Genomic DNA, 288358 nt, shown 5'->3' with positions numbered 1-288358 from the left:
AACAGATTTATCTGGTCTATTAAATTGTGGACACAAATATGGTTGTTTTTACTAGCCACCAGGATGCTCCACCATTTAGACAGTCCATTAGGTCCTATATTATGTTCTGAGAACTTTCTCTAACGCTCTGGCCCATATTTATTAAAGTCTTTGCGCCAGTTTTCTGTCTGACTTTGCACTGAAAAGAACGTGCAAATTGCTTACAAAAGTGTTTATGAAGTGTCTGCGCCTGTTTTGTGTTTCAGCTGCACTGTGTCTGACAAGACAGCAGAAATGTGCACCTAAAGGAACATTTTAGTGCTTAGTCGGAGTTTGCGCCACATTTATTACTGACGTGTGCCACAAATCTGTCTGCGTCACAATTCTGGAGCACCAACAAAGTGCACTTCTCTGTCTGCAAGATGCAATGTGCTGTCTGCACCTTCACCCTCCATTACAAGACCAGCTCACACACAGAAGTTTCCTGCCAACAAGCACAGTGTGCAGAGTTTACCCTACAAGCTACAGATAAGATAAGGTCTGTATAGCAGGGGAGAGGGCATATAGGTGACTGTTTGTTATAGCGGAGGTGCAGCAGTGCTGACAGTGTGACATTGTGTTTTATATCCATCTCATGATCTCTGATCTGTCTCACATGTCTTTTTCTTTGTGTTAGATACTTTGTGTTAGATAATGTTTAGAAGCTAAATGAAAGTGTAAATAAACCCTATACACTGATAGTCTAACCACATTGTCAACACACAAGGATCATAATGTGTCTGCTTAGAGAGTCCCTGCCCACACTCAGGAATTTTACTTTGACCATCACCTAGTGATAGGAGCTAAAACAGAATTAAGTAAAATTGTAAAGTAAGGAGTTAAAAATCAGCTTTATTGTGTAAACATCATGAGCAAACCCCATTAATGAAGACTGTGCACCAGTTTTGATTAATCTGGCACACACTTCACACTCTCCACACTCTATAGGCAAACTTCACATGGTTGCACAAGTTTTGATACATGTGGCCATCTGTGTAGGGGTGGGGATTTATCATGCTTTGTACACCAGTTTTTTAAAGTGGGCATGGAGGGGCAGGGAGCAGGGATAGGACGCTCCAGCCTGCCAAGAGCAGATTATAGCTGAAATCTATGGCAGTCAGGACCTGGCGGATAATTAATCACAGTGCTGGATATATTATGACTAGAATAATACCCCAGCCTCAATACATTTCCCCAACCACAGTGTACACATACCCTTATCTTCAAAACTGTAAAAACAGAAATTGCATGATATTAAAAAAATGGTTTCTCAAAGCGTGTGTCTCACATTTAAATCCCTGATTGCTTTTGTCAGTGAAGAACAGAGCATCATGGGAACATGGCACTAGTAAGTAGGCTGTACTACGAACTTAGTATGTGGCTGGCACTATGAAGATTATTTTCAGACTAATAAATATGTATATACTGTATGTCACTGAGAATACTTATACAAGAACAGCAAGACTGCACGGTTATGACAATGATAATAATCTTTATATAGCACCATCATATTCTGTAGCGCTTAACATATCATTGGAGACACATACAAGTAAAATAAAACATAACAGAGCAGAAACATTCAAATGGAATAAAAGGAGTGAGGGCCCTGCTCACAAGAGCTTACAGTCTATGAGGATGAAGGGGTGACACAAGAGGTATAAGAGCTTGTATAATGGCCCAGACATTTTTTCTAAGGGAAGAAAATAAAATAATTAAATACATAAAAATGCTGCAGCGTGAACGAGCCATCAGTCACAATCTTATATAAAAGGTCCAAGGTCAATGGGACTGCAGAAAAGCCTGGAGCTTGGTATCTGGTGTTTCCTGGATAACAGGCGGGAGGAGGACACAAGATGGGTTAGAAAAGAGAGTTGACATTTCATGGAGTTAGCAATCATGATAGGCTTGCCTGATGGGTTTCAAGAGCATGTTTGAAACTTAGGAGGTTTGGTATTAATCTGATAGTCCAAGGCAGGATTGTTTTATAAGATTGCAACTAGAGAACTATGTGCTGGGATTAAAATCAAAACACTTGGCTAATAGAGTTTGGAGCATGTTACTTGGTAGCTTTTCTCTGTCATCTCATGCAATGCAATTTTTTCATATTTTTTTTTAGCAGCGCAATAATAATAATAATAAAAAAAATAATAATATTCATAAATCATAGGAACATATAAAATAAAATAAGAAATTACAGAGTAATAACCTGTTCATATGAACACTAGGAATTAGGGACCTGCTTGCATGAGCTTACAGTCTATGAGGATGAATGGGTGACGCAAGAGGTATAAAAGCTTGTATAATGGTCTAGCCATTCTTTTTAAGGGAAGAAAAATAATAAAAATAATGTAATAAATAAAAATGCTGCTTCTTGAAACAATCATCAGCCACCTTCTTATATACAGAGGCCAGAGACAATGGGGCTACAGGGAAACCTGAAGTTTGGTATTTGGTGTTTACCGGATAACAGATGGGAGAAGTGCATGGGATGGGTTAGTAAATAGAGAGAAGTTTCATGCAGTTAGGGAAGCCTGCCTTACAAAATGGATTTTAAGAGCACATTTGAAGCTGTGGAGGTTTGGTATTAGACCGATATTTCGGGGTAGGGCAATCCAGAGAATTGGTGTAACTCGGGACTGGGAGGTTTGAATTAAGGATGAGAATAATATAAGATCTCTGGCAGATTGATGTAGATTGAGGTAAATTCAAGAAGAAATGGTATTAGAATTCCCCAGTTATTTATATGTTTATGCATTTTGGCAAGAATCATTTGGCGCATTGCTCTTTTCAAATTATTTTTTAACTATATATTTTTTTTGCTGGCTAAATGCACAGTAATAGCAATATGTACACTGCAGATTTCACTATTGTATAACTTACATATATACTTGTGTATAAGCCGAGTTTGTTAGCATAAAAAATGTGCTGAAAAATCTTACCTTGGAGTCAATAAAAAAAACAAAACTTACATACCCACCCTCCAGCACCCCAATGCTCGGCGTGGCTCCTGGCAGCTCCTCTTCTATCTTCTCTATGCTGTATTAGTCGGCAGAGACGCGTCCATTGGATCTGCTGGCCGGCACACACTATGGTGTGGGGGTGTTCATGCTGATGACGTCATAGTGTGTGCCAGCTGGCAGATCATGTGGGCCCATTTCTGCAGGCTGTTACATCATAGGGAAGAAAGAAGAGAAGCCGCCAGGAGCTGTGCCGAGGATCGGGAGCCATGCCAAGCATCGGAGCACCGCAAGGTGAGTATGTAAGTTTATTATTTTTATGTGCTTGGCAAACTGCGGGCTGGCTGGTTGTATACTACTGGGGGCTGGCTGGCTATATACTACATGGGTTGACTGTATACTACTGGGGGCTGGCAGGCTGTATACTACTGGGAGTTGGCAGGCTGTATACTACTGGGGGCTGGCAGGCTGTATACTACTGGGGGCTGGCAGGCTCTATACTACTTGGGGCTGGCAGGCTGTATATTACTGGGACCTGTCATGTATACTGCTGGGGGCTGGCTGTATACTACTGGGGGCTGGCTGGTTGTACACTACATGGGGCTGGCTGGCTGTATACTAGATATGTCTGGCTGGCTATATACTACATGGGGCTGGCTGGCTATATACTGGAGGCTGTGACCAATGCATTTCCCATCCTTGGCTTATACTAGAGTTAATAGTTTTTCCCAGTTTTTGGTGGTAAAATTAGGGGTCTCTGCTTATACTCGGGTTAGCTTATACTCGAGTATATACAGTAAGTATTTTTAAAGTCAATCTGCCAGTAGTTTTTACCCTGTAAAACTAATACACTTTATAGTAGGATGCCTAATCTGTTTAAGCATTCTTCAATGTTTTTGTTATGAGAATTACCAAAGGATGGAACATTTAATTCTGTGAACAATGTTTCTGCAAGTTCCACAAGTCCCTAATGCTGACGTGCTCATTGATGCATTGATGCTACAGCCTTATCTCAGAGCAGGAGGAATGTGATGTAATGCATCTTATTGCAAGATATAGGAGCAACTTTGTTTCTAGTAGCACTTGTCAGGGGGCACTCCATGGACTAAAGCTCCCCCTCTTCGACACATTGATATTAATTCCTTCACCAAGCTTAAGACTGTGAAATTTTCTATTGCTGTCACTAATTTTGCAGAGTTAAAAATGTTGACAGATTCTTCTTGAAGGCAAGTGTCATACATAGATCAAAACAGACTTCACACAATATTTATACAAATTAAAAGTTGTTCACTCCAGCATTTTGCAGAACAAACATTCGGGGTTGCTTGAAAACTAAAACATATGTGGAGAATATTGACACCAGAAATCCCACCTATTATCCAGTTGAATCCAAGGCTGCCATTATGGATGATTTCCAAACAATTGTTGAGAAGGAGCTGAAAAATTTGCCACACCAGGGCAACCAACATGGCCTAACAGAAAGTTAATACTAGCAGCCATGGGAGGGAGATGGATGAGATGGAGGGAGATGGATGAGATGGAGGGAGATGGATGAGAGAGGGTGCTTCCTCCCTATAGTAACATGGTCCATGTTTGAGCTTTTCCAATCCTGGGTGTTAGTGCTGGTGCTGGGCAGGATCAGTATTTTTTATCTGTATTTATACCAATATACAGTGCGCCAAGATGAAGTTTGGATGGGATGATTCTATAAATCCTCCCAATATACGGTCCAATATTTTGTGTGACTGTAGGCTATGACTAAGGGTATTTTTTCACCCAAAACTCGTCAGTTTGTCTGCATGTATGTAGTCACTCTTTTGATGTAACCTAAAAAAACATTGAAGATTTTTTTAGTCCAGTGCCGGAAGCCCTTAAATTTTTCTCTTGTGTTTGTTCCATTGGTGTCTGGGCAACTTGTTCCATGGCACAGATGTGAAATGTGATCTGACCCACAGCTACAAGGATCTCCAGCTGTATTGGACTTTTTTTCAATATATTTGCTTCTAATATTTTTCTTAACTTTGTTCTGAAACTTTGTTCTCTTTGTAGTTCATTGAGTTTTGTAACAAAGTAGTGGCTATCACATCTATATCTCCCACTAGCTTAAATTCAATTTTTGAGGATCTGCCAGGCTAATCATTGTGAGTCAGATACCACTAATTGTCACCCTGATCTAGAGCAGCTGTCTAATTACAATTTTGTTTTTATTAATTACAGAGTAGAAATTCATTTGTAATTAGCTCCTACTAAATCATAGTTTAAACAGCCAAAAATTGCATTACAATCTACAGTGTAATTAAGGCACTACACTGGAGTGTTTATTTAAATGGTGTTCAGTTAGTACATATTTTTCAATCAGCTTATTAAACATGTACATGAACTGCATTGGATAATGCTACCAATATTTAGAAAAAAGAGCAATGCTGTTGTTTGATATAAAAACTCTGCTGCCTGAGAAGATCTGTAGAAAGCCTCTCCTCCTCAACTAATGATACATCATCTTATTTATTTTTAAGCATGTTTATGCCTAGTCACCCACTTTTGACACTGTAACAGGGTTAATCCAATTGCTGACAGCTCACTGTAACCCCATGGCTAAATATGATGTGAGCAAGTGACACACAGCCCAGACAGTCCCACATACTGTAGTTACTCTGCCTCTAAGCCACTGTCTTTCTGCACAGGAGGTGTCACTGAACATTGTTTTTAAGCCATGAAGTTCTGCTTTGTGTTGGTTCATTTTGCTTCTGGTGCTTCCATCTACCTTGCAGGTGATACCTCCCAGAGTTAAGAGGCTTAAAAGGGTTGTCCACTTTCAGCAAATAATTGATAAGATTGATATTGATTAGAAAAAGTTATACAATTTTCTGATATATTTTCTGTATCAATTCCTCAAGGTTTTCTAGATCTCTGCTTCCTGTCCTACTATAGAAAGCCTCTATGTTTAATTCTAGTGGATAGAAATCTGTCCATGGTCATGTGATGCACACACAGGTGAACAAGCCGCTAGTATTGCACGGCTCTAATTACTGTCCGTGATAACAGTTCATGCACCTGTGTCTGCATCACATGACAATGGTCAGATTTTTATCCACTGGAAGTAAACATAGAAGTTTTCAATAGCAGGACAGCAAGCAGAGATCTAAAAAACTGTGCGGAATTAATGCAGAAAGAAAATTGGAAAATTGCATAAAAATGCCTTACACAAACCACATCAATTATTTGTTTAAAGTGGACAACCCCCTTAACGGCTTAATTGTAGGTTCACTCATGCTCATATCTGTTAAAAAGTATGGCTTATAGATAGATTAAATTATTAATTTCACAATTGTGGTCTCTATATTTTAATACACGTGGTACAGCACATACAAAAGCCAAAGGTAAATCATAAATGATCTAAAGAACATTTTCTATTTAGCAAATAAAGTGTTAATCTGAAAATCTTCATCCATAATCTAAAAGATATTAAATTATATTGTGAAAACTATTCAAAAGAAACTATATTATACCATGTAAGAAATGATAGGGTTAGGTAGAGAAACTAACTGTATTATGCTTTATAAGACAGAGATAGCCACATTGCAGCAGAATTCAAACGTAAAGGGGTTGTCCACTTTCAGCAAATAAGCTTTCAGTCTCCCTATCACCTCCTGACCTGGAGAGGGCGCTATTCGCAATGACCAACCTGCCTATGCATCGGCAGGGGTATTGCAAAAGCTTTCTATAGAAGAACAGCGGACATCTCAAAAACAGTGAGGAATTCATCCAGAAAGTATATTGTAAAATTGTATAAATTTTCCTTACACAAACCATATCAATTATTTGCTGAAAGTGGAAAACCCCTTTAATGCTAAACTGAGTTTTTTCTTATGTGTTTTATATAATTTTTGCTACTTATTTGAAAAATGAGGTTGAGGGTACCCATTTTTGCATGAGAATATACTGTTGCTACTATTTGCTTTTGTTATATTGATTTTTCATATCCAAATGTGTACTGCAGTGGTTTGTATTACTCCGGTTGTAAAAAGTTAATAATAAGAATGGAGTGGAAAGTGGAAAGGTTGAAAGCGTAAGATGTCATGATTATAGAGAGAGTACAGTGTCCCGGCACCAAACGAACCTGCACTCCCAGTCCGGTTTCCACGGGTGTAAGTCCGTAAGCCGGTACGATAAGCCCAATAGCACGATCTATTCGGTGGTGCTCAGCTTGGAGCAAAACAGCAACTCAAATCAATAGTATAAAGAAAGCGGAGCGGCACTCACCGGTTGCGTGCAGAGATACTTTTATTGGTGGTGTGTACAGAGGCAGAACGGGGCCTGGCGACGGGCCGTTTCGCGCTGTTCTAGCGCATCATCAAGCCAAATGACGTCACCTCTATGCGCCGCGCACATTATATGCGTCCGGGCCGAGAGGTGGCGTCATGGCAACAAGAACAATACAATAAAAACGTGACAGTGCAATTAAAACACTACCTAATACATTTTAAAAACATAGGCAGGATCTGCCAAGTCAAGGAAATACTTAGAGTTTTATATCAAATGAAAAGAGTAATATCATGTTTAAACACCGGGGTAAGTAAGTAATAATGGACGGGAAATGTAAGTGCGGTCACGGGACAGCTGGCAAGGGGGATAGATGACTGTGAGGTAGACCGAGTGTAAGGGGGTAACGATTTATAGGAAGACACTCAGGTCATTCCTATCGTTCAACCCCAAAACACCGGTGGCGTCAAACTGGATTATGTATTTTGACTCCTGCATAAGCAATAGTTGACCCCTGTCGCCCCCTACTGGACTAGCCTTAACATGCTCGATCCCAGCAAACATCAACACTCCTGGGTCTCCCCCATGCTGTTGTCTCACATGTTCAATGAGTCGGGGGCACCCCTCCCCTGTGCTGATCGATTTGTAATGTTCCCTGAACCTCACATATAGTTTACGTATAGTCTTCCCAATATAAAAGAATTTACAGGGACAAAAGATGATGTAAACTACAAATGTGGATTTGCAAGAGATGAAAGTTCTTACTTTGTGTGAGACCCCACCAAGACAAATAACCTTAAGTTGACTATTGTGGTTGCAGAATCTGCAAGAACCACATCTGAAGTTCCCAATCGGGACACTCTTCTCTAGCCAAGTCTGATCATGGGAAGAAAATTGACTGTGTACAAGTGTCTTACGTATGGTAGGGCAGCGTCTGAAGGCTACAACCGGACGCTGGTGGGTAACCTCCTCGAGGTGGGGGTCCTGTTTTAGGATGCCCCAATTCTTGGTGATAGCCTGGCGTATCGCTGCTTCACATGGGCTGAATTCGAAGGAGAAGGTAAATTTTTTACCTCCATTAGCCTCACCTCCGTCTCTATAGCCCCTAACACTCCGCTTGGTCCTCTTCCTAGTGTTGTCACCTAGCAACTCTTTTTGGGACAACGTTAAAACCTTACCGTAAGCTTCAGAGACAATGGTGTTCGGGTAACCTCTGGCCACTAATATGTCCCCTAATTCTCTAGCCTGCTGATAAAATCGGTTGTCATCACTATTAATACGTCTAAGCCGTAAGAATTGTGCATAGGGTAGTCCCTTTTTTGTGTGGAATGGGTGATAGCTATTGAAATGAAGGAGAGAGTTAGTAGCTGTCTCCTTCCTGAAGGCCGAGGTGTGTAGCTCACCTTGTGTCTCAAAGACCCTGACATCTAGAAATTCGAGGGCTTTCTCACCGTACACTGCGGTGAAGTGCATATTCATCTGGTTATTGGCGTTCAGGTAATCCACGAACTCAAAGAACGCCGACCTCGTACCTTCCCAGACGATAAAAATATCGTCCACATAACGATGGAATGCCTTCACGTTTGAGGCAAAAGGATTGCCCAGAGAGTAGACCAGGCGATTCTCGACAAACGCGAGAAATAAGTTAGCAAAGGTACAGGCAACAGGAGTGCCCATCGCCGTGCCCACTCTCTGGACAAACCAATGGCCATCAAACATGAAGGCATTGTGGGATAGGACGAACTGGAGACCCTCGCAGACGAACTCCACAAATGGGGTACTTTTGTTGGCATTGGTAAGGAGGTGGTGGATACACTGAACGCCTAAGTCCTGTGGGATGCGGGTATATAAACTCTCCACATCGATAGATGCCAAGGTGTAACTATCCTTCCAAGATATATCCCTTACTACTTTAAGGAAAGAGTTGGTGTCCTTCAGATAAGATGGCATATCGCTGAGTGTGGGTCGTAGAAGCCAGTCTAGGTATTGAGACAGGGGTTCAGTAAGGGAGCCGATTCCTGCCACTATGGGGCGGCCAGGGGGATTATCCAACGACTTGTGTACCTTAGGTAGGAAATACCATACCGGGTACTTTGGGTTAGCGGGTAAAAGTTTGATGGCCGTCTGTTCAGATATGACACCTCTTTCAACGTTCTTCCTAAGGAAAGAACGTAGGAGGGTTTGATACTTCAAGGTAGGGTTGGACGCTAACGGGGTATATGTGATAGTGTCCTTCAATTGTCTATCCGCTTCCCGTTTATAATATTCCCTGGTCATAAGGACCACGTTGCCACCCTTGTCCGCTGGCTTCACCACAACATGTTTTAAAGATTGGAGCCAGCGCAAAGCTTGTTTTTCACCTGCCGATAGATTCTCGCGAGCCGTGGGATAAACAAGAGCGGTAACGTCATTTTTAACGCAGCGACAAAAAATGTCAATGGGTGAGCCAGCGGACAAGGGGGGACAAAACGTGGACTTAACTCCCTTTTTAAAGGCTTCCACCTCAACTTCCAAATCCGGACATCTGTGATCCCCTCCCTCTACAGACTCGGGGGTATCTTCAAGACTTAACAGACATTCAATGACAGGTATATCAAGATGGGAGGTGGCGTCCGAGGGAGAGGAACCCAGAGGGCCGACCATGACTGGGATCTCGCCCTCTTTGCGGCTCCTTGTAAACCCACCGGCACCTTCCCCACTCTGAAAGAATTTATGCAGATTTAGTTTGCGCATGCTCTTAAACAGATCAATTTCAAATTGAATAGGGTCAAACACATTGGTCATAGCGAAGTTAAGGCCTTTTCTCAAAAGTGACACACAATCATCTGAAAGGGTAAGGTTAGTAAGGTTAATAACATTATTGTCCTCAATGTCCTCAGTGGTGAAGGGGGAACAGGGGGGACATTGGAACCCCTTAATGCTAGGGGGGTGGTGGGAGGCGAGGTTGGACAGTTGCTCTGGATCATCCAAGAGAACTTCTGGATGGGCCAGATCAATTGTGTCAGGGTAAATAGAGTTAGTAGGTGGGCCATGGTTAGTGGGGGCATCACCTGGGAATTTTATCGCCACGACACCTGTTTTCTCTTCCGATATGGGTATCGGTTTCTCTTTCCTCCTTCTCCCCCTCCGGATGCGCCTCCTAAAGGGGCTGCAGATGGTGTCATCTCCATCTCACTCTCTCCCATCATGTTAGGGCCTGAAGTCTTGGGGTCCTGTTCCTTACTCATCTCATCGGACATACTTGAATCAGACTCAGTCGTCCAGAACTCTGAATTTTTTGTTCTTCTTCTTCTCTGGCTCTGGTTTCTTTTTCTAAGGTTTTGTCTTTTTGTAATATTCCAGTCAAAGATCATGTCTTGTTCGAAGTCAATTTTGTCTCGTACAAACTTATCTCTTTTCTTTTCCTTTATCTCCATTTGCGTCACTACTAATTTCTTCTCGAGTCTTTTAGAAAAGTTAATGAAGGCATTCTCTCCCAATCTGGTCCGGAGTTCTGTCCTTGCCTTACAAAGTTCGTTGGTTATGTTCGTGTACTCTATTTCATTTCGGCTCATGACCAGCCGCATCAAGTTCAACGAGTGCTCCAAATGTAATTCCTTCCACCTACTGATAAAGGTGGGGTCCTCAACATACTGGGCCGGGGTCTTATAAGTCCTAAGGCCCCTTGGTACCCGATTGCTCTCACTGTAGGACCTTAAGGAGTGATTCGTCCAAAAAAGTCTGACCTCCTTGTCAGCTAAGGACGTGACGCGATGTTCCAGAGCTTTTGTGCTCATCATGAGCAAGTTATCCTTGTTATTGCATTGCTTGAAAAAGGCACCCGCATCTTCTCTGCCTGTACTTAATGACACCTCTGGCGTTTCTGTACCTGCCATGTTTTCCATTACACCCGGAGTATACACTCAATCCAATCGACCGGTGTGGGTGGTACCGAATGTGCTCAGGACAACGTGTGTAAGGACAGTCCTGAAATGAATATAGAGAGAGTACAGTGTCCCGGCACCAAACGAACCTGCACTCCCAGTCCGGTTTCCACGGGTGTAAGTCCGTAAGCCGGTACGATAAGCCCAATAGCACGATCTATTCGGTGGTGCTCAGCTTGGAGCAAAACAGCAACTCAAATCAATAGTATAAAGAAAGCGGAGCGGCACTCACCGGTTGCGTGCAGAGATACTTTTATTGGTGGTGTGTACAGAGGCAGAACGGGGCCTGGCGACGGGCCGTTTCGCGCTGTTCTAGCGCATCATCAAGCCAAATGACGTCACCTCTATGCGCCGCGCACATTATATGCGTCCGGGCCGAGAGGTGGCGTCATGGCAACAAGAACAATACAATAAGACTTTTACACAGTCAATTTTCTTCCCATGATCAGACTTGGCTAGAGAAGAGTGTCCCGATTGGGAACTTCAGATGTGGTTCTTGCAGATTCTGCAACCACAATAGTCAACTTAAGGTTATTTGTCTTGGTGGGGTCTCACACAAAGTAAGAACTTTCATCTCTTGCAAATCCACATTTGTAGTTTACATCATCTTTTGTCCCTGTAAATTCTTTTATATTGGGAAGACTATACGTAAACTATATGTGAGGTTCAGGGAACATTACAAATCGATCAGCACAGGGGAGGGGTGCCCCCGACTCATTGAACATGTGAGACAACAGCATGGGGGAGACCCAGGAGTGTTGATGTTTGCTGGGATCGAGCATGTTAAGGCTAGTCCAGTAGGGGGCGACAGGGGTCAACTATTGCTTATGCAGGAGTCAAAATACATAATCCAGTTTGACGCCACCGGTGTTTTGGGGTTGAACGATAGGAATGACCTGAGTGTCTTCCTATAAATCGTTACCCCCTTACACTCGGTCTACCTCACAGTCATCTATCCCCCTTGCCAGCTGTCCCGTGACCGCACTTACATTTCCCGTCCATTATTACTTACTTACCCCGGTGTTTAAACATGATATTACTCTTTTCATTTGATATAAAACTCTAAGTATTTCCTTGACTTGGCAGATCCTGCCTATGTTTTTAAAATGTATTAGGTAGTGTTTTAATTGCACTGTCACGTTTTTATTGTATTGTTCTTGTTGCCATGACGCCACCTCTCGGCCCGGACGCATATAATGTGCGCGGCGCATAGAGGTGACGTCATTTGGCTTGATGATGCGCTAGAACAGCGCGAAACGGCCCGTCGCCAGGCCCCGTTCTGCCTCTGTACACACCACCAATAAAAGTATCTCTGCACGCAACCGGTGAGTGCCGCTCCGCTTTCTTTATACTATTGGTAAGATGTCATGATGTATGCCATTGATTTTGTTCCTGCTATTTGGGTCAAAGTCTGGTATTCTGTGAAAAGATTTCCCTAAAGTCTAAACGTAGGTGCAAGCAGATTTGTGTTGTCTACATAAGACTAGAAAATCAGCTGACTTCTGTGTGTGCCCCTGTCATGATTTGCCCATCTGTATGGCAGCCACGGGGTCTGGACTTTGACCCCAGAACCACCTGCAGAACCACAATTACAGATCCTGTCAGAGACAGATGATCAGTTGATCATTTGTTCAGCTCCCAGAGTGGGGCAGTTAAAAAATGTAAATGAAAGAGTAAAAAATTGTTACTATAAAAAAATAAAATAAAAAGTAATAAATGTCCCCTATTTGCCCCATGAATGACCAAACGCCTACATGTAAAAGAATTAAAGGGGTTATCCGGGTTTTAAAAACTAGTGAGGGCCAGGCTGGGGAGGGCTATTTAAAAATAAACATCCACTTACCTCCTCCGGCGCCGCCGATGTTCCACGCCGCGGTCCCTTCGATCCGTGCCCCTGTTTGTTTACAGGGGCACAGAAGCCGCGCACAGGGAGCTTCCGGTCCGCGATGTGGCCGGCTCCTCCCATCCGTCCCTATCTCTCAGCGCACAGAGAAGACCGGCCGCGGCGCAGGACATCGGCTGCGCCAGATGAGGTGAGTACATGTTTATTATGTTTAAATAGCCCACCCCAGCACTGCCCTCAGTAATTTTTAAAATCTGGATAACCCCTTTAATATCACCAGACCAGTAGATATAATATTTTGTTGCTTCTATAACAACCCATACAGTAAAATAAAACCAGTACAAAGAATAATTAAAAAGCTACCGGTATTCGGATTTTGTGCATCTAACCAAACAAAAAAATGCAATGAAAAATGATCAAAACTACACCACAATGATTCCAATAAAAAATACAACTCACCAGGCAACAATTAAACCCTAATACATCTTAAACCCCCCAAAAATCAAAATGTTACGCCACTTAGAAGATAGCGATTCAAAAACAAGTGAATTTTTCCCTAAATGTGTTTTTATTTAGAAAATTTTTTCAAGCATAAAAAAGCTTTATAAAGCCAGCTTTATAAAGCCAATACCAGCATTCTTGTATTGACCCATGGAACCTTAATAATATTTTATCTATGCTATATGATGTACACAAAAAATAATAAAAGTTAACCTCTTGCCGACCATGGACAAAAATACACGTCCAAGTCGGTGAGCAGTTCCCACACCTGGATGCGCGTTTTTGTCCTGCACAAAGCTGTAACCGCGACAACTGTAAACAGTGACAGTGTGTGGGAGCCCAGTTGTATGCAACAGCTGGGATCACAATGATCACAATCCCGCGACAGCAGTTGATGCGGTCAAACATGTCCACAGTCAAGGCTTCCTCACCTGCCCCCACCTCGATCACAACCCCCAGATCGCCAAGTTTGGGGGGTGCCAATAGTCTCCATGGTAGCCTCAGGCTCCAAAGTCTTCAGCTCCTGAGTGGCAGATCCTGTTTCCGACAGAATCTGTCACTGTGCAGGTCAGCCTATGCATCTGCATAGGCTAACTACTCTAATACACTGCCATACATCAGTGTTGCAGTGTATTAGTTTAAACAAGCAATCAGAAATAGAAAAGTGAAAAAAAAAATTTAAAAAGTGATCAAAATTAAATAAAAAATTATGAAAGCCCCCTAAATGCCCCATATATTATAAAACTCCCACATAATAAAAAAGTGAAAATCACAGACAATATGCACATAATGGTATTGCCATATCCATCACAAACCGTACAATCAAATAAAATCATTACTGAACCAACACGGTAAACACAGAAAAAAAAAATTATGCAAAACATGATGAAAATTAGGATCTTTAAGCAAACAAAATAAGCTTCATAAAGTGATAACAATGTCACATTTAAATCACAATGATTCCAATACAAAGTACAATTCATTCCGCATAAAATAAGCCCTAATACAACTGGATCAACAAAAATTCAAAGATGTTGAAGATGTTGATGCAAGTGATTTTTTTTCTCCAAATCCTTTTTTATTCAGCAAAATTATTCACACATAAAAAAGCTACATAATAGGATTCGCCGTAATTGTACTGACACTTAGAACAAAAATAACATGATCTCTATGCTATATGGTATATAAAACAAAAAATAAAAGTAAAAAATCAGTATCAGAATATTTTTAATAATACTACAAATGCATAGGTAATGTCTAAAGTACAGGCAAAAGTGTCATTTAGTAACTCACAAAAGACAATTCTGCTCCACCAGGTATAGAACATAACAACTTGTCCATCATCAGAGTTAAATGCCCATGCTAATACCTCACTGGCTTATAGTATAGTGTCCCTGAACTTTTTCCCATAACCAGAAACTTATTATATAAATAAGGGTTGCTAACAAAGCTTACTAAATTACTGTTGTAACAAAACCAGGCTTAATACATACCGTATATTCCGGCGTATAAGACGACCTGGTGTATAAGACGACCCCCCTACTTTCCTGTTTAAGATATAGAGTTTAAGATATATTCGCTGTATAAGACTACCCCTTTTCCAACGCATACAAAACACCGGTAAAAATTTAAAAAAAAACAGATTTGAATTTAACATGGTCCTTTTTTTAATTTAAATTCTTATGACATGCAGGTATATAGCAGGAAAACTGTCGTTCATAAACATAAGGCATACAACAACAACATTACCATTACAGCACAGCCCCCAGTAGTATACAGCACAACCCCCAGTAGTATACAGCACAGCCCCCAGTAGTATACAGCCCAGCCCAGCCCAGCATTAAAAAAAAAAAAAGAAACTGCGCTGCTCCCCCGATGTCCGCGCGGCTCGTCTTCAGTGTTCCGCGCCGTCTTCTTTCTTCTGCTGGGCGCCGCCATTGATCTTCCCCGGCAGGCGCCTAGTATGACGCGCCGCTGCTGAGAAAAACATGGCAGCGCCCAGCAGAAGAAAGAAGACGGCGCGGAAGACTGAAGACGAGCCGCGCAGACATCGGGGCCAACGGAGGGCTTATGCGCCCCGATGTCTTTTTGAGGCTGCTGGCAGCTTTTTGAGGCAGCCATCTCTGTGAAAACCGGTAAGCCTTTGCTGCACGGTGGGCGGTCGGGATTACTGGCGTATAAGACGATCCCAGAGAAGACATTTTTCTGTCTTCAAAAGTCGTCTTATACGCCGGAATATATAAGGTATATTTGAACTACACATTCCTAAAACTTTTGTGCTATATAGTATTTTCCAGGAAGAAGTCACATATGGAATCAATACTTTCTTCCCAAATAGTTATAAAGTATGCATCAATTTTAGGCATGTGTGTCCGGCTGAATGTTCTCAGTGGACTTTCCTATGCAGGGATAACCTATTTAAAAACCTCTTGAGGCCAAAATCTTCTGCATCCTCTCTGTGGATTTCAAGTTTTGTATTGCAAAGATAGGAATAGGCACTAAAAATCTGCAGCATAAATTGACGTGTAAATAACAACAGGTTAACCGCTGGCGACCTCCTGCAATTACACCCCCTGCTTCCCTGGTCTTAATATCTTGGATTCTAGTAGCCTTTATGCATTAGAATAAGACTTTCTATTCCATAGAAGGGGAGATTCTATCGAAATAAACCTGTCTACCTAAATATTCAAAAAGCTTTAAAAAGTCTGTTCTCTTTTTCTAATAGCCTATAATTTACTTCTCATAGCAAACATCTGCTGTGTTATTGTTTTCTTTTGTAATCCCTTAGAACCTATTGAAAATCTGAATGTAAGGAAAATAACTGTTTTCCTGCATATGCAATAAGCAGATAATATTTTTGCGCTTGAAAGAATAGATATATATGGAAAGCTAACACACAATTTTCATCTACTATCCAACATATTGGTATAATCACAGTAATCTAATCCTATGCTGCGTGGGTGATGCATTCTTCCTGAAGCATTTTTACACCCACATTCAAGCGAATAAAATGCAACACTTTAACAAGCAAAATGATTTGAATAGAGGGGTTAAAATATATTAAATGTATCCATTGTACTAATTCTTTTGTAAGTCGAAAACTAGCACTAGCTTTTCAATTTGTAAGCAAAGATTATCACAGTATTTAATCTAGCAAAAATGTGTCATTGATGAAAAATATCCTTTATCTATTTTTTTAACAGCTAAATTAATTACTGTATATACTCGAGTATAAGTCAACCCAAGTATAAGCCAAGAAACCCAATTTTACCACAAAATACTGTGAAAAACGTGTTGACTCAAGTATAAGCCTAGGGTGGGAAATGCAGCTGCTACTCTTTAATAAAATGTCCAGTAGTCTTCCCTCATCAAGAAAATGTCCAGTAGTCTCCCCTCATGAATTAAATGTCCTCAGTAGTCCCTCCAATTAACAAAATGTCCAGCAGAGTTCCCCAATTAATATAATGTCCAGCAGAGTGCCCCTATTATTAAATGTCCAGCAGAGTGTCCTCATTAATATAATGTCCAGGAGAGTGCCTCCATTAATAAAATGTTCAGCAGAGTGCCCCCATTAATAAAATGTCCAGCAGAGTGCCCCCATTAATATAATATCCAGAAGAGTGCCCCCATTAATATAAAGTCCAGCAGAGTGCACCCATTATTAAATGTCCAGCAGAGTGTCCTCATTAATATAATGTCCAGCAGCGTGTCCACCATTAATATAATGTCCACTAACCAAAACTGAGACAAAACATAATACATCTAGTGGTGATGTGACATTGGTGTCTATTGGTAAAGGAATGTTCACTCACCAGAAAACCAGAACATAACCAAACAGACTGAGGAAACAACTATCACCTTTTCACATAAAATACATATTCTTTATTAACATATTCTTAAAAGTTACAAAATGCAACATTAGATGACCTACCACAATGACAGCGCTCACAGAGACATCCAATACACAATAATATATAAATGGGCCACCTGAAATATGTTTGCTCAGTAAAATTGTATCATGTCAAAAATCTGATGTAAATAAAGAGCTATAGTTCACATACCAACACTAGTTTGTGTCCCCGGGCGTCTTCCCCAACACGTGTTTGCTGCTATATGTTGTGTTTACTTGTTATCTTTGACTTTTTGACCTGATACAGTTTTATTGAGCAGATATAGATCAGGTGGCCCATTAAGCTGATGACTTGTTATAATAGATGAGTTGAGCTATGTAAGTAAATTCACTAGTTTCTTGGTTTGCGTAGTGGCATCTGGCCACAAAAACTTTCTCTCAGCCATGTCCGATGTGCAGCAGTCCTTACTGTACCTTGCATCACAAGGAATGCATTGTATATTGTACCTATACAACCTCACAGACAAGGGTTCAGATGCCCAGCCCGAACACTCTAATGAAACTAAGACCTTCCTTGATTCCCTAAACCTTCCTGCCTTAACCACAGACCAACAAAACTCCCTAACCACACCTATAACAATGGATGAGGTGAAAGACATCATAACCTCCATCCCCCTAGGCAAAAGCCCCGGACCCGATGGTCTTCCCATAAGTTATTACAAAAAAATGAAAGATGTCCTCCTGCCCCAGTTGACTAAATGGTGTAACTCGCTACTAGAGGGTCAACAACTACCTACACAGGCTTTAGAAGCCATAATAACAGTTATACCCAAGCCGGGTAAAAACCCAGGGATGTGTGGTAGCTACAGGCCCATTTCGCTACTAAACGTCGACATTAAAATCTGGGCCAAAATTTTGGCAAACAGAATGAAGACATTCCTGCCAGGCCTCATACAAAGAGAACAAACTGGGTTCGTACCGGGGAGAGAAGGGAATCATAACTCGGTGAGGATACTTAACGCCATACACTTTGCGTCAGAATCAAAAATACCCATGGTCCTTCTTGGCACTGATGGCGAGAAGGCTTTTGATAGGGTAAGCTGGAACTTCATGACTGCCACTCTTCAAAAATTTGGCTTCCCACCCCCCTTTGTACAAGCGATAATGTCGCTTTACAGTACACCAAGTGCTAGAATTAGGCTCAACGGAACCCTATCAGGCAAATTTTCTATTAAAAATGGCACCCGCCAAGGATGTCCATTATCCCCAACCTTATTCATTCTAGTAATGGAGACCTTGCTACAGGCACTCAGGCAACATTCGAATATCCAGGGACTAGATATTGAGGGTACTACCCATTTAAACGCAGCATTTGCGGACGATTTATTAATGATGCTAACAAACCCACTTGTCTCCGTTAAACATGTTATCGAGGTCTTTGAGGTCTTTGGCAGGGTCTCTAACTTCAAAATAAATTACTCAAAATCAGAGGCCATGAATATTTCGGCACCTCCATCTGTAATAAAAACACTAAAGGAAACAACGCATTTCCGATGGCAAAGCGAATGGCTCACATATCTAGGTATACAGATCACAAAGTCAGGGAAAGATCTATACCAAGCCAACTACACTAGAATGATTCGTCAGATAACAACGTAACTTAAATCACTAGATATACCCTATGTTTCTTGGATGGGTCGTAAAAACTTACTAAAATCATTTATTATGCCTACTCTCCTGTATGTAATGCAGATGGTTCCCATCGAAGTACCCAACTCATTTTTTAACACACTAAAATCGTTATTTCTCAACTTTCTGTGGCGAAACAGGAAGTCACGGATCAAACATGATAGACTGATTAAAAAAAAGAGCATGGGAGGCTTTGGTTTACCCGACCCAATAGCATATTATAGAGCAATACAAATACGAAGGTGGGTCCAACTATTCAATCCGGTATACGCGACGCTAGGCACTGAACTAGAAATGGCAACCCTTAGCTATCAATCCGTAGCCAAGCTTTGGAACATTAACACCCCAGGCAGTTGCACTAACTTACTTACGAGGGGAACAATCAAAGTAATTAGATGGGCCTGTGAACACGTGGCAGCCCTCCACAGCCCCCCTACGCTTCTACCTAGTGATCTACTACCTTTATATTTAAACCCCACAGCGAACCCTACTCAAAGTCTGTGGAAACAGTTCCGTAAGACCCCGCTCCGCTCCTTGCACAAAAATGATAATCCACCCCCTTTACAAGCAAGATTGACTTCTAATACCCCACACAATTTCTTACATGAGGCAGAATTTAACAAGTATAAGAAAGAACTCCACAAGAAACATATTACTCTGAAGGACCCCACTTGGCTAGAAAAGTGGCTTTTACAATCAATCCCCAAACCTAAACTAGTATCAACCTTCTATGACATTATACTATCCAAAGACAAAGAGGTCAAGCCGGCCTACATAGGCTTGTGGGAAAAGGACTTAGGGATGTCCATAACGGACAAACAAATTAAAACTATACACAATAACTCACATGGCTTCTCAAGATGTGTTACAGGAGAACTCCTTCAAAATAATGACCAGATGGTATAATACACCAACAAAGCTAAAAGATATAGGGCTTAGACAAACAGACGTATGCTGGAGATGCAACGCTCCCAAAGCTTCTCTACTGCATATATACTGGTCCTGCCCAACACTGAAACCATATTGGAAAGCGGTAGAAGATACAGTTCGCAAAATTACAAGCACTTATATCTCCCTGTCCCCAGAATCAGTGCTGTTATGGTTACCCAATAAATCTTGGCGACCACAAAAAAATCACCTAGCAACACATCTAGTCCAGGCGGCCAAACTAATGATACCTCCCAAGTGGCTCAACCCTGAACCACCCACAACAGAAGAATGGCTCAACAGAGTAGATAGCATATATAGAATGGAAGAACTTGCCCACTGGGAAACTAGCACACACCACAAATTCTCAAAGATTTGGGAGCCGTGGTCTAAATTCCGGGACAAAGGGGATGTATGAGGCTGTCGGCAAACTTCGAGTTAGATAGCCTCTCTAACACAGAGATCACAGAAGTAGGGAAATACTAAAAGGCTACTTTTTACAACATTATGTAGGACAGATAATACTATCACCACCTTCCCCAGTTTATCTGGGTAGCTTACACCCATAACAAAAATATACACAACCAGTTGTTCGATTCATAGTTACACGAATTGAGTGATGTTAACTTGTTTGTGACTAAGTATACCCCTCAATTTTCTTTTTTTTTCCCTTTCCTATCCCACCCCTTGCCACACCCCATCCTATCCCAAATGATCCACAGACATAAGCTGAACTGTGGCGAAGATCTAAAAGAACAATAACATTCCCACCCTCCCTCCCTACCCCCCCTCCAAAACCTACCCTAAGCCCCCATGCAACGTACATTAATAAATTTGCTTATGTTTCTTCTCATTACTCTTATAGTAATTGTAAGCTATTGTAACGAAATTGTAAGTAATGATGACTTGCCATTGTACGTGAATTTTGTACCAATAAAAAATTTTTAAAATTCAAAAAAAAAAAAAAAAAGGAATGCATTGTATATTGTTCGTGCTCTTCTTATATTTCTACACTAAACACTCTATTCCCAGGTTCAAGGTAAAGATCTGTTCATGCAATTAACTTTCAATCCAATTCAATTTTCATTATGCAATGTAACATTGCCCCGAAAGAATGCCAGCAAAAATTCAAGCCTGCTACATCCATGAACAAATTCAAGTATACACCTTTAACTTTGTTAAAACTTCATCTTAAAACTTCCATCTTGGGCGCAAAAAATCTTGAAGTTCCAAAAGACAAATTGTACCAAACCAACTACCTCAAACCTACATGTCTGCCAAGCCGATGCACAAAAAACATTTCTAAAAAAAACCAAAACTAGATTCCTGCCTTACAAACCTTTCCAAAAAGCAACTAAAGTTCTGAAATAGACAACAAGCAATGGTACAACCCATGGCCCCATCACTTAGCAATGCAGGAGGCCCTTCATGATCCAAGGTGTAGGGTCCTGAAGATAGGTCTATTGCAGCAACTATTCAAAGCAGGGTATGCCAAAGTCTTTGGTTGTTTTGGTTTGGGTTTTTTTGTTGTAACGCAGGACCTGGACATATTTCCTAACAGTGAATGCGACAAATTGACACCTCTACCCACAAGCCATAGCTATTATTGAAAAAATTGATAAGCAACAGCAGCACAGTAAATTGGAAAAAACAAAGAGATAGGATGCTATCCTAAAGTCTTATCCAAAACAAGTACCAAATTTAGTCCAAAAAAGAAGGCAGCACGCCCAATAAATTGAAAAAGTGAGGAGTTTATTTCATATCATGTGCAATGTTTCAGCTTTAGTCAGCCTTTTTCAAGCACAACAACATGGTATAAAAGCCATTCTATGCCATGGCAAGTTGCTAGGGATGTCAATTTGTCGGTTTGGCTATGAAATAGCCAATACAGAAAATTGACACACCTAGCAAATAGCCATGGTAAGTTGCCAGGGGCGACAATTAGCTGTTCAGCTGCCAGTCCGTCAATATGTCCAGGTCACATACCCGAACCCTGAACCGGAACATAAATGTTGGGTCCCCTCATCTCTACTGTTGGGCTGGCAGGGAGTCAGTATTTGATAGTTTTTGTTATTACAGAACAGAATTCTAAAGCAGATCAAGTTTCTTAGTTGCAGCTCACCCCACGTTGTCCTGGAAGTCTCGGCGTCCTCGGATTCCGCACGGACCAGGTGCTTGGATAATCTCACTTGTGAAACAGGAAATGAATCAAGCGCTGGATTCATTTCCTGTTTCACAAGTGAAATTCTAAAGCAGCCCTGAAGCTTGATCAACTTCAACTATAGTCTAATGGACCCCATCTCCAGCTCCTGAATTGTAAATGTTGTTTTCCATCTCTTTTCTTCATTCTTTGCTTTTTGACTTAACCTAAAATGTCTTCACTTTGCATGTTTGGTAATTTAGATTAGTTTGACTCTTCTGCATCTGTATTGAATTTCAATTGGATTAAAATGTTAAAATCAACCAGGTGACAATCTATATTTTACATAAATTGTGCAAAACTGTAATGAATATGGAGAATACACTTGCATGTTGCATTTTACAGACTTAACAAAAATAGATGATACTTTTAAACTAAAATAGGGGATAAGATAGCTATTGCTCTAAATTATTCAGTATTAAGTGTCCCATGGTGCCATTTATAAGAGGACTACAATGACCTTTTTCTGATGGTTTCTGTTAAAAGCTGTAGCTTGGGGCAGATAAGTGCATATTTTAAGGTATCCAGACTAATTTTTATTTGTAAAAGCGAAAATATACATACATATTTTTCTTGACACTTTCTGATTAACTGTTATGCAGATTTTAAATAGAAAAAATGAAAGAGTAAATTGCTAAATCACTTTGAGGGTCTTATATCAAAGGCTTGTTAAGACACACATCAGTGTTTTTTTCCCAATTTCAAAGCCATGACAGCATCAAATGTATGAAATATGTTTCAACAATCAGTCAATTTGCTGTGATGTTAATGGCTGGCTCCAACTTAGAAAAGGTTTTGATCCATTAAACACTAAAAAGTAATTTAATACATGCTTTTAAACTGGTGTTTTATAGGTTTATTCCATAGCAGGCTGCTAAGTGCAATGTAAGACTAAATTTAGCTCTTTTCTATGACAGGATCGAAATCTCAAAATCAGAAGTTTGTCATTCAAATTAAAAAGAAAACAGCATTTCATGCTAGTTATAGTGAAATATTATTACAATTTAATTTTATAATACAATGCATACAATATATGAAAAAATATATGCATCTGCACAAATATATATATATTTGTAACAAGTTCCCTAAGTTGGGGATCTTGTTTGAGAATACCCCAATTTTTACATATAACTTGACGAATAAGATTCTCGCAGGGACTGAATTCAAATGAAAATGTAAACTTTTTCCTATTCTCCTTCTCGTCTCCTCCGTTTCTCCTTTTCTTATTCCTGGGTTGTAACAGTTCCTTCGGGACCTTTTTGAAACCCTATGATAAGCTTCCCTTAACATCTTTTCAGGGTATCCTCTGGCTAATAGCCGTTTTTCTAAATCCTCTGCCTGTCTAGCAAATTGAGTGTCATCACTATTTATTCTTCAGAGCCGTAGAAACTGGCTATAAGGTAGTCCATTTTTTGTGTGTACGGGATGAAAACTATCGAAATGAAGAAGGGAGTTGGTAGCCGTCGTGTTACGGAAGGCAGTAGTACACAACTCCCCCTCCACCTCAGTCACCCTCACATCCAAGAAGTCTAGCGTCTTGACCCCAAGCACGGCTGTAAAGCGCATACCCATCTGATTTTGTGAATTAAAATAATCGACAAATTCAAAAAATTGTTTACGGGAACCCTCCCATACAATAAAAATATCGTCCACATAACGATGAAACGCCTTCATGTTTGAGATGGGATTTCCAGAGAATAGATGTACCAATTCTCGAAACAAATGAGAAAAAGATGCCCTTGTAACAATAAACAAATTTGAAACACAAAGAGCAAAAGCACCCAACCATGCACCTGCATCATATTCCTACCCCAGGGTCACCTCTAATGGTGTAACCAGACTAGGGCGAGAGAGACTCATATGTCAGAGAGAATGAGTCTAGGATGGAATTTGGAGAACTGCAGTAAAGGGAGAGTGAAGCCATTTATTCCAAATGGAATGGAACCTCCTATCCTTCTTCCTATGAGTAAATAACCACTTATTTCAAAAATACACCTACAGGCCCCTACTTAAGAATATCTGACTTACAGACGACCCCTAGTTACAAACGGACCTCTGGAATTTGGTAATTTACTGTACTTTTGTCTCAGTCTACAATTAACAGCTATAACAGTTATAAAAGCTCTAATTAAGATGTTTTGTTCCTGGTTCTTATGACAACCCAACATTTTTAAAATCCTATAGTCATAGAGACCAAAAAAATTTTGCCTGGTGTTACAATTATATAGTATACAGTTGCGACTTACATACAAATTCAACTTAAGAACAAACCTGCAGAATCTTATATGTTACCCGGGGACTACCTGTATACATGTTTTTCATAATGTTTGACAAGAAAACAGAGTAACACAATTCCCTTTTAGTTCCATTAGGCTATTAAATTATGTATATTTTCCAAATGCCAGAATAATATGAAAGAGAAAAGATTTTTAAGTCATTTTTGCAAAGGTTTACATAAACTAAACAATTATGGACAGCCATTATGTTTCTGTCATGTCTTTAGCACTTTCTTTTAGGTTAACTGGCAACATCTGACTTGAGTAACATCATCTGAATCAACATCTCAAGACATCAGCCATAAAGTTAAAGCTTAGACAAAAAATGGGCCTTCTAAATGTGCAATGACCCAAAGCATACTGCCAAACTGGTTACAAATTGGCCTACGGTATCAGGGTAGTAGTCAGTGGACCCTCTGGACCACTGCAGGAGATGATACTAGCCGACCTGGGACTGAAGTCTAAGTTAGTCAAAGTGGGTTGGTCTTGCTGCGGCAGGATACCACCAGGTCATTCCACAGGTGCAACTAGCCCGCATTGGCAGCCAAGGTAGTGATACAGGACACAGTAGGACTTACGTCAGGAAACCGGAACAGGAACACAGGATACACTGGAGGAACACAGGTAACGCTGGGGGAACACAGGTAACGCTGGGGGAACACAGGTAGCGCTGGGGGAACACAGGTAACGCTGGGGGAACACAGGTAACGCTGGAGAAACACAGGTCACGCTGGAGAAACACAGCTCATGCTGGAGAAACACAGCTCACGCTGGAGGAACACAGGTCACGCTGGAGGAACACAGGTCATGCTGGAGGAACACATGTAACGCTGGAGGGCTTTCGCTTCACTGGGAAAGTTTGAAGATCCGGCGGGGAATGATTGGAGGCGCTGGATTAAATACAGGACCGGAAGTGGCCAGCACCAATTACCTGTGCGTTGGCCCTTTAAATCCCGAAGTCCCGCCACGCGGCCCCGCTCCCTAGGGCGCACGGCGGGACTTCAAGATTTAAAGGGCCTAGTCCGGACGGGAGCAGGAGCCAGGAGAGGTAAGTCCATGGAAGCGGGGCCGGAGCAGCGCACAGAGGCATGGGTTCATCCGTGATCCATGATATGGATCGCGGGGGTGCCTGTGACATAAGGTTAACAAAGTCATGGTTTTGGAGTGGTCATCACAAAGCCCTGATCTCAATTGGGAAATTCAACTATTGTGAGAAGCTTGTGGAATACAGTTTAAGGACAATGATGCCAAATATCAATGAAATGTTTGCAAACTATTTGCAGAAAATCTTAAAAAAAGGTTTTCTCTCTCATTATTCTAGAATTTATCAAATCTAATTTATTTTGGCAATACTAATTGAGAAAAAAACAGGAAATGTTTCTTCAGATTTCATGTCAGAAATACACGCATATGTGTCTCTTTATGTAGTGTATATAAATGTATTCATTGATCAAAATTTGATAGATTTTTTTAAGGAGTACACCATGCCACTAGAACAATGTTTTACAAAATTACCAAAGTATATCAACATAAAACCTTTACTTTGCAAAAAAGTGCTGATCATAATTAGAAAACAGCTATGACTGTAGCACAATCACCAATCAGTAGGAAATGTACAGGCCTTTGACTGAATTTAGCACATCTCGGGCCACAGGACATCAGTAGTCTCTCACACTTTTATGGTGTGATTTTGGTCCACTCTTCTTCCAGTCTCTTCTAAAGTTCTGTGACTGTTGGTTTCTTGGTCATAACTATGTCACCAACGATTTTCCATAGGCTTCCTATTTGGCTTAGATCAGAACTCTGGGCTTGTCATTTCATTGTTTCAATGTTTTCTGTTTCAAGGAACTACTTTACCCATTTTGCTTCTTCTTCCACACTTGGGGAACATTTACTAATGGAAATGCATCAGTTTTCTGTTGGACTTTGCATGTTTTTTTCAGTGCAAACTGCTTGCACATGTAATTACGTAACCATTTTGTGTTGCAGCTGCACTGTTCTTCATGTGACACAAATTTATGCACTAAAGGAGGCATTCCAGTGTTCAGTTGGACCAAGCACCAGGTTTATCATGCAAAGTCTGACAGAAATGTGTCACATGATCTATGTTAGAGGTGTGCCAAAAAAATAGTGGTACACTCTGTCGGGCAGTGCAGAGGGTGCCAGATTCATGAAGAATATTCGCCAGAAATCATGAATCTGGCGCACTCTGCACAGGCAAACTGCACATTCTTAGTAAACTGCATATTCTTAGTAAACCGCTAAATTACGGTGATACCTCATTTAAATAGTAGAGAAAATGTCATTTGTTTTTGTATCACCATCTTGTCAGAGACATAATTTGAATACTTTTTGTTGACAGAGCTGGTTTAGGGCTGATTTTTTTACATGTTGAGTTTTCCTTTTCAGTGGTATAATTTTGGCACCCATAATTTTTTAAAATCCTTTTTTGGGACATTTTTGAGAAGGGATTTTATGAAAAATGTACATTTTTGTCAGATCCAATAATGTGGATCCAATAATGTTTCTGAGTTATTGTACCAAATATGTAGGGATTTTTGAGTGATTTTGCATTTTCTATACTTTATAGAAAGTGTATAGGGAATGTTTGTGTTTTGGGGACTTTTACTTTATTTAATTCATTATTTTTATTGTTTATTTTATTGTTATGTAACACACTGAGCATGTTGCGGTCACAGGGGTTAACACCTGCCATTGGAGGTGGCTGTCGGCTGTAATAGGAGCCGGTGACAGAATATGACATAATAGTATTACACAACGCGGGAATACACCTCCGGCCATGCAGTACTACTACGTTAAATGTCGTGAAGGGGTTAAATGCGGTTTGTCAGATAATTAAAGAAAATTGCACCAGGTGCCAGATTAACACCCCTAAACTAAGCTATTTAGATAAGGAGATACACTTTCTGGATACCACCATACAGATTAAAGACAGCTGCTTAACCACAGCAATATTCCATAAACCAACAGACAGAACGGGCTACCCGAGAAATAACAGCTTCCACCCCAACTACAACAGCTAGGCCATATGCTCGTATCTGTTTAGACAAGACAGACCTAAAAAAACACCTCCTGGAGCTCAGGTCTAAATTTCTCCAGTTGGGTTACAGACAAAAAGTGACTGATAATCAAATAAGTAAAGCAGCAGCCATCAACAGAGATGATTTACTCACATATAAGGAGACCCAACAGGAGGCCAGGATACCCCTAGTCGTCACTTACAGCCCACAACTGGAGATCCTGCGTCACATTGCCAAGGAACTCCAGCCTATTCTGCATAAAGATAAAGACTAAAAGAAATATTCCCAGACACTCCTCTCCTGTCCTTCCCGCAACCACCAAACCTAAAACAACTGGTTGTCCGGAGTACCCTGAGTCCTCCATCAGAAAATGGTACCTCAGCATGCCTGCAAAGCAGATGTAAGACGTGCCAGCACATTCGAACAGGGGACCAGGTACCTAAACCTCAATCACAGCAGGTACATCATGGGAACCTTTTCCTGCAGGTCCTCTAATGTGGTCTACCTTATTATGTGTCAACAGAGTCCAACCACAGGCCTTTATGTTGGGAAAACAGGCCAGAGACTCCATCAACATATGAACTCGCACAGATCTGATATTAAAAATGAAAGGAAAGATCTCCCAGTAGCTGCACATTTCTCCAGAGAGGACCACACTATGGAAGATTTGCAGATTATTATTTTAATGGGACATTTTAAGACACAGAAGGAAAGGAAAGAATGGGAGAATAAATTAATGAGGAGATTCAACAACTTACAAAGTGGTCTTAACATTCATGACAGCTTCATGACCTCATAGCTCTGACCGGGAGGCCACAAGCAGATAAGAGCCAGGGCTCTTGTGTCTCGCCTCACAGGTTTTTAATGTTTTTATTGCCTTACTGTCAGAAATAGGATGTCCCTGTGTTTATCAAACGGTTGTTTTAGAGGTTTTTTAAAAATATCATTTGATGGTCACTGTTTAGTGTGTATAAAATGCTGTGAATTTTCTGTTTCATGCATAACATCATGTCTGACGAAGAGAGCTAGTATTCTCGAAAGCTCACCATCAAATATACTCAGTAAGCCTCAAAAAGGTATTGCCTGATTTCTTCACTCTTCTTCTGCTCTCCATGGCTAACACAGTACAAATCTACACTACTAGTAAAACCCCTAACATTAACTTTAACTTGCAGGTATCTCAAAGTGTTCTTTTACAATGATATCATTGACATTTTTATTCTGCGCTTTCGAATGTATACAATTTGCTACTGCTATTTTACTAGCATTAGTATATATTTACATACTGTATGACTACACAATGACCTTTATATTTAGGAAATTATGTGTTGCTGTTTTTCATAGATTACTCATAGACTATAGTTTATGAGGACCATTGAAAATCAGATGCCAAAATAATGCAAATCAATCGTTGTAAATGTTCTATCAATGTAAAATCAGCTTGTCCATGTGTATCCAATTTAAAAGCTTTTTTGTAAATCTCCCCTACTGTCGAATGCATAAGGTTAGGGGGGGGGGTTATCTCAAGGAAGCCTTCTTACGTTAGTTTTTTACTTTTAGATGCACATTGTTAAAAAGACATAACTTTTTGCACAACCCATACGATTGTCTTGCTTATGCCAGGTGGGGACTAGTGTATTTTTAAGGCATAAAGCAGGATTACTGGTAAGTGGTGAACTGGGTACACATGAGAAAGTCCCAAAAAATCCAATATACCATAAAAGGGCCAAAAATACAACCAAAAGAGCTGCATCCAACTAATATAAATCCCCTGTAGTGTTTAAGCATGAAAACATTTAACAACAATGATAAACTGTGTGCATGAAGGAGGCTTAACCTTACTATTTTTTTTCATGTTACTAGAGACTAATTATTTTTGATCCCTCAGCATAAACAGTCTATTCCAACACAGTGTTCTGAGAACAGCAATCCTGGGCCCATTTTCCCGGTAATTTGGCACAGTCGCACATTGTGCCTTGCCTATTTTGTAAGTGAAATATAGAAGCAAATAGCTTACATTAATTCTGTAATGATTAACTCTTCAGTCTATCAAAGGGGACAGGCACAATGCTATTTATTTAGAGTTGCAGAAAGAACATACATTTGAAGGGCATTTATTTCAAGCCCATCATCTCAAATTGTCTTGTTTACCCCCTGATTTCTGTTCAGGAGCCATTATCACAGTCAGTTGTGCACATCACTGGTGAAGGGAAAATTAATTCTGAATTACTGGCCTCGTAACTGCCTACTTCTTCACATTATCTGTCAGAGAAATAAGCAGACAAAGGCTGGCTAAGTGGATTTCTGTTAGCTGCCATTCAAAAAGAGAAGGGACAGGTGTTGAATGGGTTTCTTTAGTTAAAGTGCTTTCTGACAATATAGGCAGGAGGAGTTTAATTGCTTGCATCCACCTGTACCCTTGTCATATCTTGGTTTTATTGATTTTAATGAAAATATTAAGTGTACTTAAGGAATTGCAGCTAAGTGACATTTGATTGAACTGTGAAGGAAAATGTATAATGGAAAAAACAGGCTATTACATTTTCAGTTGATTCTAAAAGTGGTTACATCAAGAATAATATTTTATATTTCTGCATACATGCATATAAAAATAAAATTACATGATCAGTGTTAAGTGGGCATTTTTAGTTTATTTGATTTGCTTTTCACGTTTTATGAAAAAACAACTTGCAGTTTGTAACCAAGTGTTTCTGCCAGTTGCATACTTTTTCATATTCAGTTACAGATGGTTATCAATCTAAGGAAGTCTAAGCTACAGTATATTGAAATATGGTGGGATAATCCATAAACAGCCCACACAGTATAGCATGATATTTAATACTTTATTAACCCCTTAACGACCTGGCCCTTATTTGTTTTTTCATTTCCATTTTTCACTCCCCACCTTCAAAAATCTATAACTTTTTTATTTTTACACGGAAAGAGCTCTGTGATGGCTTGTTTTCTGCGGAACAAATTGCACTTCATAGTAACAGTATTTATTATTCCATGCCATGTAAGGGGAAGCGGGAAAAATATTCCAAATTCAGTGAAAATTGTGAAAAAACGCATTTGCGCGGTCTTCTTGTGAGCTTGGATTTTACAGCTTTCACTGTATTTATTCTTTGGGTCGGTGCGATCATGGGGATAACAAATTTGTCAAGGTTTTATAATGTTTTCAAACATGTACAAAAATTAAAACCTTCTGTACAAAAAATGTTGCCATCTGGCGCTAATAACTTTTTCATACTTCAGTGTATGGAGCTGTGGTGTCTTTTTTTTTGCGACTTTTGATGATGTTTTCAATGCTACCCAATTTTGGGTGCTATTTTCCATTACGGGGATACACGCAGTGAAAAACTGGACATTTTTGGACGCGGCGATACCTAATTTGCTTATGATTTTTACTGTTTATTTATATTGTTTATATATATATCAATTATAAGAAAAAGGGGGTGATTTGATTTTTTTATTATAATTTTTTAAAACTTTTTTAATTTTTATTTTTACTATTTTTCAGACCCCTTGGGGTACTTTTACCCTAGGTCGTTTGATTGATCCTATCATATACTGTCATACTACAGTATGGCAGTATATGGAGATTTTCCTCCTCATTCATTAGAATGTACAATTTGCACATTATAATGAAATGGTTAAAACGAGACAGCCTCAGGTCTTCCGAAGAACCAAGGCTGTCATGTCGACCGATCGCCGCTCCCCGATGACATCACAGGAAGCGACGATCGCCTCCATGGCGCCGCCAACTATTTGAAGCCGCCGGCAGCAATCAATGAGAAAACGCCTGTGATCGGTGCTATCAATATGCAGCAAAGACTTAGCTATTGGGGCCGCACCTGGTGAGGCCATGCAACCACACTCGGCGCGCTGTACTATTATGGTGCATGTTGGATAGGGGTTAATGAATATTTTGAAAAGGGAGTAAATCATATCCATACAATTATAGCCCGCCAGCCCCTGCCCTGCCCAGTATATAGCCCGCCGGACCCTGTAGTATATATTTCGTAACACTGTATTGCACACTTCCACCCTTCAGAGCTGCAAACAGTCAAGACCGATCCAAAAAAAGTCCAGAATTTAAACATAAAAAGTTCGTCTGACCAGAGCTCTTTATTTTCCAACTTCTTGCTCCTTTTTTCTTTTTATACTGTCTTCCACGAACTATCCCTGTAGTAAATAGCCTGCCAGCTCCCAATATATAGCCTACCAGCCCCTGCCCCCCAGTATATAGCCTGCCAGCCCCTGCAGTATATAACCAGTCCATCCCCCCATTATATAGCCAGCCAGCCCCTGCCCCGAGTATGCCAAGGCTTTAATAAAAAAAAAATGAACACTGTACTCACCTTTCTGACGCCCCCCACCCTCCCCACCATATGTCCTCTTCTTGGTTCGGATGCTCCGGTGCCTCTTCGGGTCCTTTCACTTCTCTTTTGCTACTCTTTGGCTCATTAGACCCCTCTTTGGGTCCCTGCACATGACTGGCACACATAATGACGTCAACCACTTGCCGACTTTATTGTTTGTGCGCCGTCGGCCTCGGGTGGGGACCCGAATGACCCGAAGAGGAGCCGAATGACCCAAAGAGGACCCAGAGGAAGCTAAGAGGCACATTTGAACAAAAAGAGGACTTGCGGGGGACATCAGAAAGGTGAGTAGTGTTTTTCATAGACTTAAGTATAAGTCGATTAGTTTTTTCACCACAATTTTTGTCTCGAAAATTACAGTTTATAATCAAGTATATATGGTATATAAAAATCAACCAAAATTTCCTACTAACATGAAGAACAACTTGTCATTTCAATACTGCTTATGCATGGCGGATTTAAGGTGATAATGAGCTTGATCCTATAGGGAGTTAAACCCTTAAATTTTCCATTCTGTGTAGGCTGCTACCCAGTTTCAGGGGTACTTTTAATTTTCTTTCCTTTCTCCATGGTTGCCGAGCTATCAGTCATGGGATCTGACTATTGAAATTTTCTCTAATGTCAATGAGAAGATGCTGGAGTGGCGTAGAGAGCATGTGTTATGATAATATTCTCTGATGCTGTACAATTGGCAATAGACAGTGGCATGTGTCGGGGCTAATGCTATATAACATGGTTATTGCCTCGGTGGCTACTGCTATAGAACATGCTTGTTGCTTAGGTGGCTGCTTCCATAGAACCCTAATGTATGGTCTGAATGACCAGGAAAAATTATTCTGATACAGGCTCTGGATCTGGCCCCATGTTCATCAATGAAGTAAAAACTGAACACAAACTGAACACAACCCCTTAACGACCTGGCCCTTTTTAGTTTTTTCACTTCCATTTTTCGCTCCCCACCTTCAAAAATCTATAACTTTTTTTATTTTTCCACATAAAGACCTGGCTTCTTTTTTGCGTAACAAATTGCACTTCAAAGTGACTGTATTTAATATTTCATGCCTTGTACTGGGAAGCGGGAAAAAATTCCAAATGCAGTGAAAATGTTGAAAAAACGCATTTGCGATGTTTTCTTGTGGGCTTGGATTTTACAGCTTTCACTGTGCGCCCCAAATGACATGTCTACTTTATTCTTTGGGTCAGTACGATTACAGGGATACCAAATCTGTATAGGTTTTATAATGTTTTCATACATTTACCAAAATGAAAACTACCTCTAGAAATTTTTTTTTTTTAAATCTTCTGGCGCCAATAACTTTTTTTATACTTTGGTGTACGGAGCTGTGGGTGGTGTTATTTTTTGTGACTTTTTATGGTGTTTTCATTGCTATAACTTTTAGGACTGTGAGATCTTTTGATCACTTTTTATTGATTATTTAATATTTTTCAAAATGGCAAAAAAGTGCCATTTTGGACTTTGGGCGCTATTTTCTGCTACGGGTAAAACGCAGTAAAAAACAGTTATTATATTTTGATAGATCAGGCATTTTTGGACGTGGTACTACCTAGTGTGTTTATGATTTTTACTGTTTATTTATATTTATATCAGTTCTAGAGAAAGGGGGGGGGGGGTGATTTGAATTATTAGGATTTTTTATTATAAGTTTTTTTAAAACTTTTTTTCATTTTTACTTTTACTATTTTTCAGACTCCCTAGGGTTGTCTAATCGATCCTATCATATACTGCCATACTACAGTATAGCACATTGCTGATAGCACATTGCACTGCCATACTACAGTATAGCACATTGCTAATAGCACATTGTAATGAATGAGTTAAAACGAAGTAGCCTCGGGTCTTCGGAAGAGATGGATCGCCCCCCCCAATGACATCACGGGGAGCGATGATCCGCAACAAGATGGTTGTGCCCATGCGCCGCCATCTCTTTGAAGCCTCCGGCACCATTGCAGGCGGCGATTGTCGGGAAAACACCTGCGACATACCGGCTATGGAGAGGGCTCAGCCCGGGAGCCCTCTCCATGCATCGGGACCTGGCGGGTTAGGGGTTAATAACACTGCATTTGTGTAAAAAGTGTGCATCAGTAAAAATTTAAAAATTACAACTATATTTCTTTCATAACGCTATGGATACATACTAAACGCATCTTCCAAATTACAACAATGCTCAAGCTCAGAAGTCTCCTCTACTTTTAAGTTCCAAATTAATTCAGCATATAATAATAACAATATTTCAGTCTAGAGGGGTACCTTTATACCAAAAATCAGAAATTGGAGAATAGGATGCCAGAGAATTGACAAAAGTCACTGGTGTCCTCCACTGTAGAGTGAACAGCGTCCCACATTGGCTGTGTAACACTCAGAGCAATCCCTCCGGAAACTGAGATTCACCACCCGAAGGTTCCACTCTCCTGGGTAACTTCCTCTGTAGGTCTTGCGCTCTAAGTAAAAGACAACAACACTAGTGCGCCATTGTTAATTCATAGGTAAGTATAAAACACTTTAGATTATACTCACAAACATATAGCTTACATAAAATCCTTAAAAACATATAAAACTTCTTTCAGCAGTCTGGAGACTCAACTCGAGTTTCACCAATTTCGGCTTTGTCTGTTGACCTGGAGGACACTAGTGACTTTTATGGATCCTCTTGCTTCTCTACTGGAATTTCTGGTTTTTGGCATAAAGGTATTTCTAGACTGAAATATTGTTATTATAATAAACTGAGTTCATTTGGAACTTAAAAGAAGAGGAGCTTGAGTAATGTTGTAATGTGGAAGATTGGGGCTTGTTTACTAAGGGTCCAGGGATCGCATTTCTGTCGGACTTCCCAACATTTTCGGGATTTACGCCGTTGTGACAGCTATTTAGCAGGGGATTGTCTCTCACGGGGGAAGCGATACATAAAGGATATCGGGAACACGATCTTAGTGAATAGCGGCACAGTGCATTCCAGTTGGACAATGCATTTTGAGTGAACTAAGTCGTCCGGGTAAGTAAACGTGCCGCATTGTGTTGAGTATGTATCCATAGACTTAATAAACGGGTGTTTTCTCCTTGCTCCATCAATTTTGTGATGTCTGGTGACCCATCGACTATTGTTGTATACAATTGAAGATTTTTGTTATCTGCTTCTGCATACCTAAATATTTGATTGTTTTTTTAGTGTGTATCAGTGGTATTGTGACCCAAGGCCTTTATCAAACCGCCTATATTATAATCCACAATTGAGATACAGGGGTACAGTTGTTTTATGTTTATATATTTAAATTGAATTTTGAATTGAGTTTTGTTTAATTGCAGAAAGCAATTATATCCATAGTTGTGGATCCCAAAGTGAGGCCTTTCCCTTGTTCTCCATTTTGCTGCCAGCTCACAGGCATCTGAAGAGAACATGATCCAAAAACTCATTTGGGGAAGGGGGTTTATCATGGTTTTTACTCACATATGGCCAGGAATTGTGGCTTTTTTCCCTCTCACCCCACCTCAATTCCAATCAGAGGGGAATAGATGCATAGTTTGCCTTCCACGGGCATACAGTGAGCCGGCGGATGCACCATTGGCTATAGTCCAATCCAGCTGGAATGTCTAAATTTATCAACATCCAGAGCTTGCACACAATGGGGCACATTTACTTACCCATCCCGTCGCGATCTCCGGGTGAGTCGTCCGACAAGGATTTGGAGCTGCCGCGATTCACTAAGATCATGCATCCAATTTCCAGCATGTGTCGCTTCCCCGCTGAGGTCCGCCAGAGGTCACCTTCTTCTTCCCAGTGCATGTAAGTGCATGGCTTGTGACACAATTTTAAATGTTAAATCCTGCGCGTTGTTCTAATCCGTCAGATCATCCGACGGCCATTCCCCTGTTTTGTGTTGCATGAAAGCCGGCACAGATGCGGCAAAATCCGATTGCATGTGACAAAAAGTCCTTCTAAATGCGGCGCACATTGGAAACTCTGCGGACCCTTAGTAAATGAGCCCCCATGTTCATTGAATGACAGTGATCAGGGGTAGGAAAATATACACTCACGACCACTTTATTAGGTACACCATGCTAGTAACGAGTTGGACCCCGTTTTTGCCTTGAGAACTGCCTCAATTCTTCGAGGCATATATTCAACAAGGTGCTGGAAGCATTCCTCAGAGATTTTGGTCCGTATTGACATGATGGCATCACATATTTGTCGGCTGCACATCCATGATGTGAATCTCCCGTTCCACCACATCCCAAAGATGCTCTATTGGATTGAGATCTTGTGACTGTGGAGGCCATTTGAGTACAGTGAACTCATTGTCATGTTCAAGAAACCAGTCTGAGATGATTCCAGCTTTATGACATGGCGCATTATCCTGCTGAAAGTAGCCATCAAATGTTGGGTACATTGTGGTCATAAAGGGATGGACATGGTCAGCAACAATACTCAGGTAGGCTGTGGCGTTGCAACGATGCTCAATTGGTACCAAGGGGCCCAAAGAGTGCCAAGAAAATATTCCCCACACCATGACACCACCACCACCAGCCTGAACCGTTGATACAAGGCAGGATGGATCCATGCTTTCATGTTGTTGATGCCAAATTCTGACCCTACCATCCGAATGTTGCAGCAGAAATCGAGACTCATCAGGCAACGTTTTTCCAATCTTCTACTGTCCAATTTCGATGAGCTTGTGCAAATTGTAGCCTCAGTTTCCTGTTCTTAGCTGAAAGGAGTGGCACCCGGTGTGGTCTTCTGCTGCTGTAGCCTATCTGCCTCAAAGTTCGACGTACTGTGCATTCAGAGATGCTCTTCTGCCTACCTTGGTTGTAACGGGTGGCGATTTGAGTCACTGTTGCCTTTCTATCAGCTTGAACCAGTCTGCCCATTCTCCTCTGACCTCTAGCATCAACAAGGCATTTCCGCCCACAGAACTGCCGCTCACTGGATGTTTTTTCTTTTTCGGACCATTCTCTGTAAACCCTAGAGATGGTTGTGCGTGAAAATCCAAGTAGATCAGCAGTTTCTGAAATACTCAGACCAGCCCTTCTGGCACCAACAACCATGCCACTTTCAAAGGCACTCAAATCACCTTTCTTCCCCATACTAGATGGCTACAGGACCAGATGGTATCAGTGCAAGATTAATCAAGACCTGTGGTGATCAGCTTTGTGGTATCATTGCATATTTGTTCAACATGAGCCTGGAGTTGGGAAGGGTTCCACAACTGTGGAAAACATCTTGTGTGGTACCAGTTCCAAAAACACTTCACCCATCGGACCTCAACAGCTACAGACCGGTGGCATTAACATCCCATTTGATGAAGGTCTTCGAGAGGTTGGTTCTCACACATCTCCACCCTCTAGTGAGCTCATCTATGGACGCCCTACAGTTTGCTTATCGGCCAGGCATTGGTGTAGATGATGCCATCATCCACCTTCTACACCGAACTCTTTCTCACTTGGAGAAACCTGGGAACACTGTGAGAATAATGTTCTTTGATTTCTCCAGTGCTTTCACCATACAGCCAGGGCTACTAAGGGACAAACTGGATCTGGCTGGAGTGGACCACCATCTCTCTAGTTGGAGCCTAGACTACCTCACAAACCGACCTCAATATGTGAGAGCCCAGGACTGTGTGTCGGATACTGTGATGAGTAGTACAGGTGCACCTCAGGGTACAGTTCTGGCTCCCTTCCTCTTCACATTGTACACAGCAGACTTCACGTACAATTCATGTAGCTGCTACCTCCAGAAGTTCTCTGATGACTCTGCAATAGTCGGCCTCATTACAGGTGAGAACGACAGGGAGTACAAAGAACTGATACGGAAATTTGTGGACTGGTGCCAGCGAAACCACCTTAGGATTAATGCTGGGAAGACCAAGGAGATGGTGGTGGACTTTCGTAGGCACAGTCCTTCTCAACCGGTGGTTATCCATGGGACGGACATTGAGGCAGTGAAGTCCTATAAGTACTTGGGTGTCCTCCTCAACAATAAACTGGAGTGGGCAGAGAATATAAACGCACTTCACAGGAGGGGTCAGAGCCGGCTACACCTGCTGAGGAGGCTGAGGGCATTCGGAGTGCGGGGGGCTCTTCTTAAGACCTTCTTCAACTCTGTAGTGGCACCAGCCATCTTCTTTGGCATAGTCTGTTGGGGAAGCAGCATCTCAGCTAGGGAGAGGAGCAAACTGGACAAACTGATTAGGAAAGCCAGTTCTGTCCTGGGGGGTCCTCTTGACACAGTGCAGGTGGTAGCTGAGAGGAGGACACTGTAAGTTGAAGTCTATTCTGGAGAATAGCTCCCATCCCTTGCATGAGACTGTGGTGGCATTGGGGAGCACATTCAGTGACCGACTGCTTCACCCCAAGTGTGAGAGGGAGCGTTATCGTAAGTCATTCCTCCCCTCTGCCATCAGGCTGTTCAACAAACAAGGCCCAAACAGAAGTAACCTGCGCCCCCCACCTAACCAGTCCCTGCAAGTCCCATCCACAGACCAAACATCAAACTGACGATCATTGCTTGTCTCTTTTTTGTCTTTTTATCCCCCTTTTCTTTTTGTTCATTTATCCCTAATATTGTTGTTGTCATAGTTTGTACTTCACTCTCTGTACCCTCTCTGCTGCTGTAACGCTGTGAATTTCCCCACTGTGGGACTAATAAAGGATTATCTTATCTTATACTGATGCTCGGTTTGAACTGCAGGAGATTGTCTTGACCATGTCTACATGACTAAATGCACTGAGTTGCCGCCATGTGATTGGCTGATTAGAAATTAAGTGTTAACGAGCAGTTGGACAAGTGTACCTAATAAAGTGGCCGGTGAGTGTATATCCCATAGATATAGGGCTATTTCTAAAAGTTGTCTCTCCCCATCTGCTGCTAAATACACTGTATTACAGTATATACCTACCAGATGCTTAGAGTGGTTAAATCATCTTAAATAGTGAATGTGATCAACAGCACTTCTGATTTTCTGGCAATTCCCAATTTCAATACAAAGTCACAGTGTTTTTGAATTAATGCATATGACTGTATTTTAATGCATATAAATATATGTTCAGAAAAAATAACTGTTCCATGGTGCAAGCTTAACATATTGAATTATTAAGAAGTTTAAAAGCTTTTAGTCACAATTCTGAACATGGCAGTAAATTAGATGCAGAGCTGCATTAGGAGTGTTTAGTATTTCGGTGTTAGTTTAAAAGCTGCAATTTTGAGAGTTTAGGACCAATTTATGTCCCTGGAGTTCCAGTTTTTATATCTATTGTCCATTACATGAATTACAAAGCCAGGAATAGATTCCATTTACAGTATAATGTATAAAATACAGTAAAATGCCTTAAAAAAGGACTAGTGGGAAAAACATCAAGAGTCCATTAAGTTTAAAGAGATTTTTAATATGATAAGATATTTTTATACATTAGGTAATTTTTTGGGCACTTTTACTTGATGTACAATACATTTTGGTTGAATTATCAGTATGATGCATTAGCAAACTATGATATAGCATACTAAATATTATGAGAAATTGATGGCGAAGGTAAGCGAGGGCAGATATGTTTCTCATAGTAGGAAGGCACCTGGCATTGTCAGAATTAATTTGTGTTCAGTTAGAGTTCAGGCAAGAAAGTTTTTTTGTGTTCTGTTTTGTGCAGAAAAAAGGCTGTGTTTCTTTTGGATTTTTAATAAAGCACATGCCAGTCATGTTTTTTTAAACTTTTTAAATCTGTGTGCTGTCTTGGTTGAGAAAGTTTTACTGGTCAATTAGATCCGTTCCTTATGACCTAAAATGTTGCTTTTGGTCGGTCTAGAACAGTGATGGAGAACCTTTTAGACACAGAGTGCCCAAACTACAACCAAAACCTACTTTTATGTCGCAAAGTACCAAGATGACAATTTAAGCAGTAACCTATTGAACCAACTGTATCATAAGTCTTAATCGTATTTGCGTTCTGAGGACACCAATACAATAGAAAGAAAATTTTGATTGTAGCTTCCTTCCAGGGTCCCCTTAAGAGGAAGAAATTTTGACTCATGTCTAGCAAATTTTGTTCTGGGGTAAAGGCCTGGGTGCCCACAGAAAGGGCTCTGAGTGCCACCTCTGGCACCCGTGCCATAGGTTCGCCACCACTGGTCTAGAAGATCCTAAGTATTCTGAGCAACTGGTCAACCTGATGGAAAGGTATCGTGCAACTAGTATATACTCCAAGATACAGTACACCTTAGGTACATTCCAACCCCAAGTCATCCAAGTATCTTGGAAAGACTGTTCCATTTATTAAGAGGATGGAAAATGATCTTGAAAGAGGTGGCACAGAGGTGGAAGGGTCTTGAGCTGAGGACCAGAGCCACATAAAGTGTTGGTGGTGTTGTGGACTTGGGCATATTGCTGTAAAGTGTCCCCTGACTACTGAGCCTATTAGTCGCTTGTTTGCATGGGCCGTTTGAACTGTTACTGTTGCAGATACAAAACTGCAAATGTGTCTTCAAGGTAGAAGAATGTACTATTAAACTGTTAGAATCTGGCAGTTTAGTGACTTTATTACATGCCAGCTTGGTAGACCCTGGAAAATTCAAGGGACAGTGTGTCGGGGTTCTGTGAATACATGGGGACACTAAACAATACCCCACAGTTGAAGTCACACATGAGACTCCTTGTGGAACTGTCTGTTATGAAGTGGGTGTAGTTAAAACATGAATTTACAATGTGATCCTTGGGAAAGACTTTCCATTGTTCTGGAACTTTTGGAGGAAAAAGTGCAAACTCCTCTGACCATGGTGTTAATGTTAATAATGTTGATGTTCTGTGATGAGCCATCAACATTTTGATGAAACAGCTGTGGTGCCAGTAGTACTGTTGACCATTAATAACCCTGATAATTTACCCTTAGAAGTTTTTGCATGTGAAGATGAAGAGCCAGAGCTCTTGATGTCACGTGATAACTTTGGGATGGCTCAACTGCAAGATTCCACAAAAGCCAGAGAAAATGTCAAGGTATGAAACTGAGTATCTCAATATCCAGGAACTAACAATATGTTTCATCACATGGCGTTTAATAGGGAACTGCTGTACCATGTTGATATCCTATATCGTAGCATAACTTTAGACCTATCTCATAAGCATGTGCTTGGTTAAGCATGTGCCCAGCTCGTAAGACAACTGGATTAAGAAAACAAACAGAGAACGCATATTACAGCAATTTTACTGGCCAGGAGTGTATACAGAGGTGCAGAAATACTGTCAATTGGGCCCTGAATGCCAGCGTATCACTCCTATGCCCCATCTTAGCAGTCCTTTGGTTCCGCTGCCTATTATTGAGATCCCTTATAAACAAATTGCAATGATCTTGTCGGCCCACTACAAGGGGACACCAGTAGTTCTGGATTTTGACACCTGCCATCCTGAAGCCATTCCTTTATTGAATACCACCTCCAAAACCATTTCAGAAAAATTAACATGTTCACTTGTATGAAATAATTATATAAATTATTGAAAATAAAACACCAGCATACATCTGTGTGTATTCCCCAAACTGGAGGGCTTGTTAAAACTACATTGAACGCCATGTTAAAGAGGGATGTAAGTGGAGATGGAAAAGATTGGGACTGCCTATTGCCCTATCTTATGTTTGCTATACATGAAGTTGGGTAGCAGGGTTAACAGCCAATCCTAAAAAGTGTTCCTTGGGCCAAGAAGAAGCATGCTTACTAGACTAGAAAGAGAGGTAATTAACTTCAAGTAAATAAAATTAAGACCATTCAGAGCTGGCCCTAGTCCTTTATAAAACAGATGATAGCGTTCCTAGAAATTGTCGGGTATCACTGCAGGTTTATTTCCAACTTTGCCAGTATAGCGGCAAAGTGACTAAGAAAAGCAAGTCTATTATGATATGGTAGAATCCTAAAACAGGTGTTGATGATGGCCCTGTGTAACCAGCCAGTCTTGATCTCACCTGACTTATCCTCATTCCAAGAAAAATATGAGGCCTGGACCTTGTTTAAGCATTAGGGTCTCTTTTTCTGATAAATACTGTGTAAAAAGGTAGAAATTGCCTGAGTAAAGGAAAAATATTGTCATTTTTTGGGAGGTTTAGGCTGTTGTTTTTTTTACTCAAAATATTTTCTGACATTTTTTTAATATACTTTGTAAGTTATTTTTTTGCTGTTTGTACACTAATTGTTTTTTGTCACTTTCTTTTTATTGTTTTAGAATTTTAACAAACATGTATGCATTTCCGTACTCACACAGTTATAGTTCAGTGTTACATATTGTTACATTTTTATATTGTTGTAATTAAAGTATTATGTACATATTACATTATGCATTGTATAAGTATAGGTACTATAAGTATAGGTACTAAAAAAAATTAATAAAACAAGTAGAACTAATAACAGGAACCTCTGCGTTCCTTTATGTTTTATAGTTGTAGTGATGTGAGTCTTTGCATGTAAGAATCATAATGGATGGGCTGAGAGAAATTTAATCCACTCAGTCCATTTTGTCTCAAATGTTTTCCTTGTACCTCTGTTGTTTGCTATTAAAGATTCCATCTTAAAATTCCTGCTTGTGTCATGTCATATCTTGTTAATGGTGGGTAACATGGGTGACTTCCAGTTTTTTGCAATTACATTTCTAGTTGTGTTTAGAATGTAGGAAGTAATTGTTAGATGTGGTAGAGGTATGTCTTTAAGGCCAAGGGATAATAAAGCAATACCGGGGTCTCAGGGGATGGGGTAGGGGATGATGCTTCTCAATGTGTTGAAGACTGTTTTCGTTTGTACAATAATTCTAAAGGACCAAAAAAAAACCAATGGCATCATTTAGAAGGCAGCTTATAAAGTCAAACATGGGAACCAAGGAGTTGTAAAGAAAAGTAATAGTAAAAAAAAAAAAAATCTTTGACATACACCTTATATATACACATGGAAGAGTCCTAATGAGCAATCAACTGCAAATGTTAGTGCACAATAAAATGATATACAGTACAAACCAAAGGTTTGGACACGCCTTATTCAAAGAATTTTCTGTATTTTAATGACTATAAAAATTGTAGATTCACACTGAAGGCATCACAATTATGAATTAATACATGTGTAATTATATACTTAACAGAAAAGTGTGAAAATACTGAAAATATTATATATACATTATATTGTAGGTTCTTCAAAGTAGTCACCTTTTGCCTTGATTACTGCTTTGCACACTCTTGGCAACTAAACTAAACCAATATACAGGCAGTCCCCGGGTTACATACAAGATAGGGTCTGGAGGTTTGTTCTTAAGTTGAATTTGTATGTAAGTCGAAACTGTATATTTTATAATTGAAGTTCTAGACAAACTTTTTACTTTTGTCCCAGTGACAATTGGAGTTTCAAAATGTTTGCTGTAATTGGACCAAGGATTATCAATAAAGCTTCAATACAGACAGATTATTGCAGATCATTGCAGTCTGGGACTATATTAAAGCATCCAGAGAGCTTCACCAGAGGTCACAGTGGGCAGAGGGGACCGTCTGTAACTATGGGTCGTCTGTAAGTCGGGTGTCCTTAAGTAGGGGACCGCCTGTATACGGTATATATATATATATATATATATATATATATATATATATATATATATATATTGCAACATCTCCTTTAATTTAACATGTTTTAATACAATCAGCAAAATATTAAAATAAAAATATCTTAAATATGCTTTTATTTTCATTTCTGTTTTTTCCTTGCTACTGTTAAGATTACTTTTCATACCTGCCATTTCTGTCTAACTCACTGAGTCATAGCACAAAGTGAAGTGAACACATGCAAATTGACAAAAGAAAATGTCAGAATGCTGTTTCTGGAGACTGCTTAGCATATGGATAGCACGGGCATTGTTATCTGACAAAGGCCCCTTCTCCACTGGCGTTTTTCACGCGCGAGTTCTGCGCGTGCATTTGACGCTCAGAACTCGCATTGCACTCTGTCCCATTGTATTCAATGGGTCTTTCTCCATTTGCGTGGTTTTTAACGCGCGTGCTTGCGTTCGTTTGCACGCGCGTCAAAATCGCAGCATGCTCTATTTTTGCGGGTCACGCGCGTTTTTCACGCCCCATTCAAGTCTATGGAGATGCATCAAGAACGCATTGCACTCGCAATCATCGCAAGTGCAATGCGAGTGCAATGCGTTTTAAACGTTAGGGTTGCTAGGTGACCAGAATAACATTATTTCCCCTGCTCGCGATCGAGCATTTAATTAAAAAAACACAATGAAGAACAGTGAAGAATAGAATAAAAACAGTGAACACAGTGAACACAGTGACCACAGGATCATTTAAGATAAAAACACAGTGCAGAACACAGTGCAGAATAGATTACAGATGTTCGGCACATCTGCTTACTTGTCGGGAGATACGCGCGGAACGGTGCGAACAAAATAGCATGTGAAGAACAATATATATGTGTGAAGAAGACATTGCAGATGTATTTAAACATCTGCAATTTGTTCTTCACACACATATATATTGTTCTTCACATGCTATTTTGTTCGCGCCGTTCCGCGCGTATCTCCCGACAAGTAAGCAGATGTGCCGAACATCTGTAATCTATTCTGCACTGTGTTCTGCACTGTGTTTTTATCTTAAATGATCCTGTGGTCACTGTGTTCACTGTGTACAATGTTTTTATTCTATTCTTCACTGTTCTTCACATCTGCTAAATTGTCGGGAGATAATATACGCGCGGAACAGTGAAGAATAGATCGCCGATGTTTGCAAATTATCAGAAGACATTATTTTTCAATTAAATAACACATTTTAATCCCAAACCATGGTCCCTTTGAAATATGCTCGAGTCTCCCATTGAATCGCGCGTCAAAAATGCGCCGAAAACGCAAAAAAAACGCAAATTACTCCAAGGAAAAATGCAACAAAAACGCAGCAAAAACGTCAGTTTTTCACGCATTGCACACGCACGTGAAACGCAACGCTAGTGTGCAAGAGGCCTAAAGGTGGTAGTTCGATTAAGGCAAATTCATTTGTGTACCTGCACTGTATGTGACTGCAAATTTGCATTACTAAAAGTCAACAGGTTTGAAGAAAAATTGTTAATCTATTGTGGTTTTTGAAAAAAAAGGCCAAGTACAAGAGAAAATGGAAACATACTTCTAAGTAAGTGGCTCAGCAAGGTAGCTTTATTGAGCAGGGTTATGTAGCTAATGGCTCTATGAATTACATTAGAAATTCTGATTAGTTTATGTATGCAAGACATGGAAAATATTGTGAAAAAATCCATGGTATAAAAAGTGTTTTCTTTTTTTGTGCTCCTTTACAAATCCTACCTAATGCTTCTAGAGGTACAAAATTTACTTAGTTAAGTGTATATTTATATACAGGCGGTCCCCTACTTAAGGACACCCGACTTACAGACAACCCATAGTTACAGACGGACCCCTCTGCCCACTGTGACCTCTGGTGAAGCTCTCTGGATGCTTTATTATAGTCCCAGTCTACAATAATCAGCTGTAAGGTGTCTGTAATGAAGCTTTATTGATAATCCTTGGTCCAATTACAGCCAAAAATTTTGAAACTCCAATTGTCACTGGGGCAAGAAAAAAATTTGTCTGGAACTACAATTATAAAATATACAGTTTCGACTTACATACAAATTCAACTTAAGAACAAACCTCCAGACCCTATCTTGTACGTAACCCGGGGACTTTATCATTATTATAATCTCTTTTTAACAGACGGGCAGTACATGCTGATAGGCGGAGACGGCCTAGCTGGGAAACGCCCTGCTCCTGGACACCACGGCTGATGGTAAGCCTGCGATGGGGAACGCTACAAGGGGTAGAACCCATAGCGTTGTAGCCGCCTTGTATCCGTGTGGATATTATATCCCACATCATCACATTAGGCTTCTTGAAAGTCATGCTTGATGTTAACTCCTTAATGCTCAACGCCCGATATATCCGCCAGTGAGCTATTAATGATTAATTAATTTATGAAGGATGTCTCTTCATACAAGCATGAAGCCTACTTGATAGGCGACACGCGTCGGGTCATCCTCCTCCAGACACAGGTTGGGATTGGAAACTTGTATTGCATTTAACTGTAATGTGTTCAGACTGTGCTTCATGCAATTGTTGGCGAGTATAACTCTGGCCACATAGACCTAATGGAGACCAGGTGCCTAGACTTACTTTACATAGGTATTATTTGATATAGTCATTGGCATTTTACTTTATACATCCTGCTCTGGTCTCCATATATATATAGGCATCCTGTATAACTTATACTCAATGCACATTTCTGTCACTTTATTATAACTACTTCCATATACAAGTCCCTTACCTCTGTCTGATTTTGTTCTTTATGTATATCCAACTTGGGACTTTTTAATGGTGTTTTAAAATTGTGTGTTTTTGTATATATTGCATAATAAAAACTTAATTTGTCTGACTTTGTACATATGCATCCCTCTTTTTCTTTTCGTATTTACACAAGCATGGGGTTTGTAGCAAACACCCATGGCTAACACCCGCGGTTTGTGCCAGCATCTTGATTGATCGGTTGCCAGGACAGCCTCAGGTCTTCATCAAAAGCGAGGGTGTAAGATGGGTTTTGAAAGCAAGAGAAATAATCCAGCGTGCTGCATCCAGATGATTACAAACTTCTTAGGTTTATTATGGACCCGTAGTCCGAAACAAAAAGATAAAAGGACGACCACCGTCGTAGTCACAGCACAGCAAACCAGCAAAGTTTAGAGGTAAGCCTACTCCGGCCAACGCGTTTCTAGTGTCATCCGACACTCTTAGTCTTTTTGTTTCGGACTACAGGTCCATAATAAACCTAAGAAGTTTTTAATTATCCGGATGCAGCACACTGGATTATTTCTCTTGCTTTCAAGTCTCTATTCACGCAGTGGTCCATGCAGAATCCATGTCGTGCAGCGCTGGTTGAAGTCATCGGGTGAGCCACAAAAAACTTAAAGGGGTATTCCGGGAATATGAATGTCTGACACAAAAACCCATGATGATATAACTAAATGACTACAACAATACTCAATGTCAGTAGTCACAAAACGGAGCTTAAATTGTTTGATTTTATGATTTACAAAATGTATGGCCTCTCTAAAGTAGGTGGAGTTATCACTAAGATGGCTGACACTGGAAACTACAAGTTCCATGATCCTTTAGTTCTCAGTAACTCCTCCTCCCTCTTATGCTCTGCTCCCAGTGATGATGTAACAGGTTTTCTTGCTCTGTTACCATAGTAATGATGTGTAACTGCTATCACCACAACACTGGCCATACTGGATGCACTGCAACCAACTGACTACAACCAAACTTAGTGGTGATCACATGACCTGCCCAGGCAGGTGCAGAACATGTGATGTGGACATGTGACCAGCAGCCAGTAGTATTGCAGTACATGGGAGGAATGATCAGACCCTCTAGGGTTAAAGTACCCTAGAGGGACTAGAAAAAAATGGGGAAAAAAATTTAAAAAGTTAAAAAAAAATACAAAATAATAATAAAATATTAAATATTCAAATCATATCCCTTCCCCTAGAACTTATATAAAACTAAGTAAAAATCACAATCATGCTAGATATTGCCACATCCCAAATTGCCAAATATATAAAAATATAAAAATGGTTATTGCCGGCGGTGGACATTACGGAGTGCCCAAATGTCTGAAATGCTACTTATACACCATTTTACATAACATACAAAAATTTATAAAAAGTCATGAAAAGGTTGCATAGTCCTCAAAATGGTTGCAAGAAGACTTCAGCTCCATTCGTAAAAATTGATGCCATAAACAGCTCCATATACCAAAGCATGAAAAAGTTATTAGGGTCAGAAGATGGTGAAAAAAAAATTAATTAAAACACAATCAAACCTATATAACTTTGGTATTACTGTGATCTTACCGAAACAAACAATAAAGAAGACATATTGTCAGGGTTCAGGGTCAGTTGACCCCCCTGGACCACCGCGGGAGATGGTGCTAGCCGACACCTGGGACCGGAATCTAAGTGGCACCTGCTTTTCACTAGAGCCCGCTGCAATGTGGGATGGTCTTGCTGCAGCTGGGGTCCCAACAGGTCGCTTCACAGGTGCAAATAGCCCACGGTGGCAGCCAAGGTTGCGGTACAGAATCGGAGTCCAGGCTCAACGTCAGGAACAGGTAAGGAGTCAGGGCAGGCGACATAGATGCAGAGGTCAGAGGTCAGGATCGTGGTCACAACATGAATTCCGTGAAGCAAGGGATATGAACAATGCAGGAAACACACAAGGAAGTTTTCTCCATGGCAATGAGTGCAAAGATCCGGAAGGGAATTTTGGGAACAGCTGGCCCTTGAGGAAACCTGGAGGTGCCAGCACCAATCAGTGAGACGCTGGCTATTCAAATCTTAGAGTGCCAACACGCACGCGCCCTAGGTAGCGGGGACGCACGTGGACCAGACTGGACGGGAAGCAGCGCAACGGAGAGGGGCAAGTGTGAAACAAATCAACAGTGAAAGTTGTAAAAACTGAGCCCGCAAATGAGTTTTCACTACATTTGGAATTTTTTTCCAGCTTCCCTGTACACGGCATGGAATAATAAATAATGGCAGGGAAATGGCTATGGGATAAGAAAATAATTTCCTTGTCCCATCCTGGAAAATGTTTTTTCAGATCCAATGACCAGATCCAATTATCATCAGCCCCAATGAATGACACAGTTCACTGCATGGAGAGTAGCATCTAGTTTCCAGCAAAACGCTATAATCATTAGGTGGCCAACATAGAGCCCATTTGGTTTCATATTATGAACATATGGTGCCATAATATTGCTTAATAATGCTTTTGATGAACATTTTGATTATTAAAATTAACTATTTTGATTATTTAATTAATGATTAAATCAAATTCATGTCATTATTACACAATGAATTACAGAGCTTTATTCTGTCAATTAAACACTCCAGATCTTTTACAAATCCTTCATGCGGTCATAGTCGTAGCTAGTTTCTGCCTTAAAAAACTGAAACTATACATAAATAGTGGCTTATAGTCAGTAGCTGCTTTAATTAGTCTTAAATCATGTACCACCATTTGTATACATATGCAGTAAGATATGATATAGAAATTTGACATTTGATCACTGTTCCATTTATTTAAATAAAAATCCCATTCATTATGCCATATAATGTCTCTTTAAGGCAGGATATCATCCTCCATAATTGGATTAAAATATATTAGTCATTGACCTTTCCAGGAACAAAGCTTTAGACAGACAAGATCTTGACATAGAAATTGCTAAACATTTAGTGCCCCTTTAATTATACTACATCCTGCTAATTTTTTAAATGCTTGCAGAAACATGACATGCCCTTCCAACTTCTCCTTTAACTTTCTCTCACTTTAAATGGCACCATAAGAACAAATTGCCTCATTTGTCTGTAGTCTAGATGTTCGCACTGGGAATCTTGATGTGAAAGAACTTGAAAAAGGTAGGCTGTATAAAAGTAATATTTTATAAGTGCAACATTCTTGAAAATTATATGTCATTTTAAAATTACTTGACTGCATTAAAATGTTACATTAAAAAATTACACCTGTCTAATCACTGAGTGGCACGACCTGTGTTTACACCTTTCATTGACTCTATGTATTAAGTCGAGCAAAAAGAACTTAAAAAAAGAAACATAATATTTTTAAAATGTAAAAGTTTAGCTCATATATATCATGTTTATAATAATACATAAAGAAAATATGTTCCACATTGTGGCCATGCTTACCCTTACTTTCAAGGTGGTGCTGGTGCCACTACCTCCTCCTCCACCTTGTGCTAGAATTGGGCACTCAATGTCAGATGGAAAGTACGCTAGTAGTACCTTCACAAGAGTGTACTTCTATCGCCTCATTTTTCAATCATGTTCCAGTGGTGGAATCAAGGATGTTCTGTTATTCTCATAGTGGCAATCCCAGTAATCAGCACTGGTGACTATACGGGCAACTTAACATGTAGTTGCTCTTGTGAGCGAGTCTGCCCAGAGGGAAGGATAAGCTATCATCAGTGAGAGGTGTCAGGCGTCCGGTGGACAGTGGAGTGCCTGACCACAGTTAATCCAGCAAAACCATCCTTGGAGCCATGTATAGACAAGTCTTCCTCTGCTTCCTTGTGAAGTGTTTTTTCGTGCAGGCAAAATGTAGAGATGGTAGCGCTAAGTATGATGCCATTGGTGATCATATTGGTGGTGTATTGGAAGCACTGCAACATGGAACAAATGTCCCTCTTGGAGGCCCAGTCATTGGGAAAGTGCTTTTTATACAAACTGTAACATTATTTATGGACATCTATTGATTTCTTTGCTAGTGAGGATTGGATGGGTTGTAACCAAAATATGGTGAGAATTCCATTTCGATAACACCTTTAAAATATATTTACTTTGAAAATTTGCTTCAGTGGGGACCACTGAAAAACAATACAATGACATGAGACTGGCATAACCCAGGTAGCAATAATTTTAACCCAACAAGTGCTTAAGCCTCTTTTGTCATAATCTTTGCACAACTTATTGTGAAGAGAAATTGCACATTTCTGAAATTAATTTAACAAAAATCTGCTTGGGGAAAGGACTGAAGCATGAGGTGCACAGACCAGGAGGTGGAACTCATAGGGAATAGGGGTAGGGAAGATCTTGTGCGTCACTATTATCTGGAGGAAGCATCTGTATCCACTGTTCTGAACACATCCAGCTCCGCTACATACACAGAGAGAGCTCTGTCATATGGCCTCCTCTTCTGTGAGCAGGGAGCATCAGCTCTAAACAAACTATAAACAAACTACGGACTCACAGGGTTTATCAGCACAGGTAGAGGAACCAGCTACTGCAGCAATGCGGTAATCTGAGGGGTATAGTAAAGAAACTGCTGCATATAGGTAACAAAAATAATAGTCACAGTTGTTTTACATGCCAAGAGCTATTGATTTGTGGAAAAAAAAACTTTAAAGTTATTCTTTAACTGGTGCTCGATCCAAAACTGTCCCTTTCAAATGAGTTGGTCCACTGTCCTCTATTTTTGGTGTTGTAGGCCTTTCTCAGTGTCTAGATAGGAAGCTAGGGCAGTGGTTAGATGTCCATATACTGTATGAGATCTGCTGTCATAATACTGATGCACATTAACTATTTCAGTACCAGGAAGTACTAACTCTGCATTTTGTAGCAGTGCCCAATGACAGATAAATAAACATTCACTAAGTTCTTTAAAATTAATTACTTAGGATTGAATAGATTTTTTAGGAAAACTTAAGCCAAGTTCTTGTATACATTTTTCAAGAAACTTGTGGCACCCTCATCATTAACAAACATCCCTGCTGTTAGTAAAAAAAAAAATTCTTAACCATCTTTTTATGGCGGGATACATATACATGGAATCTTTTCAATATTGTAATCAGATCATTTCTCTATTTTTCAGATCTATTTTTACTTTTACAGTAAAGTATTATTTTCTACGAGATCAAAAACCTTAAATGTACATTTACGCATGCATATATGAGTAAAGCTGGCCAGAAATAGGAGTGTAAATAGAGGATGTGGACACTGTTCAATGTCCAAGATGCCTTAGATGACGCTATATAAGGAGAATACATATTTTCATTAGTGCCCAGCAACTTTAAATTACATTGAAAATGCTAGCAAAAGTATTTTCAAAAAAAAAAAATCCTTTTAATATCAAGTCACAATGTCTGATTTTTAAATTTTTACACCTATAAGAAAAATGTTATGAATATTTTCCTACAGATTTTCTTCACTGGAGTCATATAAAGCTCCAGAAGAATATCCTATACATACATTTTGTCCCTGAATATATTTCCCTTAAATTTTTTTTTTTTAAGAATTAAATCTATTCAAATTTCACTCATATATAACATAAACATTGGTCTCCATTCTAGCCATTGTCTACAAGGCATGTCTAAAATCTTTTTTAAAAGAGCAGATTAGTATGTATCCTGAAAAGTCAATAATAGGATGTATAATACCAGCTCACTGCTCTATTTTCCCATTATGAGGCTGTCAGCAGGAATATGTTTCCTCATAGTACATGACATGTGAAAACGCCACTAACATTGTTTTTCTGAGAGAGAGGGGAGAAAAAATGAAAGACACAATTTCTTAGCTAAAATGTCACCAGTTAGATGTATAGGGCTTACTATATTTTGTTGCCCTGGTAACCAATGGTGTAAAATGACTCTTTTTCACAGCTCCATCAGAATGATTGCATCCTGTTTTTCCATCATTTTACAAGAGCCTGTTTTCATTCTCCCTTCCTGACCATATTAAGTGTAAAGAGATTGAATTACTGTGCTGTACCCTCTCCATCCGATGTGGATTTAAGAGCTGATATTGATGTTCTGAGAACTGCATGCTTCTTCAAGAAAAAAAGCTACAAATTATAATGAATTTGACTTTTATGTATCGACCGCTCGAGTAGTGAAGTAGTGTTTCTGCACCCACGGGAAAGACATGGCATGATCAGCATTTTTCACTCGAACGAATCCAATTGATAAAGCAATATACTCAGTGTCACTTTGCTTGATCTCCTAGTTTAACAATAGTCATGCTAAAAGTTGATACATTACTTCATAAATTTTCTCATAAAATTGTGCTGGCTCTAGCTTTATACATAAGCACTTTTTCAACATTTAACAGAGATGAACCAAAATTACCCCACATTTGAAATACTTTATGAAATCATAAGCATCAACGGCACTTGCCAGCAGGTCCAGTGCTAGTTTTCATATACAGGTCTTCCTCTACAAACATGAGCAGTAAGTAGATGCCCAGGTTTAAGTTTACTCATCAACACCATGCTGGATAGCATATGCAGCACTTGGCCTTGAGGCCTGACAATTCTACACCAGTCCTACCTGGTATATTGTTATACTCTACCATGCAGCAGAAACTGGCACTGCGTATAGCTAATGCAAAGGCGCAGGACCCACTCCATGGTACATCATGGACCAATCCATGGCCCTATTAATCCACTTGGCATGGAGGTGATATAAGGCGGGGGGGGGGGGATAGTTTTAATTCATGGCCATGCACCAATAGGAGCCTTCATAATTCCCATATGCCTTAATGCCACATAAAGGCAGACATTGTTGTTTTTTTAGGGTACTGTGTGTTTAACCCCTTAAAGGACTATCCCCAGAATAGCACATTTTCTAATTTACTGTTATTAACGAAAATACTGAATTTCACAGATATAAATTGATCTTTATTGTGTAAACATCACTAGGGGATTGAGATTTATGAATTTTCTTTAGTGGGAAAACCCCTTTAATGACTTGGGCCTTTTTTTTTAATTGTGTTAATATTTTCACTCCTCACCCTCAAAATTCCATAATTTATTTTAAAATTTTCCTGTGTACAGAGCAGTATGAAGGCTTGTTGTTTGCTTAGAAAATTATATTTCCTAGTGTCACTATTTAATATGCCATGCTGTGTAGTGGGAAGCGGGAAAAAAATTCCGAATGCTTTCATATTGCTAAATAAAATCTATTTCTGCCATTTTTTGAGAGCTCTGTTTTTACAGCTTTCACTGTGCTTCCCAAATAACACCTCCTTTTTATCCTTTGGGTCAGTTTCAGCACAGAGCAAGATAGTTATATAGGTTTTATTATATTATATTATATTTATAATTCCTACAATTTTGGGGACTGTAAAATCTTTTTTATTTAATCTTTTGTATGTTGCAAAATGGTGAAAAAATGGCATTTTAGACATTTGGGTGCTATTTTCTGTTTCAGTGTGAACTGCTGCCGAATATTCATTTTAATATTTTGACAGCTGTGTTGCAGTATGTATTTGTATCAATACATGGTATCATGTGTATGTATCAGTCTGTCACTGACAAATCATTACAGATCTGTCTAAATGACAGGCCCTAGAGTCTCATAGAGGCTCAAGGCTGTCAAGGCAACCAATTGTTGCCCTCCAATGAGTCACGGCAATATGCAGAAAACCCTGAGCTATATAGGGAGCTCTCAGCTGGTGAGCCCTCTCCATACTCCTGTGACTTTTACGTCACAGGTCATTAAGGGGTAAACACATAATTTTTTCTACTGTGATATTGGTTATCTGTAGAGACAGCAAATGGTTCTAGGATGCAGTAGTTAAACCCTTTAGTTTGTATAGAAACAACTTCATCATTGATGCACTGCAGTTGGCATATGCTTATTGCTAAGCAAATTATTATTGTGTTTCTCTGCAACATTAAAGTCATCAGATAGAAATGCAGTTATGTAAAGGTTTACAGTAGAGAATATACAAGCAGTATATTATCAAAGGCTCATGTAATGGTTAAAAAATTGCTAACATTGCTATTCTTGAGTCAGATACACAGGTAGTGAGCGTGACTGAGACTGGGCCAGGAGGAGATCGAGACATAAATTGTCTAAAATTTTGTTGGGAAACAAGAAAAAACTGTTTTGCTACTATGTGAGGGCACATTTTTTCATCGCATCGCATCACACTCGCAAGTGAGGAACGGGCCTAAGAATGCTAAAGTGAAAAGTGGACTTTATTTTTACACATTAGAGTCTAATTTTTGTATCATTTGATACCCTTTAGTTTGTATGTAATCATATTAGTAACAGGACGGTTACAATCTAATGACAATTTTGTCTACGTTTGTTCCACAAGCAATAACTTGATCTATTTTACAGTTAAGATTTAAGATTTATTGTGACACACAATGGTCCATCTTTTTTTTTTATGTCCAAAAATATTTATTCTTATCATACATAAAAGATAACATAAATCTGTTATTAAGGAATAATCAATATTTGTTTCATATAACATATCTCAGACAACATATTATGCAACCCCCAACTCCCCTCCCCACCTACTCCCTCGGGTCCGCTGCAGGAAAAAGACAAAGAAAAATAACCCACAAACACCTTAGGGCCATTTGGACCAAATTTTTCCCCATTTTTTCCCCGCTCCATTCTTCCTAAATAAGCTTTATTTACCCGATGCACTGAGGTCCCGAGGCGCTGGAACTCTTCCCCTGAAGGGTGGACTTCTTCTCCTGATTAGTTGGGCTCCCCCGCAGGTGAAATAGAGCCGGTCACTGCCATTCTGATGTTGGAGGGGAGCTGTTGAAGTGGGGCCACGACCGGGATTAGAACCGCAGGAAGGCTTGGAAACATCAGAGAGTATCCATGTCGCATGGGCTTATGCTTTCCTGCACGCGTACCTCTAGGAAGCATATATGCGGGAGTAGAAAAGTGACTTCGTGGACCCACTGCCTTCTGTCTGGATAGCCTTCACTATACCCAGCAGTCCCCAGCCGGGGGTGCTCAAGGTACTTTTTTGTCGCAGGGGCAGTGTCCCCAGAAAGGGCTGCTCCGTAGAGGGTTCACTTTATTAACATCTTTCATTATGAATGGCTAACCACCCCTCTGCTCTTTATCTTTAATTTGAGTTTTTGCATGATAATCCTAACCTAATAACTATACAGCAAATGCCTTGATCCGTCCATCTGTGTAATCGCATTTCCTACTCGCAAGTCTTTCTGGATTAACTGCTTGAACCTCCTGGACTAACTTCAGTTTAACAGCGCTTTCCTTTTTTGGCTGTATCAACATTAACATTATTACTACTATCGCCTTTGGGGATACTTCTCTCCTTAAGGATGGTCACATTCTAATGTTCTTGTGCATATGCTGATTATTTCATTTTTTCTTTAACTGTTTAATTATTTTGTAAACTTTTTAGTTAGTTTTACTGTACTGCACATCGGAATTGTTATTATTATGCCACCAAAAAATTTGGGCCGTAAATCCGGAGGGGGAGGGGGGTGTCCAAAGGAGGGGAAAGAACGTGGTGGTAGTAAAAATGACTCTGCTGGGAAACTGGATAAACTATGGAGTTCTCCAATTGCAAAAAGGCACCGAACTGGTAGGGTAGGGCAACCTCCCCCCACTGTTCCACCGGAGTCACAAGTAAGGCCCTCACAGGTGGGCGAGATGGAACCCCCTGAGAACTCTACCAACCCAATTTGGATAGAGATCCTGGCGACTGTCCAAAAGACGGGCGTAACAGTGGAGACTCTTCAAGACTCTTAAAGGAGAAACCAAGAGTTTAAGGAAAGAAGTGGGAGTTTTGACAAAGGCACAAACCCTTTTTAGGGACAAATTCACAGATTTGGAGGATCGGTCCAGGCGATCCAATCTCCACATTATAGGCCTCCCAGAAGAAGCAGGTTTAAAATTCTCACTGCTATAACCAGCAAGACTGAGGGTTATTTATAATGATTACACTTTTTTCTTTGATAATTCAACATATGCTTCTGATTGGTTGGAATCTAAGGGTTTCTAGTTGGTGGGAGCGGGGGAAGATAGCAACATATGTCTGACTTTGAACGATAATAATTAGAACAGGTGGGTGTGGGCGGGGAGGGGAAGTCGGGAATGTACGAGTTTAGAGGCCTATACGTTGTGATGGGTCAAGGTGGGGAGGTGGCGGGGGGGAGTGGTGGGATTCGGGGGGGGGGACTGCCGTGGGGAATGTCCCTTTTTTTTTTTTTTTTCTTTTTTTCCTTCTTCTTTTATCCTTTTGTTTATTTATAAATTATGGTCACGTAAGTTTTTTGTTGGAATGTAAGGGGCCTGAATGACCGCCGGTTATTATTCATCACAGGGTTGATATCAAAGTTCTAGCGCATAGAACAGATCAGAAGGGGAGGTATATTTTTCTGTTCTGCGTACTATGTAAGGTTCCGTGCATCATCACATTTGTATATGTTCCTCCCCCATTCTCATTTGAGGTACTGAATGCCCTAATTAACTTTGTGGTTGATAGGGAAGACAGCCCAATTATGGTTATCGGGGATTTTAACGCAGTTTGGGACTTCTCCCAGGACTGATGCAATTTGCGGGATCCAGGAGTTCAGAATAATAGGGGATCCCCCGGCCTGAGAACTTTTTGTGAGAACCTGTTTTTGAGGGATGTATGGAGGACCTGCCTTTTCCTGTTTTAGCCGCACACACTCTACGCTGTCCAGGATTGATTTGTGTTTAGCCAATGATGCTTTTTTTGGGCTTCGTTGTAAAGATGAAATATGAGACTATAGCGGTGTCTGATCATGGACCCATTTCCCTCCAGATAAGGATGGAGAGGGGCCCATATCTAGATAAAAAGAGCTTTTTTAAGCTTAACCCCCATTGTCTTTCAGTCCTGGACAATGAGGAAAAGATAACAAGACTGATTCAGGAATTCTGGGATAACAATGTGATTGGAGGGGATTTGGGGCTGGTCCGGGACGCGCTGAAGGCCTATCTTCGAGGTCTGTTTTTTTCTGAAATTGATTGGGAAAAAAAGTTCATGCAGAGGGAAATTAATTTAAAGCAAAACTTGGTAGCCATGCAAGAGGCGTGGGCTGCATCAACCACAATGGAAAATAAGGATAGATTCATAGTCGCGCAGTCTGCTTATAACTCCTATGCAGCCGAAAGGGCTCAACACAAAATCTTTTTTGCTGGACAAAAATATTATTGTGAGAGAGGGAGACCGGTTAAATTGCTTGCCAACCTTCTCAAAAAGAAAAACAGTAACAAGGGAATCCATCTGATAATAAACTCTGCAGGAGAGAAGATACAAGGAGAGGGGGCGATTTTGGAGAGCTTCCGGCTCTTCTATCAGTCACTATATAGTTCAGAATCTGATTATTCATATACTCAACTGGAGAATTATTTGGACTCCATTCCATTCCCCTGTCTGACAGTAGAGCAGAGCTCGCCTCTGAATTGCCCTATTGGGGCCAAGGAGATCATGGATGCTATTAACAACTCTCCGAGTGACTCTGCTCCGGGTTTAGAAGGTTTGCCCTTGGCTTTCTATAAAAAATACATCAAAATTCTTTCCCCTATATTGGAAACGGTGTACTTGGCAGCGCTCACTACAGGGGCTTTTTATGGATCGATGATGGAGGCTTCTATTGTTTTAATCTTAAAAAAAGATAAAAAAGAGACAGAGATGGGTTCTTACTAGCCAGGATCCTTGCACTGAGGCTCAAAAAAAGTAATTTCCTTAATTGTTCACCCTGATCAGAACGGATTCATTCCGGCTAGGGTAACAGGGTTTAACCTTCATAGGTTATTCTCTGATATGCAGCCAGGGCCGGAGCGGGACCGCTCCATCCTGTCTTTAGACGCGATCAAAGCGTTTGACAGGGCGCTTCCTATGGAAGGTTTTAGAAAAATTTGGGATTGGTAAGGAGTTTATCGATTGGATAAAAATAATGTATCATTCTCCCAGAGCACGAATGTGCATAAATGGAATATATTCTGAGCCATTTCGGCTACATAGAGGCACCAGACAGGGGTGTCCCCTTTCCCCCCTTCTATTTGCCCTCTTTGTAGAGCCTGAATGGATTAAGGGTTAGGGGTGTGAGGGGAAGGGGAAAAAATTTCGCTTTATGCCGATGACATATTGATGACAATTCAGAATATAGGTAATACCATACACGATGTTATCCAGTTGGTGAATGGGTTCGGCTTTTTTTGGTTTTGAGTATAAATTGGGAAAAGTCGATGCATCTCCCTCTGGATAGTGCTGATCAGGAGGGAGGAAATTTGGTTAAAGTCCTTAAAAGAGATGAGTCCTTTAAATATCTAGGGAATAATATCTCAGCGGACTTAGGAAATTTTGCTGAATTGAATATCACACCCCTCATAGCCAAAATCAAACATAGTATTAAGGGTTGGCTTAAAATGCCCTTCTCTAGAGCAGATAGGGTAGGGATAGTGAAAAAGGGGGATTGGGGGTCCCATACTTTTTTGGATATTTTACAGCTGCTCAGCTTGCGTTTTTGGTCACAAGGAGAGATTGCAGTGCCTTTGGGAAGTTACTGCAAATAGGTGAGGTCACCAGGGATTCTATTTTTTCTCCTTTGGAAAGTGGGAAACTCGGGCACGATAGATATAGAAGTATTCACATGGGAGTGTTGATGGATAAGAGTTGTATTGCTTATAAGAAAATTAGAGATATTCAAGGTATTTTTCGATTTTCACCAATTTGAGGGAATTATCACTTTGAGGATCTATACCAGATAGTGAATATTGGATAAAAAGGGGGGTAATTTTTTTTTTGCAGTTAATAAGTACTCATCACTCATGAGATCTCTCAGACTTTATTACTCAAATTAGAGGATCCGACACGTGTTTTTTAAGACTTTTTCTACTTCAGCATGCATATAACTCGGTAGACGATAAAAGTAGGTTTAACCTATGCACAGATGTAGGGGTAGAATTCCTAATGGGATCTTCGACAATTAATAAGGTGGTATCACTTGTATATAGATATTTGATTTATGGGTTTTCAAAAGGAGTCACTCATCTTTCTAAGAGAAAATGGCATGACCAAGTGGGGTCCTTGTCAGATGTAGATTGGGAAAAATGTTATAGGGGTATTGGGCTGTCTTCACTCTCCTGGAACCATAGAATGGTTCAATTTAATTTTGTGCACCAACTGTATTATTCCCCCTATAGTTTATTTAGGATGAAACTGAAAGATAATTCCAAGTGTTTGCGGTGTGGTCTGGAGAAAGTGGATTTTATCCATGTGTCATTTGTTTGTAATAAAGTGAATTTCTATTGGTCTAAGGTTTTTCTGTATTTGGAAGAAACATTTAAAGTAAAGATGCCTTGTTCTATTCAGGTTGCCCTACTCAGTCTTTATCAAATAAATAAAGGGGAAAGGGGAAAAAAGTTTGTGGTCAATAAGGTTCTCCTGTTAACAAGACTGGTCATTGCACGGAAGTGGGGATGCCCGACCGCCCCGGCCCCGGAAGAGTTTTTGGGAGAGGTGGAGAAATGTAAAAAGTATGAGAAATGGATGGCGGTCAGGGTAGGGTACATCGATAAATGGAAAAAGATCTGGTATACAGAGTTGGAGAATGACAGTTGAATGAAGGGGAGGAAGGGGAGAAAGGGAATGAAATATACTAAATTTGTTTGTTTTTTTTCCCCTCACGGCAGTGGTTGGGGGTGAAATGGGTTTCTTGTGTGACTTAGATAAATATTTATATAATGTTTTCTAATGTTTGGTAACCCTCTCTGTTAATGTATTAATAAAACTTTCAATTAAAAAAAACAAAAAAAAACACATCTCCACTGAGGGTGGCCAGGCCAGGTTCATCAATCTAAGAATCAGGTCTCCATGTTTGTTTTCAATTTCTTGATTCTCCATTAATCCAAAAATTGCTGTGTGAACAGACATAACTAAATTAATCTCAAGAACCCCAGAGATTACCATCACCAGGTATAGGCCGGTGAATTTCAGGGCATTCCAGCGCGCCTCCGGGGAACTTCAGCGCAGCAGCGCCACCTGGTGGACGGCGGAGGAACTACCTTAGTGAATCCCGGATGGACCCGAATCCACCGCAGAGAACGCGCCGCTGGATCGCGAACGGACCGGGTAAGTAAATCTGCCCCATAGTTTTGACCTTATACAAATCCCTGGTCAGACCACACATGGAATATTGTGTACAGTTTTGGGCACCAGTGTATAAAAAGGATATAGTAGAGCTAGAACAGGTGCAGAGGAGAGCAACAAGGATTATTAGGGGAATGGGGGGATTAGAATACACTGACAGATTACAAAATTTGGGATTATTAAGTTTAGAAAAAAGACGACTGAGGGGAGACCTCATTACAATGTACAAATACCTGAACAGACAGTACAAGGATCTCTCCAAAGATCTTTGTATACCTAGGCCTGTGACCAGGACAAGGGAGCATCCTCTACACCTGGAGGAGAGGCGATTTTACCATCAACATAGACAAAGGTTCTTTACTGTACGAGCAGTGAGACTATGGAACTCTCTGCCGCAGGAGGTTGTTATGGCGGACTCTACGTACATGTTCAAGAGAGGCCTGGATACCTCTCTGGAGAGAAAAAATATCACAGATTATGGGGATAAAACATTTATTTAATTCTTAAAGGTTGGACTGGTTTTCCAGCCTTATATACTATGATACTATGATACTGTGATCTAAAACATTACATTTCCAACATTGAGAATTTGTTTTAAGCCCCATTTTAGACAAACTTTGTAGAGTGTGGTACATTTGGTGCACAATGTTAAAGTGGATAATTCTGTGGTTACCATTCCTGTGGTGACCCTTTTTTGTGTTTCTATGAATCTTAGCCCAATTACCCTCTCCAAGTAGACCTATTAATCCTTCCTATTTATTTTTAAACTTACCCCCCTTCGAACTTGACAAACTTTCCACCAAATATATATATATATATATATATATATATATATATATATCTAAGAAACCAATTTCCTATTATTGCCTGCAGTGTTAATTAATTTTAAACAATCGTGTGATTTTATCTGAACATTTGAGTTGGTAGATCATCTTTTAAAGCGTGAGTTAATTGGAGATATCAAATCCAGTCTCTTTCTCTTAAACCGTACATCTCTTGAAATGACATAAACAACCTTATATTACCATCTTCCCATATTTGAACTACGTATCTAATCCCAAGTTTCCCCCAAAACACCTTGTCAGGTGTTTTATTGGTCTTTGTCAAACTAGGGTTAAACCAAATTTGGTTCTCCTTAATAAACCCTGTCACCCTTAAGATCTTTTTACATGCCTTCCACAATCTCATTTTTCTAGGTTATATAATTTTTTGTTTGAGTCCTGAGACAAAAATTAATATTATGAACCGTGGACCATTAAACTGTGGCAAATGTTGAAAGAAGGCATACATTTGATGCCAATCAGCAGTTAGCAATTCTACAACATTTTACATCTTTCACCCTTGGTACTTTTGTATTCTACAAATTAGCAGTATTGTACATTTGCAAGTAATACAGTTACATAGCCAAACACAGTATCAAAAGATATTACTTATTAATATGTTTCAGTGGAAACACCATCATAACCTAGGGATTGAATAAAACATGGCAAATTCTGTGAAATGTTAATATGTATTACGATTTTGGACATGAAGACAATAAATCCAGTGGGGGGATCTTAAAATGAGTTCTAGATTGATTGAAAAGTTATGAATTAGGCCTAAAGTCAATGATGGAAATAAGATACTAGTGTGAGTGCATAATAGATATTTGACACTATGCTGTAATGCTTATCAGAAAGAATGGCAGAAGGCAGGGTGTTGCCACATTCATAAATCATGAGTAAGTGAGAGAAATATGTTGAACCTATGCTAAAAGAGATTGACAGATATACATTAAACATAACAACGAAGAAACAAGTGCACACGTGAGCAAAAAGTGATATTGAAACATATTTGCTACATTATACAATAAAATGCAACAGAAAGTTAACAGAGTGGCACTCACTTTTCTAAGGGACAATATGGCTACATATATGGGAAATTATCTTGTAGTTAATCACATAGTCAATTTCAAAATGTTAACATTTTTCATTGCATATGAAATGGGGTGAATGTCAATACATTAAATAATTATAATACAAAGAGTGTAGAAAGTGTGGGAAATTGCACTGGTAGATGCTTTGTAGCAGTGCAGGAAGCAGGGACACATGCAGAGTTAAAGTCCAAAAATCAAGTGTTTATTCACAAGTGTTTATTCGCCAAAACACGAATTCAGCCTTGGCTTAGGCACATGCAAGATACAAAATAAACCCTGCCCGGCTGGGCACTGCCTAATACAACAACAGCACCTAACTATGCATCTACCAGGCTGCCTGGCACACCTGCTTGGCCAGCAGAATATCAGGAGGCACTCAGTTACCTTTGCTGTGTAAACACGGTCCAGCCTTCAGCTCTCCAGGTAGTGCCTCACCTACTGCTTCTGGCCTGAGGTCTAAATCAGGCTCTAACGAGGTCTGGGACCTGCACCTGTGGGCTATACAGAAACCCAAGACCGAAGCACGGATGGAGTAGGAGTCCCACTACCAGCCTACCTGTACTTCATAATAAGCAGGCCCAGTACGGACATTACAAAGGTGTCTATGCCAGCTAGGCCAACATAGACCAAACAGACTTCTCCTGCTTACCACATCTCTGCATTAACCCCAGTATCTATTTATTTCATTTGTAGTTAATTCAGGCTTTGTGGGATATTGTAAAAAAAAATACTTTAATCTCAACTGCTTCAAAGGTGTGAGGTTTGTGTATCTATAGTTATAATGCTATAATTGCTATTATTTACACCTAACACTATGTGAATACCCTGCAGTACTAATAGATATTACTGCTATTAGTTAGTATTCCTCGATGCCTTACACCAGCCCAATTTATTGCAGGGGCACATGAGGAGGTAAGTAGATCTAGTACACAGATGAATTGTTGTCACACAAAATAATCTAATGCTCTGATTTTGTATTATGTGCCTCACAGTATCTGACTGCCTGTGGTGGCCTGGACACCAACTAACTATGTAAAACCTTATCTCCTAGGCCAGTGATGGCGAACCTTTTAGAGCCTGAGTGCCCAAACTTCAACCAAAAGCCACTTATTTATTGCAAAGTGCCAGCACAGCAATTTAAGCAGTAATTTATTTCTCCTTGTTCATTGACAACTTTCAGTCATTCAGCCTCCTAAAGACACCAACGCAGTTGAAAGGAGGAGGGCAAATTCGCCTATCGTTGTGGGAAGATTCCGTAGGAAGATTATTTGAGTCCTGTCTGGTGAACCTCATGCTGGGGTGATGGCCTGGGTGCCCACAGAGAGGGCTCCGAGTGCCGCCTCTGGCACCAGTGCCATAGGTTCGCCATCACTGTCCTAGGCTAATCCGGGATCTTTCTATTTTATTATTAGCCAGTGGTTCACAAGAGCTATGAGTGTGGATGGGTGTGTAACATTCTATCATCTTTTTAATAAAATGGAGGGGGGCATAAACATGTAAATAGGTCCCATGGTTATAATGTATGGAGCACAAATAATGTATAAATAGACTCTCTTTGACATGACCAGGGTCTTGCATCCATCCATTCTCTTATCCACAAGTGGGATGTACTTACTAGGACTTATTAGTCTCATACTAGACTTGATGCAGTTCATCTTGCAGAGGAATTATTTTATCTTCGACTGCTATGGCTTCCAATAGATAAGGGGGACTGCTGTGGGGACTCTCATAGCCCCAACATATGCAATTATTCTCCTAGGTTGCTAAGAGGAGTACATCATGTTTACAGAAAAAGAAGAAAGATAATATATATATATATATATATATATATATATATATATATATATATATATAATATATTATTATATATATAAAAATATAATATAATAATTCTAAACTTATCCTGCCTAACTCAATACAGGTATCCCAATAGGTATACCAATTCCTGAGGATGTGAAGAAACTGAAGGACTTTAAAAGAAAAACCAACAAATTGGAGGACAGATGCCTTAGCAAAGGATACCCTCAGGATATGTACGATATGTATGATATCTACTTACCTCCTGATGTGCCTAAATAATATATGTGTTTCATTCTATATCCCTATTTCCCATATATTTTTCACTCGCTCTATTCTAGTAACTTAAAAGAAACCTATGATGAGGATTCTACTATCAGAAGTAGATCTGATTGTAGATTCCTCCTGCCTGCCCAAATCTCTAATCTCTAATCAAAGGCTACTGTGGCGTGTAATAGCCTGGCCAGGGACTGGGAACTACAGTTACTCCACACCCCAGTAGCTTCTGCAGTTAATGTACATATTACTAAAATAAAGTTTTTAAAAAGTTAGGTTCCAGGATTATCAAATTACAGAGTAGGCCATTAGTAGGCAGGAGGAATCTACCATCAGATCTACTTCGGATAGATTCCTCGTGGTAGGTTAATATCTGTCCACGTCTGCTCTGGAGGCTCTATTCAGTTACATTGTTGGACTCGGTAGAATTCAATGGATTTCATTATTGATCAATAGGTTAGTTAATTCCCAGTGGTATATTGTTATGTAAAATACAATGGGTATGGAAAGTATTTGGACACCTTTAAATTTTTCACTCTTAGCTCCATAGCAGCCATTTGACAAGATCAAAAAAATAATTTGCTCATTAATGTACACTCTGTACCCCATCTTGACAGAAAAACTGAAATGTAGATATTTTTGCTAATTTATTAAGCATGAAATATCGCATGGTCATACGTAATCAGACGCTTTGCTCAGTATTGCATAGAAGCAGCTTTTGAGCTAGTACAGCCATGAGTTTTCTTGGAAATTATGCATTAAGTTGTTCACACCTGGATTTGGGTATCCTCTGTCATTCTTCCTTGCAGATCCTCTCCAGTTCCCTCAGGTTGGATGGTCTCAAGTCTCTCCAGAGATGCTCAATTGGTTTTTGATCAGGGCTCTGACTGGGACGGTCAAGAATGGTAGTAGATATTTGAAAAGATGAGAATAACTCAGCACTCAATAGGATGCTTTGAGATCTTTCAAACAAGTCTTCTTTATTACAGATATGATATTTAAATCCCCCTCTTGTCACGTCAGACGCAGAGCAGGGACTTAAATGTTAGTTTTATCTATATATGTTTAAGATCATGACTAAGATGCGGAGCGTCTATAGTTGCACCCAGTCTGCTGTTTGTTTTTATACACCGGAATAAAGAAAACTTGTGTGAAAGATCCCAAAGCGTCTGATTGAGTGTTGAGTAATTCTCAATTTTTCAAGTACTGTGCCAAGTGGTTGTGGTTTTTTACTTTGTGCACAACAGAGACAGGGCATTCACAAGCCGGGTATATTGGGTGAGCCGATGCACCATGATGTAAGTGGTTGTGTTTCTTTTCTTTTTATCTTAGTAGACAAGGTTGGTTCAGCAATGTAGTAGTTGTGATCTGGATATTCTGTGTATATGAAACCAGAAAGTCTCAGACCCAGGTGATTGGAGCAGTGCTCTTCCCATCGCAGCAAGTTAAAGAGTAACTCTAAAGTTATGGCATTTTCTGTTCTGAAAGTGGTTGACACAGTTTTTCTCCCCAGAGGTGAAGTGGGTGGAGACTAATGTCTGTCAGTCTATGCCTTAAAGCTGAGGCCAGCTAGCTTGCCCACAGATCCCATGATGCATTGTGTCCTCTCTCTAAGTAGTTTAGCATTAAATCTATTAAGTTCCCACCAGCAAATCCACTGAACATTGCACAGTGCACATACAGGATGTATATAGTGACTAGCAGGGCAGCTTCCATCACATGGAGGAGCAGAGAACATGTAATAAGTGGTAGAAATCCAGGTAAACCAGTTACATGTAGTCTATAGCCTGCGCTGTGTAAGGACTAAGGGTTAATTGCTTATTTATATAGAGCTGATAGTGCCGATGAAAAGTGGGGAAGTGGCGCAGCATGAAGTGCAGAGAGAGACAGACTGGGATGAAGGGACCAGGGGAGATCTTGTACCTCACTATACTGTGCAGTAGACATCTATCCACTGTTCTGTACACATCTATCTCTGCTGCAAAGACAGAGAGGACCAGAGCAGCGCCACTGTAACACTGGATGTGGTGCAATTAGTCTCCTTCACATTCAGCAACATAAAAAGCACAGTTCACACTTGGAATGTATAACAAAATGAGAAAGTTAATGCATCCTTAGCAACATTCTGTTGACAGAGGAATACACTAACAGAGAAGTTACATTCAGTAGCCAGAATGATTGCCCTTAAAATAATGTTAGCATTTGATGTTCAAAACTGTAGAGACTGGTGAAATATGGAGCCTGAAAGTCAAAAATTCCAAACATTGTTAGCCTTGTCACTGTAAATACACAAACAAGCCCATGTATCGAAATACAGTATCAAAACTGAACTGTTCATATACTAATGGTCTCCTACTTAAGGACACACGACTTACAAATGACATCCAGTTACATACAGACCTTTCTGCCCTCTGGTGAAGCTCATTAATCCCAGGCTGCAATGATCGGGCAGTCAGGTGTCTGTAATGAGTTATTGATAATTCTTGTTGAAATGACACCAAAACATTTTGAAAATCCAATTGTCACAGGGACAAAAAAAAAAAAAAAATTCTGGACTTATAATTATAAATTAATTAATTTATAATTTATTATTACCAGTCCCGACTTATATGCAAATTCAAGTTAAGTATAAACCTAAAGACCATATCTGGTAGTAACCTGAGAACTGCCTGCTGCCTGTATACAAATCTCTCTTCATTAGTTTACATATATACAGTGCCCCCTAATTAATTTACATATGTACAGCGCTTCTGTATTCCATTTACAAATGCATAGTGCATCTCCATCAATTAATTTTACAGCAATATACACAGTTCCTCTCATAGTGAATTGATGTATATATGCCACCAGTGTAAAATAATTAAATAACTTACCTTTTCTGCTGCCATGGGGGTTCTGTCTCTATGATAACATTGTGTTACCCAAGACAGGGAACGTGTCACAGAGAAGGTGCAGTGCAAGGGCTCAGAGAAGGAGCTTTGTTGTTGTGCTCTAGTAATCAATGATATTCACATCTTAAAAAACAGAGGATGCTATTGATTTTGTATTAGTTAAACATAGAAGGTGGAGGCACCCCCTCTTTCTTAAAAAGGTTGACACTCTCGGCAGTCACCAAGCACTTTGTGAAAAAAAAAACTACCTGTCAAAGGTTCTCTTTCAGAGCACATGTACCATCTTCACTTTGACAAGTGTAGCACTAGTGACTAGTGAGGTCCATTTTAATAATTTACTATTTTACACCCCCATACAACTGACAAGTATACACCCGACAAGTAGTTATTTTCTTAAAAAAGTAAACATTTCCTGGTCAATTTGTACCTACTCTCGACTTTGGCATAAAAGGTATAAAGTGCTTTGCATGTTTGTTATTTAAGCTTTTAAATTATTGTAGAAGGAATGTGTTTCCTTGATGCTGAACCTAAATGTCCTCAGATTATAATGCTTACCAGCTATAAAAAGGGACAATTTTACCCACATTTTCTCCTAATAATTTTGCTTCTGCTGCACATGCCCTTGCATATCTTAAATGGAACTGAATGAAAGAAATTCTGAAATAAACTGCTATAAGCAGAACCAAGTGGGCACATCAAAGAAAAAATAATCTTCAACTTTTAGATATAATGCTAAATTATATACAAATTTTAATGGTGTGTTGCTTCCATTGTTTAAAATTCCTTTAATATTGCATTTTAGTCAAGAATGGACATGATGTAAATATTAACATGGTATATGTACTGTATATATATGTTGTGTGTGTGTGCGTGTGAAAGGAAAAAATGGGGGTTCATTTTTACATGGTTGGGATACTACACATTGGGTCACATTTACTAAGGGTCCATCGTACATATTTCCGTTTGGTTTCCCGAATTTTTCCATGTTGCACAATCGGGTCGCAATCGTATTGTCACGCATGCGACACAAGTCAGGGGGGGGGGCCATCGGACAACCCAACTGATTCGGACAAACCACGGAATTTAAAAATCAAATTGTGTCGCAAGATCAGTACTCACATACAGCAGGAAGAAGGTGAACTCTGGCGGACCTTAGCGGGGAAGCGACACATGCAGGAAATTGGACGCACGATCTTAGTGAATCTGCCCTGTAACTGCCCTAGCCCACCCCTCGTTTACTCCTAATGAAATGTGCAAACCACCATGCTGCAAGTTAACCCCTAGGGGACACAGCCTATTTTGGCCTTAAGGACGCGGCCCCATTCTTCAAATCTGACCTGTGTCACTATAAGTGGTTATAGTTTTGGAACGCTATGAGATATCCATGGGATTTTTAGATTGTTTTCTCGTGACACATTGTACTTCAAATTAGTTTAAAAATTTGGATGATATCTTTTGTGTTTAGTTATGAAAAAAAACAAAATTTGGAAAAAATTTGGAAAAATTCTTTATTTTCAACGTTCTAAATTCTCTACTTTTGATGCAGATAGTCATAGCTCCCAAATAAATTCATAACTTACATTTCCCAAATGTCTGCTTTATGTTGGCATGGTTTTTTAAGATTCCACATATTTTACTAGAATGTTATGAGGCTCAGAATTTAGGTATCATTTTTCACATTTTTTGTAAAATCACCAAAACCTGTATTAGATGGACCTGCTCAACTTCTAATTGACACTGAGAGGCCTAAATAATAGCGAGACTCGTAAATTACCCCATTGTGGAAACTACACACCTCAACGTATGAAAAACCACTTTTAAGAAGTTTGTTAACGCTTTACGTGTTTTATAGGGGTTAAAACAAAATGGAGGTGCAGTCTGCAAATTGTAATATTTTTTCACAATACACCCATTTTGGGTGGAAAATTAAACATTTACAATGGATTAAATAAAAAAAGGCTCCACAAAGTTTGATACCCAATTCCTCCCGAATGCACCGATACCCCAAATGTGGTGGTAACCTGTTGTATGGGCGCACGGCCGGGCATAGAAGGGAAGGAGGCGCCATCCAGATCAGATTTTCTATGTCACATTGTACAGGCTATAATTTTTTTCTTTTTTTTAATGTGGACCTATAGGGGCTTATTTCTTTTGCCACATGAGATGCACTTTTCTGGTACGTAATTTAGGGGAATCTATAGGCTAATTGGTGAGATTTTATTAACTCTTTGTTGGTGGAGGAAATGAAAATCATCACTTTTCAGGAAGATTTTTATGGGTTTTTTTTTTTGCCCGTTTACCATACCATAAAAATAGTATATTATTTTTATTCTATGAGTCGCCACGATTACAAAAAGACCTCATTTATATAGATTTTTTATTTTTTTCCCATTTTTACTGCATAAAAAGTAATTTGGCAAAAATGTTGTTAATTTTAGCATCACCGTCTTTCATATGCATAACTTTTTTATTTTTTGCCTCACAAATCTGTTTAAGGGCTTATTTTTTGCGAGAAGGATTGTTCTTTTTAGTGGTCTTATTTTAGAGTGCATAACATTTTTTAAATCCCTTTTTAGAGCATTTTTATAGGGTATTAATTGAAAATGATCTTTTTTATGGAGCTTTTTTTTGTTTTGTTTTTACGGGGTTCACTTTGCGGAACTAATAACGATTCTGTTTTATTATGCAGATTGTTACGGACGCAGGGATACCAAATATGTGGGGGTTTTGTGTATTTTATTCAATTGTACTGAATAAAAACCAATTTGGAGAAAATCTTGTTCATTTTAGCATCACCATCTTTTCATATGCATAACTTTTTTATTTTTCGGCTGACAAATCTGGTTAGGGGCTTATTTTTTGCGAGAAGAGTTGTTCTTTTTAGTGGGCTTATTTTGGAGTGCATAACATTTTTTAAATTACTTTTTAGAGCATTTTTTGATAAGGTATTAATTAAAAATTATCTTTTTTCGGAACGTTTTTGCGTTTTTTTTCTACGGCGTGTACCGTGCGGGTCCAGTAACAATTCTGTTTTATTATACAGATTGTTACGGACGCGGCAATACCAAATATGCGGGGTTTTTTGTGTTTTTGTGTTTTTTATACTTTATTAAGTGTTTTTATGGGAAAGTGACATTTTAGGGGCTTATATTTTTATGTATTTATTTTTTATTTATTATAATGTGTAGTGTTAAGTGTTTTTGCATATTTTTACTTCTACATACTTGAACTTAAACCAGTGATGCTCTGATCACTGGTTTAAGTTCAATACACTGCTCTACAATACTATTTTATTGTAGAGCAGTGTAAACTGTCTGAGCAAGCTTGCGCATGCTCAGACAGTTTACAGCCAGACCCGGAAGGGGTCTGGCTGCCATGGAGACTGGGCAGCTCCGGGGCACATGCCAGTCCTCGGAGCTGCCCAGAAGTGGATCGGATCCCCCGGTAAGCGGCACGGGGGATCCGATCCACAGCGCAAACACCCTTACACGCCGCGGTCATGTTTGACCGCGGCGAGTAAGGGGTTAACACCCGCGATCGGAGCCGGCTCCGATCGCGGGTGTTAGCGCAGGCTGTCAGCTGTACTAGACAGCTGACAGCCGCTGCTTCTGGTACCGGCTCCGTTCGTGAGCCGGTGCCAGAAGCAGGACGTTATAGAACGTCCCCGTGCGCTAAGCATCTAGCGCCGGGGACGTACTATAACGTCCTGGTGCGCCTAGGGGTTAATTGAACATGTTGACAACAACAAATAGTGTCAGACAAGCCTCCTATTTCCAACTCAACAATATGCATTACATCATAACATTGTGAACAAGAAGTGCAGAAAATCCATGACATCCACACGGTTCTAAAAGCACAAGGGAATCCCAGTTCAGCAGGTATAACACAGCCATTGGCATACCATATAATTGTTGTGTGACTTATCAGACACTTATCAGACATTAATGATGTTTTGCCATTTGCGGTATGGATTTCTCTACTTCTCCAGAAGATTGGTAGCTGTCATTCTTATCTGAGAATGCAACTGTTGATGCAAGAGCATCAGGAGGAGCTGGAAGCTGCCCTAGTATGGTCTGTGGCAGCCCAGCTCAAAGCAGAGCAAGAGTTTGCCGAACACCAATGCAAGGCAGAGTGGGAGCATGAGCTGCAGATATACAACTCCAGAAACATGCTGCATCATCACCGCAGCTTGATTCCATGGACAGTGTTTCCTTTAGGCCCCGCCAGGATCGTTTTCCTGACCTGGAGGATGGTAGAAACCTGGAATGGGCGCCCAAGAAATTGGAAACGGCTGCCAAACTGGCATATGTGTTTGTTGCAGGTAAAGTGCCTGAGGCAAGGATGTCTACTGCTCCAAGATGGAATGGGATAAGTCCCCTGTCAATTCTTCAATTGGTTTCTACAAAGCTTCCAGAGAGACACCTGCTCCCCCCAACTAAGCTTGCTAGAGACCAACAGTTTTTTTTGTTTGCAATCAAGTGGGGCATATCAGCACCACATACCTGAAAAAGAAGAAGAGGGTGGCTAGTGACAACCTACAGGAGGTTACTGTGAGTGACAATGTCATAATGACTTTGATTGAGGCAGGTGCAGAGATGACCCTTTACACCCATTACTTGTCAAGCCAGAGGATTTTATCCCAGGAAGGACTCTAATCATTGCTAGCATTGGAGGTCTCATGGCATGTGTGTAGCTGGATTAGGGGGATGGGAGAGTAGTGTGAGTAAGAGATAAAATTCCCACCAATGTGTCGCTAGGGACTGATGATTTCAAGATATGTTCCCATGGATGCCAACAAGGATACTGGCACACTCACGTGTCTGTCATGCGAGTTAAATGCTCTGGCACCTTATATTGAGACTGTATATACAATGGACTGTGATAGATATAGGTCTGATGATATACTAAAACTGTCTACTGCTTATATTTGCCAGCATAGTTCAGATGTAGAAACTAGTAGTGATTCATCATCAGGCTGAGTTGTTGGTTGTAATCAGTTACCCAATGTAGATAGGATGTGCATGCCTTGCCGTAGCATGAATGTCACTCAATATGCTTTTGATTTTTATGTCTACCTGTAATGTAGAAGCTAGAATTGAATAGCATTAGACACTGTTCTTAGTGTCAACTGCAACTAACTAAGATAATGGGGCACATTTACTAAGAACAGTACAGTGTGTACTATGTGCAGTTTGCCTGTGTATAGTGCAGCGTTCGCTAGATTCAGGATTTCTAGCGCATGTTTTGCATGAATCTGACTGACTGACTGAGCACCTAGAACGCCCCCTTCAATGCAGAAATTTGTGTTGCGTGAAGATTAGTGCACCACAACGTTCATGTGTGACACAAATGTGGCACAGGCACTTCTTTAATTTCTGTGCGAGCAGTTTTTATCCAAAAGAATGCGAAAAGTCTGACAGAAAACTGGCACACAGCCCTTAGTAAATGTGACCCAATGTCTGTATGCATAGTAGTCCCATTGAAACTAGTGACTGTCTATTGGCAAACAATGGTATAAATGTACATATGGATTGGAGTATTGCATACCCACAGCAAAAAATCCCTAGTTGAGTGTTCAACAGCCACAAAATTCAATCAGGCATTCAGTGTATACACAGGCATCGGGAACCCAAAATTCACATTTGTCATTCCTGGATACTACTGAGCAAGAACGTGTGCGGCACCAGTGCAGCCTTTTTATTTAGTCTGAGATCACTGCACTGTGCTGCGTAACACATAACCTAGTCTAGTGCTGTTCACATTGGTGTTTAAACACTAAAGGTGATCCTATAAATAACCTCCGCCTGATGCGTTTCTACATCTCCCATCCGGGAAATGTGTCATCAGAGGCATAAGATTAAACCTATAGGATAGGTATGCTGATGCTTGTGGTAATTTCACATGCACCCTTCAACATTGTCCGGCACTGTTGCGGCGAACAATGACAAATTTCCCGGATGGGAGATGTAGAAACACATCAGGCGGAGGTTATTTATAGGATCACCTTTAGTGTGTAAACACCAATGTGAACAGCACTAGACTAGGTTATGTGTTATGCGGCACAGTGCAGTGATCTCAGACTAAATAAATAGGCTGCACTGGTGCCGCACACGTTCTTGCTCAGTAGTATCCAGGAATGACAAATGTAATCGGGAGTGCTTGAATTTTGGGTTCCCGATGCCTGTGTATACACTGAATGCCTGATTGAATTTTGTGGCTGTTGAACACTCAACTAGGGATTTTTTGTATATATTCTTTTTGTCCCAGAAATGTACAGGTCTTTGAGTTTTCGACCTTTGTTTGGTTATGCATGAAAGGAAGAGGATTGACAGTCTGTCACCAGTGGCTAAAGTCAGTCCCATTAGTAAATGTAGAGTCAGGACATCACCTGTCCCTAGCTGCCTTCACACTGGGGATAACCTGACAGTAATAGTCCAGGAAGACACAACACAGACACCAGCAGATCTGCAAGAGTTGTCTGATCACACAACCAGGGAAAGAGTAGATAAGGTGGGTCAACAGATGTGGATTCCGGTTTGACGTTAACTATAAAATCATGGTTGATCCTGCCCTCACCAGGTTGTGCATGCAGTTTGCTTCACAAATGTGCATGTACGCCAGATTATTGAATATTGGCACAAAGTTTTCAATTATCTCGCACACTCTGAACTGCTATGGAAGCATGCACCATTTTTTTTGGTACATACAGCGTGCCATCGTTGTATTAAATGTGTCAAAACTCTGACTAAGCTATACCACATCTTATTGGACACAGTGCACGCATCTGGCGTAGACACCTTTCAAATACATGTGCAAGTACCAAAAATGTTCTTTTCAGTGCAAAGTACAACAGAAAACTGGTGAACCCTGTTTAATAGATCTGGGCCATTGAGTCCAAAGTCATGCCCGGTGGCATAAAGAAAACACCTCTCACATTTCTGCGCTTGACGAATAAACTGATAAGCGAGACTAAAAGGATTGTTGTTGCCTACCCGGTTGAATTCACTTCAGTCAGATTTGGGAGGAGAACGCAATACACCTGTCACGGGTGCTCAAGTCCCTCAAAAAAGCCACTCTGACAATCAAGATGGGAAAGTGTCAGAAAAGCATGACTAAGGTGCAGTACCTGGGATACCCAGTAGATGGGGAGATGCTGAAGCCAGAAATATTGCACCTAAGAAGGAAGCTCCTATAAAAGGAGGTGGCCCTTACATAAATTACAGCTGCTGAGATGGGGGGGGCTGACAGCATCATGACTTCACTATCTAGTACAAGGTAGCAAGTAGGCATGACAACACGGATAGGTTGTCTCGCTATGGAAAACTGTCAAAGATGGCTTGGCATATTAACTAACATATCAAAATCCAATGAAATATCTAAGGAAATAGATAAATAAAACAGTACCGTATTTTCCGGACTATAAGGCGCACTTAAAAGCCTTCGATTTCCTTGGAAATCCAAAGTGCGCCTTATAGTCCGGTGCGCCCTATATGAGGGCAGCGGACCATACTTACATAGGTCCCCGCTACCGGAGACCGGAGACAGCAGATCTCCAGCGGGAACTGCAGACCACGCGGCATGAACAACTTCTGCCGCGTGGTCTGCAGTTCCCGCTGGAGATCTGCTGTCTCCGGTAGCGGGGACCTATGTAAGTATGGTCCGCTGCCCTCCTCCACCTCCCCCTCACCTTCCCCGCTCACCTTCCCCGCGTTCCCCGTCGCGTCACGGCGTTGCGTCCCGTCGCCGCGTCCCGTCGCGTCCCGTCGGGTCTCCGCTCCGCCCCCCGGACCTCCGCCACGCCCCCGGACCCCGCGCCTTATAGTCCGATGCGCCTTATATATGGAATTATTACATATATAAGGCGCATCGGACTAATGCGCCTTATAGTCCGGTGCGCCCTATAGGGCAAAAAATACGGTAATAAATAATTAGTCAAAGCAAGCAATAAACTTACCCTTTGTAGTAGAAATCCTCATTTGCAAATGTTTATTACACTTTACAGCTCAGACAGGATCAGCCATAAAGGGACACTGCAATAAAGGGGGTGCTGGACTCCCACTCAGGGGGCCTGAAGTTTAAAAGCCTGAAGAGAATCCTTTTTGTACAGAAATTTTGTTCATTCACACCTATCCAAAGCACATGTACTGTGCCAAGAACAAGCCTAGTTCTCTACAAAAATTAAACAATGGGATATCATATCTATTAAATAACCTGGGCATAATCTTTAATTATAAGGTCCCACTAACACAATAGATTCAGAGAGGCTAGCTCCATCATCTTTGCAAATCTTGAATAGGTAGGACTCCAGGGGCACCACTAAATCACTTAACACCCCTATTCCTGGTCATAGACCACTCTTGAATGGTATAGGGTGAGAGGTAAAGTGCCCATTGTATTGAAGGTAATGGTGCAATTGTTTCACCCTCCTATCCAAAGTTATGGGGTTTAATAACAACTCACCTAAAAAATGTGTCTCATTGAGGGTAGTTGGTGCATTTTATTTGCATGTGAAAATCCCATTCTCAGTGATGTCCCAAGCTGGGAGGAGGGAGGAAGAGCTATGGTTATGGCAATTGTAAGTCATCTTGAGACATTAAACACCACCTGGGAGGCTGCTCAAAAGAGAAGGCAACTCATTTTATTCCCTTTTTAATTTATATCTTTCTGTGTATTTATCATATGTATATTGTTTTATTACCTTTTACCTGACAATTGTTTGTTTTTAATGTGTGCACTGCACTTTTGTATATCACACTTTTAAAACTGAATAAGTCTCTGCTTGTAAGTAGCCTTAGAGAACCTAAATTTCTGAAGAGATAGCATTTCCAGGATTAATTTTTAATTGTTTAAAAAATTTTTAATTGCATACAGGTTAATATTGAATATTGAACCTGCTCGGTGAACTACGTAAAAAAATAAAGACACAAAAAACTTCCTGTAATACAATTTTTTATCAAACGCCATCACAAAAAATGTTCTAAAAAGATTAAAAAAAAACTATGTTCCCTAATATTATACAACTGAATAGAACAACTCTTTTAGCAAATAATAAGCCCTCAACCAGATCTGACAACAGAAAAATACAGAAGTTATGGCCCTGAAAAGTTGTCGATGGTAAAAACAATGCGATTTTCTCCAATATATGGTTAAAATATTGCAAAGATGGTAAAATTGAGCAAAGATAAGAAAAACTATATAAATGAGGTATCACCGCAATCGTAGTAATACATATGTAGTACATATGTTGATGGTTGAACTTTTTATAGTGTGCTAATTTATGGGGTTTTACTATTATTTAGGCCTTTCAAAGTCACTTGAAAGCTGAGTTGTCCCTCAAAATGTGAGTTTTGGCAATTTTCATGAAAATTAGAAAAATTGCACCTAAAGTTCTGCGCCTCATAACATCCTAGAAAAATGACAGGACGCATAAAATATTATCCCAACATAAAGAAGACATTCCATAAATTGTAATTGTCAAGCTTTTTAGGTAGTTTTACTTCCTGTCTGGAAAGCAGAACATTTCAAACTTGAAAAATAAAGAATTTTTACAAACTTTTGCCAAATTTTCACTTTTTTTCAGAACGAAAAGCAAAACTCATCTTAAATTTTACAACTACCATTTAGTACAATGGGGCAGATTTATCAAGCAGTCTGAAAGTCAGAATATTTCCAGTTGCCCATGGCAACCAATCACAGCTCCCCTTTAAAATATTCATGAGCACTGGTGAAATGAAAGCTGAGCTGTGATTGGTTGCCATGGGCAACTGGAAATATTCTGACTTTCAGACTGCTTGATAAATCTGCCCCATAGCCTGGGTTCAGCAGCAGGAATCTGCGAGGATTCACAATGGTGGCAAGATCGGGCAGGCTGGGAGGTGGAACCTTGGCAGGATCCATGGCCGGATCTTACTGTCAGGCTCAGAGGTTGTGGATCCTCGGAACCACTGCAGTTGATGACACAAGCCACTACCTTGGCCCAGAGTCTAAGTGGCACCCGGTTTTCACCAGAGCCCGCCGCAAAGTGGGTTGGACTTGCTGCGGCATGGTACCAGCAGGTCATTCCACAGGCGTGACTTGTCCGCAGTGGCAGCCAAAGTCGAGGTACAGGAATGGCAGGCAATCTCGTAGTCGGGGACAGGCAGGAGGTCAGGACGGGCAGCACAGGTTCAAAGTCGGAGACATAGCAACAGGTCAGGGCAGGTGGCAAAGGAGCGAAGTCAGAAATGGAACCGGGGTTACAATGGAAATTCTCAGATGCAGCACAAGGCATTAACACAGCTTTCTCTAGGGCTCTAGGCACAAAGATCCAGCAGGTTGTAATGGGAGAGGCAGTTTTAAATAGCTTTATGGGAAAATGGCCAGCGCCATTTAATGGTGCGCTGGTCCTTTAAATTTCCCAGGGCCAACCTGCGCGTGCCCTATGACACAGGGACCCGTGCACATGGAGCGAGGCTGGGACTCGGCAGCAGGGACAGGTGAGAAGCGCTGGCCCTGCACCTGCGGGGAGCGAGGGGCATGGGTGAGTGCCGCAATATGGGTTGCGGGACCACCTGTGATTTGCTTTCACTCTGCAGTTCAGCTCACCCCAAACCATTTTGATTGGGTTCAGGTCTAGTGACTGTGGAGGCCAGGTCATCTGGCGTAGCACCCCATGACTCTCCTTTTGGTCAAATAGCCCTTACACAGCCTGGAGGTGTGTTTGGGGTTATTGTCCTGTTGAAAAATAAATAATGTTACAACTGGAAGCAAACTGGTTGGAAAAGCATGTCACTGCAAGATGCTGTGGTAAACATGCTGGTTCAGTATACCTTCAATTTTGAATAAATCCCCTACAGTGTCACCACCAAAGCATCACCACACCATCAAACCACCACCTCCATGCTTCACGGTGAGAACCAGGCATGTAAAGTTCATTCATTCACCTTTTCTATGTCGCACAAAGACACGGTGGTTGGAGCCAAAGATCTCAAATTTTGACTCATCAGACCAAAGCATAGATTTCCACTGGTCTAATGTCCATTCCTTGTGTTCTTTAGCCCAAACAAGGCATTGACCTGATCTCTAATCTGAGTTGCTGTTAACCTGCGATTTCTGATGCTGGTGACTCAGATGATCTTATTCTCTGCAGCAGAGGTGACTCTTGGTCTTCCTTTCCTGGGGTGGTTCTCATGTGAGCTAGTTTCTTTGTAGTGCTTGATGGTTTTTGCAACTGCACTTGGGGATGCTTTCAATGTTTTCCCAATTTTTCATACTGTGTGACCTTCATCTCTTAAAGTAATGATGGCCACTCGTTTTTCTTTACTTAGCTGTTTCTTTTCTAGCCATAATACAAATTCAGTCTAATTCAGTAGGACTATCAACTGTATATCCACCTGACTTCTGCATAACACAATTGATGGTCCCAAGCCCATTTTTAAGGCAGGAAATCCCACTTATACTTATTAAACCTTACAGGGCACACCTGTAATGTGAAAACCTTTTCTGGTGACTACCTTTAAAAGCTTATCAAGAGAATGCCAAGATTGTGCTAAGCAGTAATCAAAGCAAAAGGTGGCTACTTTGAGGAACCTAGAATATTTTCAGTTGTTTCACAATTTTTTGTTATGTATATAATTCCAATTTTGTTAATTTATAGTTTTGATGCCTTTAGTGTGAATCAATTTTTATAATCATGCAAATATAGAAAACTCTGTGAATGGGAAGGTGTGTCCAAAATTTTGGTCTGTGCTGTATGTCAAAAATGTCTGCGGAAAGATCTTGGACCTGGATGTAGATTTTTAAGGTGGTCAGTATTACGGAAACAACAAAAGAGAGCTGGTGCTGCTTAGTTTGTATAACATTCATAGTCAATAAAAGTTTATATAAGCTGCATGGCACAGGTCTATATCATCTAAGGCCTCATGTACATAAAGTTTGATTTTGGCTGCCAGTTTCATTTGGCTGGTCAGTTGTTTGTGACTTGCATTGCAAATATCCCTGTGTTGGTAGCCTAACTCACAAAGTATAGAAATAGAATAGGAAATGGCTTAAGAAGACACCAACAGCCTCCCTTATTAAGATACAGAATTGCAACCCCCTCATTAATAAGATGTCTAGCCGAAGCCCCCACTCTATTAAATGACCAGCAGCCGCCTCCACTCAATAAAATAACCAGCAGCAGTCTCCACTCAATAAAATGACCAGCAGCAGTCTCCACTCAATAAAATGTTTACAAGCAGCCTCCCCTCAATAATAAATTGTCCGTTTGTCATAGGGCCCCACATCATATGGATATGACATTAATGTCTAACACAGGAATATCTTAATGGTATATTTCAAAAAAGTCTCTTACAGTTTTGTTGATTATCTTTCCTCTATCACAATTCATAGCAGATGCAGTAGAAGATGAATGGTGTGTTGCCAGAGGAAATATCAAGTTCTTCCATCTGTTAATAGTGAACCAATAATGCCACTCTGTCTATCTAAGTCCACACACAACTCTATGTATCACAGCAATTATTACTGTTGCCACCAGAAAGAACCATGGATTTTCAGCATTGAAGTTAATGATGTGAAAGGATATGAACCCTTGTAATCTATGTTCTCATTTTACATAGCAGGCTAAAGGCTTTTAATTTCCAGAGTAGACTGCACCTACAAATATTTAACTAGCTTTAAATATCCTCTTCCTATTTAGTGTAGACATTGAAAATAATGTAGTAGATGATCAATGCATTTATAATTAACCGGGCAATAGTTGTATTCCTGAGATATAAAACTTATGCCGTAGGTAAATATATAAAAGCTCTGGTACATAATAATAAGACAGTGGTACATAAAATAAATCCCCAAAGACAATCATTGGCAGAAAGAGGTCACATTCTAAGCATAAAAAAAATGAGTTAAAAATGTAAGCCTTCTTTAACCATTTCAAGATATTTTAGTAAATATAGGGGTTTAACAAACTTTTATGATGGAACAGACACAATTATTTTGTATTTATTTTTAATTTCTCTGTTTATGTTCTTTTTTTTAAATCATCTTTTATTTCTAAGCCATCATATAAAAAATTATTTAATATATGTATATTAAAGGATATCTACCACCAGGATCAACAATTATAACCCCAGCACACTGACATACTCTTATTTGTGTGATTTTAAAATCCTTATACAAGGGCATAAGGAGCTAAATTGAGATGTCACTCACTATGTCAGTATGCTTGGTATACAATCCTTCACCCTGGTGGTAGATTTCCTTTAAATGTTTTTTTATAATGTGAAAATCAAGCCAGAATGGAATTTTTTCAAAAAAGCTGTAATTGAGACAAAAGGTGGTACAATAAAACTCCTGAAGAAGCCACAAGAGAAACGCGTGTTGGGGCGAGGGGGAGACGACACTTGAGTGCTAAGGTAGTTATCTCCACATTGATAATATATACTTGTTTATAACAAAATCATTTATAATGTTAGGAGTTTTCTCTGAGATAGAGAACCATAGAAAAAAATAGAAGGTGATGCTCTATGTCAGTGATGGCGAACCTATGGCACGGGTGCCAGAGGCGGCACTGAGAACCCTTTCTGTGGGCACTTGGGCCTTCGCCCCAGCACACCAGAGAGAACTCAAAATCTTTCTACAGTTGCAAGCCACTTAAAAGATGCGGCTTTCAGACATATTTTGATACTTTTCTTAGAACTGTAGGAAGAGGGAGAATGAGTAGACAGGGCCAAATTATCTTTGGAGGACCTCCTGCTGGCCCTACCATTCTCTGTGTACAGAGGGACACTGGAAAGAAGCTAAAATTATGCAAATTTTCCCTCCTTTCTTCTGTGTTGCTGTCCTCAGGAGGCCAATCTGATTGAAAGTTGTTGAAGAACAGGGAGTAAAAACTTACTGCTTTAATTTATCGTTGGCACCTCGTGATAAATAAGGGGGGTTTGGGTTGCAGTTTGGGCACTCGGTCACTAAAAGGTTCACCATCACTGCTCTATGTTATAGAATGTTCAGCACTCTAATGTTACTGTTTGGTCTATCCCCCTGATACTTGGGACCATTTTTAATCCATTACATGTATTTGTGCAATATGTTTTTAATATTATGAAATAAAAGGTTATTACTTTTTTTATTACAAGAGTGGAAAAGTTCTCTTTGTGTAGGTAAATTTGAAATCAAAATGTTAATGTGACAACCTCTTGCAGCATGTTGACTAAACTGCAGTATTGTCAATTTATGCTGTGGATTTTACTGTGGTTTTCAATTTTTAAAATACAAAGGTTGCAAGAGACATTTCAGAAACTTTTTAGACTAGCTAGGCTAGCAGTATGCATACATCCAATAATACACAATAGAGAAAAGTGCCCAATCATGTTGGGGCCTGCATGTGATGCTTATGAATCTCCTCTAGCTTCCACACCAAAAATTTAAGATGATCAAAATGTAACTTTTATTTACATCATTTTAAAAGCATATGTGACGTTTTCCAGTTTTAGCCATAGTCGCGGACAGAGTCTTAGTTAGGTTGGAAAAGCATCAGATATGTCACAATGTTTTTTTTAATTTCAACAAGATTTTATTGAATTAAGAGCATAACAGTGTCTTACAATAGGTCATGCCTAACATATGTCCCTCGCAATTGAACATACTGAAACAATGTTTAATTAAAAAAATGATGGAAATAAATGTTATATTTTAGTAATCTACAACACATTTTTGAGGAGATTAAATTTTTCTAAACTATTTAAGTTACCTGAATATCATAAGCCCTCCAGATACACAGATACTCTTCACAAAGGGGTACTACGATAGACCGGTGGACCAATTTTAATAAGGTCCACACACCCTAAGATGGGTTCAGGATGACACCCTGCCATTTAATATTTTGTAAAACATACATCTATAAATCAGATTGACCTTTTAGAATAAGGGAAATAAATGAAACAATGATATATTTAACTCATTTTCACTTTAATGTTACCATTATTATTGCCCTGTCTTGCTTGGATACTTATGCTAATGATAGATCATATTTTTTTATGCAAATTCTTCTCCGAAGATAACATTTTCAGCAATCTAATAGATTAGGCAGCAGAGGGCAGTAAAGAGCTAGAGCTGATTTACATCACCAAGAGCATCATCTGTATTTTCATTAGTTTAAGAACATCTTGAGGCTAACTTGGCCACCCAGAATATGCAGCTATTACTTACAGCACAACAACGAGAATTGGAAATGTCCTACTTTTCTTGTTGGATTAAATATGTGTAATTTCTAATCTTTTGCATAATTATTTACTCAAAAGTCTATACAGGAATAAATCTAAATTTTAAGCAGGATTTTTTTCATCTGCCGCTGCATACACAACCTTTCCTTGACAATTTGGTATGTTTGTTCAGGCAAATGTCTTTATAAATGCTGGCTAATATACCCCTAGGCAATAAAAAGGCCACTCTTTAATTGATTCAGGTCAAGATTCATCACATTATCTCTCATGACAGTTTTCATAATATAGTTACTTCTGGAAAATGTTATGTAGTAAAGGCAATGATCTGTAGTTAATTCGAGCTTAGAAAAATATAATACAAAGAAGCTTATAAATAAAATGATGAGCAGAATTGTAAGTCTGTGATGTCATTTGTGCTTTATTGGCTTTGATCTTTATTTAATCCTGATTACTGCCAGAAAACCATCACATCAGGATCAGATAGAAGCTTAACAGCTTTTCAGTTTGAGGATTGCCCAAAATTGTACTTAAGGCTTTGCAGTAACAAATGGCAGCCATGTCAAATGGCACAAAGAAGTCAATGGACAAATGTATCATTGTATTTCTGCTGCCTCTTTACAAAGTTATCTGCTGTCAGCACACTTGTGTGTTCTTATGTAGCTTAGTCTTAGAACATTTTGGTGGTGTAAGTTTGCACATTTTTATTTTTTTCTGACTATTTTGACTGGAGTATGGTAGTAAGTGTGGGCCACTTGTACTTTAACTGACTTCAATTTGCACCTAAAAAGTGTCTTACTTGCTCAAAAATAGGGGGTGAAGAAGAAAACATCTGTCATGCAAAGATTAATTAGGAATACTGCAGCAGACACACACACTGCCAAACTTTCTAAGACTGCTCTCAAAAAAAAGGCGTAAAAAAAATAAAAAATAAAAAAGGAGGTCAAAATAAAGATACAAGTACCCCAATCACTTATTAATAAGTGTAACACACTTGTTTAGTAACACTTAGTAACTGGGTATTCCAGCTTAAAAGAATATTGCAGGCTAAAGTATTGATAGCATGTATAAGTATTAGAGCACTGAGCACTTCCACAAATCACCTGATAAACAGAAAATAGAACAGGAAATAGACATCTCCTTTCTATGTGTAATTACTGATCAGGTTACTGAATTTGAATTGGAGCTTTGCTGCAGTAAATCTACACCTATATATAACCATTTCTGCTTCGAAACCATCTGTGTATGTACAAACAGCCGATTAGTTTCCAAGTGCCATCCATTATTCTACTAACAAGTGTCCATTTTTTAATTCAACTTAAAGGGGCATTCTCATCTGGACACACATTTTATTAAAATCATCTACCATATACATACATTTCTTCAATTGGATGCTAAAAAAATGTTCATATGTGAATATAATTTTCAAAGAACAGAAAACAGCTGTCCTGGGATACAACCACTGCTGCTGGGGTAATTGCACAAAGTAACAAAATGTTGTTACATATGAAATGGCCGGGAGTTACTGCATGTCCCTCAATCATCCTGTGGTAATGAACACTGAATCCAGGGGGTGCATGTCTGCTACTACTGGATGAGTTTTGTGGTGGTTGCATCCAAGGAGGACAAACATGGCTACATTTATGGGAAATTATCTTTGCACAGGTAATTTGTTTTTAAATAACATGCAAGTGAAGATATATATATATATATATATATATATATATATATATATATCAGAAGAATTAAATTCATTCAGGAGAGAATACCCCTTTACGGATGACCAGGACCAGACTGTATATTGAATGTGCTTATGGGATTTTGTTAACAAATGAAGGGCCTTTATATCTGACAATGAGATAGATCCTGACTACGTGATTTGGTTTTACAAACATGTGTCACAATCTACAAGTATATGCACATGCACAATTCCTTGGGGTTTACAAGTTCCACCTTTTCCTTAGGACCTTATATCATAACCACGGATGGTTGAGTTTGAATTTGTATTGTATATGTATAGTGTTCACATTCACAGGAGTTTCTAAATATCTGCTAGCCGATAATTGCATAAAAGAAAGGAAATACTTACCTGTATGAAAATTCATAAGAAAATTTATGTATATCTGTGAATATCGAAGTAAAGCAAAAAGTTTTAAAAATGACGAAAATGTTTCTGATGGTCAATTGATAGGACACTATTCAAGACTGCAGAAGGAGGCCATGGGTCCTGTTTAATGAACTCTATGCTGAGGACCTGGGTGCCCACAGAAAGGCCTCTGAGTGCCGCCTCTGGCACCCGTGCCATAGGTTCGCCACCATTGCTCTATGGCATCTACAATTAAAGGGCAAAAGTATGTAAAAAAATAATTGCTTAGGGCTTTATTGCAGCCTGGGCAAAATTGAAGCATCCAAATAGCTTCACCAGAGGTCATATTGGGTAGAGATATCCATTTGTAACTAGGGGTTATTTGTAAGTTGGGTGTCCTTAAGTAGGGAACCTCCTGTAATTTAAAGTATGCGCTCTATGTATAAAACAGCATGAGGAAAGAGTGCACCAAAAGGTTAATAGTTATGCAAAAAGTAAGACTAACAAGACTTACGATGTACTACATATATACAGGAAACACCGGGACAAAACAAGAGAAAGAGGGGAATCGAGAACCTATCCAATGTAACAGTAAAGTAGAGGATAACCATAATTGTAATTTAGGCAAATCCCTAAAGAACATCCAAGGCTGCCATTGGAGAAGGAATGAGTATGCCGCCTTGAGCCCATCCCTGTCTAGGACAATGAGCTCCTCCATGTGAATGATAACTCAATTCCATATGCAAAGAACAACTCTGCATGCAACCATAATGGAACTGTAAGAACTTGTAAACTAGTGATCTCCGGAGCTCAAGGGAGGCCATAAACCATAAACCCTTCAATGGAGGGCATAACCACAACATATATATCATGGAGCCCTCCTAGAACATCGCCAGCATAGGTCAGGTGTCAATGGGAATTTACTATTTAACAGCTAAGGCATCCTGTACCATCCTGTGAAGATCTTATAACTCATCTCTTGTAGCTGACAGGAAATAGACATTTTATGTGTAAATGTGGTAGCCCATTGGGGCTCAGAGAACAGCTTCAGAGGAAGAGATCTTATTCTTTAATAGCAACCCTAAAAGAGATTAGGCCCATTTTGGGGTGAATTTGATGCACACAAGTTCTCAAAGAGAGTAAGATTTCTAGACACAGCTTCTGTTGTGACTAGCACCGCACAGAAACTGTTGACCTGGTGGATAGTAAGCCACCTCCTACCTTGTGGTATATCTGGTAGCAATAGATCACCCAGAGTTCAGAGCCCTGTGTTTATGAAAACAAGCCTGAAATACTTCAACCTGGGAAAACGAGAGAAATTTAGGGTTAGAGACACTCAGGAGGAATTCCAGGTTATAAAAAAGTAGAGTCAGGGGGAAGGGTTTAGAGGAATGCAGGCCCTTAGCTACCTAATGACATCATATGGGATAAAAGCCAAATGGTAATCTTTTTACCATCTAGGTTGCATTGCTCAGTATCTAGTTTATTTATTCTGACAATTATTGTCTTTGAATAAATAAGTCTGACCAGTTACTGTAAAGGGATACATCATATGAAACTTTATCAGGTCCCCTTATCTATCAGCTTTCAAGGAAAGCTAAGTTACACAAACTTCAAGCAGGAGCAAAATGAGAAAAAATGCACAGAAACAGTTTTCATTAATAAAGTTTATTACAAAATTAATCATCATCTCTATTATTATGCAATTTGGTGAAAAGTTTAGTTAAGTTTTTATGGGGACCTGTCACTGGAAAACCCAAAATAAGGTTACAGATATAAGTCATACTATATCACAGTCATTTTTTGTGGGATTTATCACCATGATATGTGAGTTATAACACTATCATGATATAACTGTTTACATTTGTTTTGATCTAGTTGCCTATGCTATCTGTTTTGGCTCTGGCACATCATGTGATTAACTGTTTACATATGCTAATCATGGTTAACCCTTTTCCTTATTGATCCTCCTTTGTGAGGTCACAAACGATCCAGCTGCTTGAGACATGTGACTTTTTGTATAAATGTTTGTTAGTTAATCACTCTCACCATTCCTATCTTTGAGAAAGGGTTGTCCGACCTGAAACGCATCAGTAGGAGTTTATTACTTTACCCTTAAGGCTTTTAAGCACTTGAATAACTTTATTTTATGTGTTGAATGACACCAATAAATGTGAACTTCTCAATAATTGTCTGGAGTTGAGTCAGTGCTCACTGCCATGGATACTTCTTACCGGTGGCCAGCGCCCATTAGATCTAGCCAACCCTCTATGTACTGTATACCACCGGCTCCATCTTGGTTCCGGCATTCTACTTTCAGCTAGAGGATCAGCAGACCATGACTGGACTTTGTTTCATCGTGCTACTGCTACCCTATATCAAGGGTTACATGCATACTAGCATACTAGGACTGTTTCTGATCTTTTCCCTTTACCTTACGTTATTACCTGTGGCGCCGCGCTCCATTTTTGCTTTTTTGTTTTTATCTCTGTATTATCACCATGTTGTCTGGTTAATTGTACTACTTTTTGAAATAGTTTTGTCTTAGTTCATAAAAAATGCAACAAATAAAAGCAGTACAAGAAACCACATAATGTGGTGATAAAATCATCTCAGTGTTATTCGACATATACATGTAAGGCTGGGACACTAGATACTAGCCCAGGGTACTAGCACAAGCTGGTGGATGTTAATTATGACAACATCAAAGGTCCTTCACTCAGAGAAAAATAACTACGATATGCAGATGCCGATTTCCTAGTTGATGTATAGTACCTGTAATGATGAAAATGTGATCATCAATATTATCAAAGGTCCTGTAGATTTACCAGTGAATCAAATTTAAATTTAGATAGAGAACAGAAAGGGCAATGGCAGGCTTGGAGTAGCAGCTGGAGACATGGAAATGAGGGTGCAGGCCGAATGAAGGGGCATAGGGGTGCAGGCTGTGAGGAGGTAGGAGACATAGTTTTGAGAAAGAAATGAACATGGGGTTGCAAGTTAAGAAAAAAAGGGGGCGACATTGGTGGCAGGCTGTGCTAGAGAGTGGAAAAAGTATGAAGCAGAAAAAGAAGATTTCACATGGTTTAACCCATTAACAACATGTGAGTTATTAGTACGTAACACGCCAGCTGTGGGTATATGGAAAAGGCTCACGGACTGGGGCCTCTCCATACAAGGTGGGTGTTTGTTGCATATATGAGCAAACACCCACAGGTAACACCCGCAACCCTATTGTGGGCATAACTCTTCGATTGCCGCCCGTGAGTGTTACCATCTTGGCTTAGATCATCACTTCTTGATGAAGTTGCAGGAAATGATGATCTAAGCCAAGATGGTGAGACCCTAGGCGGTGGCACATTGTAAATAATGATCAGTAAAAAATGCATATACTGATATACTATAGTATAGCCTATGGTAGGATCAATCAGATAACCTAGGGTTAACGTTTCCTAGGGGGTCTGAAAAATAGAAAATAAAAATTTTAAAAAGTTAAAATAAATAAATAAACCTAAAAATTCAAATTACCCCCTTTCTCTAGAACCGATATAAAAATAAACAGTAAAAATCATAAACATGTTAGGTATCACGGCATACCAAAATGTTCCAAAATCCCAAAATATAAACACTATTCTTCCCTTTGTTTAACCCTGCAACGTCTGAAACGCCACTTTTTCGCCATTTTGCAACAGAAGCTAGATGTATTAAAAAGTGGCAAAAGCCGTACACTCCTCAAAATTGTAGCAATTAAAATGTAATCTCATCTTGCAAAAAATTTCATGTAAACCAATCCATACACCGAAGTATAAAAAAGTTATTTGCGCTAGTTAAGGGCAAAAGGAAGATTTTTTTTTTTGTACAGAGGGTTTTTATTTTTTAAATGTATTAAAACACATTAAAATGTCAGCGAATCCTATAAAGTTAGTAACAACAAATCCCCATATGAATAATCAATATAAAGCAGCATTTAGGAGTAAAGGGGAATAAATTATTAAAACTTAGCTTTTATTCTAGTCATCACATAAAATAATACCATGTATGTACAAAATGCAAAAAAGGCAAGATACTCATTAGAGTGAATTGCTGTGCGGAAGTGCACAATCCAAGATCGCGAATTGCCAGTCTGCCTGCACACCGTGTCTCCTAGTCCACCATCAGGACTGGCGACTAGGAGGGCATCATTTGTCCATAGCTTTAGCTAACAGCGGAGCAAGCTTTGCTTTAACCAACAGCGGAGCTACTGAATTGTTTGCATGCCATTAGTTGCTCAATCACGCCAAGCCAGGAGTAGGGACGGCGTTTTTGATTTATACTATATTTCCTCTGAAGAGTCAAGGTGATGAAACGCATCAGGGAAGGTGGCGCTCACAGGGGGCATGCGTCGTTTGAGATAAGGACAGCTGTGGACTGCCTTTGTTAGAGCGGGAGCTAAGGGGTTTACTCGAGTTTACTCTAATTAGCAGGTGTTCAGCTGCTTTCATGATACCATAACTAGATGCTTTACCTTGTCACCCTGAGCTCATCTCTATTTGCCATGCTTTCTGGTAATCATGGTAAATAGAGATGAGCATTATCGTACTCGTAACTGCTCGTTGCTCGGGTGAATACTTTGCCAGCTCGAGAAAATGGCATCTCCCGCCGTTTTGATTTTTGGCGGCCAGAAACCGAGCCAATCACAAGCCAGGAGACTCTGCAATCCACTAAGCATGACGTGGTCCCCTTACACGGAGGTGAGTCCTCGACGAGAACAGGTTGGAAGAGGCAGTGGTGGGGCCAGACGGAGAGGCAGGGCCAGAGCTGGTGCATCAGCACCAAATGTTTCAGGTAGTGAAGCTCCCGTGGTGAGGGGTAGATTTTCGGAAGTCTGGAGGTTCTTTAAAGAAACACCGGATGACCGACGGACTGTGGTGTGCAACCTGTGCCACACCAGGATCAGAAGGGGTTCCCCCACTACCAGCTTAACCACCACCAGTATGCGCAGGCATATGAATGCTAAACACCCCACTCAATGGCAATAAGGCCGTTCACCTCCGGCCGGGCACACCACTGCTCCTTCCCCTGTGTCACCTGCTGTCTCTGCTAGTCAGCCCCCTGCCCAGGACCCCGGCCCAAACACCTCCCGTGCGAAAACCACACCTTCGCCTCCACGATCCTACACAGCATCCACCAATGTCTCCATGCGCAGCGTTCAGAGGAAGTACAGTGCAACCCACCCACATGCCCAAGCCCTCAACGTCCACATCTCCAAACTGCTTAGCCTGGAGATGCTGCCCTATAGGCTGGTAGAGACCGAGGCCTTTCGAAACCTCATGGCGGCGGCCGCCCCTCGGTATTCGGTCCCCAGCCGCCACTACTTTTCCCAATGTGCCGTCCCAGCCCTGCACCAGCAGGTGTCAGACAACATCATCCGTTCCCTGACCAACGCCGTTTCTGACAAGGTCCACCTGATTGCGGGGGCGACCTCGGTCCAGGTCTCAAAGGCCTACTATGCCTCCTCCTGCTCCCACCCCTCCTCCACCTCCTCCTCCGAATTACAATCCGTGGGCATGGCGCCATCAGTCGGTAGCTCTAGGCACAACAGCAGTGCCGTCGCTAAGCGACAGCAGGCGGTGCTCAAACTGCTGAGCATAGGCAATGAAAGGCACACCGCCCAAGAGCTATTACAGGGCATCATGGCGCAGACTGATCTGTGGCTGGCACTGCTGAACCTGAAGCCAGGCATGGTTGTGTGTGACAACGGCCGTAACCTGGTGGCGGCTCTGAAACTCGACAGACTGACACATGTGCCATGCCTGGCCCATGTGTTAAATCTCATAGTTCAGCGGTTCCTCAAGACATACCCCAATCTGTCTGATTTGCTCACGAAGGTGTTCCTCCAACTGCCCGCTCACCGACTGTTGTGCGACGTGCCCACGAGGTGGAATTCAACATTGACCATGTTATCCAGAGTTTACCAGCAGCGCAGAGCGATTGTAGACTGCCAGATGTCAACTTCCACAGAACTGGTAGTCAGGTCAGTCAGCTTCCTCAAGTCTACAATAAGGAGTGGACGTGGATGTCTGATATCTGTTAGGTGCTGAGTAACTTTGAGGAGTCAACACAGATGGTCAGCGGCGATGCGGCCATCATCAGCCTCACCATCCCGCTGGTTGGGCTGTTGAAAAACTCTCTGGTCAGCATGAAGTCAGAAGCTTTGCGCTCGTCACAAGAGACGGGGGAAGAAGATTCCCAAAGCACCCTCAGGTCTGTTTCTCAGCGCATATCGGAGGAGGTGGAGGAGGATGAGGAGGAAGAGGAGGAGAATGTTGGCGAGATAGAAGAGGGGAGCATTGCTCAGTCCTTCACTGTTCAGCGTGTATGGGAAGAAGAAGAGGAGTTGGAGGAGTTGAAGGAGGAGGAAATGGACAGTCAAGCCAGTGAGGGGAGTGAATTCTTGCGCGTTGGGATGGCAGATTTCATGCTAGGCTGCCTATCCCGTGACCCTCACGTTCAAAGAATTTATTCCAGCACCGATTACTGGGTATTCACTCTCCTGGACCCACGGTACAAGCAAAATCTTTCCAATCTCATCCCTGGAGAGAAAAGGAGTTTGGGAATGCATGAATACCAGCAGGCCCTGGTGCACAAGCTGAAACAGTATTTCCCTTCTGCCAGCAGAGGGCGTACTTCTGCGGGACAAGTAGCGAGGGAGAGTAGGCGAGCAGGCAGCTTGTCCAACACTGGCAGGGGTACGCTTTACAAGGCCTTTGCCAGTTTTATGTCACCCCAGCAAGACACTGTCACCTGTCCCCAGTCTTGGCAGAGTAGGGCTGATCTTTACAGAAAGATGGTGAGGGAGTACGTAGCTGAACATACCATCATCCTAAATGATCACACAGCTCCCTACAACTACTGGGTTTCAAAGCTGGACATGTGGCACGAACTGGCGCTGTATGCCTTGGAGGTTCTTGCCTGCCCTGCCGCTAGCGTGTTGTCCGAGCGGGTTTTCAGTGCAGCTGGTGGCATCATCACCGATAAGCGTACACGCCTGTCGACTGACAGCGCTGACAGGCTGATACTTATCAAGATGAATAAAGCCTGGATTTCTCAGGATTTCCATTCTCCACCAGGTGAAAGAAGCTCAACCTGAATAATGTATGCACTCCTCCTCCTCCTCATTTTCCTCCTTCTCCTCCTCTTTGTACACTAAAGCAGAGGAAACTGGCTATTTTTAGCCAGGGCCAACTGGCTCTTTTTATAGTACTCTATGTATTTAATTTTTCTGGAGGGCCACCTAACTGGTCCTCTGTTTTAAACAATTTTTGGGAGTGCCACATACAGGCACTCAATCTATTTAATTTTTCTGGAGGACCAGATACCTGCTCCTCTGGTTTGAAAACTTTTTTGGACTTCCACATACATGCACTATCCAAATTTAATTGTCTCCATAGCAGCCTCCACACGTCGTCTTTATAGCTGCCTCCACACATTGTCTCCATTGCTACCTCCACACATCATCTCCATAGCTGCCTCCCAAAGTCGTCCAAAGTCGTCCATATAGCTGCCTCCCTTAGCAAATGAGCTGTGTCAGGCAGAATTTTGGGTTTTTTTCATTGCTTCCACATCAAACTTGTTAACTTTGTCGCCACCCTGCTGTGCTATCCACAAAATATACTGGCAAACTTTTATCATTTACCGATATTATTGCAGTGCTTCTTGCGCATCTGTTTACATTCCCCTCACCCGCAATAACCCAACCAAACTTATAAGAACACTACTACACTTGATCTTATACAAAAGGTTCTTAGAAGTGCTGTTTGGGGAGGAGCCGAGAGACAGGGGCTTGGACAGGCGAAAGCTCCCAAGATCCAACTAACATAGTTTTAACTGCAGCACCTTTAATCTACTACTACCTTACTGCCTCCATACATCGTCCCCTTAGCAAACGAGCTGTGTCAGGCAGAATTTTCGGGTGTTTCACCAGATACATAATGGAACTCGGCGCATCTGTCGCCGTCATGCTGGAGACCTGAAGTTGCAATCATAGCAGCGCAATATGGATGCCCCATACTGTCACTCTTAATCATGGAACCATTTCCGAAAAAACTATAAAAAATAGAACCGCTATGCTATTCCATTATTCGTAGATGAAATATTCAAACGACCCCGCCTGCTTTGAAAATTATAATTTTTTCAAAGTAAACGCTTCTGGCCCCCAGGCCCATTTTGCGTGGGGAGGAGCCGAGAGACAGGGGCTTGGACAGGCGAAAGCTCATCTGACAGCGGACCGCCAGCTCATCCCAAGATTAGGCAGCCTCAGAGGCATCCATGCATACTGCCCCTGCTGTTTGATGTCCATTTCGCCTCCACGATCCTCCACAGCATCCACCAATGTCTCCATGCGCAACTTTCAACTCTCTATACCCCAGACGCTGGAGTGCAAGAGGATATACAGCACATCATCCCCTTATCAAACGAGCTGTGTCAGGCAGAATTTTCGGGTGTTTCACCAGATACATAATGGAACTCGGCGCATCTGTCGCCGCCATGCTGGAGACCTGAAGTTTCAATCATAGAAGCTCTTAATCATGGAAGTCGTCTCCATGGCTGCCTCCACATGTCGTCCTCTTATCAAACGAGCTGTGTCAGGCTCATTTTTTGGATGTTTCACTAGATACGTTATGGAACTTGGTCACTATGTCGCCACCATGCTGTGTTATCGACTAAATATACCGTCAACCTTTTGTTCACGTAGGAAATCATTTCAGTGCTTCTTGCTCACCTCCTTTGGTTCTTCTCTGCCACCCATTGGTTTGAAGCCTGAATCCATTTAGCGTATGTCGCCATGACACTCTCTAGCCTGCCGCTGCTGCCGCTGCCTCTGCATGCCATCTTCTATAGTGTCAGGGTATATTATTGGATGTTTTAGATGCTATCTAGCCTCATTCGGTCACTCTGTCATCGCCATGGTGTTGCCCATAATTTTGGCATAATGGTGCGATTAAGCAGCCTCAGAGGCACCATGCATGCTTCCCCTGCTGTTTCCTGTCCATTTCTGTGGTGTTTCCATCATTTTCTGAGGTTTCCAGGTGTTTGGCCAAGCTTCCCTGTGCAGACCCTTGGTCCCCTTGAAAAATGCTCAAGTCTCCCATTGACTTCAATGGGGTTCACTATTCGAGACGAGCACTCGAGCATCGGGAAAAGTTCGTCTCGAATAACGAGCACCCGAGCAATTTAGCGCTCGATCATCTCTAATGGTAAACAATCTCTACAGGACAGCTAGAGATGAGAGGAGGCTTGTTGGATGGTGTTGTAGTAGAGGAGTGCAAAAAAAATAGGACCTGGAGTGATGTCAAAAGTATGGGCTCATCTCATGCTTCAGCTCATCCAATTATAAACATGCTATCCTGCATTAATTTAAAGTCCTTAGTTTTCTGCCAAAGTCACAAACATGTGACTCATCGCATGCTTCAGTTTGGCCAATTACAAACATGCTGCCCTGATTCATATAAATGCCCTCAGTGCTGCTCAATGATGTCACAAGCCGGAAGTGCTGTCCACTTCTGGAATAGATGAATATGATATACTAAGAAATTATGATGTATATACCAGCCTGTATCTACAGCTAGGAAGAAGCTAGCAACATGATACAGGTATCAATGGAATTGTTGTCAAAGGCTCTCTCCAGCTGTGCTAAAACTAATTTTCGTCAGTAACTTTACAGTTATGCTTTAAAGCAAGTCTTACACAACAAAATCTATGTATTCCATTTACATCTTAGGGTACATTCACACAGCGGTATGCCCGACGTGTGGGCATACCGCCGTGTGCTGGAGAGGAGGAGGAGGCAGCCCCTCCTCCCTCCATAGAGAATAGTGGCGCACGGCCGCACATACGCCAAAAGATAGAGCATGCTCTATCTTTTTGCGGTGTGCGGGCCGGATCGGTGCCACACATTTGCGGCCGCATGTACGTCCCCGCAGACGGCCATGTGAATGTGCCCTTAGTTGGATTGTATATTGGATTCAGTCTGAAGTGATTACTTAAATATATTAGTTTAAATATTTATATATCCATGTACATCATTAAAAAGTTGTCAATCTTAAATATATTTTAATAGATTCTTTAATTTTCCAATTCTTGCAATGATGCTATCAAGATATGATTCAATTTTCACTACCATTAGTTAAAGAATATAATATTCTGTGGGTCTGACAATTTATAATGACTTTCTAAATCTTATGTAAAAATGGCAATTTTAAGCATTAATGGGAAGTACAGTAAGATGTCACCTAGATGTTCACGTTATACAGGTAAAATTATAATTCTCCATTTATAAATTTTCATTTATCATGGAGTTGTGGAACTGAAATGATTTTTAAATAAAATGTAACCTTGCTTAATTCTTGCAAAAAAGATGGAAGTCCAGCTCCCAGGAGGAATTAAATTGCATTTGCAGAATTTATACAGCAAAAAAGCAGACTGATGCAGTTGTGTTTTTGCTTTCCTCATAGGCCTAATAGGTTTTGGATCACCTAATTTGCATGGGAAAAGCACAATGATACCAAGCAGTAAAAATGGGAAACCACGCATAGAGTAGCACCTAACAACATTGATTATAAAAGAGCACTTACAAAAGGTAATTTTCAAAAAGACACCATCATTAACAAAGTTAAGGAATTTCTTGATTTAAGTTTTTTTCATGATTAGTACTAAGCAAACATAATCTTTTACAGGTTTGGCCAAACTTCATAAAATAGTTTGGTTCGAGAACCTGAATTTGACCTGAAATGGAACCTGCACCCCATTGAAATCAAGGGGGAACCCGGACCCCAGACATTGTGTAAAATCGGTGAACTATGGGGTCCAGTGCTGCAAAATGGTTTTAATAACTGTACAACTACCTTCCAAAGAATGGAACTAGTAGAAGTATGTTATCATACATTTTTTTGGATCATGTTCAGTGGGCACTGTTTACAACTGCTTTAGATCCTTGGATGGTTGCAATAGAAGTGAAATACTGTAGAGATATGAGTCTGTGCAAAACCATATATAGTATACTCAGTGCACACTGTGGTTTTCCAGAATACTTTACTACTTTAAAATACTAATGGTAGCAAAGCGTAATGTATAATGTAAAGCTTTAAATAGTTGGTAATTTAAAGATGTAAATGGAAGTAAACAGGATTTTAAAAAATTAATAAATAGCACAATAAATGTGACAAATATTCTGACATTTGTTCAAACATTTTTTTGGTGAAGCCTAACCTTTTCCCTGATGTACCCTGAAACTGAGTCCAATTTACTCTGCCCACAGTTCCCATGTTACCTTTTGCTCTCTCATTCAGTAATTTAGCAGCAACTCCATTGAGATTCCTACAAGTATATCTAATGAACACTGCATAATGTACATACAAGATGCATATGAAGACTAGCCTGGCAGCTTTTATCACATGGAGGAGCTTGGAACATAAATGTCATGCCCATACCCGCGATCCTCGGTACGGATTGCAGGTTCACCCGAGCCCTTCCCTGTGACACAGTGCCCCCCAAGCCCATACTCACTGACTAGGCCTCGCATGTCCCCGATTACTAGGGCGCGCGCATGCCATCTCTTTAAGATTTTAATGGCGTCCACTTGATTGGAGCTCGTTAATCCAGCTCGCCCTTATAATTCGGCACCTCCTTTACTCCCCGCTGGATCTTTTCAAAGGATCTCCTATGGTTTCCATACCAGGCTTCCCTAAGCTGTTCCTGAAGAAGAGAAAGCCATCCTGCGTTCCTATGATTCCTATGTATCTCCAGTGTTACCAGTGTTCCTCCGTGTTCCTGTCTCCAGCGTTACCAGTGTTCCTCCGTGTTCCTGTCTCCAGTATTACCAGTGTTCCTCCATGTTCCTGTCTCCAGAGTTACCAGTGTTCCTTCGTGTTCCTGTCTCCAGCGTTACCACTGTTCCTCCGTGTGCTCCTGCCATCCTGTGGGTCAGCAGAGAGGTTCCATGGTTCATTCCAGCTTTCTGCCCACGCGGTCGTTCTGGGCATGTACGTCTCCTGTATCCTACCTTGGACTGTTTTTCCACACCTGTGGAATGACCTGATGGCACCCTGCCGCAGCAATCCCATGCTGCTTTGCGGCGGGCTCTGGCGAAGACCAAGTGCCACTTAGACTCGGTCCCAGGTTACAGCTAGCATCAACTCATGTGGTGGTCCAGAAGGTCCAAAAACTCCTGGCTACTCTCCCAACAGTAGCCTTCAACCCTACTATATCTGACAGTAAGATCCGGCCATGGATCCCCTCAAGGTCATGCACTGTTCCAAGGACTCATACCATTTGCAGGCGGATGTTTTCGCCCAACAGTCTCAACTGATTTTTTTCTTGGGGAGAGGATCTGAGCAGGGATGAGCTAAGAGCCACTCCAGCTTCCAGCCATTCTACTTGCAGGGGAGTCTATGCAAGTTAAGAGAGCTTGTCCTTCCTCGTCCAGGATACACCAACACCTTGGGATCTTGGGAGTGACCTCCCTTGGTTTCATTACAGAGCCTCCAAGTATGACAATTCCTGCTTTCTTCCTCAGGTGTCCCGTCACCAAGATGAATTGGAGAAGGCGGAAAAAGAGGAAGAAGAGGCTGAAGAAGAAGAGAAGAGGGGCCCTAAAGGGGGGTAATGTCACGGCCGTACCCACAATCCTCGGTACGGATCGCAGGTACACCCATGCCATACCCTGTGTCGCGGTCTCTCCCTGGCCCGTACTGACCTCTCCAGGCTCCTGGCTCTGCTCCGGTCCCGTCGAGGCTGCGCTCCTGCTGCCTGACTAGGCCGCACATGCCCCCGCTCTTTAAGATTTAAATGGGCAGCGTCCACTTGATTGGAGCTTGTTAATCCGGCACTTCCCTTCACTCCCTGCTGGATCTTCTCCTAGGATTTCTTATGGTTTCCATACCAGGCTTCCCTAAGCCATTCCTGAGGAAGAGAAAGTCTTCCTGTGTTCCTATGCTTCCTATATGCCTCCAGCGTTATTAGTGTTCCTCCATGTTCCTGTCTCCAGCGTTACCAGTGTTCCTCCATGTTCCTGTGTACCACCATGTGCTCCTGCTATCTTGTGGGTCAGCGTTCCTACGCAGCCAGTGTCTTCAGCGTCTCTACACTCCTGCCAGCTCCGTGTCCTTGCTGAGAGGTTCCATGGTTCCTTCCAGCGTTGTACCTGAGCACGGACTGGAGAAAAGAGAGACAGAGGAAGTTCTGTAGAATCACACAAACTGGAATGAAGGTACTTGCAGGGAACAGGGAAGGTTGTTACCTCACTATTCTTTGTAGCAGACATTTGTATCAACAGCTCTGACCACATTCAGCTCTGCTAGACACACAGAGAACAGTCACGTGACTTCCCCCCTTCCTTCTCTGTGAGAAGGGAACAGCAGTCCTTCCCCTCTTTCACTCAGTATTTTGTTAACTAATGTAAAAACCAGAAAAGCCAGGAGAGGACCTAGTGCAAGAGCTAGTCTAAACTGAGAAGAGCTCTTGATTTTTGAAAAAAATATTACAGTTGTGCTTTAACTTAAGGATACGAGTTGCCTTAACCCATTCCTGACTTGCGCCGTAATAGTACGGCATGCGCCAGCTGCGAGTGCATGGATAGGGTTCACGGGCTGAGCCCTCTTCAAAGCCGGTAAGTCTTTCCTGCTTATTACCGTACCGTTAACCTGTCCTTCGCTTGTCGGCGGCTTCAAAAAGATGGAGCATGGTGAACATCATCACCCTGACGTGATCGGGGGCGGGGGAAATGGGAAATTTGTTATGCAGAAAACAAGCCATCACAGAGCTATTTACATGGAAGAATAAAAATTTTTTCGATTTTTTTAAGGTGGGGAGTGAAAAATGGAAATGCAAAAACAAAAAAAGGCCGGACTTTAAGTTAATATAACAATTTGTTGACATTTTTAGTAAAAAAGGTTATCATCTGTATTTTATATGTTTCCACATTCCATTTATCCTATATCATATATATGTTATGTGACCTAAGGTATACTATAGAAGTTTAGATAAATGTTATACACATGACCACTTGAGACTGAATGCACTAATAAAGAGTGTGCCATGTGGAATGGAATAGATACACATCAATTAAAAACTAAGCATAGCAGCTGAAAGTGCTTTTAGTGGAGGAAGTGTATTGGAAATGAATAGATATGAGATGATGCTGGTTGAACATAACAGTGAAATATATAAAGAATTGGACTTGAGATGTACTTGCAGCAAGTCAAGTATCTGTGTACTCATGAACACAATAGACTTTGCTACTTCAGTTTTTCCTTCATCTCTCTCATTTCCAATTAAATACCATTTGTGATCTGTCTTCATGTACATTAAAATACAAAACAGCATTTTCCTATTGACTGTTATCTACTGTTCAAAAAAGATTACTTTAAAATGGGAATGAATAATAAAAGGTTATGTGGGTCTCTTGGAACTGCAACTGTGCCCTGTGCGTGGTCCCTGTAGTGGGGGGGAGGGGGGGAGGCACATGCATCTTAGTAGTTTTGCTTTTTTTGGTATAAATGGGCATTTGGTAGGCCCTCTTTTGCTCCTTATATATGTTCATGTCTATTTTCGTGTTGCATATTTAGTTTTTGTGGCATGTGTAACTTTTTTTTTGGGGGGGGGGGGTTAGACTTTTTGTTGCAAATGTCTCAAATCCACATGGACACAAGCCATGTGAGGGGTGTTATGTACAGGAGTGGACACCTACTGTAAATTTTGGACATATGCATTTGAGGCTTTGAATTGCATTTTTAACCCCAGGGAGATGGTGACATATGAGGGTACAGTAACATGTGGCATTTAGGATGCATTTTACCATGCGTTTAGCATTTTTCTTCATTCCTGGAAGAGTAAATACCTGTAACCGGTAACATTTCACAGCTGCTTACATTTCCAGCAATAAAAATAGATGCTTTCTAACCACCCAAAAGCATAAAATGCTAAAATGTTAAATGCATGCGTTTCTTCAATGGCTTTGAAAACGCATTGTAAATGCCATGTATGACAGCACCCTTAAATTTATTAAACCTAGAAATCACAAATTACAAATAATACATGTAATTGAGCCCCAAAACACATGATTGAAAGCAAGCTGAATAACCAATACATTTCAATAAACTGTGAATGTAAAAATTTATAAATAAAAAAAAGGAGAAGCCCAAACTTTCAAGCAGGATTGTGTGCAAAATTTTAAACATTAAAGGACATTGACCACCAGCTTACCTGATGGTAGATGATTATTATTTACTTCCCCGCCCCGTCCCCGCATTCACCTTGCTTCATTTCTCATAACTTTCTATGGCCGCATTTCTGAGAAAAATAATTTTATAACATATGTAAATTAGCCTGTGGTGCTTTGCAGAATACCACCTGTCTTAGCTGTAATATAATTTATTCACACCGTCAGGGCAGGGGATGTGAAAATCTTGCGCATGTGTGCTGTTAACATTAACTGCACTGCCAGCTTTCTGTTTACCTCGAGATTTGAAAAGAGAGCCACTAATGTCACCAGCTCTCAGAGAGCTTTCCTGTAGCATGAATAAATAATACTACGGTGGAGCCTGGTGGTACTTTGCAGAGGCCCACAGACTGATTTGCATATATTATAAAATGATTTTTTGAAGAAATAAAGCCATACAAAGTTAAGGAAAATGGAGCTTAGTGAACTCGGAGTGTGTAGGTGTGGTTTGGTATATAGAAGCCAGAGAAGTCCCGTAAGTGGAAAATTATATAATAAACAAAATCTTATTCTTGTGTGCCAGCTGTGAAATGCATAAGTTAGCAAGCACAAGGCCATACGCTGTGAAAAATAACAAATAGAATTCCAAGCTGATGGAAGAAGAATTGGTATATTGGCTTGCAGTGCATAGCCTACAATGACAATTAGGATGTCAGGCTTCTGGGGAAGTGAACCCCCTGGACGATGACACAAGCGACAGCTGGCACCGGAGTCTAAGTGGCACCCGGTTTTCACCAGAGCCCACCACAAAGCAGGTTGGTCTTGCTGCGGTGTGGTACCACCAGGTCGTTCCACAGGCATGACTTGTCCCCGGTGGCAGCCAAGTTCGAGGCACAGAATAAGCAGGCAATCTTGTGGCTGGGGACACGCAATAGGTCAATACAGGCAGCAACGGTTCAGGGTCTGGGACGGAGCAGACCAGGTCAGATCTGGCAGCAGAGGAGCACAATCGGTAACAGGTCCTGGGTCACAACGGGAGGTCAATACATGGAAACAGGTCACATCGCCAATTATCGGTGCGCTGGCCCTTTAAATTTAACAGAGCCAGCTCGCGTGCCTTAGGCAGCGGAGATGCGCGCAAGGAGCCATGGGAGATGCTGCTGCGAGGTGAGTAGCACATCAAGTGCAGCAGGGCACACAGAAGAATGCGGGTACGCCTGTGAACCGAGATAAGGGTCGCAGGGGGACCCGTCACAGTACCCCCCTACCTTCAGCCTCCCCCTCTTTTTTGGTGTGAAGGAACCTTTGGAGAACACTACGATCCAGAATATTGTCTTATGGTTGCCAAGACCTATCTTCTGGCCTGAACCCCTTCCAGTAAATGAGAAAGAACCGCTTCCCCCGACTGACCTCTTTCACCTCATAGACATCAGAGGAGTCCACCTCAGGAGCTGGAGATGGTACTTTCCGGACAAAGCGGTTCAGGATGACAGGCTTCAAAAGGGAGACAAGGAAGGAGTTTGGGATGTGCATAGTGGGAGGAAGGCACAGCTTATAGGCCATGGGGTTGATGCATTTTAGCACCTCAAATGGACCCAGATAGCGAGGACTAAGCTTGTAGCTGGGAATCTTCAGCTGGACGTATCTTGAAGACAGCCACTTTATCACCCGGGGAGAAGACTGGAGGAGGCCTGCGTCCCTTGTCGGCCTGGGTTTTGGTGTGGTTGGGTGCCTGTTTTAGTGAGAAATGAGTCTGCTTCCAGATGGACTCAAGATCTCTGGCCAATTCCTCCACAGCAGGAACGTCGGACATCACAGGCATAGGGAGTGGTGGACAAGGATGCTGTCCATAGACAATGAAGAATAGGGCAGAGCCGGGGATTTAGAATCCAAGGAATTATAGGAGAATTCTGCCCATGGCAACAGAGTCGTCTTGTTGGGCAGAAACAAAATGCCGGAGGTAACATCCCAGAGTCTGATTAACCCTCTCAACATGTCCATTGGACTGAGGGTGGTCAGCTAAGGAGAAATCCAACTTTACTTGAAGTTGACTGCAGAGAGAACACCAAAAGCAGGTGATGAAGTCTATGGCCATGTGAGACCACGGCAGCTGGGTATCGGTAATGGCAATAGTAGAGCGTTTGATACGCACTTACATGGATTCCAAACATTAAAGGAATCCAAGTTTGTGAAACCTCATATAAGTGCTTTGCTTTCACTGATGATGTCATTTTGTACCTTACTGATCCCCTATGATCCCTGGAGATGCTTGACACATTAGTTTTTTTTAGTAATCACTAGATTAACTATTTTAAGTGTGTTGCGGTGAAGGTCAACCTTGATTTCTTAATGGCACAGTACTTGAGTTGCCAGAACCTATTTACATGGATTCGAATCCAAGCAAACATCACCTAGACATATCAATTTAACCATGGATCTCTCACTGAGACCCTTAAATTAGATCTTGCAAAGTAGAAGTTTACCTTTTCCAGACATTCCCCTTATCAGTCCTTTTTTTTAGCAGACTTACTAGTTTGTTTCCTTTTGGACGGCTTCTAATCCTAGGATAGCAAGAACTACACTAATTCATATAAAATTACAGGGAAGCTTAGGGTTACCAGATTGCAGAGGTTATTTTCTGGCCATCTCCATAGCTAGGGTACTGAATTGGTTCCATAATAGGGAAAATAAATAATGGATATGACTAGAAGAGCATCTGTCTGCATTACCTCTAACAACTCTTTCTTGGGCCACTAAATACAATGGTTTATAATGGTTTCTCATTCCCTTCAAAGCTTGCACTGACATGCTTCACCAGTACTATGCAATTATTTCTTCCCGATGGACCTTTGACTCCAATTTCTGATAATACAGATTTCCCTCTAGGGATATCAGCTAACTTCCTATCTCCAATTAGAACCCGGCCCACCTTCTTTTTCAAACTCTTACTAAGACTAGTACACTTACAAAGTAGTGTTTTCCCCTGTGCAACAGTCTTCACTGTTGCATTGGTAGCACAAGCAGCTGATGCACTTCTACCGCACTGTCAAGTGCAAACTAAACATGCATTGTAGTCTAACACTCTTTGAGTCATTGCGCTCTTTTCCCGGATACTGTGCCACATGCCAGTTTGATGATCTATGGTCGATTACTAGATAAATTGGGTTAATCTGACCTTTCTTATGCCTAGGCTTGGGAGCAGGAACTAGATGTTTCACACTCTCCAGGGCTAAGGAGGTTGGTGTAAGGCATTCTGAACTGTGCCATACATTATCTATCTCCTGTAAATCACGGGAAACTAACTATAAAACTTGTCAAGATGGTATTGGGTGCCCTATAGGTTATGATTCATTTATCCAAATTGCTCAGGTGTCTGCTGCAGATGCCATCAAGTTCCTGCCACAATGGCATACCTATGGTGGGGTTGCCAGTTGTTCTAACCCTTTTGGATGCAAGTGTGTAGATTCATTGCTAAACTGACTAGGCACCATTTGGAGAATGACCCCATTGTCCTATTCCTTTCTCTCCTTCCCAACTCGATAGCTGAAGCTAAGAGATCTTGAGTAGGATACATGTTTATTATGGCCCGGGCCCTTATACCCAGATTGTAGGGGTGTATTTAGAATTTTTGCCAATTACCAAGCTATGGAACCAGGATTCTGCCACATTTGTCGTAGTTTATGTCCACCATTCTTCATTGAGTGTAAATTTGTCAGAATATACTGCATACTTATTTCAGGTAAACAGGGTAACACAACAAGTCATCATAATAACACCTGCTGTTTAGACAACCATTAAAATACATTATAGCACAGAAGTTATTTTTAATTCTCTTCTGAAAGTAGCTCCTCGCTCTCCAAATTCCCTACTGTCAGCATTAACTGCACAGTATGGCAAAACAGGTAATATCTTTTAAGCTTGTTAATGTCTTATCCTGATGTTGCAATATTTGACTTAAAGCAATATAAAGAATGCTCCTAAACATAATCACCTGCAAGTACAATTTTAAAGAAGGTATATAACATACATATTATTTAACAAAAAAAGGCATTTGGTTAGACAACAAATTTTTTTGGATAAAAACTCAATGTTTACTATTTTTAAATATCATTATCTTAGCAAAGATGGCATCACATTATATGTTAATAATACATAATTTTTAATAATTACCTACTCTAAAAGGTAAATGATACCATATGGGATGCAGGCATAAAGACAGAGATGTGTAATACAGAAGGATCCGGTGAAATAATGATCAGGCTTTGTCCAAGGTGAGGGCGGCAGCATGCATATCATTGTGAGGAAAAAGGCAGTGGGTAGAGGCAAACATCTAGAAAACAAAAGTCAATAACAGTTTTGGGTCAAGACTCAAGGACATGGAATCAGCAAAATAAAATGCATCCAAGCCCATCAAGACCGACAAGGTTAAGTAAGAAGAGGGTGTGAGAGATAAGCTAGTGCTGAGCATCCATCTTGTCCCCTTGTCAGCCATTTTGTGTATCTTCTGTACCCAGAAGTAGCTGTTACCTGAAAGTCAGCACAAGATGGTCATTACAGGGCCCCTGATAAAGTATAAGAAAGAACATCCTCTCTTTACTACTGAAATAAGAAAGTATCACCCCATCCTGTCTACACAGATGCTAAGGAGCTAGACTGTGCATAAAAGAATGTGATGTGACTAATAAAGTATGAGTTGTTTTTACAAGATACTCTAGTCTGTGTGTGTCTTGGATATCCCAATCCTGCTTTAACCTATTGATCACCAATTTGTAATTCAATCTACAACTATTGCTCTCCCGGTGTAGGTGACAAATCACCAGCAGACTATAATGAGGAAGGCTCGTGACGTAAGAGGTACGCCAGGGACACACACACACAGCAAGCAGAGACCTTGAAAACAGCTTGCAGTTCCTTTTTTAGTAAAACTGTACAGCAGCAGATAAGAGGCTTGCACAAACTCCTTTCTCGAAAGGACTTGTAGAGGTTGGTAGAGAGTTGTCTGTTGTGGCGCACTCACAAACTCAGGAATGGTACATCATGGTTGAAAAATCTTGTGTCACAACGCGTTTCGGAGTAACTAAGACTCCTTTCTCAAGTGGTGTGAGACTGCAGCGTGGGGGGTATGAAGCTTGTCCCACTCGCTTCTCTTTCTCTATCTACCCCAATTGTTTCTCTTTCTCTATCTACTACCACCATCCATACTTGAATAAGAAGTACTACTCTATGAGCGCTATTCGGTTTCCCCTTGTTTGCCTTTCTATCTTCTCAAAAGGACTAGCAGGGCTGGGAATATGCTAGCAGTGGCCAAAGAAAAAGTCCTTGGCTAGCAGGAGTGTCAGCCTGGACCAGTGGTCTACTTGGATGGTTCAGCATGACAATAATCCACAATGCAGACAGTGAAACCAATCTCAAAAGAGAAACTAACTCAGTAGAAGCCATTCACCGGTGTTTGGCATTTTTTTTTTATGTTTTAACAACTGTCACTGTTGAGTTTTGTAAGGTTTTTATGCAACATTTGAAGGAAGTGCACCCTAACTGGATTTTATGGCTTACATGTCGCAATAAAAACCATAATTACCCATTGAAGGATGGCTTAGTGCCTAATGTGGTGTTTTTTGTGGCTGAATCAGTGGATTATTTTTCAACAATTTTTTTTGCCAGGTATACAATAAATTGGATTATAGTTGGATTAAAAAAGGACAGAAGCACTAACAGCACAAGCTTGTGTACATTGATTGGGGAATACCAGACTTTGAAGTAGGCATGTGTGGGGTGTTCTTGGCTCGCTCCAAGCACTAGCTATATGTTGCGCCAATTCTTGATTCAGGTTATAGCACAATTCTATGCCAGGCAGGATCTGGCATGGAATTGTCTGGCTGAAGGATGTTTCAAAACGCACCAGCATTTGATAAAACCCCCAAATGCATATCACAGAGTGGGGAATATTTGATATAATTCGATATAATTCAAATGTGAAATTCAGTTCTGGACCCTGATGCAAAATAAATCCTTAAAAGTTTACATATCTGACTAAGAAAAATACAAATACTCTTAGAAAAAATTTTTCTTCATATTCATTTTATAATTTAAACTTTGACAATTGAGAAAAATTTTATTGCATTTTTTACGCTGCAGAAGAGATATTTTAGCTATTTCAAGTTTCCATACACAGTAAATTTACTTTAACTGTAGAGCAATTTGTCTTAAATGTTATATTCTGGAAATTAAACAGTGAATCTGTGTTTGTTTGCTAATCACTAAAGGTCTCAACCGCTATCTGATTTCAATGCCCATAGTGGCAACCACTTTGGGTCCCTGCAGATATGTTTAGCTCAGAAATCATTGTTCCGACAAACTGGAGTGCATTGAAAGTTCTTAATCAATCAGATTCCTATCCATCCTCATAGTTTTAAGGTTTCCTTTCTGCTTTAAGAAAAAAATACACAGCTCACAGTATGCCTTTTCTGCCGTATCCATGATTTGGAGCTGGGCCAGCTGAGCCAAGAACTATGTCACAGCTTGAAATGCAGTGGGCTGAAGCTGAGACTTAAGATGAACTATCAGAATGGAAATCAGAAAATCCCTGGAGAGAAAGTATCTCAGCTCCTGTAGATATCTATTTTCTTTGTACCCTATAAACATAAGCATTCTGCATCCTCACTGATCTGCTCCGTACCAGCAAAAACATGCAATTACATTTCAATAAATACATAAGTATATATTTATTTTCGTTATTTTCTCCACTTGATCCCAGCACTAACTGCATTCTTTTCACAGCCGCTATTATGCAATTTATAGATTTTTTTCAATTTCAATGAAAATGCACAAAATAGATATTATTGCGATAGTATTTAGAATATATAGATATTAGGGGATTATTGAAATGTATTATACTTTTTGAATTTGAAGAGCTCTTTTTCATAAAATATATTCTCACTACACAATAATACTATATCTATAATTTTGCCCAAATACACATACACATAAAAATAATACCCATTTTCTGTAATTAATTATTCATATACATTTCTCTACTTGGGCACTCATATTAGAAACTCATCAGAATGTTCATCCGTGTAAGTTTCTGTGCCCTGTTGATATTCAATATTAAAAGTTCATTACAGTTTCATCTCCTTTCTTCACAAAGTAGTGCTCAACATGTTGTAAATAGAGGGCCCAGTGGACTGGGTGTTGACGTGTCTTATCAGACCTCAGTACAGCTCATCTCAAGACCTGGTACTCCAGTAGTTCCCCCTGTGCCTGGGGCTCTGATAGATGCCCATATTACAGCATTTGGAAAACTTGAAAGAATAAATAAGAAGAAAGGCAGGGAGAAAAGAAGTATATTCATTCATTAAGTATATTTCAAAGTTTACTATATATATAAATAAATATATTCTATGTATCTATAGACTTCCTCAGTCTGTCTCCTTCAGTGTGTGTCACCGCCACCCTCATTCCAGTGACTGTCTGTCGCCGGCAGTCTCTTTCAGTGACTGTCTGTCACTGGCAGTCTCTATGAGTGACTGTCTGTCTCTGTCACTTTGTCTATGGGGGTATTTATCAGAAGTGTCTGAGAGCAAAGCTGCTCTAGTTTCCCATGGCAACCCATCAGAGCTTAAGTTTTCTTTTTCCACAGCTGTTTGTAAAATTACAGCTCATTTCTCGTTGGTTCCAAGGGCAACTTTAAGGGCTCATGCACACGGACGTCAGGGAGACGTATGTACGGCCGCAAAGTACGACTTAGCATGCACACGTTTGTGTGCTTGCAGCCTAACAGTTCAACACCCTACCTCTGTATCCCTATCCATCTTACCTCACACATAATTTGTCTTCTACTCATTGCCTATAGTAACCAATCACAGCTCAGAGCTCATATTGTTTAGGTGAGGATTTATAATCTTCTCTTTACTGCGTGTCAGTTGTGTGTTCCAAATCAGTGAAGCATGTGTCCATGTCGCAAGGAATGACAACTGCTGGCTCAAATCTTCAAATCTTGCTCATGCTATCGCTCTGGTCAGTTCAGCACTGCACAAGGTTTATTTGTTTTACCAGTCTATATAGAAAGGTTGAAAAAAAGTGGAAAAGTAGGAGGCAACAAAGCATAATATCAGACATCCTGGATTGTGTAGTCTCTTGACTGGAGAGTTAGAAATGCAGTGCTGTCCAAGTCCTGAATGAGGAATCTGGCTTTAAGAACATTTTGCAACAAAATACTATTATATAGTAAAGTATGGATATTCAGGACTATTATGCTAAACTGTACAAGGCATAAGAGGGGCAATTAAAGAGGTTGGCTTTTTTTTTGCATAAATTGCCTATGTGCCTTTGTTGCCTTAACCCCTTACCGCTAAAGCCACTTTTCACCTTCCTGACGAGGCCCATTTATTCAAATCTGAATCAAATTCTTGATTTTCAAAATTCTAAATGTTATACTTATTCAACCCAGTCATAACAGCAAAAAAAACCTTGATATCGATAATCATGCTTTCAAAGGACAGATCTAAGGCTCAGATTTCAAATCCCTTTAAAAGGTCTAAATAATAGTAAAACCCCAAATTACCCCATTATAGAAACTCCTCCCCTCAATGTATGTAAAATCACTTTTATGAAGTTTGTTAACCCTTCAAATGTTTTTAGGGTTTAATCCTTTCAGGACCTGGCCCTTTTTTGTTTTTTCATTTTCATTTTTCACTCCCTATGATCAAAAATCCATAACTTTTTTATTTTTCCATGTCCAGAGCTGTGTGACAACTTGTTTTATGCGTATCAAATTAAACTTCATAGAGATGGTATTTATTATTCCATGCCGTCCACTGGGAAGCAGGAAGAAAACGCATTTCTGCCGTTTTTTTGTGGGTTGGGTCTTACGGATTTCACTATGCACCCCAAATGACATATCTACTTTATTCTTTGGGTCATTACGATTATGGGGATACCAAATTTATATAGGTTTTATAATGTTATCATACATTTAAAAAAATTAAAACCGCATGTACCATCTTCTGGCGCTAATAACTTTTTTATACTTTAGTGTACAGAGCTGTGAATGGTGTTGTTTTTTGCGGATTTTGATGACGTTTGCAATGTTATCAACTTTAGGACTGTATGACCTTGTGATCACTTTTTATCGAATTTTTAATTTTTTAAAAAATGACAAAAAAGTGCCATTTTCAAATTTGGTTACGAGATTAAATGCAGTGAAAAAACGTTATCATATTTTGATAGATCGGGCATTTTCGGACACGGCGATACCTAATGTGTTTATGATTTTTACTGTTTATTTATATTTATATCAGTTCTAGGGAAAGGGGGTGATTTGAGTTTTTAGGGTTTTTTATAATAAATTTTTTAAAACTTTTTTTTATTTTTATTTTTACTATTTTTCAGACTCCCTAGGTTACTTTAATCCTAGGTTGTCTGTACGATCCTATCATATACTGCCATACTACAGTATGGCAGTTTATGGGGATTTTACTCCTCATTTATTACAATGTGCTGATAGCACATTGTAATGCATGGGTTAACCCGAAGTAGCATCGGGTCTTCGTGAGACCCGAGGCTACCATGGCGACGTATCGCCGCTCCCCGATGACGTCACGGGGAGCGGCGATCCTCGAAAAGATGGCGGCCCCCATGCAATATGCAGCAAAGACTTACCGTGAGTGCCATTACGTCACGGGTCGTGAACGGGTTAAAACAAAATTGTGTGCAATTTTGAAATTTCTATTTTTTGGGCTAAATGAATGTGTTTTTCAAAAAATGTACACATTATCAGTGGATAAAATACCAAAACGCTCCACAAAGTTTGATACCCAATTTCTCACAAGTACAGCAATACCCCATATGTGGTGGTAAACAGATTTGCATTGGGGGGGGGCAAATGACATCACATGCCCCTTACATGCCAAAGTCAGGCGTGTCGGCGTTGTGAAAGGGGTTGACACCCGCGATCGGAGGAATATACAGCTGACACCTGCAGCTTCTGTCACCGGCTTCGGTCCCAGTAGCCTTTTGGGCTCATTAGCCTAATTTAAAAAATTGATTTTAGAAGGAAGGAGGCTATTGATAAAACATATAAAAAAGATAACCACAGTCACAGTGCCTGGATCTATGAATAAGCACAGCTGGTTTGTCTAGGTTTAATTCTGATGGTAGATTTCTTTTAACCGTGTCTTGCATGCCAGTTTTATGGTAGGTAAGAGGAAAATATTTGCAATATTTCAGTTTCTGCAAAAAGTTTTGACTTTTTTTACTTTCAGATACTTTGCCACTTTTGAAAATAATTGGGGAGAGCTGGATGGGAATCCAGATGAGCTTGGCTGGAGATAACAAGATAACAATATCTTGCACCAAAAAATGGTGAACATAATGGGGGTCATTTACTAAGGGCCTGTTTCGCATTTTCCCGATGTGTTACCCGAATATTTCCAATTTGCGACGATTTTTCCTGAATTGCCCCGGGATTTTGGCGCATGCGATTGGATTGTTGGCACATCGGCGCCAGCATGCACGTGAAGGAAATCGGGGGGCGTGGCCGAACGAAAACCCGACGGATTCGGAGAAAAGGACGCATTTAAAAAAAAAAATGTCGCTCGGCACGCGCTTACCTTCACCCAGGATAGCTTGGTGAACTTCAGTGTATTCCGATGGTCTTCAGCGCAGCAGCGACACCTGGTGGACGTTGGAGGAACTGCATTAGTGAATCCCGGCCAGACCCAAATCCACTGCAGAGAACGCGCCGCTGGATCGCGAATGGACAGGGTGAGTAAATCTGCCCCAATATCTGAAATTTATGTCTGAACTTCTGAATAAATCTCTTTAATTTAGCATGAGCTGGTTCAATGATTAAGAGTCATGCACAAGGTACTGGTTCTAACGAATGAACCCCAATGTTCTGTTTAGGGGCCTAATTGCTCTAATTGCTGTGAGTGGTAAAAAAAAGTGTTTGAAACTGTTTTGCTGTCCCTTCCATGACCACTCACACATTTACATTGCAAGGTGTGGATACAGTACATTGTAATGTTGATAGCCCCCATCATCACCATAAGTTAACTTATGCCATTCTGCCTAAAGCAAAGTTCTGTAAAGTATTTTATTAGCAACCCTGCACTTTAATGTCATTCCCTTAATAGATTAAGACAAATGGTTTAAATTGAAAAAAAAAACAGACAATAAATGAAACCACATTTTGAATTGCCTCAATTGGGACAACCTGTACATTCAAAATTAACAATTATCTCACACAAATAGAGAAAACAAAAGTTATGGCTCTCAGAATACAGCAGCACTAAAAAAAATAACCTTTGAAAATAAGCTTGTGTAATATGGAAAAGTTGAACATTATCGAAAATCTCTTTATGTTTTGGTATTTGCCATAACTGCTCTGTACTTTATGGCATGACTGCACTAACCCACTGAATAAAGTTAGCATGTTATTAAGCTTCAAGTAAAATTTATAACATAAAAAATGGTGAATCTTGTTTAATTAAAATTTTGATTATTTCATTTTTCTTGTAATGGTAATATTAAAATTAGCAACATTTTAAACTTTACCTGTGACTTGTTTTAGCCCAAACCATTTTATTTTATTTCATTATCAAATATATCAATATAAGTACATAAAGCTCATTTACTAACTATTCTTAAATGTTTCTTGGAGTCAAAAGAAAAAAAAATAAAAAAAAACTGTCTTTATCTTTTTGCAATTAAAATTGTGTGCTGTTCAGTTTGTGGCTTAAAATTACAACAGATTAAAGAGGACCTGTCACCCTTAAAAAATACCCCCACCAAATATGTTCCCCCTAATCCTGTCCCCAGCCCATTTATATTTATTCAATTTTTATTAAAATTTTTGTGTGCATACTTTGTTTTAAACGATCCGACCAAATAAGGCTCATACAGGTCCCCTGGCAGTCGACCTTATTCATGAGAGGGCCGGCCGACACACCCCCTCCACACCCCTGTCAGTCAGGGACCTGTAAGAATAGCTGGCACCAGCGCATATATTGCGCAATCGCTTCCGGCTCTGTACGATGCGACGCACTGACAGTGCCGGCCATGCCGAACTGACAGCGGCTGCGCCATGCTGTGCTTATTTACAACGCCGGTTGAATGATCGGCCGGCGCTGTGAATAAGCACAGCATGGCCGCTGTCAGTTAGCCGGCAGCAGCACATATATTGCGCAATTACTACCGGCTCTATTCTTACAGGTCTCCACCTGACAGGGGCGTGGAGGGGGTGTGCCGGTGGCCCTCTCATGAATACAGCCGACTGCCAGGGGACCTGTATGAGGATCTGACCTCTTATTTGGTAAGAGGTCGGATCGATTAAAAAAAAGTATGCACACAAAATTTTTATAAAAATTGAATAAATATAAATAGGCTGGGGAGAGGATTAGGGGGAACATATTTGGTGGGGGTATTTTTCGGGGGTGACAGGTCTTTCTCATCTCTGAGCAACGCAATGGACAAGCAAGTAAGACTTTTATTTTATATTTTTCTGCAAGGTGTTTGATCACGAATTGAGGGTTCCACTGCCACCACTGTACTTTGATACAAAACTTAATCTTACTCAGACCATTGTGTTTCATATGTGGTACAAGAAGGCGTTTTTCAGGGTATTTTATATATTCTTGGTATATTCCCACTTATTGACTACTTATTTTTTTTTTGTCTCATTTGACTAACACGTAAGGACTCGGGTAGGTGGATTTATACTTACATCACATAACCCTGTGTAGACATGGCTAGGGTGTCAGCAAAGATTGAAACTGTATACTGAAGATTGTTTGCAGTAGCAATTGTTGCTCATCTACAAGTATGATGTTTGCATTGGCAAGTCTTAAAAGGAAGATGTCAATGAGTCTTGACTGAAGTGTTAAATGGTTAATTGGCACTAGTCTAACCAAGCTCCAGTATTATCAGTAGGCCATCTTACATGTTATTTATCTGGTGCATATTACATTCACCTTGTGCTGCCTGCTCTTACCAAGGATTGCTGGCTACTGTGAGTCACCGGCTTATTCAGAGGCAGGCATCACTACATGGATACTATGATTATATTCCTACAAAAGCAGCCTATCACATATTGTGCTTTAATAGCTATGGCATGTGTTATACAGCTCTATGCTTCCCTGGTTAGGCACTTTCCACATCACATTTAACTTCAGATATGCTTTTCATGGATACATTTACAATATTTATACCTCCCTTGCCCTCCTCTTTTGCTTATCTAAAAAACATTGCATAAAATACACAAAACAGGATTTACATTTTACAACCCGAATCCCTAACCCTGCGCACCGACCACAGGGAGAGAGAAAGAAAAAAATTGCTACAGGGACTGAAATCAACTATGCCCACGTCCAAAATTTCCTTCCACTTCTCAAGAGAGAAGAGAGAATTCTATCTTACTTTACAAAGGGTAAACATTGGAAGCATATATATTGAGATAATAGTGGAATGGGATAAAAGGACACCTCTATTGTTATCAGCATGGACCAGGCGCCTATTTGTATAACTGCTTATGTGTTTATAGAACTCTATGCTAATAACAGAGAAAATCCTGATTAATATCCAGGATATAAGCACCACACTATCCTCCAGGTCTTAAATATGCTTATTTTACAGTTAAGATGATGTGTCAAGAATCATACACGTACATAAGATGAGACAAAACAGTAATTACGTTTGCAGCAGCAGCAACCCGTGTGAATCAATGAATCACTTGTCTGCGCTGCCTTGATTAAAGATTTACTTATCTCAATAATAATTATAATTCACAAAAAAAAAACTGTATATTTTTCAGTCTGGTGATGACAGTTTCACCTAAAGTTTTATTTCTTTTTTCTTTTGCTTTTTTTCCCTTTGACTGTATTTTTTTAGTCTGTCAGTTCTACCCTATGATATGTCCTCTTAAATTGGATCTGTAAGCCCTTCATAAAGTTTAATAAATCTTCAGCATTTCACCCCAAGGAAATTATATTAAAAACCTTCAAATGTGAAGCTGGGCCCGCAGACACACAGCGCTGGGAATTATATCACCATAATCAGGTTGTAATGAAAGCCTCTGTCGCTGTTCGCTCCCAATCATAATCTGCCTGTCTTTATGAAAAAAGGGGGGCTTGTCTGGGTTCATCTGCAAGCTTTAATTGGAAGATGTCTTCATTTCATTCTGGCCTACTGGCATAATAACTCAGCCCCATGTTTAAACACAGGCCCTTGCCGCTGATATTTTTTCATTTAGTAAAGCATGCATGTTTAAATGATTTAGCAAATCATCATGAATGCCAGGCTGACGTGATTGGCAGCTCATTGCTAGTGCACCATTTGCATGACATTTGTTCTTCAGCTAAGAATGCTGCAGCAGGTAAACAAGCAGGGCCTGTACTGACTCCCTTTGAGTCCTTTCCTGTTTATTTTCTCATAATCAAATGACATTTATCGAGAAGCAAATGCAGCTGCAAATATATGGAAAAACATGCAATCAGGCTAAACATGATGACTATATTCAGGTGATATTTTGAACAGAGAATATTTTTATGACATCCTGTTCCCTGAAAGAAAATTATAAGATAAAGAACCGGAGACATGATTTCTTTTAAAATGTTGTTGTTAGTATTATTTTTATTAGGTTATAAATATCAGTATATAAGGCCGAGTATAGAGCATGGATGTTTACAAATTACGAGATAGATACGTAGGAGATAGTTTTCTGGGGTAGAAGAACTGAAATAATCACAAATTCTTGCACACTTCAAGAAATTACAATGAATTATGTGAGTATAAAGGGGTGCAACTGCCGGTGGAGTGCTCTGCTGAATGTTCACAGGTTTTTTATCCGCAAAACTATACAAGGTCCAACCAACACAGCACGGTCAGAAGATACATCATGAGGTCTCATGATGAATCCACCCTGGTGGCCAGACTTTATTATACGCCTACACACATAACATCAGTGTATGATAAATCTCCCCCAATAGATAGATAAAATATGACACTAATCAAGCCAAGTCAATTATCTACATTTAATGCAATAAGCATAAATAAGGCAAAAGAACACACCATATAACATAGGTACCATTAGTACCACACATAGTACTAGTGCTGCTTGGAGCATGGGTCAAATACTTAAAACATCTCTACAGTGTCCAAAATCTCTACCAGTCCAAAATAGCAGTATGCATACACAAAATGCTGACCAGAAAACTATATTAAAAATGACAATGAAATAAGATGTCAACTGCCGTGACTATGTATTAATAGAAAATCATCCACAGCCTAAAATCTAAAATACAAAAGAAGAAGTGAGATGAAAAGTGGGTGGGAGGTAGAGAAGAAAAGCAATTAATTCCAAAGGAATCTTGTTTACAAAGTATTATCAATGTCAGGTGGTTGAAAACAGGAGATCAATGCCTCAGGACAGTGGGGGTCTATTTGTTACCCCTTACCGACATGTGACGTAATACTAATCGGGTGCAAGTGCATGGAGAGGCTCCACGGGCTGAGCCCACTCCATAGCCGGTAAGTCTTTGCTGTATGTTGCAGCAAAGGCTTACCGTTAACACCATGACGTCATGGGGAGCGGTGATCCATCGCCATGGTAGCCTCGTGTCTTACTGGGTTGATAACTCCAGGGAATATCAACCCACCATTACATGGCCCCAGGATTTTGAGACTCAAGGCAATGAGGGAGGTCAATGTCCATAATTCATTTGACATTTCCAATGTTTGTGGAAAAATGTTTGTACCTTGGTCAGAATGTGGCAGAAGAAAAAATGGGACCAGGGATAAGAAACAAGAGTGGTGAGCCAATGATCTCCAGTACAAATGACATTAGAACCAAAATCAGGAACTTACCTGTGAATGGTTTTGTTGAGCAGTCACTCCATCAATTTCCCATATAACTTTCCTGTCGCTGGACTTCTCTGCCACATATTTTATTTCATTGACTTTCTGTTTGTTGCTTTTTTCAATATTTCCTCATATTTCTCTTGTACTCCTTTAATATAAATACCCAAATTTTGAGACAATTATCTGATGTATCTGCTGATGTAAAAATTCAGATGTATCTAATGTCTCCAAGTATTTTTCTTTTGTTCATCAAGGACAACAACTCAGGCCTTAAATTTAGGGCTATTAGATCAATTAGGGGTGATAACTACCAAATAAAGCATCTTAATCCAGATCTGGATTTTTGGTATTTTTTGAAACTTGACAATCTTTTGGACTTAATTTAGAAAAGAACATTAATTATTATTATTATTATGCTTTAATGTGTTCTAAATTTTTGATAAACTTTTTTTTTTTTAAATAAATCTTTTATTGCTTTTCACCATTTGAGTTATAAAGTATGTAAGTTATAAAGAATTCAAAATTGTGCCTTAACCTTCTATACAATACATTTTTAAATACATCCACATCTATCTCTGACTATATTACATACGCCATTTCAGGTTACAGGACAAAGAGATATACAGTAGAGTTACGTCATTTTTCAACGTTGACGTATGTCGGCTATCTGTAACCTTCTATACAATACATTTTTAAATACATCCACATATATCTCTAACTATATTACATACACCATTTCAGGTTACAGGACAAAGAAATATACAGTAGAATTATGTCATTTTTCAATGTTGGCGTGTGTCGGCTATCTGTATGTTCTTGTCCTGAATACATTATTCACTATGAATTTGAGTTTTTGCTTCCCAAAGTCCCGCCCCCCACCCGCCCTTCGCCGGAGGGGAAGAAAAAAGAGAGAAAAAAAAAAAAAAGGAGCTGCCGCAGGAGGTAGGACAACAGGATATAATTTAATGTATTGTCCAGATCCTGTCATAGTGTAACTTTTTCCCTAGCCGTGTAAAATGAATTTCTTCATATTTCCCCACTTTTCGGCACAGAGCCTCCCATTGATGTATTGTTGGGGGAGTGGCCTTCTTCCAGTGCTTAGCAATTAGGACTTTGGCTAGGAGGGACAATCTACATATTGCCTCGATGTGATGTTTCCTCAGACCTGGACACATATCGCAGCTAAGTACGTTAAGCAATAGCGCTTTTGCTGACCCCTCTATGTCTATTCCCAGACAGTTTTCCATCCTCCTATAAACCTCGTCCCAGAAGGGGCTGATCTTGGGGCAGTTCCATGTCATATGGAAAAACCCTGCATCCGTTGCGCCACATCTCCAGCATTTCACTTGATCTTGCACTCTCATTCTTGCTATCTTACGCGGGGTATAGTATAATAGGTGCAGATAATTAAAATATACCATTCTATGGTTCATACTAATTGAGGAGTGGTTAATGTTTTGAAACACCCTGTTCCATTGTTCCTGGGTTATACCTCCTAGTTCTAATTCCCAGTGACCTTGTGCCTTAAACTTCTTATTCCTTGTGGTTTCTGTAATTAATATATTATATACTGTGGATATGGTGAATTTACCCTTCCACTTAATCCATATATGGTCAATTAGAGTGTCTTGTTCTACAAAAACCCTTCCATGCATTCAAAATCTGCAGGTAATAAAAATAGTGTTTGTTACTTATCCCATAGTCCTTTTGTAGTTCTAAAAAAGGCGTGGGTGTACCGTTTAAAAAAATTTGTGAAACCCTTTTAACACCTCTAAATATCCAAAATTCCCCACTAGCCCCCATTTTCCAAAATTCTTTAATATTTAAATTATACCATAGTGGGGTGCTTTCTATTGATCCTCTTATTTTCCCTATTTTCCTAAGTTCTCTCCAAATCTCAGTTAACAATTTACACAAGGGTGTTTTTCTCTATATACCCATGCCTAGTTGTCCTGACTCCATTATCTGCATCCAATGTTCAAACCCCTTTACTTTGCCTAAAAGATTTTTTAACGCCTCTGAATCCTTCCATCTATTAAAAAACATATTTTGGCAGCCAAGAAATATAGTTTAAAGTTTGGGATAGACAAACCTCCATCTTTATATTTCTTATATAGGTGTTCTAGTTTTGATAAACTTAATTGTTGAAATTATATACAGGCTGTCCCTGGTCGACTTACAGATGACTCCTGGTTACAAACGGTAATTGGTAACTTACTGTACCGTAGGCTACAATAAACAGCTATTACAGTTATCAAAGATGTCTGAAATGAAAGCTTTATTGTTAATTCTGGTTCTTATGACAATCCAACACTTTTAAAATCCAATTGTCACAGAGACCAAAAAAAATTGTCTGGAGTTACAATTATAAAATATAAAGTTCCGACTTACATACAAATTAAACTTAATAACTTATAATGTACTGCCTGTATTTATTTTTCCCCAACCTGTTTATTATCATTTGTATGTAGGTTCTTTTAAATTTTAGTACTCTTTCTAGTCAATCTGAATATTTTTATTTCCCACTGAGGATTGTATGCAGTTCTTTTGTTGCAATCCAGTTCCCTCCTCAGTCTGCTGTCAGCACCCCTAGTTCCACCCAACAGCTCTCTTGCCTCATTGTTATAGTCTTACAGTATTAAAGTTTTCCTTCTGGTCCACCAATTTGCGGGCGGTTCTAGGGAGACACAGATGTGTAACCCTATAGATCAACATGTATTTTAAATGTCCCTCTGTTTTTGCAGTTGTTGTCATTAAGAACTTGGAAGGTGCTTGAAATGCTAGTAACAAATTTACAAAGACAAGTGCAAACTGCACTATATGCAGTTTGCCTGTGTAGTGTGCAGACAGCGTCAGATTCAGGATTTCTGACAACCGTTCTTCATGAATCTGGTGCTCCTTGCACTGCTCTGACAGAGTGCACCACTTTTTTTTTTTGGTACACCTTTAACATGGGGCGTGCGACACACTGCTGTCTGTCTTTAGATGTAAAATATGCGGAACAGTCAGACTGAGTAGCGGAACGCCCCCTAATTTGTTTTGCATGAAGAATAGTGCAGACGCGACACAAAAGGGCCACTTGTGACACATACCGTATATATTCGAGTATAGGCCGAGTTTTTCAGCACAAAAAATGTGCTGAAAAACCCTAACTTGGCTCATACTCAAGTCAAGCCCTACAGGCTATATAGTGGGGGTGGGACAGTGGCTGCTTGCTATACACTGGGGGCTGTTGCCGCAGACTATAAACTGGGGAGACTAGGGCTGCAAGCTAAAAGCCTTGAGGGCAGTGGCTGCAGGCTATAAGCTGGGGGGGGGCAGGGGCTGCAGGCTATAAACTGAGGGAAAATGGCTGGCTGTATATTGGGGGAAAAGGGCTGGCTGTATACTGGGTGCAAAGGGCTGGCTGTATACACTGGAAAAGGGCTGGCTTACCCTGAGGAGGTCGTCGAATATTGACGATACGCATGGGAAGCCTCCCACCTCTACCGAAATTTAGTATGCGCTGTGTAGTGTGGCCTTGCTCCTCCTGCGGTATCACCTGGGCGCTTGGCTATGCCCAGGTGGGTCTGTTTTGCCTCAGTTGTTTGGTGACAGGTAGTGGCATTTAGCACTTTCACTTTACCTTTATGTGTTTACATACTATGTCCTGTTGATTGGTAGCATTGGGCACTTTGGCAGGAAAGGTTCCATCCATCTCTGATTTACCTTTGATGTAGGTGTCGACCTATTATATGTATATTGTATTTTTGCCACACACACCAGTTACAACCCGGGTATTTTACCTTGTTATTCGGGTCTGAACGACTTGTTAGCACACTTGCGGTTAGGGGAGGTGGATAGGGTAGGGTCACTGCATTTACTCTATCCTGTGTTTTCTTGTCATTTTTAATTGATTTTAATCGATGTGGAGTTGTGTATCTCATGAATTGTTCAATGAAGATTATTTTGCTTTATTTTTTGGTCCTCAGTAGCACACTTCTTTTTCTTCTAGTGTTTATATTGCTAATTGCTGGTGTGCGGACCAGTTTGCACTTTAGCTGGTCACGCCCCATCTGTGTTTTGTCACAGATACTATAAGTGGTTATCGGAACGCTTTAAGTGATTTTTATATTGTTTTCTCGTGATACTTTGTACTTTATGTTAGTTGAAAAATTTTAGTTGTATTTTTTGCGTTTATTTATGACAAAACTGGATATTTGGTAAAAAGTGGAAAAATTCTCGATTTTTGAAATTCTTAACCCCTTCACGCTCCGTGACGGATATATCCGCCACGGAGCTGTGAAGGTTGTATGAAGAAGGCTCACGGGCTGAGCCTTCTTCATACAGAGATGGGCTTTGCTGCATATCGCAGCAAAGACCCATCGCTATCACCCGCGGTCGGTGCTTGCACCGATCGCGGGTGTTAACCTTTTCTTTGCCGCCGGCAAAGTCGCCGGCGGCACTTTAAATTTGACGGCGCACGGGCGCCGCCATCTTACCTCCGATCGCCGCTCCCCCGAACGTCATCGGGGGGCGGCGATCGGTTGCCATGGTAGCCTCGGGTCTTCATTTGACCCGAGGATACATGGCTTCTGCATATGCATTACAATGAGCCTGTGGCTCATTGTAATGTATAGTGAGCAGAAATGCCATATACTGCGATACAGCAGTATTGCAGTATATGGCAGGAGCGATCAGACCATCTAGGGTTAATGTACCCTAGAGGGTCTAAGAAATAGTGGGAAAAAAAAGAAAAAAAAAGTTTAAAAAATGTAAAAAAATAATAAAATATTAAAAGTTCAAATCACCCCCCTTTCCCTAGAACTGATATAAAATATAATAAATAGTAAAAATCACAGACACATTAGGTATCGCCGCGTCCCAAAATGCCCGATCTATCAAAATATATTTTTTTTAAATTTTCAAATTAACTTAAAATGAACATTATTAATGAACTCCCTATTTTGTTTCAGTTGTTTTGATGTAAAATATGTATAGTCTCTAGCAAACAGGGTGTCACAGGTGCTCCTGCGGCCCACATCTGAGGTTGCGGGCACACCCGTGCCCCTCTCCCTCCATCCTCACTCACCTCTCCATGCTCCCGCTCGGATCCTGGCTTCTTAGTGACCACTAATTGTCGCTGTCTACTTCCCAGAATTCCCTGCATGATCTTTGTGCTCAATGTCTAAGAGGAATCTTTGTCTTGCGTCTTGTGCCTGTGATTGGATTCCCCGTTGTGAACCCGGACCTGTTTCCGTTTTGCTCCTCCGCTGCCAGCCCTGACCTCCTGCTTTGTCTCTGACCCTGAACCTTTGCTGCCTGTCTTGACCTCCAGCCTGTCTCCCACCATGAACTTACCTGCTCATTCTGTACCTTGTCCTTGGCTGTCACTGCAGGCAAGTTGCACCTGTGGAACAACCTGTTGGTACTACGACACGGCAAGTCAAACTCGCTTTGCGGCAGGTTCTGGTGAAAACCAGGTGCCACTTAGATTCCGGTCCCAGGTTTCAGCTTGTGTCATCGTCCAGGGGCTTCACTACCCCAGAAGCCTGACACTGGGCGACTGTGGCAATGTTTTTTGTAGTATAGCGGGGGATGTTTTTTTATTATAAGGGTAAATGTGAATGTATTTTTATGAATATTTGTCAATATTTTTGTGCATGTTTTTACTTTATATAGACCCCTGGAGGACATTTTACCTTTTTTTTTTCATTTTACTTAATTTTTTTCTTTTACAAGCTTTCCCCTGTAACTAGGGCATCTATAAGAGTCCTACCCCATGAAAATTATGTGTCCCAAATTCCTGAGTTCCTGGGAAGCTCAGGAATTCATTTTGAGACTGATGGCCTCACTGAAATAGGTTTTTTTCTCTGAGGATCTTATGGCGTCCCAGACAATTTTTTGCACAAAACCCCATATCATCATTTTCTAGGTGGAGACCTGTTGATGCAGTAGAGATGATGAAGTTTTGGGGTCTTGTGCCTTACATGGGCATTGTTAAAAAACAGAGATTAGGCAGCATTGGAGTACTGATGTTTTCTACAGAACTCAAATTTACCGCACAGTGATGACAAGGCCACGCTTTGAGGAAATTCTCAAATTTTTGTACTAAAACAATAATGCACACCTCAAAGTGACCCATCATTTGACCGTCTATATAAAATGAGGCCATCTTGGCACAAAGTTTGTTGAGGCATAAGCCTCTTTACAGAAAATCTGTGTAGACAAGTCACTTATACATTTCAAAGGCAGGTAAAAATTCCGCCAGTATCTGCCCAGGAATCAAAATGTAAATCTGTGCAAGCGTACAACAGGTACACTTGCAGGTTTAGGGTTTTTGAAGGAAAATCCCCCCCCCAGAATGCCTCTCCTAGGAGTTATAGGGAAGCTTGTGTGAGATCTGTTGCACCCACTGCTAGAAAAAGGTTACCACCTCTATGTGGATAAGTTTTATTCCAGAGGTACTGTAGCATCTGGCCCTGTACGCAAAATAACAGAGAGGCCTCCCTGGATCCCTTATTAGGCAGCCACTTAGAAAGGGGGACATCAAGGCACTCTGCAATCAGAAGATGTTGGTCAAGTATAAGGACAAAAGGGATGTCCTTGTTCTGATCACAATTCATGGGGACTGCAGTACCCACACCCCTGTATGAGGTACTACCACCGCTGTCCCTAAGCCAGACTGCATCCTGGCTTATAATAAATACATGGCTGATCTATCAGATCAAGTGCTGAAACCATACAGCGCCCTACGGAAATAGAGGATATGGTATAATAGCCTGGCCATGTACATTGTACAGATGGCACTGTGCAGGTCGTGCCGTATCATTTCTCCATTTTCAAGAAGTGGTGTTTAAGGCACTTATATTTGGACAAAGAGGACAGGGTCCCAGTACTTCTGGATAAAATGTCCCCCATGTTGTGCCAGGGCAACATTTTCCCAGTTAAGTCCTCCAGACTGCTACCAAAGGAAAGACTGCTACCAAAGGAAGGAAAAGATGCAGAGTCTGTTTCAAAAGGGAAGGACACTATATACCACTGAGAGACCTGCCCTGGCAAACCTGACCTCTGAATGAAAGAGTGCTTCAGGCTATATGAGTAATCACATTTTAGTTGGTCCCCTGGTATATTCCAGCACCTTATATGCAAAGCATTCACAATTTATGTCCAACCTCTGGAGCCTCCAAGCCTCTGGATTTGTTAGCAAATCCTTTGTAATTCTCCAAGTTCTGCTCCACTACATATGGAGCTTTACCATTTCAGAGCCCTGTTGTATTTTCTGGCTAGCATTTAGGAAACATGGCTTCCTAATCAGAGACCTGACATTGCACAGTGGCACAAACTGGGTATCATATTTCCATCATGGGCATCCATTGCAAGTCATATTTGTAAATTTTTCAAGGGGTGTACTTTTTTTTTAAATTGGAGTCACTTTTAGGGTTCTCCTCTGTTTTGTACCACTAGGGCTCTGCAAATGCAAACTGACAATTGTAAAGGATTTTTGTAAATTTTGTCTTTTAAAAGATAAACTTTTATCTTTTCCTCTAATGTGTGCTCATACAATATATTATCTGCAAAATCTGTTTCTTCTATTATCCCTTGTGGCTTAGAAAAAAAATCTCAAAATCACCTGAATCTGTTAAAGTGTTCCAAAGTTATTAGCATATAAATTGACACATGTCACTACTATGTTGTGGTCCGACCTGTCTAATGGAGGGTGGATGTCAATTTTGTAGGCCTCCTCAGCATTTATAAATGTATACACAATATGCACATAGTATACACTACGCACAAATTCATGCATGAACATATCCACTACATACAATATACAAGTAAATACATACAGTACTCACATTTATACATAAAACAATATACACACTTTACATAAATATACCAAAGGGGAGAACCTCAATGCTGCATCAGCTAAAGGCACACAGTTAGATGCCCCATCTGTCAGCCATTTCCTAGTCTACAGGTGTCTAGGGAGGGGAGGATCCGGTGAGGAAATACCAGCAGTTTTACAGTAACGTGAGCTACTTTGGCTAATTGCCTGTAAATGTGTCTGTAAATAGTTCTAGGCTGCAATAAGAATCCTGCTTCCTCAGTTTCCACAGCAGAAGTATGTTCAGAGCTCTTAAGAGAAGATTCACGCTTGAAAGGTGGGGCCTTATGCAATTGCCCAGTTTGCCATCCCCTAATACCGGCCCTGTTAGCTAGTTATGGCTTTTTGAAGTTAAATGTGTTTCTATTAAACAAACAATTGCTGGTAGGTGTCTTTACTTCTACCAAGTCATCCAACATATAACTCTGAAATCAGCCCCCTAATTCTTTTTATATTCCAAGCCTATTGCCTATTGACAAGATTTAGTTGCTCTTGAAGCAGCAATTGTACTTTTTTTGGTGGTCATAAACAGAATTGAGGCTTTCCCTGTTTGTGTTCAGTGGTCACCTGAATGATGATGAAGAATTTAATGGGTGAGTAGAGGTTATGGGGGGTATTTATCAGAGGTTCTGCTCCAAGGCAGTGCCTTTCCTCTCGCCTGCGCACTCAACGCATTTATGCGCACAGCTGCATTTATTTTTACACTAGGCTGGAGCGTCTTAATGTATCCGGCTGATATTTTTTATGAACCCAACTTCTGTAATTGTTTATAGTTTCTATAGGAAATATTGACTGGTCAAATGTCTGTCTTACCAAACCTTGAAAAACCAATCTTGATATTTTTACTTGCAAGGTCAAATTTTCTGCAATATGATATTCCACGCTAGATTGGTAACCTGATTATTTTTGCCACAATGCACTGCAAAAAAATGCATAATGGTTATATTAACATTACCAGCTTTTGGCTAAGGATATATTTTTATTGTACAGACATTGTGCATCACTTTGTCCCATATATCTTTAAAAAAGGTAAAAAGATTTATACAGAAAAAAAACAAAAAACTTGTTCACCAATTTTCATAGGGCCATGCATTCAGTTACACATGCATTTACTGGCATTAATAACTTAATTGTAGAATTACAATATCACTGCAAAAACATTATGGAAAATTATCCTTGTACAAAAAAGTGATTGAACACTATTCAATCAGGATGGTAAGGAACAAAAAGATTAGCAAGTATCTGCCTAAAAATGAGTAATAAAAATTATTACACTGCTATTATTAGAAGTTGATCTGAAATGAATAACAAAATAATGGTCATTTGGTCATGATAATTGAAGCATATTGGGTGACATAGAAATCACAAGCATTTATTTATCAATAATCATTTTTGGCTTGGAATGAAAAGTTCCATCATGACATTTTCTCATCTCTCAAATAGTGCTTGATGTGAAAAGGCAACAATTTAAATCTACTAACAGTGACTAATGGTAGGTAATTGTAAAAACCAATGTAATCCATTCAGATATTCTATGCACATTACGCAAGTGCAAGCTATTGAGGTCTTTTGAGTCAATATCTCTGTATGACTAATTCTAGTTTGACAATCTTTGTATAGTTCATGCATTGTATTCAAAGGCTGTCTGCAAAGGAATGACTAATCTTGTTAAAGACACAAAATATATTCTTATACACTATGTGTAATTGATAGACACACTCACATTTTTGTATTTTTAAGGGTACATTATTCAAATGTATAATAGTAATAAAATCAATTCATTGTAGCTTTTCCTTGTAAAAATCAAAGGGATACGTTAATAAATAGCACACTATGGAGAAAAAAAAACACGAAAGCAAAGTTTTAGAAAATAAGATTTTTTTATAACCAGTTCCAATGTGTAGAATAGTAATTTGCAACTCCATAAAGTATTAATTAAAATAACATAATAAAATAAAAATAATGCCTTAAAGGGAACCTGTCACCAGGAGACCCATTTTTAGCACTCCCCCGGTCCCCACAGAATATAGTACATACACTGCCAAAAAAAATTGGTTTTACAGAAAAAAAGATATGTTATATTGTACCTTTCATTAGCATCTGCTGTGTAACTAGGCAGTTGCCAAAAGGGAGGGTCTGGAAAGGAGCAGTTCCCCCCCCCACCCTTGGGAAACATGTGACCTTTTCAAATATATGAATAACTCCCCTCACTCAGGATTGGCTGTAGAGGAGCAGGGGGCATCGCTAAGCCAAGTGATGGGTGTTTTCATATATTTGAAAAGGTCACATGGAGTAGCTGTTCCTCAAGGGTGGGTGGGGGAACTGCTCCTTTCCAGACCCTCCCTTTTGGCAACTGCCTAGTCACACAGCACATGCTAATGAAAGGTACAATATAACATATCTTTTTTTCTGTAAAACCAATTTTTTATACAAAAACACTTTGGCAGTGTATGTACTATGCTCTGTGGGGACTGGGGGAGTGCTAAAAATGGGTCTCCTGGTGACAGGTTCCCTTTAATGTATTAAATCTAGGGAGAACTTCGGTGCCATAAGGAACTGTAATAAGGAACGCCTACATTTAGATAATACAAAGCCAAATGGATTCTGTGTGCCATTATTCAGGTGCAGTGTAAATGGTTTTACCGTGTGCATGAAGCTTTATTTACAAAGCTGAAAGTTTACAACACAGAATTTTAGCTTAGGTAACCCACTATGAACATGGTTAATGGTTGATACATTAAAGGGACAGTAGAGAAAGTAAAGCAAGTCTGTGTAACTTGGTTAGATGGACAAGCAGCTTGGCTGCTCACGCAACTAACTCAACCGACTCAAATATATGGGGAAAAATTTCCCAGGTGACTTTATACCATATTACCTACCTTTCTGTCTTATTCTCAATGTTTTACAGAAGTACAGCTCTAGATGGTGCAGATGACTTTATTACTGGTTTGAGAAATGTGGCATACTTAAAATAAAAGTATTAGAAAACTTGTATCTTTTCCACACAGCTAAGTGCATATGTGGTGTGCTCTTGCACTTTTAACCCTTGTTCCCCATTTTTCCCCTCCTATTCCCCCCAACTTCCAGGGCATAATCACCACACTGTCAGGAGTGGGACCAGAGTCTAAGTGGCACCTGTTCTTCACTAGAGCCGGCCACAAAGTGGGATGGTCTTGCTGCGGCGGGGTGCCACCAGGACGTTCCAAAGGTACGACTAGCCCGAGGTGGCAGCCAAGGTAGTACAGCAGGATATAGTACGAGTCTGGGATGACAGCAGGAGAGCAGAGCTGGAAAGAAACCTGGAACACACAGCAGGAACACAGGAGCTGCCAGACGGAACAGGAACGCTGAACAGGAACACAGGAACGGGAACACAGAGGAACACTGGTAACACAGGAACACAGGGGAACACTGGAAATGCAGGAATACTGGAGGGCTTTCACTTCACAGGAAATGGCTGAAGATCAGGCAGGGAATGAAGGGAGCCACCAGGTTATATAGCAGGGCCAGATTTGACCAGCGCCAACCTAAGGAGCGGGTACACGTGTGAGGCCTAGGCTGACAGGAAACAGGCTCATGAAAAGGTAAGTCCGTGAAGCAGTGGGGACAGCGACATAGAGGGACACCCGTGACACACACCAGCCACCAGGAAACAGGCAGCTCCCTAGGACCCTGAAGCTGACAGAGCGGCAGAGTACCTGGTTCTTACTAGACAGGACAACACCTCCACTCCACACCAAACGGAGCAACAGTGGTTCGGGCGGAACCACCCGATGACCCTCCTGAGCCAACAGCCCCCACTTAAACAGGCTGCTCTGGCTCTATTAGCCTTGCAGCTGTGCATCCAGTGATGTGTGGGGAGCACAATCAACAGAGATGGCTGCGTTCTTTGCTTACAGGGTAGGTGGCACAAGGCATGCGTGACAGCTACTAGTTCTTGGTCCTCTGCCTTGTACCCGGTGCATGTGTGGGAGGGAAAAAGACTCAAGCCATGATGACAATCATGGACCTCAATAGAAACAACAAGCACAACATGGGGCACTATCTCCTCCACCAAACCTCCCAATCAACTGCTATCAATACAACCGGTACCAGTACCTGACTAGGGAGATCAGCGACTAGAAGTGCCTGTGAACACCACAACTACAGAGCTAGCATGGGACCAATGACCACCCGAACACAAGGCTTCACTGAAGCGTTAGGCCTCAAGTGCATTAGAGCGCTGGAACCTGTCTGCATACAGCACCTGATGCTGATGCTGGAATGTAACTTCTGGTTTCTGAAAACCAACAAACCATCAAACCCCTCCCCTAACCCCCCCTTACTGCCCCAACCGCGCACCCCTGGTAATTGCAACAGTTAATGTAACAGTTAGAGTAACGCTTCCAACCTCAATTTATCAGCCCTGAACGGGAGGAAAACACTGTATCCAGCAGCTCAGGGTTGTCAGCCAGGCTGGTTAATATGCCGGCACAATGTCATATAATCTTTATTTATATAGTGCCATCAAATTCTTCAGGGCTTTACAAATCAAAAGCAAAGGACAGTACTCCTCCCGGCCTATGCTGATATTACTGTTACCTTACAACACTGTAAGTTACCACTAGTATTGTCTTTCAAACGTATATGTTCATAATTAAATGTATGTAACTAAGAACCTAAGTAAATAAGCAATAAGCAAACGAAACAGTCTTTGTTGTCCCGTTGTAATGTTTTTGTAAACGCCTCTAGGGAATCAATGAAGTAATATTGTATGGTATTAGCAGACTTGTACCTCTTCCAGACCCTGTTCTATAGGATTCCAGTAGCCTTTTTCAGTCCCCCGGAGGCTCGCCAACAACGCAATGTGTGGACTGGGAAACGTGCCAGACTTAAGAGTTCTATTTTATTCCATTTAAAAAGATTGGAATGAGGGTCTTACAAGATTTCAAATGCTATTATTTGGTGGGCTATTTGTCAAGGGTGCTATAATGGTATAGCCATTTCACAACTAAGCCCTAGTTCCATTAGGAACAGTGCTTCACTTCTACCCCCCTATGTTTCCAAAATGTAGCAGTACATGAGCATGTTCTGCCCATGCAGTAGCCTTTATTCTGGGGAAAAATAATTTTCCTTCTGAGCAATCTTGTTTTTACATAGTGGAGGGTTGCAGAGATGTTTAGAGTGGGGCACCAGGGTGTGAATTCTTAGTATCCTACTTCCCTAAATATTTGGAACAATGGGGGGTGTCACGGGCTACACACTCTCTCAAGAGGAGCAGTCTTGAATCTTCAACTTCTGATGTCATAAGACATGCATCAGATTCAGATATCAGGATGCTGACTATAAGTTATTGGTGGTACATAGTCTCTACAAGGTTATTGCTATTTTTCTACAGGTGTCTGAAACTTGCTGATAGTGTGAGGAGGAGTAGGGGAGTTCTCACCATGTCTTTTGATCTTGTGGTGTTCTTTTTGGTGAGAAGTTCAAAAGATCTTAAAGTTCCTGGGTAGGGTCTTTTAAATAGTGACATCCTAAACTGTTGTGGCTGACTCAATATCTCATATGTTCTCCTTCTCAAGAGATCAAATTTTAGGGGAATATTGCAAAAAAATATATGATTAAGTGGTCTTATATTCACAAATGCACCATGAGTATAAATAGTGAGCAGACCATGTTTCACCACACCATGACCCAACTAAGCAGCCGGTTTAATTGCCTTCCTTTGTTGATGGGTGCAGTTATTGAATTTTAGAGTAAACTCCGCTCATCTAATTCCCTGCTAAGATCACAAGAAACGCCACATAATAATACGTCATAATGATAATGGTATGACTTTCCTAAGATTTGGTAGTAAACTCTCCTGGAATAGTTTTTTCTTCCAAAGTGTTCTGTGGTGTATCATAATGGTATGAGTGCATAAAGGACATCTACCATCAGATTGACTGATGGTAGATGCTTACTACCCACCTCCCCGTTGTGTCTCCATCTCATGTAATCTTCTCTTAGTTTTTTTTTAAATGACCAATGCTAAGTAATTTATTCATGCATCCCATCTCTAGTGTTTAGAGAGCTGGTGACGCTTACCAGTTCTCCCTATGCAATTCTTGCACTATGTACAATCATAGCATCTCCTGCACTGCCTGGCAGAGAGCACAAGAATTGCAGAAAGGGAATGTTATGATCGCACACAGCACAAGAATTGCAGATGGAACACTGTGTAGTCGAGCTGGGGGGTATGAATAAATTAACAGTGAAGACAAGAGATGCTCTGCAGTGCACCTCAGTCTCATTTGCACATTTTTTTTCTACCAAATGTGGTCATTCTAAAACATACCAAAAGAAGATTACAGCAGATGGGGACTGAGAGGTGAGAAGTAAGCATCTACCATTAGGTAATCTAATGGTAGATGTCCTTAAAATATAAACCTCTTGGTGAAAAGATGAAGGAAAATAAATGTAAAAAGAGTGTTTTTGTGTATTCTACTACCAAAATTGTCACACAGAACTGAAAATATGGAACTATATAAAGAAATGAGCCAGATCAGTTATAGAATGTTTTGCTTACTTAGATAACATCTAAAAACTTAATATATCATACCTATTGCAAGAAAATGCCACAAAAAAGCTTGATCTCTCTCACCTGCATAGGTTGACATAGCTAATACCCTGAAATACATCCGTATTGAAGGGTATTATCATGAATAATTAGATGATTCCTTGTCCATGTTCCATGGTGGAACTAATTAAAAAAAAAGGTTTTTAACCCCTAGGGGACACAGCCTATTTTGGCCTTAAGGACGCGGCCCCATTCTTCAAATCTGACCTGTATCACTATAAGTGGTTATAGCTTTGGAACGCTATGAGATATCCAGGGGATTTTTAGATTGTTTTCTCGTGACACATTGTACTTCAAATTAGTTTAAAAATTTGGATGATATCTTTTGTGTTTAGTTATGAAAAAAAACAAAATTTGGAAAAAATTTGGAAAAATTCTTTATTTTCAACGTTCTAAATTCTCTACTTTTGATGCAGATAGTTATAGCACCCAAATAAATTCATAACTTACATTTCCCAAATGTCTGCTTTATGTTGGCATGGTTTTTTAAGATTCCACATATTTTACTAGAATGTTATGAGGCTCAGAATTTAGGTATAATTTTTCACATTTTTTGTAAAATCACCAAAACCCGCATTTAGATGGACCTGCTCAACTTCTAATTGACACTGAGAGGCCTAAATAATAGTGAGACTCGTAAATTACCCCATTGTGGAAACTACACCCCTCAACGTATGAAAAACCACTTTTAAGAAGTTTGTTAACGCTTTACGTGTTTTATAGGGGTTAAAACAAAATGGAGGTGCAGTCAGCAAATTGTAATATTTTTTCACAATACACCCATTTTGGGTGGAAAATTAAACATTTACAATGGATTAAATGAATAAAGGCTCCACAAAGTTTGTTACCCAATTTCTCCCGAGTACACGGATACTCGATATGTGGTGGTAACCTGCTGTATGGGCGCACGGCCGGGCATAGAAGGGAAGGAGGCGCCATCCAGAGCAGATTTTCTATGTCACATTGTACAGGCTATAATTTTTTTCTTTTTTTAATGTGGACCTATAGGGGCTTATTTCTTTTGCCACATGAGATGCACTTTTCTGGTACGTAATTTGGGGGAATCTATAGGCTAATTGGTGAGATTTTATTAACTCTTTGTTGGTGGAGGAAATGAAAATCATCACTTTTCAGGAAGATTTTTATGGGGTTTTTTTTTGCCTGTTTACCATACCATAAAAATAGTATATTATTTTTATTCTATGGGTCGCCACGATTACAAAAAGACCTCATTTATATAGATTTTTTATTTTTTTCCCATTTTTACTGCATAAAAAGTAATTTGGCAAAATGTTGTTAATTTTAGCATCACCGTCTTTCATATGCATAACTTTTTTATTTTTTGCCTCACAAATCTGTTTAAGGGCTTATTTTTTGCGAGAAGGATTGTTCTTTTTAGTGGTCTTATTTTAGAGTTCATAACATTTTTTAAATCCCTTTTTAGAGCATTTTTATAGGGTATTAATTGAAAATGATCTTTTTTCTGGAGCTTTTTTTTGTTTTGTTTTTTTACGGGGTTCACTTTGCGGATCTAATAATGATTCTGTTTTATTATGCAGATTGTTACAGACGCAGGGATACCAAATATGTGGGGGTTTTGTGTATTTTATTCAATTGTACTGAATAAAAACCAGTTTGGAGAAAATCTTGTTCATTTTAGCATCATCATCTTTTCATATGCATAACTTTTTTATTTTTCGGCTGACAAATCTGGTTAGGGGCTTATTTTTTGCGAGAAGAGTTGTTCTTTTTAGTGGGCTTATTTTGGAGTGCATAACATTTTTTAAATTACTTTTTAGAGCATTTTTTGATAGGGTATAATTAAAAATTATCTTTTTTTGGAACGTTTTTGCGGTTTTTTTTCTACGGCGTGTACCGTGCGGGTCCAGTAACGATTCTGTTTTATTATACAGATTGTTACGGACGCGGCAATACCAAATATGCGGGGTTTTTTGTGTTTTTGGGTTTTTTATACTTTATTAAGTGTTTTTATGGGAAAGTGACATTTTAGGGGCTTATATTTTTATGTATTTATTTTTTATTTATTATAATGTGTAGTGTTAAGTGTTTTTGCATATTTTTACTTCTACATACTTGAACTTAAACCAGTGATGCTCTGCGCATGCTCAGACAGTTTACAGCCAGACCCGGAAGGGGTCTGGCTGCCATGGAGACCGGGCAGCTCCGGGGCACATGCCAGTCCTCGGAGCTGCCCAGAAGTGGATCGGATCCCCCGGTAAGCGGCACGGGGGATCCGATCCACAGCGCAAACACCCTTACACGCCGCGGTCATGTTTGACCGCGGCGTGTAAGGGGTTAACACCCGCGATCGGAGCCGGCTCCGATCGCGGGTGTTAGCGCAGGCTGTCAGCTGTACTAGACAGCTGACAGCCGCTGCTTCTGGTACCGGCTCCGTTCGTGAGCCGGTGCCAGAAGCAGGACGTTATAGAACGTCCCCGTGCGCTAAGCATCTAGCCCCGGGGACGTACTATAACGTCCTGGTGCGCCTAGGGGTTAAACAAAAATAAATGAATAAGAATGTGCATAAGTCCCATAACCATTTAAAGAGACATGTAACACAAAAAAAACTAAATCATTACACAAACCCCATATATATAGCATCACTGTGTACCTGAACTCGCTTGATGAAGACAGTAGAAAAAAACGTTAAAAACCCACAAAAAATGTTGGTGATAATTATCCAGACATTTCAAAAATTATGAAAATGTAAAGCACACATGTTATACAGCAACTAATTTAGTTGGAAAAACTATCTGCAAAACGCAAATAAACACAAAACTTATCAGCCAAAATTTACCACTAACACAACATGTGAAGAAAAAGCAATCTTATAATTGTTTTGATAAGCAACAGCATTCAAAAGTTCTACCATCTAAAGCAACCCTAAATCAGAATAAATAAAATGTGGCTGAACCTTAAACTATAAACTGGGGGGGGGAGGGGGCGTTTAAACAAGCAGATTTTGTGCTTGTGTGAATCTGGGGTTTGGGTGATTGTGGATTCAGTGGATAAAAAATATCAATGCGCTTTTGTTAGTATCACAAATTAAATATTTTTTATTCTCTTTCTTTGCCTTGATTGCTAATTGGGATTAGTGTGCACATGGATAGCAACTCAGTTTTGAGCTTGTGCTTCTAAGGCTTGTGTACAAGTGGAGTTTAAACAAGCGGCGTGAAGGGGAGGGGGCACAGAGAGGCAAGCGGGGGCACGGCTGGCAGTAAGTAGGCTGGCGCGTGGTGTTACTGTAATACAGTTGATGGAGAATGTTCATAGGCTGCAGGGTAACTTGGACAAACTGAGTGTTTGGTCATCCACTTGGCAAATGAGGTTTAATGTGGATAAATGTAAGGTTATGCACAAGTTGGGTACATCCACATAAGGATTACATAGCTTCATGGTATTTTGTTCCACAAGGCTTTAGAAGACCACATATCAATGACTCCAAGTCTGGAATGTTGAATATTTATTTTTCTCTTCCCATGTAGTTATGGTACAATATATTTAGGTTACCCATGAACTGCATTGTTTTCTGTCCTCTTCTATGCCAGACACTAATCCTAACGGTGGCCCACCTTAGGCCAATAAGGTCCGCCAACTCAGTGTCCTCTACTTCACATTTAGGGATAAGTTTGTTATTACACTTCTGAACCTTTTTTTGCTTGACAATTCTTCCCCCTGGATGACTACTCTGGTGGACAGAAGATTAAGCACCTCATCCCTCTTTGTGCATCACCCGCAGTGCCTGCAGGGGCTGCCTCGCCAGGGAACCAGACTATATCATTGTGCGCAAGCTCTCTGCTCCCTGCTCCGCTGTCACTGGCTCAGTTGCGCCTGATCACGGACCACACTGAGCAGACGCCTCTCAGAAGCTATTTTATTGTAGCCTGTTTCATGCTGTAAGTCTGCCCCACTGACACCCAGTCACCGGACAGTTCCCACTTGGTGCTGACATTATGGCACCAATACACTACCCTGGTGAAGACTTCTACCCTGCACCATAAATGGATGAATTTTGACTGTCTGCCAGATCATTGGCAAATGCTTCAGACCCTACTAATGTAAGATCACCATGTTTCTAGCCCTATATTGGTTTTTATTTCGGCTACTGACTGACTGAGATCTTTCTATATGTACAGACCATCCCTAGGTGCATACTCCTGCTTCTACTGGCTATCTTCTTCACTACCTAAAATGTCATGGTAAGATTGGGGCAGATTTATCAAGTGTCTGAAAGTCACTTGGCAACCAATCACAGCTCCCTTTTAAAATATTATTGAGCACTGGTAAAATGAAAGCAAAGCTGTGATTGGTTGCCATGGGCAACTGGAAATATTCTGACTTTCAGACACTTGAAAAATATGCCCCAATATCTCTATGAATATGTGCCTTTATATATCTTACTCATACACGGGACAAGTGAATTTATAGCTGATCATGCATATTTGTATGCATGATTTATTAAATAGGTCTATTTTTGCCCTGATGAGCCCATCTGCATGAGTGAAACATGTCATGAAGGGACCTTGACCAAAAAATGTACTGCACCTGTCTTATTTAGGGATCTTTACCTAGATATTGCCTGTACTTTGTCACAGGTGTCCCTGTGATCCATGCCTCACAGGCACACCGGTGCCCCTCTCTGTGGTGGCATCCCCGGCCCTCACTTACCTCTCCACGGTCCTGCTCCCATCCCGTGACCTTCCTTGTTCCTGTTTCATGCCCCTGTGTTGATCTCCCGTTGTGACCCTGGACCTAACCTCTGCACCTCTGCTGCCTACCCTGACTGCCTGTCTGTACTTAACCTCGCAGTCACCATGCGGTAATCACACCTGTGGAACGACCTGGTGGCACTCTGCCACAGCAAGACCATCTTGCTTTGCGACAGGCTCTGGTGAAGACCAGGTGCCACTTAGATTCCGATCCCAGATATCGGCTAGTAACATCTCCCACGGTGATGAAGGGAGTCCACTGACCCCGAGTCCTGACACACTTTTTTCATATACTTTGCACATGCTTTATTTACTCGGGGGACTTGACTAAGACTCTTACCATACTTGCCTTACTGCCTACATGACAATGTATGCATGAGCCTAACATCCCCCCCCCCCTTGTTTTTTCAGGGTCAGTGGGCCAACGGTAGGGATAGGTTCCTGTCAGGGTGTCAGTCGTTTAGGGCTTGAGCCCTGAATCGAGGTCTTATAGGGCACAATAGGGTTCCACCTCCCTCTTGATAGGGTATAATAGGGACACAGCACTCGAAACCCCCAAGAGTGCTGCACCTCTCCCTCCCATGACTTCACCACACAGTCCATCTTACCATTTCTCTTTCACCTACAAGTGAGGCCTGATTGCAGGACAACAATATACTCTGTCAACAGGAGAACACGGTCCCCAAGGCCTCCCTCTATGTCCTGAAGACGTACACAATCATTAGCATCTGATCACTTGGCTTTCAACTTGTGCACCTTGACATAGCTCATGAGGGTTAGGGACGTCCCTTTGCATGTCCTATGGTAGAATGTACCATTGGCAACTAGCCGTCGGCTTGTTTTTAGAGATATATTTGTTAGTTATTTATTGACTACACTATTTTCATATTTTTTATTGAGATTGACTTGATTAAAAGTAATGTTTTATACATTTTTTCATCCGCCATTTGTACTCTCTCTATGCACCTGGGGGCTAATAAGCCACATGCAACTAATGTCCATTTGTTCTGGGCACCAGTCCATAAAAAGGATGCCCTGGAGCTGGAGAGGGTTCAAAAGGCAAAAGACAAGGGGGCACAGTCTGTGTCTGGAGAAAACAAGGTTTAATCACCAGAGGAAACAGGGCTTTTTTTACTGGGAGAACTGTAAATCTGTGGAATAGCCTGCCTCACGCGCTGGTTATAGAAGGGGCAGCAGAGAGCTTCAAGAAGCTATGTTATATAGAATTGTTTCCCCTAAATCCCTTCCTCATCCAATCCCTTCCCTTCCTTGGTTGAACTTGATGGACGGGTGTCAACCGTATAATGATGAGTTATGATGAACTATGATCTATAGATTTTATCCAGTCACATGGTAACAAAGGGCATGTTGTCATTTAAAAAAGCATGAAACCAAATATGAGTTTAGCTGGGTATGTAGGGTGATACTATAATGCAGCCAGCTAAGCTCTTCACAGTAGTTTAATTTATGCATTTTAGTGTTTTGCATAATACTTACTGTACATGCTATGTGACAGTATGATTTTTGTCTGAATGACACCATTTAGTGTCTCACTATTGATATAATGACTTAATTTCCTTCAACAAGTGGCTTGACATCATCCAGCTACTTCTATAAAACAGAGCTTGTGATGTCATAATAATTGTGGAATTACACTGGGATTGTCATGTCAGTGTCACAGGACGTTTTCCAAGGCTTTTCCTACACTGAAACCGTTTCTGTTCGGAGACTAAATTAGTTTCCAGGATTAAGGATGACATAACAACTGCAGCCATTCACAGACAGTAGCTATCCTATGCCATACATTAGCATTACAGATTGGGTTGTACATGTTACTAATGCAGGTTAATAAAGTGAGCAGAAAAGACTACAAGAGCAGTGGACACTGGAGCAACAGGTGAGTTTTGTTTTTCTTTTTATTTTAGCACATTTCTTCAGGTGTTTCCCGTATTCCTGTGGTATTCCCGTGGTCCTGTGTCCCTGTGGTGTTCCTGTGTTCCTGTGGTGGTCCTTTGTTCCTGTGGTGGTCCTGTGTTCCTGTGGCGGTCCTGTGTTCCTGTGGCAGTCTTGTATCCTGGTGGCCATCCTGAGGTCCTGCCACCCAGAGGTCCTGTCATCCAGAGGTCCTGCCATCCAGAGGTCTTTCCTTCCCAAGGTCCTGCCTTCCCTGTGTCTAGTTTCCTGCTTCCCTACCTTGGCTGCCACCGCGGACCTAGTCGCACCTGTGGAACGACCAGGTGGCACCCCGCCATAGCAAGACCATCCTGCTATGCGGCGGGCTCTGGCGAAGACCAGGGGTCCACTTAGATTGCGGTCACGGGTTGCGGCTAGTCCCATCATCTCCAGGGAGTCCACAGACTCTAACCCCAAGAGACTCTCCCACACCCCTATGTGTGACATGCGCTGTACTGCATGAGGTGTATGTTACATGGTATATGAAACTAAAATACTGTGTTATCAGTGCCCCTCTAGCCCTAGCATGCATATTATTTAACCTTAGACGCACACTCATGTAATCACATTATTTATCATGAAATTTTATTATTGCTATTAACTATAGCTATTTTCCTTTGTTACTAATTTTTTTCCTTTTATACAAAGTCTCAGGTTAATCTTTCAACTCCCTAATTCTTCTTTCTGTTAATACGAGTGTCATAAGACTTCCCTCTACAGTCATTAAACCAGTGACCATCAGAAGGTATTTTAGAGATGTATTTCATTCAAGCTTAAGCTATTATATTAATGGGTTTAATTTAAGCAGAACTAGCCCTACTAGCCAAATTACTGCCATTTAAATCAATTGGCTTCAGGGGAGCAACAGCCTTACTATAGCTATTAGACTTCAATTTATTACTACATTGGCTTTCAACTTGGACGAAACAAGTAGATAATGCCTGTCCCCTGCCCTTTCAGCGCCGGACTAGAATACAGTGATAAAATGCTTTATAGTTTAAGGATTGAAAAAAATGAAGAGAAAAAAATGTATATTAATTTATGGCAGTGGTTCTGAGGCATAGAACAGGTATCATAAAAGAAAATCTCCATAGGATACAGCTCTTGCCTTTGATGTCACCTCATTAAATTTGGATTCAAGAAGGATCTAACAGATGTATTAGTTTAAAAAGGATTTGCCCTCTTTTTATTTCTCTCAAATCTTGTTCTTTTTTAATAAACTGCCACCAAAACACACCGATATGTACACATGAACACACATATAATTATCTACGGATTATATACTATACATGTAAGCAGATAAACATGTCATACTTTTTAAAGTGAATGTTAAAAGAAACATTAAAAAAGAAGGATGTAGCCTCAGATCTTCTCCTTTGATTTTTTTTCTTTATAAATTCTGCATGTTTGAAATGGAACGAGAGCTGAACACTCAATTAATTTCAATGTTGTATACTACTACAAGAAGTGGGAAAAACTAAAGGAAGTGACATTATAAATGTGCCAAACTTAACCAATGCACTCTCTCGAAGAATGCAAGAGAGATGGAAAGGGGGAGTTGATTGGGGAATAAAAATGCATGTCTATATTTTATTGCACTCAGTAAGCATTTCACTTGTATTTATGGCTGCAATTATATCTCAATGAGGTTTGTCTACAGTGTTGGCTTCACGCTAATTTTCCCCCTCACTGAATTCTTGGAATAGGTTTGGACTGTTTATGAACCAGACATATTGACCTCATTTACAGCTAGCAGTTTAAATCCATAATTTTTCCACCCACAATCCCTCTTTGACATTCCGGCAGTGCGGTCGGCTCAGTGAGACCGAACTAAAAGTCTCACACTTCATTGAACACTATTATGCGGCTTTATGCTTATAAGCCTGCTCCCTCAGCTGCCTTTCAGCATTGCTGGATCCGTTTGGCCAGGGGCCGGTAGTGATTAACTTGAAGAATCCAATAAATCAGCATGTCAGCTAGCAGGCTATCCTCGCTATGTCTACAAATCAACGTTTAGATTTACAGTTTTTACCTTACTGCGTTTATCTCACATTTCCTGAGGGATATTTCCCCACTGATCAAGAATACATATAAACATGTCTTAACCAAGCTAAATCAGCAATTACCACTCAGTATCACAACCGGGATATATATGATACATTTAAAGAAACCAGCCAGATTACGTCTCCCATGCTGTGTACACAGTCCAAGGCCCATTACTCTCTTCTAGGACCCCTATTTAATGAGGCCCAGGTTTGGAATTAAGTAAAGAAGCAAGTGAATGTTTTAACTAGACATAAAACCTCTAATATTTTATTCATGAAAACTTTTTGAATAGAATCATAAAACTGCATAAATAAATTCCAGATAACAATATATTACTTTCGCATACATGATACAATTACAAATTTACTGCCAAAAACATTAATCGTTTGGTGTGCTATACTATAAATGTGTCATGCCAGTACAAAGTTACGTACAAGATAGGTTTTGTAGGTATGTTCTTAAGTTGAATTTGTATGCAGGTCGGAACTGTATATTTTATAATTGTAACTCCAGACAAATCTTTTTTGGTCTCTATGACAATTGGATGTTAAAAATGTTGGATTCTCTTTAGAACCAGGATAAACACTAAAGCTTCATTGCAGGCATACCTGTAATAGCTGTTTATTGTAGACTAAGGCTTAAGTACAGTAAATTACCAACATCCAGAGGGTTCCGTTTGTAACTAGGGGTCGCCTGTGCAACACCCTCGCCGATGCAATGGCGAAGGAGTGCTTGCGAATAAGCCCCACAGCATGTCATCACATCACACAGGGGACATTGCAGTGGTAGCTCCTGCCTGGCAGGGCAGGAGTTAAGTGTTTTGTATGATGCTAGATCTGTCATCCAATGATCTGTGTTATATTTTGTCCTCTGTAAGCTGAGATGTGATTGGAGGAGCAGCCACCACCTGACCAGAGGAGTTACAAAACCCCTGGCCAGGAATGTTCTAGAGGACTCTGAGAGAAGTCTCTCTCAGGAGAGAGAGGAGAGCAGTCTCTCCCAGGAGGGAGAAGAGACCAGTCCTGGTCAGACCTGAGGGTCTGCAGGACATCAGCTAGAGGTTAGATTTAGCCTAGCTTAGATGAGAAGAGAAGCAGACTGGGAACTCCAGTCCAGAATCTATTCAGCCAGCATACCAGATAAGAGCAGGAAGAGCCTAGCCCCTGCCTCTGAAGAGTGGAGCTAATAGATTAGCTAGTATAGTGAGGAAAGGGGTATCATCCTACCTTCAAGGGTGATACCTGAAGCACTCCAGGACGAGCTGAAGCTTCCTATTAGGACATAGCTACCTCCCAGCCTGCCCTCTGCATCCAGGCTGGCGATCTACCTCCTGTGGCTTCCTCCAAAAGCATCTCAGTACTCCATCACTCTTTTAAAGGCACGTTGCTGAAGTTCCTGTCGGTTCCAATAAAGAACTGTAAGTTATTTTTGTTCAACCTCTGCCTCCGCCTGGTCCCTGCTACTACAACTACTATCATCACAGGCACCCTGTCCACTACACAGAGACTCATCCTCTATAGACCAAAGGGTTGCCCCAGGGAGATCCGCTATAGCAGCCTCTCCCTCATCATTTCTTGCCAACACCACCCTGCTGGAGACCTGCCAGGCTGTAGGACAGCCCTCCGGTTCCTCATACCAAGCACCGTGACAATAGCGTGCTTAGGCCGCAACCGCCAGCCACTCAGGTACTGCGGGCCCCGGCTGACTCCAGGCCCCGAGAAAAGGCTAGGCCCCGGTGGGGGATGTTGCACCTGTAAGTCGGATGTTCTTAAGTAGGGGACCGTCGGTATTCTATGCTATGCATGTTACATTCTCAAAATAAGTGAATGAAGAGCACAATATTGTCATAAACAATTCAGAATGTCAAATCTGTAAAACTATACATGTACAAGTTTGAGAAATAAATACTGCATCAGAACCAACATCATAACAAAAATACAGCGCGGTATCCACTTCAGTAGTCTCAAGTTTTGTTCCTCATTCTCTTTTTGTTGATGTGCTCTATAGATGCTTTAGTAGGGATAGGCTAGAAGCTTTATGCTAGCCCATGCTAAAAAAAAACCTATATCTAAGAACATAACAAAGCACCAGAAAAAGCCTAAGACATAGAGCCAGAGATACAGCACCAGAACCCATTTCAGTATATAATACAATAACAGAACTAAACTTAGCTCAGAATACAATACCAGAAACAAACTATGAACACAAATATAGTACTAGAACCAAACTCAATACATGGATATAGTACCACAACGAAGCTCAAGACTAAGCTAAATACATCCCAAGATCCAAGCTCAGCACATTAGGAGACATAAGCCACAAATCACTCAATGCATTGCTTCTGTATTTACTGATGCTTATATAGCTTCTTCTATAACCTGATGGCTTCCACACAGTTACAGAATTCTAGCCTTAAAGGTGTTGTCCAGGATTAAGAGAAGTTTACAGTCATGGCCAAAAGTTTTGAGAATGATACAAATGTTTATTTTTACAAAGTCTACTGCATCAGGTTTTATAATGGTAACATGCATATACTACAGAATGGTATAAAGAGTGATCAGCTTAACAGCAATTCATTGCAAAGTCAATATTTGCCTAGAAAATGAACTTTTTCCCCCAAAACACATTTCAACTTCATTGCAGGCCTGCCTTAAAAGGGGCAGCTAACATTGTTTCAGTGATTGCTCCAGTAACACAGGTGTGGGTGTTGATGAGGACAGAGCTGGAGATCAATCTGTCATGATTAAGTAAGAATCACACCACTGGACACTTTAAAAGGAGTTTGGTGCTTGGCATTGTTTCTCTTCTGTTAACCATGGTTATCTCTAAAGAAACACATGCAGTCATCATTGCACTGCACAAAACTGGCCTAACAGGGAAGAGTATCGCAGTTAGAAAGATTGCACCTCAGTCAACAATCTATCGCATCATCAAGGAATTCAAGGAGAGAGGTTCCATTGTTGCCAAAAAGGCTCCAGGGTGCCAAAGAAGGACCAGCAAGTGTCAGGACCATCTCTTAAGTGTTTCAGCTTTGGGATCGGACTACCAGCAGTGCAGAGCTTGCTCAGGAATGGCAGCAGGCAGGTGTGAGTGCATCTGCACGCACTGTGAGGTGGAGACTTTTGGAGCAAGGCCTGGTGTCAAGGAGGGCAGCAAAGAAGCCAGTTCTCTGCAGAAAAAAAAATCAGGGACAGATTGATATTCTACAAAAGGTACATTGAGTGGACTGCTGAGGACTGGGGTAGTGTCATTTTCTCTGATGAATCCCCTTTTCGATTGTTTAAAACATCTGGAAAACAGCTTGTTCAGAGAAGACAAGGTGAGCGATACCACCAGTCTTGTCTCATGCCAACTGTAAAGCATCCTGCAACCATCCATGTGTGGGGTTGCTTCTCAGCCAAGGGAATCGGCTCTCTCACAGTCTTGCCTAAAAACACATCCATGAATAAAGAATGGTACCAGAATGTCCTCCAAGAGCAACTTCACCCAACCATCCAAGAGCAGTTTGGTGATCAACAATGCCTTTTCCAGCATAATGGAGCACCTTTCCATAAAGCAAAGGTGATAACTAAATGGCTCAGGGAACAAAACATAGAGATTTTGGGTCCATGGCCTGGAAACTCCCAAGATCTTAATCCCATTGAGAACTTGTGGTCAATCATCAAGAGACGGGTGGACAAACAAAAAACAACAAATTGTGACAAAATACAAGCATTGATTGTGCAAGAATGGATTGCTATCAGTCAGGATTTGGTCCAGAAGTTGATTGAGAGCTGCCAGGGAGAATTGCAGAGGTCCTGAAGAAGGGTCAACACTGCAAATATTGACTTGCTGCATTAACTCATTCTAACTGTCAGTAAAAGCTTTTGTTCCTCATAATATGATTGCACTTGTATTTCTGTATGCGATAAAAACATCTGACAAGTACATATAAAAACCAAAGGGCAACAGATCGTGTGAAAATATTATATTTGTGTCATTTTCAAAACTTTTGGCCATGATTGTATATGGCTCCGGTATGTAAGAAAATAATAAAGAGCTAATACTTACCACATCTGGCATTCCAGTTCAGCTATGGTTTGGGCTTCACTGCTTGCTTCTGTTTATATACAGAGGTCGGCAGAGTCAACATCTGCGGTCTCTGTTTAAATACATAGGCTAGCAGTGACAGGTGGTAATCTAGCTGAATGGAGCACAGAAAGAGGTGAGTATTATTGTTATATTATTTTTTTTTACTAGAACATAGAAAACTAGAGCCATATGTAAAATGTATTTTCAATGCCAGACAATCCCTTTAATAGTGGACTTGTATAAAGGAGGTGAACAGCTATCAGTCTCTTCTCTGTCTTCACTTTTTGTCCCCTTTCTAACATTCTCAAAGGCTGATGCTTGACTCATACATAAAATGCAGACTTTCCTCATCTCCAAGGAAGACCAAGAGAGCCTGACACATTTCCTGAGGAGAGCACTGAATTCCAGAAACTGTCGATTATTTTCAAACCTGGCAAAGCTAAACCCTTGTCTGTATCACTACAAGGAATACTGCGGCTTGTTTTACCGCAAAAACTTTCACATCCACAGGAATATGAGCAGCAATGATTACCTGTCGTTTCCAAAGAATTCCTGTATATTCATGGGTTTCACCCTTCAGCATCCAAAGGAAAATAGTCACATACTCCAAGCTTTAAAAATAGAAGAGGGAAACTATTATTATTATTATTATCTAACTGCAACAATACAGGCGGACCCCTACTTAAGGAAACTCAACTTACAGACGACCCCTAGTTACAGACAGACCCATCTGCCCACTGTGACCTCTGTGAATACTTTACTTTAGCCCCAGGCTGCAATGATCCTCTGTAAGGTATCTGTAATGAAGGTATCTGTAATCTGTATCTGTAATGAAGCAAAAAATTTTGGATCGACTTACATACAAATTCAACTTAAGAACTGCCTATATAAGGTGAATACTTGTTAATGGTTTTTGTATATATGAAAATCCTGCTTTAATTGCAGATGATGTAGTTACGCCCAATATAAGGGTAATACATTGAAAAGGCAGGTAATTCATTTTTCATCTTAACAGCACCGTATGCTGGCGAACTGACAACATTGCAGTGATATTTTCCTGCACCTGGGTATTAGCATATATAAATATGAAGAACAGAATTAAATATTCAAAGGCTCATTAAAGTATCAGACTTGATACCATGTGATCAAAGCATGAAATGGCAACATATCAAGCTCATGCCTTTAAAATCATATGTAAATAAACCCTTCCAAGATGCTTAAAACATAAGCTGAGGTTAAAAAAAGTGAAAAGAGCAGTGAGGTTTAAAAACTCATACAATAAAGAGAATTTTAATGTTTAACTGTAGATACATGTGATGTTTGTAAGTTAAGACTTGCTCACAAGCATTGTGATGTTTAAAGGGATGATTAAAAGGTAATGTATAACAGTGTACTGTAAAAAGGTAAATCACATAATGCAAATCTCTCTGCAGTGATTCCTTGTTTTGTTTTTAATGCTCTACCCAAAATATTTATGATCTACCACTGGCTTCTTGTAATATATTACTTTTTGAAAGGAATTGAAAATTCTAATTTAAATGCAAATCACAAGAAAAATCAGCCCTTGCATTGTACTCTTATGACAAGAGAGTATCTTAAAGGCAATAATAGCATCATTCTATTTTGAATATATTCTTCTTTTCCCCTTTATTCATAAGGTAAACTTGACAAAATGTAAAACAATTGTGCACCCGCTGTTCTATTAAATCAATGGTTGATATGCTTTCTTATTAGTGTGTATATCTTTTAAATGTACCTTTTACATATTCTTTGCTTCATATTTGTACTGTAACAAAGATCTTTGTTAAGAGGTTTTCCAATCCTGATTTGACAAACTGACTTCATAAACTATATTACCCCTATATTGTGCCACCACTACGAATTTATGGTCCCCGCAATGCCATATTTTGTGGGACCCCCTTTTACCCAGGCACATTAGTTTCCATGTTTAACCACAAACCTAATATTACCCAATCCATCTGCCACAAAACCTCGTTATACACACCTCAGCTGCCACAAAACCTCATGATATACACCTCAGCCGCCATAAAACCTCATTATACACACCTCAGCTACCATTATACCTAATAAAACACAGCTTAGCTTCCACAAAACCTCATCATACGCACATCAGTTGCCACAAAAGCTAATAATACACACCTCAGTTACTGCAGAACCTGCCCCTCTCAAGTCAGGGCCCCCTAAACACATGACCATCAAATCCCACCGGATGGCAGCTGTGCCCCTTTAGCACTATTCATTTTCATTTAGATTTATTTATTAAGACGTATCCATAGAATATATGATTAAAAGAATATTGGCTAGAATGCCACTGAAGGTAATGAGAGCTTTTGCCACCAACAAGGAAAGATGGCTACTACACTAAGATAAAAGAGCCAGGTAGGCTACTACACATAGACTGGAGCTATCTTTTCATGGTAACAAACAGCTGAATTGGGGGGATGCTGAGCATTGTACCCCATTAATCTCCCAACAATAAATATTTCTATGAGTGATCATTAATGGTTCAGGTAATGGCTGGGACCTGCACCTATTTCAAGAATGGGGGTCCACTGATCCTCTTCCTACGTCAATGTTGAACAGCAATTTTCCTGAACATGAAAATAGCTCTCCTTACACAAGGTTTTGTATAAGTACATAAAGGTGTCAGGCTCCTCTAAACAAAATATTAGACCCTGAAAAGAATAAAGTAAAACATCTCTCAGGTCCATTGGTGGCACTTTTTCCATACATTCATGACAAGTCAAATCACAAACTCCTATATGTCACAGGACTGCTGCAGCCATTCACTGGTCACAGCAGTTACCTCTGTGTTAACAGAAACCTAACAAGTGGCCTTGACAGTCTAAAGTATTCAGAAACTGGTGACTACAACTAGGGATTGTATGCAGTAATTTACCGCCAGAAATGGAACTACATTGGCTATTTTTTGTGCGAGTCCCCCAAAACATAGGGTTTTTGCAGGCATATCCATAATAAGAAATCAGAAGAGGACGCTGGGAGTCACCGCTGGAGGGTTAGTACTAAGTTCATTTTTCTCTGCTGGATATTTTAATGGGGCCCTCTCCTGGAGGTTTTCTTAACGGGGGAATTCTGCTGAACATTTTATTAATGGGGCAGTCTGGTGGACCTTTTATTAATGGGGGCATGCTGCTGCCCTTTTTTTTTAATTGGCGCGGCAGCTGTGGACATTTCATTCATAAGGGGATAGTACTGGACATTTTATTAATGAGGGAAGACTACTGGACATTTTATTAGAGAGAAGTGGCTGCATTTCCCTCCCTAGGTTTATACACCAGTCAATACGTTTGCATGATTTTTCATGGTAAAATTAGGTGCCTCAGCTTATACACGGGTATATGCAGTATATATGGAGAGAGAGTGAGAGAAAGATGTATAGAGAAGGTTATATAAACCTTCTACAATGTATTTAGATGTAAGCTTTACATTTTGTTTCTGCAAGATAATATCTTTATAGGTGGACTCATCTCTATGGTTTTATTTTTATATTCTTGCATTTTATTATTTCTGTATTAGAAATATGAAAAAAAATTGTTAACACAATTAACAGATAGACATAAATACATGCATAGAAAAGAAAAATAATGTTGGCAAACTGGAAAATGTTAGTTGTAGTGAGGCAAATATTTGCTTCCTCAGCATTCTTGCACTGCTTGCGGTCTTTTAATAAACAATGACTTATGAGTACAAGAACGCCATTACAGGATATTATTGCTTTCTCAAATGAAATACACATCATATATTTATTTCTTGAGGGAGCCATATGGTATATGATATATGTTTTATATATGTTGGCTTTTCTTTAAGTGCCATGTACTAACCTCTAGACAACTTATTTCTGTGACAACAGTATAGAATTGATCCATTACAATTTGTTTTCTTGACTAGTTCACAAATATTTAGATATTGTAATGTAGAATTAGTTAAGAATAATAATCTGTCATTGAAAAATGTTTGAAATGGAATGGACAACATTTTGTTTTCTCATATAAATCAGATCAGGAAGTTTTATTTTGTCTCATCAATTTACTTCAACCCCAATCAAGCACCAGGACGTACTCTTATGCCCACATGCTGCCAAGGGTGTATGGAGAGAGTTTACCGGCTAAACTCTCTCTATACACAGCGGGTCTCAGCTGTATAATACAGTTGAAAGTTGCGCATGGAGACATTGGTGGACTCTGTGGAGGATCGTGGAGGCAAAATGGACAGGAAACAGCAGGGGCAGTATGCATGGATGCCTCTGAGGCTGCCTAATCTTGGGATGGAGCTGGCGGTCCGCTGCCAGGCGAGCTTTCGCCTGTCCAAGCCCCTGTCTCTCGGCTCCTCCCCACCCAAAATGGGCCTGGGGGCCAGAAGCGTTTCCTTTGAAAAAAGTATAATTTTCAAAGCAGGCTGGGGCTACAAACAGCACTTCTAAGAACCTTTTAGATAAGATCGAGTGTAGTACTGTTCTTATAAGTTTTGTTTATGGCGGGTGAGGGGAATGTAAACAGATGCGCAAGAAGCGCTGAAGTAATATCGGTAAATGATAAAAGTTTGCCAGTATATTTTATGGATAACACAGCAGGGTGGCGACAAAGTTAACAAGTTTGATGTTGAAGCCATGAAAACAACCCAAAATTCTGCCTGACACAGCTCGTGTCAGCACAGGACGATGTATCGATGATGTGTGGAGATAGCAATAAAGACAACGTGTGGAGGCAGCTATAAAGACGACGTGTGGAGACAATTACATTTGGATAGTGCCTGTATGTGGCAGTCCAAAAAAGTTTTCAAACCAGAGGACCGAGTGGGTGGCCCTCCAGATTATGTATTAAATACATAGAGTACCTGTATGCGGCACTCCCAAAAATTGTTTAAAACAGAGGACCAGGTAGGTGGCCCTCCAGAAAAATTAAATACATAGAGTACTATACCTAGAGCCAGTTGGCCCTGGCAAAAAATAGCCAATTTCCTGTGCTTTAGTGTAAAAAAAGGGGAGGAGAAGGAGAAAAATAAGGAGGAGGAGTGCATACATTATTCAGGTTGAGCTTCTTTCACCTGGTGGAGAATGGAAATGCTGAGAAATCCAGGCTTTATTCATCTTGATAAGCGTCAGCCTGTCAGCGCTGTCAGTCGACAGGCGTGTACGCTTATCAGTGATGATGCCACCAGCTGCACTGAAAACCCGCTCAGACAACACGCTAGCGGCAGGGCAGGCAAGAACCTCCAAGGCGTACAGTGCCAGTTCGTGCCACATGTCCAGCTTTGAAACCCAGTAGTTGTAGTAGCTGTGTGATCATTTAGGACGATGGTATGGTCAGCTACGTACTCCCTCACCATCTTTCTGAAAGATCAGCCCTTCTCTGCTTAGACTGGGGACAGGTGACAGTGTCTTGCTGGGGTGACATAAAACTGGCAAAGACCATGTAAAGCGTACCCCTGCCAGTGTTGGACAAGCTGCCTGCTCGCCTACTCTCCTTCCCTACTTGTCCCGCTGTCAGAAGAGAAATACTGATTCAGCTTGTGCACCAGGGCCTGCTGGTATTCATGCATTCTCACACTCCTTTCCTCTCCAGGGATGAGAGTGGAAAGATTTAGCTTGCACCGTGGGTTCAGGAGAGTGAATACCCAGTAATCGGTGCTGGAATAAATTCTTTGAACGCGAGGGTCACGGGATAGGCAGCCTAGCATGAAATCTGCCATATGCGGCAGAGTCCCAACTCGCAAGAATTCACTCCCCTCACTGGCCTGACTGTCCATTTCTTCCTCCTCCAACTCCTCTTCTTCTGCCCATACACGCTGAACAGTGAAGGACTGAGCAATGCTCCCCTCTTCTGTCGCGCCAACATTCTCCTCCTCTTCCTCCTCTTCCTCCTCATCCTCCTCCACCTCCTCCGATATGCACTGAAAAACAGACCTTAGGGTGCTTTGGCTATCAACAAGGGAAGCTCGTCTCTTGTGACGAGCGCAAAGCTTCTGACTTCATGCTGACCAGAGAGTTTTTCAACAGGCCAAGCAGCGGGATGGTGAGGCTGATGATGGCGGCATCGCCACTGACCATCTGTGTTGACTCCTCAAAGTTACTCAGCACCTGACAGATATCAGACATCCACGTCCACTCCTCATTGTAGACTTGAGGAAGCTGACTGACCTGACAACCAATTCTGGTGGAAGTTGACATCTGGCAGTCTACAATCGCTCTGCGCTGCTGGTAAACTCTGGATAACATGGTTAATGTTGAATTCCACCTCGTGGGCACGTCGCACAACAGTTGGTGAGCGGGCAGTTGGAGGCGGCGCTGCGCTGCCCTGAGAATGGCAGCATCTGTGCTGGACTTCCTGAAATGCGCACAGATGCGGCGCACCTTCGTGAGCAAATCAGACAGATTGGGGTATGTCTTGAGGAACCGCTGAACTATGAGATTTAACACATGGGCCAGGCATGGCACATGTGTCAGTCTGCCGAGTTGCAGAGCCGCCACCAGGTTACGGCCGTTATCACACACAACCATGCCTGGCATCAGGTTCAGCTGTGCCAGCCCCAGATCAGTCTGCGCCGTGATGCCCTGTAATAGCTCTTGGGTGGTGTGCCTTTTATCGCCTAGGCTCAGCAGATTGAGCACCGCCTGCTGTCGCTTAGCGACGGCACTGCTGCTGTGCCTATTGCTACCGACTGATGGCGCCATGCCCACGGATGGTAATTCGGAGGAGGAGGAGGTGGAGGAGGGGTGGGAGCAGGAGGAGGCATAGTAGGCCTGAGAGACCTGGACCGAGGTAGGCCCCGCAATCCTCGACGTCGGCAGTATATGACCAGCCCCAGGGTCAGACTCGTTCCCAGCCTCCACCACGTTAACCCAATGTGCCGTTATCGATATATAGTGGCCCTGCCCAGCAGCACTCGTCCACGTGTCCGTGGTCAGGTGGACCTTGTCAGAAACGGCGTTGGTCAGGGCACGGATGATGTTCTCTGACACGTGCTTGTGCAGGGCTGGGACGGCACATCGGGAAAAGTAGTGGAGGCTGGGGACCGAATACCGAGGGGCGGCCGCCACCATAAGGTTGCGAAAGGCCTCCTTCTCTACCAGCCTATAGGGCAGCATCTCCAGGCTAAGTATTTTGAGGGCTTCGGCATGTGGGTTGGTTGCACTGTATTTCCTCTTGCGCTCCAGCGTCTGGGGTATGGAGAGCTGAACGCTGCGCATGGAGACATTGGTGGATGCTGTGGAGGATCCTGGAGGCGAAGGTGTGCTTTTCGCACAGGAGGTGTTTGGGCCGGGGTCCTGGGCAGGGGGCTGACTAGCAGAGGCAGCAGGTGACACAGGGGAAGGAGCAGTGGTGTGCCCGGCCGGAGGTGAACGGCCTTATTGCCATTGAGTGGGGTGTTTAGCATTCATATGCCTGCGCATACTGGTGGTGGTTAAGCTGGTAGTGGTGGAACCTCTGCTGATCCTGGTGTGGCACAGGTTGCACACCACAGTCCGTCGGTCATCCGGTGTTTCTTTAAAGAACCTCCAGACTTCCGAAAATCTAGCCCTCGCCAAGGGAGACTTCTCCGTCTGGCCCCACCACTGCCTCTTCCAACCTGTTCTCGTCGAGGACTCGCCTCCATCTCAGAAGCACTGTGTTCACCCGGCCTATCAACCCAGCTTGGGTCTGTCACCTCATCATCCTCCGATCCCTCAGTCTGCTCCCCCTTGGACTTCACACCCTGACAACAACTTCACCACTGTCTGACAACCGTGTCTCCTCATTGTCCGACACCTCTTTACACACTTCTTCCACTACGTCAACAATGTCATCATCACCCACAGACTGCGTTCGCTCATCTCTAATGTTGAACAAAAAAAACTTAAAAAAACTAAAATTCATAAACTGTAGTCATGTCATCACAAATATTAGCCACAAAAATTTTCTTATGAATCTATTTTCATGTACATCTATGGTACATTCATATTCCCTGTTGAACTGAAACAGCTTCTTTAGAGAGATGTTAACAACAGAAATCTTGGTTTTCTTACTGCAAGAGGGATGCTGCTGCCATGTCACCTGTCTGGGCAGCGGGGACAGGTAACATGGCAGCAGGAGCCCTCCTGCAGCAGACCTTCTGCACAGTTTTAGCAGAGCATGCACTGCCAAAGTACATACCATACAGCTGTCCTAGGAGTTGGTTCAAAGCAGGTCAATTTAGGGAGACGGCGGCATCTCTGCCTTGCTGGAAAAGGTCAGGTGCCACCAAGTGACCTGTCCGGGCAGTGGACCTCCTATAGCAAAGATGGTCATACTTCATACCTCTTGCAACACTATGCCTGGTAATTTATGGTCATTGTGTAGTTTTTTCTGAGGTTCCAATAATAGAGTATTTTGGAGTTTCATTACACATTATGTCAATTAATGCTGTATGTCCCAGATGGATGCTCCCTTATGACCCTCAAGATGCTAGAAATAAGTGCAGTACACCACCATCTGAATTTACTGAATTCTGATGCTATAGTGTGTCAGAATTTAGGACTGTACTTTTTTTAAAATCAGATAATTTTTAATAGTTTATACACAAACTACAATAACACTCACAAATTAGATGCATACATTCTATAACTGAAAACACAAGTGTAATTATTCTCTGCTAGGGAGGCCGGAGGTGTTCATTCATCTACCCTAGAGTTTTTCAAACTTCAGAGATCACTTACTTTAGATACACCTCCCTCTTTCGAATTGTATGTTGTTGTTAACTTGCATTCCTAAATAGTTGGAGGGGCACGAAGGTTTTAAACACAAGATGCTCCAGCTTATGCATACAAAGCTACTTAAGGGCATCAACATTGTCTAATTCCACAGTTTCCATTAGGCAAGCTTTTGGCTCATGTGGTAGATCTATTGATAGCACTTTCATGATTAACCTCATTTATAAGAAATATAGTTGCAAGAATCTGTAAGATTCTGATGGTGAAAGCAATGGAAAACCTTCCAGTATTTCATTACACTGTTCATCTGATATAGTCCCCATATCTTCCTTCCATTTAGCCTTTAAAGAACTATTAAAGGACATCTACCACCAGAATGAAGGATTGTAAACCAAGCAGACTTACATGCTGGTGCGTGCCCTCTTTTCCAGGATCTGCTCTTGTTTTAGCTTCTTTAGCCCTTGTTATTATAAAAAAAGGTTTTAAAAACTAGGCAAATGAGGGCTCTGGGTTCCATACAAATAATGCTAATTGGCATAATTATTAAAACCTTTTTTCATTAAAAACAAAGGCTTAAGAATCTGTTGTGTGCTGTCTCTAGTGTCTAGCTGCTTGTCCCTAGTAGCTGATGGAGTGATTTTTGTTCAAAGTCCAGGGTGTCCGTTTTGGAGGATCTGTATACCCCAAATCTCTATATTTTTATGTTGCTAAAGTTGATATCAAGAAATCCGTGTCAAATCAACATAGTTGATGGAGTGATTTTTGCTCAAAGTCCAGGGTGTCATTTTTGGGGTTCTATATTCACCAAATTTCAATTCTTTTTTGTTGCTAAAGTAGATATCAAGAAATCTGTGTCAAATCCACATAGTGCATTAACCAATATGTCCCACAGAGAGGTGGCAGGTGGAGCAGGCACAGGTGGCAGCACAGTAAGGGGACGTCGCAGCAGGGGTGACTCTGTGAGGCCAGAACTGTCATCTAGCGGCAGTGTGTTGATGAACAACCCAAAGGTTCTCAATTGGTTGACTAGGACATCCACTTCCTCCAAAATGACATCTGACAACCCTAGCCAAGAGTCCGTAGGTCATCAGATACAACCCTTAGTTGGCATGGCCCAGGAGCAGGTGAGCAGACCTCACCTGTCCTAAACCAGCCTCTGTCCTGTTCATTTCCCTCAGCCAGAGATCTAATAGGTGGTGTGGGCTCAGAGCCACTATAAAGCACCACTATACAGAGGGGACGAACTACTGTTATGGCTGCTTTAGCAGGGGTAGGAGCAGTCGCAGCTCTATCAGCAGCAGCTTAAGTCTGGAGACCTTAATCAGTAGCTTCCTTTACCCGCCTAGGAGGATAGCCACCACCACCAGCAGCAGCAGGACATGGAGCAGACCCTGCACCAGCAGGTAGTGGCCTACTTGGACAGCACTGTATCAACCCAGGTAGAGGATCCCCTGGACTACTGTCTAAGCAAATCTAATTTTTGAAAAATTCGCCCATTTCTAGGGATAATCCTTATAAGCATCTAGTAATCTATAATAGAAAGTTGAAATGATTCCATGATTCCAAGTTTAGATTCACAGATACATAGAGTTTATACATTAAATCTGTTGCATATAATGGATCAAATTATCAATTATCAATTTCAGAGGCATATTTTTAAATTCTTCATTTTCAAGCAGATGATGGGCACTTGCAGTGACTGCGGCATTAAGCACAAAGTGATCTGTTAATTCAGTGATTAAATCCCTCATGGAAGTTTGGCATAATTGTAGGTTCCCACTTTTAATTTTCCACAGGCCACAATTTGTCTAAAACCAGCCCTTTTAATGGTGACATCTAAAGGGAGGGAATTTACAGTTGGTTCCTTATGAATGTAGTTTGTAGTCTAGCCTTAATTTTTAAACTATACAGGTAATTTACCTACTCAATCTTATACTTCATTAGCACAAAAAGGCTGTAATTATTTTATTGCTGTGCTGCATGTTTTTCTATATTTCTTCCATCTGCATGAATAACAAAGAGGAATTGTTTTAGATTGACTTATTTTTTTTCTGGATACTAAATAATAAGCAATTATCATAATATATTACATCTCACATAGCCTAGCAATGAGCAGTAAACGAATGCTTATTTCTAGATATAAAAGAATAGTAGATAATTTTGTATGTTCTTTTGAAGTATTTGGAATCATGATACATAACTTAAATTGCTAAGAGATCTATGTACCAATAAGTAACAAAGACTCCACATTTAATGAGTTCCTTTATTATTCACGGTATGAATTAGTGAACTGATTCTTCAAAATTACTATGTCTTTTTTTGCATACATTATATATCCCTGCAAAGTAGCTATTAATGCAAAGTAAATGCTGTGTAGTTATATCAAGAAACAGCATAAATTTTATTGCCTTTTACATGATCTTATTTAGCATTAAAGAACAAAAGGCTCCAGTGAGCAGAAATGTACTAATACAATGTACAATCTGAGGTTTATTAGTAAAACATCGGTTATAGTATGCAACAGACAATTTCTATTTACTGTTCTCTTTTGGGCACAGATGCAAGCTGTAGCTAAAGACGGGTGAAATAGTGGAAATAGATGCTTAGAACTTAAAACTGGGCCTGTTACTAAGTACATTTTTACTTGGTTTCAGGTCTTCTTAAAAGTAAAACTTGTGATCAAATAAAGTACGTACTATAGTGTAAAATGTCTCCTTCCTGGATTAGCTGAAGCTTATGTTTGGACAGTAAACCAGTATCTCCTCAAGTATGGGTCCTATGATAAGTGCCCACATACATCAGAATAAATAACATGTTTATGGGTCTCCTGAATCTCTCCTATCTAAAAAAGCATCAGAGAAGCTTTTACCTGATTGATAATCTTGCATGAATTTTTTTTTGTTGAGTAGGAACAAAGAATGATTGTTTCAAATAAGAGATCAACTTATATTATCCAGGATAACTAGAAAAAGTACAGTACATTTTTGCCTAGATTGACCCTCCTGGACCCAGATCTGAACCCCCACTGGCAGAATTCAAATAGTGACATCCCCGTGTAACACCCGTGGTTGGAACAAGCCCCGATCATGGGTATCCACCCTTTTTACATGCTATGGTCAACACAATAGAGGTACCTAAATGCCTGCAGGTATATTCCCTGCTTGATCAGTGCCACTGTCATGACCTAACAGGCAGTGTGCCAGCATATGCATCAATATAGGTTGACAGTTCTAATAACTTGCATCACATCAGTGCCTGCAGGGAGAGTCCCTACTTGATAGTCGCCCTGGGGGGCTCTGATCAGCACTATGGCAATCCTGGGGTCTGAGCTAAGACCCCCGGGCTGTCCATAGTAAATGCCTGCAAGGTGCTGTCCCAAGAACTTACAGGCTGTGTGTCAGCCTATGCAACAGTTCTAATACCCTGCAATACATTAGTATTGGTATTATAATACATGTCCCACAGTGGGACAAGTTGAAAAAAATGGTGTTAAATTAAAATAAACTAATAATTTAATTTTAAAAAGCCCATATATAAGGCATCGCCATTTCCGTAATGACCCGTACAAAAGAACAAAATCAGTTTAAACCATAAAGTATAATGATTTATTGTGAGTTTTACCTATCTTGTCCCGCAAAAAAATGCAACAAAACATAACATGTCACTTAGAGTATACGGTGAACACCAAAAAATAATCAATTAATCAAAAATCAACTCCACAACGAAAGTTAATTTTTAGCAATAGGCCATAGCCATCCCAAAATAGTATTGATGAAAAATGAATCCAATCCTGCAATAAATAAGCCCTCACATGGCAACATTAACAGAAAAACAAAAAGCTGTTTGTGGGGTGTAGATTTCAAAATGGAGTCATATACAGGGGCTTTCTAATATAACATATATTTCAAATCTTATTAAAAACAACAACAATCCCCAAAAAAGTAAATTCTGAAATCTAGAAAATATGGAAAACCGATATTGGATTTGTAAGTTGCGTGACATATCCAGACATTTTAAAAATTATGAAAACATAAAACAGTAACAAGTGATTAATTTGGATGGTTAAACTTTCTTTCTGAAAACAGGGTAGTTTAGAATTAAAAAAAATCTATTTTTTAAATGTTTTTATGAATAAATGTAAGCCAAAATTTACTAACATGAAGTACAACATGTGACCATAAATCAATCTTTAACTTACTTTCGTAAGTTAAAGTGTTCAAAAGTTATAAACATATAAATAGACACAAGTCAGAATACAAAAAATGAGGCTGAGCCATAAGCTATAAACCGGCTACATCCTAAAGGGGTTAATGATAAAGACCTTCATTTACAAACTGCACTGTGATAAACATCCAAAGGATAAGGAAAACAGGAAGGGCCAAATATTTTTTCACACCGCTGTATTAGAGCATTTATGTTAGTTTACAATGTTAGAGACACAAATGTCTCACAATTGTCTAAAATGCTGATTTGTGCAACAATCTGCACCCTTTTTATAATAATCATTGGGTACATATACAAATAAAATAAGACATTACAGCGCAATAAAATTGTCAGATGAAACTATAGGAGTAAGTAAATACTCAGGAATTAGTTGGCCACAAGTAGTTTAACAAATTTTTACCAAAAAGTCTTAAATTCATTTGAGATATTAACCCCTCATATGCCAGATTTATCAAAAAGTTTAAGCAACTTTGACAAATCTGACATAAAAAAGACATGGTGCAAGAAACTTGCTTGATGATAAAAGGGGTATTAAAGGGAACCTGTCACCAGGAGACACATTTTTAGCACTCCCCCAGTCCCCACAGAGCATAGTATATACACTGCCAAAGTTGTTTTTGTATAAAAAATAGGTTTTACAGAAAAAAAATATATGTTATATTGTACCTTTCATTTACATCTGCTGTGTGACTAGGCACATGTCCACTGGGAGTGGCTAGAAAGGAGCAGTCCCCCCCCCCCACCTTTGGGAAACAGTTTCTCCATGTGTACTTTTCAAATATATGAATAACTCCGCTCACTCGGGATTGGATGTTGAGGAGCAGGGGGCGTTGCTAAGCCAAGTGATGGGTGTTTTCAAATATTTGAAAAGGACACATAGGGAAGCTGGTTCCCAAGGGTGGGGGGGGGGACTGCTCCTTTCCAGCCACTCCCAGTGGACGAGTGCCTAGTCACACAGCAGATGCTAATGAAAGGTACAATATAACATATCTTTTTTTCTGTAAAACCTATTTTTTATACAAAAACACTTTGGTAGAGTATGTACTATGCTCTGTGGGGACTGGGGGAGTGCTAAAAATGGGTCTCCTGGTGACAAGTTCCCTTTAAACTGTATCATACAAATGGCCTTCATGATAAAATGTATTTTTGGTATATTCCCAGGTACATTTTTGAACATTCTATATATCTACCCCTATAATTTTCCATTTCACACTTTATTGAGTACTGTTATACTAGAGAGCACTGGATGTTTCATCATACTGTGAGATAAAGCTTTAATCAACACGTGGTATTATTATCAAATGCCTCCGATTATATGACATACCTTAGATGTATCACATTATTCCCTGTATGTCTCGTAATACTAGAGTCTGGAATTAGAGCACGTAGATGCTTCAATATGAAATGGATGCATTTTCCACTATGTTATTGTTTTTGCTATTTTATAAATGTTTGTGTTTTCAGATTGGCAGAAAAGAAAAATCTCTCTTAAACTATTAAAATGTAATCTTAGCACATTCCTGATATTTTCAATGACAGTGCCCTTTAAAGCAGAAATACCATGACATTTGATCTACTGTCATGGAGGAAGATCATGTGATAGTGAAAGAGAAGGGAGATTGATAACACCAAGAAGAGACGAATTAGATTGTCTTGTGTAGAATGTAAAATTATGATAGATGGAATAATTAGCCTGTCTGACTTTTCAAAGAAAAAAATAGAGCTGGTGGTAAATGTTATACAGTAAGGTCCATAGTGAAGACAAATATCTCATAATATTGTACAATATGTCTGAGCATTATACTATTAAGATTTATTAATGGCTATTTCTTTTTAGTTTCACATTACAATGAATACTTTCTACAGAAATATGTACTTTAGTTTTTAACCACTGTTATTTATTACATAGGGTCACACTATAAAATTGTGAATAACATTTGAGGTGTATCAAATAAAATTGAGTATAATTATAATGAAGACGACTTTTGTTGTGGGATGTGTTCATCACTGTACATGTGCATTATGCAGCACCCCATACACCTACAGCAGAGACATAAACAGACATTGCAAGAGTTACTAATGACTTAAAATCAGAGTTTTAATTACAAATCAAAATCTATTGTTTTAAGCTTTTAAACCCTTTGATTGGGATATGCCAAAGTATCATTCACGGGAGGCAGAGTAAAGATATATCTAGTCAAGGAGTCGTTGCGCTAAATCACACGTATGAAAAATTATAGGCACATATCAGTCTGATACCCCCCTGAACTGTCTCTTATATGATTTAACCCAATGAATGCTTGACTTACTGAAGATACTTCCTGTCCATTTGACTTAACAAGGTAAATTTTCAAATGCCAATCTGAGGTTTGAAAAGCTTATAACTTGACTTTAACTTGATGCTGCACACACTGTGAAGAGTAAAATAGGACTTGTCAGGTCCATTTGGGACCGTAAACCAACTACAGGTCCGTAAGGACCTGTGGTTTTGGGTCCCAAATTGACCTGTATATTGGTGTGGGATGACTTGAATGTAAAAAAGATTTATGCTTACCTGGATGTGAGTCCAATGAGGCATATCAGATCTTACATCTTCAGATCAGCACCTTCTCTTGATTTTCAGCAAGTGAAGCCGAGATAGTATCAAGGCTTCATAATGCATACGCCATACTTACGCTGCTTGCACTGTGAAGCCAGGGCATTTTACATGGACTTCCCTAGCTGCAATGCTCAGGGGCCGGAAGCTGCAGACAAGGTATAAATCTTTTTTTTATGCAATTGTGTTGGGAGTGATTTGGGTCACTAAACCACTGGTCCATAAGGATCTGTGGGTGTTTTAGTGTCCCAAATCACAACATCAGGTTCCCTTAGGCATGGAACAACCACATTGGGGCTCCTTTACGAACCCATGCTCTTGACTTCACCGAAAATGCATTGTCCAACGATAATGCATGTGACACGATTCACTAAGATCATGCACCCGATATTGTGCTTGTGTCACTTCTCCACTCAGGTCCAACAGAATTCACCATCATTTTAGTGGTGCATGCAAGTGCTTGGGCTTGCGACACAATTTGAAAGTCAAATTCCGCGCTCAGTCCGAATCAGTTGGATTGTTCAATTGCACGACCCCTAAATTGTGTCGCATGGAAGCCAGCGCAGCCGTGCCAAAAATCGAACGTGTGCGCCAAAATCCCTCCGCAGACACCTGTTAAATACCTGTCCAAGCCGTTCAATTCCCAAAAAAGGCAAACAGTTCGACAAAAGAGAGCAGCACGACCCTTAGTAAATGAGCCCCATTATCTTTAAATGTTCATCACTAGAAAATGAAATGAATGGAATGGTAGCCACTCTTTCTTATTAGAAGATGGTAGCACAGAATAAGTTTCAAAAGCTGCATTTGAAGAAGCTTGAACAATGTTCTTTGGACAGAAGAGACCAAAGGGATGATGTTTGGTCATGTTGTAGAGTACTAAAACAAAGGACAACAAATACCCAGTTCTCTAAGACAGTGATACACAACTGCTTCTAATATCAGCTACAAAAAAAATTCTCTATAACGGGAATTTTGTACATCAGTACGACAGAGAAAGAGCTCCTCTGGTATTCTGAGACTGGGCCAGATACTGCATCAAGATAAACACAATAACAATGTAATATAATAAAAAAAAGCCCATTAGATGCATTTAAGACATCGATATGCCTCTACTATATTATGAATTTTATTGGAATTGAAATGAATATTCATACTGATTTAACATCAATTGCTTTATTGATTCTGATGCTAATTATTCAACCAATCAGAATATATTATTTCCAATTATTTTTCACTTTACTGTAAACTTAAAAAAACAGGTTTGTGAATTTAAATCGGCATTGCACATCAGTAATTGTTTATCAAGCTTAAGGACTGTATAAACCCATCCAAAATTGTCAATAATTCAACATATATTTAGATTTAAATATAGAATACAACTTGCATTTCCCAATGGTGTGCCTGATTATGAAATTCTCAAAGCTTTTGTCATAGGATCTTTTTTTATTAGTGGGAAGCAGCATATCTCTCTGTGGAATGTTAGACATGATTTATTTTCTCCTGCATGGCTGACCTCATAGTCATTCATGCTTCTCCTTCATTCTCCTGCTCATGAGTGAAGCAATCATCCAAACGAGTGAAAACAAATCATGTAGAACACCACATCAAAAAATAAATGTGGCCTGCATGCAATATTCATGCATACTGAAATATAAATGGCTAAAAAGTAATCTGAGAATTTGTTTTACTTGAGTACAATATGGCAAATACGAAACATTAAATTTAGCAATTATGTTTAGATGTAAAAAAAAATACTAATTTATATAATTCGTAGAATTACAATAAGATATAAGGCTGAATATAAAGTATATTATTTTATCAAATATCATGTCTAAAGCAGCTCTGATTTGACATAACAGCTGAGAGCAGAAGTTGAAGCAAAGGTCTCATGCATAAATAAAAGGCCAAATGGATGTACTCTTTTTGAAGCTTTGAAGTCATACAAATTACACATTCCGAGGCTTAAACCTAGTGACGCATGCTAAGTTAAAAAGACCAGAGAGGCATACTGCCAAATATTGTCAAATATCATTTGAGAATATGGTCAGCAATCAATTGCTCCCAAGGCAAGTAACCTTTAACATTAGAATACTTATTTTTAGTGGTTTGGAAGCAGAAGCCAAATCTGTTTTGAAGGTAATCTATTGTGTGTTATCATATAAACATTTTATTAATGTTAGTTACATTTTCATAGAGAGGATAAAAAAAACAGACCTCAGCTTGAAATGTAATATTCAATTAACTAAATTGATTGTTAAATTGTAGGATTCCACTATGTGTAGTAACAGTAATACCCACCCCCTTCCCCTATCCTGAAGCAACTCAACCTAATTTGCATAAAGTTAAAGGACACCTGTGACCAGATTTTAACCCGTTAAATTACTTGCCTCCATCAGTTTTGGATGAAATTGTCTTAATAGAATTCACTTTTGTATGTGAAATCTTACCTAATTCCATATAAAAAATAATATAAAAGTCATATAAAAATGAGCAGAGAAGAGTAATATTTGCCTGAGTGCCTGAGAGAGGCTGTGTGTGTGTGTGTGTGGGGGGGGGGGGGGTCACTTCAGACATCTTCTGTTCTATAGTACCTAGATGTAAGATAAAAACCTAGATAACAATAAACCTAGATAAAGATAAAAATCTCATCAAATTGCATCAGCTTGTATTTCTGTGATTTACAGAGCTGTAAATACAGACAGTTAAAAACATAGGGGCACGTTTACTTTAAACATTGCAAACTGCACTGCAACCACAGAGCGCACCAACTTTTTTTTAGTGCACCTTTAACATGGGGTCGGACTTTGCATGTTAAATGTGGCGCACGGTCTGACTGTGCACCGGTCCGCCCATTTCAGTGACAAAATTTGTGTGGTAACTTCACCATTTTTCACGTGATACAATTTTCGTGTGCAACACATATGCACTTCTTAAATAAGAATGTGCAAAGTCCGGCAGAAAACTGGTGCAAAAGAACCTTAGTAAATGTACCACAACATTGTAAATGAAAGCTGCATTTAAGAATCCCATTTCAGGCTTTTTAAAAATATCTTTATCTCTGGTCCTGTACATCAAAAGCCTGATGTATTCTGAGGGATGAGACTCTTATCTTTAATATAACACCAAAAGCATGTTTGTAGGTGATATAGAGTAGAACAGACAGATAACCTTAAACTTAATAAATTATGTTACACCAACAATACAGTAGAAGGTATAGATGAAATAAACTAAACATTGTAGCATTGTTTATACTAATGAATTCAATTGTATTTAAGTAACATTATCAAATATATTCATAAATGGGCCAACACCAAAGAATAGTACATTAGCCTTGAGCAGAGAGAGATCAGCCTCCCCATTGTCAGCTTTTCAGCTCAGACCAGCTGTCCTTTGTCTTCCCTGGAGCATGCACCTGATGTTTCTCTTATACAGTGATGGCTAAATCATCATCACAAGATAAATAAGTGTAAATAGACAATGCATTAATGCATGCAAGCAGCAGTTTAATGGATTTTCAAAGCATCACTTTTAATCATAACTTCACTAAATAATTTAACATTATTCAAAAAAAATTAAAAAAGGATTGTGGAATTGAATCATGCCTGACACCACATTAAATAATTGTAGCAAACACATTCTGTGCTATGCAGTGAAAGTGACCTTTGTTTGCTCTTGGGTGGCAGTCAGCAGGCAGGGTGCAGAAGGGGTTAATTCCAGTGCTTTTGCAGCCCTTGGAAATACTTAATGATGACGGCTCTCTCAAGTGGCTATCTTGCTAGCTGCCTTTTGGGTCTTAGCAGATAGCTTTTAATCCCACCAGTCTCTCACTATAGTGAAAAGGGGCTGTAGAGTGATAAGTCTAAGGGGCCTATATCCAGCTTGTAATCTCCTTGATCAGAGGTGGTAAATTGGGGTTCCCTTGATGTTATAATAAAAAAGACCAAGAGGCAGGAGTGGTGATCGAACAGTCAAGTTCACAGCTCAGTTTACTTCAACCTTAGCAGTTACAATCATCCAGAAAATGGAGCTACATACACTTGGAAATATAGTCCTGTACCTTAAAGGCCAAAGCTGTCGTAGTAGTGGAATACACTTACAGACACAGCACTAGCTGGTGTGGCACTCCACTGCCTAGTTTAAATCTACAATGTCAAAATATTAGACTGGTAGGATTCCACGAGAAGATGGTCTAGTAGGAGTTGGCGCTGCGTCGCTCAGTAAAGAAACTGTTGTTGTATTAAAGTTGGTCTTTTATTGATGGATACACAACGCTTTTCGGCTCCAGGAGCCTTTGTCAGGTGTAGTAACAATACACACAGCAATGCCAACATGGTAGTGATAGCATGCATGCACAATGTTGATTTAAATGCTGCCGGTGGCATTTTAAGAGCTAATGTTCATGATCAGTGCCAGCATCAAATGCAGACATTACCAGCAAGGGGGAAGGGGGTTGAGCTAAACTTGAACTTAGCAGTTTTGGTTTGCTCAACACTATAGGTGAGTACAGTTTTATTTTTTTTATTTCACAGGCTTCTCTATAGGTGGTCAAAAGCTGAAAATCTATTTAATATTTCAAGAGTACCCTGTGTATTTCTAGTTATGCCATGACGTTTTCAAAAACTCCAAACTGACTTTTTTGTCCACAACATCTTATTCCAACAACAAATTCCACTAATTCCATCTATAATTTCATATTCTGCTTTAGACAGTTTGTTAGTGGTAGTTCTACTTAATGACTAGCTTTTTGACTTAATTCACAATGCGTAATTACAATTCAACAAAAAATAAAAAGTTACCGCACCACACTTCACCGAGTTCAATCTTCCATGCAGTGATCAGGGTGTGCGCTTGGTGTCGCAGACCAAAAGCCGGCGTAGCTTAGATCCAAATATACGTAATGGACACCGTTGACAGCACAGGTGAGCTATACATTCATCCTACATGTTTCCAATAACATCCTTACTCATGGCTAACATCAAAATTAAAAGACCAGAATTTAAAACTCATTAGCTCCACCTGAGTAAAGATGTCATATTCTGTTTATAATTCAATACAACAGAAGAACAGAATAAATATAAAATAATACAAAAACCATACACATACAGGACTATTGGGTACTAGACATACATATTACAAAATAAACTCCGGAAAAGATCCATAAAGTCCTTAAAATTAATTGATATAGGCAAGATCCTTTATAGAGTTCATACTGTTAGGATAGCGAGTGTTCAGATTGAAAATCCACTTAACTCCACACATATCACATGCTATACAATGCACAGCAAAATTTGTGTTGCAAATCATGAATATTTTTTAAAAAATACAACCTTCCTTGTTCTATTTTTATTCTGTCATTTTTTTTTAACTAACGAAAATACATTACACTCGGATTCTCGACATATGAAGAAGACTTTAAAACAGAGCCATGTTTTCTCAGAATTCTGATCATTTATCATACATTGGGCAATCTCATGCCTTTTTTTAGCAAACAGGTACATTTTTTTTAAATAGCTTTCAAAATGGCACCCTGGTTTAACAAAGGAAGATAACCTTCGATAATGTTCACTATGTCAGGATATTGAGGGCTGTATGCTGTCCTGAAATGGGCATCTAATTTTTACTTTTATTTGCTTCGGTGTTGATTTTGAGGTTCCTGTTATCATTTTTGTGTTTTAAGGCCAATGTTTCCTTTCTTAGATTAATTCTACTTTAATCACTCCTGGTTGCTTCCTGCTTACTATTTTTTCCAAATAGAATGCCCTTTCTGGATAAACTGGGAGCTCAGTTTTTAGTTATAATCATCTTCGTTAGGTGATACCCTCTACTCGTCACCCTTTGGATCAGCTTTGAACATTGTTCTTCACTGTTATATTCTGAACAGATTCTTTTAATACGGACAAATTTTCCTAACGGAAAAGATTTTAAGATATGCTTAGGGTGATAACTGACTGAATAAAATAGTATTTCCTGCTAGAGGTTTGCGATACATGGCAGTACCAATTTGGAATTGGCATTCACATTGCCTGTGACTTTTAGGTCAAACAAACAAGCAGTTTGGTGAGCCTTTTCTGAAGTAAACCTCAAATTACAATTATTGGCACGTGGACAATGCCTCTCCCCTCCACACTATTAGGATATCGTCCACGTACCTACTATGCTACAACAAAGACTGAGCAAAAGTATTATTAGGAGAAAAAAAAACAAAAGGAGAATAGGAGTTAAGAGTTAACTTGGTTACATCTGTACATTTCTAGCAACAAAGAACATGTTCTAGAAGCTGAGAATGTAAATATGTAAATGTTTCAAAGTGAAATTGCAGTATAAAAGGGGTTGCTCATTTTTCAATTCATCTCTTCCATTAAACATGTCTCTGAATGTATATTTACCTGTTTCTTTGTTTCCTTTGATGTCAAAATACTGCTGATATTCCAAGCTTGTATATTGGTAGCGCCTCAAAAGGATATCTTGAACTTCAAATCTTAAAATCAGCATTGTGCTTTATTCCATAAAACATAAATAAAACATTGAGACGCGTTTCGGTTCCAAACTAGAACCTTCTTTAGGTTAAAACATAAAACTCACATTATGCTATTCAGTATAAATACATGTACACCGGAAATATAGTCTCCGGTACTCTTGGATTGCATCCCGTTCAAGCGGTTACCGGAGTGCAAGGTCATCATACAATACAGCGTAAACATCAGTAAAAAAGATACAAAGGATTATCTTAAGCGGAGAGGAACAAAAGAAAAGACCAGTTCTTCCAAACCAATATAAGAATGAGATATCTTTATATTTCTCTGCGACCTAATGTCCACCAGAGTTCAATGAGGTCTTATGGTCGGAGAAATAGCAGGTCCTGCCTAAGCACGTATATGTATACTAAAAATATTCATTATAAGGTGCGCCAGAAGGAATATACATACAAGAAGTTGAATGTGATGGCTCGTGATGGATATTTGTGTGAGTGTAGCACATCACTAATATCCATAGTTATCCCCTGTCACGGTGATGCTGTCAATCAAATGGTAGCGCTACGGAAGCCCAGTGTGACCAAAAAGGATTTACATTGCGCACACCGATTCAGGTATAGCTGCATCTACAGTGACAATTAACAACAAGTGAAGTGATTATACAGTAATTTTCTATTAAGTGAGTACCAGTGTGGTTCCTTACTGCGGGGGATGAATGAAATATTGGTTGTTAGTGGTAGTATCATGTTATTTTCAAGGGTTATATGTTTGTATTAAACCAATTAAATGACCTCATTCAAACCAAACGGATGGAGAGTATTCAGCTTGAAGATGACTCTCTTCTGTTTAAAGTTTTGATTCTATTTTTAGTGTCTATTGCGATTTTTTCTATCGGGGTCACTGTGATCTTCCCAAATTTTTTTTTCGTGTTCAAAAAGCAGGTGTTTGGACAGACTATGTTTGAGAAACCCTGTTTTTGCTTTATTTCTGTGGCCGTTCATGCGTACTCTGAGGGTCTGGATGTTTCACCTGAAGAAGGTTCGGAACCGAAATGCGTCGCAATCTTTTATTTATGTTTTATGGAATAAAGCACGATACTGATTTTAGGATTGGAAGTTCTAGATATCCTTTTGAGGCGCTACCTATATACAAGCTTGGAATATCAGCAGTATTTTGACGTCTTGGAAACCATCAACCGGTGACCCTGGAACACGGAGGACGGGACCTGCTTGTGGAGAAGCTGCCAGGATTCTCGTAAATTGATTATATATGCTCTTTGATCAACCATACCAGGTGAGAGCCCAACTAAAAAGAAAGAAATTCCACAACATACATATCGTTTAATGCACGAGGAGAGCGCTCATATCTCTTTTTTGTCTTTTGTCAACCTATCCTACTACGGGGAGAGGGCGCATATATATACCTTTGTGCATATATACCCCCTCCTGTTCCCAGGTTCACCCCAGCTTTGTTTCCTTTGAAAACCACAGCCTTTCCCTTTTCTCGGCATGATGTCCTTTTCATGCATACACAGCTTTCTAGCTTACAGATCAGTGTCATTCATCTAGGATCATCCACTGTGTCTGTCTTTTTACAGTCCTTCCTCATTGACAGAGACAGTAAGAAGGGAGGGCAGGGGATGTACTTATTCAGCATACAGTATAGAAGTAAGTAGCAGGACTGCTGAATCACTTGATGAGCATTCAGGGATTATCGACAAGGTAGCAAAGACACATGTGCAACTTATTTAAAAGAATGGCCAACCCCTTTAAGACCACATATAAGTGATAAAAAAAAACTAAATCCCAGTATTGTCTAACATATTTTGACTTCACCTAGTGCAACACAGTATAGTTTTTCCTGCATTTGTAATTGGTAATTAGTATGGTTCATATATTCTTTTTCTGTAGTCTTTTGGGGTGAAGTATTAAGGAAAATGATAAAAATAACAATATATGATATGATATAAAGTCTTGCGTGTACTTGAAGGAAGAGAACAGGTATAGTGCCGCTACAGCATGATACTGTTTATGAAAAGACAATGGGGGGGAATTTATCATTAGAGCCATTTCTTATGGCAGTTCTATTTCTGTCTTCGGAGTTCTGCTGCAGTCAGATTCATTAAAGTGGCTTTGGCCCTTGATAAATCTGCTGGCAGTGTCTTATGCTTTGTGGGTTGTTTGCAACAGTCGCATGAAAAGTTGCAAAAACCCCAACAAAAGTTGCAACATAGACCAGGGTGGGGAGTGGCATAAATTTGCGTAACAGAACTTAAACAGAAATTTGTGCCAAATTGTAAATCATGAATTCAATCATATTGTGAAAACTAGTCTATGCAAATAATTAATTTGGCGCAAGCAGGGTCTAAATAAAAAGTGCCTTTGCACTGTCTTTCTGTAAGTTAATTTGGCGCAATGGAAAGTCGCAAAACAGCATTTCTACCAAAACTGGGCCAAAACAACACCAAACCCCAATAATAAATCCCCCCAATGAGCTTTAGAAATAAATGTACTAAGAGGCAAAACTCAGAATAGTGTTTGTATGGGTAAACACTGGGGGCTGCTGCATCTGGGAGGACCTCTCCTTGAGACTCCCCATGTTTGTGTTCTCCCTACTTTACTGCTCTGCATACAACCAAACGTAAATTTTCCTAAAAACCAAATCTATTTTTATTTAAATAATTGTTATTTAAAAACACATCTCAAGCCCTTAGTGGGCTCTTCGTCAGTGGCATAACATACTTGTTGCATTCAAGAAGCCCAAGTGTACATGTGGAAGAAAATGGGTGCCGGCGCTCGTGGATGGACTGCTCTGGAAATGGTTCCTTTAAAAGCGTATTTTATTGCAGAAAAAGACGTGGCTAGAGAAAAAGCTTTTTGGCTTTCCATTTTGGAACAGACGGCTGTGAGGAAGGAGGAGCCAGCAGCCACCAAAGATATATCTGCATAAGGCGCTTCCCTGGAGTGCTATAAGGTGAGCGCATTAACTACAGTTTTAAGCATTTGTCATTTTCATTTGACCTACTACACTAGAAAAGCGCCTGTTTGTCTCCCTTCTTTTTCTTTCTCCCCTGACATTTGTTCCCATCTCAAGCAACCATAACCTCGAGGGGATCTTAGAGAGGGGCTCCATACCTTTTCAATAGCATACTTGTTGTTTCAACTAACAGAGATTAAATAGGTTCAAGTGGCGGGAAGTGCACCAGCTTATAGCACATTGTAATGAATGGGTTAAAATGAAACAGCCACGCCGAGCGACAATCCATGGCAAGAAGCCGCTGGCAGCTTCGCAGAGACTTACCAGCAATGGAGAGGGCTTGGCCCGCAAGCCCTCTCTATGCACTCACACCTGGTTCGCGCCATACTAGTATGGTGCATGTCGGGAAGGGGTTAAGGCTTCAAAGTGCACCAGTTGTGTAACAATCAGAATTCTGCAACTAAAAAGCATAAAAAGTATTTTAATGTGCTGAAATCTAAAAAAAATATTGAAAAAAATCCTATACTATAGCTATACTTTGCATATTTTGGACAAAAACTTTGAGATCAAAATTAAGTTTGGGTGTCTCATAAAGTGAGTAAATGGTGTGTTGAGGACCTCCAAAATTTGTTCATGGGTGAGAAAAAAACTGTCTGTTAAGCTATTCCTATGGTATGGAGAGAGCAAAAAACCATATTGATGACTTTTACTTTTGCTCATGCAAAGTGAAAGGGTATAATTCCAAATGGATGCATTTCATTTTATACTCCAATCTTCACTCAGCAATTGTTTCCCATCCCCCAAGGGCCTTGCTACTTTGGAAGAGATACGTAGCTGCGATGAATCATACACGAACGAGTTGACAAATAAAGACAACTTTTTTTCTCCACAAGAGTAGAAAAATGCTTTAGTAGGAGACTTGAATCTTCACAAAATTGCCACTGAGTTACTTGGATCAAGACTGCAAAGCAGGAATATATTGTTATTGTAGAGTGTCATTTTCATGGTTTAGACATAGGGGCCGATTTATCCTGCTCTGTGAAAGTCAGAATATTCTTAGTTGCCCATGGCAACCAATTACAGCTCAGCTTTCATTTTACCAGTGTTCATGAATATTTTAAAGGGGAGCTGTGATTGGTTGCCATGGGCAACTAAGAATATTCTGACTTTCAGACAGCTTGATAAATCTGCCCCATGGTATAAAGGAGCTTGTTACTTATGCTGTAAGGGTTGTGCTGCAAGGCTGTAATGCATACCACTAAGCCATTGTGCCGCCCCAGGCTTATAAATGATAAAGAATAGTCAATAACATGACAGATCCTCAAAAAGAAAGTTGGATTCCATTTAGAGGTTGAAAAGAAATTTTTAGGCGGTAAAAAAGATACAGACTACAAAAAGATTGTCCGACGAATGTTGAAAGCATTCAAGCTTTAGGTTAGTTTTAAAGTGCATTTGTCCATGTCCACCTTGGCTGCTTTCCAGAAAATTTAGGATCTACGAGTGAAAAGCAAGGTGAATGATTCCACCGCGTCATTAAAGAGAATGAAAGTAGATACCAGGTAAAAGGGAGCATTACAGTGATGCCAAACTACAGCTGGATGCTTCAGAGAGACATTCTAGATGCTACTCACAAGTGAAAATACACCAAGAACAATCTCACAGGAAAAATAATCAATTTTTTTAGCTAATAATGAGCTTATTTCAGTTCAAAACTGATTTTCATGAAAAAAAGTCTATTTTTTAAACATAGTTACCTAAATTGTCAGGAAACATGATGTCCTACGACTAAACGGATGTCATTTTTGTATTCAGTACACCAAGAATCAAGCAGATTATGTGGATTAACCAAAACAGTTTTTGAAAATTACCTTTTTGCAGACCTGTGTTATATTCTAAGATACTCCTAAAAAGCAAAGATACAATAAAGTACATTGTTTTTCTGTGACTGCTTGGTTTGCTGTTGAAATGTCCGGCATTACTGTACTGTGTAGATACTACCTCCTACTAAAATATGATTAAGCTACCAGGGAAGTTTATAATGAAATGTAATCAGTGACACAGTGCTTTAGAATAGGTCTACTAAACTGCTATTTTCTTAAATAGCTAGTAATTACTATACAGTTGTAAGGTATATAAAGCAGCTTGACATAGATTGCTGATTGTACCTGTAAATCACGGAGAAATCAGGAAAAAATTATATATATATATATATATATATACACTCACCGGCCACTTTATTAGGTACACCATGCTAGTAACGGGTTGGACCCCCTTTTTTATTCAGAACTGCCTCAATTCTTCGTGGCATAGATTCAACAAGGTTCTGGAAGCATTCCTCAGAGATTTTGGTCCATATTGACATGATGGCAAGTTGCCGCAGATTTGTCAGATGCACATCCATGATGCAAATCTCCCGTTCCACCACATCCCAAAGATGCTCTATTGGATTGAGATCTGGTGACTGTGGAGGCCATTTAAGTACAGTGAACTCATTGTCATGTTCAAGAAACCAGTCTGAGATGATTCCAGCTTTATGACATGGCGCATTATCCTGCTGAAAGTAGCCATCAGATATTGGGTACATTGTGGTCATAAAGGGATGGACATGGTCAGCAACAATACTCAGGTAGGCTGTGGCGTTGCAACGATGCTCAATTTTTACCAAGGGGCCCAAAGAGTGCCAAGAAAATATTCCCCACACCATGACACCACCACCACCAGCCTGAACCGTTGATACAAGGCAGGATGGACCCATGCTTTCATGTTGTTGACGCCAAATTCTGAATCTACCATCCGAATGTCGCAGCAGAAATCGAGACTCATCAGACCAGGCAACGTTTTTTCCAATCTTCTACTGTCCAATTTTGATGAGCTTGTGCAAATTGTAGCCTCAGTTTCCTGTTCTTAGCTGAAAGGAGTGGCACCCGGTGTGGTCTTCTGCTGCTGTAGCCCATCTGCCTCAAAGTTCGACGTACTGTGCATTCAGAGATGCTCTTCTGCCTACCTTGGTTGTAACGGGTGGTGATTTCAGTCACTGTTGCCTTTCTATCAGCTCGAACCAGTCTGCCGATTCTCCTCTGACCTATGGCATTCTCTGTAAACCCTAGAGATGGTTGTGCGTGAAAATCCCAGTAGATCAGCAGTTTCTGAAATACTCAGACCAGCCCTTCTGGCACCAACAACCATGCCACGTTCAAAGGCACTCAAATCACCCCATACTGATGCTCGGTTTGAACTGCAGGAGATTGTCTTGACCATGTCTACATGCCTAAATGCACTGAGTTGCCGCCATGTGATTGGCTGATTAGAAATTAAGTGTTAACGAGCAGTTGGACTAATAAAGTGGCCGGTGAGTGTATATATAAAAATGATGAAGAAATGCAGGTAGCACTCCATGGTTCAAAGTCTCAAAAAAGAGGTGGAATTTATTAAAAATGTGGCAATGTTTTGTTGTCCAAAATCCTTTCTCAAGCATTCAGACCCTTTGCTATTAAGTGAAAGCACCTTTGGAGCTAGTAAAGCCATGAGTCTTTTTGGAAATGATACATTAAGTTTGTCACACCTGCATTTTGGGATCCTCTGCCATACTTCCTTGCAGATCCTCTCCAGTTCCCTCAGGTTACATGGTGAACATTGGTGGAGAGATATTTTCAAGTCTCTCCAGAGATGCTCAATTGTGTTTAGGTCAGGGCTCTGGATGGGCAAATCAAGAATGGTCACAGAGTTGTACAGAAGCTTTGTTATTTAGCTGTGTGCTATTGTTTTGTTGGAAGATGAATCATCAGCCCAATACGAGGTCCAGTGCACTCTGGGAGAGGTTTTCATCCAGGATATCTCTGTACTTGGCTGCATTCAGACTTCCTTCAATTGCAACCGGCTGTCCTGTCCCTGCAGCGGAAACACCCCCTCCCATCCCCCCATAGCACGATGCTGCCACCGCCATGGTTCACTGTTGGGATTGTATTTTGGAGTTGTTGAGCAGAGCCTGGTTATCACCACATACACCGCTTAGATTCAACTCCAAAAAATTCAATCTTTGTCTCATCAGAACAGAGAATCCTACTTCTCATAGTCTGGAAGTCATTCATTAGTTTTTTTGCAAACTGTATGCAAACTTTCATGCGTCTTGCTCTGAGGAAAGACATCTGTTGGCACAATTTGCTATAAAGCCCCGATTGGTGTGGGATAGCAGTGATAGTTGACTTTCTCCGATCTCCCTACTGCATCTCTGGAACTAAGTCCGGTAAGCTCCGGAGGGTGAGTACTAACTTTATTTTTTTTATATACCCAAGTGTAGGCTGGATATAGAAAATAACATTGCAGATACAGATACAATTCCCATCAACTGTATCTCTTTAATCTCCATTGTTGACGCACATAGAAAGATATGGCTCATTATACATTTAACCCTTTTCACTTTGATTGCACAAGTCATTTTATGTGGGATTAACTGGGAATTTATTTGCATAAAAGCAGGAAAGAGGACATCCTTTACCTGACAAAATCCAGTGACAAAATCCTTTTATAGACTCTGAATCTTGTTAGATTATTGTTTTAGAATTTTTCTGGACATTTGTTAAATTGTTTTATTGAATTTTAAATAGAAAAAAATCCAGAAAGCTACATCAGTGTTAATGTATATCTCAACCGCTATTCAGTTTAATGTTCGTTCATTGACTGTTAGCTCAGCTCTGCTTCTTGGGTGCATGCCATGGTACTCTCCTCCCTGGCTGCTCTGCATGCTTAGATTGGTATCTGCACATACATGTAAGTCTGTCACAGCTTCACCCACCAAGAAGTAATTACTTATAGTAGGTTGATAATTTTCAGAATAGCAACGATAGAATAAGGAGAGTAACTTGAGGGAGATCAGATAATGCATTTGAATCTGGACCCAGGTATCTTTTCTCCATATAAAGAATACTATAGATCAGTGATGGCAAACCTTTTAGAGCCTGAGTGCCCAAACTCCAACCAAAAGCTACTTATTTATTGCAGCACAGCAATTTTAGCAGTAATTAATTTCTCCTTGTTCTTTGACAACTTTCAATCGTTTAGCCTCCTAAAGACACCAATGCAGTTGAAAGGAGGAGAGCAAATTCGCCTATCATTGTAGGAAGATTCTGTAGGAAGATTCTTTGAGTCCTGTCTGGTGAACTTCATGCTGGGATGGCCTGGGTGCCCACAGAGAGGGCTCCAAGTGCCGCCTCGGGCACCAGTGCCATAGATTATACTTAAAGGGGTATTCTCATCTGGGCATTCACTTTCAATTTCATTATTCTGCCATACAAAAAACTGTAGGGTGGAGCAGCACTGTAGAGTAGTGGACTAAAGTCCTAATGTTGGGTGCAAGCCTCTGCTGACCGGGCTCAGGTGAGGAAAGAATAATCAAGAAATAAAATAATGCTTGAAAATAGCTCCATTGAGGGGCTGAATTGCGCAGCTGCCACATTTGGTGCATAAACACCAAAACTTCATCCGGAGTGCTGCCTCATCTCTTCATTTCTTGATTATTCTGCTATATATATATACATTTCTTCAATTAGATGTTATTACATTTTTTTTTACTTGTGTGAAGATAATTTCTCATAAATGTAGTCATAGGGTCCCTTAGAAACAAGACTGTGTCTTTGGATACGGCCACCTCTGCTGGAGGGATTGCACAAAGAAACAAAAGGTGTTTTGTATATGAAATTTCCAGGAGTTACTACATGTCCCACAGCCGTCCTGTGGTAATAATCGGTGAATGGCAAATTAATTCAATTACATGTGAATGCCCAGGAAAGTTTTACTGTTATACCTCTAGGACACTGATTTCAATTTATAGCTTTAACATTATCTTAATATGCAACAAGAGATCAGATGGATGTGTATATTGGACAAACAATATAGTGCAAAGTTTATTGAAAAATAGAATACACAATATCAAAAGACAAGACAAAAAAATAAATAATAAAAATAATAGGTGGGTCTAACACCTCCCCCGCTCTCTGACCATGCCTGACAGCCCATTATATGTGGATCAATGGGTTACATCTTGGTATTGTATATTTTGGCCGTGTAGCGCGTCTGTATGCACTAGCCGCCACCACTAGGTTTAAATTGTAGCGCTTTAAGGTCTTTTTTCATCACATGTTTAACTTTGCTGGCAGATTGAGCTAGGGAGCAGAGGGTCTTATTTTGGCCCCTGGTAGCTGTGTATATTTTAAGTGTTTTTATAATTATTTTTTGTCTTGTCTTTTGATATTGTGTATTCTATTTTTCAATAAACTTTGTACTGTATTGTTTGTCCAATATACACATCCATCTGTTCTCTTGTTGCATATTGTGTACTCTTTGGGATGCGTGGACTCTCTTTTTGATTGGTATTCCATGCTGGTAGTGCCTGTCCCTTTGGTTGTTTTTATAACATTATCTTAACATCAATTGAATAAGTTTTTGCAATTTTTTAATTGATGGAATATAGCAGGAGAACGTTTTCACACTTTGGATGTGGGTCATCATGGTAAAGTTACATTTTGTTATAAATAGAAACTTTTGCCAGACACTAGCAGGAAAGAATATACATGAATAAATACACTGTGAGGAATTATTTCCTTTAGCCTCTAATGAACCTAACAGCTTTTTTTCACACTCCATCTTACAATATCTTACAAAGTCTGAATAAAAGTCCTGAAAGATGTAACTTCAGGACTTTTCTGGACTTTTGTCAAAGACTGTTAATGCGTTTCTAAAGGAATTGCAGACATTTAAGGAATAATCATGCTCCTTTGAATGTGCCTGAACTTTTCACTGTCAGCAGCAGAGAATAACCGCAGGTGACTTCTATCTCTTGTTGCACACAGAGTGCATGATTGTGTGATTACAGCACTCCTGCTCCACTTTTCGCAGAATACCTTTTTTAGAAAATTGTTCAGAATTGTACATTTAAAAAAAAAAAGATTGTTCTTTCTTCTATACATTTTGTAAAGAAACTGAACTGTCTAGGCATGCAAACAAAATAAGAACTGAAGTATTTACTTATTGCACGCATGAAGAAATAACAACATATGTCGCAGTTTTAAATTACAGCAAAACTATTCAACTGATCCATAAATGGTTATGTACAATTGGATTTTATCAGCGGATGGTGAGAAACATTCTAACAAAATAAAATGACAGCCATAGCAAGGACACTAGGTGAATGTAATCATCAAAGTGTAAAACAGGCTGTGACTGCATCATTATATGACAGTCTAATAGTAAAATTGCCATTATATAAAATATACCAGTACAAATGTAAAAGAAATAAAAACTATTTATCATATCTATATAATTCTTCACTATAAGAGCTTATTCAAACGGGTATGTCGGCAAAAAATCCAGCCCTAAGGAAGCGGGCTGCACGGTGGGTTAGTGGTAAGCATTACAGCCTTGCAGCACTGGGGACCTGGCTTTAAGTCCCTGGGTCAAAATCTGCAGAGAGTTAGCATGTTCTTTCCATGTTTGTGTGGGTCTCCTCCGGTTTCCTCCCACAATTATAATAAGCTAAAGGCACGATTAAGAGGTAGCAGAGGGAACCACTTAAGGTTTTAACCCTCCCAAACCTTTCAGACCAGGACTGCAAGCAGGAGACTTGATAACACATGTCTGACTACAACTCAAACTTCTCATCTTTGTCGATGTTCAAAAATGTATCCATTGACACCACCTATAAAAACCACTACATGATATCCATACCAGCATGTTAATAATGTGTTTTTATTTTTATATATGCAATTTTCTCTTTGAAATATGGTATCTTAACTACGCATAGTGAACTCTAATGAACTGGAAGAGTTCCTACAGATGCAAGTGCACCACTGGTGTTGCTGAAAAAATATGAAACAAGTAACCAAATAATGTGACCTTACTTAAATGTGTCCAATTTACAGGAGCAAAAATGTGAAAGAAGTAAAAAAATTCTTAATACAAACAAGAAAAAATAGAAATAATGAAACTGCTGTTGCTTTTGCATCTACAGTTGTGAATTGCATTTTTTATTTGGTCACTACAAGCTAGTGTGTAATATGTTAACCCCATTCTGCACCTTGACATAATAATATGTCCGTGCTAGAACGTACATCCCGCAAACATATGTACCATTATGTTGGGCTTCTGGCACAGGCTCACAAGCGGAGTTGGTACCAGAAGCATGGGGTGTCAGTGAATACCACAGCTGTAACTCCACTCTAAAACCCATTACATGCATGCAGTCCAGCATGACTGCAGTGTGTAAGGGACTTCCCCCCTTCATGGCATCCTCTAGGCTTGTCAAGTGCCCCAGGGGAGTCTAATCACTTCTGTACTCAAACCCTTTCCGGATCTGACTGTAAACTGCTTGTCTTGGATTTAAAACAATAATGCTCTATAGTAAAATGAGGTTAAAAACTGAAAAAAATTTTTAAATAAATAAAAAATAAAGTAAAAGTCTCTTAAAGCAAACCTATCAACAGATATTTTTGTTCATAAGCCTAATAAAAAGTTCCCATTGCACTATACTAATTTGTAAATAGTTCCTATCCATAGAAAATAAAGTTTGCCTGAAGGCAAGGGTGCCAGGTGTGTGCTATTCATGCAAGGTCTTCCCCACTTCCATCCTGCATTGCTGAGCAGAGGATGACCCTGAGAGGAAGAGGAGGAGGGACTTGCCAGCAGACATGAAGTGAGAGACACACTGGGGCAAATTTACTTACCCGGTCCTGACGCGATCCCTGTTCCAGGTGTTCCGATGGAGATGAAGTCCAGCGCGATTCGCGCAGCTCATGCACCTGATTTCCTGCATCTGATGCTTCCCCACTGAAGTCCGCCGGAGTTTACCTTCTTTTCCCGGTGCTTGTAAGTGCGTGTCTTGCGACACAATTTTCTTTGTTAAATCCCACGCTTTGTCCGAATCCCACGCTTCGTCCCACGGCCCACCCCGCGATTTGTGTCGCATGAAAGCCGGCGCCGATGCACCAAGATCCGATCGCGTGCGCCAAAAACCCTTTCTAAATCGGCGCAAAACGGAAATCTTCAGGTATTCCGTCGATTGTGCAGGCCGCGGATGCTTAGTAAATGAGTCCCACTGCCTTGCATGAATGGCACACACCCTTGGGATACCATGTTCCTTCAGGATTGGTGCCAGGTAAGCTTACAAACTTCATTTTCTGGGGATAGGTACAATACATTTTTTTTAACTAAAAAAACTGTGGGCACAAGTTAATATACTGCTGTTAGAAATTGTTATTATTTTAGAGAATCTGGTGACAGGTTACCTTTAAATGATACAGTCACTTTCAAAAACTTTAAAAAATATATGAAAAACACAAATACACTTTAAGTTAACCCATGTAAAACACCTAAAGGGTTAACAAACTTCTTAAAAGTAGCTTTTTACATGATTAGGTAAGTAGTTTCCATAATTCCATAGTTTCCAAAATGTATTGGGTTTACTATTAATAAGGCCTCTCAAAGTATAAGGCCTCTCAAACAAGGCTGAGCAAGTGCCTCTAAATATTTTAAAAAGTGCCTTTAAAAATTTTGGTGATTTTACAAAAAATGTGAACTATTGGACCCAAATTCTAAGCCATGCCACCATAAAGCAGACATTGGGGAAATGTAGGTTATTTGGGGGCATCTGAAGTAACGCACAAATATTCATATCAACTAAAGCAGTTGTACCATTGCATCTCCAATTGACACCACACAGACTCAATAATATTACTCTTACTGAAATAAACCAAGGTCCTGTGCCTAATTATTAAAACCATAACACCAGAGGAAAAAACTTTGTACAAGGACCATAATTACCAGCATGCAATAAGCAGATATTGGGGGCGGAAAACAAGTTGACCACAGGTCTATTAAGACATTGTACAGTTAAAACTGGTGACTCTGGTGATATCTTCTCTGACCACAGAAATTCACATTTCTAATTTTTCACAATTGGCAGAAACTGTTATAAAACATCTTCTAACCACCACTAGAAGAACCCCTAAAAATAACAGTTTAAAGTGTCCACAAAATATTACTGCTAGGCATGGGCCTACACATACAGGATCCTATACAACACAGAAAAAGTCCACAGATGGTCAAATAACTAAATACACATGATAAATAGTCTTCTAATTTGTGCGGTCGCACATCGACTGTGGGTGCTTATCTGGATTAGGGTACCCACCCTAAATATGTCAAATATTAGTACCATAGTAGTACATAGGTATACAGGTAAAGACAAACTATAGCAATATACACTCTGTACTTAAATACTGCAATTTGGTAATTTTGCAATAGTTTGTCTTTACCTGTATACCTATGTACTACTATGGTTACTATCTTGTTCTACTCCCATGTTTATATGTAAATGTATTACGTCTTGTAGTGTTTGACAAAGGCCTGAGACGGGCCGAAACGTCACAGACGGATCACTGTATGTAAATAAATATCACGTTTTCTGGCATTATACCCAAGGAGTGCTTGGATTTATTGATACATGATAAATAGATCACAGTAGACCTGTATACAGGTATAAAAAGGTATAGAATGTATAGCCCTCAGAACAAGGTATTTGCTTAAAAAGAAGTATTACATGTTACTCAGAGAAATACAGAAAACGGACACATACACTGGTATATAAAGACCAAGGGTGGACCCCGCCGACACATGTTTTGCCTTGCTTCAGCAGGGGTATGTGCAGGGGCGTAACTACAGCAGTAGCAGCCATAGCAGCCGCTATGGGGACCACAGTATCAGGGGGCCCTGTCATCCGACCTGACACAATAAAGAATGGAGGATGTGCACCATTATATCTATATTGTACTGCACATTGTCCAGCATAATATGTATATAACATATACTGTGATGTATACATGCAGTATCTGTGATGTGTATATGGTGTCTGTATACACTGTGAGGATGTTGCATATGGCACTGTATGTGTGTGTATATGCTGTGTGTGCAGATGTGTGAGTATACTAGTATATTTTTTAAGTGGGAAGGGGGTCCCATGCAGTAGCCTGCTAGGGGGCCCCGTCCCTCCTAGTTACGCCACTGGGTATGTGTGTATGTAGACCCCTTTATGTGTCCCTTGTCCTCGGTTATTCCTACGGGTAATGTGCAATACTTGTTTGTAAGCAAATACCTTCACTTGTTCTGAGGACTAGACCTTCTAGACCTAGAACTGTTCATAGGTTACTGTGATCTATTTAGCATGAATATTTAGTTATTTGACCATTGGTGGACTTTTCTGTGTATGTTAAGTTTTTAAATGGATTTGTTTAATTCAAGTAATAAAGTGTTATTTTATGCTTTTTATATTTTGCTTTGTTTCTAATTTTTGTAGTGTTTTTTTGATTTCGGGAACAATCTATTCTAGTGGGGGTACATGGTGTCCGTGCCCCCTATTACTTGTATCGGTGTCCACTCTTTTCCAGTTGCAAAAATACTGAAACTTTTCTTGTCATTGAATAAAACTTTTCATTTTCACTTATGAATATTATTCCACCTCTTAGCTACCACCTCCACACTCGCCTGTGTGGGTGTTTCTAAGATGCACAAGCTATGGTATGACTGGTCACCAGCACGGGCTTGTGATGATGTCACAGGTGGCAGGTCCCGCCCTCGTTCTTGCTGATTGTAGTTTTTTTCAGATTTTGAAATCATGGTTGCTATAGACCAAAAAAGTACTAAATGGAAACGCAAAATACTTTCAGGAATGATTCCCAGGGGCACATGGAGCAATTTATTGTTGTTGCGGTTCACCATATCCTAAAAACAATATAAAAATACCCAATTATATAGCTTTTTTATGGTTGACTTGTTTTACAGACCGTAGAACTTATTTTGTAAGAAATTAGCTTTTTTTTCTATTTTTCAGTTTTTTTTCATTTTAATTTAATTTTCTATATAAATATGGCACTGCTTATTCTGCACATGCTACTTTTTCAAGTTATCCATTATGAATATGTAAGTTTTTTAAAGATTTTAACCAGTATCTGAGCTTTTTAATGCAAATTGGGTTTGGGCATAGCCACTTTTAGCAGATGTGTGTCATGATTAGCTTTGAATTAATATAAATAATTGATTTAAGTTTTTAATTTAGTTGGATTTTAATTGAGACATTACCACTGTTTTCTCTATCTGTTTGTCCCTCTGTGTTCGTATTTCATCTTTTCTGATGGGATCAACTTCTAGTGTCCTCTGACTTGCACAATCAGGTTCATAATGTAGGGACTGGCATTGTGGTTGAGCCTAGGGCCTGCTGAGTTTCTCTTTGGTTTACATTCAACCTGCAGTGCCTAACTATGGTTCAATTGCTGACTGTGGGTTGAATTCACCACACCCATCTCTCCATGCTCTAGACCAGCAAGAGTTAACACTATGGGGCATATTTAGTAACCCGTCCGGAGGAGTTCCCCGAAAGTGCATTGTCTGATGATAATGCACTCTGCCGCGATTCGCTAAGATTGTGCACCCGATATCCTTCATTTGTCGCTCCCCTGCTCAGGTCCGCTGGAGTTCACCTTCTTCTTCCGGGGGCATGTAAGTGCTGGATACAATTTGAAAGTTCCGCACTCAGTTCAAATCAGTCAGATCGTCCTACGACCGCCCCTCTGATTTCTGTTGCATGAAAGCCCCTATGTGACTGTTGCTGACTGCTTCTACCACCTGGGGGAGAGTTCATGTTAAATATCATGATAGCTCTGCACTGATATTGTTTGCTATTTCTGTATTCCTGATTATCTGATTCTTGGCTTGTTCTGTGACCGTACTGTTTGGAATTCTTTTTCTTATATGTTATCTGTGTTGTGACCCAGATTTACTACTCCTTCATGTGTTTTTCTGTTTGTTTGTTCATCTACTTTTGTGTCTGCACTGTGTAGGGAGAGGCTGTCTTCCAAAGCTGTCCTGTATCAGCTAGGATATGTAGAGGCAAGCATGCAGGGCTGTTAGGGGGCTGGAGTTTTAGGGTACAATGTCATGTCTGTTGTCCCTTTGTCTATTTAATGTACATTGAACAGTGCTTGCATGGACATCTGTGATCACTATTTCGAAGTATACAAGCCACCTTGTGACAATTTTTTTTTCTGAATGTCCACCTCTAGGCTTTGGAATGGATGGATGGACTTTATTTCCTATTCTACCAACTGTCATGCCATTCATGTAATGAAATTTGGCAATTTTCTTGGCTAAAAGACCACTATCGATGAACAGAATGATCCTGTTTCTCTTAGGAAATTTTCATCATGGCTGCTCCTCAATTTGAACCAAAGATCCTTTGCTTGGGAGTCAAGCTAATTACACACTGAGCTTTTATTAAATGTAATAACAGGTTGCGCTTGAAGAAAAAGTTTGTCCCACAACTGGGAGAAAAAAAATGTAAATGCAATTACATGACAAGAATCTTTATATTTAAGCAAATTCTAAATAGTTGCTTGTTAGCCAGGATTATTGTCTATTAAATGAGGGTAATCTAATTTTCAAAGCTGTAGTCACATAATGCAATCATTAGGCGATGATTAGCAACTTTGTGTGAACACTACAACATAACTAAAATCAACTTTTATAAAGATGAACTTATATGGACACTAACATATTATGTGCTTATTTCATATTTGATTGAAGATTATGTATGTCTTCATAACCGAGCACACAAGATGATGGTATATCTATGCACAATTAGAAAATCTATTCATGTATCAATAAAAGCTCTCTTTTATTTTCTATGTTTCTCGTGGTAAGAGAACACTTGTTTTGAGAATAATGTTGCGATGAAAGGTACAAATTACCAGCTTTAGTAGAACTATACTGTATGTTTACTATCCTTTTGTCATTCTTAAGAGTATTTATTGGTGCATATAGAGCACTTAACAATAAGATTCAATTTTGTAACAGAATCTGTAACATGTCATTAAGAGACAAGTGGCTAACTCTTGGGAAAACATCAGTTATCTTGTAAGCATAAGATCTTTAAAACCACTTATGCATTATGACTAAGGTGCGACTTTACATAAATGTACTGTGTTTGAGAGAGAAATAAAATCTCAAAAATGTTTACTTTTAAACCATTGAGTATGACCGCACATAGATAATATAGGCAGGGGGGGTTACAATAAAGGGCTTAGTCCTGTAGCAACCTGTTAGGTAGTAAGGATTGATGAGGTCTTAAATGTCGATCTAAATGAGAAAAAATATTAGACAATGCCAAACCGACTGCAGTAAAAAAAACAAATTCCACACCGAGGTGTTTGCTTTGCAGAGGGCCACTTGATTGATTGTTCTCGCAGATTCTGGGGCAAGGTCCATTCAGTGCATCATTTACCTACATACAGATGTTTGTTAGTTATGTTGTCTTGCTAGTGATTATCTTTATACTCTCTCCCTGTATGTTGCAGTGTAACTGACAATGACTACTCGTTGTCTTAACATTTAGTACCTCGCTTCAGTCTTGGGTTTTTCTTTATCTGTGAAGGGGAGACATTTTATAAACTTTTTGCCAGATAATTTTATGGTACATCTTGTAGAAAATCCCACAAGAGGTGATAATTTGTTGGACCTTGTGATTTCTAACAATGTGGAGATTTTCAAAATTTGCCTGGTGCCTTAGAGAAAGCTTTGTCTGATGCCCTGCGCTATTATTGGGATTTCCCGTTGTGACCCCAGTTCCGCTCCTGACTATGCTCCTCCACTGCCTTGACCTATTGCTATGTCCCTGAACTCTGATACTGTGCTGCCCGTCCTGACCTCCTGCCTGTCCCCGACTATGAGATTACCTGCTGTTCCTGTACCTCGACCTTGGCTGCAACCGTGGACAAGTCACGCCTGTGGAACAACCTGGTGGTACCATGGCACAGCAAAACCATCCTGCTTTGAGGCTGCTCTTGTGAAGACCGGGTGCCACTTAGACTCCAGTCCCCGATCCTGACAGTAAGATCCGGCCATGGGTCCCGCCGAGGTTCAGCTGCCTATTTGGTCTGATCTTACCACCATCTTGGCTCAGCAGTCCTGGCAGATTTTTGCACAAAAAGAACAATTGGGATAAGTCACAACCATGTTGCAGCAATTGTTGGCAACCCAGCCATAGTGTCAAGCTCCTGCGGCTCCTCCTGCTACTCCAGTTAGCCTGCCTGCAGCTGAACCTAGGCTATGATCATCTATGCCTGATAAGTATGATGGGGACCCCAAGTTGTGCAGGGGCTTTATTACCCAGTGCTCGCTGCACATTAAACTCATGCCATCTCAATTTGTCATGGAGCGATCCAAGGTGGCATCTATCATCAGTCTCCTCTCCGGGAAGGCCCTGGCCTGGGCTACCCCTCTTTGGGACAGAGATGATCTGTTCACGGCTACTCACACGACATTCTTGGCGGAATTCCGGTCCGTGTTTGAAGAACCTGCACAGGCCTCCTCTGCTGAAACTGCACAGCTGAATCTGCTCCAGGGGAACTCATCTGTGGGAGAATATGCTGTCCAGTTTTGTACCCTGGCCTCAGAACTTTCCTGGAACGATGCGGCCCTGTTCGTAACATTCAAAAAGGGACTCTCTTCTCACGTTAAGGACGCTTCGGCCGCTCATGACCTGTCTTCTACCCTGAGTGGTCTCATCACCTTAGCCACTCAGATTGATGTGCGGTTTATGGAGCGTGCCAAGGGTTACGTCATGAGGAACCCCAAATCCGTCCACGATGTCTACCTTGCCTGGCTCCTGCTTTCCAAAGACTGCTCCAGCCTCTGGCTGTACCATCTGCAGAGGGGCCTATGCAAGTGGACAGAGCCAGACTCTCCTCCCAGGAGCATTCCAGAAGACGTCAGGGGAACCTTCTTTCCTCAGTTACATAATCTCCGACAAAGGTCTCCAGAAGGATCCTGCTAAACTGTCTGCAGTTCTGCAGTGGCCACGTCCAGAATGTCTACGAGCCATCCAGAGGTTCCTAGGTTTTGCGAACTATTACTGGAAGTTTATCCCACATTTCTCTACCTTGGTGTCTCCCATCTTGGTGCTAACCAAGAAGGGTGCCAACCCCTGCCTCTGGTCCCTGAAGGCTGAAGAGGTTTTCTCTAGGTTAAAGTCCACCCTTGCCTCAGATCCTGTTCTCACTAGGCCTGACACAGAGAAATTCTTTCATCTCAAGGTGGATGTATCCTCCATAGGTGCTGGGGTGGTGCTTACCCAGAAAAGGCCCAAGGGCCAAAGTCTCACCAGACAGCCCAACATGTCTAGGCAAGCCAGTTGGTTGCTTTTCTTCTCACACTTCGACCTATTGATCCACTTCCATTTTCGTCCAAGGCAGATGCTCTCTCTCGTGCCTCTGATGTTAGTGGGGAAGAACTGGCTCCTCGGCATATCATCCCTCCTGAACGTTCCAGTGGACCTATGGCAGCTCTCACTGGACAAGACTTATGTCCGACCTGCCCTTCGGTAGAAGATTTTGACTTGGTGACATTCCTCTCATGTGGCTGGGCATCCTGGGGTGCAGCACTCTGTAGCCCTCATTTCCCAGATCCTGTCCAAGACGCCTCAAACCTGCTGGTCTCCTGATGCCATTGGCAATACCCAGCTGTCCGTCTGCGTTCCTGCTCACTCAAAAAACTCCTCCTCTATATTCTGTAGGGCAAACAGGCTGTTACAAGCCCTCCTTAGGTCAAAGAAAATATCTTCCCGGAGATGTCATGTGTAACTAAACTTTATTGTAGCATCAGAGCATCAATAAACAAAGCATCAATAAATGAAACATCCAAAGTTGCAAACACCTAAAATTCTTGGACCTGAGTTTTTGGCTTTGACAGCAGAACTTTCTATACCATAGAAGGGATTCAGGTGGAAATAAGGGCAGTGAGCTGGTCTTTCTATTTATAAGTACAAGCCCTCCTTCCCTTCTGCACATCGGCCAGTGCCCATACAAGTTTACTTACTCAGGATAAATTGCATAACAAACTCTAAGATGGGTTTACTCTTTTTATCTTTTGTGAATCAGTAAACTTTAAAGCTAAATGAACGTATTGTTGAAAAAATTATACTCTTAATTTCACTTTCAGTTTTAACTTCTCAAAGGGTAAACAACCTTTTTAAAGCAGACATGCAGACCACATTGCAGCCACCTGTCAGCCTAGGTCACAAACTGTGGATACACAATTATCTACACTCGCTTCTCTTCAATCTGAGGAAGGTCATGTTTTGACCAAAATGTCATATGAATTTGAGTGGATTTTTATGAGAATAAAAGCATCTATAAAAGCCACATGGAGCATTGGGGCGTCAAAGGGTGAGACAACGTTTTTCAGCACATTTTTTGTGCTGAAAAACTCGGGTTATACACGAGTATATATGGTAATTTATTTTTATTTAAGTACATTATTAAGCAATCATCTGACAGAGAGACAGAACTCAGTGCTGCCATGACAGTGATCAGCGCCCCCCGAGGATGGCACAGGGGCAATTGTGGGGGAAGCACCCCTGTCAAGCAAGTTAAATGCCATGGTCGTGCTGACTGCAGCGTTTAACTGGTTAAACACCGCGATCGGAGCCCACTTTTTCCAATGCTGACCCAGCTCCAATCTCGAGCTGAGCTGGCATCAGGTCTGCGTCACATATATTGGACGCTGAGCGCTAAGTTACAGAGTTTTAAGAGGTTAAGCTTTTGCACAAGGACACTTCTCACATAAAGTGCTTGTGAAAAGCAAACAAAACCTTAAAGAAATTTAGAATTTAAAACATTTGTGACATACAAATCTTCATCTTTAATGTGTATTTGTAAATATCTTCGGTTCCAGTTGTTCTTTCTTTTATGTGTTATGTTCAAACCTGCATACACAGAAGTTTCTAAAGTTTGTATTAATGAACACTCTTTAAGGTAAAGATATTTGGAAACAGATTGCCCATACACATCTCCTTTGATTGATGCCCAGCCACTGTCACACATCCAGAATATTAGCAGAAATATAATCTATTTTGCATGCCAGTCATTTAAGTGGGGGTTAGTGGTATTAGCAGAGTCACTAGGTGACAAAATGAATCATAATTAATCCTGCAGAAAGGGAAGAAGTATCATATTTTAATTAAAAAAGTTAGTGGAAAAATCATTCCTCAATATTGCTTTCCTATACCCAAAGTGTGTTATAAAGAAAAAAATACCTAGAATTAATTTAACAGGTCTGTAAGTAGACAATATGAGAATTGTTAAAATATTTAATACATTTACTTATCATTTTCTGTTCTGTTCAGACTATTTCATATAATAAAACAGTAAAAATAATTTCTCATTGCAAATCACTTAAAAAAATGATAAGATTGGTAATGCATCAAAAACATCTCTCTCATTGTTCCTCCCAAATCTATACAGACTGCTATTATAAATGTTTATATATGATGAATGTTATGTCAGACTCTGTTCACACTGATGTTATATATTCACTTTCTAATGAAGCTATGACAGTGATTCTGGATCTATTTTCACATACATACATTTTACTAAAGGTACAACTACTTTTGAAAGCAAGCATAGAACTAGGTATTTCCATCATTAACCGGTTTGCGACCGCCCGCCGTGTATTAACGGCGGCGGTCGCGTTCCGATGCATGGAGAGGGCTCGCGGGCCGAGCCCTCTCTATAGCCGGTAAGTCTCTGCTGCATATTGCAGCAAAGGCTTACCGGTAACACCCGCGATCGGTGCCGGCAAAGTTGCCGGAGGCTTCAAACAGATGGCGGCATGGGCGCCGCCATCTTTCCAAGGATCTCCGCTCCCCGTGACGTCATCGGGGAGCGGCGATCCGTCACCATGGTAGCTTCGGGTCTCACGAAGACCCGAAGCTACTTCGGGTCAACCCATTCATTACAATGTGCTATCATACTGTAGTATGGCAGTATATGGTAGGATCGATCAGACAACCTAGGGATAAAGTACCCTAGGGAGTCTGAAAAATAGTAAAAATAAAAAAAAGTTAAAAAAAAAAATTATAATAAAAAAGCCTAAAAACTCAAATCACCCCCCTTTCCCTAGAACTGATATAAATATAAATAAACAGTAGAAGTGAAAGCCGTAATATCCAAGCCCACAAGAATACGACACAAATGCGTTTTTTCACCATTTTCACTGCATTTGAAATTTTTTTCCCGCTTCCCAGTACATGGCATGGAATATTCAATACAATCACTATGAAGTGAAATTTGTTGCGCAAAAAACAAGCCATCACATAGCTTTTTACGTGTAAAAATAAAAAAGTTATAGATTTTTGAAGGTGGGGAGTGAAAAATGGAAATGAAAAAACAGGAAAGGGCCCGGTCCTTAACCGGTTAATAAAGGAAGATGTGGAAGCACAACCGAGTCCATAAAAACTAATGTGAGCAGCACCCTGAAGTCAAGTTCTCCCCAGCTGAGAGTGTCCCCTTGTCTGTGACTGACATCAAGCACTTCTGGTCAGCAAGTTACCTATATCCCCGTATGCAGGGGTATCAATCCTAGCAGAGGGGGCATTCTGAGGCAGGGAAAGCTTGACTTTAGTGCTTTTGACCTCCAAGACTTTTTACAACCAGTTCACATCTCACTTCAAAGCTGATTTTTCAGATGATGTCATCATACTGGACCATGAAAAAAAAATTATCTAGAAGATGTTTATCTGTTCCACATTACAGTATACCGGTAATGTTTTTTTAAGTCATTTTCTGCTGACAGGTTCCCTTTCCGAAATAACGTAAAACTTTGCAATAGAAAAGTATTATAACATCTCATATGGCTGTAAATGCATATTTTTCAGTACTATCTTTTGGTTCCATCGCTACCATTTTGAGATGCCTCAAAAAACATAAATATCCATTGTATATCTAGGGCAAATCCCTTTTAATGGAAGTTTAAATGGTTCAACCAAGCAGACAACAAATGCACAATCTGAATGAAGCAAATGTTACTGGAAATTAATTAGAAATACCATATCATGCAGGCAGGAGTATTTGTATGATTAGTCCCTGTTTGGTGGTGTATAGTGAAAAGAATTTATTAAATCCATCCACACCGCAAAATATTAAATATTTCTGCAGCTTCTGGATGCAGAACTTAGCTCCACTCTCAGTGAAAAACACTGAAGTGTGAAAAAGCCCATCGAAAAGAATGGTTCAGTAAGGCATCACTGAAAAATCACTGAAGCCAGGAAGAGAAAACCAATCTATATGGGCTTTTACACATTGGCTTTGGTGTTCAGCTTCAGTTGTGCATCCGTTCAGTTTTGTCTCCCTTGTGTCTCTGTTTTTCTTCCGTTTGGTCTCCGTGATACATCCGTTTTGTATCTGTGTATGCAAAAAAACCTGAAGGTTCAATATTGCTTTGAAAACATCACACCTGGTTTCTCAGCCTCATCAGTGAAAAAAAACGGATGTTGCATCTATTTTTGTTTTTTTTTGCGGACCCATAGACTTCTATTGGCTTTCGTGATCCACATCCATAAAAAAATTAGTACATGTTTCTTAATTTTTTTCCACTGACACTGGATCAGTTGATGATACAAGCCAATGTAAAAATACCCATAGAAATCAATGGCTTTCTGAGGCGTCTGTGGTCTAGTGATTTCAGGTGCCAATGTGAAAGAGCCCTATGTGTCCATAAGCCAAAAAAAGCACTGATGTGATAAAAAAAACACCAATATGAAACCACCCTTAGGTTATAGGTGACACTTACCTATGAGCTTGTTAATTAAATAGCAATCTAACTGATGGATCCCAAATGAACACCCATGAGCAGTAATTAAAAAAATATATAAAAAAGTTCCAATATTATATCTTCCCACTGTGATTAATTTAAAAAGGCCAATGCAGAAATGTCCCCTATGTATGTCTTTCTGACATTCAGTGAATAAAATTGAAAAAAAAAATATGAAAAGCCATTTAAAATTGTAAAAAGTTGACAAACTTCGAAAAATTATTAAAGCGTCTGGCTCCTCATTATCTCTATAGTTTGTGTTTGTTTTATTATGCATTTCTTTAAAAAAAACCTTCTATTCTGTTTTGGTTAGTGGGTTTTGTTGTCATTCCTTCCTAAAGCGCTGTTTCCTCACATTTACATCTATCAGCCTCTTTAATGTGATATTCCATTTAAACTGCCTTTTAATTGTACGTGCTGCCTTGGCAGAACATGACTGATGTACTAGCGTTAATTAGGACTCCAGTCAGCAGCCTCCGCCAGCTGGATACTGAGAAACAAGCGTAAATTATTCTGTCATCAATCAGCTCGAAAATGTTTGAATCACTAATTAGTTTGCAATTTGGGTGACAGTTTATCTGACGCAGGCGGTGTCAAAAACTTCAGATCTAAGATGAATAATTTGCCAGCAACAAGCACATATTCCCTGCTTTTAAATACATGAAGGTTTATCTGCATGTTGAAAGGTGGCTCAGCAGTCTTCATTAGCTTCCAACTGGGACTATGTAAATGAGGAATCAGTGTGAGGCACTTCAGTCTGTGGTGGCTTAGTAGATGGTATTTAGAAAAAGAAAGCCTCTTTTCTCTCCCATTTTATTAATAATTCATAGACTGATAGACCAGGATGTTTGGGCTTTAACAGCTTTAAGAAAAAACACAGCGTTAAAAGGCAATCACCCCTTTTTACATGAAAATGAGTTGTTCTGCATCTTGCTGTTTAACTGATTTATTCTTCCGCCTCGTCACGTGACTAGAATGTTAAACAGCTAGTGATTAGCCCTTGTCCTTTAAAACAAAACGATTACTGAGTCTTCGCTAAATGGCTACCTTGTGCCGCTGTCTTCGGGAGGGATGCAGACAGAAAAGGCGGCTGACAGGAGACCGAAGAAAAGATTCATGACTTGAAAGAACAGTTTTTATGCAATTTCCTAGAAGCCATTAATGTCAGTATAGGAAAGTTTTTTTTTTTACTAACCTTACAGAATTATCTGTCTGGCACATGGAAGGGGGTTTTATCTTTTGAAGGATTCTGATCTTCTGCTCATTTTATAGACAGGCGTGAAATTGTGCATGTCAGCTTGAAACAATTTTGCTCTAGAAAATCCCCTACAATGATGTTTAGGTGTGTAGAGTAAAAGTTCCTATAAAAGAAATGTACACTAAATTTTCAGTCATTGTTTTATATACTACTTAGAGAAATGTTCTCATTGTGACAATGCCAGCACTAGGAGGATTTGTTTGTTAGGTCTCTCACACAGGTATGGTTGCTCCGTGAATCATGCACTGTGTAATGCCACCTCGTTGACATATAATGCACAAAGTCTGGTGACATCAGAAGGACGGGACCTTTGTCATACGCAGGCGCAAGAGGACTTCTTTGCCTATGTACTGCGCCCTCTCTATAAATCAGGTGGTATGTGGTTGTATTATGAACCTAGGAGCAGGGGAAGACCAAGATATTTTTTTTGGTGGGGGGGAGTACTGTATCCCACAATGATTTGGGGAATGTTTCAGTAAATTATTATTATAATGAATTATTTATATTATATGTTTCTATTAATTTGTGGGGAGGCTCTACCATATTATAATTAATTTGGGGCACAAGTGTTGGCTAGCTGTCTGTTTCACCTGAGATGCCACATTCTTTTGTTTCCCCCAGAAATCTGACCAGCACTTCAATCTATGAACTTTAACTTGCTACATCTACTAAAATATATCTGCACATAGCCGATTCCTTCTATATACCATACATATGGGATTGGGACGCTACCACAGAAATAAGAAGTGCTGAGAGAGTTTGTATAATATTGGATGTCATTTTAACTTACAGTATTTAAATTATAATAACAACCTCTCTTCTTTATATAAGAGCAGCTTCAAGCTGGGGTTTGCTCTATGTAGAACTATGTATAATGTAGAAATAGCAGAACAGTGGAAAGAAACTGCACATAGCAATGAGACACACGCGGCACAGACAACCGGAAGGAAATAAACACAAGGCATTATGGGGTATGTAGGAAACTGCCGTGAAGTGGTAGTTTTTGTCAACCTTATAAACTATGTTAGTGTGATTCAGTACCTCTTTCCTGTTACGCTCTGCAAAGTGGAGAATTATCTAAGTAGATATGCATAATAATCTGAATAAAATTATTTAATGTTTACCTTTTCTATGAACAGAAGCCTCCTGATGTATCGGGCTGTGAATTTGCAGTGGCGGGGCGGGGGATAAATATCCCCCAATACCTCTGTTGTTAGACACATAGGGGCAGATTTATCAAGCCTATTTATCAAGATTTATCCATGACCATGGACCAAATTTAAACCTCACGGGAAGAGTTTATGGGGCAAATGTATCAAGCTGTCTGAAAGTCAGAGTATTTCTAGTTTCCCATGGCAGCCAATCAAAGCTCCCCTTTAAAATATTCATGAGCACTGGTAAAATAAAGCTGAGCTGTGATTGGTTGCCTTGGGCAACTAGAAATATTCTGACTTTCAGACAGCTTGATACATTTGCCCCATAAACTTTTCCCGTGAGGACTGTTTAAATTTGGTCCATGGTCATAGATGTGGTATATATATATATATATATATATATATATATATATATATATATCCCGAAGAAAAAGCAGCATACCAAAATGTTTTATTCCATTTTAAAAAAGAAACAACAAACAGATACAGTATATTTATACAAAATAGAGGATATCAAATGATGAAATAGATTCCACCCACGAATGAGTTTAAAGTGCAACTGTGCAATAATTACATCAAATTCAAAGTTACAAAATGTGCAGTGCATACATAAGCATAATAAAATAAAGTGCATAGGACCATATTGAGATACATACTACTCTAAATACATGTGCCGATCATTATCCCCAAAATATGGTACTAATATACATGTAATATACAGTGTTATAAATGATCAAATAATACATTTCAATGTACAAGTTAAAAACAAACCCTAAAAAGGGTAGTGGATGCTCATCCCATCATCTCACAAATTTACAAAAGCTCTGAATGTAATTGGTAGATGTGCTTAAGTGGACTAAACATGTGTGAAACGCATGGTGGAACGCAAGACATGCGTGGACAGGCTCAATTTAAGTCAATAGACAAATCATGTCCCATAGAAAAAGATATAGAAGGGCACGGCCTGTCATGAGACCAAAAAAAAAAAGAAAAATAAGGAGGAACACATCGCTGGATCAGAAATACAAGTAGGTATTGGAAAGCAGAATATTTCCATTCCAAAAATGTGTCAAAATATATTATAAGTGGTGAATAGACAGTGATCCATGCATGGCACTTAAACTTAGAATATAGCCAGCAAAATATCTAATAATATTGAATGTTTTGAATGTGTTGAATGTATTACGCTGCCATTATCAAACCCCCACCTTGGGGAAGAAGAAAAAAACTGGGAGACTGAAAGGATGATACCACGATACGTTTGTATGGCAAGCGAGCCCAAATGTCATCCACCATAGTCATAACTTTTATGTCTGGCTGCGAGTGCATTGAAGACTCAATACACAACAACTAAAACTCAAGGAATGCCTTCTATATAATGGAATGATCACTGCAAAAAAATCAAAAATCAAGCAGCACCATATAGACAATAGGATGCATTTCCCCATGGTTATGAAACACCACCTTAATCAGACTCCACAACTGAGGCTGCACTCCAAAATTAAAGTAAAAACAGTGGGTACTTTATTCACCTAAGTGCACTAAGGTGAATAAAGTACCCACCGTTTTTACTGTAATTCTGAAGTGCATCCTCAGTTTTTGGAGTATATATATCAACAAAAGTGTTACACCAAAATTCATTCATTAGCAAGAAACAAGTGCTAGGGACATAAATGTTGGAATATATATACATAGTTAAAAGTGAGATAGTGTTGATCAAAGACTTGGTCCCACTGGATAATTCTCGTCCCGTTGTTAATCTATAAAGAGAAAGGAAACAAGCCAAAAGAAAGAAAAATGAAAAAGATAACAAACAGAAGGATATGGAAGACAAAATATATTAGTTAGATAAGTAGACTGAAAGAATATAAGTATTTGTTAATAAAATGTCTAAAATGGCTTACAAAGAGCAAATAAAGAGAATTGATGTATAAATAGGTAAATAGTTAATTTCATCTTTTTTACAAGAAAATGTTCCCCTCTCAGCTGTGAGCACCCTTTTAAATCCCATTAACTTCAACGTGTAGCCATTACATCAGTGAAACTGGTTAAAGTGTCTAGGCAATGTCTTCATCTAGCGTCATCTTCTGAGTCCGTAGATTCTTCCATTGCCAAAACATGTTCTCGTACCCTCCTCCTTAGTTCCTGTGATGTCAGGCCTTTATAAATCAAATCACAAGAACAGGTGGCAAAAAATATAACACTAAAGATAGCAGAGCAAATCTTTTGAGTTATTTTAAATTCCCTCTTTCTCGCTGAGCCCCAAAATAATATTCATTTCCACATTGGAATATGCCAAACACTTCCCATAGATTTTTGATCCCCTGGACTTCAGTGATTTGAAAAAAACCCATAAAAATACATATACATTTACTGTAATACCAGTCTGAAATTATGACACATATCTACATGTAATGTAGTCAGTCCCCTCATTTAATCCCTACTCTATCAATTCTCTTGTTTTTTAATTTATTTGTATTTTATACATACACACAGTATTATAGTTATAGTTTATAGTTATAGTTATATAGTTTATAGTGTAAAACTATTTAGTAAATATAATCTATATTGGAATATTCCCTATGCTACAGGAAATAATCTATATTTTAAAGACCAATATTTAATATTAACTATGGACAGAACTGTAGTTTTATGACGGGATAGTAAATGTGTATTTACCCATATTCTAAACATGAATAATCCTGACTACTACAGAGGTCTCTGATATTTTTTTCACATTCCAATAGCAAATCCCTGGGTTGCAATCTCAGAAATACAGATTTGTATAAATTGACATTCCTTAGCCTAGTAATAAAAAATGGCTTACATCGGCAAATAGACCACACAAATGTTCTTAAAGAACAGATAAGGAAACGTGCAAGTCTTTTATTTCTGTGTATATATAATATGTACACCAATCTTCAAGCATAAATGTTATGCTGTAATTCACATAAATATTTTCACCAAATAAAAAGGCATAAAGGGGAAATGCTTAAATTATGTAGTATATCGCTCAGACAAATGGAATATATTGACTTTGTATTATTTAAATAAATAATATTAATAGCATATTCTATTTATAAATGCTGGTACATTTCAATGTGATATAAAATATATTCAATCATTCTTTGATAAAAACTTGATAAGAATGTTTCCCCCCTTTAATTTTTATTTATGGCCTAGCCTTTAGGACAGATTTAACCCATTGCTATTCATGCCCATTTTCAGTATTTTCGCTTTTTTGTTTCAAAATCCATAACTTTTTCTTTTTTTGCACACAAAGCCATATGAGGGCTTGTTTTATAGGCACCGGACTCTTAGTTAATTTGGCGCAACCTGCAGGTTGGAGGTTAACATCAAGCGCTGGGGAAGGATATATTGTTATGATGTATTAACGATCCTATCCTTTTGTTCATATCCCACTTTTGTTTTCTGCATGTCCATTTGTAACTAATAATGCATTACTTTACATTAGTATAAAGTACATTGACTTTCCTGGTAAGTAGCTGAATTTGCTGTTTTTGTAACTGCATATGATGTCAATTTTGGAACACTGTGTGTTTGGTTGGTTTAATTGTCCTTCATATGGGTTTTTTATGTCACTTCACACAACTCATCATCATTGGATAAGAAACAACAATAAACACTGAGAAACAATTCATAAAAATCTTAAATGTTTTCATCAGATAGATAAGCTGATCAACCACATGCTTGCAAACTGGCAAATGTTGCCTTTCAACAATATACAGGATTTAGGTGTTAAAGGAAAACTACCACTCAGGTAGTCATAATTTAAACTAAATATACATACAGCTCGAGCTTTTCTTCCTTAGACTTCTTTCATTAGGCTATGTATAGCTGTATAGCGATAAAAATAACTTTTAAAAATATGTTCTCTTTTTTCCTAACTATGCACGCCTACTGCGTGTAATTGTATTCATGCACTCCCTCCAACCGCTATGCCCGAGAGCTTGGAGATGTCACCCGGCTCTTGGGAAATCTCTTAGATCCATGGTACTTCACCAATTGAAGCAACCGCATCAGCTGGCTTGCAAGCGCAAGATTTCCTTAGAGTCAGGTGACGTCACCGACTTTAGGGCAAAGAGGTAGGCATACATAATGAAGAAACGAAAGAGTGAAGGGCTAGCTGTGTGAAATGCACAGCAGCAAAATTATACTATTGCGATGCAGTCTTAACATTTAAGTGGCTGTGATTTGCTGTAGCCTAGCTTATTTACATGTACAGTATCAACATTCAAGATTAGATCAATCAACATTCAGCATTAGGTTGGTCTGCTAGAAAATATTATATGTTGTACTGTATCTTATCTATTTTTGGGTTAATGGAATCCCCCAAAATTTCTAGCAGTTTGGACATCTATGCAGTTAAATATGTTTTAATTGCTGATAGAAATTGACTTCTTAGCATCAATATAAATGTACATGGTTTTGTACGATTTTGGCGGTGACTCCTGTTGTACAGCCAAAGATTACTACAGTATATTGCCCTGTGACATCTGAAGTAAAGAGTGTGAATTCCACAGTGATTAATGGTCATTCAGTAATATAAATAGCTGAAATAGCTTGGTAGTAAAAGCCTACACAATTAAAAATGTGCATTTCTTATTAATATGAAAAGAGAGGTCAAGCTACATGAAAAAGCCATGAATGAAGAAAAAGTCAAAGTAAGCGCAAGAAAGTGATTTTAATCTTTCTCTTTCCCTTATAAAATATTTAAAGTTTATTAGTGTATGTGCTATTAAATGCATTGATTTCTTGAATCAAACCTTTACCCAACAGATAGCGAATAAGCGTGTCAGAAAGTGGAAAGTTTCACTCACATAAGGGATGTGCAGCAATAAATGGAGCCAATTACAGAAATGTTTGCTAACAACCAAAAGATACAATTCCTTTTCAAAGGTCGACAATAAATCTATTTCTAGCATTGGAGGCATATAAAATTGATGGGGTTGCAATAGCAATTCAAACAGATGTTAGAAAAATCTGCATTTCAAAACAAAGGCACGCACTAGAGTAGCAATGAAAACAAACATAAACCTAACTGCTTGTTAAGAAAAACATCTGAGCAGCTACGTACATCAAAAAGAAAAACATAATTGACAGCCGCAGCTTGGTGGCTGCTGTGATATTCTTTAGAGGCTTTGGAAACTTCATGTAGTCAGAGGGATTTGCAAGCAGAGTAGTCTGGAAATAATTGTGATGCAGAGTTATTTGTTGATTTTAACACACACAAGGATAATAGAAAGGTGTTTGCCTCTTTTCAGATGTCTCAAATCTGCAACTTGTGAAGGTTAAAGTTCTTCACACCAAACAGGACTGTCTCCCCCATCAATGCATATTTGTACCTCCTGACAACAAATACATATTTGTACTTACTATCCCAATAGCAGTTTGTGTGGTAGAGATGGATTGGTCTTCCTGATTTGTTTTAGGAACCCCGGTGATTGGCCCAAATCTATAAAACGTGGTGCAAACAGCTGTAATGCAGATTGCCTCACTCCTCTACAGGGTGCGGCAGATAATTCTATACTGGTGCCCGGTGTTCAGTTATCTGGTGTAACAGCTACTGCTATGGGAAGTGCACATACAGTTGCACCTTTTTCTTATTGGTGCACTTACATTGTGCTATGTCACAGTAATTTAAATGTGTCATTAACTTTGACTTAGCACTAAAACGCCTCTTTAGGTGCAGCCGCAGCACAAAAGTGGTGCAAAAATGTTATACGTACACAAGCAAGCTCTTTTAAGAGGACAATTGGACAGAAAACTGGTGCAAACATATTAATATATCTTGGACATTGTATTTGAAAGAAGATTAGTAAATACCAAAAGCGTGAAATCTGCCAAATGTGTGCCCGCCCAACAGCATTTATACGCAAGTTTATAAACATTTGAATTATGCATCATATATGGGAAACATTGATTACATTTAAAAGGTGTGCTTTTGTAAGCTCTTTTCTTTATTGATTTAAAAACTTTGGAGTGAGTAAGCCTGAGGTAAATCCATAAATGTCTAGATGTTCCTAGAGTATGAATACTCTCGTAAACTTACCTGCTAAATATTGTGTTGGTTTCCCTCTATTCTGACATAACTGTTTTGACCATTGAGGGCATGAATTGAACAATAGCTCTAAAGTGGTCAGGTGGAATCTCGCACCAGGACATAAGTAACAGACCCCCGGTCATGTAAGTAGTGATGTGGTGCCTCCATGAATTAAATTTGTTTTTCCAGTAGAACTTTTCGATGCTCAATTGAAGTAAATTTCTGTTGGTCTTGCCAATCTGGAACAATTGTATCACAGTGGTAAGGTGCATTTTTCTCCTGTGTAATTGAAGTGTACCTCAGTTGGAACCCATATTTCCTAGCATTGCCCTGAACACTGCATGGACTTTGCCTGGTCCATTTTTTTTATCTTTGTTTAGTGCATATTGATGTTGTGTCAAGGTAAACCAACACTCCACTTGTCCATATGACAGAAAATGTGGCCACTTTCTTTTGTTGCTCCATGATACAGTCCTGATTCTCATGGGCCATTGTAGATGCTTTGTGCAAGGGCAGGAGTTTTGCTGACAACCTTTCTATCACATTCATTTATCAGCAATTTGTGCTACAGTAATTCTTCTATAAAACAGCACTAGCTTTCACTCACAACATACATTATTGAGCTTTAGTCAACTGATACCTAGTACTGTGTGACCCCTGATATCGGAGTTAAACATGGACATAATAGAAATTCAAAAACTAAAAAGAAAATATTTAAATGGTTAACTAATCAGCAAATGAATATAAAAAAAGTATATCTTATAGATGAAAAATGCTTCCACATTTTACTTTCTGTTACCATGATCTATTTCTGCTAAGGTGTTTTTCACTTAGCTCCTTAAGGATTTTTTAAATGTGACCAGTGTCTCTGCCTGTGGTAATAACTATTCAACACTTTAAGATATTCCTGTGATTTTGAGAATGTTTTCTCATGAGACATTGTAGTTTATGTTAGTATTATCTTTTTGGTGATCAGTTTCTTTTGGGGGGGGTAAAAATTCAATAATTTAGGAAACATTTGAAAGAAAATTATGACTTTCACAGTTTAAAATGCTCTACTTTTTACCATTGGTCTTCTTTTTATTTCCATAATTTGTTTTACATTTTTTTTATTGATCTGAGAAGGTTTCAAGTTTTATTAGCAACCTCTCCGATTTTCAAGACATTCGAAAAATGGTAAATGTTTGGTGACCAATTCAGCTTGGAAGTGCCCTATAAAAGCTTCTGTACTATATACCCCCACAAGTAGCACCATTTTAGGAACTTAACATCTCAAACTATTCAAAACAGCATTTGAGAAGTCCGTTAACCCTTTAATTCTTTCTCTGGAAGCAAACAAATATGGATTGAAAATTTTGAAATTTCAACTTTTGAATAAGATTATTCTTATTTAGCCCTAAAATTAACACATTCAGAAGAAATTTTAGGTAAATATACATCCCCAATTTTTTTCCCTGCTTCTTCTGAGTATGGCAATACCAGACATGTGGATGTCAACTGCTGTTTCGTCGCAAAGCGATGTCCAGAACAGAGTTAGTGCTATTGGGATTTTGGCGGCCAATTTGGCTACAAATGTTTTGTGGTGCCACAGTGTACTTGAAGAGTCCCTCAGGTACCAGTGCAATAGAAATCAGATTGGTCCTGTGATGTCATCGGAGGGGTCCCAGCTGGCGATGCCAACACCTCCTACCGAAGTGTCACCCTGTCTCGCAACAGGGTGGGTCCAAAATGCAATGAGCGCTGGCGTCCAATATCGGACGCTGTGCGTTATGTCACTGCACTCAGCGTTGGATATATATCAGATGCGGAGTGTGAACAGGTTAATATTTTTTTTGTGTGTGTATTTTTACTTTATATGTCCCTCATGAGGTTTTTTTACATTTTACTTTTTTTTTTGCTTTTACCAGATTTCCCCTGTTACTGAGGCATCTATAAGTGCCCCAGCTACAGGGAAAATGCCCACCTGTCACTGGAGATTGTGATCAGAGCTGTACTGGGAGACCGGGTCCTGCTCCCGCGATTAGCGTGGGAGCAGTAGAAAACTCCAGCAACATCTAAAGACGTCACTTCAAAGTCCAGTCAGCGCGCAGTCTGAGAAAAGTTAGTAATATATGCTGAATTCTAATTTTCTAGCAAGAAAAATAGAAGGTCACATAGTCTATGGAGAGGTGAAACTAGACTAAGCAGGTTCAAAGAGAGAGCGGATAGACTCCTCCTACTAGCTGAGGAAGCACAACATGAAAAACACACCACACACTGTAAAGAAACGGTTTTATACCTCATATATATACTGTACTATTGATTATGGTAAAATCTATTTAAAGGGAGATAGGTACAGCAGGGCTTCCCCACTAAGCTTTTAGTGAGAACTATAAGTAAAAAAAATGACATTTTGTACAACATAACAGGTAAGTAAAATAATAATGTGTATAATGTATTACATTCTATTCATTTTGTTTCCATTGTTTTAAACATTTATTTTCTGCAGTTTAGATATTATAGCCCACAGTAATCAAAACTAGTGCAATCTGTACCAGGTTTAGTCATCCAATCCCTTTCCTTCCTTGGTTGAACTTGATGTAGATGTGGCTTTTTTCACCTGTATAAACTGTGAGACTATGATACTATGTGCAGTCTGCCTGTGGAGCATACAGGGTGCGCCAGATTAATCAAATGTGGAGCATGGTGCTCTGGAAGTGGGCACCATTTTTTTGGTGCACTTTGTTCATGCTGCAAAATTGTGCCGCATGTCAGTAATGAATGTGGCGCAAACTCCAACTAAGAGCAAACACTCCCCTTAAGGTGCCCATTTTTGTTCATGTCGGACACAGTGCAGCCACAATACAAAACTTGAACAGGCACTTTATAAACACATTTGCAAGCAGTTTTGCATTTTCTTTTCAGTGCAAAGCCAGACAGAAAACTGGTGCAAGCACTTTAAAAAATGTAGTGCCTATGTGTTCATTATTTAAAAGTTTTAGGAGTTGCTGCCTAAACTTGATAAATTCCCTAGAGCCTGTCACTTTGAGCAAAAAAATAATAATTATAGAGCTGTGCAATTGAAGCAATTGACATTATGCATTAAAGGATGGGCACACTTTAGTGAAACAGATGAAAAACTTCAGCAGTACTTTCCCGAATCAGGACAGAGATGGTAAAATCTTGTTATCAACAAGAAAGCAGCGTTGTCACCAGACAAGAAAGTGTCAAGATGACTTGATGACAGAGCTGTGACAGAACATATGTTCCATTCTCAAGAGGCTACATCGAGAGGAAAATGTTTTGCAGCGTTCTTGATCATGTTGGAACAAAATTCAACAAGAGATTTAACCAGGGGACTTGAAAGTTTTTTTGCTTCCCATGAGACCGCTTTGAAAAAGATATTCCAGAAAGAGAAGTAATTGAAGCATTTGGCAAGTAGGTTTAGTCAACCAAGATTTGAACTTTGTACAATATGAGAATTGTTTGTTCATGGGGGAAATATTTCAGAGCTTTGAGGAAAAAGTAGATTCATGGAAAACTTTGCATTGCATGTAATTTGATATTTAGTTTGATAAATCAGGCATTGTATTTACCACGGTTTCAAATTAGGATATAATTTAAAGAAAAACATTCCAGGACATTTAATGGGATAAAACTAACGTAAAGGGACGATGGAAATCTCATGTTTTTCATCTGTATAAATCATTTACAAAATTTGGATTTTGTCATGCTATGCACGAAACAAACAGAACATTTGTAAATGTAATTGCCATTTTAACAAGTTACAGCTATATTAGTGTGGCCTGTACAACAGTATCCTTTGCCATTTTTCGATGCTACATCTCTTATCAAGCATTTCTTTTCTCATTACAGAAGAAAAACTGTACATTAATTATTGTTCATGCTGTGCAGTCACATGCAATCGCAATGTGTGCAATTGGATGAGTCAGTCATAAAACTTTACCTCTTCTTCTATGTATTCCCCTTTACAATGTAACCCCTGAATGCCACGACCCTTTTACTTTTTTGGGTTTTCATTTTTCACTCCCCCCTTCAAAAATCTGTAACTTTCTTATTTTTTTCCTTGTAAAAATCTATGTGAGGGCTTGTTTTCTCTGTAACAAACTGCAAATCAAAGTGACAGTTTATAATATTCCATGCCGTGTACTGGGCTTTTAATGTGCATACCAAATGACATGTAACCTTTATCGCAGTGGTTCTCAACCTTTCTAATGCTGTGACCCCGCAATATAGTTCCTCATGCTGTGGTGACCCCAAACCATGCAACTCGCTGTAAAAACACAGTAAAATTGCGGCTCCGATGGCTTTAGGCGACCCCCGGTTTTGGTCGTTCGACCCCCGCTGGGGTCCCGACCCACAGGTTGAGAACCACTGCTTTATCGGTATAATCACAGGGATACCAAATTTATATAGGTTTTATAATGTTTAAATATACAAAAATTAAAAGCTCTTTTGTAGGGAGCTGTGTGGCGTCATTTTTTGAGAGATGAGATAATGTTTTCAATGATATCATTTTGAGAACTGTATGGCCTTTTGATTACCTTTTATTAATTTTTTTAAATTTAGCAAAATATAAAATTCAACTTTGGCCGCTATTTTCCGTTAAGTGGTTAAACGCCAGGAATAACCATTATTATATTTTGATAGTTCAGATATTTTGGGACATGGCGATACCTACCATGTTTATGATTTTTCTGTTAATTTATATTTATATCAGTTCTAGTGAAAGGGGGTGATTTGAATTTTTAGGCCCTTTCTACACTTTCTCGTGTGTGTTCTGCGCATGTTTTTAACCCACAAAACTTGCATCTGACCCATTGTAATCAATAGGCTTTTTTAGACTTGCATTTTTATCACGCACACACATGCATTTTTTTTTAACTCGCGTTTAAAACTCAACATGCTCTACTTTTGCAAGTCAGGCACGTGAAAAACGCACCATACAAGTCTATGGGGACGCATCAAAAACGCATTGCACTCTGAGACACATGCAAGTGTAATGCATTTATCACGCATCAATTGCCATAGAAAAGATAGACCTCAGGCCTGAGAACTTTTCACGCGCGTTATCTGCACTTGAAAATGTGCAAGAAAACCTGATCGCACTCTGATCAGACTCTGACGTGATCTACAATGTAAGAGTGGAAGGGGCCTTAGGCTTTTTTTAAATCATTTTTTATTTATTTATTTGTTATTTTCAGACCCCCTAGGGTACTTTAACCCTAGGTTGTCTTATTGATCCTACCATATATTGTTGTAGTATGGCACGATATGGGAATTTTACACATCATCTATGATTTGGCCCTTTTGTTGTATGTTGGCTTATATTCCGCTTAACAAATTGTACTTTTTAGTGACAGTATTTAATATTCCATGCCCTGTATTGGGAAGTAGGAACAATTCCATATGTGGTGAAATTGGTGAAAAGCATGCATATGTGCCTCTTCATTGTGCACTACAAATGGCACACCTCCATTATTCTTTGGGTTGGTATCATCACAGGGATACCAAATTTATATATTTTATTATGTTTCAATACATTTTAAAAAATGAAAACCTACCGTACAGAAAATTATTCGTTTTGCCATCTTCTGTTGCTAATAACTTTTTTATACTTCTGTGTACACTGTGTCATTTTTTTGTGGGACAAGCTTATGTTTTCATTTCTACCACTTTGGGCACTGTACTACCTTTTGTTCCCTGTCTATTGCATTTTTTATATATTGCAAAATGCTAAAAAGTGGCATTTCAGACATTTGGGCACTATTTTTCCATTACAGGGAATGCCGGGAATAACCGTTATTGTCAACAGTTCTAGGGAAAGGGGGGTGGTTTGAACTTTTAGATTTTATTATTTTTTTTTTATTTTTTTTTAAATTATTTTTCATACCCCCCTTCAACCATAGGTTGTATGATCAATTTATACACTGAAATACTATTGCAATGCAGTACAGGCGGCCCCCTACTTAAGAACACTCGTCTTACATATAACCCCTAGTTACAAACGGACCTCTGGATATTGGTAATTTATTGTACTTTAGTCCTAGGCTACAATAAACAGCTATAACAGTTATCAGTGGTGTCTGTAGTGAAGCTTTAGTGTTAATATTGATTCTTATGACAACCCAACATTTTAAAAATACAATTGTCACAGAGACCAAAACAGTTCTGTCTGGGATTACAATGATAAAATATACAGTTGCAACTTACATACAAATTCAACTTAAGAACAAACCTACAGACCCTATCTTGTATGTAACCTGAGGACTGCCTGTATATGGAAAAATTGCTATAGATTTTTAAAAATATGCTATTGGCTAAAATGGCTAAAGACTCCAAGCTATCGTGCCAACTGATCATCGCTCTCCGATGATGTCACACTGCAAGCAATCATAGGGGTTCCAATATGTAGCCACCACCCGCCTCGTATGGAGAGGGCTCCACCTATTACAATGCCTCCTGTCCCTCAGCAAAACCAGAAATGTAGTTCCTTGAAACAGAAAGCATTGTATCAATGTTACAAAACAACCAAGAAACAGGGTCACAGATCTGTGGAAGAGACTGGAAGAAGCGCGAAGGTTTGAACACTTCCTACTGATAGGTGACTGTTGTAACCTGAAAATGTAATTATAAGCTTTATCTGTGCTACAGTTATTGCTGTTCTCTAATGATTGTGTTTTTTTACATAATAAATTTTGATGTACAAGCGGTCCCCTACACTCGACTTACATACGACCCCTAGTTACAAACGGAAAACTGGATATTGGTAATTTATTATACTTTAGTCCTAGGATACAATAAACAGCTGTAACAGTTATCACAGGCGTCTGTAATGAAGCTTTATTATTTATCCTGGTTCTTATGACAACCCAACATTTTTAAAATCCAATTGACAAAGAGACCAAAAAAGTTCTGGCTGGGGTTACAATGATAAAATATACAGTTCCGACTTACATACAAATTCAACTTAAGAACAAACCTACAGACCCTATCTTGTATGTAACCCGGGGACTGCCTGTACTGGTAATTTGGTATTTAAAAATAAAACTGTTCTAGTGGCATGGTATCATTCGTACAAATGTTGATCAATGTAGATTACATTATTAATGAAAAAAATCAACTGATCATATAATGTTATTTAATTTTGATCTCCAGTGCATATACAGTATACATAAAATTTCCGAATTGTTTTGACTATATTATGCTGATCATACTACAAAGTAAATGGCACAAAATTTTAAATTAAAAAACAAAATAGCAAAATATCTTTTTTCATCCCCATAAAAGGATTTATTAAAATGCAATCAATACATTTCAAGAATTTAGCAAAAAACATGCCCGCAACCTGCGCCATAAATGTAAATATAAAAAACGTAAAACTTTTAGAAATGGAAAAAGTAGGAGTATTCTGTTAAGGCTACAATAAAGTGAGTGAGTTTTTAACAGTGAGTTAAAATTACTTAGTTAACTGCAAAGAGTTCTATTTTCCTTTTTGTATTGATGCTCATTTGGGATTTTAGCTCCTGGATATTCACCAGTGACCTCTTTGAATTAGGTTTGAAGAAGAACATTCAATGTATCCTACATACCTGGTTTTATTGTTATTCATCCTTTCTTGGTGCATATAGAGAATAAGGGGGATATTTATCAGGACCTCTGCGCACCACCAGTGGCGCAGAGGCCCAGAAATAATCGCAAATGCTAGCTTATTGCTAGCTTTTGCGATTATTTTCCCCAATCAGCCACCTTCACGCCAGTGGGCCGTGAAGGGCCGTGAAGGGGGGGCACGGCCAGCCGAGCGGGGGGCGCGGCCAGATGGGAGTGGGCCGGCGCGGGGCGTTACTGTTCATACGTGAAAAGTCGCCGGCCGCATTTTTTTCTACGCCAGGCCCTTCCTGGCGTGGGATAAACGCTACGCTACTGGCAGCCCGATACATCAAGAGGCAAAAGCCTCTTGATGTATCGGGCTGCGAATTCGCAGTGGCGGGGCGATCATACGCTGGCGTATAAATATCCCCCTAAGTCTTTGTGTTTCATACATTCTATGCCTTAAAATACAAAAATAGGCAGCACTCCAAGGTAATTCAAAGTTCAAGGTGAAGTTTATTCCAATGCGACATTTCGGTGGTGGCACCCACCATGCGTGAAAAAGGTGGGTGCCACCACCGAAACGTCCCATTGGACTAAACTTCACCTTTGAACTTTGAATTACCTTGGAGTGATTCCATGTTTTTTGGATTTTTTTTAATAGTAGATATCAATATTTGTGTAAACAGATGATAGAAGCATAGAAAGAAGACATTGCGTGCACCAGAAGCTTCCGCAGTTAAGTAATAAGTTGCTACAAATTAAAGTTTTCTGAAAAACCTGATGTCTGGAAAGCTTATAAAGGGTCTTAAACAAAGCTGTTTTTACTTGCAAGATTATTTGAAAGATGGTAGATTCCCTATATCTATCTATCTATCTATCTATCTAACTATCTTTTACTACCGCCTGCTGGAGTGCTGTTTTTTTTGTCTTGCTATATATATATATATACACATACACACTATATATAGTGGGTACGGAAAGTATTCAGACCCTTTAAATTTTTCACTCCTTGTTTCATTGCAGTAAGATCAAAAAAGTTAGTTTTTTGCTCAATAATGTACAATCTTCACACCATCTTGACACAAAAATCATTAGTATTCAGACCCTTTAATGTGACACTCATATTTAACTTACATGTTGTCCATTTCTATCTGATCCTCCTTAAGATGGTTCCTTCATTGAACAGAGAATGTTTTATTTTGTCATCATGAGTATATTTAAGAATCTTGTCTCTGTGGTAATACCCCAATAAAGGGTTGTTTTGATTACCAAAAGCTGTTTTGAATAGTTTTAGGAGTTCAGTTTCAGTTTTCAGCATGGCTTTCTAATAAATTCCTATAATAATAAAATTTCTGCCTAAAATAATTTATTGTGGAATTCCCCTGAAAATTTTAAATATTCCTGAATGATTTATAAGCCTTTTAACATCCTTACAAAATAAAATAACATAAAAATGACACCACCAATAAAGCAGACATAATTCAGATAGTAGGACCATCTGTCTGAAAAGCACAACATTTAGAATTCTGAAAAAGTAGAATTTTTACAAAATTTCACCAAATTTCCATTAAAAAAAAGATGCAAATGTACTAGAGATGGCCAAATTTTTCAAAAATTCGATTCGCTGAGTTTGCAGAATATTCCGTCAAAATTTTATTCGACCCGATAAAAATCAGGTTTCCTGGCTGCAGAGAGCCTGTAGGGTGTTGTAGAACGTTGTGCCATGCTCAATCATGCATAGGGAGCATGGTTTGGTCTTCAAACAATGCTGTGTTTTAGTATGATACGCACATGACAGCCACATGAGCAGCCTTACAAGATAACGTCTGTGCCAGCTCAAAAGGACTGAGCTGAGAGCCAAGATTCCACTATAACATGAAAGAATGCACTCTTTTTACACTGACATCAGATAATTCCATAGATTACAACAGAACCTGTTCTGTTAAACGCGGATACATGTAGAAAACCCCCAAAAGAGTGAAGAGGGTGTCGGCAGTAATTTTTCATTGACGTCACTGATCATTTTGTCCTTCTTTTCACCCGTCAGTGTCCGTTCTCAATTTGTCAATAATCCATCAGTATTTCTAAAGCCAAAAACAAACAGGAGTTGATCCAAAACAGAGATGACCAGTATGTCCTCTGTATTCTCTATTCACTCCTGCTTTTGGCTATCAATCCTGAAGCTTTTCATTCCTCCTGACAGATGAAATAAAGGTGAAAACATAGTGACAACGTCATAAAGTGGTGGAGGGTGAAAACAGCATTATGGAATTCACAGGGTGTTCTAGGGAGACAGCGGTCAGTAGGCAGCAGCATCATGAGGTCAGTAAATGGTACAATGACAAATTCTGGAGCTGGCAACAACATGGTAGGTCAAAGAGTTTGTCCTCGCTGCGCCTAGACCACCTAGTAGATCTCTGGCTGAGGGAAATTAACAGGATAGAGGCTGGTTGAGGAGAGATGAGGGCTGCTGAACTGCTCCTGGACCATGCCAACTAATGGTTGTATCTGACAAACCCACAGACTCTTGGCTGGGGTTGTCAGATGTCATTTGGGAGGAAGTGGATGACCTAATCAACCAATCGAGAACCTATATAGATGACACTGGTAGTTCTGGCCTCACAGAGTCACCCCTGCTGCAGAGTCCCCTTACAATGCTGCGACCTGTGCCTGCTGCACCTGCCATCTCTCTGTCTGACATATTGGTTAGTCAACTACCATATATACTCGAGTATAAGCCGACCCGAGTATAAGTCGAGACCCCTAATTTTACCACCAAAAACTGGGAAAACCCATTGGCTCGAGTATAAGCCGAGGGTGGGAAATTCATTGGTCACAGACCCACCCATTGTATAGCCAGCCATCCCCTATAGTATACAGCCTGCCCCCCAGTAGTATACAGCCACCCCAGCCTGCCCCCAGTAGTATAAAGTCTGCCCAGCTTGCCCCCAGTAGTATACAGCCTGCCCCCAGTAGTATACAGCCTGCCCCCAGTAGTATACAGCCTGCCCCTAGTTATATACAGCCTGACCCCAGTAGTATACAGCCACCGCAGCCTGCCCCAGTTGTATACAGCCAGCCCAGCTCGCCTCCAGTAGTATACAACCTGCCCCAAGTAGTATACAGCCTGCCCCCAGTAGTATACAGCCTTACCCCAGTAGTATGCAGCTTTCCCCCAGTAGTATACAGCCTGCCCCCAGTAGTATACAGCTTGCCTCCAGTAGTATACAGCTTGCCCCCAGTAGTATACAGCCTGCCCCCAGTAGTATACAGCTTGCCCCCAGTAGTATACAGCTTGCCCCCAGTAGTATACAGCTCGCCCCCAGTAGTATAAAGCCTGCCCCCATTAGTATACGGCCAGCCCAGCCTGCCCCCAGTAGTATACAGCCACCTCAGCCTGCCCCCAGTAGTATACAGCCTGCCCAGCATTAAAAAAAGAAAATACTTATATACTCACCCTCCAGTGGCCCCGATGCGCAGCGCTGCTCCTCCGATGTCAGCGCGGCTCATCTTCTGGCTTCCGCGCCTGTCTTCTTTCTTCTCTAACATCGTGCTGGGCGTCGCCATTGCTCTCTCCCGCCTGGCAGCCGCATAGTATGATGCGTCGCTGCCGACGTCATACTATTCACCGCCATGTTTTTCTCCCGGGTGGCACCTAGTATGACGTCAGCACGATGTTAAAGAAGAAAGAAGACAGTCACGGAAGCCAGAAGATGAGCCACGCTGACATCGGGGGAGCAGCGCTGCACATCAGGGCCACCAGAGGGTGAGTATATAAGTTTATTATTTTTTAAGTATATATATATATATATTGTATATTGACTCGTGTATAAGCCGAGGGGACAGGGCCGTTAAATGGTTACTCCCCTCCTTTAAACCCTATCAAACTTCTGAAAAAAAAAAATGTCTCAACTTCACAGTTAAGTCAATTATCGTTGTGTTTCCAAGCTAAAAAAAAGATCCCAAGGTTCCATAAAAAAAGTTTCAGCATTAATTTTTTTGCTTATCTTTTGAAACTAAACAAAAAAAATAGTTTTGATGAGTACAGCAACTACTAATCATTTATTTACCTGACACCTTTCACATTTCTACATTAATCATTATCACCAAAATCTCAAAGAAAATAAGTATTTAAAACTGGATGCCTTTGTATTTATTTTCTTGTTTATATATTTGAAATTTAAGTGTTTCATCCACGTTTCTGTTGTTGCAACACAATAAATCATAGGGAAACAATTGTCATTTTCTCTGATACTGTACTTTCAAAATAGATTGTGCACAATGGTGCAGGTATTGGCCCGAAATGACAAGGATGACGTACCACTAATAAATTATTGGCAGAAACAGAGCTGTATGAGAGAACAAATATATATTCTGGATGTGAAATGAAGAATGTGATACTGCACAAAATGGATCATTGTGTGCTGTGTGTGTCTTTACATTGCAGGTATATGATGGAAATCATTGAACGCAGCCTAGTAATAAATAACCTTTTTATTAAAAAAAAGCCAAATAAAGTTTTATAATAAAAATGGCTACTTTTTAACACCAAGGTCAAATGTTGTTCTATGTCTAATATTAATGTATGTCATTAACATGTTTTATTATTATGATTATTTTATATTTTATCATATGTCAAATAGTATATCAAATAGTGGATCAAACTATTCTGTTAGGATGGATTCCTAATAAACCCATGCTGATACTGTTTATCATGATGATTTACTCCAAGATAGGATATCCAAGAAACTTCCTTAACTATTTTCCCCACAAAAGATATTAACCCCCTTCAGAACTAGGTCATTTTAGTCATTTAGGACCAAGCCTGATTTTTAAATTTGCCATGTGCCATTCTAAGACATTATACATTTGGAAAGTTTTAACATATTCAAGGTATTTTGAGAATGTTTTCTTGTCACACACTGTACATGAAATTAGTTGAAACATTTGGATGATATCTTGTTTATAAGATGGTGATATCTTGTTATATAATGGGGCAGATTTACTTACCCGGTCCATTCGCGATCCAGCGGCGCGTTCTCTGCGGTAGATTCGGGAATGCACGAGCCTATACCTGGTGAAGGTAAGTGAAAGTTTCGCAACACATTTTTTTTTAAATGCGGCGGTTTATCCGAATCCGTCGGGTTTTCATTTGACCACGTCCCCCGATTTCCGTCGCGTGCATGCCGGCGCCGATGCGCCACAATCCGATCACGTGCTCCAAAATCCCGGGGCAATACAGGGAAAATCGGCGCAAATCGGAAATATTCGGGTAACACGCCGGGAAAATGCGAATCGGGCCCTTAGTAAATGACCCCCTTGCGTTGCAGATCACGTCAGAGTTTGATCAGGGGGCGATCAGAGTTTGGTCAGTGAAAAACGTGCATTTTGCATCAGAGTGCAATCAGTTTTCAGGCAGAGTTTGTTCAGTGTCTCAGTTTTTCACGCGCGTTTTTGATGTAATTACAATGCAATTTCAATGCGTTTTTCATGCGCAGGTAATGTGCGTGAAATGGACTCAGGACTGAGCTCTATATTTTCTATGGCAATTGATGCGTGAAAAACGCATTGCACTTGCATTGCACTTGCAAGTGTCTCAGAGTGCGATGCGTTTTTGATGCGTCTCCATAGACTTGTATGGTGCGTTTTTCACGCGCGTAACTTGCAAAAGTAGAGCATGTCGAGATTTAAACGCGCGCTAAAAAAAACGCGCGTGTGTGCGTGAAAAAAAATGCAAGTCTGAAAAGACCCATTGGTTACAATGGGTCAGAGTGCAATGCAAGTTCTGCGCGTCAAAAGCATGCGCAGAAAATGTGCGTGAAAAAAAAAAAGTGTGAAAGGGGCCTTAGAATTTTGGGTACAATTTTCTTATTTTTATTGATAATCACCAAAACTACAAAAAAGTCACTTGCTAAGCTTTAAGTGACTTTGAGAGGCCTAAGTAATGGTAAGACACTGTAAATTAGCCCAGTATTGAAAATACTTTAAGAAGTTTGTTAAAACTTTGGGTGCTTCAGAGGGGTTAAAACAAAATGATGGTGCAATTTACAAACTGTAATTTTTTAAGACAATACATTAATTTTGCCTAAAAATTATACATTCACAATGGTTTAAAATATGAAAAGCTCCACAAAGTTTGATACCCAATGTCTCCTGAGTATGCAGATACTGCATACTCAGGAGGAAAACAGCTGTATGGACACAGGACAGAGCATAGCACAGAATGGCCATTCAAAGCAGGTTTGCACTGTCACCTTTTACCCTCTATAAAATGCTTATTTTTTGTAATGTGGGCGAGATCCACTTTTCAGGTATATCATTTTGGGAAATTCAATAGCTAATTGATGAGATTTTATTATACCCGTTCTTGGTGGGGCTAGAAAAATCATTAACCGGTTAAGGGCCCTTTCCTGTTTTTTCATGTCCATTTTTCACTCCCCACCTTCAAAAATTCCAAATGCAGTGAAAAAGGTAGAATGCTTACAACACCAGAACAAAGTTAAATACAACCCTAGAGCCAAGATCATACCATAAATACTGACCAATAACCAAGTTCTATACATAATTATAGAACCAAGCCCAATACTTACAGTAAATACAGCACATAAACCAATTCTTACATAATTACAGCTCCAGAACCAAGTTCAGTACATAAAAACAGCAGATGAACTGTGATCAGAAGAAAATATACAGAACCAGCACCCAGTTAAGTAAATAAATACAGCACTGGAACCCAGCTAAGTACATAAAACTAGAACCAAGCTCAGTGTACAAAATACTGAGTGTTAAATATGGAATTGTGAGCTAATATGTAATGCAAGAACTTTCTGTAAATCTGATACTTCTCATCTGGACATTCACATTTAATTTATTTGCCATATACAAACATTTCTTTAATTGGATATTATTAAATAAAATAAACCTGTGTGAACAAAGTTTCCTATAAACGTAGCCATGTTGCCCCTTAGAAACAAGAGTTGTCTTTGAATACAGCCACCGCAGATGGAGATAATGCACAAAGAAACAAATATTTTTTTGCATATTAAGTGTCCCGGAATTACTGCATTCTGTGCTACAGCATCCTGTGGTAATGAACGCTGAATCCAGGTGGTCCGGCAGGCCTCAATTGCATCTGTGAGAGTGTGAGGTGGTTGTATCCAAGGACAGCTGTTGTTAATAAGGTACAAAATGGCTACATTTATGGAAAATTATCTTATTTTAATAGAATGCAATTGAAGAATGTTTAATTTAATGTGAATGTCTAGAAGAGAATACCCTTTAATACTGGTTTGCTGTTTACCTAGAGATCATTATTATGTCTCAACAGTAACCATTATAGTAACATTCCCCGCACAGTCTCCAATATAGTAATGGTGCCCCCACACAGTAGCTAATCTAGTCCCAGTGCCTGAAAATTGGACCCAACATTCACAGGGCATTCACACAAAAGCCAATAGTCACAGTGCTACCACACAGAAGCCGATAGTCACAGTGCTACCACACAGAAGCCGATAGTCCTATCTATCAACAGGAGCCAGTAGTATCAGCAACAATAACCAAAAGTCACAACAGTGGCCCTCAGCAGCCATTGATCATAGTGCCTGCCCAAAGAAGCCAATAAACACAGTGCCTACCCCACAGTAGTCAGCAATCTCAGTGCCTGCCCCAATTATTGTGGCCATTAACCAGTAGTCCCAGTGCCTGCACCCTGTAGTTATAGTGCCTGCCTCGAGCAGCCGCATTGTCTGCTCCAATAGCCAATAGTAACAGTGATGCCCCCAGTAGTCACAGTGAACCAGATGCCCGTAAACACATAACCTGCCCCCAGTAGTCAAAGAGCCAGCCCCAAGTAGCCAATGGTCACAGTGCCTGCAACCAGTAATCACAGTAATGTCCTCAGTAGACACAGTAAACCAGGGGTCAGAAAACACAGAACCTGCCTTAGAAAAAATAGCAATTTTCTGATTTCTAAACATTATGCTCATCATACAGTTAGTCTAACAGCCCAATATATTTACTAATTAACATTTACCATATATCTGCTTTATTACTTCATAGTCTTTTAATGTCAACAGTTTAACCCAGGAAGAGGTACGGCGCCGCCTCGCAACCACTAAGATAGATAAATCACCTGGGCCAGATGGCATACACCCCCGGGTTCTGCATGAATTATGTACGGTGATAGACAGACCGTTATTTTTAATATTTGAAGATTCACTGAGGACTGGTTATGTTCCACAGGAATGGCGCATAGCAAATGTGGTACCAATATACAAAAAAGGATCAAATAGCGATCCTGGAAACTACAGACCCGTAAGTCTAACTGCTGTGGTGGGGAAAATATTTGAGGGGTTTATTAGAGATGCTATCCTGGAGTATCTCACTGTGCACAACCTTATAACCCAGCGTCAGCATGGGTTTATGAGAGATCGGTCCTGTCAGACTAATCTGATTGGTTTCTACGAGGAGGTAAGTTCAAGACTGGATCTGGGGGACGCTGTGGATGTTGTATATCTGGACTTTTCAAAGGCATTTGACACCGTGCCACATAAAAGGTTGGTATATAAAATGAGACTGCTGGGAATAGGAGAAAATCTGTGTATCTGGGTAAGTAATTGGCTTAGTGATAGAAAACAGAGGGTGGTCATTAATGGCACATTCTCAGATTGGGTTGATGTTACCAGTGGAGTGCCACAGGGGTCAGTATTGGGGCCACTTCTTTTTAATATTTTTATTAATGACCTTGTAGTGGGTTTACACAGTCAAGTTTCAATATTTGCAGATGATACTAAGCTGTGTAAAGTAATAAATACTGAGGTCGATAGTTTAGCATTACAGAGGGATTTGTGGAAGCTTGAGGGATGGGCAGAGAAATGGTTGATGAGGTTTAATGTAGATAAATGTAAAGTTATGCACTTGGGCCATGGAAACAAAAAGTATAATTATGTTCTAAACCGTCAATTACTTAGTAAAACTGAAGCTGAAAAGGACTTGGGCGTATTGGTGGATGGTAAACTTAATTTTAGTGACCAGAGCCAGGCGGCTGCTGCTAAAGCAAATAAAATAATGGGATGTATCAAGAGAGGAATAGATTCTCATGATAAAGACATAATTCTGCCCTTATACAAATCCCTGGTCAGACCACACATGGAATATTGTGTACAGTTTTGGGCACCAGTATATAAAAAGGATATAGTAGAGCTGGAACGGGTGCAGAGGAGAGCAACCAGGATTATTAGGGGAATGGGGGGACTAGAATACAATGACAGATTACAAAATTTGGGATTATTCAGTTTAGAAAAAAGACGACTGAGGGGAGACCTCATTACAATGTACAAATACCTGAACGGACAGTACAAGGATCTCTCCAAAAATCTTTTTATACCTAGGCCTGTGACCAGGACAAGGGGGCATCCTCTACGCCTAGAGGAGAGGCGATTTTACCATCAACATAGACAAAGGTTCTTTACTGTAAGAGCAGTGAGACTATGGAACTCTCTGCCGCAGGAGGTTGTTATGGCCGACTCTATGTACATGTTCAAGAGAGGCCTGGATGACTTTCTGGAGAGAAAAAATATCACGGGTTATGGGGATAAAACATTTATTTAATTCTTGAAGGTTGGACTTGATGGACTTGCGTCTCCTTCCAGCCTTATATACTATGATACTATGAATGTTCAGAGGCTTACAAACCAGCTATTTGTATGGGAGCCGGCAGTGACCTCACAAGCTCATCTTCTGAGCTTGTGCTATCACCATGACATGTCTAGGTGTGGTAACAAACTGTATACTAAGACATACAATCAGGAAAGGGTTAATCAACTTCAAGGCAATTTTTGCTAAGATCCTGTATGATTTAAACATAAAAATGTACCAACAGAATGCCACAAATACTGGTTTTATAATTTCAGATACGATCATAGATTTATGGACATTGCATGTCCCCTATAAATAATGCAAAGAAATATACCAGAAAGTCGAAGAGCTGTCATAACAACCTCCCATAATTAAATTTGTCGCTAGCAATCAACCTGTTTCACTTGTGCTTTATAATTCCCCTTAATCTTTCCAGGTAGTCTGGAGAAAAGCGAATAAGAAGTTGCCATTGCTTTCAAATCACTAGAGAAAATTTGATTCAATATATGTGAAATTGCAGTTCCAATGGCTTGTAATTTCAAGAAAGGTTGAAAGTCAGTCACGGATAATCAATTTCTTGACCTAATTATAATTTAATTGTGTCTTTAGAGTACATTCAAGAAAATTGGCTCTCAGAGATATATGCATGTGTTAGAAATGTATATTTAAAACATTTAAGATATGCAATAGATAGGGCCAAGTAGAGCACTTAAAAAAATGTCAGAAAATGACTAAGCAAGTAGAATTAAACTACACAGTTAGTATGGACATGTAGAATTGGAGCGGAACTATTGCTTTATGAATGTCAAGGGCACGTTCTTAGCAGCACAAAAGTTAATGGGCATTTTAAGGACTAAAAGCCATAATGACAACCAGTATAATTATATCTTTAGACTTAGTAATTCATGGACATTAAATGGTTTGGTTTGAAACTTTTGCTAAATCTCATTTGATTATTTTTGTAGTTTTAGGATTATTTTAGCACCATATGATAACACAGCACCAGAATGAGGGATCGGTCCTGTCACTAACCTGATCAGCTTCTGTGATGTGCTAGACATGGATGCTGACTTTTCCATGGCAACTGATACTAGGTTCTTTAAAGTAGTTGACAAAGAAAATGTATAACATTAGAGAGCAGGATAGCATTACATTACAATGAGTGTCACTCCCTTAGAGAAAGTGCTATTGCAAAACATGTGTCGGGCTATATGGTGTGGTTTCCATCTTCCTGATATGGTATTACCTATGTACTTCCTGGTACCTATCCTGGTACTGAGTATTGGAGAAAAATCTCCTTACTCTGATGTGATGTTGGTCCAAATCATTGTACGAGCTGCTCGGTGAACCACTCAGACCCTCAGTGTTTGAGCATTCCAAATTATTTAGGTAGCAGAGAGAGTTTTTATAGGTTCTTGGGACAAAGAAACTTACAGAGCATGCGTAACATTCCTCTGCCTTCAACAGGATGTATCAGTGTAAAATGATCTGTGTGTGCAGTGGATGGTACTATTCATAGGGGTCTTTGTAAAGGTATATGGTGTGAGAACACAATAGAAAATGGATTCTATTCCCTCACAATCCCCCCTTAGTGAATAATTTCAGGTACTGCTCAGGTGGTACATTGACATATGCTAATCAAACATCCAGGACTTATCTGACCACTTCACCTGCTTCCCTCCGGAGCATCCTGAACATTACATCACAACACAATTCATATAAATCCACTGTAAAGGGCAGAATCTCTACATCCTAATGGTGTATATCATTATATATGTCACCCTACCAACCCCTGAGTACTATTAGACATAGTATACAGCACACACACTGTCACAGCTTTCTTTTGCATAGCCCATGAAAGACATTATGATCACAATCTTTCCCTAGTGATGCTGCAAGTGGTAGGAGTAACAATGTCCATAGCCGCATTGAGATACACAGATTCATGTTCCGTAGTCTCTGGGTCCCGCGCTCTTCTTCAGCTGTTGCAGTCTCGTTGTAGTTTTTACACATGGATGTGTCACAGGTACTTGGGATGACCCTTCAAAAGACTCTTCAGGTGAGTCACATCAGGACCATCTCACCACCTGGGTGCAGGTTCTGTGCTCTAGCTATTTTATCAGGTTCCGCAACTAAAACAGATACTTGGTTATGCACCTAAGAAAAATGTTTCTGCAGGTTTTGGACATCCCACCAATTCTCTATGACACCTCTAAACAACCTTAGGGAAGTATATGTTCATCCATGGGGCAATTCTATAAAACAACCTCAGTAGGTAATCCCTAGAGCTGTCATCAACTATATTACTCCCAATAGAGATTTTTACTTTAGTCTCTAGAATAAGTGGACTAACGTATTCATCGATCCCTGGCTGTAGTCTTAACAGTTGCTTTAGTTACAGGATAGGGTTCAGATTACGCAGAAAAGAGGTCCACACACACAAGCACATGTTCGTAGCTACTTACCTTTGGTAGCTGTACTTAGCCAATCTGTAACCTCTGGAAGGGGTAAAGCGGCTTCACTACTCTCCCTACATTGTACTAAGGATATATAAACATATTTGTGTAAATGGACAGTAGCAAAAGTGAATCTAAGTGGTACTCAATACTTATCCACCACGGAGCATATAGAGTCTTAGACTGGTGGGTGCACTGAACCATCATAGGGTAAAGGGCCCTTGGCAGACATTGCTTGTCGCCGCTTTACCATAGTCCACCCTCCAACCATTGCGTCCCAGTTTTACTCCAGTCTTGCTTCCTCACCTGTGAAGCCTGTTTCTATAAAGACAGGAGTATAGATAAACCTACTAGGCCAGCGAGGGTCACGGATTGTACCGATCCAGGCTCCTTTCCCCTAGGCTTTCTAGTAACCAGTATGGCCACTTCATGTGTTATAGCTTTAAAGGTTTTACCTTTTAGGATCGACCTTTATTGTAACACTAAGACCTCTATCAGCTATTTCAAAGTCTCATAGTTGTTGCTGAACTTACTAGATCAGGTCAGAAATCTTAAGGAATCCCAAAAAGAGTCATATTCTTACCCTCTGCCACTTTACACACCTCCATCAGTGCCTTCACCTCCGCCTCCTGTACAGACAGGTAGGTTAGGAGTGGTTCTGCTTTTATTACCTCATGTTGTGTGATCACTGCATATCTGATGTAGAATTAACCACATTCCTGGTTTTTAAAGCCATCTCCAAAAATCCTCAAAATGCAGATTAATTATATATTCAGTTTTGACATATTTAAAGGTAACTGGTTCATTTATCATTAAGATAATAGAAAATTTTAAATACAACCTGTCTACCTCATGTCTCACCCCTTTGAATCTAGCGAAAGTACCGGAGCTGGATTCAATGTAATAAATCATAAAAAGGGCACATTATAACCAAGGTTTCTAGTCATGAAGAGGTGAAATAGTAACAGGATAGTCCGAAACTACTACAAAAGCTTTATATACACAGGCAGCAGTAGGATACAAAACCAAGAAGGGTCCAGGTTGTCATGGTACACACGATCAGCACAGCTTCTGGCCTGTTTCCTCTCCTCTGTGAGGTGATTGTCTTAATCTTAAATGAAAACAATAGAAAATGAACAATATACTCCAGAAAAACACAGTTTTGGGACCAATGCTGATGTACCAATGCTGTATAATAGGAGACATACAGAATACAAATTCCTTAGACGTTATTATAAAACTATACAGACATACTGGGGGCACATACTGGGGGCACATACTGGGGGGCACATACTGGGGGGCACATACTGGGGGCACATATTGGGGGCACATACTGGGGGCACATGCTGAGGGACAGTGTTACTGAGCAAAAGCATCACTAGAGCCAGTGATGTAGGAGGCTTCTAGGGGTGTTATAGCTTCTGCTTAAAAAGCTCCTAATAATAATCTCAGTCATAGCTGCTGAATAGGACTAATAGTAGGGATCATAGGGAGGTTTTACTCCTGGTTAAACCATTACAATTACAGGAGTTGTAGCGAATCAAACCAAAATCTGCTTAGGGCTGTCAGGGTTATCAATCCTCAGTAATGAACACACATTCTCATTGTTCCTTTCATGCATCTTAACATTCCAACACTTGTCCCCCTCCCCCCTCCTGTGTTCACCGAGTCCTAGACAAGGGGGGGGAGGCAGCCCCCTCCTTCTCCCTGTGGTGTCTGTAGTACTACGTGTCCCAGCATACCAGGATAGCAAAGAAGGAATCTAACACACCATTGTAACATCTAAGTTCACTCCATCATGCTACACAAATTGCTAAAACTTTTGACCACACTCTTCAAACTTTAGTTGTATAATAAAGTTTTACACTACATGTCCGATGTTATTAAGCATGCATCACAAGGTTTCTCAGGTCCAAGCCTGCAATGAACAATGTCCACAATTGTGTGCTGGACTTTCCTCACATCTGGCAACTCTGATGAAATACCATAAGCACTATACATGATATAGACAAAACACATATTTATATCTTTGCCATAATCTACAGGACTGTAAAATGGAATAAACTCATAGAACACCTACAGTATCTGGCAAGGGTCAGCTCAGGGAATCCAATTGGGACTGCACAAACGTCCAGGAGTTCTCCCCACAGGAGTCCAAGATCCGTAATAAATATGTTACTACCCGGGTTTTTGGATTTTGAAGTTCTGAGAGGTGACTCTTAGATAAGCAAGGGAAAAGGAAAACAAAAACAACAACGGGAGAGGACGGCGCCTCGCGTGATATCGTAAAGACAAGTAGGTGCCAAATGTGGTGAGAGAATGGGTGCTCACCTGGTGACCACTTGTGGGTAAGTGGTTTTGTTTATCCAATAGGGAGAAGATTTGTCACAGTCTATAGGGATTAGTCCCTTAGGACTAAGTGAGTGGACTCCCTGGACCACCGCGGGAGATAACCACCTTAGCCACACCCGGGAGCGGAGTCTAAGTGAACTCCTGGTCTTCACCAGAGCCCGCCGCAAAGCGGGATGGACTTGCTGCGGCGGGGAGTCACCAGGTCGCTCCACGGGTGCGACTAGGCCCACGGTGGCAGCCAAGGTAAGGACAAGGGGACCACGGGAAGGCAGGCAGGCAGGACCACGGGAAGGCAGGCAGGCAGGACCACGGGAAGGCAGGCAGGACCACGGGAAGGCAGGCAGGCAGGCAGGACCACGGGAAGGCAGGCAGGACCACGGGAAGGCAGGCAGGACCACGGGAAGGCAGGCAGGCAGGCAGGACCACGGGAAGGCAGGCAGGACCACGGGAAGACAGGCAGGCAGGACCTCGGGAAGACAGGCAGGCAGGACCACGGGAAGGCAGGCAGGCAGGACCACGGGAAGGCAGGCAGGACCACGGGAAGGCAGGCAGGACCACGGGAAGGCAGGCAGGACCACGGGAAGGCAGGCAGGCAGGACCACGGGAAGGCAGGCAGGCAGGACCACGGGAAGGCAGGCAGGACCAACACGGAACACAGGAAACCGGGAATAGCAGAAAACACAGAGGCGTCTGGAAACGCTCGGAACACTGGAACTCAGAGGCGTCTGGAAACGCTCAAAAAGGCTTTCTCCTCAGTAGAATGAGCTGAAGATCCGGCCGGGGATGCTGGGAGTCGCCAGGCTTTATAGCCGAGCCTGGAATGCCAGAACCAGTAAGGAGGACGCTGGCCCTTTAAGGCTGGGAGAAGTCCGCGCGCGCTCCCTCTAGTGGCAGGAGCACGCGACTGCATGGAAGCAGCATGCGGCCTACACGCTGGGAGCAAGAGTGCAGGCCGGAGCCTGGAGAGGTAAGTGAGAGCTGGGGGAGCGGGGACCGCGGCAGCAGGCACGGGTACACCCTCAATCCGTACCGAGGATCGCGGGTGTAACCGTGACAGTACCCCCCCCCCTTAGGGCCCCTCTTCTCTTCTTCTTCAGCCCACTGTTCTTTCTTCGCCTCCTCCAATTCTTCTTGGTGATGAGACACCTTAGGAGGAGAGAAGGCACCGGGAAGACTTGGGAAGCAGGCTGGGTCGGCTCTAGGCACACCGGAGCAGCCTCAGGGGAGGTCAGAGCAGCCGTGGCAAGCTGCGGAGTCTCTGGGGCAGCCGTGGCAAGCTGCTGAGACTGGGGCGCCACTGGAGCAGCCGTGGCAAGCTGCAGAGTCTGGGGCGCCACTGGAGCAGCCGTGGCAAGCTGCAGAGTCTGGGGCGCCACTGGAGCAGCCGTGGCAAGCTGCAGAGTCTGGGGCGCCACTGGAGCAGCCGTGGCAAGCTGCAGAGTCTGGGGCGCCACTGGAGCAGCCGTGGCAAGCTGCAGAGTCTGGGGCACCACTGGAGCAGCAGTGGCAAGCTGCAGAGACACTGGAGCAGCATTGGCAAGCTGCGGAAGCTGGAGAGTCTCTGGAGCAGCATTGGCAAGCTGCGGAAGCTGGAGAGTCTCTGGAGCAGCATTGGCAAGCTGCGGAAGCTGGAGAGTCTTTGGAGCAGCATTGGCAAGCTGCGGAAGCTGGAGAGTCTTTGGAGCAGCATTGGCAAGCTGCGGAGGCTGGAGAGCCACTGGAGCAGCTGCGGGGAGCTGCGGAGGCTGGAGAGCCACTGGAGCAGCTGTGGGGAGCTGCGGAGCCACTGGAGCAGCTGCGGGGAGCTGCGGAGCCACTGGAGCAGCTGCGGGGAGCTGCGGAGCCACTGGAGCAGCTGCGGGGAGCTGCGGAGCCACTGGAGCAGCTGCGGGGAGCTGCGGAGCCACTGGAGCAGCTGCGGGGAGCTGCGGAGCCACTGGAGCAGCTGCGGGGAGCTGCGGAGCCACTGGAGCAGCTGCGGGGAGCTGCGGAGCCACTGGAGCAGCTGCGGGGAGCTGCGGAGCCACTGGAGCAGCTGCGGGGAGCTGCGGAGCCACGGGAGCAGCTCTGGGAAGCTGCGGAGCCACGGGAGCAGCTGCGGGGAGCTGCGGAGCCACGGGAGCAGCTGCGGGGAGCTGCGGAGCCACTGGAGCAGCTGCGGGGAGCTGCGGAGCCACTGGAGCAGCTGCGGGGAGCTGCGGAGCCACTGGAGCAGCTGCGGGGAGCTGCGGAGCCACTGGAGCAGCTGCGGGGAGCTGCGGAGCCACTGGAGCAGCTGCGGGGAGCTGCGGAGCCACTGGAGCAGCTGCGGGGAGCTGCGGAGCCACTGGAGCAGCTGCGGGGAGCTGCGGAGCCACTGGAGCAGCTGCGGGGAGCTGCGGAGCCACTGGAGCAGCTCTGGGAAGCTGCGGAGCCACGGGAGCAGCTCTGGGAAGCTCCGGAGCCACGGGTGCAGCTCTGGGAAGCTGCGGAGCCACGGGTGCAGCTCTGGGAAGCTGCGGAGCCACGGGTGCAGCTCTGGGAAGCTGCGGAGCCACGGGAGCAGCTCTGGGAAGCTGCGGAGCCACGGGAGCAGCTCTGGGAAGCTGCGGAGCCACGGGTGCAGCTCTGGGAAGCTGCGGAGCCACGGGTGCAGCTCTGGGAAGCTGCGGAGCCACTGGGGCCACCGGAACCACGCAGGACAGATGAGGTGGTAGAACTTGAGGTGGTTCAAACTTGGACTTGATTTTTGCCAGGAACTTGGTATGGGTAACCATGTCCGGGTCACCACTATCCCATAGAGGAGCAGCCCAGTTCAGCGCCTCACCAGTGAGCAAAGAAAAAACACATGCCAACTTAGTGCGTTCGGGGGTGGACTGGGAGGACGTCAGCTTGATGTACAACGAGCACTGGGCGACAAAACTCCTGCAAAAATTGGGGTTGCCATCGAATCTGTTTGGCATCAAAAAATCTAATCCAGAGTTCGCTGCCGAAAAACATGGCTGGGGGACAGAAACAACAAGAGGAGTCACAGGAGCCTGCTGCTGGGAGGCAACAATCCGCAGGGTGGCAGCGAGTCTATCCAAGAGTTCTTTTTGCGCAGCAATCCCTTGGGCCTGCTGGGCAATAGTGCTGGGAAAGTCACCCAGAAGCTGGTACGGATCCTTGACACTGTTCATGGCTTTGGCAGAGATCATGACCTTGGCGGAGTCCATGGCCGGATCTTACTGTCACAGTCTATGGGGATTAGTCCCTTAGGACTAAGTGAGTGGACTCCCTGGACCACCGCGGGAGATAACCACCTTAGCCACACCCGGGAGCGGAGTCTAAGTGAACTCCTGGTCTTCACCAGAGCCCGCCGCAAAGCGGGATGGACTTGCTGCGGCGGGGAGTCACCAGGTCGCTCCACGGGTGCGACTAGGCCCACGGTGGCAGCCAAGGTAAGGACAAGGGGACCACGGGAAGGCAGGCAGGCAGGACCACGGGAAGGCAGGCAGGCAGGACCACGGGAAGGCAGGCAGGCAGGACCACGGGAAGGCAGGCAGGCAGGCAGGACCACGGGAAGGCAGGCAGGCAGGACCACGGGAAGGCAGGCAGGACCACGGGAAGGCAGGCAGGCAGGCAGGACCACGGGAAGGCAGGCAGGACCACGGGAAGACAGGCAGGCAGGACCTCGGGAAGGCAGGTAGGACCACGGGAAGGCAGGCAGGACCACGGGAAGGCAGGCAGGACCACGGGAAGGCAGGCAGGACCACGGGAAGGCAGGCAGGCAGGACCACGGGAAGGCAGGCAGGCAGGACCACGGGAAGGCAGGCAGGACCAACACGGAACACAGGAAACCGGGAATAGCAGAAAACACAGAGGCGTCTGGAAACGCTCGGAACACTGGAACTCAGAGGCGTCTGGAAACGCTCAAAAAGGCTTTCTCCTCAGTAGAATGAGCTGAAGATCCGGCCGGGGATGCTGGGAGTCGCCAGGCTTTATAGCCGAGCCTGGAATGCCAGAACCAGTAAGGAGGACGCTGGCCCTTTAAGGCTGGGAGAAGTCCGCGCGCGCTCCCTCTAGTGGCAGGAGCACGCGACTGCATGGAAGCAGCATGCGGCCTACACGCTGGGAGCAAGAGTGCAGGCCGGAGCCTGGAGAGGTAAGTGAGAGCTGGGGGAGCGGGGACCGCGGCAGCAGGCACGGGTACACCCTCAATCCGTACCGAGGATCGCGGGTGTAACCGTGACAAGATTTCTTGTTATTTGTTCAAAAGGTACAATTTAAGGTTACTGCAGCAACTCGTAGGCTCTCTAGAGAACCGGTAGCCAAGGGCACCGTAACGTAAATGGTAAAAAATGAGAAAAAAGAGAGAGAGAGCCAGGTGGTTGCGCTTGTAACCAAAAGATGTAGGAAGGAATGGAATCTTCAAGGGTAGCAAAAGGTTGCACAATATTTATTGGTAGCCAAAGATCCAATGGTTACGCGTTTCGGGGAGACCCCTTCGTCAGACCAAAACTGATAAAATACATAAAATAGAGTAAATAGAATACAGCAAATAATTACGTGTATACATAGTGTAAATTCATTGGTACATGTAAAGTTACAATAAAAATTTAATGCATAATGACAAAATAGCCATGTGATGAATAGCCAGTAGTACATAAAATTAAAATAAAAATGACAAGTAACAAATAAAATGCGGAAATAGGTGATAAGAACAATGGATAGAAAATAAATATTCAAGTAATATAAGCATACAATAGCTTGAAGTAGAATAGAGCCATAGGGAAGATGATAAGAGGATAATAATGGCATAAATAATTGGTTATAAGGTAATGAGATTTGATGGAAAATAATTAGGTAATTAGGGGTTTGTAGATCTATGAAAAAGATGAACAGGATGGTAGGAATGAAAATGGGTGACAATTGAAAAGGGAATAGGCAGCAAAGGGGTTAATAATGTGTGTATAAGAAATTGCTAGGACCATAAGTAAATGGATGACTAGATAATAATAAATAAATAAATATATGCTGAATAAAAACTTGGAGGGAGATACAAAGGGACACTTACGTGGACGCGCTGACTTGCTGCTCCGGCGGTCAGCTGCTGATGTGGGCGCGCGGGGAGTCGGGCTGTTAAATGTGCATGGACGCCGGCGCCTGCGTGTAAGAGAGCTGTAAAGTGGCGCATGCGCACTGCGACCGAATCGGTCAGCGCGCGCCACATACTGGAATAAATAAGACCGCGCTAGATAGAAGATGGGATGACAGACAGTCAATTACTAGAAAAAGTTGCCAATAAAGGCATTAAGGTGTAAAATGAAGCAAAATAAATTGAAATAAATGGCCACAGGGGATGCATAAGAGTAAATGCATTGCAGAATCTCATATGATTCTATACAAAATATATATAAAAATATATTTAAAATATGAATATATAAAAACAAACAATAAATAATACAATAAATTAGCATCAATATATAAATATAAATAAATTGATTAGATTAAACAAATACAATAGATAGGATAAAAATTAGGTACATAGAGAAGGAGAAAACCATGAACACACCATGATGAATGATGGGGTTAGATGCATTGTAGACCCAAACGGTTAAATTAGATTATTTAGAGTTAAATTAGATGGCAGTATTGTGTAGGGATGGAGGGGGGAATGGGATTGGATGCATTTAGACACAATAGATTAAATTTATTTTACGGAATTAAATAAAGATGAGGTGGTAAAGTGGGGATATATATTATAATTAAAGTGGATAGCTACTTCTAGAGGGAGGAGAGGGGGGGGGGTATGATTTGGTTAAAAGATATTTTCGAGGGATTCGTTAAGACCGGCTGGCATAAGGCACTGAAGTTTGTATATCCAGTACATTTCGCGTTTCTTTAAATGATTGAAACGTTGGGGGGTAGAGGGAATGATGTGCTCAATCGGAGTTAGACTGAATTCCTTATAGTTTTGTTTGTGATGGAGGGCCGCATGCCTCGATACACTATGAAGAAGAAAACCATTAGTAATTGACTGTCTGTCATCCCATCTTCTATCTAGCGCAGTCTTATTTATTCCTGTATGTGGCGCGCGCTGACCGATTCGGTCGCAGTGCGCATGCGCCACTTTACAGCTCTCTTACACGCAGGCGCCGGCGTCCATGCACATTTAACAGCCTGACTCCCCGCGCGCCCACATCAGCAGCTGACCGCCGGAGCAGCAAGTCAGCGCGTCCAGATAAGTGTCCCTTTGCATCTCCCTCCAAGTTTTTATTCAGCATATATTTATTTATTTATTATTATCTAGTCATCCATTTACTTATGGTCCTAGCAATTTCTTATACACACATTATTAACCCCTTTGCTGCCTATTCCCTTTTCAATTGTCACCCATTTTCATTCCTACCATCCTGTTCATCTTTTTCATACATCTACAAACCCCTAATTACCTAATTATTTTCCATCAAATCTCATTACCTTATAACTAGAGATGAGCGAGCACTAAAATGCTCGGGTACTCGTTATTCGAGACGAACTTTTCCCGATGCTCGAGTGCTCGTTTCGAGTAACGAGCCCCATTGAAGTCAATGGGAGACTCGAGCATTTTTCAAGGGGACCAAGGCTCTGCACAGGGAAGCTTGGCCAAACACCTGGGAACCTCAGAAAAGGATGGAAACACCACGGAAATGGACAGGAAACAGCAGGGGCAGCATGCATGGATGCCTCTGAGGCTGCTTAATCGCACCATTATGCCAAAATTATGGGCAACAGCATGGCCATGACAGAGTGACCGAATGAGGCTAGATAGCATCTAAAACATCCAATAATTGACCCTGACACTATAGGGGACGGCATGCAGAGGCAGCGGCAGCGGCTGCAGCGGCAGGCTAGAGAGTGTCATGGCAACATACCCTAAATGGACTCAGGCTTCAAACCAATGGGTGGCAGAGAGGAACCAAAGGAGGTGAGCAAGAAGCGCTCAAATAATATCGGTACATGATAAAAGTTTGCCAGTATATTTTGTGGATTACACAGCAGGGTGGCGACAAAGTTAACATGGAAGCCATGAAAACAATCCAAAATTCTGCCTGACACAGCTCGTTTGATAAGGGGACCATGTATGGAGGCAGTGAACTAGTAGTAGATTAAAGGTGCTGCAGTTAAAACTATGTTAGTTGGATCTTGGGATGGAGCTGGCGCTCCGCTGCCAGGCGAGCTTTCGCCAATCCAAGCCCCTGTCTCTAGGCTACTCCCCAAACAGCACTTCTAAGAACCTTTTGTATAAGATCAAGTGTAGTAGCGTTCTTATAAGTTTGGTATATGGCGGGTGAGGGGAATGTAAACATCTGCGCAAGAAGCGCTGAAATAATATCCGTAAATGAAAAAAGTTTGCCAGTATATTTTGTGGCTTACACAGCACGGTGGCGACAAAGTTAACAAGTTTGATGTGGAATGCCCTGTAATAGCTCTTGGGCGGTGTGCCTTTTATCACCTAGGCTCAGCAGTTTGAGCACCGCCTGCTGTCGCTTAGCGACGGCATTGCTGCTGTGCCTAGAGCTACCGACTGATGGCGCCATGCCCACGGATGGTAATTCGGAGGAGGAGGAGGTGGAGGAGGGGTGGGAGGAGGAGGAGGCATAGTAGGCCTGAAACACCTGGACCGAGGTAGGCCCCGCAATCCTCTGCGTCGGCAGTATATGACCAGCCCCAGGGTCAGACTCAGTCCCAGCCTGCACCAAGTTAAGTGTAGTAGCGTTCTTATAAGTTTGGAATATGGCGGGTGAGGGGAATGTAAACAGATGCGCAAGAAGCGCTGAAATAATATCCGTAAATGGTAAAAGTTTGCCAGTATATTTTGAGGATTACACAGCAGGGTGGCGACAAAGTTAACATGGAAGCCATGAAAACAATCCAAAATTCTGCCTGACACAGCTCGTTTGATAAGGGGACCATGTATGGAGGCAGTGAACTAGTAGTAGATTAAAGGTGCTGCAGTTAAAACTATGTTAGTTGGTTCTTGGCATGGAGCTGGCGCTCCGCTGCCAGGCGAGCTTTCGCCAATCCAAGCCCCTGTCTCTAGGCTACTCCCCAAACAGCACTTCTAAGAACCTTTTGTATAAGATCAAGTGTAGTAGCGTTCTTATAAGTTTAGGATATGGCGGGTGAGGGGAATGTAAACAGATGCGCAAGAAGCGCTGAAATAATATCCGTAAATGGTAAAAGTTTGCCAGTGTATTTTGTGGATAACACAGCAGGGTGGCGACAAAGTTAACAACTTTGATGTGGAATCCATGAAAACAACCCAAATTTCGGCCTGACACACCTCGTTTGATAAAGGGACGATGTATGGAGGCAGCTATATGGACGACTTTTGGAGGTAGCAATGGAGACAACGTGTGGAGGCTGCTATGGAGACAATTCAATTTGGATAGTGCCTGTATGTGGCAATCCAAAATAGTTTTCAAACCAGAGGAGCAGGTAGGTGGCCCTCCATAAAAATGAAATAGATTGAGTGCCTGTATGTGGCAGTCCAAAAAAGTTTTCAAACCAGAGGAGCAGGTAGGTGGCCCTCCAGAAAAATGGAATAGATTGAGTGCCTGTATGTGGCAGTCCAAAAAAGTTTTTAAACCAGAGGAGCAGGTAGGTGGCCCTCCAGAAAAATGGAATAGATTGAGTGCCTGTATGTGGCAGTCCAAAAAAGTTTTCAAACCAGAGGAGCAGGTAGGTGGCCCTCCAGAAAAATGGAATAGATTGAGTGCCTGTATGTGGCAGTCCAAAAAAGTTTTCAAACCAGAGGAGCAGGTAGGTGGCCCTCCAGAAAAATTGAATAGATTGAGTGCCTGTATGTGGCAGTCCAAAAAAGTTTTCAAACCAGAGGAGCAGGTAGGTGGCCCTCCAGAAAAATGGAATAGATTGAGTGCCTGTATGTGGCAGTCCAAAAAAGTTTTCAAACCAGAGGAGCAGGTAGGTGGCCCTCCAGTAAAATGGAATAGATTGAGTGCCTGTATGTGGCAGTCCAAAAAAGTTTTCAAACCAGAGGAGCAGGTAGGTGGCCCTCCAGAAAAATGGAATAGATTGAGTGCCTGTATGTGGCAGTCCAAAAAAGTTTTCAAACCAGAGGAGCAGGTAGGTGGCCCTCCAGAAAAATTGAATAGATTGAGTGCCTGTATGTGGCAGTCCAAAAAAGTTTTCAAACCAGAGGAGCAGGTAGGTGGCCCTCCAGAAAAATTGAATAGATTGAGTGCCTGTATGTGGCACTCCCAAAAATTGTTTAAAACAGAGGACCGGGTCGGTGGCCCTCCATAAAAATTAAATGCATAAAGTACTATAGCTAGAGCCAGTGGGCCCTGTCAAAAAATAGCCAGTTTCCTCTGCTTTACTGTACAAAGAGGAGGAGAAGGAGGAAAATGAGGAGGAGGAGGAGTGGATAAATTATTCAGGTTGAGCTTCCTTCACCTGGTGGAGATTGGAAATTAGGAGAAATCCAGGCTTTATTCATCTTGATAAGCGTCAGCCTGTCAGCGCTGTCAGTCGACAGGCGTGTACGCTTATCGGTGATGATGCCACCAGCTGCACTGAATACCCGCTCGGACAAGACGCTAGCGGCAGGGCAGGCAAGAACCTCCAAGGCGTACAGCGCCAGTTCGTGCCACATGTCCAGCTTTGAAACCCAGTAGTTGTAGGGAGCTGTGTGATCATTTAGGACGATGGTATGGTCAGCTACGTACTCCCTCACCATCTTTCTGTAAAGATCAGCCCTACTCTGCCGAGACTGGGGACAGGTGACAGTGTCTTGCTGGGGTGACATAAAGCTGGCAAAAGCCTTGTAAAGCGTACCCTTGCCAGTGCTGGACAAGCTGCCTGCTCGCCTACTCTCCCTCGCTACTTGTCCCGCAGAACTACGCACTCTGCCGCTAGCGCTGTCAGAAGGGAAATACTGTTTCAGCTTGTGCACCAGGGCCTGCTGGTATTCATGCATTCTCACACTCCTTTCCTCTCCAGGGATGAGAGTGGAAAGATTTTGCTTGTACCGTGGGTCCAGGAGAGTGAACACCCAGTAATCGGTGCTGGAATAAATTCTTTGAACGCGAGGGTCACGGGATAGGCAGCCTAGCATGAAATCTGCCATATGCGCCAGAGTACCAACGCGTAAGAATTCACTCCCCTCACTGGCCTGACTGTCCATTTCCTCCTCCTCCAACTCCTCCAACTCCTCTTCTTCTGCCCATACACGCTCAACAGTGAAGGACTCAACAATGGTCCCCTCTTGTGTCTCGCCAACATTCTCCTCCTCTTCCTCCTCATCCTCCTCCACCTCCACCTCCTCCGATATGCGCTGAGAAACAGACCTAAGGGTGCTTTGGCTATCAACAAGGGAATCTTCTTCCCCCGTCTCTTGTGAGGAGCGCAAAGCTTCCGACTTCATGCTGACCAGAGAGTTTTTCAACAGGCCAAGCAGCGGGATGGTGAGGCTGATGATGGCGGCATCGCCACTGACCATCTGTGTTGACTCCTCAAAGTTACTCAGCACCTGACAGATATCGGACATCCACGTCCACTCCTCATTGTAGACTTGAGGAAGCTGACTGACCTGACTACCAGTTCTGGTGGAAGTTGACATCTGGCAGTCTACAATCGCTCGGCGCTGCTGGTAAACTCTGGATAACATGGTCAGTGTTGAATTCCACCTCGTGGGCACGTCGCACAACAGTCGGTGAGCGGGCAGTTGGAGGCGGCGCTGCGCTGCCCTGAGAGTGGCAGCATCTGTGCTGGACTTCCTGAAATGCGCACAGATGCGGCGCACCTTCGTGAGCAAATCAGACAGATTGGGGTATGTCTTGAGGAAACGCTGAACTATCAGATTTAACACATGGGCCAGGCATGGCACATGTGTCAGTCTGCCGAGTTGCAGAGCCGCCACCAGGTTACGGCCGTTGTCACACACAACCATGCCTGGCTTCAGGTTCAGCGGTGCCAGCCACAGATCAGTCTGCGCCGTGATGCCCTGTAATAGTTCTTGGGCGGTGTGCCTTTTATCGCCTAGGCTCAGCAGTTTGAGCACCGCCTGCTGTCGCTTAGCGACGGCACTGCTGCTGTGCCTAGAGCTACCGACTGATGGCGCCATGCCCACGGATGGTCGTTCGGAGGAGGAGGTGGAGGAGGGGTGGGAGGAGGAGGAGGCATAGTAGGCCTGAAAGACCTGGACCGAGGTAGGCCCCGCAATCCTCGGCGTCGGCAGTATATGACCAGCCGCAGGGTCAGACTCGGTCCCAGCCTCCACCAAGTTAACCCAATGTGCCGTCAGCGATATATAGTGGCCCTGCCCGGCAGCACTCGTCCACGTGTCCGTGGTCAGGTGGACCTTGTCAGAAACGGCGTTGGTCAGGGCACGGATTATGTTGTCTGACACGTGCTGGTGCAGGGCTGGGACGGCACATCGGGAAAAGTAGTGGCGGCTGGGGACCGAATACCGAGGGGCGGCCGCCGCCATGAGGCTGCGAAAGGCCTCGGTCTCTACTAGCCTATAGGGCAGCATCTCCAGGCTTAGCAATCTGGAGATGTGCACATTAAGGGCTTGGGCGTGCGGGTGGGTTGCACTATATTTGCGTTTCCGCTCCAGCGTCTGGGGTATGGAGAGCTGAACGCTGGTGGATGCTGTGGAGGATCGTGGAGGCGACGATGGGGTTTTTGTGGCAGGGTCCTGGGCAGGGGGCTGACTATCAGCTGACACAGGGGAAGGAGCAGTGGTGTGCACGGCCGGAGGTGAACGCGCTTGTTGCCACTGAGTGGGGTGTTTAGCATTCATATGCCTGCGCATACTGGTGGTAGTTAAGCTAGTAGTGGTGGAACCCCTGCTGATCCTGGTTTGGCAAATGTGGCACACCACAGTCCGTCGGTCATCCGGTGTTTCCTTAAAGAACCTCCAGACTTCTGAAAATCTAGCCCTCGCCGCAGGAGCCCTCGCCACGGGAGCTTCACTAGTTGACACATTTGGCGCTGATGCACCAGCTCTGGCCCTGCCTCTCCGTCTGGCCCCACCACTGCCTCTTCCAACCTGTTCTGGTCGAGGACTCTCCTCCGTCTCAGAAGCACTGTGTTCACCCGGCCTCTCAAGCAGTATGTGGCACTCCCAAAAATTGTTTAAAACAGAGGACCGGGTCGGTGGCCCTCCATAAAAATTAAATGCATAAAGTACTATAGCTAGAGCCAGTGGGCCCTGTCAAAAAATAGCCAGTTTCCTCTGCTTTACTGTACAAAGAGGAGGAGAAGGAGGAAAATGAGGAGGAGGAGGAGTGGATAAATTATTCAGGTTGAGCTTCCTTCACCTGGTGGAGATTGGAAATTAGGAGAAATCCAGGCTTTATTCATCTTGATAAGCGTCAGCCTGTCAGCGCTGTCAGTCGACAGGCGTGTACGCTTATCGGTGATGATGCCACCAGCTGCACTGAATACCCGCTCGGACAAGACGCTAGCGGCAGGGCAGGCAAGAACCTCCAAGGCGTACAGCGCCAGTTCGTGCCACATGTCCAGCTTTGAAACCCAGTAGTTGTAGGGAGCTGTGTGATCATTTAGGACGATGGTATGGTCAGCTACGTACTCCCTCACCATCTTTCTGTAAAGATCAGCCCTACTCTGCCGAGACTGGGGACAGGTGACAGTGTCTTGCTGGGGTGACATAAAGCTGGCAAAAGCCTTGTAAAGCGTACCCTTGCCAGTGCTGGACAAGCTGCCTGCTCGCCTACTCTCCCTCGCTACTTGTCCCGCAGAACTACGCACTCTGCCGCTAGCGCTGTCAGAAGGGAAATACTGTTTCAGCTTGTGCACCAGGGCCTGCTGGTATTCATGCATTCTCACACTCCTTTCCTCTCCAGGGATGAGAGTGGAAAGATTTTGCTTGTACCGTGGGTCCAGGAGAGTGAACACCCAGTAATCGGTGCTGGAATAAATTCTTTGAACGCGAGGGTCACGGGATAGGCAGCCTAGCATGAAATCTGCCATATGCGCCAGAGTACCAACGCGTAAGAATTCACTCCCCTCACTGGCCTGACTGTCCATTTCCTCCTCCTCCAACTCCTCCAACTCCTCTTCTTCTGCCCATACACGCTCAACAGTGAAGGACTCAACAATGGTCCCCTCTTGTGTCTCGCCAACATTCTCCTCCTCTTCCTCCTCATCCTCCTCCACCTCCACCTCCTCCGATATGCGCTGAGAAACAGACCTAAGGGTGCTTTGGCTATCAACAAGGGAATCTTCTTCCCCCGTCTCTTGTGAGGAGCGCAAAGCTTCCGACTTCATGCTGACCAGAGAGTTTTTCAACAGGCCAAGCAGCGGGATGGTGAGGCTGATGATGGCGGCATCGCCACTGACCATCTGTGTTGACTCCTCAAAGTTACTCAGCACCTGACAGATATCGGACATCCACGTCCACTCCTCATTGTAGACTTGAGGAAGCTGACTGACCTGACTACCAGTTCTGGTGGAAGTTGACATCTGGCAGTCTACAATCGCTCGGCGCTGCTGGTAAACTCTGGATAACATGGTCAGTGTTGAATTCCACCTCGTGGGCACGTCGCACAACAGTCGGTGAGCGGGCAGTTGGAGGCGGCGCTGCGCTGCCCTGAGAGTGGCAGCATCTGTGCTGGACTTCCTGAAATGCGCACAGATGCGGCGCACCTTCGTGAGCAAATCAGACAGATTGGGGTATGTCTTGAGGAAACGCTGAACTATCAGATTTAACACATGGGCCAGGCATGGCACATGTGTCAGTCTGCCGAGTTGCAGAGCCGCCACCAGGTTACGGCCGTTGTCACACACAACCATGCCTGGCTTCAGGTTCAGCGGTGCCAGCCACAGATCAGTCTGCGCCGTGATGCCCTGTAATAGTTCTTGGGCGGTGTGCCTTTTATCGCCTAGGCTCAGCAGTTTGAGCACCGCCTGCTGTCGCTTAGCGACGGCACTGCTGCTGTGCCTAGAGCTACCGACTGATGGCGCCATGCCCACGGATGGTCGTTCGGAGGAGGAGGTGGAGGAGGGGTGGGAGGAGGAGGAGGCATAGTAGGCCTGAAAGACCTGGACCGAGGTAGGCCCCGCAATCCTCGGCGTCGGCAGTATATGACCAGCCGCAGGGTCAGACTCGGTCCCAGCCTCCACCAAGTTAACCCAATGTGCCGTCAGCGATATATAGTGGCCCTGCCCGGCAGCACTCGTCCACGTGTCCGTGGTCAGGTGGACCTTGTCAGAAACGGCGTTGGTCAGGGCACGGATTATGTTGTCTGACACGTGCTGGTGCAGGGCTGGGACGGCACATCGGGAAAAGTAGTGGCGGCTGGGGACCGAATACCGAGGGGCGGCCGCCGCCATGAGGCTGCGAAAGGCCTCGGTCTCTACTAGCCTATAGGGCAGCATCTCCAGGCTTAGCAATCTGGAGATGTGCACATTAAGGGCTTGGGCGTGCGGGTGGGTTGCACTATATTTGCGTTTCCGCTCCAGCGTCTGGGGTATGGAGAGCTGAACGCTGGTGGATGCTGTGGAGGATCGTGGAGGCGACGATGGGGTTTTTGTGGCAGGGTCCTGGGCAGGGGGCTGACTATCAGCTGACACAGGGGAAGGAGCAGTGGTGTGCACGGCCGGAGGTGAACGCGCTTGTTGCCACTGAGTGGGGTGTTTAGCATTCATATGCCTGCGCATACTGGTGGTAGTTAAGCTAGTAGTGGTGGAACCCCTGCTGATCCTGGTTTGGCAAATGTGGCACACCACAGTCCGTTGGTCATCCGGTGTTTCCTTAAAGAACCTCCAGACTTCTGAAAATCTAGCCCTCGCCGCAGGAGCCCTCGCCACGGGAGCTTCACTAGTTGACACATTTGGCGCTGATGCACCAGCTCTGGCCCTGCCTCTCCGTCTGGCCCCACCACTGCCTCTTCCAACCTGTTCTGGTCGAGGACTCTCCTCCGTCTCAGAAGCACTGTGTTCACCCGGCCTCTCAACCCAGCTTGGGTCTGTCACCTCATCATCCTCCGATCCCTCAGTCTGCTCCCCCCTCGGACTTCCTGCCCTGACAACAACTTCCCCACTGTCTGACAACCGTGTCTCCTCATCGTCGGACACCTCTTTACACACTTCTTCCAGTACGTCAACAAGGTCATCATCACCCACAGACTGCGACTGGTGGAAAACCTGGGCATCGGAAAATTGCTCATCAGCAACCGGACAAGTGGTTTGTGACTGTGGGAAGGGTCCAGAAAACAGTTCCTCAGAGTATGCCGGTTCAAATGGCAAATTTTGCTGGGAGGGGGCAGACTGGGGGGGAGGAGGCTGAGGTGCAGGAGCTGGAGGAGTGCCGATTTCGGTGACATGGGTGGACTGCGTGGAAGACTGACTGGTGGACAAATTGCTCGAAGCATTGTCGGCAATCCACGACATCACCTGTTCGCACTGTTCTGGCCTCAACAGTGCTCTACCACGAGTCCCAGTAACTTCAGACATGAACCTAGGGAGTGTAGCCCCTGCTCCCTCATAAGCAGGTGGTATCTCACCCCGCCCAGGACCACGGCCTCTGACCCCTGCAGTAGTTGGACGCCCACGTCCCCGCCCTCGTCCTCTACCCCTTGCCCTCGGGTTAAACATTTTGAAAATGAGAGTTATAACTTTAATTTATTTTTTTTACTTTTTTTTGTGTTTTTTTTTTTTGTGTGTTTTTTAGTTTTTAAAACCAAACGATGCTATCCTATTGCTATGGCTATTTTCTAGCCAAGTATGAAAGCACACTGCTATGCCAGATGAGATGACACTGAGTTATTAAAAAAATAAACGTAAAATAAAAAAGGAAATGGCAGACTGTGCCTAATTGAAATCCAACCCTGGGCCCTAATAAATTTTCCCACTTCGGTCTTTGCGATGGATATGTGCGTCACTAAGCGCAAAACACAGTGGTCGCAAGTCTCACTCCAAATTGCTCACAATTTGCTAGTAGATGCACTGCAGCAACTACAGCCACCAGCAGATCAACCAGAAATCCAATATATATAACGCTACTGTAGGCGTAAGTAAGCCGTTTGGATTCTCCTATGGCTATTTTCTAGCCAAGTATTAAAGCACACTACTATGCCAGATGAGATGACGCTGAGTTATGAAAAAAATAAATGTAAAATAAAAAAGGAAATGGCAGACTGTGCCTAATTGAAATCCATCCCCGGGCCCTAATAAATTTTCCCACTTCGGTCTTTGCGATGGATATGTACGTCACTAAGCGCAAAACACAGCGGTCGCAAGTCTCACTCCAAATTGCTCACAATTTGCTAGTAGATGCACTGCAGCAACTACAGCCACCAGCAGATCAACCAGAAATCAAATATATATAACGCTACTGTAGGCTTAAGTAAGCCGTTTGGATTCTCCTATGGCTATTTTCTAGCCAAGTATGAAAGCACACTACTATGCCAGATGAGATGACGCTGAGTTATGAAAAAAATAAACGTAAAATAAAAAGAAACTGGCAGACTGTGCCTAATTGAAATCAAACCCCTAATAAATTTTCCCACTTTGGTGTTTGAGGTGGATATGTGTGTCACTAAGAGCTAAACACAACGGTAGCAAGTCCCCCTGCAAATTCCTCACAATATGGTACTAGCTGCACTACTAGTGCCAGCAAGCCCAGCCACAAGCAAATTAAAAAAAAAAGTATAACGTTATTGTAGCCCTAAGAAGGGCTGTTGGGTTGTTGTAGAATCACTCCTGCCTAACAGTAAGCTAATAGAACACCCTAACGCTTTCCCTGACCAGCAGCAGCTCTCTCCCTAGCGGCATCCAGACAGAGAATGATCCGAGCAGCGCGGGCAGCGGCTAGTCTATCCCAGGGTCACCTGATCTGGCCAGCCAACCACTGCTATCGACGTGTAAGGGTACCACGTCATGCTGGGTGGAGTGCAGAGTCTCCTGGCTTGTGATTGGCTCTGTTTCTGGCCGCCAAAAAGCAAAACGGCGGGAGCTGCCATTTTCTCGAGCGGGCGAAATACTCGTCCGAGCAACGAGCAGTTACGAGTACGCTAATGCTCGATCGAGCATCAAGCTCGGACGAGTATGTTCGCTCATCTCTACTTATAACCAATTATTTATGCCATTATTATCCTCTTATCATCTTCCCTATGGCTCTATTCTACTTCAAGCTATTGTATGCTTATATTACTTGAATATTTATTTTCTATCCATTGTTCTTATCACCTATTTCCGCATTTTATTTGTTACTTGTCATTTTTATTTTAATTTTATGTACTACTGGCTATTCATCACATGGCTATTTTGTCATTATGCATTAAATTTTTATTGTAACTTTACATGTACCAATGAATTTACACTATGTATATACACGTAATTATTTGCTGTATTCTATTTACTCTATTTTATGTATTTTATCAGTTTTGGTCTGACGAAGGGGTCTCCCCGAAACGCGTAACTATTGGATCTTTTGCTACCAATAAATATTGTGCAACCTTTTGCTACCCTTGAAGATTCCATTCCTTCCTACATCTTTTGGTTACAAGCGCAACCACCTGGCTCTCTCTCTCTTTTTTCTCATTTTTTACCATCTTAGATAAGCAGGCACAGTGTCCCACATTTATTCCCTGGGTACTATATCTTAGTTGTCCTTTAAAGTTACAGCAATAGCCAAATACAGCTTAATACAGCTGAGCGGACTGTGGATGCAAATCCAATGATCTTTAGGCAATGCATCATTCTCCATACCACTGGTCTACTAAAGTATATCAAGTTGGGATGCCCCCTACAGGAGAAACATCTGAAGACTATTTCTTTGTTCTGTTGGGAGCCCGCACTTTTTCTAATCTAGTCATGACCGGATATATTCCAGTGTGGGGGTTGGGTCTAGGTGCCACACTCCACAGGTCTCCCGCCAGTCTTGGTCTTTGTTTCCATACACTCTGCAATTCTTCCACCATTTTAGGGTGGAGGTAGAACTTTTCCTGAATGTTGTCTTTGTCTTTTGTCTGTCCAACGTTTTTGTCTGTCATTGTCATAACACTCATACAACACACAATTTCCTATGGCTGTTTCTTTATAACCTCCTCTGGTCACTTCCTCAGTAACTTTCTTCTATCCACTTGCAATTTCCATCGTATCATTATCATGCAACCAGCCTTTGTTCTTTTATGAACCTTTCCCATTTTACTAACATACAAACAACCATCTTTTGGCATACTTGCCCTTTTTCAACATTCTTTGACACCTTTTCCCTCTCTCTCTTTCACGATCTGTACTGCTGGTTTCCCTCCGAATTGCCTCTCATCCTACCTAGTAATTTTTCCCATAATTTTCTATATATCTCTAGTGCCGGCACACACTCACAGTCTCTCTTCATTAGGGCAGTTTTAACCACTTTTATTTTATTTTTATTTTATCCTAAACTTTTGCCCGTCAAGTACGACTGTAGTCCCCTTCCTTCAAGCAGATTGGGATCCTACCACACAAAAAAATGTTTATAAACTCTGACTGTCCAAACTCAGTCTCCTTTGTCTCAATCAAATTACAATCCACCAACTACTTTTCAAAGCTGGCTCTTTAGGTAGGGGCTATTCTAGGATGTTACTTTCCTAAAACCAGTAAAGTACAGTATCACAATAAAGCGCTATCAAACACACATGTTCAAACTCACACAATACCCATATACACTACCACACATCACATAGAGTTTTCAAATAATAATAACAAAATTCTTTGGACTGGGCAATATAGGCATGCAACTCACCGGGCGTGGGACAATCCAAACAAGTAGAGACAGAGCAATTTGTAAGAATAAGCTTCTTACCTTTTTGTGTAGCTGCATGGTCTGTCGTCCTGAAAGGATGATCCCCAAATTGTCCGGTAGGGGTCATGCAAAGCCCATCCCGGGTTAAGGCAACCAATTTGTCAGAGAAATATCTCTTTACTCTGATGTGACATTGGTCCAACTCATTGTATAGTACGAGCTGCTCGGTGAACCACTCAGACCCTCAGTGTTTGAGCATTCAAATTTATTTAGATAGCAGAGAGAGTTTTTATAGGTTCTTGGGACAAAGAAACTTACAGAGCATGCCTAACATTCCTCTGCCTTCAACAGGATGTATCAGTGTAAAATGATCTGTGTGCGTGGGGAATGGTACTCTTCATAGGGGTCTTTGTAAAGATATATGGTGTGAGAACACAATAGAAAATGGATTCTATTCCCTCACAGCCTCTTACCCCTGCTTTTTCCTCCACCTGTATGCCTGCCCTGTAGCACTTTATTGGGTAACTAGGTATTACTGCATCTTGGCTTACTTCTTTTGCACTAAAACTTTTATATGTGCCTAGGGATGCTTCATTGATTGTGCACTTGCACTTTATTCACCTATGACACTTTGTATAAATGTTCTATTTGCTCTACTAAATATTCTTTATTAACGTATACCTTGTGCAACTTCTGTGTGGGAGGAATCATATTTCACCACTAAGTGTATTTGCAGGTGGTAGCACTGTGTAGACCTACACCTTGGTCTCCGGTTGTATTTTTTGTACATTACATGTTTTAATTGCTTTTAAATGTATGTGTTACTTGTCGCTTTTTGTTTGGATAGAAATAAAATTTATTTGATTGTGATATTTGAGCAGTTATTGGTGCATTCTGTCTCTCTTGTTGGTCTGTCAAGATATATGGTGTGAGAACACAATAGAAAATGCATTCTATTCCCTCATAATGTTTTTGCTTGCTTTTACATGTAGAATGTTTATCTACTATATAATTAATAAGCATCAGACTCTGTAGGTTAAGGTATTGGATAACATGTATTGTGAACCTTTTAATTAGCTTTTTGCTATTGGCTACTTTATATGTCATAAGATGATTTAAATAAAGATATTGGATATGATATAATATTGACATTGTATCTACTGTATGGAATTTTTTTCTGTTGCTCAAATTTTCGGTCGTGATATATGTATAACTGGGGCTAATGTCCTATGATCACTAATATTACCCAGTTACATAATTTTTGGATACTTAATGAACTTAAAGGTATGTACAGCTGTAGCATTGGTTAACATGACTGAAAGTATGTAAACTCAATTAGTTATTGCAGAAAAGGGGAAGATTCCTCTATTCACCAACCCTATATACTACCTCCAGAATCAAAATGTTGTTGACTTAATGTAGGAATACCTTGGCATGCTCAATGTGAGGATATGGCAAACAATACAATGGTCTTCCAGCATCCCAGGAGAAAATTTGCAAATGTGGGGCCTAGAAATGAGTAGATCTAGTTGTCGATTTGGTACAAATTAGATGATTTGGAGAAACTAATGTGGCACAAATTGGACTAAAAATTGACATATACCTCTCTAGTCCTCTAAAACAGATTTTTTTTTTTCATACAAATATCGTCTATTTTTCCATTAATTTTCTACAAATCAGGGTTAGGGTTTGCCTTAGGTTTAACCATAATGAAAAAATTTGAAGAAAATGAATGAAACAGCCTTTACATTTAAAAAAATCTGTTGTTTTAGAGGACTAGAGGGGGTCATATTCCAATTTCTGGGACAATGGTAACAACGTCATTACGGACCAATTTGATTTCTACCAAATCTTTTGAAAAGTTGAGCAAAGCTTCAGCGACATGAATTTTAAATGACTAAAAAAATCACATAATCTCAATGTTCTTCTTTATTAGTAAACTTACATGAAGTTAGGAGATGGAGGGGAGGACTTACAGTACATCACAAAAATAGCTTTGCGTAACAACGCTTCTTCCGGCTTGTGCCAGCACGATGCACACACAAGCCAAAGTAGCATTGTAACGAGAAATGGTCTTTGCTGCTGCATTCTTTCTTTTGTATGGATTTTTTTTGCTAAATTTCAGTTTTCTTCTCTGTTACCTGGGCATATCATGGACATAAAAGACTATGGGGAAGATTTATCAAGCTTTTTGAAAGTCAGAATATTCTTAGTTGCCCATGGCAACCAATTACAGCTCCCCTTTAAAATATTCATGAGCACTTTTAAAATGAAAGCTGCCATGGGCAACTAAGAATATTATGACTTTCAGACAGCTTGATAAATCTGCCCCTATATGGCTGTATAAATGCTGGCGGTGGCCATTTTTCTTGCTATGTTTGAATCTTGAATGAATTGTTAATTTTCAATGATGTCCCATTGCAGTGTCCCTAAGCTGATGGTACAACCATTGAATAGGAAGAAATTTGGGGTCAGGAAAACTTTTAAACAAAAACATCAAAATCCAATCATGTACTTGGTACTGCATACCCCTAGTGGAGGGAAAAACTCCATCACCTCTACCACCACATCAATGGGATATTGGGGAATATAATCCTTTCACCAGATAAGCCCCGCTGTAGAATTAATCTGGGAAAAGCTGAAGCTTCTTAGTATATTCTGCACTACGCATGTGGCAGTTGGAACATTAAGAGCAGGCGCACAATTGGCTACATGTTGATAATGAGTATATAGTTATCATAACTATATACATAAGAATGAGGAGATTATACTGTGCTATAAACTGGTTAAAGTAATTAGACAATCTTATAAAAGAAAATATGTATTTTCCTTCCTTCCTTGCTCTTGATTTATATACACTGGAAAATTGAAAACCACCCCTACTTGCACGCTGCACATTAGTTTGTTCAAAAACAGATATTTACACTATGGGGGTTATTTATTATTCCCCCTGTCCATCCAGCGAGCAGGATATACATAGATTTTCCAGTCTCCTGATGTATTAGAAAATACACAAGAACATGTGTTAAATAGCAAAAAAGAGTAATGTTTATTAGCAAATGGGAAGATATATACAAAAACGACACACAGGTCGGACACAAAATAAATGGACAGCGGGGGGACAGTGGCACCTGATAATGCCAGCAAACTGTCACCCCATAGGGACCCTGCTAAAGGCACTGTCAGGGACCCGTGCAAATGCAATGAGTGATGTACATACCACACAAAAAGCAGCCAGTAAATGGGGGCTGTTCTGGGCACTCGGGTGATAAGCAACCTGTGAAGCTAGATAGAACATGCATCAAACGGGCACAAGTGACAGCCTGTTTATGTAACACCCAGAACCAATATGCACCCCTAACATACATGAAAGATGAAACCCTACTTAGACACTAAAGCAGAGGGAGCGAATCGCTCCTGACAATAAACTGCTGCTATAAAAAATAATAGTAGTTACCATCTGGTCTGGACAGTGCAGGGAGAGACAGGGTCGGAAAAGATGCCCCACGCGTATCGCCGCAAATTGTGGCTTCCTCAACAAGTGTGATGTATGCCTATAAATACCTCTATTGACCGATGCACGCTTGCCTGCAGCTGTGTGACACTAGGAATCCAAGATGGTGTCATGGAACGTCACTTCCGGAATGGCCGCGAGGGGGGAAGAAGCGAGTGAGTGCATGCGTGCTGTTAACTAATGTCCGGGGAACCGCCACTAACGGCTGCCAGCCAATTTGTTGTTTCTCCATGTGTGTAGCTCTTTACATTTTTTAATTTGGTGCCACGTTCCCACCCCCCAGTATAATAAATCACCAATGAACCACCATGATATTTCCCATGTTGATTAAAACTACTGCTATAAATGAACTCTACTGAAGTGATGCTTTTTTTTTTAAATAATGATCAATACAAATATTCTATTTAATATGTAATAATAGTAGAATGATATTGGAACGATAATGTTTTCTTAAAATCTTGTTTTCCTTTTAGGCTTAAAAAAATATTTTTTTTTTCATTGTTGTCTAAAATGTAAGCTACTAGCCCACAACCTTGTATTAAATTGAAGGCATTACTATTTATTTGCTATTAATAAAGCATTGGGTATTGACTTAGTGATTAAGCATACAACATCTAATTGACTAAACTGATAACAATTACCTTCTGTGCTGGCCTTGCATGTTTAAGTAATGTGGGTGATCAATAAAAGCATTTCAGAGACTCACTTGAATTTCCTGTGCATAACACAATGATCTGCCATAGAGCAATTCAGAATAATATAGTCTATTAAATGAACAATTAAGTTATGTGATTTCCAGAGAAGCAGCCAGTCTACAGATGATGTCACAGTAACCTATAATTGGGGTCAACAATTGTTGGAGAACAGACTTCAAGTCTTGCTAAATGTCAGCCAGTGGTTTATAGAAAGCTAGAAGAGAATTTGCTGTTTGATTAGTTAGATCTTAAAAAAACAGTCTTTGCATTTTCTTTCCAGAAGCTTCATTTTATTAGATTTATGCAATATAATTTGCATCATTTGTCCATACTTTCAGGAATTAAAAGGAGATAAAGGTGGAGATTGCTTTTCCCTTTGTCTAATAATACAATTTCCTACAGGATACATGCAACTATATCACAGGAAAAGTTCTAATCCTTTTAAGCTTCATAATAATAACATGTAGTAAATAATGTTAACATTAATGTTGCACTACTTTAAGGTTTAAGTTTAAGGTATATTGGCATTCCGTCCAAAATTGATCTTATCCAAATGGAAAAACCTGCATCTCAAAAGCACCTTTAGGTAACTATCCTGTATGTTTCCTCCAGAAGACCAATTGAGAATTCTTTCACAGGTAGCATTACAATTTTTTCAAAGAAATTGGACACTTTTACTAAACTTTACCAGGATAAGTACTCATAGGTTTACCCACATTGTATTTCATCTGATAAAGTTTTCTGTACAGGGAGGTGGTCTGGCAGTGTATACTATCTATGGAGGCTTATGAGAATTGTGTGTTGTCTGTGGTATACAGTTAACCCTTCACCATTGAGAGGCTTAGCAGATTAAACACATGTGGAAGTATATCCAAATTGGAAGGTAGCTGCCACATTAAAGGAAATCTACCATTTCAGAATGGTCATTGCGACCTCAACATACCTGTACTTAGGGGTAGATTAGCTGATGTCTTGATATGGAACAGAAATCTTAGTTTCATTCAAAAATCAATCTAAATGAACCAATTTGGCGCTCCTGACACAGTTCGCTTGGCGCTTGGTCACTTAAACAACAATGCATGCGCCTTGCGTGCCTGAAACTTCTTCCCACCCCCCAACTCGCTCCTGAGAATACCGACCACTATGTTCCTTATTGCCACCATTACCGACGCTATTACTATTTCTGTGCACTGATGTCACCTCAAGGAATCTACATTATTACAACATTTTCAAGAACCATTGCATGTGGTAAGCTGTTCAATTTACTATATTTATTTTTTAAAAATGCTATCTTTAAAGGTTTTTTTTATCCCTGGTATCTAAAATAGTAATGAGCTATTCAGCGACCTACCTGCAGGCAAAATACAGCTCCGTCCATAGTAACCGTTGTAGTATTTACACCAAAACTCCTAAAGTTAGGGGTAGTGGCTGTGCAGCAGTTCATTGAAGAGATCTGCAGTAATGGCAAATTTGTTGTAGTCATTTATGAAAATGTTCCACTGATATGAAATTAGCCTGCAGAAAGCTTTGTAAACTCTGAAAAAAACAATCCCATTCTTACGTCTAGAACAGGTTTTCAGTCTCCAGATATTTCTGCATCCAAACTGCAAATGGTGAATAAACATTTATAGCCAATATAGCTATAGTGATATTATATGAATAACCAAAATGTTTAAATGTTAAAAAAATATTATAGGGGCAAAAAATTGTTATCGAGGGTAAGTCTTGATAGACAGGCGAGCCTACCATTACCCTCCTTTTGTTTTAGAATTCAGTGTTGGGATGTAATTTAGACTAAATGCTAATTCATTTTCCCTTCTGGGTAGGAGAGATTTCTTAAAAATACAAATTATACCAATTTAGCTGCTAGAAGAAGGTCCATGGGAACAAAGTTTGCTAAGAAAGATAATTCACATTCAGCACTAGAGTCCAGCTAAACGTTGAGATAATCCATTGGTAATTCCTTTCTGCATACTTATAATAATGTTAAATATCCCTTATATTCTCAATAATGGTATAGTGGAAAGGTAATACATGAATACAAACGTGTAATCACAGCAGATTATTTACATAGTGGACCTTTATGTGACACTAAATTAGAAAACTTACTTATCAGGAGAATAATACATATGTTTTGCTTGCTGTAATATTAACTTTGTGAGTATATAAACATAACAAAGGAGACGACTATTTAGTTTTCTTGCTAAATCCCAATTCAAATTTTAATTGGGATGTTCTATATGCTAGTTTACAGGTCAAACTATTATAATTTTTATGCATCTACAAATTTGTATACATAGCGTTTTTCCCACAGGAGACTTTTATACCCTAAGCACAGAATAGGTATAAATATATTGTTATATATATCTGCGAACTCCACTGATTCTAAGAATGGGGGTACTGCATCTCTCTATGTATAATAATCTCACTCTATGGAGCACATATATCTTTTTTAAGCTTAGCTTTTTCTTCATATATTGTGATGTTTTCTGCAGAATTATCACAAAATTCTGTGTGAGTATGTCTTGTATTTGCGGTGCAACTTTTACAAAGGTCGCAAATTTGGGTACAAAACCACTCCTGCCCCCAACATGTCTAGGATATGACCAAAATTAGGGCCAAAATTTGCTACTTTTAAAAAAAAGTTTCAAAATTCACTAAAAATCATAACTTCTCATATGTCAGATGTTTTTTTTTTTACTTGAGTATAAGCCAAGGGTAGGAAATGTATTGGTCCCAGCCTGCCCCCAGTATACAGCCAGTCAGTGCATGCCCCTCAGTATAAATCCTGCAGCCCCTGCCCCCAGTATACAGCCTGCAGCCCTTGCCCCCACCATACAGCCCCTGCCCCCAGTATACAGCCTGTAGCCCCTGCCCCCCAGTATACAGTCCCCTGTCCCCCATATACAGCCTGCAGCCCCAGCCCCCAGTATACAGCCTGCAGCCTCTGTCCCTAGTATACAGCCAGCAGCCCCCTATCCCTAGTATACAGCTGGCAGCCCCCTGTCCCTAGTATACAGCCAGCAGCTCTCTGTCCCTAGTATACAGCCTGCAGCCCCCTGTCCCTAGTATACATGCCAGCAGCCCTCGTCCCTAGTATACAGCCTGCAGCCCCCTGTCCCTAGTATACAGCCAGCAGCTCCCTGACCCTAGTATACATCCTGCAGCCCCCTGTCCCTAGTATACAGCCTGCAGCCCCCAGTATACAGCCTGCAGCCCCTGTCTCTAGTATTCAGCCTGCAGCCCCCTGTCCCTAGAGTACATCCTGCAGCCCTTACCCAGCCTATAAGAAATCCGTGAGGTGCCGTCGCTCGAGCTGTGACGACAGTGGCTCGCTGACATTTTAGTGTGTGTGCTGCCTTCAGCACACACTAGGATGTCAGCGAGAACAAGCCAAGTTAGGGTTTTTCAGCAGATTTTTTTGTGCTGAAAAACACGGCTTATACACGAGTATATGCAGTACTTATGTTTTCTACCCAAAGAGCAAACTTACACCATGCAATGTAATGAGGTTCAATTCATGCTGGTTGATACACATTAGTACATATAAAATCATGTAACGTCACCTTGCTCTTTGTTAAGAGAAGTGAAAAACTTTACCAGGGTAAGTACTATATGGATAAACCTATTAGGGTCTTTCAATTAGGTCTCATGTTTTGTTGTTGAACATGGTGTCAGACTGCATTGTAAAACATAGCACATGTCATATTTTAATGTTTTTGTATTATGGCCTCTCCATAGAACGAGACCAGGTCACTGGGATTCAAGCCCAATATTTTTTTTTTTCGGATATGGATACTTTACTGTGGCATATGGTTTACATATGGGTAAGACACACGCCTTTTTTGGTAGGCGTAAAAATGGACTGCAAAATGCATGCAGTTGTGTTCATAAGGTCTTATTCTGGTAAAGTTTAATGGTAGTGACCAACCACTTTGAGTTTTGTTACATATTCACAATGGGAATCAAATGGGCAACTATGGTGTATCAAAAAAGATAAGTAAAATTTATGGCTTTACTGAAGGAAATATAGTAGGAAAACCAATAAGATACCTCCTAAAATTTTGAAAAAAAAAAGTCATTATTTTCAGTCTGTATTACAATGAAAGGTTTTATCTGCATTATTAATTTACAGATAGACAACACAGGATAAGTCACTGGGGACAGTTATGGGGACAGTTCTTTTATTTAGTTCTTTCCCAATCCTAACAGGATGCACACAAATCTCAAATAAGTTATTTATAGACATAGGTTTCATATGAGAACCAGGTTGCTCTAAAGCAAGTCTCTAATCTGTCAAAATAATATAGCAGCAGCTCAGGCAACAGGGCTATATATAACCTAAACCAGTTTTTCCCAACCTTTTTGTATCTGGGGACACGCTGCACCCACAATTTTTTTTTTTTACCAGGGACCAGGCTGGATAACCCTCTTACCGTGCTCCGTGGAAAATAAAATTGTGTGTCCTCACAAATAGTCCATACCTAATCACAACCCATATAATGTGCCATTTACTGCATCACCAGGTTTAAAATGCCCCCTTTCCTGCAGCTGCTCTTTCTTCTGTATCCCTCTTTTAATGTTTTAATAAGAAGACGGCTACAGAAAAGGGGACATTATAATACTGCTTTTTCCATAGCAACCCCCAAACACCTATTATGTTCCCTTGTCTTTGGGCTTTTCACTGTGAGTAAAAAAAATGCACATTGCACCTATATGCATAATAACCCAGTCTATATGTAAACCAAGGTACCAAATTTTACCACAAAAAACTGGGAAAACTTGGCCTGGAGTATAGGCCTAAGTTGGGACATGCATCTGCTGCTCTTGAATAAAATGTCTAGAAGCAGCCTCCCCTCACTAATAACATGTCCCAGCAGCGGCCTCCCTTCTCTAATAACATCTCCAACAGCGGCCTCCTCTCACTAATAACATGTCCAGCAGCGGCTTCCCTTCACTAAGAACATGTCCCAGCAGCGGCCTTCCCTCACTAATAACATGTACTGCAGTGGTCTCCCCTGGTTAATAACATGTCCAGCGGTGGCCTCCCATCACTGAAAACATGTCCTGCAGCGGCTTTTCCTCAATAATAACATGTCCCAGCAGTGGCCTCCCCTCACTGATAACATGTCAAGCAGCGACCTCCACTCACTGATAACATGTCCAGCAGCAGTTTCCCCTCACTAATAACATGTCCCAGCAGTGGCCTCCCTCACTAATAACATTTCCAGCAGCAGCCTCCACTCACTAATAACATGTCTAGCAGCAGCCTCTCCACCATTAACAAAATGCCCCCAGCAGTGCCCACCTATAAAATGCCCCCAGCAGTGCCTCACCTTTTAAAATGCCCCCAGCAGTACCCACCACTATAAGATGTCTCCAGCAGTGCTTTCCCACCCATAAAATGTCCCCAGCAATTGCCACCCCCCCAAAAAAAACCAAAGAATACACTCAGCTCTGGCACTCCTCTTCACCCGCGGCTCCGACTTCATGTCTCCTCAGATTCCCAGCAGTGCGAGCAGAGGCACGTCATCATCTTTAGTTATATAGCACTATCAAATTCCATAGCGCTTTACAAATCAGGAGACATATACCAATATAATATTACATTACAGAGTACAAACAGTCATATGGAACAATAGTAGTCAGGGCCCTGCTTGCAACAGCTTACATTCTATGATACAGTGGGAAATTTGTCATTACGCTGTAAATGCTAAAATAACATTGGCAAACTGGCAAGCTACAACCATGCTACCACTATTTTATTTTTAACAATAAATTGATGCATTTGTAATAAGATATCTTTACCCCTTAACACCGAGGCCCCTTTTCATTTTTGCGTTTTTTACTCCCCACCTTCAAAAAGCCATAACTTTTTAATTTTTCCATGTAAAGAGCTACATGAAGGCTTGTTTTATGTGTAACAAATTGCACTCCATATTGATACTATTCAATATTCCATGCCATGCATAAGGAAGCGGGAAAAAAAATCCAAATGCAGTGAAAAGACACATTCGCGGAGTATTCTTTTGGACTTGGACTTTACCTCTTTCACTGTTGGCCATAAATGACATATCTACTTTATTCTTTGGGTTGGTGCAATCAGGGGATACTAAATTTGTATAGGTTTTATAATGTTTTCATGCATTTACAAATATTAAAACCTCCTGTACAAAAATATATATATTTTGCCATCTTCTGGCACCAATAACTTTTTCATACTTGGGTGTAAGGAGATGTGGGTCATGTCATATTTTGCTACTTTTGATGGTGTTTCAATGCTACCATTTTTAGGACTGTACAGCATTTTTATCACTTTTTATAGAATTTTGTATATTTTTAAAAATGGCAAAAAAGTGGTATTTTTGACTTTGGGCACTTATTTCCATTACAGGGATAAACTCTGTAAAATCATTATTATATTTTGATAGACCTAACATGTTTACGTGTTTATGATACCTAATATGTTCATGTTTATGATTTTTATTATTTATATTTATATGACTTTTAGGGAAAGGGGGGTAATTTGAATTTCTAGTTTTTTTAATATATTTTTTTTTACTTTTTAAAAATTGTTTTACTATTTTTAGACCTAGGTACTTCAACCCTAGGTTGTCTGATTGATCCTACCATATGCTGCCATATTACAGTATTCTCCTCCTCATTCTTGTAAGCCATGGGTCTTCAGATTTATGTGTCACCAGGATTTATATGCCAGCACCTGGACCGGAATCTAAGTGGTACCCGGTATTCACCAGAGCCCGCCGCAAAGCAGGTTAGACTTGTTGTGGCGTGGTACCACCAGTTCATGCAACATTTTCCGAGGTGGCAGCAAAGGCGAGGTACAAAGACGTTAAGCAGAATGTTAGTCAGGGACAGGCAAGAGGTCAGGACGGGCTGCACAGAATCAGTTTTCTCTTGGGCACAAGGCACAAATATCCAGCAGGGAACACAGGAAGAGGCTGGCTATTTAACAGATAGCCAGCACCAAATAGCAGCACACTGGCACTTTAAATTTTACAGAGCGGGCACGCGTGAGGCACACAGGGATATCCTAAAGTATAACCTAGAAACACGTTGGTTTACACATAAAACATTTCAGTTTGGTTATATTACATATTGCACTATTTGACAATGATCGCTTCTCTTAACAAATATGGAACTGGGAGAGACTTCCACCAGTAGAAGGGATTATGTCTTACGAGGGCTATGATAGGCATGACGTAATGCAGTTGTGTCTTTCAGCCTCACACAGAATAGCCAATGATTGTTCTAGTAGTGGTGCATGCACGCTGATTCAGTATGTATTATCACTTGTAAGATACTAATTACACTTGTTTTCATACAAAGTATGCGATAATGTTTTAAATAATTACTATACACTGAAGGAATTGTACTTTTTTGTATATTTTTATCTGTAAACTTGTGAAATGATGTCACTTCCTTACAAAAAGGATGTATGTATCACTCTCATTCGGCTTGAGAAAGGCTCCTGATATAGGAAATGAAACGTAGTACTCTTGGAGTAAAGTAATTCAGTTTTTTCACTAAATTTGGTGTGCCACCACTTTTTGATGTGAAGGATCTAACTATCTTTATCTATCTTTAATACCATGTGCCCTTTGTAAAACCATGTAATCTATGTGAATTATGTGACTTGTTTGACTCTTGTTTTTCACTCTTTGTTCCATTGCAGCCAACTGGTAAGATCAAAAAAAGTTATTTTTTTTGCTCATTAATGTACACTGTGCACCCCAATCTAGACAGAAAAATGTAAAGTGTAGAAAAATGTAGATATTTATGCTAATTAATTTAGCAAGAAAAACAAGTATCACATGGTATTGATTATTGAGTAGAAGCACCTTTTGAGCTACTACAACCATGAGTCTTCTTGGATGTATGTCCTCGCTGGTGTGTTGCTGAAAATCCCTCCTTCCAGCGAAAAGAGGCTAGATAATCTAAACTAAATAAAGATATAGCCACTCCCACGCTAGCTAAGGATATGAACATAATGGGGCTTATTTACTAAGGGTCAGCGGACTTCCAGACTTTTTGAGTTTCGCGCAGATGTGGCAGGTATTTAACTGGGGATTGTGTCACATGGGGTTCGGATTTTGGTGTAGCTGAACTGGCTTTCATGCAACAGAAATCGGGGGCGGGCCATCGGACGATCCAACTGGTTTGGACTGAGCGTGGGATTTAACTTTCCAATTGTGTCGCAAGACAATACACTTACATACACCGAAAAGAAGAAGGTGAACTCCGGCGGAGTGGGGAAGTGACACATGCAGGATAACGGGCACACGGTCTTAGTGAATCGCGGCAGAGTGCATGATCGTCGGACAATGCATTTTAGGTGAACTCATCCTGAAGGGTAAGTAAATGTGCCACAATGCGTGCAAGACTAAATAAATCAGATAATATCCTGATAAATGGAGTGCGTGCCTGCGCTTGATTCGTAAAAAGGCATAGTTTTGCCTCCACAAGTTGTTGATTACCTTATGTCTTGTTGTGTTGTGTTGCCTTCTGACTTTTTTCACCGCTCAGATAAATCTCTGGCTGAATATGCTTGTCTTCTGGGTGTGGTGGGTTTCCATCTGGTATGCTCAAAAAATCGACTTTGTTGTATATATAGTTGAGTCCCGGGCCAGTGGCTCTGATCCTACTGCAGGTTCCCACCATTCACAGCAAAAAAGACAAGACTAAAGGTATGCCAAAAAAATTCTTCAAAAACCTGGTTTTCATACATTCTGTCACTGCAAAATGTGTTGGACTACCAATGTTAAAATATCAACACACAATATCAACACAGTGACCTACTTCCGATCTGGAACTTCGGGTATAGACTTCCGGTCTGGACGCCATATTAGGCCACCGGTCCTTCCGACTTCAGGCTTTTATCCTCAGCAGTACTTGCTGCTTTTACTACTGCCTCTCGCTGCAATCCGGTAAGTATACTCCAAGTCCACCACTGATTATGTTGGCTCATTATTACACTTATCCATCTGATTTTGAGTGATCATAATTATGTTTATACTTTACTGGTATTGCAATCCCATCTTCCAGTACCCCTGTTTAGACTGTCCTTGTGGGCCATGTGCCACTACACCGGACTATCCACTAATCATGTCCGCCTATGTGCATGTTTTTCTATGTCCGAATAAAACATAATCCTGTTCTCAAATATTCATCATATTCGGTAAAGACCGAAACGTTACATGAACTTAGATTGTCAAAATTTGTACACCAGTGGAGTGACGTGTAGTCCTTTACTACTTTTTATCATTATGACACATTTTACACAAATTACATCACTTCATTAAGCAACCCACATACCTAATTCATTTTATTTTATTAAAAAAGTTATTTAAATTTTAAAAAGTGTAAGATTTCTGTGGACCCTCTGGACCAACGCGGGAGATGGTACTAGCCGACACCTGGGACCGCAGTCTAAGTGGCACCTGGTCTTCACCAGAGCCCGCCGTAAGGTGGGATGGTTTTGCAGCGGTGGCCACCAGGTCGTTCCACAGGTGCGACTAGCCCGTGGTGGCAGCCAAGGTATAAATGCAGTCAGAGCCCGTGGTGAAAGCGGGAAAAAAAGGCTTTAAGGAACACTGGAAATCACAGCCGGAACACGGGAGCATGAACATGGAACAGGAACGCAGGAACAGACTGGAACATGGGAACAGGATCGCGGGAACACAGGAGCAGGAACTGGAACACAGGAACACTGGAACACAGAGGGACTTTCACATCACAAGAATGGCTTGAATATACGGCGGGGAACGATGGGAGCCGCCGGATTATATAGCAGACCCAGAAGTGACCAGCGGCAATCACCTATTCGCTGGCCCTTTAAATTTCCGAGTGCCGGTGCGTGCGCCCTAGGGAGCAGGGACACTCGCGGGGCCTAGGCCGAATAGGAGCAGGAGCGTGGAGAGCTAAGTTAGGAGAGGGACCCAGGGCAGGGCCATGGAGAGGGTCACGGGGGCACCCGTGACAAGAAGCAACACTGCATCACTAGTAAAAAAAGTAAGATAGTTACTGAATATACTATATTCTTTAGTGAGACTTTTACTTGTAGAAAAATGCAGTGTAAGTCAGATGGTTTCACAACTCCTTTTAAGTTCAGTTATTAGATGTAATTTATTTGTACACTACTTCCATAAATACAAAAGGTTACATTACGAGGGTTAGTATTATTTCATCCTTTCTCTATTTGTTTATTTGTTTTATATCTATTAAAAGAAAATGAAAATAAACATTACTAGTTGATTTCAAGTGTTATGTTGTGGATAGTGGATCATGTTAATTTGAAGTATTTATTCATGAAGCCAGGAAGTGGTTTTCAAAGGAACATTCTGAGCTTTCTTGTAAAAGCAACATAAAAGACATTAGAATACAACATGTGCTTTAGTCTGCTGCTCATCACAGGATGGGTAAAAAGAACAATAAACGTACACTTAAATTTTAAGTTAAATAAAAGCCAAAATGGAAATGTGTTTCATTTTTAGAACTACAATGTTCTATTATAAGTACAATTAGGAAAATCATTGAAAAGTTATTTTTCTAGACTATATTTCTATATTTAACAGTGGGTGACATTTCAGACTCCAGAAACTTACAAAAAAGTAGAAATTTAACTATTCTACCTCTTCAATTACATGTTAATAAAAAAAACAGAAAAAAAGGTCAATGTGTGTGTAGACTCTAGTCACAAAACCTCATTTTCATGGTTTCAGATGACCAATGCCAACAACAATAACAACTTTGAAATTGATTTGCATCAAATAATGTCTCCAAAAAGGTTAAGATAAATATACAGATTATGAAGTACTATCTTGGGTACACTAGAGTAAAGTGGCTGTGAGAAATTAACTGTACAGCAAACCAGTCTCTATTAAAAAAAAATGTAATGTAATTAGTGTAAACAGTCATCTCATCATGAAGGTAGAGAAATTATAGATAGTCAGTACAATCCTCATCCAACATCCTTAGTGTGAACAGATATATACACGGCTTGTGCACCAGCAATGGATAATCCGGTCAAAGGGTGCTCAGCAAAAGATAATGGAGCTTATTTACTAAGAACTCCTACAAACTCTTTTGGGCGGGTAAGTAAATGTGCCCTAATGAGACCAATGAGGAGAAAAAGTAGCAACACTCACCCGTGAATTCAACTCTTTATTTCAAAACAGCAAAGGGTCATCATCATGAAGGTAGTTCTTCCAGTGAATAATATCTTTTATACAATTTTAACTGAAAAGTTGTGACTGGAATAGCGCTTGCACTGATGGCAACAGTTCCTAATGGAGTACATGATGTCCACACAGTTATTTTTAGGTCATATTTATTAGTCAAATGACCTGTATTGGAGATGTGCTGTCTCCTTCCTCAGATTTGTAGTGCCCAGTTCAGCATGCTCCACATCCATGCTGGATTCCTTGCTAGGCGGAGGAGTTGGAGAGGGGTCTTTCCCTGCTTTGAGGTTCTTCTCAAGTTCAGTTGCCTTGAATGTTGTATTTCTGCGTTCTGGGATGTGGGAGACTGTACTGGACTGACCTGGAGCTAAGCACATACACTGTAAAGTGTCAGTGAGCAATGTGCCACTAGTTTTATAGAAAACCTGTTACCATGTAAATGTAGTGTAAACTGCAGGTGGTATTTTATAGAACAGGAACTACTGAGCAGATTAATTTAGTCCAGCATTATAAAAAGTATCTCTTTTAGCTTTCATACAGGTAAATACTTAGCTATACAGGTCTAACATAATATTGGGGCTATTAAGAAGTGTCAAAAAAGTTGCAGTGTGCAGTGTATGGGAGAGATCTCAGCAGCTAGTCTACACCAAGCATCTTAAAGGGGTTATCCGGATGTGGTCGGGCTGGGGTGGGCTATTTGAAAATAATAATCATCTACTTACCTCGTCCGGCGCTGTTGATGTGCCGCGCCGTGGTCTGTCTCCTCTGTGCGCCGGTTGGATTACAAGGGCGGACAGAGAGCTTCCTGCCGGCTGGAAGCTCCCATGCGCACCATCTCCCAGCACTTACAATGCTGAGAGATAGGGACGGATGGGAGGAGCCGACCACATCACGGACCAGAAGTTCCCTGTGCACGGCTTCTGTGCCCCTGTAAACAAACAGGTAAGTACATGTTTATTATTTTTAAATAGCGTGCCTCAGCCTGGTCCTAAGTAATTTTTTTATAACCAGATAACCCCTTTAAGGATAATGGCAAACTGAGGATCCTTAAAAAGGTCATATGATGGCCTGAAATTGTATTATTTTTGTTGAACACATATAGTAACTTATGCTAAAGAATAACCCGCTTGAAGTTATAGAGATTTAATCTGAAAGTAGTCTATATAGTATATGGATTTCTTTATACCCCATGCAGAAATATAGAACAGATTTGTGCTGAAATTTCTGTAACAAACTTGCCACATCTGAATACACATTTTCAAAACTAAACATACATTAAATTCAATGTAACACCACAGTTGACAATGTTCTTTAAGTGTCTGCATACCACACCACAGTAAAGATATGCACCAAAAATAAATCAATATGCACCACACATAAACTAGAAAGTATATGTGTAAATAATACAAAATGTATAGGTTATAGCATGAAGAAAAATAAAAAGAAACATATAAAGAGGATCTGTTATCAGAATGACTGGAAGGGAAAAGGTTAAGAGAATATTTGAGCAATTCATAACTCATATTCATTGCTGTGGTGTATTATTTGCTTTCAAGGGTCAGGAATGCAACCAGGTAATAAACTTCATAGTAAAACATTAACACTGATCAGAGGTTTACAGTATACAGAAATATGGTATGTTATGTTTGCTCAACAAGACAACAGTTTCTTTTAAAAGATGACTCAACCTTACGTCTGTTCAAACTTTAAAATGATGAAGCAAAAGTCACATGACATAGCATGCAGTCAAAGGTGGACACGGTGTTTCCTATAATTGCTATAGGTACATTCTAAATTGTGAATTTCATCATATTACTACAGGTAGTATGCTCTAGTATTCCGTGACTGACAAGTTATAAAGGTTTTGCCCATAGAACTAAATTTCTAGATTTTAGAGAAATGCTGATTAAAAAGTAGGAAATAAAAAATAAGGTATATACTTTTTTATTCATTAAACCATAGTTTAAAACTTTGTCACTTTTGTCTATTATTCTTGTAGGGCCTTCCATCTTGCCTGTGATCTTGTTACATCAGTTAGTGATATACTTATAGGATCCTTATGGACATGAGTCACAATAGCCTGACTCATTGAGGTCTATGGAGAGTTTTTTAGACATGATCTGTATGGATAGGAGACCATATATAAAGAGGATGTGCTTATTAGGTTATCTATTAAGTATAGTGGTAATTGTGAGAAGTGCAGGCTACTTTAAATAAAGTGCTTAGTGCTCTAAACATATTAAAAAAAACATTTTACATTTAAAATAGCAAACACATTCATGTGTATAATAAACCCTCATTATTTAAATCAAAATATTAACAAAGTGTGTTAACCGAAAATTTATGCTCACGTAAAATCAGTTTTAGTTTATTGGGACAATGTTTAAAGGGACATAAAAATGATAAAAAATAATAAAAGTTTACTATCTACAGCTGCAATGCAGACCTGAGTTTCCATGGTTACAGACTACAAATATACCCTGTGTGTCTGATTCCGCAGTCATACTAGTTTTTTCTGACATTTTCTTTTTGGAAATCAAAAATTATCACAAAGTAGGAATCTATATAGGGTAGTACTTCTTCAACCCTCACTTAGAGCTTGATCCAAAATATAGATTTCTGTCCTTCTTTAGCATCCTAAAGTTTTGCCTCACTGGATGGTTAAGGAAAATCGAAAATCCCTGCAACCACCTGCCAAAACATATTAAATGATTCAATATACCGTATTTTCTGGACTATAAGACGCACTTTTTAGCAAGAAAAAATCTTGCTAAAAAGTGCCTGAGTCTTATAGACCGGAGGTCAGGAGGATCCAGCACTGCCAGACCCTCCTGACCGCTGTAATGGAGATCGGGTGATGCCCCGATATAGAGCTTTACCCGATCTCCCAGAGAGGAGCCTCCGTACTGCTCTTCGTAAAGATACATGGCCTGCGGTGATGTCAAAATCATGTGACTAATCACATGCTTCTTACATCACCACAGGTCTCATACTGCCATGCTGCCCTGGGACAGGGTAAGAAGAAGGGGAATGGGGGAAATATGTGTGTGTGCTTTTATGTATGTGGATGGATGATGCAGTGCTGAGTGTGTATGTGGATGGATGATGCAAAGCTGAGTGTGTATGTGGATGGATGATGCAGTGCTGAGTTTGTATGTGGATAGATGATGTAGAGCTGAGTGTGTATGTGGATGGATGATGCAGGGCTGAGTGTGTATGTGGATGGATAATGCAGAGCTGAGCGTGTAACTATGGATGATGCAGTGCTGTCTATGTAAATGTATGTCTCTGTGTGCTGTACTTTAGCGCGACCAACAGGGATATTTTAATTGGTGTAAAATATATTTTTCCTTTTTTTGGAAGCCTAAATCTGGGGTGCATCCTATAGTAAGAAGCGTCTTATAGTCCGAAAAATACGGTATATTTAATATTGTATAAAACAAACTAAGACTGTAGGGGAAAAGTAACATATAAAAACACTCTGCTTCCTTTGTGATTGTTCTTGCAATTAGCTTACATATTTCTAATCAAACCTTGTACAGTGACTAATACAATGCAGGGGCATTATCTTCTTCACCAAAGTTAATCAAATACCTTGTTACTGTAAACAAGAGTTTCTGAAATCATTTGCTTTGAGTTTCTATACATAGCACATACATATATAATTTTCAGTCCAGGCACTCTATGGTCACATGGCTCCATTTTTATCTCATATTTATTTCTAACACATATTACTCTCAGTTTCTAAGTACTCTACAGCGACATTCTTCCTCTCACTTGCTAATCAAAAGTTTATGAATGTTTTGAGCCGTATTTTGTATACAACACCACAGTAATTAGCAGGCTTGTTTTATCTGTCAAGTGACCCATAAGGACTGAATGAAACCAGATAATACTCAGCTTCACGAGTCATGTATCATTAAGTAGAGCCTACAAGGACACCCATCTCAGCCATGTACACAACAAAAAGAAAAAGATTATGATCACTGTCAGATGGCGAGCAGCATCCATAAACCGGTTTAGATCAGGAATGTTTGCTTCATTGCATAGTTTATTGGTTCACAATTAAATCTCAGAATACAACCTTGCACTTTATAAACATTAGATTTCTTATTTGGAAGGTACTTTCAAGTTTCCCATGACTGATTTTAATCTAATATTCCACTGGTATACATTGAATGAAAAAAAAATGTCCAGAAATTGTTTTTAGCTTTATAGGTCTTTTAGGTATCTACATTTATTTAAGGCATGCAAAGACAAATCATGTGATGTCAATGGGAGTGGTTAAACATCCTATCCCATTTCATATCTTTCTTCTTCAATCATAAGCTTTCCTGTCTCTTTTCCATAACCTACACTCACCGGCCACTTTATTAGCTACACCATGCTAGTAACGGGTTGGACCCCCTTTTGCCTTCAGAACTGCCTCAATTCTTCGTGGCATAGATTCAACAAGGTGCTGGAAGCATTCCTCAGAGATTTTGGGCCATATTGACATGATGGCGTCACACAGTTGCCGCAGATTTGTCGGCTGCACATCCATGATGCGAATCTCCCGTTCCACCACATCCCAAAGATGCTCTATTGGATTGAGATATGGTGACTGTGGAGGCCATTTGAGTACAGTGAACTCATTGTCATGTTCAAGAAACCAGTCTGAGATTATTCCAGCTTTATGACATGGCGCATTATCCTGCTGAAAGTAGCCATCAGATGTTGGGTACATTGTGGTCATAAAGAGATGGACATGGTCAGCAACAATACTCAGGTAGGCTGTGGCGTTGCAACGATGCTCAATTGGTACCAAGGGGCCCAAAGAGTGCCAAGAAAATATTCCCCACATCATGACACCAACACCACCAGCCTGAACCGTTGATACAAGGCAGGATGGATCCATGCTTTCATGTTGTTGACGCCAAATTCTGACCCTACCATCCGAATGTCGCAGCAGAAATCGAGACTCATCAGACCAGGCAACGTTTTTCCAATCTTCTACTGTCCAATTTCGATGAGCTTGTGCAAATTGTAGCCTCAGTTTCCTGTTCTTAGCTGAAAGGAGTGGCACTCGGTGGGGTCTTCTGCTGCTGTAGCCCATCTGCCTCAAAGTTCGACGTACTGTGCGTTCAGAGATGCTCTTCTGCCTACCTTGGTTGTAATGGGTGGCGATTTGAGTCACTGTTGCCTTTCTATCAGCTCGAACCAGTCTGCCCATTCTCCTCTGATCTCTGGCATCAACAAGGCATTTCCGCCCACAGTACTGCCGCTCACTGGATGTTTTTTCTTTTTCGGACCATTCTCTGCAAACCGTAGAGATGGTTGTGCGTGAAAATCCCAGTAGATTAGCAGTTTCTGAAATACTCAGACCAGCCCTTCTGGCACCAACAACCATGCCACGTTCAAAGGCACTCAAATCACCTTCCTTCCCCATACTGATGCTCGGTTTGAACTGCAGGAGATTGTCTTGACCATGTCTACATGCCTAAATGCACTGAGTTGCCGCCATGTGATTGGCTGATTAGAAATTAAGTGTTAACGAGCAGTTGGACAGGTGTACATAATAAAGTGGCCAATGAGTGTATATCCCTGCCTATTTGCCCACACTGCCCTAAACAGCAGGTGATAACTGGATGACAATCCCTACTCTGGGTTTCTGGAAAGAACAAATAACAAACACAGAGAGAGACATCCAAAGATAATTGGATCAAATCCAAGATGGCAGCGAGGTAGAGAATCATATAGAAGAGTCAAAAGTTTCAAGAGAACATAGCAAAAAGCACAATTGGAAATCTATAACTCAAATTACAAGGAGACTAGTGTAATCAACATTAAATGGAGTGCAGAGTGAGTATAAATGAAGTTCTTAGATGCCACCCTGGCAACTGATTGGTCCAGACACCAGTTCATTCAACTTTCTACATTTTAGTTTGCAACTACCTATAAAACATAGAAAAAAAAAACATATTTGATTAATTATTACAGGGACAGTTTGTAACTTTTTTATCAGCCAACCCAAGGAAAGCTCATCAATATTAGAATGCTATTGCTAATGGATCTGTGGGGAAATCTGAATATCCGGATTTGGTTGCATCCATTGTAAATTGGAGTGCAATAAATGGTTTACATCTTAATATCCACAAAACTAAGGAGATTATTGTAAGAATGTGAAGAAAGAACTTGAGAGTATAGCCAGTATTTATTGTAAATAAGTCTGTAGAAATTGTGGATACCTAGAAATATCTTGGAGTGTACATCTCAAAGGGAAGTGTTCAGAATACTGAAAAACTATGAAAGAGAGTGATATCTTTATGGAAACTGAAATTGTTTAATATTTGAAGCCTGTTGTTATATATAATTTGGGAGAAGGTTATAGCCAGCACTATTTTTGGGGGGCCTGTTTGTTTTTGTAATGGCATACTGATTGCTGATCTAAAGCTAGAAAGCGGGAAAAACATTGGAGTGGAATTGGACAGCTTTCTAGTAATGGTAGAGCAAAGGATCAATAATTCACAATCCCAAACGCTCCCATTATCAGGTATCTTTATCAAATGCTATCTACAGCCAAAAAGTAATGACCTATAGAAGGTCAGTATCCAGCCTGAACCAGTACCTGATCCCCAGTCTAAACTTGAACCTGTATCTCAGCCTGTATCCACCTGAGCCGGTAACCTGGACCCCAGCCTGAACTGGAACCTGTATCTGACCTTGAGCCACTGAACCCCAGCCTGATCAGGAACCTTGTATCTGTTCCTGTATTCCACCTGATCGGTCGTTCTGTATCTTGCCAGATCTGGAACCCTGTATATTGCCAGATCCAGAACCCTATTACCTTCCTGATGTGGAACCCTTTATCCTTCCTGATGCGGAACCTGTATCCTGCCTGATCCAGAACTCTGTATGCTTCCTGATCCTGAACCCCAAACCTGTACCTGAACTTTTTATGCTGCCCAATCTAATTCAAAACTCTGAACCTGTATCTATTCTGGACCCTATATCCCTGTCCCGAACCTATACTCTCAACCCTGTTTCAGAGCCTGTAGCCCGGTCTGTTTATAATCTGCAGTGCCTGGTTCTAATGAACCTGGTTGAACTATTGCATCTGTAAGAACAGTGTGCAGCTCAAAGTTTAGGTCAGTGCTAAGAGTCCACCGGACCCTCCTAAAAGGGAGGATACTCTCATAAATTAACAGATGGGTTCAGGCCTGATCCGAAACTTGTATCTGAGCCTGTTCGTCTACCTTGTTAGGATACCTTTTTTTGTATTGTATTGCATCAGCCTAATAGTGAGGTGGTAGACATGCAATGACCTGATATTAATCGCTTGTTCAAACACAATATTGAATATTTTGGAGCTTTCAGACTCATTTGTCCTCAAAACACCAAGTCAAACTTTCATACAGTGACTTTCACCATAACAGGTAGCTATTTACAGCTAGTAAATACCACCAGATTCTCAAAATTAGATTAACTGAAGAACTATTAAGCTATTATATTATTCATAAGGTATAAATATTTTAATTAAAAAATTACAACAAATCAAATAAAAATGAAAATATAATAGTTGATCAATTCGAATAAAATTACCGAACCATGTACTAGGAATAATTAAAATTATTTCACCATCAATGCATGCAAGAAAAAGGAATTGACTGATGTTTAAATGTCAGACAAACAGTAATTGAAAAGGTATGTCTCCGGTCCCTTATATACATGCAGATGTAATATGTCCTGAAAAGGGACAGAGAAGGCAGTAACTAATCTTATTTACACATGAATCCAGAAGTTTATTTGCCCATTTTAGTGAGATAAGTTTTCTCATTATCTGACATTAAATCAGAATAAACCTTTATTGTTTAGATCAATTAGGATTTTCAAATGTATTTATTACTATATATTTGCCAAATGTCAAAATAATGAGTGAATTTTGCTTTAAGATTACTATGCTTTTAAACAATTTGGGACAGGCCATATTATGATGTTATTATGTCTTTAGAATCTTTGGTTTATTGGCACCAAATTAGTTAATTATAGACACACCTGTGGATATATTTAGGGCACATCTGAAACATACTGCTTCTTGGTGTATCTTCATAGGAAAATCTAAAGAAATCAAGATATGAGGAAGAGAATTATGGACTTGCCAAAATCTGGTTCATCCTACAGTGCAATAATATGCAAGTACATACAAAATAGAAATGTCCAGTCATCATACCACACAAGAAGGAGAAGAATTATGTGTCCCAGAGATGAACAAAATGTGGATATCAAGCCAAGAACAAAAGCAAAGGAGCTGGAGCTGGTAAAAGTGTGTCAATATCCACAGTGATATCAACATATGTACTGTATCTACATGGGCTAAAAACCACTCTGCCAAAAGAAACATAAAAAAGCCACATAAATGTTTACAAATGCACACAGGAGAAAAATATCTTAATTTTTCAGGACATGTCCTGGGGTCTGACAAAACTTGAAATTGTACTCTTTGGTCGTAATGACCTTTGATACATTCGGGTGAAAAAAGGTATGAGTTTGCAGATCAAAGAACATTAGTCAACTGTAAAACACTGGAGTGGTAGCATAATGACATACTGAAGACATCAGCCAGGAAGTTAAAGCTTGGGTGCAAACAGGTTTTCCAAATGGACAATGGCCCGAAGCATACTGCCAAACTGTTAGCAAAGTGGCTTCAGGATAACAATGTCAATGATTTGGAGTGGCCATAACAAAACACTGATCTCAGTGTTCTGGTCTCAGTCCTATTGAAATGTTATGGGTAAAGCTGAAAAGGCAGTTGTGAGCAAGCCAGCCTACAAACATGGCTCAGTTACACCAGTTCTGTAAGGAGGAATGGGCCCAAATGCCTAGCAGCTATTGTGAACTTGTGGAAGGGTATCCAATGTCTGACCCTAATCATCAAGTTTAAAGACAATAGTGTCAAATACTAATGAAATGTATGTAAACTTTCGACTTTTCAGAAAGTAAAGAAAATATCTTTTAAGAAATCTCTGATTATTCCGGCATTTGGCAAATAATAATAATATTTTTAATCCTAAATGATCTAAAAGGGGTAGGAAGGATTTTTTTTCCTTCCATGTCACTGAGAAAAACATATGCATATGTGTCAGTTTATATGGTATAGGTAACCTTCTGGTTTCAACTATAAGTAGAATTAGCAGGGTAAGTGAGACTTATATTCTAAATAGAGTGAGGCCAGCTTAAAGGATGTAGAACTGGGGGCTAGTAGGTATTCTCTAGTATCATGATATGACTATGAAATAGAAAAGAAAAAGTTCAATTGTTTAGTAATAAATGGGTTTATTAGAAACACAAGGAGATACTGATATTTTCCAGGCTAATGGTCAGAGGCTTGCATAATACATCTCCCATGTTCCAAAACATCATCTCAATTATGATAAGTCCACTACGATGCTGAAGTGAAAATAAAAAAAGACACAAACTCATTTATGCTTAACACTGGCATTAGAACTGACTTCTAGAATTGCATCTTATTTTCCTGCGTTTGATGACCCAGCTGTGAGCAGTCAGGATTAACCCTTTTACTTTCTGCTTGATGTGTGAAAATAATGCCCATAGCATACTAAAGCCTTGGAGAGAGCAGAAGGGTTAACAATCAATGCTCAGAGCTTTATAAACAAACAGGAGAGGAGAGAGACCTAATTTGAATCTAGTAGACAGAAGGTTCTTTACAGAGAAGTAAAGCAGTGAACAGAAAAGTAAAACTGTTACTAAAGGGCATGTTGCAGCCTGTTACTTTACAATCTAAGCAGAATAACTTAAAGGAAATCAACCAGTCAAAAAAACTTTTAAAAAAACTATAGATACTCACCTCAGCTCCTCTTAATCTTGATCCCGGTGCTGTCTGATGCCAGACTTGACACGCCGGGATCACCTAGAAAAGAAAATTATAACTAGCAGCACGGAATGTGGGGACAAGATGTAGTGACGTCACGTGAGAGGCGTGAATTCATGCCACTTGCATGATGTCGCCTTGCTCTCCCTTGCTCCCAGCATGGGAGAGGGAGGGGGTGAGGGAGTGCATAATTAGCAGCCCGAAGTGCCGGACATCTTGTCCCCATGCTCTATGTTGCTAATTATAACTTTCTTTTCTGGTTGATTCCAGCGTGTCAAGGCTGGCACCAGACAGTGCCCGGATCAAGATTAAGAGGAGTGGAGGTGAGTATTTTTCATGTTTATTTAACTTGTTGAGTTCCTTTAAACTAATTGGACAGTATAAGACTGTGTAGCAATGCACCATAAATTGACAAAAGAAATTTTTGCCATAAAATAGGAATGACAAAAAATTATTCTAAGAGACTGTTATTTTATTAGGAATACAAATTTCAGTAACTTCAGAAAACCTCTGACAAATGTAAGATAATAGGAAAAAGTAAGGGATAAAAAGGTCACCATAAGAGCTATAGGCAATCATATGGAAAACAGTGTATTGAAGACAGTGGGGGTCATTTACTAAGGGCCCGATTCGCGTTTTCCCGACGTGTTACCCGAATATTTCCAATTTTCACCGATTTTCCATGAATTGCCCCGGGTTTTTGGCGCACGCGACGGAAATCGGGGCCGTGGCCGAACGAAAACCCGACGGATTTGGAAAAACCGCCGCATTTAAAACAAAAAATTGGTTGCACGCGCCATACTCACATGCACCAGGAAGAGATCAGTGAACTCCGACGCAACTCGGCGGACCTCGGCGCAGCAGTGACACCTGGTGGACATCGGGCGCAGGACCTTCATGAATCACCGGAAGACCCGAACGCTAGTCAGAGAAGCCGCCGCTGGAACGCGAATGGACCGGGTAAGTAAATGTGCCCCATTTTTTTTATTCAGAAGAGTCGGAGACACTCTGACTGTAGCACAGATACAAATGCTGTAAAAAGAGGGACATAACATTTCTACAATCGTGCACTGCAAGGCTATCAATGGAATGGGAAACTAAATACTTCTGGATTCATTTCTACATACAGAGTTTGTTGCCTGGCTTTCTAAATAGTAACAAAAATGTACTATTTAAAGGGTTAGACACTTCATGTTTTTTGATATTTGTATGTAAGTTGGTGGGACAGTATAGTTTGTCATTTATCAATATACTTATATAAATTGTTCTGCACTGCTTTATTGATATGTAAAGTGAAACCTCCTGTCTTTTACCTTATTAGCCAGACATTCCTGTCCACAAAATGGCAGCAGATTGAAGGTCATGTCATCTCTACCTGTCCATGAACAATCATCGTCCAGAAACTTGAATACTATCATAAGGTCCTAGTAGGGTGATTGTTCATGAACAGATAGAAATCACATAACCCTCCATCTACGGCCATTTTATGGGCAGGAATCTCTGGCTGACAAAGTAAAAGACATGAGGCTACAAATCATAAAAGCAGTGCAGAACTTTAAATATATGTATATTGGTAAATTACTTAATACCTTGCCTCCCACACTTACACACAACCGCTTTAATACTAGTTTCTTTATATGGGTCCACGTGTAAGGGTGTGACCGGAACCTTATGAACTGCCTATGAAATCCATCCCAGTTTCTGTAGCGGAAACACATGTTGATAGGTTATATCTAATATTGCTACTAAACTTAATTTATGTGAATGGAGATGAGCCGAATTGAGACACAATCCATAAGCAGGTAAGGTGCTGTTTTTGGCAGAAAGCAAGAATGTTGTTGCTTATTTAATCCTCATATAACTACTGTACCCTACACATGTTATTTTCAGGTAATTTTTCCTATAATGTTCTCTGTATTCAAGCAAAACTTATATGAATAACATGAAAGCATGTTCGGTTCTAAGAAACCACTGTACTACAAGCAAAGCAAATGCCTATTATGTTTCAATTTCACTAGATGAGTAAGATAAATATCTTCATTTCCTACATATTTTCTTTTTAAAATAACATTTTTAAAGCATTCAATGACATTTATATAAACAGATAATGAGTTAACAGAATCAGGAGATATCTCAGGCACATTAAAAGCAATATGTATACTGTGCACAAGAGAACACGTGTCTATTCTAGGTCAAGGCTGATTCTGCTCATATAGTGGTTTTCTATTCCATAGATCCAATTTCCTAAGACTACAATAATCCAGGCACTGAAGTCTATATATTCAGTTGTGTGTCTTTCAGCTGTTATGAAAGAAAAGCCAGCCAGAGAGATTATATTGTTGTCATTGGGTCCAGCAATGTCTCAGGAAAAATAGGTCAAGTTGCAGTTCCCTACTGTTTGCCTACTGCTTTCCTCATTCCTGTAAGCTCTATATTGATAAATATGCATGAGACACAACATTTATATTAGTAAGGGGAATGGAAATCTTCACTTCTTGGAGACCCAAGTAACAAGCTTATTTACCATGAAGCCATCCAGAACTGTTGTTGGTGTTAGCTTGTGCATTTAAAATTATGTTTTCATTGTTTACTGAATGCCTGTAAACACTTCAGACTAATCATTATAAGACTACATTTACACCACATTGTAAGGATATGCCGGGCTTATTCCCGATGTTTCATTAAAATGGAAGACTAGAACGTATCTGACTGTATGCTCATACAGTGATATGTGTTCTCCTACTCCACCCAGTGAAAATGGGAGGAAGAGTGAACATCAGTAGTAGCCAGTGAATGCCTTCTGCCAGTGGTGTTATTTCCTTATATGGACAATGACATCACTTGGGACGTCCCAGGGCATACACTCAGCGGAGGCTGGCGATTGATGCAATACTGCTGCATCCGTCCCCCATAGGTTTTCATGGTTCCAGCTTTGCATATATACTCAGGAAGATAAAACAGGATAGAAAGACATAGTTTTCCTGCAGATTACAATATGTACTGGGTAGATAGAGATACAAAGGATGCTTTCATCTGCCGGTATATATTTATCCAGGGGTATACGTTAAAACTATATATAAAAAATTAGTAAAGTGTCTCCCCTCCATACATTGCATTACAGAAAAGACCTTTCCCACATACAGTAATCTTTATTTTCTAGCAGCTCTTATCTCTGTGTGTGAACTTTTTCAGCTGTGACTATTTTCTTCTTCTTTCTCCTGCAGTGAGCACTTAATTCATTTCAGACTTCAATTAATTTGTGTATTGTGAAATTTACAACTCAGAACTTCTGCCCCACAAGTATGGTCTGTAAAAAGAATTTTTGCCCGCCATGAAATGAATTAGCCTGCCCACCTTCCCACCATAAAAAATTCTATTTACACATACAGTATTCCTTTATACAGTACATAAATGGATACAAAGTTAATGTACCATTTGTCATCACTTTACTGCCTTTTCCTTGAACCTATTTGACATGAAAAGGTAATGTTGGGTTCACCCATATATCATGATGCAAGGGTGAATCCTCTACTACCCCACTCTTCTGCTCTTAATACATAGAACATTGTCTATGACAGGTAGCTTCTAAAATTCAGAGGTCATATTACGTCATCTAAGAGAGTACAGAGGCAGAAGTCTTTACTAATTTAAGTTGTTTTGTTTTCACTGAACAAAAGTCAAAAATAGTTTTAAAAAACTATACAAGTTCATTGCCTCCATAACTATACTGATCTGGGGAAAAAAGTTACTGTCAAGGCAGGGAAGAATTGTGAACTTCCCACAACCCCTGCCCCGTTTACTTGTCAGCCATGTTCTTAACTGCAAGTGAAAACTGGGTGGCAGTCCCTACCCCACATAAGTGCACAGAAAATAAGGTAGACAAACAAGAGAGACAAGACAGACAGACATATTCAGGCAAACCAGATTAAAAACCACAATGGCAGCAGGGTACAAAATTGAGAAGCAAGAGAGAAGTCAATTTTTAGGCAAAAGTTCAGAATCACAACAAAATTACAGGAGAGAGTGTAGGAATATGACAAGGAGTCAGACAAACAATAACAGACACATGTATATTAAACTTGCAGTTATAATTGTGGTGGCTGAACACTGCCCAGGAGCTTATTGTTTCAGCTGTTTTAGTTGGCACATGAGACACACCCCCAGCCCAAAGAGGCTGCACACAATTAAACAGCCTTTCACAGGACATTACATCTGGATGTAGGTAAGAGTTACTTACCTAGTTACAGGAGAGACTTTCAGCGACAAAAATGACATTGTGTCCTAAAGGCTGGTTATGGGGTGATATTGAAAGGCTATTTCTTAGGGTATCAAAGGACAAAAGTTACCCCTCTCCTGAAAGAAGCTACCCAAGAATCTACACACCTGAATCAGCCCATGAATTAGGCCCCTCAAGAGTCAGGAAGTGAGAGAGCCATTGAACAATAAGGGATGTTCAGTATCCAATTGCAGTTTATGAGTAGACTGCCATAACACAGCAGTGGTACTTAATGGGGATTTACACAAATATAGCATACAAATTCATAAGTGCACCAGCCAGAGCAGTAGCTGCAAACAGGAATTAAAAAGTGACATAGTATAATTCTAAATTAGGTGCAGCCTTTCCACCCTTGAATCACAGGGCTACTCTGTCAATAAAACTCTTGTAGAATACTGCCGAAATGTTGGAAAATGTATTTGTTGAGTAGAAATGAATAGAATAGAAATTTAGCAAGGTAGATCAGCCAGTAAATTCATCTACATGACCTTCTGCCAACAAATAAGGAATTAAAAACACACAATTTAGAGAGTTTTGGTTTATATTTCTAGGAACACTAAACTTAAAAAGAAAAAAAAATGCTAATAAAACATCATCAACTACTTGTAGAAGATTATGGCTCCACATTAAAAAAATCTACAGCACAAAGAGTGAAAGCTGTCTAGTTGCAATGAAATCATAGCTGAAAGCAGTTTTCCATCAATTGTTGGTCTATTATTAGGATAGTTTAATTAATGGTAATCTAAATGGTACTCCGAGGAGCACTGATTCCTGATTGGCAGGAATCCCAGTCAAATATTAATAACCAATGTAAGGGATGAACCATCAATGTTTACATCCCAGAAACCCCCCTTTTTAACATAGGACCATTTGCTGCTTGTGATAGGCTCTTCTTTAATATAGTTTTGTTACTGTGATTATCAGCACATTACACAAGTCAATTATGGCAGTGTATCCTTTCAAGCAACAGTTTACAAGATCTCCTGTCCGCATGCAAATGCTACAAAATTTGGTAATTAGTAGCAACTCTTATCATTTGCATCATGCAATGTAAAAAAAACACAATAAAGTGGTGTGATGAAATGTGGTTTTGTAATGCATAGGCTCTAATAAACTCATGATATTTCCTAATAAACTCAACCACAGCTATAGCATTAATTGTGAAAATTCAATGCTATGAAGATACGGTTACTAGTCTTCACTTATTTTTAAAACCCAAGAGGCTCTTAATGCTAAGCTTATACATCTTAATAATGGACATACTTTGCATTTATCTCAAACAAGATAATGCTTTGTGAAGTAGTTTTCCTTTTACTGTAATATGTCATTTTGTAACACTACACACTAATGGGTTGCTTATCTGCAATTGTGTTTTCCCTGTTTACATACTGCTATTCTTTTCTCTGCACAAAATCATTAAAGGTATATTAACACCCCCAGAATGTATGTATGTGTGTATGTATGTATCTATGTATGTATGTCCGCTAAAGGAATCTGCACAGTTGCTGCATGTGACCCAGGGAACGTCTTAGACCAGGTTTTGAGCCGAAACTTTTACCCCGCACTTTCCAAAACCCAAAACGAGGTAAGATGAATGTGGATACAGATATAGGTGGAGATTTATCAGAAGTGTCTGAGGTAAAACTGTTACAGTTGCCCATGGAAACCATTCAGAGACCAGCTGTAATTTTATTAACAGCTGTGGGAAAATGAAACTTGAGCTCTGAGACTGCCAGCCACACAAACAGGGACTGAAAGAGACTGCTGATCACATAGACCAGTGGTGGCGAACATTTGGCACGGGTGCCAGAGGTGGCACTCGGAGCCCTTTCTGTAGGCACCCTGGCCATCACCAGAGAGGACTCCTGGTATCTTCCTACAGTCCCAGACAGCCCAGGACTTGCTGTGCACAGAGCTATTTTAATGTGACAGCGCTGCCTGGGACTACTAGAGGGGTGGAGGGGAGGGGGCAGAACTGGATTATTATTGTAGCTCCTGCCCTGACAATTGTTCCTGTTTATGAGACCCTGGAGGGAAGCTATAATGATCATCCAAATTTCTTCTATTTTCTGCTTTACTGGTGTCCTCAGGGTGCTGATATGAATGAAAGCTGTTACAGAGCAGGGAGTATAAATCACAAATTAAATTTCTGTGTTGTGTGGCACTTTGCGATAAATAAGTGGGTCTTGGTTGTAGTTTGGGTACTCGGTCTCTAAAAGGTTCTCCATCACTGACATAGACAGTCACTGAAAGACTCCCGGCCACACAGACAGTCACTGAAAGGGACTGCCGGCGACAGACAGTCAATGAAAGAGACTGCTGGCGACAGACAGACAGTCACTGAAAGAGACTGCCGGCAACACAGACAGTCACTGAAAGAGACTGCCGGCCACACAGACAGTCATTGAAAGAGACTGCCGGCCACACATTAGGCCCATCCATTTTAGAAGATGATATATGAAAAAATATTGAGGCAAAAAAGGATACGCTGATGCTGTTACAGATGATCTGTCAACTTTTATTAGACGTTTATAGTATAATATATACTATTTGCATACCTTTACTTTTGGAAGTCTCTGCTGCACTAGCAAGACACATAATGGAAAATATTAACTTCAGTTGAAGGGCCCATTCACATAGGAGCAGGTTGTTACTTTTTCCCCAAGCCTATGGAGGAATAACAAGGTAGGATTAAAAATATTTCCTAACATGGATACTGCATTGTCATATGGATATATTTAAATACCTTTAATTAGTGATGAGTGGAATAACCTTGTAATTAGTAATGAGTGGACCCATTGGAATTGGGGTTTTGCAGAACCCGTATTTAAAGTCCCTGGCACTGGATGGTGTTAACTATTTAAATACAGCTGGCAAAGTCACAAGTGGCACTTAAATGGCTGTGGCCATGCGTGTGCTGGGGCTAACATGCCAGCGGCGTGGCACACTGCCATTTTGGGGAGGTCCGTCATTCCTGATAATGTCATTGGGAAGCAACAATCCCACCAAAATGGCTGCTGGCATTTAAAGAGATGATGGCCACGATTGCTAGCAGCACTGACAGTGGGGGGTTTAGTCAAATCCAACTTCTAATGAAGTTCGGGGTCAGGTCCAGGGAGATTGTTAAATGGAAAATTCGGAATGAACCTGAACTTTGTGGTTACGGTCTGCTTTATACTTATTGTAATCTTACACTTTTTATGTACTGTTTGAAAAGAAGAAGAAATTGAGCCAAAAGGCTGTATGAAAGATTATTGTTTAGTGACTATTGTTTACAAGTAAAGTTTCTTCTCTCTTCTTATTATATTCAAAATCATAAAATCTTTAATGTGTTTTAAGATCTCTAAAAAATATGTCCCCAATAGGAAAACAAAGCGTAAGTTTACCTCTTGGCAAAGAAAGAAGAAAAGAATTCAGTGAAGAACATATATATATATATATATATATATATATATATATATATATATAACTGTTTTTAGTAGAACCAATATTAGATTTACAAGATGTGAGATAAAGTGTTTCCATTACCGTCTTATGAAGGTTATAACCTTTGTATTACTGCCCATTACTGTCTGCCATGGTGTAGAAATTCTGTTAACGAAAGCTAATATCAGTACAGCTTCTGTGATGAAGAAATTGAAGTTTTAGGCATGGAAACCCACAGCTTTCAAAAAAAAGAGCTGAAAAGATTGAGATAAGATTAGAGACATATGTAAGGGCACTGATACTGTGTGACAGAGTCTGCCCAGATGAATAGGTCGGATCCAATAGCAATAGCAAACCCATGTTCTACCTAATCCTCTAAGATAAGCTGTTCCATCCAAAATTATCAGCAGCAATCTTCAGGGTATCAGGCTGGAAATGAAGTTGCAGACTGCTTTGATTCTTCATCTATAAATGAGAAAGTGCCTGAAGGGTCTTTATTTATCCTTTGTACAACTGAAATACTCTTCAAAAAGTGCCAATATACTAGCAACAGATGCAGAAAGCTCCCATAGCTGATGATTGACAGAATATTATTTAAAGAAAACAATCAAACCTGACATTTGCAATGTTATTTCCTGTAAAAAAAATGTAAAGATATACAATAGCCATAAAGAAAGAGGAGAATAGAATGCCTTTATGTAAATATGAAGAAAAACAATCAAAACAGCTTTTAGCAGCAGGTGTCATTGAATTTACCATTGTTTTTTTGTTTAAAATAAAACATGTTGCTTTTTCAACACTGCTTTTATAATGTATATTTTACATATACAGGAGGTAATTGTTTTCAGTACAAGTAAGCCACGCACCTTGTTTTGTTGTTTTCTTGCTTTGTCATAAACATATTGTTCAAGCCTTCATCACTGTGCAGTTGTTCTTAAACAAAACACACATTGATTTCACAAGTATTAATTATTTGTTCCATAAATAAGGTGTTTTCAAATATATTAACAAACATATGCTATCTAGTATACTTGTTTTCATGTTTCCATAGCATATTATTGGGAAAGGCGCTCAGCAATTTCCGTCAGCTCCATATAGACCCCTTGTTCTCGTGATCTGGGGGGTCTCAGCACTGAGACCCCACTGAACAGCAAATTAGGCCTTATTCAATGGATAGGGCCTAACTTGTCTTTGTGGGAAAACCCCTTTAAGAACATTTTCAAGCTACAAATAAAGCCTGAGTTTCATATGCTTATAAATAGTGTTTTCTGAACGTATATATATTCTACATCTGTGCCTATGTCATCCTGATATTTCCAATTATTTTGTTCTGTTTTTCTGTTTTATTAATGTGAATATTCCTCGATTCCTTCTCCTGACAGCTTACTATGGTCTATATTTAGTGAAATTGAGGTACTCCGGGGCATTCTTTTATAATATAATGGTGTTTCTGACTTTTGTCCTTATGCTTGACAATCCTTTTTCCTAAGTCATTTTGCACTGTTTGTCCTCTTGGCTTTCCCTCGGTGACCATTCTTATCTGTTTGTTTTTTCTTTGTCTCCCTATCCTCACCATAGGTAGAGGACATTGACTAGTTGTCCCCTACCGCTTAGCGTAAGCGAGGCAACCTGGCAGGAACAGCTGCAGAAGGGGCTTTAGTGTCAGGGCCCACAATCTCAGAAGCGTTTGAAGCATTTGGGGAGGGTCATTCCGAACAATGACATCATCAGGGAGTGATGAACATATCATGTGCACAGAGCACCGCCATTTTGTGGAGGATCATGCTTAACACCAATCACACGTGTCAATGGTGGAAGGGGAGCTTGAGTTGAACTTGAACTGGGTCCCAAACTTCTAATGAAGTTACATTTTGGATAATTAAATCAACAAGTATCTTTATTAATTGCAGGGCGGAAATGTTGGGCAATCACTCTTTATCTCTATCGTTTAGTAGAAAATATCCATCCACACAGTATGTAACAATCAGATAGCATCTTGTTTTCATCTCACTCACCTAAGAAACAAGACTGGGATTGCCATACCAGGTTGAACAGGGGAAGGCATTGATGGCTTGCAATTTTACAGAATAATAACCATTTGGTATCAATGTTGTTGTGTTTTACTTTACTTACTTGAAAATAAAACAACATTTCAAAATGGGTCCTTATTGTAATTGTAATATTGTAATAGATATTCAGATTCATTCTATGTAGTTGTGATGCCAGTTTGTCTTGGCACTTATGGTGCTTTTATTCTAAATTTGTATCTCACTTTAGCATTTTATCTGACAAATATATTTGATTAATATATGCCCTGATAAAAGATACATGGTAGATATTCACAGTATAACATAATTTATTTATTTCTTGTTACAGATAAGTTTTATTTTAGAAATCATAAAAGTAAATGTATAAATCTATAATATGCTTCATATTTGTTTAGATGTTTTTTATTTATTTTTTTTTTGTTTCATATGGGAGGCATAGATGTACTTCTTATATTGTCTATATTGACAGTTCAACAGTAAGCACTGTTGGGGCCATAATCTAGAAGTCGAAAAAATTTCACCAAAAAGCATCCAAAACCAGGTGCTCCTGCAATAGTGATAAGATTTATCAGAAAAATTGTCCAAGAGCCAAGTACCACAAGTCCAGAGCCGAGGAAATTGGCAGCTGTAATTATTTTATAGAAAATAATAAGTATTGCATTCAAAAATCAACATGTAGGACTATTTTTTGTGGAACAAAAACAATGTTTATGCCCCTTTCAAGTTTGCTCAAAAACACAAGTCTGTGAGATACTGGGAGAATATAGACTGGTACGATGAAACCAGAATTTAATTATTTGGATGCCATAATATTTGGCATGTCTGGAGTCCAAAAGGGCCTGCATATCACCCTAGAACATCATAGCAACAGTTGAAGCGTAGCTGTAAAGTTACTTGACAAAAAAAAGTTTTAGCATAGCTGGAGAAACAACAATTGACAGCAACTCCAACTATACCTGTATCATACTTCTTCCTAGCCTGAGATATAGGGCTAATAGATATATGAGGCTATCTATTAAACACTCAGCTTATCCTGAAGTGGCGGGACTTTATGGTCGTGACATACATTAGCTATGGGAAATGATGCACTCATCATGATGCACTTAGGACCCCCTTCCTAAAATATTGCTTTTTTTATGTAATTTTTATTTTTTTGCCATTATACACTAGGGAAGCTGCCTCCTATCAGCAGACCACCACTTTCTGGTACAAAGATATCTGCTCAGAGAGGTTGTGCTATATATACACTATATATAACTGGTAGCTGCTAGCCTGCTAGCTGACAAACGGCTGCAGATAGTTAACGAGCGTAAATTAGAGAATTGCTTATTTTGGCTTAAGCAAAAGTTTTTATACTTTAAAAAACTGCCAGGATGTTGAAAATGAAACAATGTTGACATTTAAGCAAGACAATGATCCTAAATACACAGCAACGAAAACTCTAAATTGGTTACAGAGAAAGAAAATAACGAGGCAAGGATAATCCATTAATTAAACTTTGGAGTTCATCGAAGAAACCCACAGAACCTTCAAGATTTAAAGAGTGCATGTGAGGAAGAATGGGCCAAATTCACACCTAAGCAATTGTTTATCCATATGGTAGGCATTTTGAAGCTGTCATCAACAACAATGGCTTCTGTACAAATAGTATCAAATAAATCATTGAACATATTAATATTTGTCCCTTTTGTCTTTTCTCATTGCTACACATAACTTAGGTTTCTAATGATATTACCAACGTGTCATATGTGATTCCCTCTTTCAGAACAAATATTCCTCAGCAGCAATGAAGTTAGTGGAAACTAACCTCTTTCTGTCTTTTTCCACATGACCTATTCTACAACTAGACCTAAGGCAGTGATGGCTAACCTATGACACGCGTGTCAGTGCTGACACGCGTAGCCATTTTCACTGACACGTGGCTGCCTGAGAGTTAAGTTTCATCCTACATGACCAGGTGCAGTAGCCGGGAGGCTGAGAGAATGCACTGAGCTCCCAGCACTCCCCCCTCCCCCTCCTCCCCCGAGCCGGCCCCTCCCCATGTGTGAGCTGTGCCTAGTGTCTCCAGTCAGCACAGGTATCAGCACGGGGCACAGCAGGAGAGGTGACCCAATCGTACACCCGACTCCTCTGCAGACTCCTCTGCAGATCCTGATAGTTGTGGTGGGGGGAGGATGGCACAGTCAGAGGCCACATCGCTGCTGCCTTGTGTGATGTCCCAGCAGCTTCTATCTTTACAGTGACCATCTCCACAGCAGGGACCATGGAGGACAACGACTCCCATCATACAGTAAGTAAAGTCAGTGCACTGTATGATAGAAGACAATCATCAGGGCTTAGGTGTCAGTTTTGTGACATACAAGCCCTGAAATAATTGCAACGCCTTGCAAATCGCCAGACATTGCGATTATTTTGCTTCTCACGCCTTCTCCATGCCAAGAGGACATAAGGGAGATGCAGACGGCGGCGCCTGCGCCCTCGCTATAACCTGTGAACTTTCATGACTGAAAGTTACTAAGCAATTCCACAAGTGTCTGATTGTAACTGATCTATTACAATGTGCGATTTGCACATAGTAATACATGATGTGGAAAATCCCCATGTACTGCCATATTGTAGTATGGCAGTACATGGTAGGATCAATCAGACTACCCTAGAAGTTAAATAATATACATATTTGTTATTTAAACTATAAATATCACAAAATTATGTTTTTTGTCAAGGTGACACACCACCCGAGTTATGCTCGGTTTTTTGGGGAATTTTGACACACCAAGCTCAAAAGGTTGCCCATCGCTGACCTAAGGAAACACCCATATAGAGGTGTGAAAAGCGTTATCTGTGTTGTGTACTACTGTTAACTGGATATATGTTTTTGGAATCTCTGAGCCTACCTGGACCATCGGAACATCCACCTTTTCTCCTTTGGGTATTATCCTCCATGATCTACCCTTCATTTTCCCGCAGAGTGAGCAGGGAACAGCCGTCCCTCCTACAGTTAGAATTAATCTAGTTTTGTGTGTAAAAATACTACAGTCTCCAAGTAGCAGAGACAGAAGACAGCATGAATATACAAGAATTTTCAGCTCAATGCGTCATAGACGCATGGGCTCCTAATGTCTTGAAAGATAAAAAAACAATAAGCTGGGCTATTGAAACACTTGCAAAAAATAGAGAAAAAAGTTAAAAATCCGAGTTTATTCCGTATTGATTAAAAATATTGGACAAAAAATTGGGTATGGGAAAAGGGGGCATCAATCCAGTGGATCCATTTTGGACTTGCGCTGTCCTTAAAAGTAGTTGTATTTATGCCCCCTTTTTCATAATCAACTTTTTTTTGAGCTGTAACGTTTGTACTATTGCTTAACTGAGAAGGATAGCAAAGAGACATAGGTAATGAAATCAATAGAATTTTCCTACATCATAACAGCTATTCATTTGTAAAAAAAAAATATGCCTAAAGGACATCTATCACCACATTTACCACGATACCTCAAATGTTAATTAGGAGTCCTCCTGGCACTTTCAGGCATGTCTGCTACCCCAAAATATCTACTTTATAACTTTATGGAAATGAGCCTGGGGCGCTCACAGCCCCGTTAGGTGAGCACCTCCTGGCTCCGTCGGAACATAATTTATTCATGCCCGGTCATTGATATTCCCCTCAGGAAGGCCTGCGGCTCATTTCCATAAAGTGGATATTTTGGGGTAGCAGACGTGCCGGGAGGATTTCCAATTAACCCCTGAGGTAAAGAGTATGCAATTGGTGGATAAGGTGGGTTCAATTGGTTCCAATTTCATATCAATAACATCTTTAGGAATACTTTAACTTAAATTGCTAATGGGTTCAATAATTATTTCACCACAACCTACAAATGCATAAGGAGTACAGCCTATAACAATATATACAGCTTACAAGTTAAAATATAACCAACATTGCAACAAATATTTTTATTATATAAGTGGGCTTTCGTAGACATTTTTTACTAAACTTTATTTACTTTATGAATTTTGTATGGTTTCAATAAACCACACTGAAATTTTCTCTTTAGAAAAAGTGTAAATCAGCGTTGTAAAGAAAAGTCCATATTCAACATGTATTGTGTCAAATCTCTGTAATCTGCCTCTCCTCATACCTTGCCCTACATAAATCATGTTATTACACTAAAGGCTTATTTACAGAAGTTTACAATATACAAAGACAAATATGCATATTTTTCTCACTATGAAATTTCACATGAAATCAGAATAAACCTTTCCTGTTTTGGGTAAATTGGGTTTACCAAAATGATATACTTTTGCCTAATGCTAGAATAATAAGTGAGATAATTTTTCAGTCAAATTTTACATACACTAAGCTTGCTATTCCTTTAAACAATTTGGAACTACACATATGATGACAGATGCTTTATTGGCAACATCTTAGTTAACAGAGACACACCAGTGGATGTATTTTAAGGTACATCTGAAACACACCCCTTCTTTGTGTAACATCATGGAAAAGTCTAAAAATAATATATAAATATATAAATATTATATGGAAATACTGAATCAATATCTCAAGAAATCAGCCAAGAAGTTAAAGCTTGGGCGCAAATGGATCTTCCAGATGGATGATTACCTGAAGCATACTGCCAAATCTGGTTACAAAGTCTCTTAAAGATAACAAAATCAAGATCAATTTTGGAGTGGCCATTAGGAAGCTCAATCCTATTTAAAATTTATGGGCAAAGCTGAAAAGGCAGATGCAAACATGGTGGCCTGCAAACATGGTTCAGTTACATCAGTTGTGTCAGGAGACATTGGCCATTGGCAGGCTATTAGAGATCACTATGCATGGCAGGCCTACTAATCTCTATGAAACTGTAGGCTGCCATGGCAACCGATCGGTGCACTCCGATCAAGCCAAGGGGCGCTATCGGCCTTCCAAGATGGCGGCGTCCATTGGCAGCTGTTAACTGCTGAGATTTTTGCTAGCACCAACCATGCGGTTATAGGCGTCAGCGGTAATTTACAGCTAACACCAACTATATAATAGTACATCCTAGTGCACAAAGGGGTTAAAGGGGAACATACTTAAATAGTTTTGAATAGTCTGAGGGGTGCAGTCTTTTTAAATGGAGTGTTTTACAGTGTTTTTGATTGTTGTAAAAAAAATATGCCTTTTAAAGTGCTCATAGAAATAATTTAGTCCATAAATCAATTTAGTTATATATAGCTATAATAGATATATGGTTTTATATATAGAAAATTTTACATTTTCATATTGTTGCTCTGCCAAGTAGTTACCAATCTTCTATTTTTTTATAAATTAACCAAATAATTTGAGGAATTTAAGTTGAATGGGAGGAATTTAAGAGTTCCGGCCTCATAGTAGATGCGGTGCAAACCTGCTTAAACCAGGTCATATCCTGTAAAGATTTCTGCTATAGTATAAGATTCTAGCTATAGTAAATGAGGAGGGTCTCCTCTGCCCCCCTTCTGAACACCCCTCACCCACTCCAACACAGCCAAAGTGGCATGCAAGGCACCACAATCTCCAATGTGGTGGAGAAAGGGAGATTTGCATTCCTTCTCCACCAGAAACCTCGTTTACTCTTCTGCTAGTACATCTTTAAAGAACAGGCCAGAGTACAGTGCATTTCATTGGTGAGGTAACTTTTTTACACTAAGACGTCTATTATTGAGCAGTAGTCACATCAAATTAGCGGGATTTGTCCAACATATATGTAATGTGTATGCCCAATTTAATGTTATTATCAGATAATGTAGGGGGAAATGGTGAGTGAGGATTTTTCTAATTGCCCCTGCCTTCTTACAACTGCTCTAAATGATGGCCTCAAATGAACAATGTTCCCTACATTAAGAAAGGGAAGAGATAGAGGAAGGGAAGACCAAAGCCAAGGTAAACAAGCGAAGCCAAGACCAGGAAGGAACATAAGCCTAAAATCAGGTTCAGGTTGGCAGTGCATGCACAGAAGTATGAACCAACAATAACTGATGGTGAGTAACAGACAAGAGGGGAAAAACACTGTACTAGTGATTGTGGATTTAGCGCAGAAGCTAGAAAGAATGTTACACTGAATGTAGTGTCACTCGTATAGCATTCTGGTGATCTGCACCCAAATTATAATATGGATCACTACAAAAGCCAATAAAGCAATAACTATAAAACAAACATACCTGTGCCAACATAGAGAGATAGGATATATATAGAAAATACAGCAAAAGTACCACACTGAACCCATCAGACTGTGTATGGAGTATTAGCTGCGGGCCAGGGCTTCACTCCACGTGCTTTTAGGAATTTTATCAAGCATACAAATCAACCTACCAGTGGATTACCCTTGGATACAGAGACCCAGAGGATTCCCCCACGTGGATTTACAAGATATTCTACATCTTTGCATTCCGAACAGCACCTTCACAGGTACCGATATATAACCACATTTTCTGTACACACATTACCATACCTAGCTGTATGTGCAGCGAGCCAAAATTGGTATATGCGCTAAGTATAGGAGTTTAATCAGACATAGAGATATATAAAAGGTACTTTTGCTGTATTTTCTATGTATATATCCTATCTCTCTATGTTGGCGCAGATATTTTTGTTTTAGAGTAACAGACAAGAGGCAGTTTTAAAGACTAACTAAATGAACTTACTAAAAGCACCCAGGGCTTTTACCCTTTGCCTAGCTTTTCACAGAAACTGCTAACAGGAGGCATCATGAGATTGATAACAAACAGCACCAAGATGGTTAGGCGTGCAGCGTTATATTTATTTTTGGAAATATATATATATATATATATATATATATATATATATATATATATATATTGGGTGAATTTAATTAAACTGGCTATGTTTTGATGGAGAATATCCTGAACATAAAAATGAAACTACTGTTTTCTGCACAGTGAGGGCAGAACCATTTAACCATTAAAATAAGTATCAGGTTAATACCAAACATTGTCAGAGCTTGTAAAAGGAATCTGCTTAACATCCCTTTCAAGCATCTTAGCCAATATAGCACTTCTCCTTATGAAAAATACATTCTATTGACATGTGCTTTGTTGAAACGTTTGCCAACAATTTTTGCTGCAATTTTTGACATCTATGGTCTCTCTTATTATATGTAAACAACGAAATGATGGCATCCGTAAAAGTAAGAAAGTTATTGATGTTAAGGTATCCTGCTGTTTTATATAACACACAAGTGTCTGGGGAAAAGCATTTATGTTTGCAGCGTACCACATTCCCTTCACACTTTTTTATCTTGCTATTGTTTGTAGATTTCTTGACACAGATCATTAGAAAATGGGTAAGCAGTGAGTATATGATGTGCCAAAAGACATGTAACAGTGAGAAAACAGCACAAATACAGACAGAGGATCAGTAGACAGACACTTTTTGTGTATGTTTCGAGAGGTGCTCCAGGCTTTCTATTTACAATCCAAAAAAATCTTTTAGTAAAAACATCACTCCTATTGTTGCAAACTGTGTGTAGGGGCAACTGGCTGACACTCAAATCATTATGATTAAGAAAATTAACCTGCTATTAAGAAAAAGAAATTGTAGCTTCTAAAAGAAGAAGTCATGGGGAGCATTGTAAATTTCAGAGAGAAAAGTCATAATCATAATTTACAATGTATATATTATACATCACGGGTCATTAAAACATTGCATTGTCATCAAAGAAGCAAGTCATGCAAAAGAAAACATGGCTAACATGTAAACCAAAAAAACATCAATAATGTGCATACACCCCAAATAAGTCACATTGACAATTACTTGATAATCTCAGCCTTGAGCTGCTTATTAAAGTCATACTCCTACAAACAATTTGTGTTTGCTTTTTAGTCATACTCTCTTATACAAGCAATATGAGCTGAAGAAATATGACATTGCTGGGTTGCTGTGGCACTTAATGTTATACCAAGTCATATAAGACATACTAACATCCCAACATTTGACATATACCTAGATCATATTGTCAGACAGGGATATACAGACAACTCAGGAGCAGCATCATTGTGAACAGAGTGACTTTTACAATGCCAATTACTCTAGTAGGGACATCGGGAGAAGAGATATTGATATGTTTGTGAAGTAATGACACCCCAGTTGATGGGAATGTAATGTGTTTTATATCCTTCCCTTGTGTTCATATTGTATAGTGAGCCGGAGGAAGCACAAACCATGCAAAAAAGGCCTATATCTTCTTCTGCATTTGGCATGGTATGTCCCACATGGCTCAAACAAAGTATTGAATTTTATTGGTAAGTGCAAGGAAATTTTTGTTCTTCTTATGTGCTTGATAAAAAAGTGCTCTCTTAGCATTACAGCTGATCTTTGAGAGAGCAATGCCTATGTCCAAACTATTACTGGAAGTGTGAAGGAGTTTAGGGACCTTAGTGATGTCAGAAGCATGTGACCGATCATATGCTTCAACAATGTAAGGTCCTTAAACCTTTTCATGCTGCCAGCCAGGACAAAATGTGTGGATGAGAGGAAAAGTTTTAATTATACTACTGTTGGGAGTATGTATGTATTAGAGCAGTGTGTGAGTGAGTGAGTGAATGTATGTAGCAGGGCTGTGTGTGTGAATGGATGCTTGTAGCAGAGCTGTGTGTCACTTATTGATTGAGGACTGTGTGGGTGAGTTCATTTATGGATGTTATAGGTGGGAGTGAATGTAGCAGAGCTGGGTGTGTGAGTGAATGGATGTAACAGAGCTATTTCTGTGTGAATGGATGTAGCAGATCTGTGTGTATTTAAGTGGATGTAGCAAAGCTATGCATGTGTATTTGTATGCGGCAATGCTTTGTTTGTGTGTCTGACCACCAGGGAGTTTTTAATCAAAATCAAATATATTCTTCTATTTTATTGAAAATAAAATCAGGGGTTGGTTTTATAGTAAGGAGCATCTTATAGTCCAAAATATAAATATTTTGTATTGTATTCGATAAAATATAACAATTAACTTTATATTATGGGGATCCTGTTAGTTCAGGTAATGCCTATACATTTCTTGTAAACTAATAATGTGTTAAATAATGGACCATGAAACAAGAGCCTCTATTTGCTAAAACAAATATCCTGGTAATACACAAGTCAAATTATACACATTCCATTAATGATGTAACTCATGCAGTCTTAAACTAATGATACTGTTATGGCCTACAGGTTGACTTTAGAGATGCCGCATACAGCTAAAAACAAAAAATTATTGCATTACCACCATTCAGTTCAGAAGATTGATAAAACCTTTTATCTCATACCGCATGTCATCTCATTTAGCTTATTTGAACTTTTTAAATAAATATCTAGGATCAACCCCCGACTTCTATCTTTCCTTAGTTGAAAGATTATTAAATTGCATTACTGTAAAGATACATTGGGTATTGATATAGAAACAAGGGGGATGAACTTTTTGGAAGAAACAACAATGTAACATGTATATAGATTACATTTAGAAATGGCATCACATCATTCTTTAGATGAATACTGTTAAAACAAAAAAGTTCTATACAAAGAAAAATATCACAGCAAGTTTCAATATAATCAAAAAAATAATAAAAAAGAAGATGGAATATGTGATAAACAATGTTTTGACCCCTATGGCTTTTCAAGATAATGTGTTCCTTATTCTGCACTGTTTATTACTGATGTATACTGTCTGAGACTGTAGACATTACACTCACCCATTGACTTTAATGATTGTCTTCAAACATTCATGTTTTAATGGATTGTTGGTCATGCTCTACTTTTGATCTATTTTATCCACCAATCTCTGTCATTAAACCAACAACTAAAAATAGTATTTTTAAGGCATGTTATGAGCTTTCCATACAGAACTTTCATGTTTCTCAGGGTTCTGTTTTAGAGAATGTTTTAAAAAATTGATGCAAATGAGCTTCCCTGTGCACCAGAGGAGGACTGTGCCTGCATGTCATGCTGTTTTCTGCTATGCCCCCTTTTTATGGGGGATCAATGGGTAAAGAGGCAGGGCTGTTAAAATGTAGAAAAGCAGATTCATGCAGTAGCTGCTATGACCCCCTACTAGTGCAGAAGATTGAATATGCAAATCAATTGGAACAGTAAAAGCAAGTCTGAAAATTGTATAACACCACACACAATGCTTGGTTTACTTGTATGAGATTTGGGGAAACAGTAGTCTCTCTTCAAGACACTTTTCCTCCCTGTCAGAAGGTTTCCAACTCAGGTATTACTCATTACATAGCAAAAAAAACCTCATACAAACAAATCTAGTAAAAAAAGAAAATACAGAAAAAAATTTAAAAGAATGCATGCCTGCAAAAAATATCATTATACAGGCTAATTTTAACATTATTTTGGTAATAATTTGCATTAAAAAATGAACTGAAATATTTACTTGATTGCCAACTGAGTTATGGCTGTTAAACCACCTCATGCAAAAAATGATAAAAGAGGACCTTTCACCGCAAATTAGTGCCCCCATCCAAACATACCTACTAAATCTGCTCCCCAGCCCCTTTTTCATTACCCTGGCTTTAATCAAACTTCACTAATCGTCCCTTAAGCATATGACATATAACATATTTATAGGTCCGATCGACGGACTGGCTTATTCGTTAGGGCTATCCAGGCACTTTTCTTCACTGGCTGCCACTCCCCCAGGCTCCGTTTCTCGAGCATGCGCAGTAAGTCCCTGCGAATGCCGAGAGTATGAAACCGGCAGTGCTTGCATAATAGATGCCAGACATCAGTCTGGCGGCGCATGCACAGTTGGTCTCATCGCTGGCATCTTGTGCATAGGGCAAGAACTGGAGCCCGAGGGAGTAGTGGCCTGTGAAGAAAGAGGAATAACCTGGACAGCTGAACCGTGATGAGATGAGATGGACTGTTTTAGAAAGGGGCTGGGGAGTAGATATAGTAGGTATGTTTGGATGGGGGCACTCATTTTTCAAATATGCCCTCTAGTAATAACTTTGGAACACTTCAACATATAAAAGTGATTTTGGAATAGTTTTCTAGGGACACTTTGTACTTCATGTTAGTTGAAAAATTTTTGTGGTATGTTTTCCAAATTTATTTGGTGTAAATTTGGAAAAATGCTTGATTTTCAAAATATGTTTTTTCAACACATAGTGATAACAGCAAAAATACTTAATAACTAACATTTTTTTAACATAACAACAGTTTTTTTTTTCCATCTCCTAGGATGCATTTTGTAGGAGGTTATGGGGCTTTGAACTTTAGGTGCGATTTTTTCACATTTTCATTAAAATCGCTCAATCATGCTATTGAGGGATCTGCTCAGATTTCAAATCACTTTTAGAGGCCTAATTAATAGTAAAACCCCATAAGTTACCACAATATACAAACTACACCCCTAAATGTATGTAAAACAACTTTTATGAAGTTTTACAGGGGTTAAAAGAAAATCGTTTGCAACTTTAACATTTTTTAATTTCCAAAAAGTTTGATACCAAATCTCTCCCGAGTATAACAATACCCCATATGTGGTGGTAACCCACTTAATGGGCGCACGGCATGGCATTGAAGAGAAGCTGCACCATTCAGAGCATAATTACATTGTCACTTTTTAATGGCTATACAATCTTTTTTTTTTTTTTGGCAATTTGGACATATAAGGGCTTATTTTCTGCGACATTAGTGGCACTTTACAAATACTTCATTTTAGTAAGCCTTTACCCCACTACTGAGACTTTTTTTTCACTGAATGTATGGAGAAAAAATAAAATCGCCAATTTCTTTTTTTTATATTTTTTTTGGGACCGTTCACCATACCATGAAAATAAAATATCGGGGCTCATTTACAAAGGGTCAGTGGAATGCACTTGTTGGATGTTCCGACGATTTCCATTTGGCGGATTTTGGCGCATCGGCGCTGGCTTTCATGCAATACAAATCAGGGGATCTCAGACGATCTGACTGATTCTGACTAAGCGCGGGATTTAACATTTAAATTGTGTCGCAAGACATGCACTTACATACACTGGTAAGAATTTGGTGAACTCCGGCGGACCTGAGCGGGGAGCGACACGTGCAGGATATTGGGCGTATGATGTAAGTGAATCGCGGCAGCTGTGCATTCTCGTCGGACAATGCACCTCAGGGAATGCACAGGGTAAGTAAATGTGCCAAATTATCTTTATTCTACAGATCACTATGATTATGCTGATATCTCATTTATATAATTTTTTAAATATATTATTACAGTTTTACTGAAGAAAAACTAATATAGAGAAAATATAATTTATTTCGTATTGCCATCTTTTTGGAGGCCTATTATTTACATGTTGAGTTGTCCTTTTTAAGTGGTACAATTTTAGCGCAAATAACTTTTTACAATCACTTTGTGGACCTTTTTTTTTTAAAGAGATTTTATGAAAAATTTACATTTTTGGCAAGTTTTTTGGGCTTTGTTTTTACAGCGTTCACCGAGTGGTTTCAATAATGTTACTGATTTATTGTACAAATTGCTTCGGACACATGCTCAGTTTGTTACAGCCGGGTCCTGCCTTTGAGCAGGCTCCCAGACAGGATTGCGCAGCCCCGGGGCACTGGCAGACCCCTGGGCTTCCATCGGAACCATGGATCCCCCCCGGTTCCTTCCAATTGTCAATCAAGTGCAGTCTGCACGCTAGTGGGGCAAATTGTAAGTAAATGTGGGTTTCTGTATTTATGAATTTCAGTATTCAACATATATTTTTCATGCATGTATCAGGCAGCAGAGTTCAACCATTCCAATCTTCAGTAAAATTCTTTAGTAATATCTGGAGTGCTGCTGATTCAAAATGGATTTATGCAGCTTGTGGATGGGATTTGTATACCTACCATCCGCAATGCTGTAATTATAAATCCGTCAGGAACCCGGGGTAGTGGACCCACTGGACCTCCGCGGATGATGACGTAAACCGACACCTCTGTATCGGAGTCTAAGTGGTACCCAGTTTTTACCAGAGCCCGCTGCAAAGCAGGCTGGACTTCTTGTGGTCGTTAAACAGGCGCGACTTTGTCTGCTGTGGCGACCAAGGCATAGTACAGAATCGTAAGGCAAACTCATGGTCGGGAACAGACAGGAGGATGAGACAGGCAGCACAGGATCATAGTCGGGGATGTAGTGGTAGTTCAGGACAGGCAGCATAGGATCAGAGTCCAGAACGTAATCGAGGTCACAACAGGAAATAAGGATAATCGCAAAGGGCTTGGAATACAGCTTTCTCTTAGGCATAGAAGCCCAAAGATCCGGCAGGGGACAAAGGAAGGTGCAGGGAATTTATCAGGGAAGGCGGCGGGCACTGGGAGGAACACGGGTGCGCCTGCGACCTGGGACATAGGCCTGCGGCCTGTGACAAAATCGCTGGGGATAACCATTAGTGATTTTACTGTGGCTAACCCATAATGATTGGGTCCTTTTTAATTCTGAGGTTATTGATTGCAAAATATGGGGGATTCTAAATTCATAACTGACCACAGGAGTTCAATAATATAAAGCAAATGGAGGAATAACGCCTTCAGTTGCTGGCACATTATGAGAGGTTGTGCTCAACTTGGCTTCTCCGGACATTGTTTAGACATGTAGGCCATTGTGTTTCTCTGTTCCCAGCTAGGGGACTCTCTCCGACTGCCTTACCCGCCTGCCTGTCTTCTTGATGGGATAAGGGTTTAAATCCCCCACTCATCTGCAGTTTTGGTTGTTTTTCAGCTTCCTTTCTTCTACTAATATCCCTAGCTCTATGCTTTTTATCCTCCTCTCTTAGGCTCCTTGCTGCTATTGTAGTTTTTATATATGTTTATTTGTGCTTTTTGCCTCCTTTTTTTGTTATGGGTATCTCTACACGCCCATTGTTACGTTCTGTTGTGTCTTAAAAATGTTAAAAAATGTTATAAAAACCTGACCACAGGAAAATGTGTAACCACTTTATTATTATGATTGGATTTATGATGCTATAAGCATACTTACAAAGGCAGCGCTCTACTTTACAGCCCTTTGAAACTTTCTGATTTTCATTCTTTATAAAAAAAAAAACAAGTAACAATTGTCCTTTGAAAATCTATTATATTACATTATAAAGGTAAGAAGTAGGGAGACATTCCATTTAGCCATAAAATAATCTTTCATCAAGAAATAATGTAGGTGCTATTATTCAATACAATGGAAAATCTTAGCAATCAGTAAATATAGTCAGACCATTTTCTCATTATTTTCTTGTATGCTAAATTGCTCTGTATATTGTACAGCAGCCTTTTAATGATAATTCTGTGTTGTATGTATAATAGAGGATCACCTTTCTCCACAAATGGCAGTACATTTGTTTTTAACCAGTTCATTAAACCCTTCAGTGCCAAGCGATAATGAAAAATATGCTAAAGCATAAGGGCATTAATTTACTACACAGTATGGAGAAGGTTAAGCTGAAGAGTAACACACTTGAGTTTTCTTGTACTGGTGAGCTATTTAAGCTCAAATATGAGTGGGTGGCTGACCTTCACACTTCACACATTTAAGTGGCTATTACCAAACAAGTAGTCAATTTAAGGAGCGTGGAATGCAACACAGCTTCTAATTACAATGGTTTGCCTAGCTTTAGTCATATATGTTCTCATTAACCAGAAAGAAACATCGAGTTCATGCTAGTTCTTAGACCACATAATAGAAAACAGATTGATTCATTTCCCTTTTATTCAGTATGCCTACCTGTTTTACCTGTTGACATTATACTGTCAGATAAGATATGATTCTATAAAACAGAACTCAAGAAAAGAACAACAAAAGGTTTTATACCCTCTTCTCATGTACATGACTATTACTCATTCCTTATCTGCAACTTACTTTATTAATATTCTGTAAAACTGTGTTATGAATGGTGTCATCTGTTCAAGTTAAAGAAGCCTTAATGGAAGTCATGAGTGTCGAATCACCATTGATCTGAAACTTATGACTTATCCTATGGATTGGCCATCCATACAATTTTGCTCGTTGTTGAATTCACGTTAAAAAAAAGTGGGGAATATTAATTAAATTGTTGTAAAGAAAACTGAGTATAAGTTACTTTGTTCAATTACTTAGGAGTCTCTAAGGTAGAGGCTATGGGGCTCATTTGCTAAGGGTTGTGCTGCGCACTTTTGTGCGCCAACCAATGGCTGATTCGCCTTAACTTTGGAAAGAAAAGGATGACCAGCACAAAATAGGCCTCGTTCTGTTTGTTTTTAAAAGGGGAGTCATATAATAATTTGGTAAAATCATAAGACCTGTACAGTTATGGTTTAAACCCACAAACAGTGCTAGTACATTCAAAAGCCATAGTAATAACAGCAATGTAAATGAACAGATTTTCCCAAAAATATAATTCGTTGGAACTTACATAAAGTTTGCTAGCTTTTTAAATTGCAGTAGATTGACATCCATGAGCACTGCCTATGTAGATGGAACCTTGGGATTTATTTATAATGTATACAAAAAAAGTTGTGGTAAAAACTGTGATATAACTACAACGTGTGAAAAAAACCCATGTAGAATGGCTACATTGCAGGGATCCATTGTGGTACATAGAGCTGAAACCATTAGTTTATATACACTATGTAAAAAGACTTTT

This window comes from Engystomops pustulosus, chromosome 1 (assembly GCF_040894005.1).
Source record: "Engystomops pustulosus chromosome 1, aEngPut4.maternal, whole genome shotgun sequence".
In the NCBI taxonomy this organism is placed as follows: Eukaryota; Metazoa; Chordata; class Amphibia; order Anura; family Leptodactylidae; genus Engystomops; species Engystomops pustulosus.
The sequence above is the reverse complement of the archived record's forward strand: the minus strand, read 5'-3'. Positions refer to the sequence as shown.